The sequence below is a fragment of the Leptonotus elevatus genome, chromosome 19, assembly GCF_054856555.1.
Source record: "Leptonotus elevatus isolate MCC_2025b chromosome 19, RoL_Lele_1.0, whole genome shotgun sequence".
Lineage (NCBI taxonomy): Eukaryota > Metazoa > Chordata > Actinopteri > Syngnathiformes > Syngnathidae > Leptonotus > Leptonotus elevatus.
The window spans coordinates 4,745,994-5,015,813 of record NC_141257.1 but is presented as its reverse complement, the minus strand read 5'-3'; the positions used below and the strand labels follow the sequence as shown (position 1 = coordinate 5,015,813).

Genomic DNA, 269,820 nt, shown 5'->3' with positions numbered 1-269,820 from the left:
AACGACCAAAGATGTTTGACTTTTTCAAGAGAGTTCACTACCCTTTTTTGCAGCTTCACTGAAGAGAAACTAACGTTTTTATAACTGCTCAAAGCCAAAGTACGTTATCCAAGTCAACAGTTAGTTGTGATTAACTTTAAAAATACCAACGTTATTCGACTTAAGTTGCAATTTGTTAAGAAGTAGCGATGTTTTTGTTGCCAAGGCATGGGTCGCTTCCTATCAAATGTTTAACTCATTCAAGATGACTCACTACTCTATTTCGTCGCAACTAAACGAAAAATGAAAGTACGCGTTTCTTAAAAAAAGAAAGAAAAAATAAACCAAACTACATACTGGAATGACCAGTTAATTGTAAATAATTTCGTTTTCGTTAAGTTTTCACGCGCCCCGGGAAACGTTTAGCAGTAATTCTCCACGTCACAGTGCATTCAAGAGTGGTATGGTACTAAAATGTCAGTGTGCTATTATGATTACATTCAAATACCTCACTGCTAAAGATGGATTTATAGTTATGTAACAGCATCATCTGTGAGTGACACAGATGTAATCTCTTATATAACAATTATATCAATACAAAAAAAACGTACAACTTTATAGCGAAATAGTATTACTATATACTCTATGGATATATAAGTTGGCAAATAGTTAAACATTCACTCCCTTGTGCAAGCTTGAATGGAACAATGACTCATGTCTAAAAAGTGTACAAAATGGGTATTTACACACTACCGGAAATACTTTATACATACCTTCAGGATAAAACTACATTCGCAGCTAAAATAAACACGGTTTATCATCAATGTTTCCTTACCGAATTTTATTTTGTAGTGGTGACTGCAAAAGACGGAAATAGCTTTACTTTAAGGACGCTAGCCAAAGTTGAATCAAAGTTGTTGAATGCTTGCAGCTAACGCTAGTGATGGATGTGTTTTCTTCTTCATTTAAATGAAATAAAACGGTCGTTCGGTGTAGTATACTACACGCAGAGTTGTGAGCGAAACGCCTGCTTAAGGATGTCCAAAACTGAGTGCAAAGCAGCCAAAGAAATGACACAGGCGGTAAGTTACATTGTAGCGTTTTTGTAGTTAGACCGGTCACACATATGATTTTCATTGTTTACTACAGATGGAAGAAACAATGCAGCGACTACGGGGAAGATTCCAGGCCATCACCGAACATTTGGAAGTACAAAATATCCTTGCTAAATTGCACGAGTCAACTTTTTTTTTTTAGTCATTGCAGGGGTCCGCGATTTACGACGGAGTTTTATTTTTTTACGCCGCTGCGCAAACTAATTCATCTCGCGATGTTCGTAAACTCGAAAATAATATTCATTTTGTTTCAATTCATTAACAATTCCTACCTTTTTAAATCGAGAACCCCCGCAGACACACATATACAGTATGTCCACTGGGTGGTGCTATGCTATTAAGTTTTAATAGAAGCATCACATAAAATCCTGACCTGTTTTTTTTACCTATTTGGTTGTTTTAAAAACGCATCAGTGGCGTTTGGGGAAATCGGAAAGCTGTGATTCCTTGACTATGGCACTCGAAGAGATGGGAACACGAATCAGTTGTCTGGAGGAGAACGTGATGGAGCTCATGACAGAAGCAGGCATGGACGAGCAAGCCGATTCCAAAGTGGCCGACGGTCTTCCTCAATAGATTCCACATCACGTCACCACAGAGAACAAAACTATGGGTGCAGCCAATTAAGTATTACCGGTAAATGTAAAGCAATAATGTACGCCTTCACTACCTCTATACAGCACTTTTAATTTTTTTTTTAAATTAAATTAAATTTATTATTTAAAAAAAAATGGGGGGGGGGGTGAACCAAATGTTATTTAATATTGGTGTATGATGCTGAAAATGCTATTTTGAAAAATGCCTTTAAATGGTTTTTTGAACAGTGAAAAAATATATATCAGGTAGCTCACCTCAAAAAGTGAAACTCGTAGATAGATTCACAAACAATTTTTAAACGTAATTTTGAGGATTATTCTTTTTACAGCTACCTCAAATTAGAATATTACATCATCAAAATGATTTTCTGAGTATTTTCCCATGTGTCCTAATGAATATGCTAAAACTAGAATAAAACATTTTTAAACAATCAAGAGAGTAGGAAATACAACAAAACAAGTCTATGCAAGTTTTATATGTATACATATTTTTGAAAATGACAACTTTTCATCATGTTCTGCTAAACTGCCAAAAATTGCAAATAAATGTACTTTTAAATATGTGTGTCGTATGTTTTTTTCCCCAACTAGTGAATTAGCCCCCCTAGTGGCGTCACCAGCTCATTGCAGGGCATTTTTTGTTATCGCTGTCCATGGTGCTGATTTGTTTTCACATCCATTATCTTTATCAATGTAATTTCTGTTAATTGAATATAGATTTTTTTTTTTTAATGATTTCCGTTTCTACTACTTAATTGTCATTTAAATTTCTGATTCAACAAGTGCCAATCTAATTACTAATTAATTTCTCATCACGTAGCATTTTCAGAATAGTGCGTATAAGTGCATCGGTGACGATGTGGCTCACTTGGCGGACATGTGAGGGCATTACAGTAAAGTTATAGTAGGGTGTAGTTTCAGCACCTGAGCTGCAGATGTCAGTATTTATCAAAACAGTACATGCTGCATTTGTGTCCACTGCATAGATGTTTGTGTGTCCTTCAAATACTAAACGAAAACAGCACATTATCACAGCTGCCAGGCTCTGTTGCTATGGCAACCACAACGGTACTTTAGTTTTTTTTGTGTGTGTATTTTTTTTATTCCTATTATTATGGAATTGTGCAGCGACCAGACCATTACGTCATTACAAGACAACCGGCAGTAGTACACAACACTGTGGAGAGGCGAGGGGGCGTGCGTGGAGGAGAGGCTGAGAGCTTCGACCCCGCGGCCCTCGCCGGGTGCCCTCCGCTGGGATGGACGGGTCACTCTTCACTCCAGATTGGGGGAGAGCACTTCAGAGGATAAATTAATGTGTTTGCGCAATTGTCGTGTCAGTGTGTTTGCCTGTGATGCTACTTTGTCGCTCTTCACTTAGCTGGTGAAGTACAATATGCATGCTAATAGTTTCAAGTGTCTTCTTTTCTGTTTCTATTCCGAGCAGATGCAGACCTTTATGTTGTCTGTACAAAATGTCTGTTAGTTGCTTAGAGCTGTATGTTAAAAATGCTATCTGTCTATCTATCTATCCATCATCCATCCATCTTACCATCCATCATCTTTACATCCATCCAGCCATCCATCCATCTATCTTTCTATCAATCCATCCATCCATCATCTTTCTATCCATCATCCATCCATCTATCTTTCATCCATCCATTCATCATCTTTCCATCCATCCATCATCTTTCCATTCATCCATCCATCAATCCATCTATCTTTCCATCCATCCATCCATCATCTTTCTATCAATCCATCCATCATCTTTCTATCCATCATCCATCCATCCATCATCTTTCCATCCAGCCATCCATCCATCAATCCATCCATCTATCTTTCCATCCATCATCTTTATATCCATCCATCCATCCATCATCTTTCTATCCATCATCCATCATCTTTCTACCCATCATCCATCCATCATCTTTCTATCAATCCATCCATCTATCTTTCCATCCATCCATCCATCCATCATCTTTCTATCAATCCATCCATCATCTTTCTATCCATCATCCATCCATCATCTTTCTATCAATCTATCCATCTATCTTTCCATCCATCATCTTTCTATCCATCTATCCATCATCTTTCTATCAATCCATCCATCTATCTTTCCATCCATCATCTTTCTATCAATCCATCCATCTATCTTTCCATCCATCCATCATCTTTCTATCAATCCATCCATCCAGCCATCATCTTTCTATCCATCATCCATCCATCCATCATCTTTCCATCCATCCATCCATCTATCTTTCCATCCAGCCATCCAGCCATCAATCCATCCATCTTTATATCCATCCATCCATCATCTTTCTATCCATCATCCATCCATCATCTTTCTATCAATCCATCCATCATCTTTCCATCCATCCATCATCCATCCATCAATCATCTTTCCACCCATCCATCCATCCATCTATCTATAAATCCATCCATCCCACACTTGCAATCATATGGGAGGGGGGGCCATGGGTCTCTTGAATGCTCCTGACCACCTGAGGCTCTTTGATACCTGGTGTGCTTTAATCTGCTGTGGCGCTTCGCACTTTGAAGTGAAAATCCCTGTTACCTTTCATTCTCTCCGGCTATCACCACAGACACACACAAACACACAGACACACACACACACGCGCGCACACTCAACCATCTGTTATCTTTGTCACCGTGAATTCGCCCAGAAACGCCAGACTCTCATTCATACATTCTATTTTATTCCATTGTGCCGCCGGCAACCTGCGTCTAAATTTAGCCTGGCAGTTATTTCAGGGCCGTGATCGCATACATCACCTTCTGTCGCCTCTCATATATTTCCTGCCGTCGCCAATAGAAACTTTCTGCTGGCACACAGGCCATTTCAGGTCTTACGGAGATTTAGCTGAAAAAGTTGCCTACTTATAAGCCTAAAAAAATAAAAATAAAATCATGCTAATTAATTTCCTGTAATAACCTGATGTTACATGCCACTTGCATACATGCTTATATAGGTGAATCATATCGTTGCGTAACCACAATATTTGAATGGGTTCCTGACACAACAATGTCATTTAGGGCTGAAAATAACGTCAGTAACGAGGGCTGCTCGATAATGAAGAAAACATTAATCACGATTATTTTGGTAATAATTGATATCATGATTAGGACAATGATTAGTTTTTTGGTACAAAGCAAGAAAATTAATTTTTATTTTTATTTGAAACACTATAATTATGCAGGTTCCTTTTGGATCAAGCAAGAGTTATTAAATTAGTCGTTTAAAAATAAAAAAAAGGTGCAAAGATATAAATGTAAACAACAAAAAAGTGTATCAATATTTTATTTTTGTTTACGATGATGCCGCTTTTGTAATTATGGAGTGCATTCCGATTAATTGCACAGTAACTGATCCTCGCTGACTCCCACATCACTCACCAGGCCCGGCTGCAACTTTTTAAAGCCACACACATTCAAAGTCACAATTAATAAAGTGTGAAACGTGAGGATGGCGACCCCAAGCGGCGAAAAATAAAACCTGCACCTCACATTCCTATTATGTGCTTTAATAATACCAAATCAATGTGTATCAATTTATTGATGATTATCATTGGAATAATTTATTTCAACTGTTCCATATTGATCTTTCAAAAATTTGATCTTAAACGACCAAATATGGTTCCTCTTCTGCTAAATTTGTACATTCACGACGGCCACTTCAACGGCACACTAACTATAATCCGCATCTACGCGCGCTGCTCCCTCCCCGTCCGTGTGCCTCCGTGTCGCGTTAGCGTTAGGGAATCATGGGTGTGACCTGAGCATCGGCGCCCAGCAACCGACCCGCTATTTGGTCGCCACGGCAACTGGGTCAGCCTCACTTGTACGCGTGACCGTTCTCTCCCGTCACAAGTATGTACTGTGGGTGTTTGGAGGGCCCGTCGTGCAGCGCAGGTCGGCGGCATTCTGCAAATGGACAGTGCCGAAAGATGAAACGCTGGTTTGAAAGTCACGATTTCAAGAACGCCCACGAGTTCCTTAAAACCAACGGAAAAGGTGCGCACTATATTCATTGGTTCATTACGAAACGCCCCTGGTGATTATTTGTGAAAATATTATGACATTGCCAAATAAGCGCTCGCATTGGCGAGCCTTGCAGATATATTAAAGCTGTGGAGGATCTTTTTGTTTCTTCTCCTCCCTCATCTCATTCCATCTTCTTCTTCTTTCTCATTAATGTGGCTAATTAAGGATGTGTCAGACTCTCCCTCTCCGCTCCCTCCTCCTTTTTTCTATATGGAGTCACAGGAGCGGAATCATTGCTTGATTGGAGGTGATCGCCACGGTTGCCTACTCGCCCCCCCTCACCCCCCCCCCCCCCGCCCCACTTTCTCCCTGTCTACCATACACCCTCCCTTCATGATTAAGGGGCTCATTGCCCAAGGTGCTTCATCCATTGCTCTGCTTACAGACAGGCTCATTAACATCTGCCAACTTCATCAACGGCCAGCGAAGAGTTTGTTAGAAAAGAAATCCTGGTTGGACTTTTTTGGGGGGATATGATGTGTGGACTTCTTTTCGGCTCAAGTGATGATTATGGCGCCAGTCACATTGTTATCGGGAATAAAAGCGCAATCGTCGCAGGGTCAGAAGAAAATGGGAGGAGAGAGTTCAAAGGGCCAGGATGGGATAAAGGTGAAATAAGGTCAATTCGACTTTATCACACGTAATTACACACACGCAAACACGCTCACAATGTCAGACACACATTAGGGCACCAACAGTGGTTCGAATTTCATTATCGGGCCACAAGTTCATACGCATACAAGCCGATCATGTTGTCACATTAAAGGTCAATTAGCTGGTGTAAATATGATTGCGTCACACAATATTGTTCATGTCATACATCTGATTTGTTTTTGTTTTTTTAAATAAAAATTATTGATAAAAAAAAAGTTCAACGAATCATACCATCATTTTGTTTTTTATAAATTTAACCCCAACGGAACTCAACAAATCGGATGTTTTTGTCTTCAAGTGATTATTTTTTGAGGGGGGGGGGGGGGGTTGCAAATGTCCCCTTTTTGTGACTTAAACTCAAGCAAAATTGTCATACATGAAAATTAACCTACTTTAGTTTTAGTTTTTTTTTAAGCTGCACATTCATTTAAGTAAGTAATGTGTGAGCTTTTATTTGTACAATAAGTATTTTTTTTATAATTTGTTATTATTCATGTATTAACTCATTCACTGCCATTGACGGCTATAGACGTCAAACATTCATTTGAACTATTTCAATTAGTTTAACATTAATATTTAGAGTATGAAAACCTAGATTTTTTTATTGTACATTTAGAACAGATATCAAATTAGTGATTAATTGTGAGTTAACTAGTGAAGTCATGCGAATAATTCCGCTAAAAAATTGTAATCATCTGACGCCCCGAATTTTTAATAATCTTTAAGTTGCGTCAGGCGATTAACATTTTTAATTGTAATTACTCGCATGACTTCAATAGTTAACTTACGATTAATCACACAATTTATATCTGTTCTAAATTTACAATAAAAAAATGTTAAACTAATAGAAATAGTTCAAATGAATTTTTGACGTCTATAGCCGTCAATGGCAGTGAATGAGTTAATTATTTGTTTATGATTAAGTACAGTATTTAAGTATTTCAAATATTTAGGTATGGAAAAAACGTGACGAAGAAATTCTGTCATATGGCTACAACAACAAACAACCAATCAGAAACAGAAGGCGTGACTTTCGATGTCAATCATCTGTCGGTTGGTCAATTTTTTAGCATCTTGACTCAAATGTGAGAGAGAACGCGCACGATGAGGAAAAAGTGCTTTAACTGCTCTGAAAGTGTATAACGTAGTCTTAAACAACACACCACACAAATGCAAACAATTGCAAGTGTCCCAAACCAGATGCCAGTTGTAGTTCCAAGAATGACCTGTGAGACACAGCGTGGCGCCACAGAGCAGCCAAAATCGAACCACAAACTTCTTTTAAATCCTAAATATTAAACATGTTTAACATTTACATTTGCTGGGCGTGACTGTTTTCCCAGCATATCTGGGGAGAAAAATTACTTTCAACACACCCTGCAACAAAGTAGCCCGCGATCATCTTTTCAGGGAAAATACTCACATTTTTGGCGACCATTGTCTGGTATGCGTGTACTCTGCTTGCTTCTGGTAAAAGTTAAGAGGGGGGAAAAAAAAGTCAAGAAAAGCACACACAAGTGTGAGGCTGGCGAGTGAGGGCACGATGAGCGAGAAGGGTGAGTGCATAATGGTGGACTGGATGGCCCGTCTCCCGTGGCAACACGGTGTTGCTGATGGATACACAACAAACGCACCCTACACACGCTGGCACATACACACAAATCAATAATCATAAGGAGGGAGAAAAAACAAAACAAAGGCAAGAGGGATTCATATTATTTTCCTATTTTCAATTAAGCATGGTTTAATTAGACAGCCACAGTTCCTTGATGGTGTTTCAATTATACATATTTCAATTAAAAGTTCGGGAAGGGATTCTAAAGTGAATGAATAATTGTGTTTGCCGTAATCTTTTCATCTTTGCCATAATGATATTTTAAAAATAGCTCACCAGTGATGGGACATTGTCATTTCCTGGGAATGTGGTATAAGTGATGATTTGAAAATGGAAGCACGTGCCGAGATTTATAGTAGTAAAGGGTTAGATATTGACACTTCCTGTCTATCTTGGCAAATTGATAAATATGGTGAAAAATCATTAACATGATCAGTGTCTTCACATACGGAGATAAATATCGGAATAATATACGGTAATTATATATCATTTATGCAAGTTTCAGCTATGATTTATTTCAGCAACAATTCGCCTCATTTGACCTTTGCACCGCAGTTCATTGTGAGTGCAAACGAGAGCCAACGTGGTCAGGCACGAGCGTCACGCCGGTGATTTTATCTGATTATCTGCACCTCAGTCAAAGTGAGTAATGCTCACCTTGGAGCCAAGGACGAACAGCAAAGATTACGCTACGTGCGGTCCGCAGTGGTCCTCGAAAGGTGATGGACTCCGTCACTCCCGTGGATGCGCCTCGGCGGTACCTTGACCGATCGATCGAACCCTTTGAGGTCAGCTGATTTATTACAGTTTTCCCATATATATATATATATATATATATATATATATATATATACATGTCGACTATTGATATGAATGTATTTTACACTGTTAATTTATTGTACATTTTATACGTAAAAATATTATTAAAAATTGCACTAATTCTAATAGTAAAATGCAAAAAATATCTAATTAACATTATTAAATATATTTTTTAACAGTATATATATATTTTTTAAATAAATTGTATCATTTCAAAAAAAAAATTGAATTCATGCAAACCAATTTTTTTTATTTTTTTTAATAATAATAATATTGCTATATTAATGCATTACTGTTATCTGGATGACGATGATCAGGCCTCTTTTTTTTAATTTTTTAATTTTTTTTTTTTAAGTGTGTAAACAGAGGAAAAATCAACAGTCTTTGAAGTCTGATGAATCCCCCTCCCGATCTCCCCTCTGGACCTGTTCTATGATTGACAGGCGGCTCCAGCCATCCAGACAAAAGAGCACCGCCTCCCCGGAGCTCCCTGGCCAATGACGGTGAGAGGGAGGGGGGCCTTGATGCGACTGTGTTGGCAAGGGAGACGGCAGCGGTTCATTCATCATCTCCTTCCTCACTTAGAGAGGTGAGTTCACCGGCAAAATCTCAGTTTAAACACCAAGAAGGAAGTGTTTGGGACCCAAAGGCTACACGGAGAACAGGAGAACACACTTCTGTCACACCTACAAGGATCATATTTCCCCCCACCCCAGAACATTATCAGGTGAGCAGACTGCATTTTGATTGTCCAATAATCCGAATAATCTGTATTACTACTAAGAAGAAGTCACTGGATGCTGTTTGTTATTCAAGGTGATGCTCTCTGGGGGAAGTGATCCCTCCGCTCTGTCTGCTAGGCGGGCTCCAAAACATCCAGTACTACAAAAATAATTCACAACAAGGCTCGCTACACCGAGCAGATGCAAGCAGGTTATTGCTCAAGGACACGTCGGGGTGCAAGATAACATGCAATAACGGGATGCTGGGGCGCAATAGTGACTGTGACGCGCACCGCTTTTGCCCCTGCATTGATCAGAACACGAAGCCGTGTGCCCTTCATGCTCCTTAACAAGGATACCTCAAGTGTGCAGGAAAGCCACGCAGGTTTGAAATGAGCGAGAGCAATTGCGCAGACTAGCGCAGATTGCGATTTCCGTGTTTGCGTTCGTGCATGTGAGCACATTACTGGGCGGCTTTCAGGCATGGCGTCTTAATAAGGTCCGCATGTATGCTGCTCATCGATTGGCCGATTAGTTCATGATAATTGCATCGTGGCCGGTCCATGTCTTCAATGCAGTGGGGATATACTTGAGGATGAATTCTCATTTGTGAAGTTGCTTCACAAACTCATGGTACCGTGTAGTGTCTCCAAAAATATAAAAAAAAAAGTAGTTAGAATTGGAGTATACAGTGAACTTTTGCGGGTAATCGCAGATTTTTTTTTTTTTTATAGTGTAGTATAAAGGCAAGTTCGCGTTATAATATATGATATGTAATATGCCGGGCAGCATTTTGGTCTACCGGAAGAGATGCAGCATATTTCAAAAGCGAGATGAAAAGGCAGAGAAGGTCCTCAACTAAACTCCAGTAATACAGAGCAGATTGTATATATGCTTGTGAGTATTGTTTTTATGCTCTTGTTGAGTAGAAGTTGCTTAAATTTAACATCCATGCTAATTTCCGTTTTAGTATTATATGTTAGCATTAAGCTAGCAGAATTTTAACTACACAAAATTACAGTCGTGGTTCGGTAGAACATTTTGGGCGTTCAAATATGGACTGAACCCTGTTCTAGCATTGCGCAATTCCCTTCCCTATCATCCCACGTCTGTTACTTCCTACGAATCCGGAATATTCTCGGAATGACTTTGCCGCGACCGTCATGTGTCCATGCTGGTTTTTTTTTTTTACCTTTTTGCTGCAAACTCCACTGTAAACATTAGTGTGTATTATGCCAATTGTGGCAGTAAAGCTAACTTTGACCATTATCTTAATTCCCGACGGGAGCAAATGAGGCATTTATTTGAAGTATGGTGTTTATTTATTGAAGTGGCCACAAAACTATAAACAGTGCTTCTACTAATTGACATTTCCGGCGCCTATTATTGGCTCACTGCTATTGCTAATCATGCTCCTAATGCATGTTTGCTGTACTAAAGACGAAAATAGGATTTATTTATTTTTTAATTGACACAATGAATTGATGAAGCCACTGTCGCACAATAGCGCATGATAAATCAGTGACAGTCATTTCTGACGTTTTCCGTTCACCCCCCCCCCCCCCCCCCCCCGCCACCATCCCCAATCTGAATCCTAATGCACCACACATTAATTTAGATGCAGGTGTGCGGCACGCAGGCACCGAGCTGCAGGTAATTTCCTAAAGTAATGACACCAGTAATTCCGTTATTGACAACAAGCAATGGAAAAGACGCCGGCTGACGCATGACGACAGCTATTTCCTCCGCTCTGGAAAGACTGATTCATATTCTATATGGCGTTGAAGACGTTTTTTTTCTAAATCCTGGCAAAAGATGCGCCGACGTCAGCCATCCTACGATTTTCTACGTCCGTCTTATTATGTTGTGCCTGATGTTCAACACCTCTTTCGCGAAAATAACTGGCTATGTGTGTGTGTGTGTGTGTGTGTGTGTGTGTGTGTGTGTGTGTGTGTGTGTGTGTGTGTGTGTGCGCGCGATGTGCGAGGTACATATGGTGTGCGTTTGTGTGTTTTTGTGTGAAGGCACACGCTATCTGCTACCAAGGCCGCAGACGAGGAATGCACATCGCTGCTTTCAAACGAAGCCTCTTGAAAATCTGATGAAAATAAACATATGCCTACAAAGGCATGATTGGCTAATTTCGGCTCTCACAATTTGAGTACAATGTATTTCATTTTGTTGCTGCCTAAATTATTATTTTATTTATTATTTTTTAATCACATTTAACTTATTATTTTTTTTTTTTTTACAAATAATTTCTGACGAAGGGCAAGCTCGGGTTACGTACCAACGGAACTGGAGGATCTCGGAGGACTGACTTTTTCTTTCTCTATTTAGTACTCAAAACAGTGGAGAATGAATGGAGTTGAAAAGTTAGCGTGTCAAAGTCAGCCATTTTGTAGTTTATGACTTTTCTCAGAAGGGCCGTTCTGACAGTGAAACCAAATTGTTTCGTTGTATTACTATGTATACACAAATTGATGGATTACTAGTTTTGAAATAAGAAGTCAAGGATAATATTTTGTTCAATTATTGTTCAAAGTACTGTAAAAGGGCTAACAAAAAATATAGTGCATATAATTATTTATTACCTGTGACCATTTGAAATTTGGGTACAAAATTGAGCAAATATCATGTAAATTGGCACACATGATTTGCTTTCGCGGGCCATATAAAATGATCCGGCGGCTCGGATCCGGCCCCCGGACCTTGAGTTTGACACATGAGATCCATGCTCCACAAGAATCACTAGACTGGAGTTACTTTTTTCTTTTTCTTTTTTAAACAAAGAAACAATTATTTCAATGACAAAATGCAAATGATTAACTCATTCACTCCCAGCCATTTTCACTGAAGCAACCCCCTTCGCTCCCAGCTGTTTTACTGGATTTTGACTGATTTTGCAAGGCCCGCAGAATATTGTGTTTGATTGCTATAAAAAACGGAACCTACCAAAAGAAAGATTTTTCATTAGGAAAAAAAGTACATTTGCATCTATTTCCATTTTGCAACAATTTGCATTAGAGTATAGCTAAGTTTCATCATTATTCACAAGCCTGTTGAAAACATTTGGAAAAAGAGCTTGTTGCAACATGGCCCTGGCTGATCTCTTATACTCTGCTGTCACCTGCTGGCCGTTTTTTATTTTAATTTTTTACAATAACTACCATTGCTTTAAGCAACCTCTTCAGGTTAGAGGCTGCATCAAAGCCTTCTGTATGCTCTAGCATTAAAAAAAACATGTAACCTAAAACTAAAACGTATAAATACGTTTTTGAGACCATGGCAATATTTAAAATAAAACTTTTTGATACTTTTTTGGGAGCAAATGAGTTAATGCATATGCTGTTTATTATATGGTAGCTGCGGCGTTTCAAGACAACAAAGATTAAATGTAATTTTGACAGCTAGTTAAGACTTTTCCATCCAATAATGGTTCAGCAATGCGGTCACAATTGACATCATCATCTCGTAGCAACATTACAAATCGCTTGTCTCATTTTCATGTGCATGCCAATCAATGCATTGATTGGACTCGAGCGTATTCCCCGTTGTTGTTTTCCCATCAAGTAGCGAGGCGCACAGTGACACCAGCGTGATCCTGTGATTGTTGGGTTACGTCAATAAACACGGCGCTAATCAGTGCAGAAGCAATACGGACTGCTTCATTCAGTCACACGGGTCGACGTCATGGCCAAGTCGAGAGAAGCTGTGGGTTTGATTAGAAAAAGCGGACACTTCGGTGGTCTACCGTTGGTATTGTTTCTCAAAATATCAAAGCGGGGCATTATGTGTGGAATGATGTGTCGGTGATTGCATCAGTTGATATAAAAAAATAGAAAATAAATGACAGAGGAGAAGTCAACTGAAGCAGGCCCAGTTGGGAAAGGGCCCGTCTCAATTGGCTAATCCATCATTTCTTGCTCTATTGCTTTTTGGCGGCGACAATGTGTTGTCAAGGCAACACATCGCTGAGCTGCCCTCAAGACCATCCATTCACTTACAGAGAGCTTTAACACACACATACACACACACACACACACACGTTTGTTTTACTATCTTTGTGGGGCCATCTTATTGACATAATGCATTTCCGAGCCCTATTCCTTACCCTAACCTCAACCATAACCCAATTCAAACCAAAACTTTAAAACCAAGTCTTGACCCTCAAAAAGAGGTCTAAACTTGTGGGGCCCAGCAAAATGGCCCCACACGGACGGGTGGGCCCCACAACTCTGTGAAATCCCGAAAAGTTGGCCCCACTATGTAGCAAAAACAAGACCACACACATACACACACTGACACAATTGTCGCTGATCAGGGCAAGGTCTGATATTTGACTGGTATCCTATTGATTGTTCCTCTGTCAGTCTATTGTACTTTTTCCACTAAAGGTTATTGCCAACACACACACACACGCACGCACGCACCCCCCCTCCCCCACACACACACAAACATATGTGTCAAGCGATTACAAAGTTTTCACAAACGAATTGCACAATATTGTGACTCCTCCAAATTTGGCTACACACGTGAGCAGAGTTTTTGTCAAAAGAGCGTCATGTATGATTTAACGAGTATGGACTGCAATACAAATTCTATTTTAGAGTATCTTCTTTCATCGGGAAAACAAATTATATCATCTATAAGTTTCATCATTATTGACAAATCTGTTAAAAACAGTGGGGAAATGAATCTTTTTGCAACATGGCTCTGGTTGATCTCTCATACTCTGCTTCCACCTGCTGGCCGTTTTTGGAATAGCTACTATTGCTTCAAACATTCTCTTCAGTTCAGAGGCTGCATCAAGGCTTTCTGTATGCTCTAGAATAAAATAAAATAAACATTAAAAACTTATAAATACGTCTTTGGGAGCATGGTAGTACTTAAAATAGACAGTAATCAGGGGAAACAATATTTTTGATTGAATGAATGAATCTGATTAGTCGATTAATCGATTGAATAATCGATAGATTAATTGATTAAAAAAATATTTAAGAGTGACAGCACTACAAAATACTGGTTCTGATTATGTCACACCAAACAGCATCCCAACTGTGGAAAGTTAGCAGCGCACGTGTGCAGTGTCGTACGCTAGCTAACACCACAGGCTAATGCTAGCACAACGCCACATGTCCGCTACTCCGCGGGGACGCGCATGACGTCACCCTCCGCCACTCCGCCCCTCCCCAAAGAAACCGTGCAGTGTGCGGACATGCGCACTCTGCTATAAAGGGAAGATAAAAGCTAATAGGTGCAGTCAAATTGAAACAGCATTTTTAATGAGAGTCTGAAAATTTGCCACGCCCATTTGAATGAATGACCAAATTGCCACCCATTTGTGCACAGCACTAATATATATGTATACAATATAAACCATGCTTTCCATTCCAATCGCAGCTTCTCCCAGCTCATTTTCAGTCACAGCGATACCTATTCTTCCACCCGCTGTCGGCTTTCAGCTTTCAATTCGAGCCTGATTGTCATAATAATGAGAGCGTAGGCACACTGCTTCCTGACCTCGTTTGCTTCTCGCATGGAAAAATGTATCCTAACAAGAGTGCTATGTTGTTTATTTTTCAATACGGTGGTACCTTGGAGTTTGAACATAATTGGTTCCTGCGAAGTGTTCAAAGTCTGAATTGTTCAACCTCCCCAAAAATGTTTCCCATAGGAAATAATGTAAATGCAATGAATCCGTTCCCAAGCTCCAAAAACAGAAAATTACTATTTTAATTTCTATAAATTTTTTACATTTACAGTACAGTACAGTATTCAAACAATAAAAATACCTTACCTGTTGTGGTGTGATGTCATCAGTGGATGATAGATGCTATGTTAATGCTAGCTTTAGTTAAGAGTTTGTGTATTTTAAATTGGGCATATTGTTAGACTACTAAGCGGTCCTTGCGTGCATTGTTTAACTCATTCACTGCCATTGACGGCTATAGACGTCATAAATTCAATTAAAAATCATAACTATTTCTATTGGTTTCCACTTTTGTTAACAAGAGTATGAAAACCTAGATTATTTTTTTTTGTACATTTAGAACAGATATAACATTTGTGATTAATCGTGAGTTAACTAGTGAAGTCATGCGATTAATTACGATTAAAAAGGTATTTTTTTTTAAACAAATAAATAAAGTAATTGTAATTATTTTTTCAAATTTTTAATAATCGTTTTTTTTTTAAGAAAACATAAAAAATTACTATTTTTAATCGTAATTAATCGCATGACTGCACTAGTTAACTCACGAGTAATCACAAATGTTCTATCTGTTCTAATACAAAAAAAAAATTCTAGGTTTTTGTTAACAAAAACTCCGAGGTATTTTTTACTCCGATTTTTTGGGTTGAAGTCCGAATTGTACGAGGTCCGAGACATTCAAACGCCGAGGTTCAAGGTCGAACATTTTGGAGATAAAAAAATCAGTCATGATAATGCAAAGTGCGTAGGATTGATTGTCGCTTAACTGTGTCTTGAAGCATTGGAGGCAAAAGCTAGAGGCTCGCGATCCTATAATTTAAATTTACAGTGTTTAGGAACGACTACTGAATAACTGAAATGGCAAAGCACTACTTTTATTAGACAGGGTCATGACCTAGCAAAATGAAGCTCCTCCAGTCACTCGTTAGATGCCACAGGATGGTAAACAAAGCAACACAATGCAGTAAATAGGTGACCTTTTTCAGGCAATAGCGGAAAACGCATCACAAACTTGGCGCGCATAAAACATGAAGCCCGGCGCGATTAATGACGTATAAAACAATTTCAATTAATAACCAGCGATGCGCCAGTTGTCTCGTCAGTCTAACAAGAGTTTGACATACCATTCGTCAGAAGTTAACCGCGGCGCGAGATGACACGCGCGTCTGATTTGTGTTTACTATCAGCCCGACAGCTGCAAGGAGAGAGCGAACACGCCTTTCGTTACCCAATAAGACGCGCGTCTGTCTTGTCCAATGACTGCTGCTATAAATTAGCGCCGGATGCCTGCTGTCTGCCTGCTCGCCCGCCGTCTATCTTTGTCATATGTTCACAAGCTGTCTATCCACCCTTAATGGTCGTCTCCCTCCGAGGTGGGAATCCACATTGACTCATCTGTGCATTCACCTCCTATTCAACGTCGGGCCTTAACATAAAATGTCCGATTTTTTTTATTCATAGAAAAAGTCATTGCTAATGATGTTGTCCCATTCAACACATTTACTTCAAAACTTTTTTTTCCTAACACAGGAATCAAGCAAAAAAAAAAAATCCCTAACAATTTCTCTACACATAAAAATTCTGTCTTTTGTCAACCTTCATAGAGCTAATACTTTTTAGCATCAAGCTAGCTTTGCCCACAACGGGAAATGACTAAAACAAACAAACAAAAATCTAATGACATTAGGAAAATTACACGTTGCTTCTCTGAATACAGGGCTGAATTGGCGCACACACACAAAAAAAAATCGGCCCAGCCCAACTGCTGCCTAATGTAGTTCTGCCACTGAAGTTTATTGATAACATTTCAGTTTGTGATCTATATTCAAACTGGACTACTGGACTACTGGACTGGTCCCTCTAAATTATGGGCCGGTCTTTTAGGGGTAAAAAGCACTGCAAAAGAGGCCGGCCCACCGGGCATCTGCCCTGAATGCCGAATGGTCAGTCCAGCCCTGTCTGAATATGTGGCATCATGTTTGTTAATGTTAATGTTAACGCTTCCTGGTTCATGTCATCTCAAATCAACCAATCAATCATCAAGTTGTCAACCCTGGTTGAATTCTGTTTACGCCATGTTGTCAACCGTGAAGGTTGAAAAAAGCGACCAGCCTATTTTGATGAAAAAAAAAGTCAAAACTACAGATTTATGTGTGCAAATGCATGGAATAAAAGTCAAAAAAGTAGTCCCAAAAATAAATACTATTAGGTGTCTATACATCTGAAAACAAACAAAAACAAAAATAAACAACAATTCAGGGGTTCCTAATGAAGTGGCCGTTTAAAGGGAGCCATATATGTGCCCGGATGACGTGCGTGTCCTGTTGTCCTCAATCGTGTGAGACATTTTGACTGCTCCAAGCGAGAAAAAACGGCAACAGGATATCTGCGTACTTTTCCTTGACGTGAGCGCGTTTGGAGCCTCGTCAGCGGCGGCAGCTTGTTGCCACACCAACTGAACGCCCTTTGATGGCATGCGGGAGAATCGGCAGCCTGAGCCACGCGTCTTTCCTATTTTGCATATTGTAATTAAAATGTCCCGGACGTCAGAGCACATTACATGAGTGTTTCTTGGGATTTGATTCTTTGTTGAAGTGCCACGGTTACTCTCGTCACGTCTTTGAATGAAGTAGTAAAATCAATGAAATGAATGAATGTCTTGGGGACGCAGTAAAGACCAAAGGAAATATAATTGAGGTGCTTGTTGTCTTCCTGAGGAAAAAAGGTGGGCAAAGTACGGCATGCGTGCCACAAATGGGTCTGCGGCAATCTTTAATCCGGACGACCGAGCATTTCAAATGCCCCTCAAAACAGGTTAGCTAAACACATTCATTAATTATTAATTTTTTTTAAATATTTTTGCTTGTTAAATAATAGTTACATTAATTATTTACAAACAGTAAAATTAAATGTATTTAAAGCTGTATATATAAAATACTTGGTTGATTCATTTACTGTAACTACTAGATAAAATATTTTTTATTTATTTATTATAATAAATAATTGGTTACATAAATTAAATATAATCAATACAATTATATTATTCATTATAACGAATAATTTATTGTCTCTTTCATATTATTTCACTGACCTTTTCTTTAGTCTGAACTTTGAAATAATAGATTGTTTGATTATAAAACATGTTACTAGTGAGACAAAACTGTACATGCTACTAGTAAATCAGAAAATTATACCAACTAGTGCAACGTCCTGCCTCACTATTAGCATGTTGTCCTATTATTGTTAAGAAATGTCAAACAGTGTAAAAAAAAAAAAAGCGTTACTAAATTCATTCTACTAGTGCACTTATTTGTCTTACAATCGAGAACTACCAGCATACTAGTAAATGGAGTATCTATTCAATATAATTTATATCAATCTAAAGGTTTATGTAATACGCTCTTTGTCCTCACTACTAGTAGGGAAAATTGCACACAGCAGTAGGATAAATACCAGGTACTAGTTGACAATCGTGTGCTACTAGTTACATTACAAATGCTACAAATAAACATCTAAAACTTTACTAGTAGTACTTGTAACGCACAGATGTCAACTAGTGCATCACTAGTAGCATGTAGTTCCCTACTAGTACGCCAAAGCTGTGCACTACTGTGCAAAAATTACATACGGTGCTGAATTCTTACTCGTGAGGACAAAGCATGCACTACTACATGGATCATCAGTTGGAGGATATTAAAAATGGCGTAAGAAATCCAAAGCAGCATCTGGTGTTGTCTCCAATTGCTAAACACAAACAATTTCTACTTCTCTAAGATTCTGGCAAAGGACGCAAAGCCATCCAGGGAATGATTTTTAATTTGCACGAACTTGACGGTCGTGCCTGCCGTGCCGTCATGAGCGGTGTTTATTTTGATTCCCTCAAACGGGATTGGCTTTTTTGACGGCTTTCGCCTCGCGCGGGCCTAATGGGAGCGTCTGGACGTCATGCCGGGCAAACTCTTATTATGAGCCGCGTTTGCTCCCTGACCGAGGGAAGAATCTCATCTGTCTCAGCTCGTGGCCTACAAGCATTAGCATTCTATCAACAAACACCGCAGCCATGCAATGCCCATGAAGCTAATTTGCTAGCTCGTGTAGAAGCTTTTCTTTTCATGACAACAACTGCGCTGACATTTTCGCGTTAAAGGCCGAGCGGACTGTCCTTCATTCCTCTCCTTGTAACCCTCGTGGCTCTCCGACTGCGCCGACAAAAATCCTGCTGCAGGTTACGGTGAGGGGTTTGGTGGCCTCTCTCTCTCTCTCTCTCTCTCTCTCTCTCCTAACATGACTCATTGGTCATATTTTCGCCGCAAAGCTCCCGGGTGAGCAGTTTTAGAGAGGAAGGATTTGCGACGGCTCGCCGTGTCCTGGTGTGCAAGTGTGTAAAAAGCTGTCAGACGCGGGCTATGACTCATGGATGGCGTCATGAAGGGACTGCAGTGGTCCGTGGGAGGTTAATGGGCCATTTTATGTCCAACGAGAACTATCAGGCGTGTGGATTGGAGGTCATTTTTAAGGCGGACTTTCTGGTTTAATGGATGTGCATCAATGAAACGATACAGTTCAAGCAAGTCCAGCTATGATCGTTTTTGCGTTCGTGTGGTTATTATAGTTTTGGAATTGTCTTTTTAGTTAGTTTTTATTTAGTTTTGAGTTTTAGTTTTTTTAAATTAGTTAGTTTTAATTCGTTTTCATGGTGGTTCTGTTAGTTTATATTAGTTGTAGTTATTTAAAAAATGCTTAGTTTTAGTTAGTTTTATTTTTTTATATATATTTTTTATATATATATATATATATCTTGTACTTGGATTGTCGTTGTGTGTCGTCGTGTCAGGACGGCGACAAACAAGAAAATGCACTTGCAATTGATGCTAGCTAGCTAGCTAGCTGCTAGGGAGCAGGAAAACGAGCACCATGGGAGCTAGCTAGCTAGCTAGCTAGTACCTGGGGTTAAAGCCAAACTGTGACAGGGTTTTTACTTTCTGGACCTGCATTTCCCACCTCTACTTGTGCGCAATATTTAATAAACACCATGGTAAAATTAAAAAAGTAACACATTCCTTACCTAGCGTTCATTTATTCATTCATAAATGGTGGCAGGTGTGAACACAGTCTCATCGCAGCTCAGCCTTGCAAGTGCATTTTCTGGTTTGTCGCCGTCCTGACAGGACGACACACAACGACAATCCATCACCGCTCTTGTTTATCATCAAGCACCGTCTCACCTGTGTTGACCCCATCTCTATCTCTTCGTCTTCCCTCCCTAGATAGGCGAGGCAACATGGGGAAACACAACAGCAAGCTGGCCCCGGAGGTCCTGGACGACCTGACCAAGAACACGGAATTCAACGAGGTCGAGCTCAAGCAGTGGTACAAAGGTTTCCTGAAGGATTGCCCTTCTGGCATTCTCAATCTGGAGGAGTTTCAACAGCTCTACGTCAAGGTCAGCATGGCCGCCAACTCAGATTTTGGTGAAGGAGGTTACAGAGAGTTACCATGCTAATTAGCAACACTTTGCCGGAAGGTGAAATTGTACTTTGTTTCTATTCTAAGGACTCAGCTGGATTATTATTAGCTTGTTAGGCTACTGTGACTAATCACCTGTTTGGGTGTAATGGGGGAAAAGGACAGTTATACTGGATTAAGCATTCCCTTTCTATATCGTGGTTCACTTTAGAAAATCCTTCCCTTCCATTGACGCCATTTTCTCTCCCTTTTAAATTATTATTTTTTTAAATAGTTTTTTCCATACGGCGACGCCTCCAAGTTTGCCCAACACGCTTTCCGGACGTTTGACAAGAACGGAGATGGGACCATCGACTTCAGGGAGTTCATCTGTGCCCTGTCCATCACCTCCAGGGGCAGCTTTGAGCAGAAGCTCAACTGGGCCTTCAACATGTACGACCTGGACGGCGATGGCAAGATAACCCGCGTGGAGATGCTGGAGATCATCGAGGTAGGCCGATGAGGAGGGCAGCCACAGTATGTTGTGAGCTCACAACGTGCAACCAAAATGTCTATCATGGAATTTTATTATTCTGCTACTCGTATCATTGAGGTTGTATTGTCAACTCAGTGTCTCGACCTAAGAACAGGTCTGCAAACTGTGGCTGTCTAAAATTATTATTATTTTTTTCACATTTATTTGAATTTTTTTTAGATCAAATATTCTTAAAATGTATTAATGATTTAATAGAAAATGAATAATTCAATATTCAAAAAAATTCCAGAAAAGAGAGATGAAAGGTAAATATTTTTTTTTAAATACCTAAAAATGTCCAAAAAAGAAAGAAAGAGAAAGCCGAAAATGACTATAAAATGTCCCTAAAGTTACCCAAAAAATGTCAGAGAACTGAATAAAAAAGGCAGAAAAGAACGTTTAAAAGTAACCATAAAATGTCCAAACACAAAAGAAGAAATCCTGAAAATGACCATAAAATGTCCACAAAAATGTCAGAAAATTGATAGCAAAAAAAGCAGAAATAAACATAAAAAAATGTCTAAAAAGGAAAAAGAGAGGCATAAAATCACAATAATAACATTAAATTGGCAAAAATGTCAGAAAGGCACGAAAGTCTAAAAATGTACGAAAATGTACACACACAAAAAAAGTAGAAGAAAATTGATCTCTACGTATTGGATGCTAGTACATTAGACTAAGACTAACACACACTTTCGTTCAACACAATCTTCAAATGTTTTGGGGCTCCAGACAGATTTTTAGTTATTTGAAATCAGAAACCTACATTATTGAGACATATTGGATAATATTAAGCAATGCTATTTGACAGCTTCTAAATGATCTGATGATAAGGGCTGACTTGGAACCAATCACAAGAAGGAGTCATGTCAAAACAACCTATGACAGGACTCTCTCGGGTTTGTGGTCAAATCAAGAAAAACATTACTTTTATGTCGCTGTTAGTTGCCCCCAAATTATCAGACAGATACCTGGAGTTTATTTACTACATTTGTTTTTTTAAATGTGTAAGCTGAGAATGAGTCAAAAGAGGTTATAAGAATTTTGGTGAGCCTGCCATGGTTAGTTTCCCACTAAAACTTCCAATTCTGTCATTTCTAACTTAATTTTGCGCACTTTTCTACCTGATGCAATCAATCAAAGTGTATCACGCGCAACAATCTTATAGCATGACTTTTTTTTTTTTTATCCTTAAAGTCTACAATTAGCGAAAATTCTGAAACTTCCCTTTTGTTAGCAATATCAAATGTCGATTATTACTCCCGTAGGCCATTTACAAGATGGTGGGCACGGTGATCATGATGCGCATGAACGAAGACGGCCTGACCCCGCAGCAACGCGTCGACAAGATCTTCTCCAAGATGGACAAAGACCACAACGACGAGATTTCCCTGGAGGAGTTCAAGGAGGCGGCCAAGTCAGACCCCTCCATCGTCTTACTGCTGCAGTGTGACATGCAGAAGTAGACGCTGATTGCGTGGAGTAGGGGGAGGTGAAGAGTGGAAAATGGAGGAGATGGAGGAAGGAAATCTAAGATTGCAAGGACATCAACCAAACCCCCCCCCCCCCCCCCCTCTCTTCCCCGTGTTAGTTTCATCATTACAAATCAGGAGATATTTAGAAAACAATCAAAATTCGTAAATATGGCACACAAAATTTGACGGTGCAATGACGTGCATGTGCGTCCATTTTAATGCGTCACTGGTGTGTTTGGGTGTAATCAGTCAAATCCCCTCCCACATTTTTAAATGGATTACTGTACAACATGACATCTGGGCTTAAAGCTAAAAAAACGTCATTAAAAGTTCATTACAATGACGATGTGATTATAAACAGCATCAAGGATGATTACACGCTACTTGTGCTAAAGCATCCAAGAGTTTGAGGAGAAAAGCGAGTCCCCCCATTAAGACAAAGAGTATTTTCACGTATGGAGGCAGCACTTCATCATTTCACAATAGTGTGCGAGACAGTCTTTCATGTTTGTGTGTCAAAGGTCATCCTGAATTAGCACCCTCTTACGTGAGACACAAATATTTACAAAGTCAAACGTAAACTCATGTTGCCATTACAATCACAAGTTATGGACCGCTGTTAAATATGCGATGTTTACGTTTAGCGCACCGCGAGAAGTGAAAATAATAGCATGACTAAAGATAGCGACGATTACCTGTAAAGGCCAAAACGTCCCTCCGTGATTTAATGTGGACTCCGCTTCACGCTCGCCCTTCCTCTTCCTGTCCCTGCTCGTTTTGTCTCCGTCTTTCTCCACCGAAATGTCACAGGGGAAACGCTTTGATTCGAGGTGCAGGTAGAGGAACTCTGTTGAACTCCGCTCTGATCTTGAAAGACAAAAAAAAAAAGAGAAGAGAAATCAAATGTGGGGAAAAATAGCAAAAGGTTGAAAAGGGAAGCATGTGAAGTGGGCGCACCTGTTGGTGAAAGAGAAAGCTAAACATTTGTAATGACTTGAATTATATATCAGCTTTATTATGTGGATGAAGAAGTTATGTAGGCTGGAGATTGCGTTTGTTGTATCTTTTCGTTCTCTGTGCTAAGACGCTAGGCTAGCTGGCATGTGGATGCCACACACGTTGAAATCATATTAAGCTTGAATTAGCTTAGCTTAGCCAAGCACAAAGACTCATTTTGTGGAATTATCATTTTTCATTTTCAAGATGTTTTATTTTCCCTCTGTGTCTGAGCTTAGATGCTAAGCTAACTGGCATGCGAATGCTATGTACAAAGGTTAAAATCTAGCGTAGCTTACATTTTGATTATGCTAATGAGAGCGTTAGACAGGTTGGCGTTTGTGTTTTTATGCTACAATGCTAAACTAACTGGCGACAAGGATGCTACGCACATACGTTGAAATCACTATTTATAAAAATGGCACTTATTTCGGGTAAACAAACGAGATTGTTCAGCTTTGCTATGTTGACTTTGATTTGGATTTGATGTTTCTTTGCTAAGAAAACATTGGCGCTTTATTAGCTTCATTAGCCAACAACTGTAGAATCAGCTATTGTGTTTCGACCGGGTCCAACTTTTAACATCTTGTTGACATTGAAAACACTCAACACACAAACACTTTCTGGAACACTTTCTAAATATCTCACGAATATGCTGGGAATTAAATTTCTCCTCCTCCTCCTCTATCTCCTCAAAGTCACATAACAAGCCCTCCTGTGTTCGATACTGTAATTATTATAAAATGTATATGTACATTATGACACAATGGTATTTATGATTATAAGACAATGTAATATGTAAATGTACTTGAAGCGTAGAACTACTTTCATAACGACGACACAGATACCGTTTGTGTGAGTGTGAGTGTGCGCGCTAATTTTTCAGGCATTCACACGTTTTTTGTATTTGCATCATTTGTGTTACGAAAAAGGCGTCTTGGTCTAGTTTTACCAATATGTGCGTACTGAATGTGTGTGCAAACACACCGAGTATTGTTCCTGCTTTTGTGCTCGACTAGTGCGCGTGTGCACATCTGTGGGTGTGTGCGTACACGTGCGTGTGCTTTTATTCGCTGTGGAGCACACGACCATAAACACTCACATAGAAAAGTGCTGGTCTCAACTGGAAAAGCCAGTGAGGGGGATACATAGATGTGAGTTATGTGTCATAGCGCCGCCCAGTGGCGGGAAGCAGCATGTCAGCTCAAATGATTACAGCATGCCTCTTCGTTTTAGTTCTACTCGATGTTCAAAACAAATTTGTACATTTTTTATGGAGTAATTTAAGTTAATAAATACATGATTTTGTGCACAGTAAACAAAAGACGGGCTATTATGCTAGTAAGTGAGCTATTGCAATAAATCTGCAGAGGTGAAGTGCACTAATCCGTCATTATTTTTGTTGTGGTCTTTTTATTTCCGCTGATTTGTCAAACAATCCTACAAAATGGCCCACAGCTGTTATTAGGACCACGTTGGACACATGAGAAAAATTCAATTTCCTCCCAAAAACAATATGCAATTTATTATCATTTGTGTGGAGCCTCCAGTTGAAATTTCAATATTGAAGTGCCAAAGTTGGGCTTGTTTTGCTTGGAGCTAAAAATGAAGGAATCCATCACTCACATCACATCACATCACCAGAAATGCTTTAGAAACATGCTTTGTATTTACGTTTGAATGATTTGTAAATGTCTATTTGTCTTGTCAGATGCTTTCCTGTTTGTTTTGATTAGAAACAAAAAAAGTAACGTACTTATTTTTGTTACATGGATTAAAAGACGTGGATGTGGAAAAGCTGCCTTTGCCTCCTCCTGTTCTGTTATAGCGCAAGTGCAGACCCGCATAATGTAATGAGTCACCATCTCGCGATGATGTCACCTTGCTGCAGTGACATCACCCCCCCGGTGTTCCCATGGCAACCCAGGCCAACCCGCTATCACACGCACGAGCGTCGCAATGGAAGCAAGCGCGCACATCATCATAATGATGATGATCATCTTCATGATGATTCACAATGATGATTAACTAAAAACATTGCCTGTGATACAATGCGTAGGAATAAATACTGTAGCTAATAATAATTTGGAAATAATAATAAAACATGAAAAATTAGATACAAATGTATAAAATATTAAATAAAAAAATATTGACAGTGTAAAACAGGGTCAGGTGATTCATTTATGACCAAATGAATGCTAATGTAAATAGCATGTAGCTGAAAGCATAACAACAAACTGTCAACAACTTGAAGGTCAACCAGCAAGATGGGACCAATTGTGTCTGACTTTGGTGGTTGTGGCGTATTAGAATTTTAACTACTAACTACAAATTTGCATTAAGTGGATTTAGTAAGCCCACCCTCTGTAAAACTATTCGGACCGGGACCGCTCAGCCCCCTCTCCACAGATCAATACGAAACTATTGTGAGCCTCGCTGGATCACATTTCGGCTTTGGGAAAAAACATCACATGATGAGAGAGAGAGAGAGAGAGAAAGAGAGGACAGTTGGGAGGTCATGGCAGATGTTTGAGATGGATCCAAGTACTTTAAATACATGTGATCTATCGCAGGGGTGCATAACTCGCTGTATGCTCAACATGACGAGCCACAGATGCCTTTATAAGTGCTGATCCATTATGACCCCAACACACGGGGAAAATCAGAATGCACACTAATGGCCTTGCAGTTAGGCGAGTGGTGGATATCCATTAACAGTTACCTTTAGGGTAATTTAACGTGCACGCACACATGCGCGCACACACACGCTCACTAACTCACTCGCTCACATGTTCACTCGCTCACATGCTCCTTCACTTATTCCCTCACACGCCCACTGACACATCACACACAGCTGTCCCATCACGTGCACTCACTCACTCACTCACTCACTCACTCACTCACTCACTCACTCACTCACTCACTCACTCACTCACTCACTCACTCACTCACTCACTCAGACTCCCATCATTCTCACTCTCTCAGACTCCCATCATTCTGACTCACTCACTCAGAATCCCATCATTCTCACTCACTCACTCAGATTCCATCATTCTCACTCAATCACTCACTCACTCAGACTCCCATCGTTCTCACTCACTCACTCACTCACTCACTCACTCACTCACTAAGATTCCATCATTCTCACTTAATCACTCACTCACTTAGACTCCCATCATTCTCACTCACTCATTCACTCACTCAGACTCCCATCATTCTCACTCACTCACACAGACTCCCATCATTTTCACTCACTCATTCACTCACTCAGACTCCCATCATTCTCACTCACTCACACAGACTCCCATCATTCTCACTCACTCACTCACTCACTCACTCACTCACTCACTCACTCACTCACTCACTCACTCACTCACTCACTCACTCACTCACTCACTCCCATCATTCTCACTCACTCACTCACTCACTCACTCACTCACTCACTCACTCACTCACTCACTCACTCACTCACTCAGACTCCCATCATTCTCACTCACTCACACAGACTCCCATCATTCTCACTCACTCACGATTCCCATCAATCAGTCACTCACTCACTCACGCACTCATTCGAACGCTGAACCTCCAAATGGCTGCCCAGTTGCTTTGTATTTTTCATTTTTTTCAAAGTCTCACTTATCCTAATAATATTTCTTTGCAGCCCACGTGCATTTCCCCGTGTCAACACCAGCCAGCAAAAGGGCAGAGCTCGACTGAACACGGAAGCGTTCCCGCGATTGGCGGTCAGGAGGGCCGCGCCGTGGGATTGGCCGTGACGCATGGAGCACGTAGGGCACATTGGCGGGACAAAAAAGGGAGGGAGGGAGGGAGGGAGGGAGGTAAGGAGAGGGGGAACGAGGGAGGCCGGTGTTGCTTGCAAGTGAGCAGTGGGGCAGAGAGATAGCAGCAGATGGACTGCGGCTCCCGGCAAATGCACTTTTATACATGACCCCTTGGTCACAAGGTTGCTATGTGTGAGAGGGGCTAGCTGCGCATTCTTGATTTCCTCAGGATCTTTGCTCTTTCACACACGGGCGGTTTCCAGCCAGCAGCTGCAAGCTCAGCAAACAAACTCCAACTTCTCGCCAATGCACCTTCGAGGGGCGTCCCGCTAAATGCTTGGTACGGCGGCAGCATTTTCTATACTTGCTCAGGCCACTTCGAGAGGGCACCTTAAGGGGCGCTCACATTCTCTATGGTGAAGATGAGTGTGGACCCCGTGAAGGTGAAGGAGCTCCAAATTTGCACCTCTTCCAATGGAGAAAAGGGAGAATCCTGGGAGGAGACCGGCAAGCTCCAAGAAGACCGCCTGGGAATCACCGCCAAGCCAAAAGAGGCAAGTCCAACCAACTTTTGCATCACCGCTAAAAGATACTTTTCTTCTTTTGGACTTTGTCGTCAGCTGTTAATATACCACGTGACCAGATTATGGAGATTATGAAGGGTCAAATCACGGCGTCATAACGGCAAACGAGGAAAACTGCCGAGGGAGATTCATTCAAAAAAGATTTTGTCTTAAACACATTTCTCTTAAGATGTTCTCCAAAGAAGAGGTACGGTGTGCTTGCTTTAAGCTAAACACCAAAAAGATCAACCAAACCGTGAGACCAAAGCAACAAAAGGTCGCTAGCTTAATGCTAACATAACGCAAAACAGAAATTAGCATTGATGATACGGAAATTATACAGTAAATCTTCAAACAACTGCTATGGTACATAAAACTAATAACCTAACTTTCTAGGGTATTTTGTACAAAATGACTTGTTATTTTGCATCTCTTGCAGCTTAAACGGTTTAAATTTGGAATTGTCTCTATACAGCGAATTGCCATAAAATAAAATAAAAAGAAAACAAAAAACAATCACTTTTAAATGTGCGATACAGCAAAGGGAGCAAACAAACTGCGCTAGCTAGCAGTGGTAAACAACATGATCCCATTTTAGAAGTAGACGTGGAGCTGAAAGAAATGAAAAATTGCATTGTTTATGTGCCTTGGTAGAAGCTGCTGTTTTGGTTAGCAACATAGTTAAAATAGGCTGAGCAGTTTATAAATTGGGAATTAATAGCAGACTATGGAAAGTAGCATTTATTCAATATCCTTGATATCCATTTTAGTATACATGCGCCTGTCGTCACTAGTAAGACAATTCAGTGCACTAGTAGAAACACTAGTAGCATTTATTTTCCACTACCCTCTGCCATTTCTGCGCACCAGTATTGTTGGAGAAAGAGTATCTGCTGGAACACGTCACATCATCCGTGGCCTTTTACCCACCTATAAATATCCCCCCCCCCTCGAGCCCGTCACTTTGTGCTCACCCTTTATTCCCGCCGCCAACCCTTTTGCGTCCCGAGCCAGTTACCAGGAAACTCCTTGCGACTTCCTGCCGTGTTTCTACGGCACGACAGAAGCAGCAGCAGCGGCCCCCATGTATGCAAATAGATGAGTCGGCAATCGCTCGGCAGTAAAGGTGACGACGATGAAGGCGGTTACCGGGAGGGAGTCATGTGATTCGAGGCATGCAAGTGTGGTAAGGCTGGCAGAGGGCAGGCTGTTAACGCCGACCGGATCGGATCGCAAGCAAAGACCCCCCCCCCCCCCCTCACTCCTCCAACAGCATAACACGTTATTCATAGCGTGAACTGACTCGGATGGATTAAGTACGTCCAAAATGTAGCAAAACTACAGTCTGAGATTCAGACTGGGGAGTGTGGACCTCCGCCAAGGCCAACGCAGAATTAAAGGGGTATAATGTTAACTCATTCAATGCCATTGACGACTATAAACGTCAAAAATTCATGTGAACTATTTCTATTATAACAATTTTTCATTTCATTAAATTCTTCATGAAAACCTTTTTTTTTTATTGTACATTTGTAAGAAATTATCATGCGATTAATTACGATTAAACGCCCCTTATTTTTAATTTATACATTTTTAATTAGGCCCGTCAGGCGATTACAATTTTTAATTGTAATTAATCACATGACTTCACTAGTTAACTAACGATTAATCACACATTTTATATCTGTTCTAAATTTACAAACAAAAAATTCTAGGTTATAGCCGTCAATGGCAGTGAATGAGTTAATTTAAAATGAGAATAAATGATCAAAAAATAAATAAATGAATTTTGTACAACAGGATGAACTTTTAGACTGGACAAAGTGCAATTTTTGCGAGAAGTTGCGTGGGAATGCTAAATGCTAATAGCTGAATGCTCGTGAGGGAAATTGAAAGATAAATTATGTGAAATTTTACGAAATGTATTTGACTAAAATACATTTATTAATAATTAAATGATAATTAATAATAATTTAATAATGACATTAAAATAAATGCATTCCTAAATAATTAAAACTAACCCTATCGTAGTATTTTATTGGTCTTGTTTATTTATTGCTTTATTTGTAACATCTGCTTTTCTAATTAAATTCAATTTATAAATGATAATTGTGCCTTGTCCCCATGTCATAATAAATTTTTTTAATTCTGTGACTCATCTTCACATTTTCCCTTTTCGCCAACGATCCAAGCAACAGCAAATTGCTCACCAATCCAAACTTACAAGCAACAATGACTTCTTTACCTTACGGTCATTTGCATATGTGCTGAATTAAAAAAAATAAAAATGTCATTGTGCTAAAGGTGACAGGCCGACGAGCCCGCAAGGTGGAAGGAGGCGTGTTCTTTGTGAGTATGACACACGGACGATTGAGAGGTTTTTTGTTCCTGCTTTGTCTCTCTCCTCATTTGAACCTCCTCTGTGATGGCTGCATGAGCACACGCACACACGCCTTCTCAACTAACCAATCACACGAGTCGCGTTCAAGTGACTGAACCCGCTTGCTCACCCATCTTTGCATTTTCTGTACCGCTTGTTCTCCAATCTCGGTAGAAGAAATTTAAATGAAGAACAGACTTTGTATTGATACTATTTCATCAATATTCTAAAAAAAACATTTAAAAAAAGTATTAAGTTTTATGGTCGTTCCGACACGCAGAGTTGGCAGCACATGAAGAAAAATACCGAGACGCGGTCAGCCATAATATTGATATTTGACCCTTTGGACAATCATCTGTTAATATTTGTCTTCCACCCCTGCTAAAAGGGTGAAAAAGTCCAAATGAAATTTAAGATGGACTAGATCTGAAGATTTGTTTTACAGTGTTTATCATAACCTCCCTTGTCAACTTTTTTTCTGGTCTTTGAAATGTTGAGTGTTTGAATTTGGCGTGTTTTGTTCCCACTGGTGACAAAATGAAGCATGTTGTTCGTGTCAGGTTTATAAAAGTCATTACAGTTTGTTTGTACTTTTGTTTTTGTTTTTTTCTAATTAGTTTTTACGTGAGGTTTGTTAGTTTTTTTCCTCAAACATGCTTTGTTTTAGTTTTTCTTTTATCAGTTTTAGTATTAGTTTTATTAATATATAGGGTATTTGTAGAGTGCAAGATAAAAAATAAAAGAAAAGCCGTTTTAAGTAGTTTTTACGTGAGGTTTGTTAGCCCCCCCCCCTCCAAATATGCTTTGTTTTAGTTTTCTTTTATTAGTTTTAGTATTAGTTTTATTAATATATAGGGTTATTGTAGAGTGCAGGTTTTTTTAGGCCGTTCTAAGTAATTTTTTTAACGTGAGGTTTGTTAGTTTTTTTCCCCAAATATTGTTTTAGTTTTTTATTAGTTTTAGTTTTATTAATATATAGGGTAATTGTAGAGTGCAAGATAAAAAATAAAAAAAGAAGCCATTTTTAAGTAGTTTTTACAAGAGGTTAGTTGTTTTTTTTATGAAAATACTATGTTTTAATAGTTTTAGTAAAAAAAAAATGTTTTGTCAAGTGCAAGCTAAAAAAATTAAAGGCCACAATGTATTGTAGCTCATGTGATATTAATAGACAAAGACATAAAACGAAGGCCATTTTCGCTATAAATTATATGTTAGTTTTAGTTCAATTCATCAATTTAAGATGAATTTTGAGTTTTTTATTTTATTTTTTTAAACCATTTCCATTTGTATTTTGTTAACAATAACGATGTTACTTTTACTTTATTTTTATTTAATGGGATGTAAATTGAGAGCTACCAGCAATCATCAATGTACACATTCCTGTCCTTACTATAAACACATAAAAGACATGCAGCTATAGAACGACCCTCAAGGAATGCAACAACTATTCTTACTGTATACATTTGCCCTTGTGCAGATTCGTATTTGTGCAGCTAATTTCAGCCGCTGCGATAGTAATAATAAAAACAATAGCGCTATCACATATCAATGCTGTCCAATGAAAAGCATGCACATTTGATTAAATTTGCTTGAACAAAAGTAGGAACGGGCAGGTAAACATTTGAATTGTACATTTTCCCATCTGGAAGAAATGTACTGAAAGATATGTCACAAATACTATGTATAATTATATTTGCACTAAATGAATGTAACTGGACAATATCACACACCAACATGCCCTGGCACAGTGGTTGGGTGTCACAAATTTTGCCCCAGTTGGAATGCGGCCCATCATAAGGCCACGGGTCTGCAATGCCAAGCCGTGCTATTTTATCCGACACGATCATTCGAGCTCACAGATGCACAACAAGTCGTACCTGGTGCCCGTCTTGGTCCATGCCCCGTGCACACGCGAATTGGACTGCACTGAACTGAGGCCAATCGTCTCATCGGTATTGCTGGTTTGGTGTGCAACAGTGTTTGCACGATGTTCATTCACACGTCCTCAAATGAGCCCCATGAAATGGTGTTAGGATGATACACTCTTAAAAATCGTTGGGTCAAAAATGGGCCAATCCTTTACTTGGGTCGATTTGACCCAACTTTGAGTCTAGAAATGGGTATTTTAGTGTAAAGCATCTTGGTCTGATACTGTAGTTGGGTCAAAAAAAATTGGGTCATTTTGTATAAAATGACCCAGAAAATTCTGTCAAATTGACCCATGAAGTGGATCGGCCCATTTTTTATCCATAATTGGGTTACTTGTGACCCAACTGTTTTTAGAGTGTAGTGTTTAAACTTGACTAGATTAACTCATTCACTGCCATTGACGGCTATAGACGTCAAAAATTCATTTAAACTATTTATTAGTTTCACATTTTTTTCCACTTTTGTTAAGAGTATGAAAACCCCCCCAAAAAATTTACTGTACATTTAGAACAGATATAAAATTTTGGATTAATCGGGAGTTAACTAGTGAAGTCATGTGATTAATTACAATTAAACATTTTAATCGCCTGATGCCCCTAATAAAAAAAAAGAAGAAGAAAAGATTATTAAAAATTAGGGGTGTCAGATGATTAAATGTTTTAATTGTAACTAGTTAACTCACGATTAATCACAAATTGTATATCTGTTCTAAATATACAGTAAAAAAAAATCTAGCTTTTCATACTCTTGTTAACAAAAGTGGAGAAAAAAAAGTGAAACTAATAGAAATAGATCAAATGAATTTTTGACGTCTATAGCCGTCAATGGCAGTGAATGAGTTAAAATGTAAAGCTGACTTGTTCGCACAAGTGATCCCACCGCACCTAACTGGCATGTGCCAAAAAATACATGTAGCATGGCATGTAAGCAACTCCAGTATCCAAATACATATTTTGGGATATGACTTTCTCTCCAATTGTAGGTTGCCAAAACAGTTGAATCCCTCACTTCCAATCCCTTCCGTTAACTCAAAGCGACATCCCTCTTGGTCTTGTTTGTTATTTTGCGGCCGCAGCCGAAGCCCGAGAACGCGGTGACGATCGCCGTTTCCACGCGGGTTCTGTTCCGAACGGAGCGGGAGCAGAAAGTGTTCGAGCAGCACGGCGTGGAGGAGTACCTGAGATACCAAATCGAACACGAGAACGAACCCTTCGCCCCCGGGCCCGCTTTCCCCTTCGTCAAGGTTGAAAAATGCAATTCATCGACACACATACATTTGACACATAAAGACAAACATTAGAATTTTTTTTTTCTTCCAATCAAAATCAAAGGGGCCCGTTTTTTTCAGATGTCTAGTTTGATAGTTAAGCGGCCTTACACAAAAAAATGACATAAGAAATGTGATTTTGTCCGATGTCTAAATATGGTCGTCAACAGGCCCTGGAAGCGGTAAACGCTCGTCTGCGCGAGTTGTATCCGCAAAGCGAGGAGCTGTTCGACATCGTGCTGGTGACGTACAACCACGCTCACGTAGGGATCCGCCTCATCAACACCATCAACCATCACAGTAAGCAATTCTTTTATGTTTTGATTTTGCCTGCCTAAATTTGTAAATGCATTTTTTTTAAGTCGCAACGCAGCAGATACGTTCCGCGTCAAATTTGAGCAGTAATACATGGAATAATAATGCATATTTTTTGTAGAGATTGGGCTCAAGTTGTATTTTACAATTTAAAAAATGTGCAGAATTTCACAAGTTACTTCATGTTAAAGATTAGATAGCTCTTTATACGCTCTAAAAACAGTTGGGCCAAAAGTAAAGTGGGCCTTTTAATGTAAAACAACTCATAAATATTGGTCAGATCTTTTATTTGGGTCAAAAAATTGGGTCATTTTGTATAAAACTAGACAGAAAGTTGGGTCAAATTGACCCATAAAGTGGATCAGTCCAGTTTTTTAAATCCATAATTGGGTTACTTTTGAACTGTTTTTAGAGTGTATAAAAAGAAAAACGCACTGAGCTGTCACCAACGTCTCACAAATGTAATTATGCCATCTAGTGGCAGAAAAATTAGTTCAGCGCAAATCAATATCACACTCGTTTTTTGCAGTACAGCACATTTGAACTAAATTATTATGAAATTACTGTATGACTAAAAGATGCAGCCATATTTTTATTAATTTAAAATTTCTTTGCACTTATGTTACATTTAGAACAGATATAAAATGTGCGATTAATTGCGAGTTAACTATCGAAGTCATGAGATTAATTGCGATTACAAATGTTAACACCCCTAATTGAAACATTTCTGCAGAGTCAGGATGCCAAAGCGGACGCGTATCAACAGCTCACTTTTTCAAGCATCATTCCCACGCAAATGTCCTCTCCGTCACTAACCACTTCCTGTTTGCATCAACAAACGATATCAGATCCTCCGGGCCTCGGGTTCAAAACCACGTCCCGCGGGATCCAAGGTTAATCGGCAAAACAAAAACACGTCTGAGCGCAGCCGCCCGGATGAGACCGCGTTAGATCTCGCGGGTGGCAGAAAAATAAATAAATAAATGTAAAAAAAGAAAAAGAAAAAAAAACGATCTCGCTGGTGGCTCTCCGCGGGAACACTCGCAAACAGTTCCGGACCTCTGAGCTGGCCGACAAAAGCGAAGGCAAACAAGACCTCTCAGATGTTACGGAGACATGTTGTTGTTGAACAAACCTCCCGCGGAGAGGTTCAGCGATGGGCCACCCTCGGCGACGCGGTCATTAAAAAATGATTAAGACAGGATTCCATTACTGTTTATCGTGCAGATTTTCTCATAGGAAACTTTTGACACCTTGGGAGAACACAGGCTTTTTTGTTTGTTTGTTTTTTGGGCCAGTGGCGTTGACATTGCTAGATATTTGTACACATAAAGTGGACATTAGTCAACCTTAAACATTTCTCGCCAATAATATGTTATATGTGACCTCACTAGTCTAAACATGACATTCTGGAATAAGATTTATGAAGTAAAATCCTGCCGTTTTTGTCCATCTCAGGGGGGCGGCCATTTTGCCACTTGCTGTGGTCTGAAGATGACATCACAGTTGCTCAGGCGCCAACCAATCAGAGCTCACCTGTTTTCTGAATCTGCGCTGTGATTGGTTGTTACCTAAGACCCGAGCAACACATTGATGTCATCTTCAGTCGACAGCAAGTGACAAAATGGCCGCCCCCTGAGATGGATAAAAACGTTTGGATTTTGCTGTTTAAATAATATTCCACAGATGCAATATTAACCAGTATGTTATATTTAGATGAGTGGGGCTGCATAGCATGTCCAAAAAAATTATTGAGGGTTGACTTCCCCTTTAATTTATTTTTTATTTTTAGAAGATCCAGGAGTTAAAAATGAAACAAACCAGTAGCGACACTCGTGACCTTTCCCGTTTTTCCTAATCGCTGTATTTCAAATGTCACAATTGAGAAAAGCAATTCATACTGAGATGTGAGATAAGATCACACGGTTGGTCAAGAGTACAAAAGACTACGGGATGTTTTCCCTGGATGGAAGACTAGAAAAAGTTCAAGTACAAAGAGCGAGGGGAATCAAACCCGCCAAGCCGCAAACACAAAGCTAAATAAACAATCAGGGAGATGAGATTAACTCGTTCACTGCCATTGACGGCTATAGACGTCCAAAATTCATTTGAACTATTTCTATCAGTTTCACTTTTTTTCCCTACTTTTGTTAAGAGTATGAAAACCTAAAAAACTATTTATTGTACAGTTAGAACAGATGTAAAATTTGTAATTTATAAAAAAAAATTAACTAGTGAAGCCATGTGATTAATTACGATAAAAAATTTAAATCGCCTGATGCCCTAAATTTTTTTAAATCTTTTTTTTTTTTAATCGCGTCAGGTGGTTACAATTTTGAATTGTAATTAATCGCATGACTTCACTAGTTAACTCGCGATTAATCACAAATTTTATATCTGTTCTAAATGCACAATCATTTTTTTTTAGGTTTTCATACTCTTGTTAACAAAAGTAGAAAAAAATATTAAACTACTAGAAATTGTTTAAATGAATTTTTGACGTCCATAGCCGTCAATGGCAGTGAATGAGTTAAGTAGAACCAGTTTGACCACTTGGAGGGTTTTACACTAGAGTTATATTCAATTTGTTGTCTGCTTTTTGTCAAAACAATTGCCACAGTATTTTGGATTTTATGGCCATTAAGCTTTTGTCTCACCATACAGTCAGCTCATAAGTGTACACACTTGTAGGGTATGTAATATTTCCAGGCGCCTTGCATGTGGCTTTTTCTATGGTTGGAGAAGGAGCTAGCTGGCTAGCTAGCTAGCTAACTACAAATTCTAGCGAGCTCGCCTCATGCGGTTTTAAACAAAATGGTGGCCACGTTGCTCATGTTTCTACTCCCGTTGGCGACATACCACTCTTCTGGAATGAAATGTCAAATAAAAATAAGAATAAAAAAAATAAATGTGTTGTTCCCAGATCTTTTCATTGAGCGGTTTTGCATGACTGGCGGAAGCAGTCCAATCGGCTATCTCAAGGCCTGGCAAACCAATCTCTATCTGTCTGCCGACGCAGAAAAGGTCCGAGAGGCGCTGGCTGAAGGTGAGCCGTCCATTCCATTTCAATGATATTTGCGTTTCTCCCTCCCTACTGTTTCTTGAAAGGACTTTTTGTGGCAAAAACGACTGAATTAAAGAGCACTCGATCTACTCTAAATGCAACGTGACGTTAGCGTCAATTCACATTGATTATTCCTAATCACTCAGTTAGACAACATATTGACATTTTGCTATGTTTGGACCCCCGAAGGGAGGATGACGTGCAGGACCACATACCTCTCTCAAGGTGACTCCAACGAGTCGCATACACGTGCATATACGCCGCCGCGAGGCAAAGGAGGAGCCCTTGACATTTTATTTGAAAGGTCTTAATTAGCTGTAAAGCTGTCGAGGATATCACACCGCGCCAGTGGATTTCATTATTGTGTGAACGAGTTCTGCGTTGGAAAAATTCAGGACCAAAATATACGCGCGCGTGTGTGATGTCATCACGCAATCCTAACGCAAAGAATGAAGGTCAAATATTGACAATCCAATTGATTGTCAGGCATCGCGGCGGCGACCATGTTCATGCCAGAGAAGCGGACTGAGGTGTCCGAGTCGCAGCTGAGGGTGGCGTTTGACGGCGATGCCGTTCTCTTCTCTGACGAGTCCGAGCGCATTTTTAAGGCGCACGGGCTGGACAAGTTCTTCGAACACGAGCGGGAAAATGAGGACACGCTGCTGGATCATGTATGTACTTAATAGAACTAATTGCGGGAATACGTTGAATCACAATCTATGCTCATCTCCAAAAGGGTCCCTTAAAAGGTTTCCTGGAGGCCCTCGGGAAGCTCCAGAAGAAATTTTACGCCAAAGGCCAGCGTCTGAACTGCCCGATCCGGACCTTCTTAGTGACGGCCCGGAGCGCGGCCAGCTCCGGCATCCGAGCCCTGAAGACCCTCAGGGCCTGGGGGCTGGAGATCGACGAGGCCTTGTTCCTGGCGGGGGCGCCCAAGGGCCCCATGCTGGAGAAGATCAGACCTCACATCTACTTTGACGACCAGATGTTTCACGTGGAGGGCGCGGCCAAGATGGGCACCATCGCGGCCCACGTGCCTTACGGTATCGCGCAGAAGCACAACGTCAGGCAAAACTCCGGCGTGGGGAAGTAGACGAGACTGGAAATGAACTTTGACATTCAAAAGTCTGTTCCAATACTTTTGTAACTTAGAAAATGGTCTTATCCTCAAGCTATTTTTATTTTTTTTATTTTTGCTGCTTTCAAGCCACGACTGCAACACAAAGTCAACACCAAGCGACAGGAATTAAATAAGCCATCAGTGCAACATGGAGACATTAAAAGGTCAAAGGTCAAAATATATGCAATGCAATCAGTGGAACCCCCCCCCCCCCCCAAAGTCAACTTTGAAGTTGTTTGAATTTCAAAAGGTTTTAGACTGAAAAATAGGTAAAAATCCATTCAAACATTCATTAATTGCTCACGTTTAAGTTAACATTTTAACATTCTTCAATTGCAACACAAATACAGAGAGAAGTTGTTTGGTATTTGCTCTTTATTTTTATTATTATTATTTTTTTTTAACCCATCCTCTGTTATCTGTTAAAAAAAAATCACATACTTACTTCTTTTGTGCTCAGGCCAAAGTACAAAAAAATAAAATGACTTTACTTTCTATGCATTTCTTATACTGCTCGTCATTGCAGTAACAGTATTTCTTTGACATGTGGTGGCATCTTGGTGTCAAGGGAACATGTTGAAGCAAATTCATGGCAATAATGGAAAGAGCATAGGGAGGTGTTTCGTTTGCAGAACAATAGTGTCACCTAGTGGCCTTTTAGAAGTAGTGATGGAATTGGAATTGCAGCGGGGTAAAAAAAAAAAGGAGAAATATTATCGTCTGAACTTCTAATAAATTGTACAACTTTTGGGGCATTTGACTTTGGAGGTTCCACTGTAGATATATTTCACGTTATGAAGAATCCTCGCTTTTCATATTTGGTGCCTTTGAGTCAATAAACACACCGCTTGCAGCATTACTTAGAGCAACACACGCTTGGCCCTAAAATCTAGAATGTACAAAAATAAATGTAAAACTACTGGTAATGGGACTCCGCCATTATAAAAAATAATCTACATCCTTGAATATGGTCAAGATAATTTATTTTGATCAAAACAGTAAACACACAGTAAACACACAGTCAACCCCCCCCCCCCCCAATAGTCATGTGTCTCACATTTAAAAAAAAAAAACTGGTTAAGATGTTAAAAATTGTTTGTACTTTGCTTAAAAATGACCACTGCGAGCTCAAGCAATGTGAAAGATTCAATGATAAAAAAAAAGAAAAGAAAAAACCATTGTTGGTATTTTCCAAATCCATAAACAAAGTCAAATTCATGTATATTCTCCACATAGGGAAATGAAAACAAAACAAAAGCATGACTGCTTTTAGCAGCTTTAGGCAAGTGTCTTTTTAAGAGAAAATTTCAATATGTACATGAATTATAAATAAAGATGTTAAAAAAAATCAATTGCATTTGTCATTCATTTTATTATGTATGTATGTATATTATGTCAAGTACTCCCATTCGATCCGGCCAGCCGTGTCATTTTAATACATTAAATCTCAGTGCACAAAAAAAAAAAAATAATCCAAAAACACTTGCGTACTGTATAAAATTTTATTGAATCAGGCTCCCTAATAATAATAATAATAATAATAATAAAAAAAGGTACAATAGCATCATCACTACCACCATCCACCATAGGGTGGCAGCACTGCAATGCAAATATGCAACAGAAGCTGACGGCCTCCATCCCAGACTTTATTCATCATTTAGCATGAAAGCAGGTTGACTTTTTAGTCTTCCCCATTGTGTTCCCCTTATCTTTTCACAACAGACACTCAGCCCGCTTCTCCTTTGAGCTCCGCCTGTGATTTACGTGTTCATAATACTCCCGGCTGTAATTGATCCTCCAGCAGAATTCCGCCGATAAAAGCCAGAAAGCGCCCCGGCGGTCATCTACCGAGCGCCTTAGCGCTAAGAAGCACACGAAAAAAGATAAATGTAGCCTGGATGGCGTGGCGCCAGCTGGCTATCTCTGCAAAAGAGAGAGCTCCTCTAATGACACACATGCGGGGCGGCCTTGCCAAAGCGTACGCATCAACAGACAATATCCATCAGCTAGAAGGGATCATGAAGCAAAGGACGACCGCTTTGTGCTTCATTATGCCCGGACGAATGCCTGGGGGAGGTATCCCGGCGTGCCTTCACCGTGGGACGCCACCGGATACAAAAGGCAATGTGAATCAACTGAACTGTGACGGCCAGCCACTTGAGTGGCACAAACGCATAAAACGGTGGGTGACGTAGTCAGACGGCCATTCTCGTACGAGCTGTCAGATTTGACCTACTATAGATGGAGGGATGTATAGGGCAGCCTTGAAGAGCTCCAGGAAACAAGACAACATACGGCTGAAGTAAGAGGAAATGACAGACAGATGGTGGGCAAAGCAGAAATGAGCACATAAAGATGCCATTCGTAAGCGCGTGAGGCTGCTTTAACTCATTCCCTGCCATTGACTGCTATTGACGTCAAAAATTCATTTGAACTATTTCTATTAGTTTAACATTTTATTATATTAATTATAGATATTGAAAATGTCTGCTTAATCGTGAGTTAACTATTGAAGTCATGCGATTAATTACAATTGAAAATTAGGAGCGTCGAGCGAACAAATGAATTGCATGACTTTACGAGTTAACTCACGATTAATCACAAATTTGATATCTTTTCTAAATGTACAATAAAAAAAAATTCTAGGTTTTCATACTCTTGTTAACAAAAGTGATTAATTACAATAAAAAAAATTAATCGCCTGATGCCCCTAATAAAAAAAAGAAGAAAAGATTATTAAAAATTAGGGGTGTCAGACAATTAGAATTTTTAATTGTAACTAATTAACTCACGATTAATCAACATTTTTATATCTGTTCTAAATGAACAATAAAACAAAATCTAGGTTTTCATACTCTTGTTAACAAAAGTGATTAATAACAATTAAAAAAATATATTTAATAGGAATAATAATTTTGGACGTCTATAACCGTCAATGGCAGTGAATGAGTTAAAAAAGCAGCAGCAACAATCCATTTTCTAAGAGAGATTTTGTTGAAAACAAAAATGCCATTATATTTGAGTGTAGCAGTAGTAACAGTCTCATTAGAGCAGATATATTAAAGCTGTCAAACGATAAATTTTCTTCATCAGATTAATCACATCGTAACATTTTTGATTAATCATGATTAATTGCTTAATTAAGAAGGCTTTTTTCATCAACAATTTCTGCCCGCGAATTTTAAAGAGCACCAGTTACATGTTAATTCTTTCGACCTTCAATGTTATGAGGACGTCTTTGACATTTTATGATCCAATGCACGTGCTCATCTTTTTTCTAATCATTTAATGACTTGCACAATTTAAAATGGAAAAAAAATGACCCTAATATTTTGACATGAACAAATATTCTGAATGCCATACACAAACATGTATTAAATGCTCTTAATAAAGGTAGTATATATATATATATATATATATATATATATATATATATATATATATATATATATATATAAATATTGTTTGACAGATTGAGATATCATCTGGGGAGAACTTATTTTTTAGTTTTGTTAATATCTTGCACAAGTTTGAAAAGTGTGCTCGCTGATAAAAGTTCTGATGATGTTACTGCTAACCAACAACGCAGTCCCTTTTTTTGAAAAGTTGCATCAAAAGCTCCGAGTTCAGCAGGTAAATCATCGTAAGACTGCCCCATTAGGAAATCCATTTTCACCAGCAACGCACTAAGACTTGTGTTTCCATGGATACCTGATCCAGGTCGGGAGAAAGAGGTGGCGGCAAATGTAGCCAACAGTGAAAAAGTATCATGAGAGCGACGAGATACCATCTGAGGTGGCAAAGAGGGAAGCGGGAAGGACGATAAGACCAAGGACACACTGCTCGAAGAGCATTTGTGATTTACAATAGATGTTCACAAGAGCCCGTGAGGCAATTTCCACTTACAAAACAGGTCAGAACAGATGTGTCACGTTCGCGCCCCCGACATTCGGTCGAAGGTGGTGTGGCAAGCAGGAAGCCCCGTAGAAGCGCAGGATGGGATGGAATGGAAGGCAAGAAGAATGAAAGAATAGCTGAAATGACGTGGGCCATGTTAAAGATAGGCACAGAATGACAATTTATGATTTTCAGATGCCCATTCATCTCTTCAAAGTCCAAAGTCCATAATAATTATTTTTTTTAATATTTGTATTTTCCCTTTTCTCCTGTTTGTCCAATGATACAGGAATGTATTTTAAATATGAAGATACATAAATAATTTTTATACGTTTAAAAAAAGGGGATAAAGGGATGTGTGTAATAATATGGGGAAAAATTTAAAGTATGGATCAAGGATTCAATAAATAAATAAATAAATAAATAAATTAATAAATAAATAAATAAATTAATTAATTAATTAATAAGGCTCCAGGGTTGCATTTCAAGTTTTAAGTCAAATACTAGTTGTATTATTTCAATTATTTCAACCATAAAAAGTAATTTAAATAATGTAATAGAAAAATAAAATCAGATCAACGATTTAATTAACTTTTATCGTAATACTTTCACACAAAAAAAGTGCAGACCAAGGATTTTTTAACATTAAAATGACACCGTTAATTTTTATATATATATTTTTTTATTAACTGAAAAGAGGCCAATGAAGGGATTTTGTTTAACTGTTAACATTTGAAAATATATTTTACAATTTTCTATTAAAAAAAAGGAAATGGAAAGGTCAGATCAAGCAATTTATTTTGAATAAAAAAACATTAGGTGTTATTTTGACCATAAAAACTAGAAAAAAATGTAATTTAAAATAAAAATAAAAAATTAAATACTAAAATAAAACTGCAAGTACCAAATTTATTTTAATCACTTTTTTTTCATTCCAAAAGTATTAACAAAATAATTTACTTCAAACATGAGACACCACACTGCTAACGAACCGTTTCCTGTTACAGTCTGCCTGCATTGGGGGCCAATTAAAGCAGTAACTTAACAAATCCATTAGGTGGTGCTGTGTGGAATAATGCTTGGACTGTCCTTCCTTCTTTCTTTTTCACTTCTACTGCCACCTGCTGGACTGGAGAGCAATGTAATTGTCTTGCCTGTCACGTGAGACGCATTTGGGATTGTTGAGCCTTGGCAGAGGTTTTGTTCATTTTACCCTTGGGTGTTAAATAGCCTTCTTCTTGGCTCGGTCTCGTTTTTGAGTCATCCCCTCACACGTCCTCCCAGCGGACTTCTCTTTATGCAAAGAGGCTCTTCTTCCCCGTACGTTGTTACTCATCCATATCCAATTAACGCATGCTAGCGACTGGGCATCGCCTCGCTCTTAAAAAAAAACATGAGTCTCTCTGCATTTCTTCAATTTGGCGTATAAGCCATATGTTGACACTGTGACGGCGCTCTTAATAGCCTCTCGATGGGAGCGAAGGGGCATCCTCGACTACGCTCGAAGGCGAAGCTCACATTATTGCATCATTAGCGGCCATCGAGCTATGGCAGTGTTTGTTATTCGCTCTTTAACTCTTCCAGGAATGGGAAATAACGATGCCCCGGTCAGACTCGCAATCAGTGTGAGACGCTGAGCTGGGACGCAAAGTGAGGGTTACCCAAATTGGGTGTGCGTGAATTATTATTAGGTCAATGTCATTTTTAGAGTGTTTTTTTTTTTTTCTGTTTAATGCAAATTGCTGATTGAGAAAAGGGCAATTTTGTACGCAAGTTGAAAAAACAAGCCCACGCAATGTAAACAAAGTGTAAACATGCCCTTTTGCCGTTAGCATTTTAGCTCACTTGCTGGGACTTTTTTTCTTTCTTTCTTTTTGCTTTGCTAATCATTTGCCCTGAATGAATGTTTGTGGACATTTGCTTGCATTGCATGCCAGCTTGTACTCCATTCGTGTATCCACAGCATAAATGTTCATCGGCCGTCTCGCCCTTGCTGCCGAATCAATGACGGCCGTTCGACTTTGTCAAAGCCCTTTCTCTCCTTCCTCCGGCGCAACCGCCAAGGCTATATTTAGATCCAGGAGTCACAATACGTAGCCAAGTAATCACCCCCATCCTGTGTGAGTGATGAGCTGCTGCTTGCCACCAGCCAAGTTTCAGCTTTTTTTTTTTGCAGCGGTGGGGGTCGGGGGGGGGGGGGGGGTTGGGGGGTGCGGGGGGATCAGACTACCACACAGTGTGTGTAAAAACACACACAACTACATATCTACGGAGGACCAAAACTGCCCAAATAAAAAAATAATAATAAATGACTAAATAAATAAATGAATACAAGTGAAAATAAAAACTGATATAAAAAATTTTGGCCATTTATTTTGACAGTTATTTTTGGATTTGTCTTTATTTTTTGAATCTCGTTTTTTAAATGTTTTATTCATTTTCATTTCTTGCATTTATTTAGTTAGGGATATATATATTTTGTTGTTTTTATTTCCATTAATGTTTATTTTTTGGATTTCATTTTTAATCATATTTTTTGTATCAGTTTTTATTTTCACTTTTATTTATTTATTTTGTAATTTATTTTTAATTTTTGCAGTTTTGGTCCTCCATACATGTCGACATCTTCTCAAAATAATTGCCTAAGTATTAAGTAAGAAATAAGTTTTTTTTATTCCAGATTTTTCTGGAAACACAAAAAAATTGACCATTTACAGGAGATGATTTAGGCAAAAAATATATATTATTGCAAAAAAAATGACTTAGGCCATTACTTAAGAGGGTGACAAAATACTATATTATTTTAAGACCTTTTAATGACCTTTAATTTATAAAATAATTGCTGTATATTATATATTGTAAGTTTTTTAAATAGTTGCTCCAATATAAATCCATATTGAAAAGGCTCTTTTAGATATACTATTAGTTTACTAAAAAATAAAAACTTCCTTTAGATTCTGTCCATTTCTTTCTTTCCTTTTTTAATTTTACTATTGGTTATAAACTATTCAACAAATAATACATGTAAAAATAGGAGACTGCTGTCACCCAAGCCATCAGCGCTCACCCTCTCCCCAAACTTGGTCGCCATAGCAACAGCCTCTTCCCCTTTTCCCCTCCTCCTGCTTCAGCCAGTCTTGTTTAATTAAAGCGTGCGAGATGCCAAAGGCCAGTCAGCCATTCGCGACGTTCCTACCCTGACTCTCTCTTCTGTCATGTTTGCTTTGACTCATCCGGATGTTTCCCTTCCGCCATCGCCGTCACTCCATTTGCCACGTCACCATCTTTCCTTGGACCCTCTGCACCCCATTGCTGACCACCGTAGAAAATGGGCAGATGGGTAATTTATCGGCCAACCACTACCCCGAAAAGTCCATGTGACATCATGTCCGATAGAGTCACGTCCCAATTGCATGTCATCGAAAACAAATATTTGTCGTTTTAAATGAGCTACTGAGGGTTTTAATGATTCGGCACCGACTGTTTACACCAATTATGAGATGAATACAGTCTTGGAGGCCGTCCCGTTGAACGCGGTTAACAGCGACAACATAAGCAGATTACAACAATCAGGCGAAGGCATTAAGATACCCGACCGCTCGTCTGTCACATCACATTTTCTACACAAATGAATTCAAGCTAATTAACGCGGGAGGAGGCGGGGTGGCGCATTTGACCTCCCTCGGCTTAAAAATAACTCCCACAATCCTTTTGGGTTGCGACGGACTGCTCCCAGTTTCAACGCATAACGTGCGAGGTGATGATAATTACTCAAAAGGCAGAGGCTAATTGGGGCAATGCATATGAATTCATTAGCATATTCCCTGCTGCTGATATCCAATTGGAATCTGGGCCTCACGGAGTCCTGGGAGAAATAGAAGGTTGGTATTCTCAGGTAATGTTCTCATTTCTTCAAAGTCAATGATTCACCAACCACCATTATATTGTGCCATGAGAGAACATTGAGTGTGCTATAAATGAGCTAATCTCACTTCATGATCCAAAAGTTACTTCATAAATAATAACTTTTAATCGCACGACTTCAATAGTCACGAATTCGCAAATTAGAAATCTGTTCTAAATGTACAATAAAATGCACAATCTTTTTTTTTTTTTTTTTTAAGTTTTCATACTCTTGTTAACATAAAAGTGGAAAAAAATTTAAACTAATAGAAATATGGCTGCATCTTTTAGTTAGATACAGTAATTTCATAATAATTCATAAAATTGAGTTAAAATTACACAGTGCATTTTTTCTTTTCCTATTAAGAGCTATCTAATATTTAACATGAAATAACCTTTTGAAATTGTAAAATACAACACAAATATATGCATTTTTATTCAATTTAAATTTTGACGTGGATGTGTCTGCTGTATTGCGGCTGGAGTTCCCCCGTACAGGCTTTCCAAGTAAGGGGCGGTCATTAATCGCACGTAAAAAAAATTTAGTGGCATTAAAGGAACCGGGCCTGACACCCCTATTATTCACTGAGTTCATGTATCTTTGTTCATCTACTGTATCTATGCCTGTGGTGTATAATGACAAACAGTGTTTCGAAAACTACTAAATTAATAAATAAATAAAAGTATTTCCCCCCAAAATTAATAGAATTAATAACTCCATTAATCCATCATAGATGTCATTCGTGCCTTTAAATATATCAAATAATTTGAGTAGAACATTAAAGGGTACATAATATTTATTATTCATACCACAACTGTTGAATATAATATAAGCCCTAATTCAGCTATTTTCTTCACTACATTACTAAAAATGTTCAGCTTTAAGCTCATCATCATGACTAGAACGACATCATTTCATGTTAGCGTTACTTTAGCAGACGCTCGTTTCGACACAATTATACGCATGATTCCGTCGAGCATCGTCGTCCTCGTGTAAAAGAAGTGCCTCGGTTCGATAAAGTCTGGAAAACACTGCTCAAAGCCATATTTGATAAATGATGGTGGGAAGTCACGATCCCCAGCTAAAAGCTGAGCAGGCCCTCGGGGGACTGTTCCCGGCGATGCCCGAGTAGAGTGGCGGCGGCCGCGGCAAAGTGCTTCGTATTGACTTGTGGCTCTGACAGCGATGCTGCGGATTTCCCCATCCTGATGTATTTTCAAAGATGCTGGGCCAAAGATTCCTTTTAGTGTGTCAAGTGAAGCAGATGAGGAGCTTGTGGGCAAAATGAGCTTCTGCACTGCAACACAAGAGAGGCCCCGAGCCACATTGCATATTTTTATTGAACTGAAGGGAGAACGAGCCATACGCCGAGCCGCCGATAAATACGCGAGGCATGAGTCACAAACGTGACATCAAATCAATTTGTTTCACAAAAATAAAAGGGTTGTCGTAAAACCCCAAAAGCTCATGTATAATTAAAAAAATATATACATTTGGACATTTTCACTTTGGGGTGTACTCACTTTTGTTGCCAGGGGGTTAGCTTTTAGTGGCTGTAGTTATTGTAGTTTTTATTTCGTTTTGAGTTTTGTTTTTTGAATTTAGTTAGTTTTAGTGGTTCAGTTCATTTTTAATGGTTATTTAAAAAATGCTTAGTTTTAGTTTTAGTATTAGTTTTTTCTCCAAATGTGTATTAATTGTGCGCAATATTTAATAAGAGCAATGGCAACATGAAAAAAGTAACTCTTTTCTTACCTAGCGTTGCATTTCGGCTGAGTTAAATGAAAAAGCAACGTCATCTGAAGGTGCTTTTCTATTGGCTGCTGCAAAATGACGTCACTACTGTGTCACACACTTTCAAACGTCCATATTCCAGTTCAGTAAAAAAAAAACATCCCCAAAGGCAACATGCATTAAATTATTTATCAAAGACTAAAACGAAGGACATTTTTGCTATAATTATAGTTAGTTTTGTAAACATAAAATGTAGTTTCTTTTTTTTTTTTTTTTTTAAAGCATTTACGTTTTTATTTTTTTCCGTTAACGAAATAGTTTTGGGAATTTTAGTTTTAATTAGGCTGATTCTGCTTTAGTAAACGAGGACACGTTTTGAAATACAAAAATTTTACCACAAATAAAAAATCTTGGCAAACAAATTTGAATTAATCGATTAACTCAATAAATAAATTAAAAAAAATCACCCAGCCAGCACGATCGATCGCCAGTTCAGGATCAATTCAAAGAGATTGCAAATCTGGAGGTAAAAAAGAAAAAAGGAAAGGCATTGATTGATTTGTTTATTTATTTATTTATGATTAACAACATAACTTGAAAATCATTCTGTGGGTCCTCAAGCGATGGTCCACGGACCCCCGTTTGAGAACCACTGGCTCTACAATATAAAGTATTGTTCGGCGACAAAAGCGTTAGAGTCCCAAGCGCCCGATAGAAATCAGACTAATCCAATCAAAGCAGAATCCTCAAGTCATGAGATCGTTTTTCTTGGGCTGAATCGCACTGGCACTTTGTAGATAACGGGCGAGAGGGCGCGTCGCCACGGCAACAGACAGCCGTCCCAACTCGACGCGCGCTCCCAAAAATGAAGAAAACTCATTAAGGGAGGCACATTTGTCCCACATGCGTACAGCGGCACACAACTGTTGGGCTAATGGATAACTATTGTGAGTTGTTGCACCCGATAGTTACTGATGCATTATGCAAATGAGGAGGACATCAAACATAAGTGGGAAATATTCCGAGATGCATCCATCTGAGCTAGAAAAAAGTTATTGCTTTTTTTGTTTTGCTGATGTTTATCCTGCCTCGGCTGCACTATCGCTTTTCCTGCGGGTAAAAGGGCACAACACGCTCACTTGCCAATAAGGATATTGTTTTATTGAGTTAGCGGATGCCAAGAATTAAGATAGAGCATATAAGCAGGGGGACAGTAACTGAGAAATAGTGTGTCATTACAGGCTCAAAGTGATTTGAGTGCAGGCTGGGATGGGCAAATATTAAAACATTTGGTTGATTACGCTGCCTATTGTTGGAATTAGACCCTGAAAAATGATGATGACCCTGAATTAATTGTGTGTGGGTTCGCATGCGTCCTGCGAGGACTCCGATGAAATAGCGCTGTAGCAATTTGCCGCGATTACGACAGTCGTCACTCAAGGCGCATAATCCGCGCCATGTTTGTTCTTTGTGATTGCACTGCAAAGAAACATTTCCATTAAAAGTAATGTAGCTAATGATTTGCTATTTTTTTATTAAGTGAGAATGATTTCAAGCTTTACAGCTGCGGGATTTATATCTTGGTGACTTCTGTGTACGTGCATTTACAGAATTGAGGTTTGCCTCCGATTTTAATATATTTGAAACAACCGTCAAGTTTATGTGACATATGAAGCCTGATTTCATGGGAGTGGCCATATTGAAAATGGAAGTTGGCCCGGATTTTTTATTTTTTATTTGTCATTGTACAGTTTAAGATGCACTGATGAATCAGGAAAAGTGCAGAGTGCAATAATAGTATACTGCCCCCTATATGTCAAAATAGGAACTAAACCAAGATTTTAAACAGCGTTCATTGTAAAGTTTGGTTATTCCTCTATTTTTTTATGCACTTAATTTAAAAAAGAACAATAATAAATTTTGCACTCTAGTTCTGAGTGGTACTGCACTGAATAATAAATGCACTGAGAGTTTAAATAAAATATTATAAGAAATGTTTGAAAAATTGTACTACAATATTAAAATAGTCATCATTTTACAAGAATTATTAAAAAAAGGTATAAATTCCTATAAAATTCGATTTATTCTTGTAAAATCTTTAGTTACTTAATTTTTCTAAAATTCTGACATTTTTTGTAAAATTCCTACAACTTGTTCTTTTACAAGAATAGGTATTTTGGTGAGTTTTGTCACAAATTTAATCCAAAATGTATAAAATATTCTGATTAAATTACTTAATCTTAAAACTAAAAAACAGCTGTAAAATGATAACCTTTCTCAAAACAATCACAATTTAAGACTTCGGGTAAATCAAATTTTGAAACACCTTTGTAATTTTACTATAGAAAAAAAGTCATAAGTTTAGAATGAAGCCATAATTTGAAGGGGGGAAAAGTTCTACTGATATTAGGGAAAAAACAATTTCAGAAAAAGTCACTTATAAAGTCTAAATCTGTAGTATTAGAATGATACACAAACATGGACTGCATTTAAATTGCTCCAATTTTTGTCATGTAGTCATTAAAATTAAAACTAATTTTTTTACATATTGCAATTATTTTTCTTGAAAAAAAAAAAAGATCTCAAAACCTGAAGCCACATTTACGGTACATGTAACAGCACCCTCAAGCGTCTACAGGAATCCGTCTCATATCAAGTTCAAACTTTTTAAAGGAGGAATTTATCGCATGATTACATCGGCATATCTCCACTGTAGTTTGCACTCACTTCCAATGTTTCGGCGTGTCGTAGTGTGCTCCAGGCAAGGCTAATGAGGTACGAGAGCAATTGTGCTGCTGTCATGCTTGATTGGGAGCAACCCAAAGAAAAGCAAGCGAGTATGATGAAATGTAATGACATTCGCAGGCGTACAAACAAAAGCCACTTATAAAGCCTGTGACTTAACATTATGCATAGTTTGAAGATGAACTCTGCTTAAGTATAAGAAAATAGAACATAGCTTAATGATGATTCCAGTAAAATTATTTGCATAAAAGTTACACAAAAACAAAACAAAAAAAACGTTATTGTCTATATATTATATTGTAGTGTTTTGAATTTTGAAAAAGTTTTAAGTCACTGTGACATTAGGCTTCTGGTTTGCTCGGCTATGTGAAAAGGTTGGGGCAATATTGTTGCAAAATCCTGTCAAAAGTCTGGCCTTCAAAATAAAAGCACACAAGTATACTAACACACTTTCACCACATTATATTTGGCCCCATCATGGCTTATTTTGCAGTGGTCTATAAACTATTTAATGCTTGTTTATTGAGTGTGACTGTTAACAAGGTGTGCTAATAAATATCATGTCATTATACTTCCTGGTTTTATTTTGAAGGACCGAGAAGGTTATTGCCTGGAGCTGTTAATAAAAGCTTGCATTGTAAAAATACGACTTGATGTCTTTTGAACCCTCACACACAATTTATGAAATGCTTCAGATGACACTTTTTTTGTGTGTGTATGAAAAGTAATGACCAAATTTGTGCAACAAAAAAACCAAAACACCAAAACTAGGGCATCCCTAACCTGAGGTTCCACTGAAACGTGATCTATTTACATATTAAAAATTCTGCACAGTCAAAAAGTGTCTTAGGCTACTGAATCTGTTCAAGCATGTAGTAGACAATGGTGATGCATTTAGGCTATTTCCAATAAGCCCCCCCCCCCTTTTTTAGGTTAGCATAGGTTTTACTACATAGAAAAAGTGTTGTTTTGGGGATGAGGATTATGAAAAAAAAGAATGAAAAATAATTAAAGCACGTCTTGTTGTGCGGATCTGCAGCTCCAGATGAGTCATTCCCGCTGCACACAGCTCATCAATATTACAAAAGCTCGGCTCCTCATTGCAGCCAGCCCGGGCCACATTATTAATTTAGCTTTTATTTTTCTGTTTTCTACACCCGCCTCACCTTCAATTCGGAAGGAGGCTCACGTCGAAAGCTCACTCGCCGCCGAACCTTTGATATCATTGGCAGATCAAACACGCGAGTTTAATGGATGCGAGATGCCATGAACACTAACATTGATATATTTCTGTGTGTTCAAAAAGGGAATCTTAGAAGCAGGAGAATCTTGTGTTCTATTGTTAATAAGCATTAGGAGAGCAGTGGGAATTTTTGCGGAAACAACTGCAAAGGTCAAGTGGCGACCTCACATCCCAGTAATGCCATTATTGGACATCGATCCCGCATTACGGTTCGTTTAATTGGCCCGGGGCCAGCATTGTTTTACAAGGCATATCGTTACGATCCCAATGGTGGGAAGTATTGATTTTCACTTATCTTTACTTTACTAGAAGATTTATTTTTCTGACATTTATTTAACTCCTTGCAGGATGCAGAACAGACTCGAAGACACAAATATTTCTCATCCTTGGCTTTATACCGTATAAAATAATTTTTATTTTTATTTTTTAAATTTCTTTAATTAAAATATCTGTATTAAAATGTGTATTGTTGTGGATGTTTTGTTATATTTTAGTTAAAAATATTAAGCATCTGGCATTCAAAAATCCTGTTTAATCTGAAAAAAGTAACACTTTATTTCTACAGTTGACATGTGACCGATAACCTGCAAATCAACAACTGAGACGGTTGCATAAATGTGCACACCTTCATAAATGGGGATGTGGCCGAGTTTGAAAAGAACCGATCACATCCTCTGATTAACCCCAAATACATTTCAGATGTTCTCGTAAGCTATTGTGACATTTTATGCCGACTTTGCTCTGCTTTAGCTTCTTGGTTACAGTTGCTTAGTTACAGTAACTCGGTTACATTTTACATTTCACAACTTATGTCAAATGGGAGTCAGTCCACACCTAAAATACCCACGATTATCCCCAAATAAGTTCAAGATGTTCTAGTAGGCTTTTCCTGTACTGTACATACTGTTTGGGTTATTTATCAAAATGTATTGCATATAATTGACAGCAAAAATCCAGAGCGGGAAGCCTGACGGGTCGGCTCTCAGCGCCCCGAGTTCCATAGATGGAATAAGAAACATAAAGAAGGGGGATGGGGAGAAACGAGGCTTAAGCGCTACTCTTTAAAGGGGAGCATAGTATGAGCCTGGAAAAAAATACACATACATTCACATCATGAAAATGAATTATTCTACTTTTGCCTGATTTTTTTTATTTATTTTTTTTATCATAAGTTCTGGTACTTCCACTTAAGCACAGAATGTGACTACCTCAGCCATCTCAGCTGCTTTTATTTTGTGTGCTTTCAGCAATAAGCGTGCATGTGCCCGCTGTTACATAAGAATGCCGGAGCCTTGGCGTTGTCTCGGCCCGATGCTATTAACTAGCCGGCGGCAGATAGCCAAGTGTAATCCTCTCATGCAATCATAGGCACTGTTCTAACCGGCGATCATCGTGAGCAACAGCTGCGTGTAACATCACGAATCAGTTCTGCCCTTTAAATTATACATCTGCTTCTGTCAAATGCAAATAAAGGGCTTTGAGAAGGCAAAATGTGATATTAAATGTCTAAAAAATGGGAACGGGCATACCCCGGTATTAATTCTGTTGATTTAGGCTCTTAAATTCATACCATTTGCCGAAAGATGTGATGCAAATGTAGAGAAGGATTAAAGGATAAGTCAAGGGTTTAACCTTTTAAATATTCAGCGGTGCTTCTTGGCATTTGCTCTGAATACACACCCAGTGGCCGTAACCCAGGCCTTAGATACAGCTCCAATATTTAATTAAACACAATGTAAGAGCCGTATCCAAAAGAATCCATTACAAAGATAAGTTTGGTGAATGGATATTCATTTGATTAGCACGATTATAATGGAAAACGTTTGGCTTTTTTGTTGTTGTGTTTTTTAGAGGTCGTGGAGTTGTTGCCGTGAAGTTGTCAGGAGACCAGAGGAAGGAACAAAGGAAGAAAAAAAATGACGAAACAAAGTGAAATCCACCACTTAGTTACAAAAGCAGAATCTTTCACCAGAAACATCTCAATTCTGACAGATTGGGGAGACCTCAAGAGACCAGAGGAAAGACTAAAGGAAGGAAGGACAGATGAAGCAGAGATGGAAGACGTTTCTAATGTTGGGATTATTTTTATGCTTTGTAAAAAATATTACTAATTTAATACCATGAAACCCGCATTGGTAAAACCATGTTTACTCACAGAGTAATAAAAAAAAAAAAAACGTTCTCAATTGATATTAATGCATTGTAACGCAAGCATTGTTGAATCTGTAAATAAATGGCCCCAGCCACTTTTTTGTGGAAATATAATATCTTTGAAGAAACAATTCTTGACACTGATTCTCTTGGACATTTGGAGCACTGTGCAGTTGCACAGTTCATTTTTAGCCCTCTTAAAAAAATGGAAGGTTAAAAAAGAAAAAAGAAAATAGATGAGCGCCGTCATCGGCAGTGAGAGCAGTGTGCGTTGATGTGGAGGGGGGGATGTGTGTGTGTGTGGGGGGGGGGGGGTGACAGGGGGGGGGGACTTGTTAGAAGTAGAGACTTTCATCACGACACGCTCGCTCTCCCGGTCGTCTTTGCCGCTTTCTCCAGAGGCATTAATATGAAAGATGACACTCTCCGCGTCTGCAACAAAGACGATACTTCTACTCTTCATTAGCAGGAAGCTCGAAGCTCTCGGAGTCGGGGCGCCGAGACCTTCAATTTCACGAATGCGTTACGGTTTGCTGCTACTGTTGGCATATGCTTTTAAATATATCAAGGAAGAACGTGATGCTATTTAATCCTAGTCAAGTGTTCATTATCCATGTAGTAGAGGAGCTCGTTAGGAGCAGTCACCCATTAATTATGCCCCTCGTCATCCGTCCGCGCGCCTTTTATTAAGCCCCCCCCCCCCCCCCCCCCTTGTGTTGATCTTACAGGTGAGAACATCCTCTCCTCGCAGCCAAAGCAGATTAAAGGGAAGCGTTACAGTGCGCAGTCAGACGCATTAGTGAGAGTTCGCTAGTGCTTTAAAAGCGACCGCCTCAAGTCTGCCCGGCCACGGGTGCGAGAATCTTGAGCATGTTCAAGCCGGCAAGTAGCTCGAACTCGATTAACTAGTACAGTTGCTGTTGTTAATGAATAGCAAGAGTCTCCAAAGTTTAAACTTCAAGCTGTTTATTGCCACAGCAAATGGAAATTTACTGCCAAACTAAATATAAAACAAAGATAATTTACTTAATGCTAACACGTCATTTAAGTGGCGGTGTTATAAAAAAACACTTTAAGCTCAAGATACTTGAACACAAACTGCAGTAGTTTTGGAATTCTTCTTTGTGTCAGCATGACTACATTATACTGCCCCCCTGTGGTGGCCAATTTTAATTGCATTATCGCTATATATGGTTGGTTGAGGATGCAACAGTTTAATGGGCATTTCATTTCAATAGATCCGCATTTTGTTGCAACGTACTTGACGTAAAATAAAATATTTTAATCTACTGTAATGTAATTTTGTTATTTGATGCAAGAAGGACTTTGACCTTTTGAACAGACGCAGCAACATGTCTTGTCTTGTTGCGCTTTGGCAAAACACGATAAATTGTGCTAATTGCGCAGGTGAAGTTCAGGGCACCAGTGACGCCTTTTATCTTTTTTTTTTTTTTAAAGAGACAACTATCCAATGACATGTCTCGCCCCATTCACGGCGTTTCCACACCACAGAGCTTGGATCCAAACTAGGAGAGGGCAAAACACTGACATTTTTTTCACCTGTCATGGAAGAACAGTTAGTGTCACATCATGTTGCTGAAACGGATCATAACTCCGTAAGCGAAATGAAATGATCCGATTCCATTTCCTGTGTTTTCCAATCTCAATAAACTCTGCGGAATCCAAGCTGTTCCCTAGCAACGCGGTTTTGCGTAGCGCCTATTTTGCGGATGCGGCTTGGGTTTTGAATGACATTTGAAAAGCAGCTCCGTGGGGACTTATGACGGCTCAGTTGGAAGCCAGCTCTGCATTGGTGATAAAAGTTGACTGAGGATGACTGGGAGATGGGAAAATAGGGGAAAAAAGTGAAGGGGGGGGGAGTACCATTTAACACTACTGGTGGGCCTCGGGCTCTTGAACCGGCGCTGTGTGCAACACGCACCTCGTAATTATTACTATTGTGTTGACAAGCACTCACTCGAGCACGACAGCAGGGCTGCTTTGTGATCTATTATTGTTTACCTCCTCTTGTTGTTGCTTTTTCGCCTCCACTCTGCACACCTGGTGGTTTCCTTTCCACAACATTGCAAACCACATTCTCCTTTATTTATGGTATTTTCAGTATGGTATTTTTTGTGGTATGTTAAGCGGTATTGGTAATTTATTAGCCAATTCTGTCAATCGTATTGAATTAATGATCATGAGTTAGCTCCCTCTCCTCCTCCCTTTGGAACAACCTTCCGCTCAATATTAGGCAATCTTCTCCTCTCTAGCTACTTTTAAAACCCGTCTTAAAACCTGTAAATCTGTATTCTTCGGCTTTTGGCTCACCGTGAAATGAAAAAAAAAACAAAAAACAGCGTTATAAATAAAGTTGAGTTGAGGTTTCAAGCTTTGACCGACTCACTGATGTCTCGTGACGCTCCAGATGGGGAGTCGAGCTCGGCACTCGACTGGTCTGAGCCTTTCTAGTAAAACAAAATAAAGGTCGAGTCTCTGTCACCGCCAGTGACCAGACCGCCATGAGAAAGAGGCGATGCGACGCCCGTGGTTATGCACGAGCGCCAAAAAAATGCAACAGCAGCAGTGGAGGGAAAGTGCCAACAGAACAAAAAGGAGAGAGAGAGAGGGAGACAGAGAGCGATGGTGGGGACGCAGGGGTAATTCAATCACATCAGTGTCCTCATTCACAGGACAGCGAGACGGCTAATGAAATCAGTAAACGCTGAGTTGGATATTTGTCCTGGTCTCGATTGCTGAGGGACAACACAGAGGTGAGGCAAGGAGAGGTGCGAGGACGGGCCCAAGAAAGTAACATGATGGGTGACTGATGGATGTTTCGGAAAGACAGACTATAAAAATGAGTTGTATGACATAAGTTGGTCAACAGCCAATCACAGGGCACGCATTTTCTATACAGTGATGTGCGGGATGGTTTCCAATAGTATACTGTTGAAGAGGTTAGAAAATTGGGTTGGATTAAATGGAAGAGTCCTAAATTGGTTCGGGTCCTCCTTGGAGGAAAGCAATTTTAAATCTGATCAAATGGCCATGGGGTCCCTCAAGGTTCAGTTGTACGACCCCTTTTGTTCAGCCTGTACTGTCCATTCCACTCCCAAATACTTTGAAGCTCTAATGTTGACTGTCATAACTTTGCAGATGACATACAGTTATATCTAGAAGTGTCCCCAAAAGACTCAGGATTTTCTACAATTTCCTCATTTTGGAAAAATAGTCGCTAAATTCACTAAAATTGCTCTATTGTATTATGCTCCAGACTCCATTTTGCCGTTTTGTAAGTGGAAACAGTTCACATCAGTGCCGCATACACACACAAAAAGACAAATTTCACTAAACTGATAAAAAGCATTAATTAGCCAGGCCTTGTTGGCGTCATGCTAAAACATCCAAAATAAAATAAAAACACATTCATGTCATTCATTTGGACGCTGGCTAAGCAGAAGTCTCACAAAGTATGCTGATGAGTATTTGAGTATTTGACTTCTGAGGCCCAATTTGACATATTTTGGTAAAGCAATGGACTTTAAACTAAAGTACTTGAGTCTTGACATCCTTTAATTGGTACCACTACTCACTTACTCTTACCACTGTCCTTCTTCCACTGCTGAAATTGGGTCTAGTGGGATGAAACATTATGACACTTTCACGTCTAAAAGGGCTCAATCATTCTAGATAACACTGTTTTTTCTTCCATTATACTGATGATACGTCATTATAGTGTAGTTGATAGAATGGAAGATAACTTTCCAGCAGTGTAATGGACACGCCCGTGAGATTAACCATTACCACCCACCCGCCTTTCCACCTTGTACTGCGATTGCTACCCGTCTCCATCAAAATGTCTCGTCAATAACAACTGTCAATAAATCATTCCCTTTGATCCCGTGCATAATTCCCGACTTTGTATTCGCGGCAGGTTTTCGCCTTTTCCCATCTGTGTGCTCTCGAATAAACAACTTTACTGTGATGGTTGGAGTCATGCAATAAAGTGGCACCTTCAAATTGGAACACAAATGTTCCCCAAAGGAAATCATATAAAGTGAACTGGTTTGCTCAGGATCAAAACGTGGCTATCACAGCGCGCTTGTGATGGAGGCTGTAAAAAAACCGTACGTTGACGGTTGCTGTAATAAAATACAGCAGAACCTCCAAATTGAAATATTCTCCCCCAGAGGAGACGATGTAAAGTGAACGGATTCATTCTAGCATCAAATTGTCACCAACTTCAACTTTTCTAGCTGTCAAATGTGTAAACCACTACGTAATAATAAAATATGCTTAACATATTATATGTACATATAAGGTATATTCAGATTTATACACTGTCCATATTGGCACTTATTGGTGCATTTAATTCATAATATCACTGTCAAAAACAATAGAAAATTTGACTATTTATTAGTATGCTGAGTCCCATTCAACATACCTTTTAATGTGATTGCTTAATTCTAAACTAGAGATTGACTGAAATATATATTTTTTAGGGCCGATACCGATTATTAGAAGTCAAGGACGCTGATAACCGATATTTCACTCAAAGGGAAAATATTGGCATCAAAATGATTATTATTATTTATTTTTAAGCATATGTTTATTGAACGATGTTTAGGGTCCATAAAAATATTGTAGTAATCTTAATCAATAGATATCTTTGTTTTAAAAAGCTAACAAAATGTTCATGGATCTTCCAGCTTGTCTTCAAAAGTTAAATAAAAACTTAAAACTTAAAGAAAATAGCTCTCTATTGTTTGCTACAGTAAATAAAGTTTTTTTTTAATTGCAAAATATCTGAAGTATTACAATTGTTTTAACAAAAACAGAAGCTGCAGAGAGTTCCCAGGGTCAGAAGCATCTATGAAAATTTAAATAATTAGTTCCCTGTTTTTTTTTTTCTCCACACTTTTTTAAATGGATCTATTTTCGGCCATATGATTCTTCAAAATGGCCGATACCGTTATTCGTCAAAATGCTGACTATTGCCGCGATAATCGGCCCAGCGTATAATCGGTCTATCCCTATTCTAAACCCAAAACCATTTTGAGGGTGTGCACACTTATGCAACCACATCTCAAATATTAATTTTTACTTCCCTTGCAAAACGTTTTGAGTTGAATCAAATTAAAAAGTATTGAAATGATTTATCTAGGCCTCGTTTTTTTTCATATCGCAAAAAGCTGGCATTTTACCAGGGGTGTGTAGACTTATTTATCTCTCTATCGACCCAATATGTATTCAGACCTCATTAGCATCACCAAAAAAATAAATAAAAGAGACAGACATTTGTTGAATTAACGTGGCTGAGCTGAAGTCTCCCAATATTTGCCGACGTGCATTTAACTTTTGAGGCACATTTTGACGGAAGGTTTTGCTATCACTCCAAATATTTGGGCTTTGAGGGTTCCAGTGCAATAGGTAGAGAAAACAGGCAAAAACCGGCGAGACGGATTTATCACGCAGCAGAGAGCGCTCGGGTCACATGGGCCAAATCAACAAAATATGTGCTGCCTGGATGACTGAGAGCTCATTACGTGATCATCGCACTCCGAGGGCAAACGTATAGAGGCAGGTCATCTCTTGAAGCCGACCGCTCCTCATTTAAAATCCATCCCACGGTTGCTCGTCTTTAATTTTCCTGATGGCGCCCCGTCGTCTCTACGACAAGACTTGTCTGGAGGGACCGACGGCTGTGAGTCATCGGCAACCTTTGATTTAATGAAAAAATAAACACACTCAAGTCTCTTGTGCGCTACGAGGGGTGACAAAGTATAGCGGCGTGTGGCTAACCTCAGCATGCGCCTGCGCGAGGAAACCTTTTCATATTCATGCCGACTTCGAAAAAAGTCACCTTCGAGTAGTCCAGAAGCAACGACCCGTTGCTTGCATTTCCTTCAGTGAACCACTCATTGAGCTTGTTAAACGTATCGCATAGCCGAACATGTGACGCTAGCAGACGGATGCTAATCACATGACGAGCGTGAGGTAGATCATGGGATGCCAGCATTTGTTGCGCACATTATTCATGAATCCAGAAAGATATGCTTTGTTTGGACTAAAGAACTTATTTGAGCGATAGCTAAACCCATAGTACAGTGAAGCTCTTTGTAACACGGTGATGCGATCCAGACCCATCGGCGATAGAGAAAGACCAAAAAATAAAAAATCGAAGTTGGAAATTCCGGCTTTTACAGTAAATAAACACGATTTCATGGATCATGAATGGATATTAAAACAGAAAAGGCTGCAGCTACACATCCAGAGAATGTATCAATACTCAGGCATATATTCTTTATCCTCTGTGAAAAACGACAAATGCTACTGCAGCTTAGTCTTTGTGGATATGCGTATGCGTATATTGTAGTGGTCTTGAAATAAATTTTAATAAGGTTAAATTTAATTCCTAGTAAAACACTGTAATGTGCTATTCTTTAAGAATAAATAAATACATAAAAAGCATGGCATAAAAAATGTATTTATTATAAATAAATAAATAACTAAATAAATAAATAAATAAATATTTTTGTTGTTGTTGCATGCATTAGGTACAGATGTTTATTTTTGTTATGTAATCCAATTCAACAGGAAAATCATTTGTCGTGTCTTTTTTAAAACAACCAAAAATGTCAGCAAATTACGAGTATTTTTACATTACTGGGAAAAAAATTTTGTCTGGAGAAAAAAAAACCTCTTAAGAATTTCTGATAGTTTGATTATTTTTGACAGTACTGCTATTTTGTAATCACAAATAATTAGCATTTTGTGCGCACATTGTACATATTTTGTGGTCAAAATTATAAAAAATAAAAAATAAAAAAAAAAGAAAGAAATCCCATGTCATATTGTGACTCTTGCATGCATATACGAGACAATATGCGCCCGGTTCCTTTTTTGATGACGAACACTTTCTTTTTTTTTTGAGGAGAGTGAGAGAGAGAGAGAGAGAGAGAGAGAGAGAGAGAGAGAGAGAGAGAGAGAGAGAGAGAGAGAGAGAGAGAGATGGAGAAAGTGGGCGGGGCTGTGCGCCACGTCTGTGCCAATAGGCGAAAGGCCACCTAATTAAAGTCCTACCAAGTAATCCCGGACAGCACCCTCCTCCTCAACATCACCCCCCCTCCCTCTTTAAAATCCACTCATTCGGCGCGCAACATTGAGAGAGAAAAAAACAAACAAAAAAAACACGCCGTCCTTCGTCCATATGCAGACTCCTCTGGAGGAGATCGCGCTAAACATGCTGTGCGGCGGGACTCGGCTCGTGTAAGACCGGAGGGCTTCAGTGGGGGTGGGGGTCGGCGGGGGGGGGGGTGGACGTCCATCCATTCCTCCATCCGAGGCATCGAGGCACTCGGGGGCCAGCCACCGCGGATGTGCGCGCTGAGCAGCCGCAGAAGTCGCGTCTGAAAGCGGGTCGCGATCGAGCCCGGCATCCGCTCGCGTTTTTGTCCCCGGAGCATCGCGAGGAAGGCTGCCCAGCATTCCTTCCTTGCATCTCTCCGCGTTCTGTCCTTGCAACCCCCTGCCCGGCTAATCGGAGCTCCGAGGACATCCTTCGATCGGGTAAGAGAGTGCTATGCATGCTTTCAGATTTAATTGTTTATTTCTGAGGGCAATTGAAGCTGAAACATTCACACACACGCACGCACGCATGCATGTGGACTATAAATGACATTAAAGTGTTCTTCAATGGAGACCTTTTGTTTGTTTAGCCAATAGGAAGAGGGGCCTTTCATTTTTTATTTATTTTTTTAATGAATGATCTTATAGCTGAATGCACATGGTCACCACAAAGAGCATCCCTTGAATATATTATTTGGGACTTTTGAGGTGCAGTAGATTCAAGGCCGGGACGACTGGAATTTGTTTGTATTAATTCTTGATAAGTCACTCGGGTTTCATTGGAGTTAGGTCACGCCCTGAAAGTCAGTTTCATCCACAAAACAACGATCTCCTTCTGTCTCTCTCTCTTTCTCTCTCTCGCCTCCCGATTGGCAGCGTTGGCAACCACATCCATAAATTAAGTCAACAGAGGCCGCGGGACCGAGTGAGTGAGGATGCTAATTATCACCTGTCACTTAGATGCTCTCGACGCCAGCTCGAGTCGGGATAACGAGGACGAGCTAACACGGGCGGAAAACCGAGAGGAGGCGACTGTCTTCAGAGGTTAAGGCTTTTCCTTTGACATTTTCCCAAACTTTGAACCCGATAGCCAACGGATGTTGATCTCCGCGTGGGGCTGAGTTGACAGGAAATTGACTTTATGTTCATTAGACAAGATTGTTGGTATTTGGTTTGTGGAAACAAAATCACTGCGCGCTGTTCTTGTCTTGACAGTGTCGAGTCATTGATCGTCTTCAAAACAAACTTCTCTTTTAGCTGTTTTCCATTTTCTAGTGACCCTCTTCATATACATAAACTTTTTATTTATTTTTACTTTTAGAGCTTTTCTAGATATGCAAAGATTTAAATTTTCTATTTTGTACAACAAAAATAATAACATTTCTCTTTGTAATTGAATTAATATATTTCCACTTCAGAATCAAGAAGGATTTTCATCCACTTTCTGCCGTCTGTGTCAAGGTCTGATTTGTGAGCATATCACATGGATGATTAACTAAGATGCTTCAAGTGAACACTGCTTGTGTCATCTTATTACCAATTACTCTGATTCGGAATTTAGAGATCTGCTCCGGGGCAGGGGCAGATCTATTCTCGTGAGTGCTTGGCCTGCGGGCCGCCACAAAATCATAACAAAACTATTCGCGTTATCAATGTTGACGTGTTAAAACTAGCGGTGTCAGGCGATTACGATTTTTTTAATCGTAATTAATCACGACTTCAATAGTTAACTCACGATTAATCGCAAATTTTATATCTGTTCTAAATGTACAATAAAATATTTTTATCTTCTAAGTTTTCATATTCTTGTTAACATAAGAGTGGAAAAAAGATGTTAAACTAATAGAAATATGGCTGCATCTTTTGGTCATTGATACAGTAATTTTATAATAATTCATAAAATTTAGTTAAAATTAAAAAGATGTACTCTACTGTAAAAAAAGAGTGTGATATTAATTTGTGGACATTTTTCTGCCACTAGATGGCATAATTGTATTTGTAAGACGTTGGTGACAGCTCAGTGAATTTTCTTTTTATATCAAGAACTATCTAATCTTTAACATGAAGTAAAATTTTAAAATTGTAAAATACAACTTGACCCCAATCTCAATAAAAATATATGCATTATTATTATACTTATTACTGCTAAACTTTGGACGTGTAATTCCCCAGACAGGCTTTCCAAGTAAAGATTGGTAATTAATGGCGCGCTAAAGAAATTAGTAGCGTCAAATAAACTTTAAATTAACTCAAAATTAATTATGTAATGTCACCAGCAATTGACCAATCACAGCGTGACCAATCACAGCGTGATTGGTGAACTGCTGGTCACATGACATATGGACGCCATCTTGTTATCCTTGTCACATGACATATGGACGCCATCTTGTTACCCTGCCGAAACAGAGTTGGCCAAATACTGGCTGTGACTGGATCGGACCTCTGGTTCATGAGAGTCTCCGAGAAAGAGACTCTTGGTAGGTAGCCAAACAAAAATGATGATTATTATATTGATTCGCGCCTATAAAATCAATAGCGAAGTCACTTACCAGGATGCACTTTAAAAACGGATACGATAATAATTCAAACTTTTGCGCTTAAGTGGGAATCATGCGCCAAGAACATGTGCTCGGCGGCTTGCTTCGGAAAGTGTCACAGTCTGAATTATGATGCGGATGCGGTTTGGGGCAGAGGCAGCGTTTAGCTTGCATGTGCTAATCGAGTTGTTACGTAAGACAGTAAGTGTGTGCTGGAGCGCTCCTCAGTCGCTCACACAAAACAACCATCATTGCATGTGCTCTCCCTTTTACGCGTTTGTGTATGACGACATGGTTTCGGGTTGAATCCTGCAGCCGAGATGAATTGAAGTGAGACTCTATAGTCTCTTTCATGGCTAATTTTTCCTCTTCACATGTTCGCAAGAACAGACATGTTGCTCATGTCGACCTTGTCGTTCCCCCCTCATCCCGCTCGACTTCCATCAACCCCCCCTACGCCCACCCCCGCGGCAGTGGCATGCTGCTTGTAAGTCTTCCAACAGCATGATGGATGCGGAAGGCCAATGGAATTAGCTCAGAGGATAACGCTAACCGCTTTGTGGGGGAGAGGAGTCGCAAAAGCATCAAGAGCCAAACCAAAATGGTCCAAATGCTGCTGTGGTCTGCTGCTTGAACCGGACAGACAATCTGGGCCAGCCTTCTGCTGCATTTATACTCCGTTGCAAACGTCGGTTCATGAATAATTCACCGGGGGGATAATTTCGAGCAATTATTTTCAATATTACTGTTTAGTGCTCGTGATAGTTGTTAGGAGCAGGGTGATCGATTGTACAAAATTAAAAACCGAGACACTGCAATTTTGCTGAAAATCAAATTTGCAATAAATTCTCGCTATTAACTATTTATAAGAAATGGAATCGCTTTTTTTTTTTTATTAAAAAATAAATAAATAATAAAAATAAAATAAAATTAATTTAATCGCTAGTCAATCTGGTGACCGGTGGTTTTATTACTAGGGGTGTCAGGCGATTCAAATTTAAAATCATAATTAAATCACATGACTTCAATCGTTAACTGACGATTAATCGCACATTTTATATCTGTTCTAAATGTACAATAAAAATATTTTTAAGTTTTCATACTCTTGTTAACATAAAAGTGAAAAAAAAAATGGTTAGTAGCAATATTTTTTATTATTTTTGTAGGGCTGTCAGGCGATTACATTTTTTAATTGTAATTAATTGCATGACTTCAATAGTTAACTCACGATTAATCGCAAATCTTATATCTGTTCTAAATGTGCGATAAAATGTAAGATAACATATTTTTTAAGTGGGGGGGGGAAATGTTGAACTAATAGAAATATGGCTGCATCTTTTAATCATTGATACAGTAATTTCATAAAAAAATCATAAAATTGAGTTCAAATTAAAAAGATGTACTGTACTGTAAAAATACAAGTGTGATATTGATTTGTGTTAAGGTAATTTTTCTGCCACAAGATGGCATTTTTTAAATTGCAAAATACAACTTCACAAATATATGCATTATTATTAAATGTATTATTTCAAAAATTTTGACGTGGACATGTCTGCTGCGTTGTGGCTGGAATTCCCCCAGTACAGACTTTCCAAGTAAGGGCCGGTCATTAATTAAATTAAAATAAAAAAATAAAAAATAAAATAAAAAAATTTGTGGCGTTAAAATAACTTAGTCCCTCCCCTAGTTATTACGCTAGCTAATGCTAAATGCTATCTACTAGGACAAAATAATGGGGCTGGCGAACTACATTTAGTGAGTAAATTTAGAAATCATATTTTCCCCAACATGTTTTTTTGTGATATCTTTGTTTGGTGGGGATCATGCCTTGGCTCAAAAAAAGATTTGGAAACATTGCTCTAAGCTAATGATATATAGACATCTGCATGCACATTAGCGCTTGTGTTATTCGATTAGATTTGACAGGCAGTGGATAAACAGCTCTCAGAAATTACTCAGTGTTTAAACTTCTGAGAAAATGGCAGACAATTTGTCTTATTTGCCCGAGGCTGGCTGCGGAAATACTTTTAATATCATTATATTGACAACGTATCAGTTATCATATCTTACAATTGGTGTGCTGTTGCACATGTTTGCTCATCTCCAGTTTCCAAATGATACACTTTGTAAAATGATGCATTTTGTATTCTTTCAGTTCCAGCTGAGGAGGCAATGCTAGGAGAGTGAAAAAACAAAACAAAAAACAAAGCAATTGGCCTGGGGGAGCTTTGTCACAAGCTGGAATGTTTCATCATGAAACTAGTGAGAATCAGAGAGGATTTAAACCAGTAATTCCTCCCCCATGTGACTGTTTTCATCTGCCGAAAAAAAAAAGGGGAGGGGGGAGTGGGGTGTGGCCAGTATGGGTTGTTGCGGGGGTCTGCGTGATGCCCCTATACACGCATTCGGCCTTATAATCTCTTCTGATCCGACTTCGTGGAGGGGCCGGGATGTCTCGATAAAGTCTGCGATAAGGCTGAGGAAGCAAATGCTCTGCTGGATGTGCGAGGCTAAACGGAGGACTTAGTAGTCAACGATGCCCTCGAACTCACCTGTAGTCCACATCCTTTGCGAGGTCAGTGGTCTGCTGCAGTTGGATCCACAAGTGGATGGACCTAGAGGACACAGAAAGGGTTATGTAGACCTCGCATGGGGTTCCTCAGGGTTCCTAAATCGAACATCTAGAGTTTCAAATTATGTTTTGGACACAAGAGTTTTTAAATCCTATCTCTGGAATATGTGGTTGTGATTTTCAATAATTTTGACATTTCACCTGATATGCAAAGTAAATTTGCTAACGCTCTACTTGTGGCAATGTAGATCATCTTGCAAGGGATACCTCAAGGTTCCTACATAGGACATCGAGAGTTTCAAATGATTTTTAATTATCTTTATGCTTTCATACACTATATTTTCTTAAATATGCGTTTGTGCTTTTTAATCTTGACACTTTTCTTAAATTTTACAACAATTAAAAACAAGATTTTCTATTGATTTCTTACATTTGTTTGGAATTATTTGTATACATATTTTTAGAGTCACTGTCATTTGTTTGAGCTGATTGTTGAGTTGGGCAACTTTTATGGTACACATCGTCAGTGTCGGGCAGAAATCTTTCATGTCCAAATTTGGTCACGTTCCTATATTTTATTTTTCGATTTGGTCAGTCGGTTATTTTTTTTTTTATAAATTATTGACCAATAATAAGGGTTGAAAATGGCTAGCTCTCTTTGTCGATGCAGTAGTAATGCCCAACAAACTTTAATTTTTAAATTTTTCTGAAAAGTGAAGGTTTAGGCGATGCAAAGATTCTCCACCGATATTCACTATAGCAAAAGAGCATTTAGCAATGGCATAAACGTATAGAGGACCACTTTAAATTATGTGACGAGCCAAATTGAGTTTGACACCCATTTTCCACATATTGAAGAATTTCATTTGTGGCATTTGACAATCAAACAGTGTTGATTGTCTATTAAATAAAGTTGAATTACTCACAAAAACTCAATTCCCACTAATACATTTTTGTACGAGACTTTAAGAAAACACAGCTTTGCCCATATTTGGATCCGAATTCTGAGGGAAAAGAACTAACAATCATTTGGACGTTCAGCTCCTGCAGCCATTAGGGGCTGAAAGGGCGGCCGTTTACTGCGAAAAGATCGACATGCGGTGCAGCACCCGAAGTCAAGGGACAGAAAGAAAAGGCCTGTGTGTGTCTGCGTGTGTCTGCGTGTACGCATGCGTTCCTTGGCATAAAAGGGCCGACTCGACTAAAACGGCACACGCTCTTCTATTTAGATCCTATCTCAAAGCGGCCTCCTTCTCTTTTCCACCACACGTACCAACTATTCCCTCTTCTTCCGTCGATCCATTGTGCGCCCCGCAAGGGAAGGGGCTATTTCCCTCTCCCTCCTTTTGCATCGTCACGGCTCCTGCTCTCTTCACGTTGCCTTTCATGTCCTTTTTTTTGTCCTCTCCATTTGAAAAGGCTCCCAGCATAAATAAAATAGTAGCTTAACATCATCCGTTTACGCCAACAGTAAAGCCATTTAGAGAAGATTGTTGTCGTTCCAATCAGTTAAGGCTATTTCCAGACGCAAACATAGACTTACAGTTCATATATTCTTATTTTATGCAAATGGCCTTGGAATGGAGCTCTCTGTAGTGTTTAAGGACTTGGATGTCACCAGTTAACAGTATGAAGGAGAATTGGGCTACACTAAAAAGTAAGGAGAGGAACCAGTTGAGGTGGCTCGGGCATCTGGTTCGGATGCCTCCCTGGACGCCTCCCACCGGCGGGAGGCCACGTGGACGACCCAGGACACGCTGGAGAGACTACGTCTCTCGGCTGGCCTGGGAACGCCTTGGGATCCCGTCGGAGGAGCTGGCTGAAGTGGCTGGGGAGAGGGAAGTCTGGGCTTCCCTGCTAAAGCTGCTGCCCCCGCGACCCGAGCCCGGATAAGCGGTAGAAGATGGATTGATGGATGGATGGATAAAAAGTAAAATAAATTTAAGGCATTTTAACTGTATTAAAATCATATGGAAATACAAAGATTGAATTTTATACATGTATAAAATAAATAAAAGTGAAGAATAAGAAAAATGATAAAGTGCATTTTTACAGTATATTAAAAATATTGTTTTACTTGCAGTGGGCCTACTTGTATGTACAGTAAAAACAATTTCATGAAATTAATTCCTTATGAGAATAAAGTAAAAACTATAAAAGTTACAATGCTAGGCAAATTATGTAAAACAAAATATGAGAAAAGTTGTTGTTTTTTTAAGTCTTAAATGGCAAACAAATAAAGTTAAAGAAAACGTGGAAAATCTTACATTTGTAAGGTTAAAAAAATGACAAGAAAATTATTTCATGCTCTGATAGTTACAATGTTAACTTGGATGAAGTGATAAAAAAATATTTTTTAAAAAGTCTTATGATTGTGATCTACTCTATCATTTTGATATCTGCTTATCAAGATTGAAATGTTATGAGAATAAATCTATATCTATATTTATATATATATATATATATATATATATATATATATATATATATATATATATATATATATATATATATATATATATATATATATATATATATATATATATATATATATATATATATATATATATATATATATATATATATAACGGTATTTACTTTTAGTTCTTTCAGTGTGGTCTTAATACTGCACTTCTATGTATGGCAGCATGTTCATTTTCCTCGTATTTATTTTTTTATTATACTTGTGTGCATTTACAAGCTTGTGTAATGACTGCAGACTCATTTTGCGCTGCTGACGGAGCAATCGCACTGCAACCTTTTCTTCTCTTGATGGCTCTGTGAGCGAGAGGCATTCTTCGGTGGAGGCTCGGCTGATGAATGAGCTACTCACTCTTCTGTAATTTTGGAGACTGCTCTTGAGTTGGATCTCATTAGACGGAGGCAACCATGTGCATTTGTAACATGTGAAATAAATACAATCGGAGGGAAATTGCCTCTCTTACGATCAAAGTAGGCTGTGGCATCTTTTATCCTGAGGCGTTAAAACTGATTTTTTTTTTTTTTTTTTTTTACTCCCCAATATGCTCAACAAATGGTCAGAACTGATTTTCGGAAATGTTACCTTCTTAATATTCACAATTGCAAAGCAGACTTGTGATTGTCGATGGAGGTGGAGTTGGTCATTTTATGTTCAACATATGCCATAGTAGTAACAACACACGTAGCATTTTCCTCATTGCGTGTGCTCTCACATTGAGAAAAAAAAAATCCCTTGAGATGTTAAAAATCATTATGTGCACACTGCTGATAACTGAAGTCTCACAATGCCATCTTATTTTTACACACACCGTAATTCGCACACCGTGGGATCAGCAGCCTTGCTGTCGCTTGTAAACACACGAGCGTGGGCCCGAGTATATTGACGCTAACCGGGACGCGAGAGATCAGTGGGCCGCAAGCTGCTCCTTCCTGAGGTGTCTCCACGTTGTCGCTGGCGTATTTAGAGGGGGGGTGGGGTGGGGGGGGGGGGGGCAATGATGATGACAAGTTGAATCGGTAAATTTACCGTATGAACAATACAGAGCTCTCTCTCTCAAAAAAAATAAAAGAAGGGCAAGAGCCGGCACGACGGGATGAAAGGAGGGTCTTTAACCAGCATTTTCCCTTAAAAACTTGCATGAAATTAACTCATTCAACTCCCAGCCATTTTCACTGAAGCAACCCCCTTCGCTCCCGGCTGGTTTACTGGATTTTGACTGATTTTGCAAGGCCCACAGAATATTGTGTTCTATGGCTATAAAAACACGGACGCTACCAAAAGAAAGATTAGAGTCTCTTCTTTCATCAGGCAAAAAAAGTGTGTTTCTATCCGTTTCTGTTTTGCAGCTATTAGCATTAGAATACAGCTAAGTTTCATCTTTATTCACAAATCTGTTGAAAACACTGGCAAAAAGAGCTTGTTGCAACATGGCCCTGGTTGGTCTCTTTTGCTCTGCTGCCACCTGCTGGCCGTTTTTGTAGTAACTACCATTGCTTCAACCATTCTCTTCAATTCGGAGGCTGCATCAAAGCCCTCTGTATGCTATATAAAAAACATAAATATGTCTTTGGGAGCATGGTAATATTTAAAATAGAACATATTTATACATTTTTGGGAGCAAATTAGTTCATGACAATTTTCTATACTTCAAATTCTAGCTGCTGAACGTAAAAGATACTGATATCGGCCACCGTCGCGAATACTGATACCTTGAAATAACCTGGTATCGGGACTCGCCCGTCCCTAGTCATGAGTAATTTGAATAACATAAAATGAAATGAGAATTCATTTGTATTATTTATAAACCTTCAAACAACCGCTACTTAACAGCAACACATACAAACTGGGTACAGTATACTCATAATACTCAGTGGAAATGACAACTATTGTATAGAGTTTCGTTGAGGGTCTTCTCTGCCACTTCTTCCCCCTCCTAATTAAGCATCATCTCTTCCAGGAGAGCTCAGTGCTGCCTGCCATGTTGTGGCATAAAGTGGTACTACACTGAAGGCACACAGCTCTAAATTTGAAGTTGCCTCTATACTGTAAAAACACATTTCAAATAATTGCGTAAAAATTTGTGACATAACCGTGAGACACCATGCTGTATATTGTGCGCGTGTTCCTAATATTGTGGCCGGTAAGCATTTTTGTCTCGTTTTCAGCAGCATCATGGTGAAAAGAAAAAAAAAAAAGTTTCTAAGCAGCCAAGACATGACACTCAAACTTCACAGGCGAGCCTTCAGGTGTCGAAAGAGGCGACGCGAGCGAGCGAGCGCAACATCTGAGCGAATGCGAGCGAGGCGAGGAGTTCCTCTGATCATTCTCTGCCTCCGTCTCAAACGCGAGCAAGAATCCCCCACAATGCACCGCGGCGGGCCTCTTCAGCTTCCCACATAATCTCCCGTGAAGGGTGTATCTTTTTCCCCGACTGCCTGCTGCTGCCTTCGAGAAGCAGCGAACGGTGAAAGTAGACAAGCGGAACGCTACGGTCACACACACAATCTGTTTCGCTGAAAAGCTGGTTGAGTTTCTCAAATTTAAAACATTTAATATACAGGAAATGAAGAATTAATAGTGAATTTTTGTATTCTAAACTCAAAAAAGACGTCATAGATCGCATTAACTGCACATGAAATATTTGATGTAACATTTCTTCACTGTCATAAAAGTATGCTAGCTAGCATGTTAGCTACTAGCTGACACACACCTGTTAATGACCTGAACCAGGTTAAAAAAAAAATAAAAATCTAATCTCGCCCTTGAGCATTATGTTTGCCCAACCCTGAGTTAGCATCCAATTACACAAAAACGCCTGTTTTTGTAGCGTGGGGGATTCGAATCCAGAATCTCACCACCATGAGGCACATGCGCTAACCACTCACACGCCGTGCCACGCTTGCGTGACCCTCTCACCATTAAACACCATTTCCATTCTCTCTGCTCTCTTTTCCAGCCCGGCAATCTCTTTTGATTCACACAGATCTTACTCCATAATGACGCTCTCCAGGGCCTGAAAATGTGACTGTTGCCAAGCCAATTAAAAACAAAAAATGTATTTTTTAGCCAACATGAGTCTCCGGGTAGTAAAAAATTCATCTGATGTCACCGGGAAGCAAAACAGTTAGTGCAAAATGCATTTATAGTTATTTAAAAAAAAAATTATTACATTTTTTTTTTCTGGAGAAAAAAAATGCATTAATATTTAAATGAAGTTATTATCTAAGGATGCCATGGGATTATGTAAACAAGCAGCAAAATGTACTTTACATGTACTTGTAATTATTTTACAATTGTTCTAAAGCTTAATTTAAATCAGTTTAATAAAAAAACAAAAAAACATCAGCTGGTTATTTTAATATTTGACATTTGTCGGTTTTAGGCACATATAAACATTAACTGCGTACCTGACTGGTGTCCAAAATCAGGCGAAAGAGTGGCTCTGCTAACGGCTGAAGAGCCTCCACAGGTGTGTGGCAACCTGTGAGAAAACAGGAAGTAAAACATGAGTAGCAGATTTCAAAATAAAACAAAACGTTTTTTTTTTCAAATCACAGAGGTTATCATGCTGTTTTGCCATCACCAACAACTTCTGATGAAACTTTTAGAACAGACAATTATATCGACATTAAATACATTTGACTTAATTCCAATTATTCAAGCAAAATGTCAAAACAAAGCAAAAAGAAATGTTAGAAAAATATACTTCTATCCTCTATACAAGTTGTGCAAAGAGTATTGATACAGGGAATTGTTGGACATGTGCTTTCAAAAGTTTAGAGAAGTTCAAAAAAAGGTTTATCTGTAAAGGTTATAGTGCCCATCTCGAAATGTCACCAAACAGCCAAATATCCCAAACTTCTTGTGAGCATTGTGTTTGCATCGCAGTCGTCCTTGTGCTGAATATGTGAGCGATTGCCTCCAGCTTCAAAAGGCTGCTGCGATAATAATTACCATCGCCATCTGGGAAGGCGTGAGTCAATCCCTGCCGTATGCGATTGCAGCACATGGGCCAATAGTCGGGGGGGGGTTTGAGTTTGGAAACATTTGTTGCGATACCTCAAAAGTCACGGAGAAGGACGTCCCACTTATTGAGAGCCAGATAACGTAATTAAATAGAGTAAAAAAAAAAAAAAGGGCTCAATTCAGTGGACATTGTGCTGCTTGCTCTAGTGCAGAGGTGGGCATCGAGGGCCGGAATCCTGCAGGTTTTGTATGTTGCCCTTCTCCAACACAGCTGATATATGATCAGCTCATCAGCAAGCTCCGCATAAGCCTGATAACGATCCTGTTGATTGGAATCAGCTTGTATTGGAAGTGAGAAACCTCCAAAACCTGCAGGACTCCGGCCCTCGAGGACCGAGATTGCCCACCTCTGCTCTAGTGTGTCATCTGTGGCCACCAGGGGGCAGTATAATAAATACATACAGATTCACATGGAGAGAGAGTGTGTGTATATATATTAGGGGTGTGCCCAAATAAAACCGATTCTCATTTAGTACAATTCAGAATCGATTTTACATGTCCCAAAATAAATTTGACTTAAATTATCTTATACTATCTTCCCTTTGTTTGTGTGTGCCTTTATTGGGAGCGCTGTTAATGTTGTACCTGATTTGGCCACTTAGGGGCAGTGTGTAGCCATATTATAGAGTAAAAGGAAAAAGTCACGATCAAGTTATTCCAATAAAAGTTTGTTTTTTTTTGCAGCGTAGAGCCGTTCTTTTGAGTGATAAAAGTGCCGCGAGTAGCGCGCTAATTAGCATTAGCGAGTCAGACTGGAATAGATCATTACGATTCCTTCGACATCTATACATTGAAGCAGAAATCATTGTCAATCAAATCATTTTGAATTGGAAATCGTTCCTAATCGAAAATCGATTCTGAATCGAATCGCACAACCAAAAATCGGAATTGAATCGAATCGCGAGATATTCAAAGATTCCCACCCCTAATATATATATATATATATATACATTTTTACTATGGGCCGGATAAGGCCCACGAGCCTTGAGTTTACAACCTATATGTTAGTCAGTGCTTTGAGTGGGCATACACGCCATGGGCCAGTCGATCTCTTTAAACCTGCTCGCCAATTTGTCAGCAGCACACGGGTGAGAGATTGATTGCCTTCTCCAGTGTCCGCAGCCACGTTGGCATCATGCCTCCCGCGGTTGTTTAGTAACCGGGACAAAGGCCAGTGGGCCGACCTCTGTGGCGCTTGCTGCTTCCAGCGGCAGAAAGATCTAGAACAGCGCTAGGGGGGGGGCGGGACGATCGCAAACGCGGCGGCGAGCGGGGGCCCAGAAGCATTTAGCGGAGATCAAGCGCTGTTACAGAAAAAAAACCGACAGTGACATTTAATAAGGTGTCGAGGGGATGCAAGACGGAAGGAGTGGAAAGGAGAGGGAAGCTAAACGGGAGGAAAATGGAAGATGTCCAGGTGTTGTGTGTCAGCGCATCGATTGCAGCAAGGCATGGAAATAAATCTCCATTCTCCGTCGCCTCTGCAGCAGTAGGAGGAGGCTGCGTGGGGGCCATATTGGACGAGAGGTCGCGATTACGTACACGTGATACCTCGTCGTTAGCACTAAGGTTTTAAGGTTCCGACTGTTCCCACACAGCTGAGAGAATATTTGCCTGTGAGCATTTTTGTGTATCTCTCTGTTAAAGTAGCAGTTGATATGTTAGCATTATGCTAACAGACTTAAGTCTTTTTGATTGCACATTTAAAAAGTGTCCTACAGTGTTTACAACCGGGAAGAATCCACACAATAATTCGTCCCAGAGTCTGTATATGTGCCTCGGTGGGTGCTGCTGTTTTGGTTAGCAGGGATGAACAGTAGGGCCTGTAAAATGAGATCATTACAGTTAGCCGTACTCAGGTCTCTGCGTGCTCATCAATGGCGAGAGCTGTTCTAATAATCTCTCCATAATCTGCAAGGCATCCACAGGATTACGCGACAGGATCCTCTATGTACAGTAGTTCACATACTCATGCACAAGGTGTGCAAAGATATAGATTTGATTTAAGTAAAGCATCGTGTCCACCTGTCCGTCCGTCCATCCATTCAACTCTATACTGTGTGTTTAAAATCCAGCCGCCCTTCCATCTATTCTATCTGTCCCTGTCTGTCAATCTGTCCATCTACCAATCTATGGTCAGTCCGTCCATCCATCTCGCACCCTCCGTTTTTCAAGCCATGTCTGCCCCTCCCCCCTGCCGTCATCCATCTATCTGTCTGTGTGTCCATCTAACCATCCATGCATCTGTTTACAGCCAACCCGTCTGTTCTTCCCTCATCTCATCATCGCACCTCGCATCCATCCATCTACAGTCGGTCCCACAGTCCATCTCTTCCTCCCGCTTTCTATCAATCCATCATCATTCTGTTTATCCATCTACCATCTGAGTCTCACCCTCCCTAAATCTATCCATCCATCGCTGTCTAAGAGGAGACGTACAGTGATTCAGTGGCTTTAAAGTAGGGTTGGGAATCTTTGAATGCTTCACGATTCGATTCGATTCGATTCAGATTTTTGGGCCTGCGATTCGATTCAGAATCGATTTTCGGTTAAGAGCGATTTTGGCTTCCAAACGATTTGATTGACAATGATTTTTGCTTCAATCTATAGACGTGCAAGGAATTGTCATGATCTATTCCAGTCTGACTCGCTAATGCTAATTAGCGCGCTACTCGCGGCACTTTGATCACTGAAAAGAACGGCTCCACACTGCAAAAAAAAATCTACTTTTATTGGAATAACTTGATCGTGACTTTTTCCTTCTACTCTCTAATGTGGCTATATCTTAACAGTGTATTAGACCACGTGGAACCACACCGCCCCTCAGTGGCCAAATCGAAAACATGAACAGCGCTCCAAATAAAGGCACACACGGACAAAGGCAAGACAGTATAAAATAATTGAAATAAAATCGATTTTGGAACATTTAAAATCGATTCTGAATCGTACTAAATGACAATCACGATTCTTATGGGAGTCGATTTTTTGGCACATGCCTACTTAATAGCTTCCAGAATGCGAACAAGAATGAAGGTATAACTACTGAAATGAGTGCGGTCTGAAGAGTCATTGTCACAGCATTCAAGATGATAGAGAAATGTTTCGGAGACTCTTTTTGTTGTGCGTAGCCGCATGCCGTCGCTCTTGCCGCTGGATGTTGCTTCAGGTAGGTAATAGACTTCAGTCGTACTGGAGCGTTAGAAATGAGGTCAACCCTTTCCCAGATGAAAGTTGGAGTTCACAAAGAGTCCGTTTGTGTCCTGGTTTTCTTCCAAATTAGTTTTTTTTTTGTGCCAACCTGGAACCAATGTTGTTATGGTTTTCACGGGATTGCATTTCGTTAGGATTGGTTTTCATCAAACATTTTTAACATGGTTTATAAGAAAGTAGAGTTTCCATATTTTTTACAGTATATCACAGTTCAACTACTGTGTTTTTTATTATTTTTTATGTTATGTTAGCTAACATCTTAAAGATCACGACGTCACTCAACAATAAAATGTGTTTTTGTATGGTCTTGCTATACCGCTGATTTTGATATTTTATGCATATGACCTGTAAAAAAAAAATAATAATAATTTTAAATAGGGGTTTTGCATTTTTTTATACTAAAACGAGAGCCAAAGTCGCCATTCATTTAATTATGAGAGAACAGTAGAAAAATATTTTCTGCTTGTAATTTTAAGCGTGTGTATGTTGGTTTGGCCTGCACGTATTCCGGTGATAAATGCGGATTTCACCATATGTGATATTTACCTTTGAGCGCTGATATGCCATACTGCTTTTTCCAGAGTGAGTCATATTCAACACATTTCCGTGACTAATTCCTACTTCCTGCCTACTTTTGAAGCCGTATAATCATTTTTTTCTTCAGCACTTCACATTTGCCCTCTTTCCCGCTCCCACCTTCTAATATATAGAAAGCCGCCAAGAGTTGAGACCTTTTTTTCAGTGGCATAAGGTGTGAGAGCACGCGTGTAATTAAGCCCTCCCTCTTTGATGAAGTTATTATCAGGATGTGGAAGGACAAATGAGAGCGCACCACGCTTAGGATCAGTCCTCATTCTTATTTTTAACCACTCCATTAAGATCCCTTTTTTTCCTTCAATAACGCGAACCGCGTGTTCTCATCTCATCCCGCCGCCTTTTTTAGGTCACAGTGGACATGAATTACGGACATTAAGGCCTTTAGGCAACATTACACCACCACAAATGAGAATTGAGGGACGCAAGCACGGACGACTATTTACGTCTAAAATGCTTTTGTGTTGTTTTATGCATGCTAGCAACAGTGGCGCCAATATTAGTAATGTTAGTATAGAACCATTTGCTGGAGTAATGTGATCTCTACAGCTAATAATGATGACACTAAACTTGTTTTCCTCTTTTAAATATGATGTATTATTCGTGGTAATACAGCAATTGTATATGTTATGTGATCATTAGTAGAATTTTCTGTGTGTTTGTGCCAAGGGGTGTAATCCACACAAAGCTATGGATATTTTCTATATTTTTATATATTATTATTTTATTATATTTTATAATATATCATGTCTTATTTTAAGTGAACAATTTCATTTTAAAGCAAGAAACATTATGTTCCTTCCATTGAGCAGTTTTTATTTTATCTTATTACATTTACATGTTATACTGTATAATTTTAAAAAGACATAGGTACATGCTTACAACCTTTTTGGAGATATTGTACTTGAGTGGGTAGTATTTTTATCATGAGGTTGGTCCAATCCATTTTTGTTTGTCAGAGACTTGTCACATGACTCCATTTGGCCAATCAAATGGAGCCAGATCAGTCACATAAACCGCATACAGATAGGCTCCATCTTACTTGCAATCAAGACTTGAAATAATAAAATAAAATAAAAAAAGAAAATATAGTTCTGTGCTGTCAGCGTCTGCCTAAAAATGTTGGCATTTCATTTGTATCTTTAAAGTGATATTGTTGGGTAAGATCTGAAGTCGGTTATTACTATTTTTATTTTTTTTCTTTGTTAGCTTTTTTAAAAAAAAAATATATTTTTTACTCTTGTTCAAGTAATTATTTAGTTTTACTTAGCAGTACTCTTACTTGAACATGTTTTAGCTACTCTCACCCCCTCTGAATTAAAAAATAATTCAAATGTAAAGTCATGACATGATGACACAATCAATACATCAATAAATTCAGACTCAAGTCCATAGACAATTTGACAAATCAATCACTGCTCTGTATTACATATAAAATACATGTCAAAAGGAAAAAAAAATGCTGAATTAGGTGGGGGGCGAGGGACACTGCTGCCCATGAGATGCATGACGATATAACACGGGTGTCAAATTCAACTTTGTATTTTGTATATAAAATGATGAAGTCAATTCTAAAGATTACACTCTAAAAACAGTTGGGTGAAAAACAACCCAATTATGGGTGAAAACAGAAAAATGTAAAATATGTACAAAATATGGGATTGATTGCTACTTGGGTCACTTTGACCCAATTTAGGTTTTTTATTGCACAAAAGAATCAAATGTTTGGGTTTGCTGGGTCAAACTGTACAGTAAGTGTTAATTATAATTGTTTTGTTTCTGACCCAACTTTTTTTTTTTTTTTGCCCCGATTTTATGTCATGAAATTCCCTGATGGAAACTGTAACTCAGATGTTGCTTGGAGTGAAGTCATCTTTAAAGGAGGTTGCATTCGATTTTGCAGTAAAGGCCCAAGTATTGACATCATCTCTTCTCAGACTGCCGCCATTTACACAGCACAAAAGCGGCCCAAAGTGGCTGCGCGGCGCGGATAATTACAGTCATCAGCAGGCGGACAATTCCGGGCTATCGTCTCCTGCCGGCGTGACGCAGGTGACGCGACAGGAGGATGAAAAATAGTGCAGGAGAAATGATGTGAAATTGCAAGTGGGGAGAAGGAGGAGGGAAGGGGGGGGGGGAATATGGATGAAAGGTGTTGTGGTCTCAGGTGGCGCTGATAGGAAAAGCGCGGGATCAATGGTGCCTGTCGGTGACGCTTTTCACGTGGCGCCAGCTCGGTCTGCTTTTGGTTCTGATTTTCCCCTCTTGTGAGCGCATCTCACTAAAAAGCCTTCTTCAGATCACGCTCATCTTTTGTGTTTTTCTTCATCAAGTTCACATTCATCTCACTCCTCCCGGTTCCTCCACTTTCCATGTCAATTTGCTCAGCGCCCGCCACGACTCGGAGCTGACATCTGGGCCATCGCGCAGTAATACACGGCGTGATAAAATTTCTACCTCCAGTCAATATACTTTAATATCTGCTATTTCTCACCGCTGCCCACACAAATCATTTCGACTTCCTGTGAGAGGACACGACTCAACTTGCTTCGTGTCCTCTCAGTCAGAGGAGTAAATAAGTAATATCGTCATTTTTTTAATGGCGTGCACTCATGTACTTTGAGTTTGAGTTTTATGGAGAAATAAAACACAGCGGAAGCTTAACTTATACCTAGTACTGATTCATGCTACGTAGACTAGTGACGGGCAACTTAAATGATGGAAGGAGCTTTAATGAGGAACCACATGGGACCACACAACCATATGTATGACAAAAATTATAAATATGGACAAAATGTGTGGGCCCCCAAATAGCTAAAATGTGTGGATTTTTGACACCCATTCAAATGCTATGGGAATTTTTTTAAATATATTTTGTAATTTTTTAAATATATTTTGTAATTTTTTAAAATATATTTTGTAATTTTTTTAAATATATTTTGTAATTTTTTGTAAACCTCCAAAAATAAAATAATAGTAATACTTATATATATATATATATATATATATATATATATATATAATAAAAAATAAAAAGAAAAAATAAATAAATAAATAAATATTAAAGTGGAAAAAACCTTCTTTATAATATTATTATTCTATATACACCCCCATATTGTATTTGTGGAATATGGATAAAGCAGCAAAATCCACCAGTTTTTTTTTTCTTTGAAATGCTCAGTATTGTTCATTCGGTAATGTCATTATCATTGCTCTCTTTTTTTTTCTTTTTTTTTTCATCAGTTTTTATCCATCTCAGGGGGTGGCCATTTTGCATTTTGACTTAAAATGACATCAGAGTTGCTCATGGCTCAGTTAACGACCATTCACAGCTCAGCTTGCGAACGTCACATGACCAAACTCAGAAAACCGCTAAGCCGTGCTTGGTCCAGCTCCGGCTGGGCATTTTCTGTCGGCTTCATGCTCCTTGTGAGTGCTTTCATTTTGTATTTGTGTGTTTGGCCGCATTTTTGGTTTAATACTTGGCTGAAAGTGCATGAATGCGGCTCTTTTCTGTTCTTTTAATTTCATGTAAATGTTGATTAAGTGCACTCGTAAGTCACATATTTTTGTAGCTGATTTGTAGCTCACAATTTGATAAGGACAATGATTATAGTTTTTTTTTTTGGACCGAGTTCAAAATGGAGCCGATATACAGTAACAGTAAGTGTGCATGCAAAATGTAAATGGTATGCAAGGACATTTCCATGAATGGATCCCCGATGACATCATTCATTACCCTGCATAAGCACCCCCCCCCCCCCCCCCCACTGCACAGCCAAAACAAGTCACACAAGCGAATGTCGCTGACCGGCTTAGAACGCTCCGGAGCAGATGTTCAAGTCTTAGCATGTGTGTGTCAATTGACGACGAGGCCTCAGCAACAACTACCGACGAGTAAGCGAGCACTTGGACCAAAGAGTCAGATTAGGGCTTTGCGACTCAGGATGGAGAGATGAACGATTAAGAGGCAGTACGGAGGATTGGAAGCGGGCTCTGGGATTAGCGTGAGCGAGGATGGCGAGGAAAGATGGCGGGAGTGACAGCATACGGGCGAGCTTTTCGTAAGTCAAAAGAAAAAGTACAAATAAAGTGAGCGGTGTGAAGATGTCAGCGGGTGTCGTTAGCGGAGAGTTGCGGGGCCCGAGGGCCGTCTGTCACTTTGTGTGTGATTTGGCACTTGAAGGCTTTTTTGTCACAGTCAAACACCTCCTTGAGCCACCATGTGGGATTGTGAAGGGCCAAGCTGCTAAATTGTGCGACCGCTGTGTCAAAAGATTTTTCTTTTTGTATTCTTTTGTCCATTTTGACAGACAGTGATGACGCAGCAAAAACAAAACAATAAGTGCAGCTCATTTGTGAAATGTGATTATTATGTGTGTGATTCTCATGAAGAAAACGTCAGGTGAAGGCTGCGAACGGAAACACTTTTTTTTCCCCCCACTTTTCAAATTAATCATATTTTCTGTGTATTTTCTGTGTATTCTTCTGCAATGATGGCTGTTGTTCAACATTCAGTTAATTGTCTACATGTGATTGGTCATTTATTCCTGTTTGTCATCTGAATATCTGTATGAAGTGAGTGAAGTGGTTGATGTGTACTCGGGGCGATTACATTTTTTAATCGTAATTAATCGCACGACTTTAATAGTTAACTCACGATTAATCGCAAATTGTATATCTGTTCTAAATGTACAATAAATAGTACAAGAAACTATTTTAAGCTTTCATACTCTTGTTAGCATAAAAGTGGAACAAATGTTGCATCTTTTAGTCATTGATACAGTAATGTCATAATAATTCATAAAATTGTACTGTACTGCAAAAAACGAGTGTGATATTGATTTGTGTTGCGGTCATTTTTCTGCCACTTGATGGCATAATTGCATTTGTACGATGTTGGTGACAGCTCAGTGCATTTTTGTTTTCATATTAAGAGCTATATAACCTCTAACATGAAGTAACTGAAAAATTGTAAAATACAACTTGACCCCAGTCTCCACAAATATATGCACTATTATTACGTTTGTTACTGCTAAATTTAGATGTGGACGTGTCTGCCCCGTTGCGACCCCAGTACAGGCTTTCCAAGTTCCATTTTTAATCGCACGTTTGAAAAAAAAAAAAATTGTAGCATGAAAGGAACTTTAAATTAACTCAAAATTAATACACTCATTTTGACAATCCTAATGTGTACAAATAAAGATAATTTGTTACTAGAGAATATGAATTCTCATGTACAACGGAACGTATGGTGTTCCACAGGGTTCAATTCTGGGGCCTCTGCTGTTTTCGTTGTACTGTATCTGCTGGCCCTTGGTTCTATCTTAAGAAAACACTGGTGGGTGGTTTTAAAGTGCTTTACAAATATAGACTTTATTTTTTATTTTTCAATAAATAAAAGTTCCGTGAATGTGCATAGAAACCCGGTGGGATTCAATACGTCCAGCAAGGTTAAGAACCTCTGACTCAGACTGTAAAAACATTGATTCGATTTTCCGCATGCCATTCAAGCAACATTGAAAGCAAAGCAATTGCCAACGACGCCACTTTCCGTCTTCATGTAATACAACAATTAAAGGCCGCGTATTGAACGGTGTATTGTTGCAGCTTTCACTAAATGTATAATGCATCGCGCTTCTTGTTCTGCTATTTACATTCATCATTCATGATTATGTTGCGCATGATGAAGTAGCGGCTATCGCTATTTACTTTTGACGCAAGGCAATGAAGTAGAACGTTAGCTTTGAGCGTTGAGTGTTTTCAAACTGGAAACTTTTAAACGCGGACGCAGGAAGTATTTGATACAATTAAGGCAAGCGGACGTTTGGTACTCATCCAAAACATTTGGAGTACAAATATTACTTAGAAATAATATCGTATTGGTTCAGGGTCCCAAGGGTAATTATTTTAGGCCGGTAAATCATACAGTGCATCGGCACAATTAAGATCTAAAAAAAATAATTGTTGCCTGGTGCGCTCCCTTAGGTGCTTTGATAAATGCCTACGAGCATCAATGTCAAGTCTCGGACGCCAACGCCTTGCGCAGCGAGTGGCTTAATATGCACACGCCATCGCTTTATTAGCCAGCTGAAGAGGCGTTCAAGGTGTGTGGGTTAAGACCTGCGCCAACCGGCACGCTTAATAACGCTTAAGTGCGTTAATGGAAGTGCAGATGTTGTATGCATGCGTGTGTGTCGCACTGTGAAGACACACTCCTTCGGTCAACACATCTGATTCTGAAGGGAACGTGGAGTAATTCATTACACTTGAAAGGCTGCTTAAATGCTTTAATTGTTGAGTGCTGCTGTTTTGGTTAGCGACAAGGTTTTAATGGACTTTTTTTTTTTTTCTCACATTCCAAAAACATGCACGTTAGATACATGAATGACTCTAAATTGTCTCCAGGTGTGATTATGAATGTTTCTCTATGCTGATTGGCTGGCAAAGAGTCCAAAGTGTACCCTGCGCCTCTCGCCCGAATTTCAGATGGGACTCCAGCTCACCTGTGACCTTTATTAGGACAGAAAATAATTGGGGCACATTAATTAGAGAGACGGGCCGCTATTTGAGGAAATGTGCCACTTGATACACACCTGTGGATGAGTGACGATTACATAATGATGTGTAACATTAATAGAATTTTTTTTAAGGTGGGTGGAATTTCGTTGTTTTTTTTACGAGTTTTGTTACATCCCTGGAAATGTGTGCTTTGTGGGTCAGGAGGATTAGCAACGCACGCACATCACAACATGCACAGCTAGCTGACTTGACACACAAACACAGCTGGCCACCGTCAATGTGATCAGTCGTTTGTGCGTGCGCGCGCGTGACGTCAACAAGCCCCGGGATTATTTATTTAATGTTTTGCAAATGTGATGCTGCCGTTTACTGTGTTTTATAACATTCTGTGTCGAGCGGATTAGGTTGAGTTTGGTGCCTAGGTGGAATCTGGTGTTGGTACAAAAAAAAGAAAAAAAAAAAGAAGTCATTGTCAAAGTCACAACGTTGTTTCGTTGTTTGTGCACCTCTGACAATATATTACGTAAGAGTGAATATAGAAATCCCTGCAAGAAAATTGCCTATGGATTTCACATAATGGCATCAAAGCACTTTTAAACTGGGATTTGACTTGTCTAATAAAAAAATCGGACCCTGGGCCCCAAAGCACTACTTTACTTTCAGATCAGCCTTTGGCTAGTGAATTTTTAGGTAAATTGCAAATAGTCATGGAAATACTATACTGTCTGACTTTTTTATTATTATTATTATTATTAATTAATAATACACACTCATAAAGACCTTTAAAACAACAAGTGTTGGCTTGGCTCACAATTTGGCCGAGTTCTCGTATGTTACATCTGTGATCACGTTATCCCCATTTGTTTCAACCATTTTTGCTTCTACAACTTTATACCGAAATGGAGTCTTACCGTCATATTTATTATAGAAGAGCCACTGCTACTAACAGCAGAAAACAGAAGAGTGCAATGGCGGCTCATTATTTGGCAAGCACGAGCTCACAGTTTTTGTAGCAGTCTATGAAGTCTTGCCAAAGTGCTCACTAATTAATAACTCATAACTCGTAAACTGAACTGTTGCTGACCCGCTGTACGTTCGTGTGTGTGTGATTGGCAGGTGTGAAAAAAGCGACCCGAGCGGTGCTGTAGTCACTGTTAAGTCAAAAAAAGAAAAAGGAAAAAAAGGCCCCGCACCTCTTTCCCCGAGCCGTCGCCATGGGCAAACAGAACAGCAAGCTGCGGCCGGAGATGCTGCAGGACCTGAGGGAGAACACGGAGTTCTCTGACCACGAGCTGCAGGAGTGGTACAAGGTAAGTGCTCGCTCACAGATTGGACGTTAAAATAAATAAATCATGCCGCTTACGTAATGGGATGAGGATGATTTGGTTCAATCCAGGCAGGGGGACTAAATGCAGGATATGGATATAGAATGGGAAATCAGTCGGGTGCAGTGTGGGACCATGCTAATTTGAATTAGCATAAAGAACTTTGCCATTACGTTCCATGCATTAATCGATGAAAAATGAAGGAAAATGACCAAAATTGTAAAGATATTACATTTGAATTTGAATGGCTCCTTTCTGACACCAAACTTTTAGTTGGACAGAAAATCCGTTTTGCGTTTTTTTTCTTCTAATCCGATGAACTCCTTTTCAAAGCCTGCATGTGAGTCTCCTTGGCGGAGGTACTACGTGCCCTGACAGCGGGCCGAGCGCCATCCATTCCACTCCCAACGTGGTAATCCACTGGCCAGACTGGATTAAGAAGTGATGGCACGCTGACCTGGCCACATGACTCCTATATGTGCATATGCCTTATGCGCGAATTAGACCTGCATACATTAGAGAATGTGCTCACAGCTGCATGAGGAACAGCTGTCACTAAAAAAGCAGCCACCTCGCTGACTTTTGACCTCAGCTTCACTGATATCAGGTCACCTACCGCAGATGTTGCTTGCCCATGAGTAACTGGCGTTTTTACACAGACTGCAACTGTTTTTCCAAGTATTGGGAAACACGTCTTGATTGATTAATTAATTAATCAATCAGGAGTTGGGTTGACCATATCTTAATTCTTAGTCGACCTTTTTGACTTTTCTTCACTTTCAACATGGTGGCCAAAAGGCCCTTTTCTGTTTTATAAAGGCAAGCTTGGGTAAGAAATGTTATTCGAGGATGATTGGACACAAACTTCCCATTGACACACTTTCAGCATTTTGCAAAAAGTCCCCCCGAAGGAGTGGAAGCCGTCACAGCTGCTAATATATTACAGTCACCCAGTCAGCTGTAGTATATTTAAAAATTCTACTAATTGTCTATATTTCACTGAACGTTTTTTAAGAAAATACCAAGTAGTTATTTGAGGTCTGCAGACGTGGCTCAATTAGCGGAGCCCAGGTTTCAAAGCAAACATGGTGAATCAGCATTTAAACGTTATGCTGCACAAAACTGCAGAGGTGGCAAATCCAGGTCCAGAAAGTAAAAATTTGCTTTGGCCCCAGGTGCTCGGTTACCCGCTAGGGAGCTAGCTAGCTAGCACCTGGGGATAAAGCCTAAATGTGGCAGAGTTTTTACTTACCTGGATTTGCCACCTCTGCAAAATTGGAATAAGTTGCCAACAGAAGTGGAAAAAAAAGAAGTCAGTTTATGGATGCTATTTTACACGCAAAGACATGACATAATTGCGGAGAACGTTTGAACTCTATTGCTAACCAAAACAGCAGCACCTAACAAGTATTTATGTTATTTAAACATTATGCTGCACAAAACTGCAGAGGTGGCAAATCCAGGTCCAGAAAGTAAAAATTTGCTCTCGCCCCAGGTGCTAGCTCTCGGGGTGCTCGGTTACCTGCTAGGGAGCTAGGTAGCTAGCACAAGGGGCTAAAGCCAAAATGAGGCAGGGTTTTTACTTTCTGGTCAAGACATGACATAATTGCGGAGAACATTTGAACTCTATTGCTAACCAAAACAGCAGCGCCTAACATGTATTTATGTTATTTAAACATTATGCTGCACAAAACAAAACAGTGGAGGAGCCAGTTAAAGGTTACTTTTTAATTTAGCAATCATGTTGTAAAACTGCGTTGCGAACGAACTTTAGGATTGGATGCAGACAGATCGGAGATGCTTGTCGTCGTTTATGCTGTGTTGATTTTTCCTCCCCCAAAAGGGTTTCCTAAAGGACTGCCCCAGCGGAACTTTGAACGTGGAGGAGTTCAAGAAGATCTACGCCAACTTCTTCCCGTACGGCGACGCGTCCAAGTTCGCCGAGCACGTCTTCCGAACGTTCGACACCAACGGCGACGGCACAATAGACTTCCGGGAGTTCATCATCGCCTTGAGCGTGACGTCGCGGGGCAAGCTGGAGCAGAAGCTCAAGTGGGCCTTCAGCATGTACGACCTGGACGGCAACGGCTACATCAGCCGCGATGAGATGCTGGAGATTGTCCAGGTCACACACTTTTACATATACAGTACATGTACACGTTGGTTTGATGGATTTGGGCTGCGACGATCAAAAGAATTTGATTGTCTCGTTGAGTCATTGGATGAAAATTGATTGCATTATTAAGCAGCAAACATCTAAGAATTTATTAAATAGGCTTGAAAGACAAAAACAATCTTCACAAACTTTACAGACTTACTATGAGACTGAGTTTTGCAAATGAATTTGGGAAACATTCATCATTTTTTTTTTGTTTGCTGTTATATAGGAAATAATAGAAATTAAGTACTAATAAGTAAATTATTCCTTGATTTGAATGAGAAAAGATTTGAGCAGTTTATTATGTATTTAAAAAATCTTATTTGACTTTTAACATTTAATTTCTGTTTTTAGTTAGATTTTCCCAATATTATTTTAACTAGAATTTGGGTATTTTGTAAAGGAAATTTAGTTTTATTCTGCTGTATGTATTGTGTTGTTCCAAATACACAATGAACTTTTTATTGTGTATTTAAGTAGCCAATTACAGACTTAATTTTAATTAGGCAATTGTCTAAAAATAAATAAATAAATACAATAAAAATTTGGCAATTTTCTAGTTTGATTATTATTGTTATTTAATTTAAGTTGCTAAAATGCATTTATAAATTTAATGAACTGAAGAATACTATTGTACATAGAGGCAGGTGCCAAATGTTAAAATAATGCGCCAGTGTGTGTGTGTGTGCATCGTGGTGGATTAGAAAGTTAAATTTAACCACTTTATCCCCGAGTGTGCACAATAGCGGGGATTATCTCCCAACCGGTGGAGTTTGCACACCGTGACATGGGACAATGGGTCTGTCGTGTGCTACTCCTGATGTGTCGGTCGACAAGTATATCGACTGCTATAAATTAAGAGTCGTTTTAAATGGCATATATGACAAAAGTAATCCATTGTAGTCCGCCTTGCTTTTGGAGCTGAGGCACTTCTAGGGTCTAATTTGCACAAACGTCCTTCCCCTCTCGAGGTGTCCCGCTGATCTACTGTCTGTTTTATACGCCGCACTCCCACAGGAGCCGTCTTAATGGCTCTGTAAGCTAATTGTAAATGTGCGCCGCAGGCTACCTCGCAGAGGTTAATTTAATGCCGCCAGAGGGAGCGCAGCGGTCATATGAGTGGGCCCAAAGATTTATCAGATCAATAACCTCCACCCCGATGACCGCCGTTATCAGCGTCTGGCGCATGGACTTTGATTAGGCTCTCATGCCTGCTTAAATTGGGGGTTTTCTATCATTTGCCACTCAAACCCTCATCTTTCCCTCTCCTGCGTGCCCCCCTCAGGCCATCTACAAGATGGTGTCCTCTGTCATGAAGATGCCAGAGGACGAGTCCACGCCCGAGAAGAGGACGGATAAGATCTTCAGACAGATGGATCTCAATAATGACGGTGAGGTATTTAACGTATTACACAGTGTTTCGCGAGTAGATTTTTTGGAGTTCAAAGTGTAAGGTTCTCTTAATGTCAATCTTACGTTAGCTTAGCAAATAGCATGGCTTCTCTCAAATGTAGCTGATCCACCGCCAAACGAGGTGATGGTTACTGACTTTGGAGTGACTCCGCAATGTGTTTAGCCGCAGGAGCTCATTGCTAGCTAGCTGTGCCTCAACCTCCGACTACCCGCGGTGAGTGACGTGGGCGACGCAGCCTATCGAAGCTTTTTTGGGACATTTTGGTGGTTCTCGGTTTTGCTATTCAATGTGTTTTAATTAGGCTCAAAATTAAAAAAAATTCTCACAAATTGCGATGCGATCTTATTTTGAACCTTAATTCTTGCTAGCTATGTCAATCTTACGTTAGCTTAGCAGTTAGCATGGCTTCTCTCAAATGTAGCTGATCCACCGCCAAACGAGGTGATGGTTACTGACTTTGGAGTGACTCCGCAATGCGTTTAGCCGCAGGAGCTCATTGCTAGCTAGCTAGCTGTGCCTCAACCTCCGACTACCCGCGGTGAGTGACGTGGGCGACGCAGCCTATCGAAGCTTTTTTGGGACATTTTGGTGGTTCTCGGTTTTGCTATTCAATGTGTTTTAATTAGGCTCAAAATTCAATTTTTTTCTCACAAATTGCGATGCGATCTTATTTCGAACCTTAATTCTTGCTAGCTATGTCAATCTTAGGTTAGCTTAGCAGTTAGCATGGCTTCTCTCAAATGTACCTGATCCACTGCCAAATGAGGTGATGGTTACTGACTTCGGAGCGTTTAGCCGCAGTAGCTCATTGCTAGCTAGCTGTGCCTCAACCTCCGACGACCCGCGGTGAGTGACGTGGGCGACGCAGCCTATCGAAGGTTTTTTGGGACATCTTGGTGGTTCTCAGTTTTGCTATTCAATGTGTTTTAATTAGGCTCAAAATGCAAATTTTTCTCACAAAATGCAAATTTTTCTCACAAATTGCGAACCTTAATTCTTGCTAGCTATGTCAATTTTAGGTTAGCTTAGCAGTTAGTATGACTTCTCCCTTCTTCATAATGATACTAAAAATGTAACTTATTCACCGCCACAGAGGCGATGATTACTGACTTGGGAGTGATTCCGCAACGTGTTTAATCGCAGCAGTAACCAGCTGAAGCTCCTCACTAGCTACTGCTGCGGCTAAACACGTCGCGGAGTAGCTCAACCTACCACTACGCGTGGTAGGTAATTAGCCGCAAAATTCTATTTATGTCTCGCAAACGCGACGCGAGCTTATACTAAAATGGCAAAACAATACAATACAAATAATCCTAGTTTTGGTATGTTACATAAAATTTGAGATCAGTGTTGCTCTTATAATAAAGTATGAGGAGGTCCACACAGAGAAAAATAAAAGTTGTTGCTAGGCAGAGTTCGTGAAGTTCTATTGTAACTGTCCCATAGCCCAATGGTACTAAAAAAATTAGGGGTACCCTGTTGGCAAAAAAATTAAGTGTACTCTGTATTAAATATAAAAAGGAAAAAGAAGCTTAACTAATTAAAGCTAACTTTATCTTTTTCCATGCACTCCTGCAGGCAAGTTATCCCTGGAGGAGTTCATCAAAGGTGCCAAAAGCGACCCCTCCATCGTCCGGCTACTCCAGTGTGATCCCAGCTCAGCCTCACAGTTCTGAACACCCCGCCCCTCTCCCTCCCCCCCTCTGTTGCTATGACAACGGTCATTGAGGATAAATGCATGATGGTTCTCTCATATCATTTTTTAATGTTCGTGTATGCAAAGGGAGGAAATATAAGAAGGGACGTATCACTGTCATGTTACCGTTTATTTTTGTAAATGTCGGCTAATATCAAAGGACATACGTATCGATGCGAGCAGCTCGCGTTCCTAACCGGCTTTCTTGCTCTGGAACATGATCAGTGTCTCGTCCAGCACACACATGTATATCATGTATATATCTATATATATATCATGTCTAATGTGTTTCATAAAATGAAGCTCACTTGCAAAGGCGGTACAGTATTATGTAGCGTAGCCTCATGGTGTAACTCGTATGGGCTGGTGAGGCGATGTTGGTTTGAACTTTATTTGCATTTAATTTTAAGTACATTTGTACGCCATTAAGAAGCTATTATAATTATTATTACTTTATTTCCTCAAATAGTGGTCAGGGCATTCATTTACTTAACCGCGCCGTTTTTGGAATGAATAAATAAATAAATAATATTAAATGTATTGTTATCAAAAGGTCAATACAAATGAACTGTATTTAACAAATGTGCTGTATTGGATTATTATTTATTTTTTTTTTAAAGTTTGAACGTTTAATTCAGCAATACTTTCACATATCACTAGAGGGATCCACATACCAACATTTGAGAATCAATGCGTTAAATCATCAATACTACGTGTGGAATTCGCAAAAGAATGTTTCTGTGCTGTGGTAGGTGTTGCGGATTTGGTTAGCAACCGAATTTAAATGGGCTCAGAAGCTACCGCTAATATCCATAGAATGCTAAACGTCACTAAAGAAGCCACCTTCACATAACGTGTTGATCGTCTAAACACTGTGCACGGAATTCGTAAGCCTCCACACAAATTCATTTGCGACTGCTGTTTTGGTTAGCAACAGGGTTCAAACATAGACATCTCGAAGAGCTGGGGCCACTATTTGAGGAAATATCACTTTGGGGAGCAAAAGAACCACCAACATGGCTGTTGCTATCATGGTCATAGTTTTTTTCCATTTTTATTTGTGTTTTGTACATTATGCTTTCGTGTCATTTTATTTGTACATTTTTATTGTTGTTGCATTAAATATGACCACGTTGTTGTTTATAGTGACAGTGAGAAATGACAAAATGCAACGTCAAGGTTGGTTGAAGTGAAATGCCCATCATGCGTTCGATATACAAACAAAAAAACAGTAGCACACTTTTTGTGTTTGCAAAGTATCAAGTCTGATTGTGTGTATGCATGTCGATATGTATGGAATGCTTGAGGTTAATTTTAACAGTATTATTATTATTATTATTATTATAAGAGGATAGTTGTAACCCATCAGCACTGCATGCACCTATAAAGAAAATGACCCCCCCCCCAGAAAATGATGTTATGCACAGTGGTATCTTTTTGCAACCCGGCAGTGTACCCCGCAGAACAAAAAAAAAATAATGGTCTTGTTTTGACTCACTAAGGGCTCGTTCATCACTCCGAACGCTTTAATCACTTCCTGGATTTGTCTGCTTAGCGGGCAGTTAGATGAAGGGGATAAGTTTTACAAGATCAGTGCAGTATTTTGTTTAGAATTCCAAAGTAGAGGCAGTGTTTACATGCGGGATCGTCTGACATGTTTTGCTATGATTGCTATAACTGGAGCCGTTTAGATTAGGAAATGTTGACTTGTGACGTGCGTTACAAACACGCTTGACTGAAAAAAATAAGTGCTTGTTAACATACAGGAAAAATCACACTGCAATGCAAATTCAGTATGTGGTGCGGAAAAATGCTAAGTTTAGGTATTGTAAAGACCATGGTTCTTCTGAAAAGTATTAAGGCCACACTGAAAAAAAATAATATCATATAGGTTTACAAGAATAAAGTCGTAATTTTAGGAGGGGAAAAAAAGCTCTTCATGAAAGTTCTAATCTTAATAACAAATGGAAAAATTATCAGAACACAGGTCAATTCAACAAAAGTAAAAAAAAAATGTTATAAGTAAATTATATGAAAATAGTCAAAGTATAACGACAATAAGTCAAAAGTTGAGAACAATTATTTGTGTGTGAATTATTTTTTTTCAGATTTATTTTCATTCGACTTTTTCTTGCAACTTTTTTTCATGTGAATTGACGACTTTAATTCTTGGAACTTGAAGTCTCGTAATTAAATTCTGTGACGTAAATTCCGTTGTACGAAGTAATATGAGGTTCTGAATGTATTCCTATGACAGACTTTATTCTTGTAACATTCCGACTTTATATGATCATAACATTATACATTATTTGCACGGCACTACGACTTTATTTTTGGAACTTTATGACTTTTTTGTTTGAATCAAGATTTTCAAAAAATGTTATATTAATTTATTCTGGTTGTAACTTCACAAATCATCATTGAAAATAACATTCCGACGTTTCTCTAGTATGTTGTAAAACCCAATGTGATTTTCTTGTAATATTCCGAATGTATTCTTATAAGATTATGACTTATAGACTTGTAACCGACTTTATTTTCATCACGTTACGACTTCATTCTTGTAACTTTTTCTGTTTAACAATCATGCAACTAACTCTGAAAAACAGTCCACTTAACTTTCCGATGTTTTTTTTGTGAAATATTCAACTATGTTCATATAACATTTTTTTCTTTTACGTATTCTTATAACATTAAGACGACAGCCTTGTAATGTGACTTTTTTCTCAGTGTTGCTCTAATACGTTGTTATAATAAATTGCACACTTCTTTTTCCTCTAATTCAAGATGATCCTTCCTTTTTTTTTTTTTTTTTACTGTGGTCGAGCAAATACAATCAAAATAGTAAAAAAAAAAAAAAACTTTTGTTTTTCAATTTAGTGTTTAGTGCGCTTTCAGCCTATTAAAAACAAACATTCATCCGTTCCTGTTTAATCCATCACTTCACATATCAGCATAGTGTGGTTGATTTATTTATTTATTTATTTTTGTTGCTGCTCAAGTCAAAATCTTAACCTGAATTTGTGGCATGGCCAACCAAGCAGTGTCAGGTGAGGTTTGAATTGCATTGAAGTTTCCTATTCAGCTCGTATTTTGTTTTGTTTTGGGTTTTTTTTTTTTGGCTTTTGGGGGACCCTGTAGCATCACTGCCACTTGCTGGTAGGATAAGGAACAACACTGTTTTCTATTGTCACTTCCTCACATGAACTTGCTATATCTTGTGCTGGATGAATTCTTTCTTCCTTCTCATCGAACCATTGCACTGCAAACGCACCCTTCCTAACTTTTCTGTTGCATGAAAAAAACAATCGCGTGAGGATTTGTTCTATTGGACCTGATTTACCAATATAGATATTCTTGTTTCAAAACTGCACGTGTGGACTCTTGTCATTTCTGGTTCTAAATAAAATTAGAATATAAACTATTGCGTCATTTTTGGTTTCTTTTCAAACAAGGCTTTGAAACCACAAACATTCAAATAATGGTTTTCCAAGAACTGTGAGTGTGTCTCCCGAGTCCATTTGTTGTGAGGAGTATGAAGTTAAAGGGTGGGGGGGGGGGGGGGTGGGGGGGGGGGGGGGGAGTCAGACATGCCATGTTACAGAATGTTTAACTTATGTATAATGTACTTTGAGGAAAAAGTCAAAATTGGGGGATATTACAAAACTATCAAAACAATTTTTAGAAACAAATATTCCAACCACCCAAAATTTATTTTACCAAAATGTGTGCACAAATAAAACTAATATGAGGCACATTCAAAAAGTTATTTGGAATTATTTTTTAAAAAAAAGTTCAAATAAAACAATATTGTCCTTTTAAACTGAATGTGCTGAATTAGGAAAATAGATCACTTTTTTTTTTTTTATAAAGAGTGCACCTCGCTAACACCTTGGCGTGTGCGTGCGCGTATAACCAGTCCATCCTGTCATGCCACTGTCCAACATTATCACATATTTACCATTTCACTTTCCACTAAGTAAACACATACGTGATGACTCAAATATTTATTTTGAAAAAAGGTAATACATTAAATAGTAGCTACACAAACACACAATGGTGGTGAAGACACACCCTCACGAGGTACAGTATTTGTCAGGCTCATTTATCATAATTGCCTTTATTTTTTATATTGATGCATATTGATAAATATTGACCATTTGTGATGTTGCTCAGCTTCCTACAATTTCATGTTGGGCTACTCAAAAAATGTAGTTAATCAACAGCACATTTGCTTCAAGACGTGCGATTAATCAATCAATCCCAGGCATTCCGATCGATGCTTCATCATGCCCCCATCCGTAATACTGACACACTTACAGACCACAACTGCACAGGTTCATGAGAAGTGCATGAAAAATGTCAATACAAATATTCACTGCGAAATAAAAACAGTCCCTTTGCACTAAATCCAGAAACTGGATCGTTCCAGAGCGCCTCTCTCCAGTAGGTGGCGCTGTTCCGGAGTTCGCTGCTGGCTCCCTTGCGCAGTGTCAGGGCTCCGCGACCTTTCCCAGCCAGGCTGCTGGCGAGGAGGAAGAGGCCGCCTCTCCCCGGGGGGGAGGCTCCTGTAGTAGGGCGGGGGAGGCTGGTGGCGCTGCTGCCTGACCGGTTGTGACACGGGTCTTCTGGGTTCACTGTAGCTCCTCGGGGCGTCGGTGTAGCGCTTGGGAGCGAGCTGAGGGGGAGTCTCTTTGTGCCGCTTTGCTTCGCCGACACGGGATTCAACCAGTTCCTCCAGCGGCCTCATCGCTTTGATCGCCGCTCGGGCCTCTCTGGGCCGCTTCCTGCGCGGCAAGCGGGGCAAACCCAGGAAGGAGACGCACACGGAAAGGCAGCGGGCGGAAAAGACCAGCTGGACCGCACAAGTCACGATGAGAGGCACCCAAAGGATCAGAGTGGTGCTCTAATGGGAGGGGAGCGACCGACCGTTAGATGTTAGATAGCAGCTGCACCGTGTGAGACTCAATCTGAGGCTCGAGTGCATCCCCTTAAGTGAAACCAATGATGCGACGCACAGCCTCCATATCAAGTCTGAAAAGTCTATTTACTTCTATGAATAAAACATCTCGGGCTGAACACGTCTGAAAAGTAGCCAAGTTATGTTGAATTTATATTTTTTATTTTTTTAGTTTTTTACGACTTTGTATCGACTACAACTAGCGAGCTAGTCGGTCAGCCAGCAAGCTAGTTAGCTAATATGACTAATGGACTATTTTATTTTAGCTAGCTAGTTATTAGGATTAGCTAGATATCTTACTAGTTAGCTAGCGAATATGACTAACCAACTATTATAGTCAGTTAATTGGATTGGCTAGATAGTTTGCAAGCTAGTCAGTTAGCAAAATAGTTGTGCTAGGTATTAGCCTGTATCAAAAACTGTTTCCTACTTCTACTTAAAGGGGAAGTCAACCCCCCCAAAAAATGCTTGACAAAAATATGTTCTATGCACCCCCACTTGTCTAAACACGGTATTCTGGTTAATATTGCATTAGTAAATATGAGTTAAACAGCAAAATGTTGCCGTTTTTATCAATATGAGAAGCCGGCCATTTTGTCACTTACTGTCGAGTGAAAATTACATCACAGTTGCTCAGGTCACAACCAATCACAGCACAGCTTCAGAAAACATGTGAGCTGTGATTGGTCATTGCCTGAGCAACTGTGATGTCATCTTCAATCAACAGCAAGTGGCAAAATGGCCACCCCCTGAGATTGATATAAAAATAAAAATAAACGGCTGGATTTTGCTTCATAACTCATATTCCACAAATGTAATATTAATCAGAATGTCATGTTTAGACTAGTAAGGCCAAATATAACAGAAATGTTTAAGGTTGACTTTTTATAATCCTGATTGATCCTCTAACGTCCGTTTAGTCTACAGCACAATCGGCGCTTGCCAACTCACTCACGTAGATGCGCGTGGGGTCGAAAGGGCACTCGTTGGTGATGCTGGAGTAGCCGATGGCGTCGGGGAAGCGGCAGTGCGTTAGCAGGCTGCGCCCGCCGTGAATGATGGCCCTCACCACCGACACCAGGAGGCCGATGGCGGACGCAGACGCCGCGAGCGACGATGCTAGGCTTACGCTGAACAGGGACCACGTCTGATTAAAATAATAAATTGAATAAATACACATCTAAAACATTATGGCACTTTCAGATTTCTTTCCAAATGTTAAAATGCATTATGTTATTAACATTACTAAACAACACAAGTAAACACATGGCTAGATAATTAAGGTAGGATTAGCGAGCGAATCAGTAAAAGCTAATTGAGTGATTTTGGTACAACATAAGCAGTTGTAAGACAACAGAGTTTGAAGTTGAACACTATCAGGATTCACTTGTTTTAATGAAAATATGATATATATATATATATTTTTTTTAAATAATGAACATTTGTGGGTTAAACTTGTGGGGGCTTTTCATAAGCTAAAAACAATCTCAAGAAGTACTTTACAAGCTACGTAGGGCTTTTGAAATCCTCAAAGAGGACAACATTAGGGCCAATACACTTGCACAGTTCTGGAAAAACATCATTTGTACTCAGTGTGTCAAAAAACAACACTGGTTGTTGTTAGACAAAACACTAGACGAGCTGGAAATGAGGAGCAGAACAGAAAACATACTTCACAGTCTGCATATTTGTTCCCTTCAAGACCCATCAAATCAGAGAGCAATAGTACTCACCAGGCCTTTGCTTTTCTTGTTTTTGGACAGGACAATAGCCAGAATGCCAACAACAATTCCCTGCGGCAAGAAAAAATAAATTCAGCTACTCACAACAGTATGTTTTATTAACATGAAGTAGAGCAAAGGTGAGGACGGGTGTCAAACTCCGGTCCTGGAGGGCCGCAGTCCTGCAGGTTTTGGATATTTCCGTTCTCCAACACAGCTGATATATGATCAGTTTATCAGCAAGCTCTGCATAAACCTGATAACGAGCCTGATGATTGGAATCAGCTTGTGTTGGAAGAGGGAAACCTCCAAAACCTGCAGGACTACGGCCCTCCAGGACCGGAGTTTGACACCTATGCGAATAATCATGGGAAAAAAAAACATTCGAGCCGTCGCCAAGATTTTAAAAGCATGTGAAATATGCGTTTCCTCAGCAATCAAAACTTGGGTGCAAATGTTGAGGAATGCTGTATATTTTCCAGAATAAAATAATCAGTTATTTTTAAGGGTACCTACTATGGGTGTGAATTGCCTAGTACCTGCCGATTTGATTCGTATCACGATTCGATTCGTTACCGATTAATCCCGATACGAATCTATAAATTAATTATTGCGATTTTATTTTTTTTACTCAAATTTTGAAAATACTAATCCGTTAACTTGTACATGCATACTGTAAGATTTGTATGAACATGTATTTATTTATCTGAAAATTCAGGTTGCAGTCTGTTTCATGTTTGAACAGCACTGAAATAAAATATTAAGACTTAACGTTCCATTAATATAACATTCTTACATGCTTAATGTGTAAATCCTAACCCTAAGTAAGACGTTTTGTTGAATATTCCCATTAAAAAATGGATGTTTAAAAATCGATTCGGCCGCATATTGAATTGATTCGAAAATTGCGCGCTGTAATATCGCGATATATTGCCGAATCGATTTTTTCTAACACCCCGAGTACCTACTGTAAAATGACTTTGAAATAACATATTTCGTGATCATTTATTTATCTATTAATATCGGCAATCAAAACGTGTTAGGGAGTACACAAATTGGTTTTTCACAATTTAATTCAGGTCTGATTACTGTAAACACTCACCACCAGTCCAGACGCGAGCGCCACCACGTTAGAGATGGCGTACTCCATGACGCGAGCCTGCCTGTGGAGATTGATATGCCTGAGCACCACGCCGTGCACGAGCGCTCCCAACAAGAAGTTGACGTGGCCCACCAGCACCATGCTGAGGCCCATCTTCATCAGGGCCGACGGCTCCTCCAGGTTGACGCAACACAACCCTGTGGAGAAAACAGTGTTGAGATCATGTTGCATCAGGCGAGTCCGCGGCGGCATCCCTGGTTCAACGTCCCGCTGTTTGCATCGATCGGAGACACGCGAGCCAGGTCAAAACACATACCGAAATGTCGCTTTGATTAATCATTAATGATCCCAATGATGGCTTGTAGTGACAAAATGTCTGTTTAAAAAAAATAAAATTAAAGTAAAGGACAACATTAAATAGAGAAGAAAGCTTATAAACTGGACTATATGAGTTTGGGGGTGCAGGTCGTTTTTTTTTTTTGGGGGGGGGGGGGGGTTTGCCAATTCAAGAATACTATTTTGAAAGCTATGCTACTGATCATCAAGCAGAACATGCTCATTCTTGGCAAAGAGCATTTTGATTCATCCACCAGTCATAAGACTTAAATCGACAGAAAATCGAACGAAAAGAACACAATAATTAAGTCATCTTGAATTACATACAGAACAGTTTTTTTCTCATTTTCGTCAGAATATTTCAGTATAATTCACACCCATAGTTCAGCATTGACAAACAATATAAGCAGTTAAAAGGACCCCAAAACCCATGCGCTCTGTTTTATTTACAATATGTCACGAGTGGCATTATTTAAAGGCAGTAGTTGTTCCCACACAAACTAACACGAACACACCCTGACATATGTTATAAACTTTTGATACATTTAAAACTGATCAAAACCATGTGGTGTCAATTAGTAATTGACAATTACCTGTTCTGGGCATCTTGATCAGGTCACCATTCGTTGATGACTTACAGATTTAAGCGTTAAAAATAGAAGGACCGCATGGCCTCTCCCGCACTTCCAACTAAACAAGTCACACACGCCAGTCAGGCAGCTCAAGTATGTCGACAAACGTGAGCTTCAAAATAAAATACCTCACCTTCCTGGGAAAAGTTGTTTAAAAATGTACAGGGTTTTCTGTAAGAGCTAACATGTTTGGCTCTAGTTGAAATTATAATACATAGTTGGTAGTGGGCTAAGAAACACTTTTAACAAGTACATGTAAAGTGTGTAGTTTTATTTCGAAAGCCACATTGGTAATTCGTCGTTTTGTTTAATTAAGTTACAGGTGAGCACAGGTGAACTTGTTTACGCCACACCTGTCATTCAGTGCTTTCAAAAGGTGCTTCATGTTTACTAAAAGTCAACAAACTGCTAAAATGCAAATTAATTAAGATAATGATACTGACATAATTATTATCTAAATGGGTGGATTAAATTTGAGTGTATGTAGTCTTTCTGACTTTCTGGTCAAACTACTTCCAGATCTGAGGATTTAATGAATGAAATAGATGAATAGATTTGATTGGCATTATGCCTACTCTATTTTTATTATTTGAAATAATTTGACAAATGTTTTATTTCTAATCATGTTAATTGTTATTTATGCTAATGATTTTTCTTAAATCATGGTTTTGTTATTAAAAGGTAAACACTATTTATTTTAAATGTTTTTTTCATGATGCCTTATATGCCTGTGTACATCAAAATGAACTGTAAATAATATAGTGTACCTTGGCACCTCAAAAAACAGTGTGCTTTAGTGCTACCTGGTGGAGAAATGTAGGTACTGTTTTAAAAATCTGACAATTAACAATTACTGTATAAACTTATCACCATCAATGTCCAGTGTGATTTATGACGGCTCGCTCGACAATCAGTCCAGTATTGCCGTTATATAATTCTCTATTTTTTTTGTCACATTAAATATGTTCACAAACGAATCCACTACTTTGGGTACAAGTGTACTTAAGGAAATGTCCATTGAAATTTACTCTTGCATTTTTTGCCTAAAACTGTGTTTATTTGAGGTATTTTTGCATTGGTGCTGAGTGGGTGTACAGTGCTGTGTTTACAGCATAACCGGAAGTCATAATAATCCAGACGTACTTGACGGCGGCGGTGTCGGGTGAAGGGGGGGGTGGGGGGTCATAAATCGAGACTCCTTGTACTGTATTTGCATACAGTATTGCTGCATAGCCCAAAGACAACATGACCCAGCGGTGGGTACTCCTTACCCGGCTGTAAAAAAATAAAAATAAAAGAAAATTAAAAAAAAAAACTCGGACTTGGGGGAGGAGAGGCACTTTTGTTGACAGGTTCTCCCTCCCGCAGTGGTCGACGTCCAGACAGCCGGCGGCAGCTGTCCGTCCACCGCCGCCGAGAGGAGGTAAGCGAGACGCCGTCCGCCGTGGGACCACCCCGGTGCTAGTTAGCGACGAGCTAACTGTGCAAGCTACAGAGCTAACCCGCCAGTAACAGCCTCCATTGTTGCTCGTTTCCTGACTCGACATCATGTTTGCTGCTATATAGATACACTTATGAGGTGTATCACTATAATAAATGTTCAGCCTTTATTGTGCAAGTTTAGATAAGTTAGCCGAGACGAGACAGTTGACAACGTCAATGTACACAGCAGTAAGAACATCGCTTCCTGTGTTTTTCAAAATATAATCACATTTTGACGTCGCAGCCATAAATGTGACACGGAAGTTTCTTTTGTTTTGAAACGAAACTACATTGACTTCCGTATTTTATCTGAACAATAACGTTTAACTTAACAGATTGTTTCCGAGGAGGCTCAAGGGAACCAGCCGGAGTTAGCGACGTTAGCTTAGCCGAATTAGCCTTCCGGCAAGTCATCTTGAAGCTGTCTGTCTGCCAGCATGCGAATAACCGCTTAACCACCGCGACACATTGCGGCACGTCTGCTGTATTCAGGAGGTCCAACCTCGAGCGGAACTCTTTGCCGAGCGGAGCCATGCGACAGTGGTGTGTCCCCGCTGCGACCCGAAGCACGGAGCCACTCCCGGGGCGCCTCTGCGTGTCGCCCCCTCCATCAGGTAAGCTAGCGGTGGGCTGGGAGTTCTTGGGTCGGATCAGAAAAAATGCAACTTATTGTCTCTCTATAATGATATGCAAACACACTGAATTTAATGCACTGAGTTGTCTTTATTGACACTTGTAAAGGAAGTTTCAAGTTTTGATTTAATTTAAGAAACAGCGCATTCTTGGCCGTCTTATACAACAATCTTGTATCATGTTTTTAAGACTGGAAGATGTGTGAAGGCAGACTTTTTTTCCCATCTGAAACTATAAATAAATAATCCTTTTAACACAAAACTAGAATGCATCATCCCGAGATTTGTTTAAACTATTTTGGTCACCTCATTGAATTCATGAGAGGTGAAAAGTATTTGATTCTCCTACGACAGTTTAGAACTTGTTACTGCCTCGCAGTTCTGAAGTTCTGCTTGTTTGAGTCTCTGCTCCATCCTTAATTTGTGGAGTTTCATCTTCTACCTGTGCATCACTGGATTTTTTTTCCAGGTGATCTAGCTTCTTTCCTCATCCAAAAGCATACATTAGAAAGTAGATCACCAAATGATTCCCGAGCGCGGCCCCTTATGCTGCTCACCGCTCCCTCAGGGAATAGGTCAAATGCGGAGAACAAATTTCGCCCCACTTAAATGGGTGTGACAATCAGTTGTACTTTAACGTTAGGTTAATGGTTGTTAATGTAACCACAATTAAAATTGTGCATTTTTATCTTTCTAAAAGCTTGATTTTCAATATAGCTCCGAGACAAATTTGTAGGCGTACCTAATGTTCAACAATTGTGCAGATGTCAGAATGGAGTGCTGCGGGGTGGAGCCACGCTACACCATCGAGCAGATCGACCTCCTGCAGCGTCTGCGCCTCTCCGGCATGACCAAACCTCAGATCGTCCACGCCTTGGAGTCTCTGGAGAGGCTCGACCCGGACCACCGGCCACCTCACTGTGACTCCCACCCGGCCCCTTCCAGTAACAACAACGGCAACAACGCACCCGCCTCCGCCCCGGCGCCGTCCTCTTCGTCGTCCACTTCCTCTCTCTCCCTCACCTCGGCCACCACGCAGACCTCCGGGTTGGACGGCGCCGCGCTGTCCCCCAGCAATAGCTTCGAGGCCTCGCCACCTCCCCTGTACCCTACCAGCGTGGCCGTGCAGCGCTCGTTCAGTTACGACATGGTCGGGGAGGAGGAGTGGGACCTGGAGGAGAAGGTGGAGGAATACATGAGGTGAGGAAGGTCAAGCATGAATTAGCACTGGGTGAGGATGAATAGAAGAGGATAAAAGAACAGACAAAGACAGACTATTATAACATCAGGTAATGGCACTTGAGCTCCCCCGAGCTGCTGGCTGTTCCTCCACAAGTGTAGTCACGTTAATTCAGGTCAGGTGCACTGGGATAGCTGGGGTTGGGGGGGGACTTTTCACTGAATAAGTTAAGCAAGCCACAACCATGCAAACGTTCCTCTGCAGTGACATACTGTATATTGTTTGTTTTTAAATTTTCGCAGGAGGGATAGCAACATGGTGAAGGAGGAAATCAAAACCTTCCTCAACAACCGAAGGATCTCTCAGGCAATTGTGGGACAAGTTACAGGCAAGAAAAGACTACAATCAAATCGTCAAAGTGGAAATCTGTTCTCATCCAAATGGTCGCTCGCATGCGATCTTCATTAACTGGAAGTGTTTTAAATAACAATTTAACATTGCATAACTGTAATAGCTGGTTCAATAGCAATGCATTGCCAAGATCAACACATTTAATTTGAATGACAAATGAAAGATAATTGTCATAAAAAATTTTCACAAGCTAATACAGTTCCAAGGTAAAATAATAACATGTAAGAAATGCCCAAAAACATTTTAAGATACTCAAAGTATGAAATTGTAATCATGTTTTTTTTTTTCTTTATGTGTGATGTGCTGTGCTTTCTTTACTCTTTACTCAGGCATTAGTCAGAGTTACATCTCGCAGTGGTTGCTGCAGCAGGGTCTGGAGATGAGCGACTCCAAACGCAGAGCTTTCTACCGCTGGTACCTACTGGAGAGAAATAACCCAGGTAAGGGATTGATAAAGACAAAGAAGCTTTGCGCGATTTAAGGGGACACGCTTGCTAACAAGCTCCTACTTCCTCCTGCATGCAGAAGATGACGCACACAGCTTTGATTTGGCTTGTCATGCCCAAAAATAGTTTACTTGACACGCGCGTTGCTTCTTCCTCCCTTCATCTTTGCTTTCAAATCTTTACCCGCTCTACACTAGACGCTTTGCTGTAGCTCTCATGATGGAGCAACTCTGGTGCTGGTTTTCCCTCCTACACGGGCTGATACTAACAATAACAACAATGATCCTCCGCTGTGGTTCCGATCCAACGCGGCCACAGCGCTTTGCTTCCGATTTAAAGCTTCTATTCAATCGGCTGACAAGGCAAAAAGAAAGCAAAGCGGCGAATTCTCATTGGCTGATTGCACAACACGGCACAATGCAAATTCCATTTGCCCAAACTGACGTCTGCAATCTTACCCTGACTGAAGGGCTGAGGTGGAGCGAAAGCCAGCACAGCGTGAGCCCCAGGGCCAGGGGAGGGGACAAGGACGGGCTGGCGGCGGGGGCGAGCGGCTGCCTCCCCAACCCCAACACCAACCTCAACCCCAACTCCAACCCCGTGTGGAGCAGGCAGAGAGAGCTGCTGATGCACTTGCTGCCGTGGTACACTGTCGCCGCCGCCACCGCAGCCCAGCCAGGTAACCCTGGATCCTCCCCCTCCTCATTGCCCTCCAATCACCAAACCCGGTCTTGCACTTGTACTGAGTCACCACGGGAGACTCATGTTTTCCATACCTTGTGCAATATTGTAATATTTGTGAGGCACATCACCTCATCAAACGGTTTATGTCAGTGGTTCAATTAAAGATGAAACTAAACAGTCCTGCAAAGTGCACATGTTTGCTGTTCTTTGCTGCCATCTTCTGGCTTCTTGGTGTTAAAGAACTGCATTGAAGTGAGTTGTGGAGCTTCGTATAGACAAAAGTATTGCTTTGCCGCCATCTTCTCGGCGCTAAGGAGCCATGCTGAAGTTAGTTGTAGAGCTTAATTTAGACAAAACTATAGCCAAACAAGATATTGAAATCTGTTATATACAAACATTTTTATTGCACTTCTGCTATGATGTTTTTCAGATGCACCTGTAGATTAAATCGAAATTGCTAATTGGGTCACTCTCTAATGGACAAATTGAATCCAGGCACAGTACGTAACAGGACTCTCTCCGACAGGTGCAACTTTATCGATGCGGTCAATGGTGAAGGAGGAACCTGACTGGCGGACGGGCATCATGGCCGACAGGCCGGCGATAGTTGGGGCGCCGCTGAGGCTGCGTCGAGGAAGCCGCTTTACCTGGAGGAAGGAGTGCCAGTCTATCATGGAAAGGTGAGGCGCTATTATGACCTGGCGCGGGGTCTTTTAGTGACTTGTGTGCTTTTTCCTCATCTGCGCCCACTTAATGGCACTTTTTAAAAATTATATTTATTATAAACAACATAGCATGCAGTGGTTTTGCTATTCAAACGTAAATGACCCTCAACCAGATCCATCCAAATTCTGAGCAGCAAATAGCATACCTTGCACATTTGGGAGCATACGCTTTGTCCTGTTTGCGCTGACTTTATTAAGCAGTTTTATATTACCTCTGCTTCTCCGGAATAAACTTGTCTTCTTTCTTGGCTGGCCAGAAAGATGCTGACAAAGTAGCATTGCACCCCCCCCAAAAAAACTCCACCCCAGTCCCACCCACTGTGCGCAATTGATTTGTCCATTAGACGCGTGCAGTAAGTACGAGGGGCACTCACGGTAATAAGACCACACGGGGCCCTCTGCAGTGCTGATCCCAAGGAGCTGTTTTAGATCCAAGGACGGACGTGTGCATGAAAGTGCGTGCACGCAAGTTTGTAAGTGCGTGTTAGAATCATGCAAAGAACTAAAAAGATTTGTTCCAGTCCGGTAACTTTTAAACCTCTCTGAACAGACTCTGACTTGGGTTCTTGGTTTCCTTGGCTTCACGTTTCCCTTTTAATATCTTGGCGAAAGAGGAGCCAGCGTGATCTGAACATTTCCATCGTTCTTCCAGCTTCTTTGTGGAGAACCAGTACCCCGATGAGGCAAAGCGGGAGGAGATCGCTAACACCTGCAACTCCGTCATCCAGAAACCAGGTTTTTTTTTTTTTCAGTCCCGCCTCCAGAAGCGTCGTGATGTAACAAACTGTTTCTTACTGTCTTTTATGATCAGGTTGCAAGCTGTCTGAGTTTGAGCGTGTGACGGCGTTAAAGGTGTACAACTGGTTCGCTAACCGCCGCAAGGAGATGAAGCGGAGAGCCAATATCGGTGAGCACTTGATATGAGAACGAGTAAGAAAGAGTCCTCAAGCTACGGCCGTTTCGACTTTACGGCGCCTGAGCCTCGTCCGTAGCACCTTCTTTGTCGTTAATTTCCCACAGTAATCACGCCATTTTATAGTTGTGCTGTTGTTGCCTCCAGCAACGGACGTCCCATCAGCCGGTCGGCTCGCCATCAGGCGCGTCACATTTCCGTGTTTAAACTTGAATTAGCTCCGCTCTGCTGTCCGTCAGCAATGAATGCCCATGCAGATACACGAAATATTGGTTCCGGCGTCTTCCGGGTCACGCAAATATCTTTTTTTTAAGAATTACTGTACAAAGTATTTTGACGTAAATATCGACTTTAGCGGGGAAATCCGACTAAAGTCCAAATTCAGGTTACATCGCCAGCGTAGGAACGGCACTCCGTTGTAACCTGAGGACTTCCTGTATTTACCTTCATGTATGTGCAGAAGCCGCCATTTTGGAAAGCCACGGCATTGAGGTCCCGAGTCCGAGTTGCCACTCCAACGGTGAAGAGGGGGAGATGCAAGAGTTCTCTGATCAGGTCAATCAACGTTTCTCAGAGCAAGTAAGTCACTGCTGAAGGTGGATTGCAGGCGCAGAAAATTCTATCAAATGTTGAATTTAACATTTCTTGGTGCTTCCCGTTGACAGGAAGAGGCATCCACCCAAAGAATGGTGGAGCAACAAGAACCGTCTGTGAGGGCCACCTCCGAGGCGCTCCCCAGCCCTGCCGTGCAGGTGGCCGAACAGAAAGAGAAGGATCAAAAAAGGGAAACTGTGGATGAAGAGTGACCAAAAGCTGGTGATGTCATTTGAGTTTTAATCGAAATACTTTTAAAAAAAAAAAAAAAAAAAAAAGAGGGGGGGGGTTCTCTTCCTCCTCGGGGGGCTGACGACACCGTTGGGTTCTGAAGCTCACTCGAGGTGCCTCCGATGGAAAAGAGGCTGCCATATTTATCGAAAGTTATTCTGCTTATGTTAACAGCAATATACAGTACATATATAAATATATACATAAACATATATCAATATGTAGTGCATTCCAAGGTGGTATTAACAAGCCTAAATTCCTTACAATTACCTAAAGGATACCTCACCCATTTTAATCTTTTTTTTTATGTTGTTTTTGTTTCGTTTTTTCGCCTCATGACTTCTTTTTAATGCTGAGTGGTGATTAAGTGCCTGCAGGTCAGGTCAGAGAGACACTTTCAAAGATCTCGTCTGCATGGATGTGTGTGTGCGTGCGTGCGTGCGTGCGTGTGTGCGTGCTTGTTGTTTTTCCCCCCCTGTTCACTGGTGCTGACGGCCGACCTCAAAGAGTCGATTGATCAAATCATTCGGTCAATGTTGGAATTTGCAAAGCCCTGAGGGACACCTGGAATCTCAGGAAATCCAACAATGGTGGATCAAGACAGTGAAGAAGTGCACCTGATGTGTGTGTGTGTGTGTGTTTAAGCTTCAAGAGATTTTCTTCATCATATCCGCGCTCACTCCAAACAGGATATTCTATTTATACATTTTTTTTATTAGTAGAACAAAGCGAGGACTATCCATCATGTCTTTGTTCAACCCGATGCTGCTCTTGTTGCTCTTTTTTTTCTTTTCTTCCTCATCTAACCTCATCCACCAAAACAAACGTCAATGTGATTGAAAATCACGACGCTGTCTTCTTCCCTCCTTATTGGTATAAGCTAAAAAGCTTTTGCTCGCATACTGCACTTCAAAAGTGAATCTCACTCTAATAGTAATAATAACGCTTGTGTACATAATAACCCAGAAGATAATCGCGTTTGTGGGTGCTTTTCTTCGAACTAACCACATTAGCAGAAATATACTGTAGAGTTGTAAAACTTGAAACATGACTAGCAGACTTCAACTGTGCGGGAGTTGCTCCCGACATGTTCATAAAATGGACAAATGTGCTTGTAATATACCGTATTTCCTCAAATAGTGGCCGTCCCTCTGCGTCGTCCGCTTTCACATGAAACGAAACGCCTCCCTCAAACAAATGCCTGCCTTTTTCCCACCAGGGGGGGGAGAAAAAAAACGGGTCGGAACTGTAAATACCTCAGATTGTACACGGACATTAAAGAGTTAACTCTTTCGCTAACCAAAACAGCAGCATCTACCAAGGTAAAGTCTCTCAGCTCAAGAAGGACATATGGGATTACGTTGCCATATTTCCTCAAATAGTGGTCGCTCATCAAATAAACACCGTGCCCAATTACTCACCAGTGTGTCATCCACAAATAAGTACTTGCCTCAAATAGATGCCCTCGTTTTCTCATTTGAAAAAAAACCGAATGGGTCGTAACTGTAATTACCTCAGTTCACACATTGCTATTGTTCACACAGTTGCTAACCAAAATGGCAACATTTACCAAGGCATGTAAACTTAAGGCAATTCTGCAATATATTACCGTATTTCCTGAAATAGTGACCACCCATTAGACACTGTGCCCTAATCAACATTGCATCAGAAGTCAAATACGCCCCTCTCGCGATAAGACTCCCGTAATCACCTCAGCTCACAGGACCTGTTGTTCACATGCAAAAAGTCTATTGCTAACCAAAACGGCAGCACCAAGGGACGCAAACATAAACACTCCCTCACATGAAAAATGTGGCACCTTGACAAGTTCCCTTTGCAGTATTCATGGCTATTAGGGTTCCAGTAAACACTGATATGTGGGTGCTCCACGCTGTTGTGCATCCTGGAAGCCTGAATAGCTTTTTGTCTTGCTTGATGATATCGATACACCAAAAATATTGAGATGCATTACTACAAAAGTGCATACAAATAAACCTCTGCAGTTGAGTAGTAGCCACTATTTGCGGAACTACAGCCCATGTTTCTTAAATCGCGTTACCTCCCAATGCCAAAGGTGGTCCAGGTGATGTTCATTCAGTGCAACACTAGCCAACATTCTTTAAGAGGAATCCATGTGTTACAAGCCAATGGCAGCCATTGAATTTGTGACTGTTCATGATACAGTGTCTTGTAGCATTCATGTCTGTGGGGGGGGGGGGGGGGTGCTCCATCCTCCATCCTCCATCCTCCAAAACTGAATATTATTATTATGCTCCTTGCTATCTGCTTTTATCTGACAGCAAGCAACAATAAAAGTATTGTTAACGATGGCCGCGCTGTCTTGTTTGTTGTCGGTTGATTAGTGCATGATATGAAAGTCGTCCTGGGATATCTTATCATGTTCCCAAAGGGGCTCTGAGCACAATGTTCCACTGTCTCTCTCCATACATAAATGTTCCTTTCAGGTTCTTGTTGTAAACAATGACATTTATATTACTCAATGTATATATTATTCTATTTCTATACTTTTCCAATGCAATTACTTACAAGTGTTGAAATGAACATTTAGTGTGTGACTAATACTTGACAATGTGTAATGAACTACACAGATTCTAAAAACCACATACACAGGTGGTGTAATGTACAATGTATATAGGTTAAGCAGATGGATGTACAATTGTATACAATCACACCATCCTGTTTCAGTCGGGTTATTTTGTTGCAATTTTTTTTTTTAATTTAGTCCAAAGCTGAAAATGTCCTTTTGGGCCATTTTCAGTGGCTGGATTCTTAAAAATTTTTTGGGGGGGGGGTGACTTAGATATTTGTACTTGGCCAGTGTCAATAAGTGTTGGCCCCGCGCCATCATTAATGTTGCTGCCTGCATATATAGGAGTATATCTGTACTGAATAAAAATCTACGCGCAACTCTTGTTCCAACTCCCATTTTTTATAAACTGAACATGAACAAAAGGCCTGCCTATTTTGCTAAAATATAGTCGGCAAAAATAAAAGTGCTCAATAACACAGATGGAGACATATTTGTGAACATTTGAGATGAATAAGCTATTTGTGTATATAGAAATTCTTACATCGTTGAGTTCATTTCGTGAAAAATGGGAGCAAAAGTGTTGCATTTCTATTGCATAATTTGACACCGTGCCTTGTGTTTTTATTTTTATTTTTTAGATTTCTATGGCACTGATGCGGAGCAAGCAGGATCATTAATTAGATTGATTGTAGCTAGCCAGCTAGAAATATTTATTATATATACAGTAGTATGACTATATTTTTGTATTAGTACATTTTGGCAACATCCGCACAAAACGTGTTTACAGTACATTCATTTGCATTTACAGCATGTCATTATAAATCAATATACTGTATATACACCTGTATTTTTTTTCTACATTACTCCACAATAAGACAGGAATTTCTGCCCGGTTCTCAGCAGCAGATGGCAGTAGTGTGTAGTGCTAAAGTAACCTGGGAGTGGGATGCTGTGAGTCAGTCTTACTCTTATTTTAAACATGATTCCATGATTTCTTGTGACTTCTTTATGCTCATTTCTTCAAGCATTTTGTCAGCTTGCATGTACGTTGATGCTCTGAGCCAATCTGTCACTGTTGATGGCATCAAACACTGCCTGCAGGTTAGTTGTTCAAGCTTACTAATGCCCCTAATTCATGACACAGCCATTTCCAAAACGTGTCCCCTTGAAATCCGCAGAACGTGATCACCAGTCCCCCCCCCCATTCATGCGTTTGTGCTCGTTAAATTTAATTGCGGTTGAGCAGTGGGCATGGTGCCGGAGTGCCACGAGGCCAAATTAACCCAGGAAAATTTGGCATTTCGGAAAGTCACAATACTCTGACTACTCATATAGACATATTGATCTCATTGTGATAATTTTTTTTTGTGATTTTTTTTTTTTAAGTTTGTCCTCGAGGCTCATATCTGGATCTACTCCAAATGTTTGTAATCCATTCATTAGCCATCAAATTATAATTTGAATATGAATGCAGGGCATGAATATTCATAAGCATGCATGCTTAAAGGCTAAGCACTCTAATTCGTGTTTGAAGTCATCCAAGGTTGTCAGTGTCCAATACTTGGTCACGCTTTAGGAGACACAACAGGCTCTCAGTTAACATTGTTAATATTAAAGATAACTTGGGTTTTTGTTGTCATCATTAGCAAAAGATTTTGTTTTTCTTTGTATGCGACTCTCCTTAAATTTGGTGTGTTAACAAGGCCTGATGATGTTTTTTTTCTGAGGGCTATAGTATATGATTGAAATGATTTTAGTGTAAATATCACATTACGAGTGAGTAGTAGTTTTTAAACGTTTTTGAGCTGACAGCATGGTGGCCTAGTGGACAGCTCATCTGCCTCACAGTTGACGACTTCCTGGTTCAAATAACGGCTCAGGCTTTTTTTTCTGTGGCGTCTGCATATTTTGTGAATGCTTCCTCCGATGTCCCCCAAAACAGGCATTATTGAAGACTCTAAATCAGGGGTTCTTGAACTTTTTGGTGCCAGGGACCTCTCACCCAAAGTCAGCCGGGATAAGCTCCTGTCGGAAGTCTTTTTTTATCATTTGGTTTAGAATTGTATGGTGGATCTTATGAAACACTTTTTCCCCCCACACGCCAAAGGTTTCCCACCAACTGGCCTCAAGCAACTTCCAGCACATCAAGTGTGTTTTCATGCGCCCAATGCGACACATTCCACAGCCCAAACACGCTGTGTCATCGTTAAAAAGTTACGTTTCGATCCGATTAGACGGTTGGGTTGTGGTTCGACAGCCCCCCCGGGCGTGATTTAAAGCAGCACGCCAAGAGAGGACGAATAATCGTTTACACTCCCTCAAGGCCCGATTCAAATTTATATTCTATTACATGCATAACCACAAGTACACTGGCGTCAACACTTTGTTGACCTTTACCATGTTGAGAATGTGTGCACTTGTCATTTTAGTTCGTATGTGAAACCACATTTGAGAATCAAAACGAACATTAAGAATTGCAAACCACAACGAGACATATAGTATAAAAAAAAATGTCAACAATGGTGTACACGTTCTAGATATGTAAAATTGCAGGAAAATGGATGGATGGAAATTACGTTGTTTGAGAAATAAGCTATTCTATCTCTTTAAAGCGTAAGAACATTGATTATGTCATTTTACATCATTATACATAACTTTTGTCTTTATATAGAGACCGTATATTAAACAGCACAGCATCATTTTTTTTAGAGACAAACGTGGTTTCGCTATTGTTCATTCCCTCTTGAAGGGTGTGGTTTTTTTTCCCTTTGCAGTAGAAAACAGAATTCATGACCTGTCACCTTTTCTGCTGACGACACAGACCATCTCACAGCCTTGGTAACTTGTTTCTTTTTCTCTTTTTTTTCCCCCTGTCTCTCTCTTTTAAGAAGCCTGATGACACATGTGGCATGAAAAGTATGCAATTGAATTTGTCAGCGCTTATTGCTCCGCTGCTCGGCCAGCAGCGGTTTTGATTAGAGGCTTTTTCTGCTGATTTTGCCCGATTTTATTTCACTTGTTTATTTCCTACCAAACCGTGAACTGTCCTGTCCCGTCTGATTGAATTTTCCCTTTTAAGTGAATGTGTCTTTTTGATACGATGAAGAGAGAGGATGGTGCACAGAGATGGAGATAAAGATGGGAGGGACGGTTAAGGTTACCTTCAAACCTGCACGCATAATAGAAGGAAATTCTACTTTCTGCAGTGTTTAAAAAAAAAAAAAAAAGGCTCCTCCTTTATAGGCATTGGCCTTACAACCCGTTTACCCTTGAAAGAGAGAGCCTAGATGAGAAATAACCTTTTTATGCCAAGTCCCTTTTTGAAAAGACAAATAAAGGGAGAGGAAGCGCAGCCACAATAGCACACGTTGGCCTGAATCTGTCATGGTCGCATAGTCCAAAAAAGACCCCCCCCCCCCCACCCGCTTTTTTTTTTCTTTTTTCTTGCCTAACGATGTCTGCTCTGCACACTAGCAGGTTGAAACATTCGTTGAAAATACTCCTCAGAGGCTTCTCCTCTGAGCTTCAAGGTTGTTGTTTTTTACATTATCCCGCTATCCCTTCCTCCATTCGGCACTCATAACTTTTCTCTTTGCTCTTATCTGCACAAGTGCCCAGAGCAAAAATGAAAAGAACTGAAATCCAGTATGTGTTTTGAAATATCAAACCATCAGGCTTCAAATGATGAAATACTGTATGATGTCAATGACAAAGGAACTTATTTAAACTTTATTTAAAACTCTTTTAAACAAGTAATTTAAAGCACCTTTCGATAGCTGTTTAAATGTATAATCAAATTTGTTGAACTTTTACTTTAAATTTTATTTGAAATGTACTTTAACAGTACATACACAAATATTTGCGCAAAGTTTTTGTTTTTCTTCCATGTCGCCTTAGGAGCCCGTAGCTCCACCCCGTCGTCATGGTAGCAGAGGGTGGAGTCGGCAGTGAATTTCGATGGATTGTGATTGAATTGGAATTTCCATGACATGGCACCTCGACTGGGCGAAGATCATCCACTTTCGAGACGGATTAGACCGTCTGAAATACTGTGTCAAAGCCAAAAGGTAAGCAGAGCTGCAATGAGTTTTGTTGAACGCACAGATTAACATTACTATTACTGTGAGCGTCTGACTTGAACGTTCGGCAAATAATTCGGTGGCTTTGGTGATGAATTATTTTTAGTCTACGAGTGAAAGTGCAATATGTGTTACTGTATCTACTCACAACTCCAAAAAAAAAATTCTTATGACAAGGGTGTGTGTACAACCCAAATGCAATACACTGAACCACAGGGATAGTTGGAATTCGCTTTTACTACTTTTAATAACAAATGCTCCAAGTCCAGCAGCGACGGGTGAGTAGAAGAGCACTTAAGTTAAGCAGCCATGGGGTCAGGCAAACATGCTAAGGCAGAGCCCGTGTATATAGGCAGAAGACTCAGGAGATTCCTGGGAAAATAAAAAGATAGGAAGGTCATGGTCAGCATAGGAAGACAAAACAGAAGAAAAAATATACATCATATACCCTTTTAAAGGAGATTTTTACACCTTGGTGGTGGTAAATTCCATGGTAAATTCTCCTTTCCTACTGTTTCTACTCTATTTTTTTTTTTTTTTTTTTTTTTACATTTAAAGAAACGGACAGATCCGTGTTGAAATTCATGCAAGATTGCACTTTTTTTTTTTGGTGCAGAGATTAACCATGACATGCTGCGTCATCTCATTAGAACCACTCTCCGCAGAATATGGTTTCCTTTTATTTTGGTCTTCGGCCTTTTTATTGCCCGTCTCTCTTCACGTCGCCGTCCTCCTGCCCGACCTTGAATTATTCTAATTAAGCTCATTACCGTGTGACTTTAGAGACTTCCTGTAGCAAAGGCAGCACTGTTAAAAGCAGAGCGACCTTGGGGGCAGTCGGGCAAGGATGACAGTGCTTTGTTTGTGTGTGGGGGAAGGAAGGATGGACGGGAGGGGGGTCGCGGTGTGAGCCGGTTTTGTCTCCTACACAGGTAATTAATAAGCTTATTAACTCCTCGGCTCGTCATCATAATCAGAACTGCAGGCGGGGAGAGAGCTGGGGTGGTGAATTGTCTCATTGCAATCAAATTGGAGAAGACCGCACACAGAGGTGAATGTGCTGAGTTTCTAATGGCTGAGGAAGAAGTGTGCTTGGAGGAAAATTGTTTTGAGTTGCTAACTAACCGTGTCCTGCCGTGGTGTTCAAAGAAAAACTGTGACTTCAGCAATAAAATAATTGCTCATGCTTTTTTAAGCTTAAGATGCTATGGGTATGAAGGAAGAAATTCCCAAGGGATGGCCTGTATCATCCCCTGATCCTAACCCTATTGAAAATGGATGGGATGGAATGGAATGCACCGTATTTGTTTTTTTCTGGTATTTGTATCAAAATAAAAGCATGCTGCTTAAGTTAAGTGTAGCTTCTTTTTTTTTTTTTTTGAGTAGTAACATCATCCAGTATTCTTAACCTTGTGTAACAATGGTGCATAGGAAATTGGTTTTAAACTGTTGTCACCATTGGACGTACTTTTTCCTATTGTCGCTTATTTGTACCCCACTTCTTTTTTTTTTTAAGCTAATCGCTAGATACGTTGCTAGCTAGCTAGATGGATAGATTAAATAGCCAGATAGATGCATCGACAAAAAACGGATCAATGGTGCATAGGAAATTGGTTTTAAACTGTTGTCACCATTGGACGTACTTTTTCCTATTGTCGCTTATTTGTACCCCACTTCTTTTTTTTTTTAAGCTAATCGCTAGATACGTTGCTAGCTAGCTAGATGGATAGATTAAATAGCCAGATAGATGCATCGTCAAAAAACGGATCAATGGTGCATAGGAAATTGGTTTTAAACTGTTGTCACCATTGGACGTACTTTTTCCTATTGTCGCTTATTTGTACCCCACTTCTTCTTCTTTTTTTTTTAAGCTAATCGCTAGATACGTTGCTAGCTAGCTAGATGGATAGATTAAATAGGCAGATAGATGCATCGACAAAAAACGGATCACCACTTTAATGTGTTGCGCCCAAAATCAAATGTGCACATTGTTTGGCAATGTCAATTAACGAAATAGGCCACCTTCCACACATTCCGGCTCACAATGAAAAGAACTTGCTGCAGGTAACACATGTTTCTTTGAGCTTGGAGGCAGCTCCATTTCAAATGCAGACCTTCAGCCAACTCGAGGCCAACATCACGCCTCATCAGAGCAAGTGTCAGGATTCAGGTGCCGTTCCATTCCAGAGGCCTCAACTTGTCTTTGCCTACGGCGTGTGTGTGGATGTTTTTTTTTTTTCTTTTCCCCCTTTCACCAAGTTTGTTTCCACAGGGCTTTGTGTGCGTATGCATACTAGGACTCAAAGGCCAAAGTAGACAAATTGGAGCTGGCACTTGGAGAAAGGACCCTGTAACCTGGACGTGAGTGGGAGACAGCCTGTCTGATTATCCACGACGACGACGGGGGGAGAAGAGGTGTCTTTCCTGATAGGTGAAAAGACAAAAAACTAAAACTCCTCAGAGATTTTGATTGATGGCCTTTTTTTGTAGGTAAATGTTTACCTTCACAAAGATGACTAGAAATGTACCGTCACCACATTGTATCCCACCGGACAGCATTAAGTTCATGTTCTTATTCTCATTGCTAAATATAGGAAATGAAATCCCCCCCCCTTCCGAGCACACAGCATATGTGTGCTTATATATGAGACATATTAGTTTCACAGCTTTCCCCTTGCCACACAGCACAGTAAAGATAAAGAGGGACATTACACGGTTGAGAATCAAGGACAATGTGATGCCGAATCGTTGCTGAAAAGCTGAGTCGGAGCTATTGTTCTGAAATGAACAGGAAAATGGAATTATGGATCGCTGTGGACATGCTACGGAACGACGAGGTGAGAAATAGAATATGTGATGAGCGCAAAAAGGTTTCAAGATGAAGGGTAATGAGACGTGATTCTTGTTGGAATTGGCTTTTTATAGCATATTTTCTATAGGTATATATCATTTTAGTGTCATTAAAAAATGCAAATTCTATTGTATGGTGGAAAGCAGGTAAAGCAGGGATAGAGAAAACATGAGACGGGGCTTACATAAAAACTGATATCCAACTTTGAATGCCTTAATGCTTTTCTAATTACGAAGGCTTTTCAATATTAAAAAAAATAGATTTTTTGTTATTATTTGACGACGCTATGCTATTCTGCAAAAGTTGAGGCACGGACAGACAATTTTCACGGCCATGTGCATTTTTGCTTCCAGTCTGAACAATATGACTAATGTGAATAATAACTGGTCCATTAAATCTATCTTTGTGCAAAATTACATTATATGGGCAATATTATGTAAACAAGACTATTTAATTCCTTGTATTGTATGTGTCTGTAGTGCCTGCCACTGAGTGCAATCCAATCTAAATTTTGCCCGATTGTGACGTTTTACAAAATAATGTTTGTGCACCGAGTGTACCACCAGAAGTAGCTACTTCTCTGATTGCAAGAGTTGTACTATGGAAAAATGTATGCTACTAGCTTCTTTCTTGGGCGTACATCTACATCTTTGAGCTGCAAAAATTCACTATAGTATATCCACTAAAAGTATAAAAATATATCTGGGTTGTCGTCGTTGACAACGAGGCACTCTAAAGTTGCAATGCCAGCCCGAATCCCCACACTGGCTGTCAAGTCAGATTTTTTAAAACAAGTTTTCCTTCATTCCCGCTCTTTGGCTTCTCCCACTGCGGCGTGCATGCACTCATGGCTGACAACATGGCACTCTAAAGCAGCATTAAATAATTCAACATAAATCTCAGTCTTTGCACATTTTCAGCAATTATCTTCAAACGTATAATTTATTTAGAAACAAATCTCTAAATTCACTTTATGATCTGATAATACCACCATTGTGAAAATACGTAGACAAAAACAAATAAAACAAGACTCTTGTTATGATTCATAACCTTGCATGTGTACCTTTTATTCTTCACAGCCTCTTTACATTTTGCTTACTGATGTGGTCAAATGCAAACCGCCTTCTGAGATATTTCCCTGAGGTGTGAGCACGACTATAAAAAAAGCTAACGAGCTACAGGGTATTATGTGAGGATATATATAATATATAATATATATGTATCTATAAACCCCTTATTGGCTTTTCATTTGGGCCCAATGAACGTGGCTGTGCATAATAAATCACTTGCGAACATCTTTAGAGGGGGAAGAGTACGTGCAGCATCTCGCGTGTTTACTTGACATAAATGTTGTTATGATGCTGCACAACACACACACACACACGCACACACACACACACACACGAGACAACAAACTCATCAAATGCAGGTGCATGTTGCGATGCATCATCAACTAAATAATCACGACAGCAGCAAAGTGCCATTTGCAGGAAGACAAAGTGTGTTTTTGGGAGGTGTGAGGAAGAAATGGAGCCTTGTGGTGGTGGCGGCCATGCTGGCGGTGTCGGTGTTGTAGAGCTAAGTGAGTGCGACAGCTGTGAATGCTTTCATGAGAGAAAAAAAAAATGTGGTTCTGTGGCCTTGTATTGATGCTTTGACCCTCGCGGTGAACCTGAACCATCTCTCTTGACTAAACGACATACCGGATGTATCAAAGGAGACTTTGTGATTATTTTGTATTGTGAGTGATGTCTAACACTGCAAAAAAAAAAAAAAGAAGAAGAAGAAAAGACGACGAAAGTCTATTACTGACATTACTAGGGCAGAGTAAAGCTTTTTTTGTTTTTGGATGGATTGCGTAGCTCCCGCAAACATAAGCACAATACTGTGGAGAACTAACTGTCTCAGGTTTGAATGGAGGCCTTCTCCGGACTGCATGTTCAATAGGGTTTAGATCAGGTCTCTTCAGAACGGTCCAATGTTTTGTTCTTAGTCATATATTTTTATGATTTCTGATCAAATGAAATGTGTTTAGCGACAGAGCGCCTTGACAGGAACGCTGTATAAATTCCAGACAGCATTGCGCAATGGCATAATGAAATGGAACGTAAATAACTCAACTTTGCTTTCACTGAATTTAATCATCTTCTTTTCGCCACATTTTCCTCACTTTCAGTAGCTTCTCATTCTTTTCATGGACAGAGGTCCGCAGCGTAGAAACTATTTTAATGCCCTTTATGGACTCCTTCTGCTTCAGTATAAAACATAAAAGGACCACGCTCGCATTGCTTCACCGAGTTGACTCCACCTCACTCATGCTCGGCAACGGAACAAACTCGCAAAGGCCTTCACTGTAGGATCAACTTTGTGAAGTAGCGCTCTAAAGGCGAGTTGAGAGTCCTCAGAGGTAATTCTGTACTGTTGCCATTTTGTGAACTCTTTGGAGCTTGACTGGCGCTGATGTTAATGAGCAGCCACTTTTTGCGTGTTTACCGTCTTCCATCTTGCACCTGTTAACCCCCGAACTGTGGCGCTTCCCTTTGCAGGGACGGGCACACAGCTAACGGATTGGAACTCATCCACCTGCCAGGAGGAGTAACTCTTCCTTTTATGAGCCCATCGGAATTCCGCTCACAGGCGAAGAAGCATTCTGTCAACGACAAGATGAGTCAGGACGGCCTTTGCGAGCCCCAATCCTAATAACGGCGTAATGGTCATAGATAGATCATAGATAGCACGAGCTGGTCTCCAGCCTGCCGTAAGTGCTCGCCGCAAACACATTTTGAAGCTCATTTGTTCCGAGCAGATGCACGCCTGGATGCACCTTGCGGTTAATTGTAATGGTCCTCTCTCAGGCGGCGTGCTGACAAATGGCCTGCTGTTTTTTTTTTTTATGGTTTGTTCACTGCTGCTGCTACTTCTACGAGCACTGACCTGAACTTGCTTTGTATGCATTAGGTCAAGTCTAACCATCTGACCCTCTCGTGCGCTGCGCTCAATGGCATGACAGGTTCATTACAAGCATCCAGACCAGAGGAATCAATCCCCGAAAGGTCCGCTCCCCCCCCACCCCCTCATTCTTTTCACTTCTGCACTAAGTGTGTGGGATCGATATTAGTGGAGAGGAAAAGGGCTTCCTCTGATGGAACCAATTTGAGTTCATGTGGCACATTCTCTGCAATGTTCAGCGCTGCCACTGAGGGCCAGTAAAGAGCTACAAGTATTAAAAAATCCAGGAACGTTTCCAGGACGAGGTATGGTGGGAATGAAATACAGGTACTTAGTTACTCAACTTAAGTAGATTTTTCAGGTATCCGTATTTACTTGACTATGTATTTTCCTGTCAGCGTTTTGGTTTTACTGCCTGCATTTGAAAACAGATAGGCCTAATGTGGGCAACTTTATACTCCTTACTTTGCCAAAACTAGCTGATTACTTTTTCACCTGCTGCGACTGATGACACAATATATGTAAATATATTTTAAATGTGAATGATGAGATGTCAGTTCAGCCAAGATTGGAATCTTGATTGATTGAGATCTTTGGCATGTTGTAAGGTGGGAACGAATAAATAATGCACTTGTTCTTTAGCTGTAGAATATGTGTTTTCTAAATTATTTAAAATACCAAATAGCTTTTGAGTATTCCCTAAAATGTATTTTTTTTTATTATTTTTTCTTATCCCTACCTCTTGATGACCAACATACATATCCAATATAACCGAACAAACGAGTTTTAAATCAGCTTTTTGGGAATTTATTTTGTTGCTCTTTTCCTTGTAATTGACATACAAATATTACACATATCACGCATTATTGCAATTAAGTTAAACAGCTGTTTAATTGTACTGCCTGCATTTGTGATGTGATACAAAGTATGCGGGAAGGGGGTGATGGTAAACACAACAAAATATATTAAATGCGTCAACGTGAAAAGTGCTATTGGTGGTTAAGATGGATAAATACAAATCTATGATTCCTTATTACCTACTTTTCTTAAAAAAAAAACATAATGACGATATAAAATGTTGATGCCTGAATTGTCATTCTGCTGAATTTCCATGGAAAGTACATTTCATAGTCTACTGTTCTGCTTTTACTCAAGTACTTTACAGGAGTTGAATCTACTAATCTATCTACTTTTTTTTTTTTAATTCACATTTACACACATCTGTAGCTCTTTAAATACTTTTGTCTGACCAAATGTGTTACTTCTGCTTGTAGTACACCGAGCTGGTAATCTTTCATCAGGGGGGCGTTGCTCTAGAGCTTCACGTAACTCTGACGCCATTTCCGCCTTCCGCAGTTCCTTTTCTCGGCTCTTCTGTTCTTCGGTCATTCCAATCCAGTCGGTGTACTGAGCGGATCGGAAGACGACAGAGGCGGCCAGGACCAACTACGGCGAGGATAGAAGTAGCGGACACGTCCGACTTCGAAAACACCGTAAAACATTCGCTAAAAGGAGAACTCTATACGTGTCAATTCCCAGTTACATAAAGGAGTCGGACTACTTTTTGCACCTGCTTCGTTGGGATTTTTTTGGGCCGCCATAAGCTTTTAACTCTACCCGAACAGAACCCCCCCCCACCCCCCGTCTCTCTTCTGTTCGAACTCAAAATGGAGAACGGCGACAACAAATATCTCCCGCAGCTGATGGCGGAGAAGGACAGCCTGGACTCGTCTTTCACACATGCCATGAAACTTATAGAAGCAGGTAAAGCAAAATTGTGTTTTTCGTAGGACCCTTTTTGTGTGTTTGTTGGAAGTTTGTCGAGAGGGAAAGGCGACTGACGAGTACGCCGTCGGGCGCCATGTGGCGACGGTTGGGAATCCATGATGGCTCCAAGCGGAAGCGTTCGGCTAGTTTTGCTCAGTTTACTTAAATCATACAACAATTGTTTGTCTGAGTATTGTATGATCATATAACGAATGGTGGTAATTGCAGCTGCACTTTATACTTTTTGCTCTTTTTTTTAACCTTTTCCGCTCCCTGGAGCGAGGTACAAAGCGCCCCAATCGTCGTCTGTTTGCCTTTAAACAAACGTCGACCGCCTTCACATTTTCTATCTCATATTTTCAGCCCTCAAATGTGTGCCAGTAACCGGTGCTTTGGACTAAATTCGTTTGGGCACGAGAATGTAATTGGTGGTCCTCAAGTGGCCACTAGCCGGCCCCCTCCACCCGCACACACAACCACCACTTTTTTTCTTTGTCTGATCCTAAGCAAACTTAGCACAGTAGTATTCAGCTTTATTAGATTGTTTTATCATTTTAAATCGACTGCTTGTGGTGAAAAATTGCCTATTGCCAGTGTAGCCCAACAAATCGGTGTGAAAAATACAATACTGTATATTAGAATGCATGATTTCGTTCAAAGCACGCGGGGTGCTGGATTTACGACAGTTCCGTTCGTATTTCGTCAGTTGACTACACTGACGTGGTAATGTAATTTGTAAGTAGCGAGCCCGTTCCTTCTACCCCGGGGCGTCGCTGTTTTTTTGTTTTTTTTATGGACAAGGGATGTCAACACACGAGAGACACGTATAACAAAATAAAAAAATAAAAAAGGAGGGGGGGGGGCAGAAAAGTGGCTTTTTTAGCGTTTTGAACCAATTTTAAAGTTGTTTGACTGTCGGTCACTAGTGAACGTAGTCAATAAAAGTACATCCAGGACTCGGCTAAGCCATCTGCTGATAGACAACTGTTTATTTCCTGTGTTCCCCTCTTCGCGAATTCTCATGACAGGATTACATTGATGCACAAATTTTCAGCTTGTCACCGTGAAAGTAGTGTAAAATCCAGTGGCTGAAATAACTATCTGGAGCTAGTACAGGAGGGTAGAGCGTAATTGCCACATTGCTAGTTGTCAGTGCAGTTAAGACCTGTGGTTCCCAAACTTTTCATTTGCGCAGCCCCTAAAAACTCTATTCTACCTTCAAAGTGTAAGGTAATATGGCAGACCCATGTCTTGTGAAAAATCTGTGACCAATGGATGGCACCACTAAAAGTATGTGAACTATGACCATGAAACTGCCATCCTGTACTCTTAAGTTATATTCTAAACTGTAAATCAGTTTAATGGTTGGTGAAGATGCAAGGCTGCATAGTAGTGATACAAATAGAGATTACTATATTTAATATGAAGATGAATGTTGTATTTATACAAAATTTGAGCAGTGCATCAAAATCTGTTGCAAGTTTTCACTTGGGGAAGATGTCCGTTCTTCACCTGGACAGCTTTCATCCATTTGGTTTTAATCACCACGATGTATTGGCATCCATTCCGGGGTTTAGTCTGCCCTGAAGTTGGTTGAAGGGGGAGGCATGGACGTTTCTGTACCGCTTGTTGGGGTCTCCTGCTTGAGACTGACCCTTTTCTCGCGTCGATGATGCCATTTCAACACCCTGCCTGTTAAGAATTTATTCATGATCTTCTGAGTCTTCAAATTAATGTTACTTGGTCATTTAAATGCCCGTGCCTTTTGATTCAGAAATCGACAGGATCCAGAAGGGCGAGTCGAAGGAGCCAGAGACGTACCTTGATCTTTTCACAAACAAGTTCATCAAACTCAAGGAGCGAGTCCTCATACCTGTGAAACAGTATCCCAAGGTGAGTCTCTTTTTTTCTCTATCCCACTTTCCCTCTCCTCTACATTCCCTGTTGTGATTCCATTTATCCCACTGAAGTTGAGGTTCAATTACATAAAGCCACAGGGTTACCCGGGGTCTCAAATTACTTGTCTTAATCTTGATTTTAAGACTCAGTGGCGTAATTAGTTTATAGTCGTGTAGTGCTACAAAATAGCGATGAGATGAAAATGCTAACATGGCTGCTCTGCTACTCTGTTAATTTCATTCTGCCCCACTGTTTCGGAGCTTCCATTCTGTTTGGACTAATTGCGCCAACATCTTTGCCGTATTAATGTAATTTACAACAAGACTCAGACTCGCGGCAATGTTGGTTTAAGTCATGTGGCTATGAGGGAACGAGATGTGAGGGTTTTATATGTGCACTAAAAGAGTCATGCAAATGAATCCATCATTTGCATGTTAATTGTAAAAGCACCATGAACCTCCCAAACTCATCCCAGTCTAGTCCGTGATGCTGGTTGACCAGAGGGGTTTTGGTTTTAAAAACAAAAGTGAAAATCTCAAGACCCACCCATCAGACCACACATCAGCTAATTCCAAGGTGAAGCAGGGAGCCACTGTTCACATTGAGATTGTGGCAAGACTGTCACTGCATTACAGCTTTCATTGGCTCACACCCTCAGCGTAAATAAGCCACTTGAGGCTTCAAAATGCACACGATCCTGACAGTGACTGTGCCTTTGTTATCTCGTGAGTGAAAAAATTTAGCGGTCCAACTCTTTCTTCTTTGTTTGTGCTTCTCCAGTTTAATTTTGTGGGCAAGATCCTGGGACCCCAAGGCAACACCATCAAACGTCTGCAGGAGGAAACTGGGGCCAAGATCTCGGTGTTGGGCAAGGGCTCCATGAGAGACAAAGCTAAGGTATGAACACAGTTGGAAACTTTGCATGGAAATTAAAGTCAATAAACGAGAGATTCGCAAAATTGAAGGTTGACTCTTGATAAAACGCTTGAATAAAGTTGAGAAAATATTCTTTTTAAATTTTATTTTAATGGGTGGACCTTGTCAGAGAAATGCTGTTTAGTAGTGTTAAGGTTTGTGAATGTTCTCCGGCCAGCTTTCCTCCACCTGCAAATCAAACACGTCAGCTACTAATTTGTTGGATAAAGACTTCTGCGGGGTTATAAAGTGGGTTGAGTTCAGGGGCTTGGGGGTAAATACTCGACTCAACTTTCATAAAATATTTAAAGCTTTATGTAAAGGTGTACTTGCAAATAAGTCTGAAATATTATTCTGTATAGATGTCTGCTTAAGTTTGAGTTTTTTTCTATTCATTTCCATGAAAATTGACTGGAGACAGTCCTGAACTGTTCCACCCCTTTGCAACTCTCACTGATTTGCATCTGGAATGGAACAGTTGTAGTCTGGCTTTCCTGGAGCCACACATCTGGCAACATGTGAAGCCTCAAGGGTAGCCATTGTACCCAGATGGCAGGACCCAAAGGTGGCTTTACCCTGCTGCACATCTGCTCCTTTAAAATAGACTTTTAAACTGGTCGTGCACAGTGTAGCACAGTTCTTAAGGTTGCAAGAGTATGCTCTAAAAGTGCGTGTCTTTATTCCATGTCGAAGGAGGAAGAGCTGAGGAACGGCGGCGAGCCAAAGTATGCCCACCTAACCATGGAGCTCCACGTGTTTGTTGAGGTGTACGCCCCCCTACCTGAAGCCTACCTGCGAATGGCCCATGCCATGGAGGAAGTAAAGAAGTTCATGTTTCCTGTGAGTTGTACACAGCATGTTTTAGAGCATCATAGACCTGTTTGTCATTTGTTTCTATTTCTAAAAGTCTGTCAAAAATTACTCTAATGTATAGACTTGTTATCGACTTGTTATAGACTTGTTATAGACTTGTTATAGACTTGTAGAAATGTTGTCAAAAATGTAAATGCACACCGAGCGATTCTTTGTTTAACTCCCCAAATTCACTTTGAACTTGTGGCCAAGTCATCATCTCAGCCTGTCAACATTAGGCGATTAATTTATGGTTGGTATGATGACAATATTAGGAGTCAATCCACTTGCTGTTTAAAATGCTTTAAGTTAACGTCTGCTTTTTATACAAATGTTTGCTCCACAATAACTGCGCTGCTGCTGGCTTACTAGCAGGCTGAGCAAAGCACCTTCGTTCAGTCGTGGTTCTCTTTTAGAGGGTTGGCAGCTTGAATAATAGCGACTCTGTTAGTGATGAACAGTTTGTGACACTGTTCTTAAGGTCGGTCTATTCCTGTATCTCCTCTAGAGATGTTTAACGTCCAGACAGCTGCGAGTTTTAAGTTCACGCTGTGCTGCTTACACGCTGGATTGGTTTTACGCCGATGTTCTTGAACCTTGGGTCCATCTGGTTGGAGCAAATGTAACACGTTCGCTGACAATGCTTCTCTCTGGGTTTGATGGAAGGCCTCACATTTTTAATTAGGCTGCATCATTCTGAAGCGGGAAGAGCTGAACCAGTCGTGATGTTGCTACGGCTGTGGTGCGTTAAAATAAAACCTGCCAGATGAGCTTATTTGTCAGGATTTTATGGCTGTCGTTTCCGGTTGCGATTTAATGCATTTTTGAGTTGTTTTTACAGAGGTTAGTCATCACCATTTGAACAAGTTGAGGTGTGCAGGCATTTTTTGTAAGTCTGTCGCACATTATATTACTACTCACCCTTTGAGGAAGCATGACATGAAAGTGATGTTTGTTGGGAAGATTCTCTGGTCGTGTTCGTGCTAGGCATTGTTAGCGTCTGCTTGGTGCTGTAAAAAGGCATTACTGACTTGGTGACCTTAAGAAAAATGAACCGGACTACAAAAGTTTAGCTGAAGTGTATTTTCACAGGAAAATTTGGCTAATCTCCAAATCGTTCATCTTTTTTTTTTTTTGAGGCATTTGACTTCAGTGGTTCCACTGTGCCTTCAATTGATTAGCTGCACTTGTCCCCAGGTTCATGCTGGAGCTTTTGATGTGTGTAGATAAATGGAACCCCCCCCATAAAAGTCAAACGCTTGCTTTCTGTCAAATGTCTGTGGGCCGTTTTGGTGACCCATGACTGCGTATTTGATCATTTCTGCAGAAGTGTTCACTGAGCTCATCTAACACCTCGAGAGGTAAAGAGCAGTCACCCAACTTGCCCCTGAGATGCCACGGTGGCGACGTGACACGTCGCCATAGATTCATTCGTGACCAGTCAAATGGCTCCTGCTTTTAGCTAACCGCTTGAGGTAATTGAAAGCTGCCATCTGCCCTTTCATATTTTAGCCTGTTCTGTGTTTTTCGCCTTCATTAGAGCTCCGTCTCCATTCCAACGCAGCTCTGCTGTATGAAAAGAATTGATTGGGTCACAGTGCCGCGTTCTAAATTGCTCACCAGAGGAGAACGGCGAGTTATGTTGTGGGATTTGTGTTGCCTGGACAGGTGACAAGTGCACTAATCAACTGCAAACTTTTTTAAATGACTAAGTATCATGCAGGCACACCAGGCTCAATCAAGGGCTACAGGGAAGGAGAGTTTACAAAGTCAAAGACACTTTGCATTTTGCTGTTTGGTTCGCATGTTATGCAAAAACTTCGTTAACAGCGGGTTTGATATTACTGGCAAGTGTGTGTGTGTGAGAAATCGGACTGGATATCCATGTGATGTGTCTTTTTTGGCCATCTTCTCGGTGCTCAGTATGCCTATCGCCAGCAAGTGTGCGCTGGGCCTGTTTACTTCTACTCGCAGAATTCAAGAGTTGAGGGGCAAAAAAGGAAGCATCATTAACACAATTCACTCTTGGAGGCAGGATCTCAGTCATGAAATTGGACTATATGTGTCTGCGTTAAATTGCTTGCCGTAGTCTTTAGACTTTAGCGGTCAAGTGTGCCCAAGCATGGTATGAATCAACTGGTACAATACAACCAGGATTGTTGTTGTTGTTAAAAATGTGGAGTCTTCCCTTGTTGATGAATAAAGTATTGCGTTTCCAAAGACACATGCAGGAGATGTTAATCTAGTCGGGCCTGTCTCGAATTTCATTCCACCGAGTCCCTGCTTCATCGTTGGTCACGTTCATTTTCTGCTCTGCATGCAGGATGTGACGGACGATATCTGCCAAGAGCAGTTCATGGAGATGGGCTACATCAACGGAGGCCAGGAGCTCGGGGCCCGAGGAAGAGGCGGCATGCCAATCCGGGGACGCGGCGGCCCCCCCGGAGTCCACAGGTAAGGAAGCCGAGGCGAGATGCAGAGGTGTCACAAAGACAATGTTTGTGGACGTCAGCGTTGAGCATGTTCTCCTGGCTGGTATCCTAGGGGAAGGGGAATGCCCCCTCGTGGCGCAGCTCGGGGAGCGAGAGGTGCAGGAAGGGGTGCCCCGGCGGGCCGCGGAGGGCCCCCTGCTGCTGCCAGGGGAGCTGCGGTGCCCCGTGGTGCTAGGCTGTCTGCTGGCGGACCCCCCCAGAGAATGCTACCCCACCAGCAAACTCCTGCCGCAGTCGCAGAGAACTATGAGGCATATGTAAGTAGCGCCGCGTTTTCATAGCCTGTCTTACACAAGGTCGATTCCAGTTGTTCAGTCCAGTGCATTAAATGCCTCTTCCTGCTGTCTCCCCCTCTCCAGGCCTACAACGAAAACTACACAGACACCACCTACGAGTCATATGACGGCTATTACAGCCAGCCACAGGCGTGAGTGAATCACACGTTGCTTTCTTCTCACCTGCCACCATCACTTGAAATCTGTTTTGAACCGTTGCGCACCAATCCAACCCGGATGCCACTTGGCTGTTTGGCAATGCTCTTCGGGAGCTTTGATCTCGCTTATGGGAACCAATTAACAGCCCCTCAGACATTTCACTCAGCGGGTACTTGTTGGTGATTTTTTTTTTCTCTCTCCCTTTTTTCATCCATCAGAGAGGCAGAATATTACGACTATGGACATGGAGAGTCTACTGAGTCGTATGAAAACTTTGGTAAGGAACCTTTCTATATGTATTTGAGGCTTTAAAAAGCACTATATAGGATTTGTCCAGTTACCATTTTAGCATTTACCGGTAACGCCGTAGGCTTTTTTTGTGATTCCAATTTTACAGTTTCATAGCATTCCCATTCAAATGCTCTTGCATTATAGTTTCCCGCCCCATATCCTCGGGTTGCAAGTAGTGTTGTTCCGATACCAGTATCGAGAGAGGCTCCGATACCAGTATCGAGAGAGGCTCCGATACCAGTATCGAGAGAGGCTCCGATACCAGTATCGAGAGAGGCTCCGATACCAGTATCGAGAGAGGCTCCGATACCAGTATCGACAGAGGCTCCGATACCAGTATCGACAGAGGCTCCGATACCAGTATCGACAGAGGCTCCGATACTGCATTAAAGCAATGATATTGGCATCAGCCAAGTACTATGCCAATACCCTTATTTCAGATGCTAATATAGGACTATGTATGCAGCATCTTGTGTCTTGCTTGTGCACGACATTCACTAATGCGTGACGTGTTCACTGCATGCCAAGCCACGATATCCTATTTGCCCTCGGATGCTCTGAAACAATGGCAGGGCAGCTTTTTCATGTTGGGGGGGGGAAAATAACTAGGTATCAGTACGGTATCGGCATAGGCAGATACTGCAAAACTGGTTATCGGTGTCCGGGGGGGGGGGTCAAAAAATGGTTGGAACAACACTAGTTGCAAGTAGTAGCGTTTAACTATGTACATATGTGTTCCTCAGCCCAGGATGACTGGAATGGCACCCAGCGATCGGCTCCGGGCAAAGTCGCGCCAGCAGTCAGAGGAGGTGCCAAGACGGCCTTCAGGCAGCACCCGTACCAGTACTGAAGCGGACCCGCCCTCCCCTTTACAGGGTTGCCCTGACGAGCGCCTGTCAACAGCGGCAGCTCTCACTTTAAGCAGCCCGACACAAGTAAATGTCCGTTTTGGCTTTGGTTTCTTTTTGTTTGTGTTGTTTTTCTCTCAATTGGACTTTTTACAACATTGGGGACTAGAAATCAGATTTTGTTTGATTTTATATTATTTTATTCTCAAGTTTTGGCCAAACACCACATCCCCCTTATACACACTTACACAATACACAACCAAAGTAATTTCTAGAGTTACTTCCTTTTTGGTTTGGTTGTTTTCCTGTATTATTATTTTTTTCTTATCATTCCCTCTCCCTTTGGCTTTTTTGGCATTGTTTTTTAAAAAGAATAAACAACTGTTTTGTAATAGTAATTCCAGTTGAACTAATGGCTCATTCTCCACCTGTCTTAAAGAATACATTATAATTGTGTTTTTTAAATAAAGAATCTGTCAAGGTTCAGTTGCAGATTCCCATTTAGGCTACATTTCAAAATTCTGTTAATATAGTCCAATAAAAAGACCTTATTAAACATGTAATGTAGAAACAAAAATAAATCTAAAATTAAGTGATTAAAGTTAATGGAAATCAATTCATTCTTTGTGCTGTTTGTTTTAAATAGTTCTAAAACATTCTTCATTTAGACATTAGGCTGAAATATTTGTCATTGTCCTTTTAGAGTTTTGAAATATAGCCCTAATAAGACACTGTTGAGATGGCCTGTCCTCATATCCTCTATTTGACTTACATGTAAACAAACAAAAAAAAAACGACATTCTCTGTGCACAAAATGGCCTCCTGTTATGCTACCCAACAGTTCAGGTCTTCCTAATTGTGATCTGATTCTACATAAACTGCATGCCCAAAAAGAGAAGAATCCAAAGGATTGGGACACAAATCTCCACATGGGTCGTCTCTCTCCATAGAGAAGGGATCCTGCAGCTCAATCCCAACTCTTGTACATATTCTAAAACCTCCTAACTGTACTTACTCTGTACCCTCTCCATAAAATGCATTATGCTACATGTGTACGCTTGCCTAAATAGGTTACTAAATCTGTCCAAAAGATGTTTTGCAGCAGTTTGTCAATAAAGCTTAGTGGGTTTTCTATGAAAGCTTTGATTTGTTTCCTGTCCTAGTCCAATCTGAAATGGCGCATTTTAAATCTTAAATGAGTTTTGCTTTGACGTGTGCAGACTTTAACCCTCCTAAATGATGTCTTGATGGATTATCAAAAGAGCTCGACTTATTCTTTCTCTCTCTTTCTATACTTTTTAAAAAGGACTCCGAGGTAAGGCCGCTAAAATAAGCCGGATAGCTTCCTAATGTGTATAGAGTTGTAAAGCATTGAATGCCTGGGTATGTATAAGACTTTTTCAATCCTCTTACCTGTGGTCTCGTTTTAACCGTTAATGACAATTGCTTTCATCGCCGCTGCAAATTAACTGAATTCAAACCACCATTCAGGATCTAGGCCTCGTTGTCATGAATGACACACTAATGGCAGTGCAATGGAGAGGAGGCTTTTAACCTAGACAACTCCACTGTAAAGGTAACCTAACCCTAAATGTTTAATTTGGTAGTGTGTTTTTTATCCTTTGACATAAACATGCTTTAAAAGTAGCAACCAAAGACAAAAAAAAAAAAAAAGACTCAAAAGTTAAGAAAAAAAAATCAACATCAATGTATTTTATGTACTAAAATAATTGTTCTGTGTACTAAACCAACCATCAGGCTAGTGTTAATGCAACTCTTGCTAAAATGAACAAAGCCAAATCTTAAGTCAACATGTTTTTGTAATATTTTTACCACCTGTACAAAGTTACCAATAACTGAGTTGCATGAGCAGATGTTGTCTTTTAGACATGTTGCATGAGCTCCATTTCACAAGTATCTCCAAGTGCTCTGTTGGCCGGGTATTGATTTGGGCTCTTTGCTTCCCCCAGGCACGACTAGGCCTCTCGCAGAGTGCCAGGAGGACCCACACAGCTGGAGGGAGGCCATGCGACCCCTCAGGTTGGTCATCCGCCGTCCCTTTCCTTTAAGAACCACAACCTTGCTGCTATGGCACTCATGGTTATCACAAGCGGTCCACCTCTCGTCGTGCAGTCTTTTCATGCCCTCATCGAACAACACTTGAGATCAAACAACTTTGAGAGCTGTAAGGGAATACCTGCCATGAATGTTGTTCTTGTTTTGTTTTTTAAACACATTAGTTTTGTGGTGCTGGTTATAGATGCCCATTCCCACCAGTTAAAAAAAAGAAGAAGAAAAAAAAAATGATAGGTGAGCATTTCATTAGACTTCATGCGCCAGCCATCCATAGTCTGATGCGGTTTACATGAAGACCATGTTGCACTAATCGAATCTAAAAGTTGATTTTATGAATGTGTATTGTATCATTTTTCTTCTGTAGTTTTTGCTCCAGGACCCGAAAGCTAAGTTTGATATTGTGAGTTTCCTCCAAAACTACTAAAATGTCACGGTTTCTGAATCCACATGTAAAATAGTTATTAATGATGAAGTCCATTATGGTCAGCAAAGCTTTGTCTGTCTACAACCCCACCCCTTCAAACCGTGGCTTTAGCGCTCCATGTAAAACTTTTTTTTTTTAAGGTATTTTAGAATGCATACTGACTGTCATTAAGATGCTTTGCAGAGAGGCCTCTCTGTCCACAAGTTGTTCGGTGGAAACTCAATCAAGATTCCGTCCACTTGTTAAAAGAAAAAGATAATACAAAGATGGGATGAAGTAAAACTCTACCCACCCTATGAAGCACCATGGGGTTCGCTTCTGTACCTGCCTCGTAATTGTGTTATTCTTCTGCTCGCAGTGCAGTCCTTATGCACGCTCCTTCCCCCATGCTAGTAACTGTAGCTGCAGCAGTAGCATGCTGACAATGTTCCCAGTGTCTCCAAAGCTCGGGCGGCTACTGATGATCTCCTCGCTTCCTGACAAGCGTGCGAATTGGCGTGTGGCGGCGCTCGCCTACGGCAGTACCGGCAGTGGGGATGGGGAGCGAGCGCGGCGCTCTAGTGTCACCGCGGTCTCGGAGAAAGTGACTAATGAGCAGCCGTTGCTGGAGGGCCCCTACAGCAGAGAGGGGAACGGCAGCAAAAAAAGGGACTGTGGCGATTTCCCAGAATGGAAACGGTTGTAGCAGGAGGCGGAGGTGGAGGGAAGAGAACTGTCTGAGGGATTACTCGCAATTGTACTGTCTGCCTGGAGGGTGGGGAGAAGTTAAATGAACGTTTGGAGAGTAGCACTGCTCGGTCACGCGTAATCAACTTAACTGCAGAGCATAAGCTGTCAGTACGCACAAGATGCAGATACAGACAAACACTTTTTTTTTTTTTTTTTTTTTGTAGCTGCTCATACTGTCACAAAATGTACGTTTATCACCTGGGTGGAAACACTCGTCGTGCAAATATTGATCTTACTACCACGTTGGAGAGATTGACGTGTACAAATCCGGTTTAGGGAAGGATCTCTGTTGGAAAATGATTGTCAGTGAGTATTGAGAAAAGCACTATGCAAATTTGAATGATCATTATTAAACATGGACTTCAAACTATCTTTTCAGAATCTACACATAAGAGATGTGGAGAAATGTTTGCTACTATAGCTGACAAAAACTTTTTAAATGACTCAAAGATTTGCACTCGGTGCTGTCATTCTCATTTTTGTTTGGGAGTGAGAAATATTTTTCATTTCCTTACATTTGCCATTGTTTTCTCATGTTCCATACTTGCACTCTGTAGGTCAATGGTAAAAGAAGTACTGAGTCAATTTTAGACCTTGTAATGAACTCCACAAGTAGTTTGTGTGTGTTTTTAGTTTTTAGTTTTTAGTTTTTTGGGCTGGCATGAGACGGAATGTTCAACAAACACGAATACTTAGCTACTTTATTCTTGAAACAATTATTTTAAATTAAGGCAGTAGGTATGGAATATTTAGCTTTTTTTAATCTTGGTTCATGGCAGTCTATAATACAGCGGTAGCAGTTTTTCAACCTTATCAATTCCTAAAATGAGATTGACTTCCACTAGTTTTTTTTTTTTTTTTTTTTTGTCACCTGCACAGTATCAAGCCTCTGTAGGTAAAAAAGTAAAAAGAGCAGGTGGTTTCCAATGTCGGGCGTAAAAGTCTTGGAAAAATAAATACAGAAGTCATCAAAAAAAAATTTGCTTTGTTGATTAAAATCTGTTGACTTGTATTGATGCGTAATTTGCCATGTCCGTGTGCTATATCGCAACTTTCCCGGGCATTGTGAGGCTTTGATGTTTGCTTATTTGGTTTTGATTGACAATTATAGAATGGTTTGCCCTCAGTGGATCTCGAAATGTCTTTTTTTCCATGTGATGGAAACAACAAGCCACACACTATTTGAATTGTTTTCAAGGGAACATTTTCCCCTCTGAGCAGAGTATGCAGGATTAAAATGGCGACCTGTGACTTTCAGTCTGATTGAACGCACAAATTGATATGTTTCGTCTCGGCTGGCATCGAAAAGCTGCCGCTCGGTCGGGAAAGTAAACGCTTCTTCAAATTGATTTTTCTTCCTACCACATACCTTGTGCTATCAAGTCAGCGCACATATCCGCACTTTTGACACGTGTATTGGCATGTTGTGACATGTTCGGTATTTCATCCTGGCATCTCTGCTTTGTTCTCCACAGCGACGCAAGGGGTGCTCGTTAAAAACGGCCGCCCAAGTGGTCACACTGGAGCCCGTCGACGTGGCTCGGGGAGAGAGGGTCCAATCTCAGGGACAAAGACCTCAGCAGGCTCGCCCCGGAATCATCACCAGAGACACCAATGAACAGAACCCCTTTTTTCCCAAGTCTGTATCCAACTGCCGCTTTCATTATTTGTGCTGATTGAGAACCTCTGCGGCGTCTAATGCAATTGTTCCACTTTGATTTAGTGTCAAATGAGCACTTCTCTCTCATAGTTGAGCCGTGAAATTGTTTTTAATTCCTGTCAGGCCTCACAGTCTGTCACGTCTGGATTCTAAGCGTTTTTAATACATTGCTGTCCCAAAATGTACTCACAAAAATTAGGCGTAGAAAACGAGAAAGAAAAATTCAAGATTACGGTCATGTGGTTAGTTTTGATTCCGGTTTTTATTGACACAAATTTAATGAGTTAAAGGAAATATTCCATGAAACTCTGCTGTGTACCATTTCAGCAGGACGTGATGTGAATTTTGACACATTCTCTTGAGTCTCCGCGGGTGTTTCAGCCCCCCCACCCCCCCCCCCCCCCCCCGACAACAGCACATGCTAATAGCCGGCTCGCTTTGCATGTACTCGCATGTCAAGTACCAGCCCTTTGCAAAATGCGCTATAGCGGCCTTTTCTGTCTGCCGTCCAAGTATGCTAATGCAGCAAAGGAGAGACGACGCGTGAGAAAAGAGGATAAGAGCCTCAATTTATCTGTCACTTCTGATTTGATTGCCCAGATTCTATCATATAGCGGTGATGAGCAATGTGCATCTCTACAATAAGAGCGTATCTCGATACTGGGGTCCGATACAATTCAAGAACGATACTTTGATAACAAACACACATCTGTATCTTGATTTGCTTAGGTTACAAACTGCAGATTCAAAGTATGTGCTTTGTTGTTGCGGATACAAAAAAAAATAGCTATAGCTAATTAGCCATATTTCTGTGGACATTAATGTTTGGGAAAAAGTTTTAAAGCTTGTTTGGTATGAGGAGAAATAAAGAAAAACCCAAAAGGTCCGACTTTTTGTATGCCGTTGTCATTTTCTCTTTCTACAGGTGAAGGGAAACATAGATTAAAATCAGAAAATGTGCTTTCTATGAGAGGACAAACATTAATTGGACCATTTCTTGCATGGTTGTCACACTTTAATTGTGGCGTTTAAAAAATATATAAAAAACTAGACCATTTCTTATTTTCAACAAAAATGTGTGGGTCGGTTCTGTTTATCACAACAACAAAAAACATTTGGACTATTTTTGCTTGTTTAATTGGACAATTTCTGGCAGCGTTTAAATTGGAACATTTCTGGGTTCTATGGCTTTGAGAAAAATAGCATTATTTGGTTTTAAAATTATAACAATAAATTTGAACTAGACCATCTATGGTTACTACAATAACTGAAAATTGGACAATTTCTGGTTTTATAGTGTGGCTCAAAAAAAAAAAAGGACTGGAAGTTATCCTTTCACGCTTAAGGAGCTGACATATGAGATGGTTTAAACTAATGGCAATTTGTTTTGAGGGACATTTAACAAAAACAATTTTAACACTCAAAAGGTTGTTCCACATTTGGGCCTTGTGCTGTACTTATTGTGACTCACGGGATATAAACCATCCCTGAAGATGAAATGTCAGCAGGCAGCACATTATTTCCCCCCACGTCTGGGCCATTATGCGTGAAATAATGATCCTTGCTTCTTCTCTAATGTAATGAAGGCTAAGCGATTCAAGCCGTCTCCTTTCGGAATCGATCAAGTGTCCGGCACGAGGGAGGAAAATAAAGTAAATGTTGCTTGTTTGAACGATCAATAAAAGTGCACGGCCCTTCCGCCTGTCCGCTCCATTCCGTCCTCTCATAATGTAGTGGTTCACATGGCAGCAAATGGGAGAGGAGACGTCTTCGGGCAGCAGGCCCGGCTCGTGGAGGTGGATGTGTTAAAAGATGAGTTTGTGTGCGGATCTGGTGGACAGCTGGATGGCATCTTCCGCTCCTGATAGATTCACACCATCAGAGGAACATCGCATCCCTACCGCTTGTGACAACACTGGCGACGAATGGAGAGGCGGTTGCCGTGACGACGTGCGCTCCGCTGACTACCACCATCCGAGTGGCCTTGATCCTCCAGGGGAAACTGTAGGAATGACTACAATACATGTTGTAAACACACCATAAAGGAATTGGCGGGTTTGGGGTGCTCTTACAAAAATAATAATAATGTAACACTTGACTTTTTGCTCCCATTAAAAGAAAATAAAAAGAAGCATTTTTAGTGTTTGCACACCTGTGCAATAACCATGCATTCCAATTGGTGTATTGATTTGCGACACCTGTAAAGTGGCTGGATTATCTCGGCAAAGGAGAGGTGCTCACTAAGATTAGGGCAGATTTGTGAACCCAGAATCGTCTTCGATATCTGCGTTTTGGCAGCTGGATGTCTTATTTCGGCAAAGGAGATGTGCTCACTAACAGATTCATATTTTTGGTACTGTTACTACTGTTGAGGTCTTAAAACGTCAGGATTATTATTTTTTTTTTATTACATAAGTATTAGCAGCCTCCATGAGTACCCAATACCTCGGCAGACAAAAAAAAAGCACGAGAACGGCTCTTATCAGCAACCATGCCCTTATTCTTCATTCTTGTAGTCTAATCCTGCTTTAAAGCAAAGGTTGGCTTCAGCGAGGCTTATCGATCGCAGCTCGTCGCTCAGGGATTGGGAGAATTCAACACAAGCACATGTTGGGAGTGCGCTCCGGCCCGATGAGACGCTTTCTAAATATCAACGGGATTTGTAAAAGGTCTATTTCTTACGAGCTTTCATCTGGCGAAGAACACGGCGTACGCACGGCGGATCTCGCTCACTGTTTGATAAATGTTATTTGGGGAACACGACAGGTGTGGCATTTTCCGTCTCATTGCTAGCACACACACACGCAAATGTGATGACGCCTCATATTCTCCCTCAAATGTCTGCTTCATTTTGTGCATTGTGCAAAAATACCGCAATTTAGATCATATAAAAAATAAAATCAACGTAACTAACCCTCCCACACTGAAAGTAAAGACAGCATCACTGCTGTAACAGAGCCAGGGCCGCACCTGTAGTCTACATGGCATTAAAAAAAAAACCTGCATTTTAACTGCCTTTAATTTCTTTATTTCTTTTTTACACGTGTTATTTTTCTGTATAAATAACATCATGGGAGAACTGAAGTCAACCTGCAATTTTCCGCCTTTGATTTTGTAGCATCATGTCATGTCACACTTTTTATACTGCCTATAAAAAAAAAAGTGTTTTTTTGGCCTTGTGCATATTCTGAAGTAGTATCAGAGGCATAGCCAATGCATGATAATATGCTTTTGCTACTTTAACAGTGACAGCTAGTATAGCATTTTCCGCTTTTTGATCTGGCTTGCTTTATAAACATGACTGACGTGGTAAAAAACACACAAAAAAACACTGTTGAGGTTTCAAAACGTTCATTAACTCTTTATTGAATTATTGCAAAATAAAATTTTGATAATCATGTGATAACTATGAATTTGAAAAAAAACTAATCTTTTTTAAAAGCGCTAAAATGCATATATTAACATGACGTGATTATCAACAATACATTAGTGATTGCGCATCTGCAAGCTCTTACCACTAATTACTACATGTCCCAGAATGCACTGCGCACTAATGCAGCTGGAGGTAAACCACGAGCCGTCCCCGTTTCTCGTTTAAAATTGTAAATTGAAAACGTAAAACGAGCCTTTATCTGACCCTCTATTATGTGTTTATTTTACACAAGTTGGGGAAAATGGGACCTTAATTTGTTTCTCTTGAGCTCGTTTTACCTTCACTCGAAAAACACTCTTCTTCTACTGTTACATTTTCTTCTTCTACTCCGCTAAAGCAGCAGCGACCAAAATAGTGAACAGTAGAAGAAGAGTGTCTTTCGAGTGAAGGTAAAACGAGCTCAAGAGAAACAAATTAAGGTCGTATTTTGTTTCCCAACTTGTGTAAAATAAACACATAATAGAGTATTAGATAAGGGTTCGTTTTCCAGTTTTCAATTTCCAATTTTAAACGAGAAACGGGGACGGCTTGTGGTTTACCTCCAGCTGCAATAGTGCGCAGTGCATTCTGGGACATGTTGTAATTAGTGGTAAGAGCTTGCAGACGCGCAATCACTAATGTATTGTTGATAATCACGTCATGTTAATATATGCATTTTAGCGCTTTTAGGAAAAAAATGAAAATAATGATAGAAAAAGGTTTTGCTTTTGTATTATTGTGACGTGATACTCACGCACCTGTGAGCACACCTGGGGCAGCCATTTTAAAGATTGACAAAAAAATATTCTGTGCTTATTGAGCGTTCAAGTTGATATATTTGATAGTCAATGTCGAAAACTAAAATGGTGAATTACTGTGCGGTGTTTGTGGCACAAAGTCACTTTTCACCATTTACCAGCACCAATTTTCAATCAAGGTGAGTAGACTGTCAAGAAAAAAGTCACTGAATCAAATGCATCATATCACCTCAATTTAGCATCATCCCATTGGGCTTTAGAATGAATTTGACAGATTAATTAAAGCACTTATGGACCTGGCTCCAAGTTATTGAACCAAACTTTTAACCCAGCCAGCCCACAGCCTCAGATACTCAAGCGAGGGCCTTCTAGTTGTTGAGATGGATGGCACTTTCTCCTTTAGAGTGCTTCGAATTTTGATTAATTTATTTTGTAAAATTCATCCATTTATATATTTTTTTACCATCCCGCATCTGCCCTGTTGGCTTTGTGAATTGCTTAGGTTCCTCAGCCGTTCTTTTTTTTTCCTGTGATTAAATTAGATACAAACACGCTAATTATCGTATTTGGTTTTGGCCCTGACCCTGGTTGTCATGGTAACAAAAGCTAAAAACTGAGTGATTTTACCCAGAGTGACAAATGGATATTGAGTCTTCTGTAATTCTTTATCCTTTGTGTTATTTGACCAAAGCATGTCAGATATTTTATTATTAAGATACCCGGGAACTATTTTAAAATGTCTTTTTTTTAGGTTTAACCGTTGAGCCTTAAGCAAATCTACATCAAATGTACTGCAACGATTTTGTCTAGGCATGTTCGATACCACTTTTTTTCTCCCTTCAGACCAGCACCATATCAGCAGCATCCACGAGTACCGGCTACCTGTATCTAAAAATAAGGCCGGATTTGGCCCGACACTGATACCTGGTATTGGTACTCGCCCATTCCTAGTGTCGTGTTTGAGAAACTTCACCAGCGCATTAAACCTGCCCCCTTCCCTTCATTTTGAACTGTTGCCAAGGTTACCGAGTTTGGTTTCTTCCAGTCGAGATTTAAAGTTGACTTTGAAACATTTGGTGTTTTTGGATTTTGTTTCTGCATGTGCCTGACCACTGCGAGACCCCCAGACTGCAGCTCGACGCCCACGCGGAGCCTCAATTAGTTTCTGGCGAAAAAGACAAATATTTCAACTTTCTTTCAGCAGTCTCACTCCATCTCTTTCCTGCTTCTCCTGTCTTGCGCTTTCCTCGTTAGCTTCGCTTGGGTCCCTCACCTCTCGTTAGCCTCTCTCCCGGCTGACTGTGGGCACCTGTCCCCGGGTCCCCCTGCGGGGGCACTTGTGTTTAAATCAATTTTCATGTTAAATACAAGCCTGGGAGGTCGAGGTGGACTTGACGGAGGAGACGTGACGATGGACCGTGACTCTTTTCACGTGATTGACCATCCAGGCGAATTCTGCACCCCATCCCCCACCTTCTCTGCTTTTGTCTCCTGGCTTGGCCTTTTATCACTCCGTGTTCTCCCTTTTGGCTTTTCCCCTTTTATTTTCTTTCACGCTGCCCTTCTCCACTTTTCCATTCTCCCAGCACGGCCCAGGGCGTGTTCTCGTTCCAGATGAGAGCTAAAAAGAGTTGTGACATGGTTGAGTTTGCGTGTTTTGATGTTCTGCAAATCTCCACCGGCGAATCTGAGGTCAACCAGTAAAACAGAACAGAGTTATATTTCAAATGATAGTTTCAATAATGAATTCCAGAATGCAATTTCAACATCATAAATCTTTTTTTTTTTTTTATATATAATTTTTTTTAGTAACTCTGCAGGTAATGTTTAAAATAACATTTTAACATTGCTTATTGCCATACAAGTATAAGGCAGCTATATACTTTCAAAACAATAAAACACTCATTAAAGAGAAATGAGAAGGGATATTTGTAAAGGAATGTTAGGGCGACAATAAAAAGAGCAAGAAGGAAAAACTACAAGATTAAAATCGCAATATTATTTTTATTTATTTATTTATTTGTTGATATGGGCCTATTCATATTTGAGGGGATTAAAAAATATATATTTTCACAATTTAGGATGGGATATTACAAGTATAAAATTGTATATTTTCGAGTAAGAAGAGTATTATGATTATTATTATTATTATTATTAGATGTACAGGTATCCATTTCAAAAACAAAATCGGGTCCTAATCTTATAAAATAAAAGTCATAATTTAAAAAAATTAAAGTGGAATATTACACGTATAAAGTCAATATTTAACTTTAAAGTCGTAATTTATGAAAATAAATATGCAAATGTTTGAGGAAAAGTCAGAGATAATTTTTTGGGGATATGTTTTGGAAATTTGTCTTTTTACAGGTTATTCTTGTAAATTGCATTTTTTACGGGGAAGTAAAGGAACCGTATCAGCAAATAATGCTGAGCAATGTAGATTGTCTCGTCACATCAAACAAATACTCGCGTAGGAAATCACCCTCAAATGTAAAATAAAATGTTATGATACACTCAAAAAGCCGTGGACCTCGTCATCATAAACATAAGGCAGCTAGCTGATCACCTGCTAGCTAGCTAACATATCGATATACATTTTCGCTCCGCACTCTTTCAAAAGTATTCAAATCCACAAAACCGGCCACAGAAAATCATCGAAGTCCCCGTCACTGCGTCATCAAGTTGTCATGGAGCTTTTTTGATATTTAGATGCTTTTTGTACAAAATGTAACACCTTTGAATGGAACTCAAGTAAGCTCGTGGGCAGTAAATGTCATGTAGTTTACAGGAATTGTGATACATTTTCTTCTTGTCGTTCTTTCTACAAAGAAAAAGCTTATGATTTCTGTTCCAGTTAAGTTGAGTAGTTTTATTTTTATTTTTTTTGTATTTGTATTTGTATTATTTTTATTTTTTATATTTTATTTTTTATTTTTTTATTATTATTATTATTATTTTTGTTTTATTATTATTATTATTTTTTTTAATTATTATTATTTTTTTAATTTTTAATTTTAATTTTTTAATTTATTTTATTTTTTTTATTTTATATATATATATATTTTTTTTTTAAATGTTTTTTTTTTTTACTCGAGCACTATAGCAGCACACTCTTAGTTAAGTGTTATGTTACGTAAAGCCTTGCCTGGTAATATGATGGCACATGACAGATTCCTTTCTAATATTTCCTATGGCATTACTTTTTTCCTTTATACAAACACATGTCCTACACGACCAAGCAAGCATGCAGGCTGTGGCTGCAGCGCACATAATAATCTCATCGTGTTCATTTGACGTCGTTTGCATGCCAACACCGATAATGAACTCATTAGCATTTAAAGGCACATCACAACGTTACCACGGGACCCGCAACCTTGACGACTTGGCAATATTTTTTTTTAGAAGAAAAGCGACTCCTGTGAGAGCGCTTGTGCTCTTTTGAGTTATTCTCAGCAACTGGGCCACTAGTTTAACTTTTTATTTCTACGCACACACACGCCACTCATTAGGTTGCACACGTCATGTTTGTTTCAGGAGCTTATAACATTCACAATCCAATTAGATCTACAAACGATACTGCTCACTTTTGAATGACAGTGTTACATATTCATAGTTACATAGCCTATAAGATGCTTCAGAAATGTTCTATTTCAAGCACAAACGGCCAATTATGAGTTTCCCCCCTTCAATCTTGACAAAAACAATCAATCAGCACGTCTACAAAGCCAGACGTGCTTGGTTGAGTGCGCGAGAAGAGGTGAAAGTTGTGGTACGACAACTCCGTTTGATCACAATGCTTTGAGCACCTGACAGTTCCTGGCTGAGGAGAACATCACCAGCTCCTTTCTCAACTGACTTGGCTTTGTGTGACTTTGTTTTTTTTTCCCCCCCTCTCTCTTTCTTTTCCAAGCTCAAGGCGGTCATCAAGTTGGCATCAGGTTGCCCGCGACGACGGAGCTGCGGAGGGTCCCAGAGGAGTTCGTCCAGGGGTGCATGACGGCATGGCGGAAAAAGGTTAGAAAGGTGTATTTGACTGCAAGGGGGATTCATTAGATGGAAAGAACTTGTCGTTTGGATTTCAAATTGTCAGTCCTGGAATTTTTCTGACATATCCAATTCTTATTCAAATTATCTAAATGGAACAAGTTCAATGCTGGTTAAAGGTTACACTTTTTTTTCAAGGTGAAGAATGACTTTCTTTATCAATGAAAAACTTTTTTTGTGTTGGAAAATGCTCATTGAATATATATATGTAATATATAACAAGAGCGGAAACAAAGAAAAACGAAAGTTACAACATTGAAGCCTATTTACTTTCATTTGCAGAGGATGGGTCATTAATTTAGATATACAAACATTTTAAATGATGACATTCTATGGAACTCTGCATAATCATTTAATATCTTCGAGTAATGTTCAGTCAAACAATAAACAGCTCAGCAAGCCTCATGTGCTAATAAGTGCTGGTCTCAGATCAGCGCGTATCCAAATGGTTTGGTTTGGTTTCCGAGTAAGTACCTTAAGCACGTTAGTCACATACCCGAAGGCAAAAGCAGCCTATCAGAAGAGATTAAGGATTAATTGCTCCCTACCTTTTAATCCCCGTAAAAAGGGTTAAGGGTTTTGATTGGAGATAAGCCCCTCAGCTGCATATTTATGAAATTGCTTCAACATTCGGGATTGAGATACATTACAGTAAATGCCCTGGAATGTGTCAATCTTATCCGTTGGTCAGCATTTGCTTGTTTTCAACAAGGCAATCAGTTCCATGATGCTGGTTGACTTCCATGTTTTTATTTCTAAAGCAAAACAAATAAAAAATAAATCTTTACAATAATGTTATTATATGCGCGGCGCCTCACTAGTCTAAACACGACATTCGGATGAATATTGCATTTGTGGAATATGATTAAGCGGCAACATCCAGCCGTTATCATCCATCTCACGGGCAGCCATTTTGTGTCTCCTGTTGACTGAGAAATTACACCAGGTAACTGTTGTCTGGATTTGGTCATGTGACACGCGTTCATAAATATGACGACAGTGTGGGACAATCCCTAACAAATTAAATTAATATTCTCTGACTCATTGCTGGCTGAGTCCCAATTAAAAGTCCCCCCCTCCCCTCCCAAAAAAGCACAATAAAAAACAAAAAACAATATTGAGTTAGAAACGAGAGATAACAAAACAGTAATCATAACGAAGCAAATCACAACAATAATAAGCATAAAGAAAATAACATACCATATTTTTTTTAAATAGATGAAAATAATGAGATAAGATATGATGATAATGGTAGTAAGAATAACCAACAACAAAATATTATTAATAATAATAATTTTAATAACAACAACAATAATAATAATAATAATAAAATGATAAAGTAGAGTTACAAAAACATTATTAAAACATTATTCTTACAAATATTTTCAATAACACCCCCTGACCACGTGGCACAACCGTGGGTGGTTGTTGGATGAGCTAAGAGCCGCTTCGATTGGCCGGGAGCCGGCTGTCTTCCCTCACACAATGGCGCAAAAAGCCGTTTTCTATCTAAGCTCGTCTCGCAAAATAACGAAAGAAAGAAAACGCCGCCTCTCCGCTCAGTTAACTGCACTCGTTAGACTTTTGCTGGGCAAGAAACCGGGGGCCCTTTGAGTTCAAATAATAGAGCAGGATTGTATGCAACGCCATTGTTGGCAGCAGTTGTCAGGGGGAGTTCCAATTTGCCGTCTTTTTGTTGCAGATGCCGACTTACGACATTCACTGACGGGGCGTGGCGGCCCGCTGAAAGCACCGTCGCTTCCTCCTACAAACCTGCAGCCGAGCAGATAATGAAGCAAGCCTAATGCCTCCCGAGGCCCGGAGTTGGCGGCAGCAGCAGCGGTAGAAAGCAGCACAAAAGGTAAAAGGAGTCGCACTGTGGATGAAGAGACATGTTGTCGCTTCCTCCCCACAATCTGCCCCGCGCGTGCCCTTCAAGTCAGTCAGGCTCAGCTGGCCACAGCGGCCAGCTGCTGGGCGTCGTCGCGCACGTGACCGGCTGGCCACCGGGGACATCATTAGGCTTCACTCGGCACAAGCCGGGATAAAATGGAAGGAGGCGAGAAAAAAAAGGAAATTAGAATGGAATCCACAATGGTCTCATTTAAAACAAGAAGTGCCTTCTCTTCTTGTTTGCTTGCTCATCTGTGTGTGTGTGTGTGTGTGTCGTCTCACAATCTTCACAACTCACGCCAAACATTGCAAGACCCCCCCCCCCCATTTTCCTCCCCCCGTCATCCTTTACACTCTCCCACCTGGACTCATGTGGCCCTAATAGGAAACAAAAGCACTCAGACAGAGCAGACTTCTGCCAAGGAAAAGCAATTAGTGGCAGAATTTGCTCCCTCCAAGCTTGCATGTACGTAGGAAAATAAAGCAATGCAACAACATATTTGGCTAAAAATAGCTCAGACGTGGACTGTCGAACTCATTTTCATCGCTGGCCACATGTACATAGAAATGTATAGTCATCTCGGTACACAAGCTCGCCACCCAAACTAAACGTAAAACGAAGATGTTGTGTTTTTTTACCGTCTGCTAGCTTAATGCTAACATACAATGAAAAACAGTGTAACGGAACTAGTGTTGATGACACAGTGTTGTAACCCTTTGTAGTGTCCTACACAGACATTATAACGATATCCACAGGGATATATTCTTTATCCTCAGCGGAAAACTGTAACTGTGCCTTCCTGAACTGTTGTGATTATACTGCCCCCCCTGGTGGTCAAGGCATGCACACCAGAAAGTGCCACACGTTATGAATTCATGAAATCCGTCAGCACAAACTATTTAATTCCTTACATTCTCTTTAATTATGTTGTGAATGTATGTTTTTATAAAGCACAATAATTTAGTTTTTTTTCTATTTCAGTGGCAAAAGATGATTCTCAAATGAAAGCACCAATGTATTGTTCAATGCATGTTAAGAAGAGATTTAATGAAAAAAACAAAACGGTTTTGATATAAGCATGGAGATCAGTAATAATTTTCATTCCAGACTTTTTCTTCTGCCTCGAGAACCGTTGGCACGTGTTCAGTCTCCATACGTGCGCACGCGATTCGGTGACGCGCCATCAAAAAGAAAAAGCCGCCTTTTAAGCAAACCAGCAGCCAGTTCATCTCGTCGGCAAAAAGATCCTCTCTCGAATTTTTCGAGGTCTTCCGCGTCACCGCACTCGACCTCGTCAGCGGTGACCTGCCCCCGAGGCCGCGGAGGAAATAAAATAAAATAAAAGCGGAGCCCACATGAGCACATTTTAAAAGGCTATATGAAAGAAACGAGACAAAGTTTGAAGCATAACGGGCTCCGGTGCTTTCATCCTTTGCATGGACGGAATTAGACTTTGTTTAAAATGGAGAGGACTTAAACTCATGACCATAAATAAGTAACAACCTGTAGTATGAAGTAGTGATTTTCACTTTGAGAGATTATACATTTCTCAGTCAATAATTGTGTAATGCAATTCTTTTAGATATCGCATGAAAGACAAAATGCCAAAGAAACAAAAGTATGGTGGATGCATCCGTGCCTCATAGTAATCCCCTGTCACCGTGCAAACAATCCTTCTAGTGGTTATAAGCATCACGAGGGATGACGGCAGGCACTTAAACTATCGTCTTGAATTTCCATCCATCCATTTCCGACAGCAGTTGTCTTCGTTATGATCGCGCTGCCACACCTCTCAGCTGAGTCAACTTAAACAAATAGAAATAGGGCTGCATCTTTTAGTCACTGATACAGCAACTTCGATAAAAAATGCATAAAATTCAGTTCAAATTAAGATGTACTGTACTATAAAAAAAAAAAAAAACAGATTTGTGTTGAGGTAATTTTTCTGCCACTAGATGGCATAATTGCATTTGTAAGACATTGGTGACGGCTAAGTGCATTTTTCTTTTTATATTAAGAGCTATCTAATCTTTAACATGAAGTAACTTGTGAAATTCTGCACATTTTTTAAATTGTAAGCTATACAACTTGACCCCATCCTCCACAAAAATATTATTATTAAATGTATTACTGCTCAATTTTGACGTGGACATGTCTGCTGCGTTGCGACTGGAATTCCCCCAGTACAGGCTTTCCAAGTAAGAGGCGGTCGTTAATCGGAAGAAAAAAAATATTAGTGCCGTTAAAGGAAATGTATTAATAAACGGCACTAATTTTGACAACTCTAGTTTAAATCAAATCGATATCGTCACTAATATTTAGGAATGGACTTCTTTTTTTTTTTCGCAGTGGGATGAAGTGAGGAGCAATTTGAGTGCACACAAGAGGCTGATTGGCTAACAACACCAGGTAAGACAATTCAAGATATGTTTCAGTATAAAGTAATATTGTGTCATCGGATAGGCCGATTACATATGTTGTAAATTTTCAATGCTGTTTAGTCAGATTACACAAATGTACTCTTTTATTCATCTTTTTAGAACTTCAGATGTTCTAATGAACAATTTTAACTTTTTTTTTTTTTTTTTTGTCTTATAACATCAGCTAACTTCTCTTTATATTTGTGATGCATTAATGCAATGCTTAAATGTTGCCTCAAACATAATTTATACAATTGATAAACACTATAAGAATAAATGCTCACGACTGGCTGGATTCTGAAGTGTTCGGTTTAGGTGAACGGTATGGGATTTTTTAATAGGTTTTAGGTGAACTAATGAATACACACTCGCACACACGCGCATGCACATACACACCCACATACAAAAAAATAAAAAATTAATAATAATAAAAATAATAAAAAAGAGTGAATGAACTGAGCTCTCCAGAAAAAAAGGGAAAAAAAAGAATAAATGCTAAATAATTATTTCTTATGATGAAAAATATTTAAAAAATGAGAACAGCTTGCAAGTAAGTCACAGATAGTTTCTACTGCAAAGCGTATCCTCGAAGCGCGAAGCGCCGGCTTGAAGTGGAGAGAGCTCACCTGAGAGGTGTTTAAGATGCACATATCTAATATATGGCTGCTGCTGCACAAAGAATTAAGGCACCAACAACACGGGCAAGCGATTCAATATGTAGAGCAGGCTGGACTTACAGCGCCTCTATTGATCTCAATGGCTGGCGGCTTGCATAATTCACACGGGGCCCATTTTCTAGCCAGCCCTGAGGTCTTATCAGTGAATAAGGTTCTGAAAACAACAGTAAATAATCGAGTTCAGCAACAATGAGCCCTGCATGCATTACCTTTTTTTTTTTTGGTTAGAGAAAAGAATGCGGACTGTATATCGCATCTCACATAAGAAATTCAATTATACTTTGTGTAGATAACGAAAGATTTACTGGGTTGGGGTGGGCAGACATTCAACAAAACGAAAACAAACAAAAAGTTAATTTTCCATAAAATGTTCCTATTAGTAACATTATGAGAGAACGCAAAATCACGTTATTGCCATTTTGACAACTACCCCCCGAGGTCAGTGCCTTTCATACAAAACTGCAACACCGAAAGAAGGTGGAAAAAAATCCAGTCTTTTACAGGTAGTGTAAAAGTGGCTATTGATGGCGAACAATGTCTGACGGGCTGTTTAATTTAACTCCCACCCCCATCGCGGCCAATAGCGGCAGGACGCCGCCTTTCAGCATCATTACACACACTGATGGAAGTGGATGTAATAAATCCATCCCACACCGAGCCCTTCCCTCTTTCGCCTGCCGTCCCCGGCGCTGAATTATAACTCGCACCCATTCACTTTTTTTCTTCTTTACCTGCCTCGCTGAGTCTGCCGCCCTCCCCGGGAAAACGCCCACCCGCCGTCGCTCCACTCAAGTCGTGAGTGGGAGCGCAGCCGAGACGCCAGCCCGACTTTTGATGCCTCCCACAGTCTTCGCCCTCGACTTCTCACTTGCAACTTCTCCATCAGGCGACAAAAGTGCTTGGCAAAGATTGAAGTTTCTCTTTGCGCTTGGCAGCGAGAGTCCTCTCGGAGTTATCGCTTGCTTTCTTTTGAACGATTGCAAAAATCACTGGAATGGAAATCAGTAGAGCAGAGACCTTCACCAAGGCTGAACAATCCTAAATTGGATCGGCACGAAATTGCACACCCACTGTTTTTATTAATTACTATTAATTTATATTTATATTTTATTATTAGAAGTAGGATTATTATTTTTAATATTTTATTAATATTATTTTATTAGGGGTGTTGGGCGATTTTTTAAGTTTTTAAATCGTAATTAATAGCGTAATTAATAGTTAACTAACGATTAATCACACATTTCATGTCTGTTCTAATTACAATAAAATGTTAAAGTAATGTAAAAGTGTTCATACTCTTGTTAGCATAAAAGTGGGGAAAAAATGTTAAACTAATAAAAATGTTAAACTAATAAAAATATGGCTGCATCTTTTAGTCATTGATACAGTATTTTTTATAATAATTCATAAAACTTAGTTACTGTAAAAAACTAGTGAGATATTGATTTGTGTTGAGGTAATTTTTCTGCCACTAGATGGCATAATTGCATTTGTGAGACATTGGTGACAGCTCAGTGCATTCATTCTTCTTTTCATATTAAAAGCTATCTAATCTTTGACATGGAGACTTTTTTTAAAATTGTAAAATACAACTTGACCCCAGTCTCCACAAATATATGCATTATTATTAAATTTATTACTGCAAAATTTTGGGTGGTCATTTATCGCGCATGAAAAAAATGTGTGGCGTGAAAAGAACGTTACATTAACTCAAAATCAATGCACTAACTTTGACACCCCTATTATTTTTGTTATTTATTGTTTTCAGTTTTCAAAAAAGTGGGTTGCAGGAAAAAGCAAGTCAAAAATTGGCAAAAGTTGAGAACCACCATCCTAAAGCACCTTTGGCAAACAAAATTTGGAATACAGTATTATGTAACGCATCGTATTCATGATAAATGACAAGTACTTTGCGGCACCATGCTTTTATTTGGATACAAATACTAGAAAATGCAAATAGGGTGCATTGTATCCTCAGCTTTTATACACTTACATTTTTCCAGAACATATCTTTTAATGGCTTCATGTCTCGTTTCATGTGTAAATCTCCACGCGGCGCAAGTAGGATTCCGAGCTGACCTGCGCCCCGGAGACAAGTCACTATAATAGAGTATTGATGTGGCAGAGGGGCGGGTGAGAAGAGGGCGGTAATTAGATTTGGTTCCTGCTCTCTCTGCACCGCTCTGATACGCAACATTTCTAACGAGAGTCTCTCTAGCTAGTAATTACCTTTTGTATCGCACGCGCGCATGAAACCAAAGCGTTCGTAGCACGGGAAACTGCAACAAGCTGACCTCGTTACGTAATTAGGTGTCATTACATGAAACAATGCGTCAGATTGCAGGTTTAATAATGATGCCAGTAAAACCGGCTCCACCTTTGGTTATTTTCTCTGTTACAACGGGTGGCGGAACATTCAATCTGCACAATGCGAGTTGTTGGGTCAAATACGATTAGCTTCCCCAGCTGCAAGATCAACAGGCGTTTAACGTACAGTATGTACTGTAACTTTCATGCAGAATCAATGGCGCAATACGATATAGCGTCCCGCAATCAGATAATTAGATGTGCGGCATCTGGTGGAACAATATCTATTTCTGGACTTTCGAATATGACTCCATAAACATAGACGTCCTCTGGAAAATGGGAAAACCTTCAAAAATCAGTGAATGGAAAAAGTCCCATACCCGAAACTGTAGAGGAAGTCGGCCAATTTGGTTTGAAGCAGCCATTTTTGGGCCTACTTTAATGAACTCCCATTGGGGAATTCCTCCAAATGAGCACCAATCAGACGCAGGCATGCCCGACAGATGGGCCAAGACGCCATCTGATGTGGGCGGATCACGACATCAAAGTTCGATGATCATTTTTTTGGATTCATCATGAAAAGAGGTTGCGAAGGCCTGCAACTGTAACAATCGTGATAACAGCCTGCTGTTGGTAGTGCGAAAAAAAAAAAGAAGAAAGAAGTGTTTTATGAATGGCACAGGAGGGGCGTGGCTTGTTGCTCTGATCCACTTTTCCCTGCTGTCAGTGGTCAGCTGATGAATCGTTGTAATAGTGGACACAGTGGAGCATTCAGCAAACCCGGCCTCGCTCCCGCTGCTCCCCCACCTCGTGTTCATCACCTTCGCTCGCCCATCCATCGTCCCGACACGCTCCTCCGAACCTGAATCGCAAGGCAGGATTCCCCCTCTGAACCAGGCTGTTTGTGCCTCATTAGAGTTGTTTGTACCGACTAACATTTTGAACCCATTTTCCAGCGTACTCCTTGGCCACTTCATCTAATTAGAGGCAAGGATAATTTGTTGTCCTTCACAGCATGAGAACGATCTAATGATTCGTTCTAGTCAATTTTTTTGTACATAAAAAGCCATTAAACAGGGGTGTGTAGACTTTATATATTTACTGTATGGTCAAGCCGAGCTACTTTGGCAATAGTCAAGCATGTCCAGTCGAATCCTAACTAAATGCCGAGCAAGTCGAGTCATTTATAAATTGAGTTAGGCAGGTCATAAGTCATACAATCTCGCTTAGCAGCATTAGCATGTAGCGTCGAAGCTATCGGTACCAACGAGGTTATAGTCACATGAAGCTTCGCTAATGTTTGCCCAGGTATCACTTAGTTAAACTGTATTGTTAATGTACTATATGTGATCCCTCTTTTTTTAAAGTCATTGTGTGTCTTGTCTTTGAAAAGCTTTCATGTTGCTCTTCTCTTTTTTGCCATTTTCATCAACAACAATAATCTTTGAAGCCAAATTGAATCATCTTTTTAGCTTCCTCCGTAATACTCATTTCATGAGGTGCACACAATATCACACTGGCAGGTTTCCAGGTTGGCGCACACTACACACAAAAAAACCAACAACACAACAGGTTTCTTTTGAAGCAAAACACATGGCACACAATCTTGAAAATGCAGATTTCCGACTGTAAACAGCGAAAAACGTTTCAAGCCAAGTTGCGTCTCAGGAATCCCTATTTAAAGGCAAGTCTTGCTGATGTTTTAGCCAAGTCCTAAAATTGGCGACTTACTTACGTCGAACTTGAGTCAAGTCATTTGACTCATGTCCCCAACTTTTGGACCTACTGTACTTGTAAGCATGTACATATTTGCTACAATTGTCACTAAATTTGGGAAATCAATTTACATATACAGTACATATTAGAAGGCAGGAAAACAGAAAAACAGAACCTCCCTTTGGAAGGTATTGAGACGCAAATGCAAAAAAAGTGATCTGGCCCCTTTCACCTTTTTGAGACCCTTTTTCCACATATGTGAGGCAGTTCTGATCCCAATCCTGATTCAGTCAAGCAGCAAAAATAACTTTTCACACTTTGGCTGCCACAGCACACACACACACACACACACGCACACACACACACACACGTGATTCATGTTGCTTATTCCTTCACATGACTTCTGGAGATAAGCGCCATTTTCTCTCCACGCCTGATTGGGCTTAGTCACCGTGCTGCATGCTAATGACAGCTTATAGGCATCCAATATGGATGAAAACTATAGGAAACCCGTGGGAAATTCCTCGTTTTCAGCAATTTCTTAAACCACTCAAATGGTCAAAGGGTGGAAATGAATCCTCGTTGAATAATAAATAGACTTTACTGAAATATTGCCAGAATTTTAACGATTGTCAGTTTTCCCCAGTTATGAGAGTGGCGTATAGGAAACAAGAGTTGAAACATTCGGAGTGGCATTTCCTCGTTGGTGGCGGCGGCGGCGTAATAAAGCACCTCTGGCGCTTCATTGCCTCGTAAATCCTAATATCATTCATAAATGAACCGCCGCCTCTCCTGCTGCTCGCTTACTTAGCCGCGACTGTTCAGATTGCAGACGCATTTATCCGCCGGTTGCCCTCGAGACGGAGCCACGCTGCCATTGGGACGTGTTTCAAACTGGGACTGCAAAAGCTTGCTAAATGTAGCTTTAGCTAAGCCAGTGGGACATGGCCTGCCTCGGGGTGTGAATTTGACACCCTGTTTGATCACTCTTAATACGATTGATCTGTGCACCGTGAACACAAGTGATCATTGATTTTTGCGCATGCTGAATTTGAACTGTTGTCACCTCAGGGTAACACGACCCAGTGCTGAAGGTTCGAGATAGTTTGTTCCTTGGCATTTACATGAAAGCCCTTTGCTCGATGCTATTTTGTCTGACTCAGTGGGTGTTTTGCAACTAATTGGTCGTAGGCACCATCCTCAGTCAAAATGCAGTGGAACCTCAAATTCACAGTTTTAACCTTTTTGGAGGGGGGAAATGAATCTTTAATGTCGTACACACTTAAGGCATCAAATTGTCATATCATGGAAGCCATCGAGAGAAGAGAAGAGAAAAACTGAACTGTCAAGCAAGCGGGTGCTTTTGCGCAACATTAGCAACAAAATGATTCATGCGCTTGAATTTGATAGTTGAAGATGATCGGCAGTAGCCATAAGCATGACGAAAGCCTTTTTCCCACCGAGGGATGAACGTTATGCTTGCAAATGTTGATTTCACATCAGGGTTCGTTCAAGATTGCACGTCTTAACGTGTTCAGAACTTCCGTGCGACAAGAAAGACCATTAAGACTGTTTAGAGAATGTTTAGGAAATGCTGCGACCTTGAACAAACCCTAACGTGAAATCAACATTTGTTAGCATCGCACTATGTTTTAACCCCTCAGTGAGATATGGGCTTAAGTGTTGCTTCTGTTTTTCGCCCAATCAAAAAGGCAGGTTATATCACATGATCTAAAAATGAACTTTTGCAGATACCAAGTGAGATCCAGCCCTACCTGTAAAATTAATAAAGCTTTTATGTTGGTTTCATGTTAGAACTAGTCATTCCAAACATTTTCATTTGTGAACCAACTGTTTTTAGAGTGTTGATCCCAACAGTTAAAAGCCTCCAAATCGGAAGTCAACCAGCAACGGATTGTGTTCGACATTATGTGCATCCTTGAGTTCATCTTGATTCTGCATCATTAGCGTGTTGTATAAGAAATCATCATCGTGAAAGTGGTTCAACAAGGTAAAAGGACTTCAATTACCCAGAAGGTAGAAATGTGCAATACATAAATGATTCCATTTACAATGTCCCCACCCTTGCAGACGCCGTTATCTTTGTACTTTGCTCAAGGTTCAATCATTAAATCAAATTGGAGCGTTCGGAGGACAATCAGCGCTTCATCTCGTTGAAATAATGTCTTACCATTGTGATGGCGGCGATTCATGTTTTGGCCTTGCTCTGTGCAAGCTTTGTGAGTCACCGCAACGTGCTGGGGGGGGGGGGGGGGGGGGGCGCGGGGGATGCCGACGCTGGCACGAACAGGCTAGATTTGCAGCGGAAATGTGCCGTGGCAAATCCTCAAAAGTGACATCAAGGTCCTGCGCGTCAGCGACGGATGGACTTAGTGGGGATGGACTGGAGAGTGAAGGCGCAGCAGATTTTCTGATGATAGCGCGTTTGAAAATTCATAATCTTGATGGATGCAGTCAGCCCGATGGCGTCTTTGGATTGTGGTTGAAACACCCTTGAAAGGAAGAAAGTTTTGATGAGTGGCTTCCTCGTAGGGATTGAATCGATTACCTTGAGGGAGGACAATCATTGAAGCTTGTTTTTATTTTTAAATGTCGTTTCTAAAGGGATGGTACAACTATTGTATGTCAAGGGGAGAACCCTTTTCACACTGCGCTTTGCAAGGCTCAGGTAGCTTGAATTTGAAAATACTTTATTTGAGAGCGGCGCCAGTGAGACGTCAGTCAAACGCATCAGATAGGAGAGAAGCTACTATTACTCGAAATTGTGTTTCATTCCAGGCCGATAGGTGGCAGAATTTGCCAACTTCCAATAAAGTGCACCATCTTGTAGAATTAGACTTTGGATAATGGCTATGCCTATGAATAAAAGATTTTGCAGAACCACAGCGTGAAATTTAATGGGTCATGCCTCACACAGTTATGTGGCAATCGCTTATGTACTTTTTTGCACAATCTTGCAAAACACACAAACGTGCATGACCAAAGCCCAAACCGTTGCCACCTTCATTATTCATTCTACTTATGCTTTCTATGCGTGGCTAGGTCAAAAATACATCCGGTTAAAAGGTTCGCTTTCAAAGCCACCATAGCTAGACAATTTACACAACTATAATATTGCAAATCAATGTTTTCTTTAAAAAAAAAAAAAAAAAATAATAATAATAATGTTCAGGCATTTAATCACTGCCTACGCCAGACTGTAGGTTTCCTTGCAGACGACACACATGCGCGGTGATCTGACAGCCTCCCGTGGTTGAGGACACGTGGCATGGCACTCATCCGCAGCAATAATTGCTTTCGGGCACAATACATGCGGGCTTTGCGCTAGGCTTTTGAAATCACAAACAATGTTGTCTGCGCTACACTTGCCACCCACGGGCAGCAAACACTGGTGATTCACTGCCGCTGCACTGTTCCTGCAATATTTAGCAAAGGAGACAATTTCACCAAGGGCCATATTTGTGCTTTGAGGTTCCATTTTTTTTTTTTAATAACATAAACCATTTCTTTGTACAGAGTCCAATAGATCGGCCTTGCAGGGAGAAGGGATTATTGGGAATGTAAACAAGACTGCTGTTGTCTTCCAGATGTGCGATGCGGCAGTGTGACTGCATGAGACTATCCTGTAGGCCTGTGGGTACTCAATAGGCGGCCCGCGAGCTCAATCCGGCCCGATGACCACCTATTTGTGGCTGTCGGAATCGACGAGATTACATTCTGTGAATATTAGTATAGCGCTTCACTTAAACGCAGTCTACCAACCTGTTTATTGTGTATGTGAAGCTGGCATTGGGGGAAGTTTTACTGCCTGTTGACTTGAGTTTGTCTCCATGCCATTTCCTTTTGGCTGTTTGTGTCAATGACGCTTTCTATACTAGTTGTATTCAAACACCTCAGTCATCATATCAAAGTAGTGTTAATTTTTAAACTTAGTCTCAGTTTTAGTCCAGTTTCAATCACGCTTTTTTAGTTTTTTTAATCAAAGTTAGTCAACCTCATTCCGTTTTTATTTAAGCAACTTTCCGTCGACTATAAATCTAGCATTTTAGTCTCTATTTCTGTCCAAGAAAACATAATTTTATTCGTCTAGTTTGAGTCAGGACAATCATCTGCACAACTGTATAGTTTTTTGTCAGCAGATAATGTTGAACATTTTGGATCTAAAAATATTTCACATGATGAAATACAATTTCACACACAATTACAGTGGCTACTTACGGCTCCATGCTACGATCTAGTGTGTTGGCGGTGGCATTAACATTATTGTAGGACCGTTATACCCGTTGGATTAATATTACATTCTAGGTATAATTTGGTTATTTTTTAAACCTTTCACAGTGAATCTACCTCCTGTTTGTCCCATGTGTTTGTGTATGTTAGACTCGCTCGCTGCAGATTTGAAAGAGGGTGTGTAACTGTGACACTGACAGATTAGCAGAGACGGGATTTTTCAAAATCATATAATTTTCGGCTCATTTTTGTTCATGAACTAAAATGCCCACAGATTTTAGTCCAGTTATTGTTTATTAATGAGGGTTTTTAGTCTTGTCTAGTCTAGTTTTAGTCCAGTAAAAAAAAAATATATATTTTTTTCATTAACAAAATTAACACTATACCAAAGTGCATATCTTTGAGAGATATCAAATGATTACCAGATAATTAGTTGACCTAAGTACCAGAAGTTGGTGTGTTTGAAATCCTTGTTGGATTTGGCTTGTAACACAATAGGCCAGGATAAGGGATTGCCAGGTATTTAACATAACACCTTTGTCCTGGTATTGTGGAATTTCCTTACACCTGTGCCTCTGTTGTTGTGGCGCTAACACAACCTAAGAATGTAGAAACCCACCAGGTAAACCAAACATTCCATGTCATTTCTGTTTACGCTGATAAAATGTGGAAAATGTTTTGTTTTGTTTTTTTAAATGCTGCTACTGCTTGAATACACAAGGACTCTGGATCCATGGGTACATTCTGTGCTGTGTGTGTGTGTGTGTGTGTGTGTGTGTGTGTGTGTGTGTGTGTGTACGTAATGCATTTTAAATGAGTGTCTGTCAATGCAAAGAATACCACATGAGATTGTATGCAGCCACAGTCTGGCACTAATCCCTGCCAGATGCAGGATATTACAGTGGGACATATTATTTCCCTCCACCCGCTTCATAGAGTTCAACCTCTTCTTAAGTAGTTTTTCCCCTCCCAATAACCAGCAAAGAAGTTGAGCCTGTACCCTGGTATCCACGTTCGATGTGTGCCTTTGCATGAGGAAGATTTAAAAAAATATATAATCCTGTTGCCAGCGGTAATCAGGTTGCAATGATGGAGCATTGTCGTTTTTCCATACTGTTGCGTTATCTTCCACATCCGCGTGGCCCATAATTCAATTGTACTTTCTGTCAATTGCGCTAATTACTCAGGCAATCGCAAATTGGCCATCAGCGGGTTGTCTGGCCATATAGATAAATATTTGGGGTTTGTGGAAAGCATATGGAGTGCAAGGGAGTTTATCATGTGTGACTCAGTTCTTTCAGGTGTTTTTTTTTATTGCAAACTTGATAGCAACGAGGAAAAGAGATTCTCTTAATTGTCTGGCCAGGGCCTTGTCTGGCCTGATTCAACCAAGCAGTAACCTCTCTGAAGTGACTCATTCACATCCTCATCCTTGAATAGCAGCAGTTTTTGCCGCAAGCAGTGGCCGGAGCTTTTACTGAACTGCTTGGTGGGAGGCGTATATTAGGTGGGGGAAGTCTTCTATTTCACTGACTTCGAAGAAGAAGAGCGATCATGTCAAAGTCGACTGAAACACTAATTATAAAAGAATGTAATTTTAAATATATAAACACTTTAATTCCTCTGAGTTTGATGCTGCTGTTTTACTTGAGCATTTATTCTTACCTCAACAACAGTGTCTATGAAAAAGGTCAAAGTAATTCACACTAAGTTAGACCTCATATTACATATTGCCTTTTAAGCGCTGTCATCATTTGGCTTTATGTTGACATATAATGAAAACAAAACATTTCATATTGGGCAAAATTTGCCCATTTCCAAAAAATTATTTTGTCTTCATACACAATGACACAGTCATTGGCTTATTATATACCTCATTTTAAAGCCCTTCACTAGCCCTTTGCAAACCGATATTCCTAAGAGTGTGAGTGGTGACGTGAGTACTTTTCTTTAGTTCTACATTAAGGAAGTGCAACCAGACCTCCAAAGGTGGATGAAATCTCAGCTAACCGCTGTAAAAGTGCACACTTGGAGACTTCCTTCCACCTCATTTGTGATTGTGTGTGACAGAAAGAGCCCCATACCTTGAGTTGGGTAACGTTGAGCAGCTAGCCGTTAGCGTCCGTGTGTGACACAGAGAGCCCCATATCCTCAGTTGGGTAACAGTGAGCAGCTAGCTGTTAGCGGTTGATCAGCTCACTTCCACTACTTCCAATAGCAATTCCGATTTTTGACTGCATTCTTGAAGTTTACCACTCTGCTTTCCCTTGCAACAACCCACAAGTAGCCATTGCTTCGTTTGTCGGACCACTTCTGGAATCTTACAACCACACTGCTGTAGCTACTCTTTCACTAGCATATCACCTGAGATGGAGCTTGGGCGCTATCTTGCGGTGTTGCAAAACGCACAAACAAACCGTTTTTTCCATTTGTTAATTAAGTAGTACAGAGAAAAATGCAAGTCACTGTGTTTGAAATAGTGTCAGTGTACCTAATGTTGTGTCCCGAAGGTGTACGTTCACACAAACACTCCCATGTTCCTCAGCTCCCTCTGTTCACGGTCTCCTTCCATCTCACCTCTCGCCACCTCCCTCCCACACCGACCGGGCTGCATCTGTCTGCGGCCGCTTTCCTTTCGTACATCGCTCTACAATTGGACTTGTTGACAGGTCACGCTCGTGTGATGGCGCACGCGTGTTCAAGTGTCCTTCCATTTTGTCCTCACAAGTCAGCGGGAGCTTTTAGAAGAGCTCCTTAAGGCTTACTGTCAGTGTGCTTGAGACTTGTATGCAGATGGGGTCTCTCGCTGTTGGAGGTTTACCTGATCACACGGACTTTTTGTGTCCTTCTGGACCACCGAACGAGACTGGCAAGGTCAAAAGCACTGCGTTTAGATGCAATGTAGCTTCCACCGCTACTTCACCAAGAGGGACCATTTGAAGTGATAACTGCAGCAATGTGTGGAGCACAGCGAGGGGATAATTACTGCTTGATAAAGTAACAGAAGAGGAGAAACTGGTGCTGCGCCTTTACATATATGTAAATCGGCGGTTGATGCAGAGCTTTAATTCCACACAAAGCCAGGTTAACTACATCCCCATGACTCCCATTTGAAAAAACATTTAAAACAATTTGTTTTAGTCAGGCTTTCCAAAAGGCAAGTTTTTCCCAGTTTCCAGACAAGGGCTTGGTTTTTCATGATTTTGAAGCCTCAGTTTAACACCTTGGTGAGTTTTCACTTTACAGGGACTTTTAAGTATCGTAAGTAAATATCAGTGCACACGATAAGTACCGTATGTCTTCATAGAACCGTTGCCACCGGTGTTTGTGTTCATGTGTGTGAGGAGGCGGGGTTGCCAGTGACAGGGCTCGATGGCTCGATGGCTCGAGAGATGCTGTAAATAGTCGCACGGAGCGAAGCGATAATGCACTTTCCTTGTCTGCAAATGTGTCGGCACAAAAGCAAGCCCGCAGCGATGACAGACAGGCTGATGTGTTTTAACGAGGGGAGCGGGGGAGCGGGGGGCGTAGAAAGAGATGCATGCACACACACACCCACACACACACACACAGACTGAATGCCATTGGCAGCATCACCTCTGCACTCTGACAGATGCCTGTTTTCTCTCCTTCTCGTTTTCTCGCTTCTTCTCTTACCACTTTCTGCCTGTCACACAGTCACCTATCTTTCCCATCCTCATCGCCATAACGACCAAAAGCCGCAAGCAAAGGAGGAGAATGATCTTTCCTAGACAGCAGAGCTGAGATGTGCAATATGAGACGCGCGTTGGCGTTGGTGTGGAAAAGATACACTGAAGTTGTGCGTGAACTCGCCACGCCAAATCGGAGTGAATTTACTTTGCTGTACTTTATGCTATTACTTTCCGTATGCCGGATTACAAGGCTAAAAGATGACTTCACACAGGGTTTGGTTCTGTTCTGAGTGGATGAAAATACATGTGTAGCTCAAATAGAAAAAAAAAATAGAAGTTCATGCCGCCATTTTGTGTTTGTACAGTTGTTAAGTTGTCGACGCTAAATCCATGTCATACCTTCATGTTCTATGCTAAATGTGCACATTATGCTAATTTCAATGCTACATTAGCTTGCGCTACGATTATATATGTCAATAAGTTGGGCTCATATTGTCTCCATCTTTAAGTCATATCTGACAACAGTATCCTGATTAATGTTCCCCATGCAGCTGCGTAGGAATCTAATTTAGTTACTTCAAGTAATCAGTAAATAACTAAGCTACTATTTGAAAAGAGTATTCAGATTACTAACTGGTGTAACTAACAAATTCCTTAACACTATTGACACACAAATATTTAGAATTGATCACACAACCTTTTTGAACTCTGTTGCTAACCAAAACAGCAGCCCATACCGAGGCACGTTTCTCAGATGAATGGAGGTGGGGAGCTGCATGATGCAAATGGCACTATTTGTGAAACTCTGGAATTACTATGTGTTTTTTTTTTTTTATATGTTACTTTAAATTCTCCCCCATATTTCAAGAACTGCTGGAGTCTATCATCACAAGTGACTTTTTGACCGCATTTTACACGCCCATGAAATGTTGTGACTCACAGCCGTGATGCAATCCCGGCGAAACGGCTGCCAAAGTGACATCATTTTGCACACAGAATTACAAACACGTAGTCTCGCACTCACAGGGCCAGCATGCTTGGAGAGATGCTTCTCGGAGAAGTCCGAAAAGTTAAGACATAAAAGTGGCGGGAAAGCACTTTTTCTAATGCAAGGAGCTTGTTGAAAACCTTGACTTGCTTTTTTCTCTTAAGCACTGGGGGTCACAGCAGCTCAACTCAAGTCAGATGAGTCAAGAAACGGAGAAGTGCAATGTGAGCTTCCGTGCGTTTTTTTTTGTCCAACACTCTCCTTGATGCTCAATTTACCCATCAACCCTTGTGTCTGGAGAAATCCATGCAGTGAACAAAATGCTGTGACAGCTCAATCAGCCGGAAGGCAGTGCACATTGTAGGACTCAAAATGGAGGCCTGCAGCTTTCAGGCTGGATTTACTCTACATGATTCAAGTGACACAATTGGCATTTTTTCTTTGCTCCTAAGTGGCACTATTGAAACCTGGGGCAATTGTGGGCAAATGCAAACATGGGAATCGGACCTCTTCCGAATCTGGCTGAAAATGTGAATAAACCAATCGATCAGGGTCACTATGTTTTCATTTAGATAATTATTACCTTCAGCATCATCCTTCATAGTAAAATAAGATTTCAGGTTGGCAAAATGTTGTGAGTGTTTCTTCGTGTGAAAAATAACATTTCCAGGATGAACCTGTTGTATTAAGAATGTAGGAAAGTCAATTCAGTTTCCAAGGTCAAATGCAAAAAAACGTAACCCTGGCATAAAAATGCAAGTGCAACTTTTTGCCCCAGTTTAAGAGGCCGATCTGCCTGTTTTCATTTTATGTTTTTTTTTTTCCTGGCATCAGCATAGGATTTTCTGATGAACAAAGAGAACGCATGCTGGATGAAGAGCAAAAAAAATGGCATGCAGAGCCGCTGTCCACGGGGAGGAATGGTTCCGTTTGATGGGAGTCGCGTTTTAAGCCCCACGGCCAACACAAGCTTTAACATCTGCTCCTGCCGCACTCGGGGATGAGGTGCACAACACTGTGCCACAGTAATCTGCAGCCGACTGCGCTCACACAGACACACACACACAGACACACACACATTTAACTTAAGGCAACTGTCCTCTTTAAAAGACAGATGCCAAAAGATTGAAAATGTCTACCGATTATTTTACACCAGCATCAGGTATTAGTGGACATATCATCTTTTTAATGGTAATATTTAGCATCGGCACTGCATGACTTGACTTGCAATTTGCTTAAGCCAAATGATGACTTGACAAGTCAAGTTAATACTTTCAGGTGGCGCCGTATGGATCAATTTTGGGACTTTTTGTTATATCATCTGCGACTGCTGTCACACTTTAGTTGTGGAATGATGCAATGGGTGACGGGGACCATTGTGACAAAAAATGTTGGCGACTCTTAGCCGCACACTGCAAACTTTGAGGCTCTGGAAACAATATACTGCATTTTTTTCAACCACAAAAAACATGATGTGATTGTCAAGCATATACAAAGGGAGGATATGGCTGAGAATAAAGGAGAGGTTGTGGATATTTTGAGAGGCCGTTGACAAAGATCGATAGCACCTGTGCAATTAGATGAACTTACTTTTACTGAGCTTTTTAGCCACATGTAGCCTACATATGACAGTTGTGTGTTATTGTAAAACACAATATAAAACTGTATTAATGCAGCTTGGCGGCCATTGGCCGGGTCTCAGTTAGGGTTAGTACCTGTAAACGTGTGGACCCCATGTTACGTTTCTGTATAAAAAGCCCCAAAATGAAATGAGTAGAAAAAGCCAAAATGGCAATTTTTACATATTTGGAGGTCGTGTCAGAGAGTCACTGTCTCTATAAACTGAGCCAAAACAAAATCAGGGTGTGAAATAAATCTGGTCATTTTCTGTTTTCTAAGGTAGTATCAGAGAGCACCTATTTTTTTTCCAAAACCGGCAACTGTCTTCTACCTGTGTGGCTGTTCAATATAAACAACACCACAATCAGGAGAAAACATCAACACTGCAATTTTCTGCCTTTACAGGAAGTATCAGAGCTGTAAATAACAGGGACAAAGGTGTGAAGTTTAACGCTCACTACTGTGTTGAAAGCAATTCAGACGTCTCACTGGGGACTGGCGACATCGAAGCATCTTATTGTTTTTCTTTTTTCTTTCTGTGGCTATAAATTGAGATGATGTGGAATCTGTGAAAGAGGCTTTTTGCCTGACTTGCAAGGCTAGATCTTTGTCTTAAAAGTCAAAATACCAAATAGCATCTTATTTGGCCCAAATCGGTCTAAGAAACAAGAAAGCAAAGAGTGAATTTCAGCCAGTGTCAATCATAACGATTTCTAATTTCATGATGTGCCGCAGAGGAAAAAACATCCAAGGCACGGCGGCAAGTTAGCATCCAAGCAAAACACGTGTGAATTGATGTGTCACCTCTGCGGCGTTAAAGTAGACATAAACCTGGATCAGGCTCTGTGGAGTCGAGCGTGATTCGCATCCTAATCTGAGAGCTGCCTGAATATGCCTTTTTTGTCAAATGACACACGTCTCACTGTTCTCGTTGACTAAAGATGTCCACTTCACAAGGAGCCTTGGGCTCTCTCCGAGGCACGCTTACCGCTTTTGAAGCGCGATTGCCGTGCAAAAAGAGAGATAAGCACACCCCCGCGGTATTCTATTTCTTCAATAAGTGAGCCGCTTATTTGACTGATGTCATGTTAACGTGTTCTTGAGCCTCTGACCTGGTAAGAGGCGGAAGAGCATCCTCTGGGAGTGAGCAGAATCCATGACTCGGATGACGGCGATAATCGATGCGTGTGTTGGTTCAGTTAAGAAAAAGTTTTCTTTTGGTAAAGATCCATATTCTTTTATTCTTCCCATTTCTGGCGTGATAATACTTTCAGATGACGTTGTATGGATCTATTTTGGGACTTTTATTATATCATTTGTGACCGGTGTCACACATTTTGTTTCTTCTCTTACGCAGATCAATTCTCTGGTCCGTGTTTCTCTATAACCAACCCCTTTTGCTCACCGTGCATACCACAACCCTCTCATTCCGTTCCAGCCGTTAGTAACCTCTTTGTCCCCTATTGGTGGATCTTCTTTTCTATTTTCTGCCCCAAACGTTTTTATTTGACAAGAAGGAGCACCGAGTAAAGATGTTGGCTGCTACGTTAGCATCTTGCGCTTATCTTGCGCTAGCGATATAGCAGAATATCCATCCACTTTCTATAGCGCTTATCCTTATTAGGGTCAGGAGTGAGCTGTATCCACGCCGGCTAACTGTTTGAAACGAAGAAAACTGATACTTTGTCTTGCAACATAGATAACGCTTCCAATAAACCAAGCAAATATTGTCAGAACAGTGTTTACGTTTCCTTTCCTGCATGGAAAGTGGGCAAGTTTTAGTTCCACAAAAGCTTCCTAGGGAAAAATAAAGGCAACATAATGTCTAGTATAATCGTGCTGGGATTCTTTCACGTTTATTTGAATTTCTTTAATAACAGCCACCCACACTGTAGTGGGGTCGGTGTCTGTGTTTACACACATAAATTCCCCTGGAAAACATCTCCAGCCGAAGTCGATGCGCTTCTCTTCGTATTGATAGAGCGCTTTCATGCATCCTCGGAAGCGTATTTTTGGGGACATATTGCTTGTCCCGCAACGACGCTTCCTGTATCCGCCTGATCCTGGGCTTATTATACATCCATGGGACCAAATCCATCGGTAAAGGTGAGCTCAGGTAAATGAGGTTTCCATGGTAACAGCTGCGCTTAAAGCACAGTTGTTGCTGTATCTGTCTCACCTTTTTGGTTGCCTGTGAGCTTTTTCCACACGTACACAAAAATGACTTCCTACAAGGTGACAGCAACAAAACTGCTAGGGCTGAAATGTAATTTATGAGACAACGGCAGACATTCAACCAGTAACATTGCGGGGAATGATTCACATATCAGTCAGGAGAGAGGTCACCGAAAAAGTGAACGTGTGAAAGAGAGATCCATCGGAAGTGCAATAACAGGCTTGTCAGCACATTTGAGTGCAGCGCAAACTCACTCCTGCTAAAGTGGGGCCATTTGTGACAACAAACGTTAATATAGTTATTTTGACCGCCCTGCTGCAAAGGCAAAAATCAATGCAAACATTTGGTTTTAAACTGTAAGCACATTTCTATGCCTGGCTGGTAATCTCTCATCGTCTGTTTGACCTCAATATGTAATTGTATGCTTTTAGTTTCTGCGTCTGGTTGTTTTGAAATGTTTTAATTGTGGATGGTTTCGCTGCGAACGGCAGCGGTTTCCTGCACGGGAAAACGCATCCGTGAGCGTGTGCGCAGATGGCGCTCCAGCCAATTAGAGACGGAAAGCGGAAAGGGAGCCATTAGCGGACAATTAGCTGTGATTGCATCAACATTGTTTCTTTGGTGGGCTCCAGCGCGGTGTGAAAAGTCCAAATGTTGTGCGCCGCGCCTCCCGCTTCGCTCCGTGATCTTCCGCATCTCCGCTCAGTCACAGCAATGGAGAACTGGACCAAAAAAAAAAAGGCTTACTCCTGTTGTTATTTCACTTGACGTCCAACCCAGTCCTTCTCAACACATTGCTTCATCTCGAACACTGCTGATTTTTCTTAGTATATAGACCTAATCCAAAACTGCTGCCTCAATATTTCACCCAGATGTGTCAATTTAGTCACTAAAATCGGCTTGAGCAAGTCTGTTCTGTCTATTTTGTTTATTTATTAGCGTCCAAAACATTATACAAAAACAATGAATCCTAGCTGTGGTTGGGTTGGGCGAATAGCAGAAGTTCACAAGTAATAGACGACGAGCTAAAATGTTTTCAATGTTTAGAACCTCTAGCAAGATTTAAATGTAGCAACAACTAAATATTTGTGATAAATGATCACAGAGAATACTGCTCAGTTTTAACAAAAATAACAAGCAAGCAATACTGAACTAGCATTAGCATTGTAAGCGTTAGCCATGCTATGTTGGTAGCATGGCATAGTCATAATAATAATTATATCACTTTTTGTCACAATTGTCAGCTCCCTGAGGTACAAGATGGGGCAACAAAGAGCGGATGTGATTTTTTACTAATGTTGCCTCTGTTAGGTTTGTACCAACAGTTAACAAATATGCAACTTCCTCTTTTAGTACTTTCAACCTCCTTACATGCAGCACACCCATAAAATGATCGATACAGTAGTGATGTGTCACACTCTCTGCCCAAACGAGTATTTCTATACCAACTGTGGAATCAATGCCGTATTCATTGCAACTTTTATCAATGCTGGTATCCATCTGGAGTCGACTGAAGCATTTCCCAAGACAAACATACACGAGATACCACTTTTGATAAAAGACTAAAAACAATCTATCTTTGCGCACTGGCTTGTATCGATTGTTGTTCTGCTGAGGGATGGTCATAGTCAGCAAGGACACAGTATGATAAAATGCAGGAATATGATAAAATACAAAAACTGTTATTGGGAAAAAGATAAATATACCCAGGGGTGTAATTTAATGCAGACTATTGATTTTTGAAAGGTATTATTTACCTTCTATCGTTTGCAGTAGGAGACATCTGTGAATGTGTCACTTTTATTCAAATTCCTGCAGTAATGGCCGACATGTAACCGTGCACACGTGAGTGCAGATGTGTGTCTTTATGAATCTCAGGGGTTGGATGCGGCACGTCTTCTGACAGTATGAGTTTAGCGCGGCGGGGAGTTTTCAGCATCAGGGTAAATTTAGGATTCTCACCAAAGGAGCTGCCTTGCTTTCTTTCCTTCCATCTCTGCCTGCTATTTGTGTCTCTCCTCTTCTCCTTTTCATGCGCCCTACATCGCCATCGCTCCGAGCCTGTCTTCAGTGTGGGTTGCTTCTCAGCGGGGTGCGAGTTAAGTGTTGATTGGGACCGTGTCGGAAAATAGCAGGAGATTGGAGGTCGCCTGTTGATGCAATCTCATGTTGAGTCCACACCTACTTTAGGCCTGGGCTGGCAAGGACAACATAGACGGTGTCACAGAGGGATGCCGAGCCAAGACAAATCAACATCAAGAGCTAGAAAATAAGTGGAAGAGTTTCTGCTCATCTTCAGTGATGCTTCAGTCTTCGTTGAAATTGGATAGTTTGTCATCTTCTGTGTGTTGCTAAACTCTTTATTGGTGCTTTAGTCTTTTCACGTAACTCACAAAGTTCCCGACGCTTTTTCTGGTCGTCTTTCTCATCATCCGGTGTACGGCCGCGTACTGCACTGCCTCCACCTCCCTTCAAGGAGTGGCGCCGCTGCTAAATGAATGTAAGGGGGAAACACTGCTTAATGTTACAACTTTGAGGTTGTGTCTATGCAAGCGTGATTGTCTATCCAGTAGTCTTTCATTTTTGATGCAATATTGCTAAAGATGGCCATCGTAATCGCACAGAACCTTCTACTGTACACGAAGATCATGTTTCATGTGAAAATCAATAACAAATTCTGAAAATGAAGCATTAGAAGTAAACAAGAAGCTTTTAAAAAATATATATTACAGAATAAATGACAAAATTTTTGATAACCCCAAATTAATTATCAAAAATATCAATATCTCTAAACCTATAGCCAATTCAAAGAGTCAGCAGCCCAAAATGACTCAAAGCATTAAAACATATTTCTCGGCGCGAAAAAAGAAGAAGAAGATGGCTAAAGATGAATAAAGGATGCCACCAAATCAAGGGGCCATTTTCAACACAAGTACAGAGGAAAAAACTGCTTTTTAGAGGGTTAAATTTATTTTTTATTATACACGGTGGTGTGTATTATACACAGGATTTTACGGTAAGTATAATGTATCCAACTGCTGAAAAACACCTGTGTCTACACCCCAGCCCGAAATGGCGCAAATTGGCCATTGATCTGGACAAGATAAAGGAATCAGTCTCAATCAAGGAGATAGGGCAGTTAATGAGGAGACAGGACAGGCAAGAACTGGTGTTATCCGCCTTTATCGCCCCTGAGCCACTCTAAGCTCGAAGGTCGTCGGTTGCCCTAACTTAGCTCCGGATCAGTTTTGGACTGATCTGTAAGATGGTCTTATACGACTACGTATGTTTAAGTAGCATTTTTTTGTTGGCGTCGGACGAGTATGTTCGAGAGCAGCTTCTTACTGTCTTTTTAAAGACCAACTTAATTCCCCTGTGAATCAGAACAGGATAAGTGGTAGAAAATGTTCAAGTCCTCTTGCACAATGCCCACCTGGGATAGATTTCAGGACAGCAGGCATTGCAAGTTGCACTATCGTGTTTATAAATCCTGCATTCTATTGCCTGGACCTTTTTAAAGCATCCCCCAAAAAAATCCCAACGAATTGATTTGAAAGTGTATAAAAGCCTTAAATGACCATGTTCATGCGCTCCCGGGGAAAAGACCAGATCACAAGAGTCGTTTTGACACACTCTGAACATTAAGCCAAAGGCAGAAACATGAGCTTTTGTTAAATGTCAAGTGACTAAGAGGCCTTTGAGGCTTTCCCTGCGTTTATTAAAAAACTGAGCAACTAGACAACGCTTGTCAGATGGAGGGGAAAGAGCCACAACAACAAGGGAGAGGGACCTTGGACTCATAAAGGATGGCTAAGCTTGTTGAGCGGGCTGCCAATAGCACGCCTCCCTCTCATAGTGAAAGATTAGCTGGTGCGGCATAAAGGTCAGAACGGCGGAGTCCGTCTTGGCGATGCCAGCCATGGCATTGGATTGGCCGGCCTGCAAAGGGAAAGATTATCATGGCGCCGGAAGCTAGAAGTTACCCCGAGCTGACGGCCCAGTTCCCGGTCAAATGACAAATTACAGCTGTTTGTGCGCATGCATGCAAGTGTGTGCGCGCGTAGTCTACGGCCACCGCATCAAGAGTCCTCGAAGCTTACAGAGCTCTCTCTCTCTCTCTCTCTCTGTCTCCATTATCCAGACGAGTGCCTCCATTCTGCCCTGATTCCACTTCACACACAGCATCACTGCCACTACGCCGCCCTCTGCCTCTTCCGTCTCCGATAAAGACATCAAAACATATACACGCAAAGCAGGCGTGCCAATCAGAGGTTGGGGAAGCGGCGCATGTGGGAGAGAGAGAGAGCGAGAGAGAGAGAGAGGGTGGAAACCCAACCCGGTCGTGTTTATCCCCATTCGTTTCCACTCTGTCAACCACATCGCTTAACCTTAACCCCTGTACGTCCAATAGAAATCCAAGATCTTTGAAGATAAAATGGATATGGTATGAACCATCCTACAGTGGGCTGATGAGGATCTTTGGTTCCAAAATAGACAAGTACTCCCTGGACTGGTCACTAGTCAATCCCATATACATCTTTTTTCCATTGTTTTTTTTTCTTCATATTTTCATATTTTTACAACGTATGCTCAGCCGTGACTTAGGCGTGTCTTTCGCTGCCGATGATGTAGGGCAAATTGTCTTTTTGAATTTAGCCATATCGAGCCTGCTCGCATTGGAAAACTTGCTTAACAGCGTAATGATGTCTTTATTTAATCGATGTAAGCCAGTTGTGTTGAAACCGCTGCCTTTGCTCATCTTATTTTATATGCCTGTGCTTTTCCTGGTGTCAAAATGTCTCCAAGGTAATGAGCCTACCCCGGTCATTAACCTTTCAACCGCGTACCTCGCCTCATATTTATTGACTCCCAAGGTCACTGTCTGCCATCTCAATCCTCAACACGGACACTTGCGTTTTATTACTCAGTGGTGCATTGGCTGCCTTCAAGATGTGTTGAATAGAAATGAAATGCATCCCTAAAAAATTGCATGCAAATGCAGGCCTGGTATGAAAGATGAATAAATGAATTGACGACTATAAAGTTGGCTGGTGAAGCATTGTGGCTATGAGGGTGTTGAAAAATATGTACTAACTGTATATGTCATAACTTTTCGTGGGTGGCGGGGGGGGGGGGGGGGGGGGGGGCGGTGTGGCGCAGTAAGCGCAACTGGACAACCGAGTTCACTTTTGCTACAGAAGACTCCTGCCGGCACATAACTGAGGCAACAGTAAACAATTAGATTTATTCCCATGCTTTTCATTAGCGATAATCATTTCGGCTATAGGCGTGGCAAAAAAAAGCCAAAGAAAAAGCTAAACGTGGGTTGAATTAGTCGTTGATGTTGACGGTTTCTTTCACTTTTGAGGCCAATTTTTTTCTGAAATTGTTGGTTTCACCCCAATTGGGACATTCCCCTCTGGAATTGCAAATGTTATCCAGGTGTATCGAATGTGACCTTTCAGTAGTAAAGAGGCATTCAAATGTCGGAGGTCATTTAAGATACAATTGATTAATCCGGTCCAAAGAGACTGATTAAAACCCAATGGTATGAAAAATTAAGCAAACATATTCTATATGAAATAGTGTCAATCATGGTAATATTTCCAAGACACCCTCAAAATGAACTAAAGCTTTACATAAGAAAACAATGGGAAATTAAAATGATGACTAAAATAAATAAATAGCTAAATATAATTTTTACATGGAATATAAAATAATTTGAGGAGAACTGAATGAGGAGGAGTTTGTTTAGTACTGACTGATTTCAACTGTATGAAAACTGAGTAAATGTTCAAAAACTGGCACAGCATTTTTGGAAAAAAACAATGTTTGGACTGATTTGTGCAAAAAACAAAAAAAACTAAACTAGGTTATACAAAAACCGAGGTTCCACTGTATACGATCTTGCTTCAGCGTCTGTGTTTTGAACACCACAATAAATAAAGAACTCTCCCCTGATTTTCAGACATGATCTGATGTTTGTAAATGTGAAGTCTTAAGTGGTTATGTACGTGCTCGGCATTGTGCTGTTTTCCCTCTTCTCGTCTTGTCGGAACAAGAGAGAGAATGCAAGTAAATATTGATGCACGTTCTGCTCCCTTCCAGGCTTGGTCCATCTGGATCCATTGTAGCCTCTGGAGAGCAAACAAGCTGGAACAAATTCCCCTGCCCCCCCCCCCCCCCCCCCCCGCCCCGTTTTTCTTCCCGGGCTTTGTCGCTCCAAGTTTTTCACAACATGCCATCCACCAACCTCCTAAAGATACTAGCGTGTGTACGTGTGTGTTTGTGTTCCCAGTCACAACACAACAGCTAAAATATAGATGAATGTCCATGAAGCAGAATAGCAGAGATCTTTTGAGTGCACTCACTCGCATGCAGCCGAGTGAACTATATTTCCATGAGCGAGGGGAAAGCGTTGGGATGGGGGTCATTTAACAAATGTTCTTATCTTAAGTGGGGAGTCATGCATCATTTATTTGTAGCCTAGCTTAGCATCACAGAGTCGCTCTCATTTCTGCTCAGCCTTACTCGGATTTGGGACAGTATTTCAAGCATGCCTTTTTACAATCAAGCTATGCTTATGTGAAAGTGAATAGTAAAGGCATCGCCACGATATTGCCCCCCCCCCCCCCAAGAAAGTTTTTTTTTTTTTTTTTTTGCTCCTTACTCTCCTTCATCTCTTTTATTAAACAGAATATTTTTTTCTTGTCAGAGTCCTCCCTCGCTCCATCACTTTTTAATAACCCTCCTATCTTTAATGAGTTCTGTTATGTACACAGGGGGCATCGGCTAGGGGCCAATTTGTGAATTCGCATCAGATCAGATCAGAGAACAGTCGAAGAAAAAGAGGAAGAAGAAAAAGAGAAAGGAGGGCGGGAGTGAGAAAAGGAACACATGCACCTTCTCATCTCGACAAGCTGGGGAATAGCAGTGTTCCCAGAGATTCCATTTTGGAAACATCCTCTGGAGTGTCGAGTCACTGGAGAGTTTGAGAGTGAGTGGGTGAAGGGGAGAAGGGGGCCGATTTGTTCCGTCTCGGGTCAGTTAATGATATACTTCTGGGTGTGCTTAATGAAGCTCACCTGTCCTGTCTCGCCGCGATAGCTGAAGTTTTAGAGCGGATTTAGTAATTGGATGCAAACTTGGGATGGGGGTTTGTGTGTTGAAGGAACACGCCCCTTTTAGCCTTTTTCAGCCCCTGGATTTGAGCTATCGAGCCCAGGTTAGGAGGCAGTTCCTGCCTTTGGCACAGCCTTGCAGAATTCTGCTTGCCAGCTTGTTTTTTCCAGGGGTTTCATGTATTTTCCATCAGGCAAGCTCGTGTTGCAGAATCGCAACATCCCTTTAATCCTTCTAATGTTATGCAGGATGTTCCGGCAAGGTGATGAAAAACATAGTGGCAATACCCACCCTCATTTGTATATTGAAAAAAACACCGGCAATCTCTTGAGCTGCTATTTGGCACCTCGTCAAGGACACGGCAAGGACAGGCAAAAGTGTTTGTTGTCACGCGGGCTCGAACCCACCACTGATGATTAAAGCGCGGCCCACTCCATCTTGTGCCGCTTCGGCAGGTCCAGCGCTTTGCTTTCCGACATGAGAGGTGGGGGGTTCAAAGCCTGTCACAAGTGATTATGCCGTTATTAATACTCATGGAGATTTTCCCAAGCCCAGATCGTAGATATGAAGCGATGCAAAATCCACAGGAATAATGGCTTTCAAAACAAAGCTATCCATCCGCCCATTTTCTTCCACTCACTGCCTTAAGTGGTGCACCCTTGAATGGTCTTTCTCGGGGGACATACAGAGACAGACATACGCACCATGCATCCATTCATTTTCTATGGATGAATCTGTTCAGGGTCTTGGGGAAGTTGTAATCTATCCCGAGTGGACTTTTTGGCCGAAAGGCAGAGCCAATCACAGGACAGAAGGAGCGTGAAATAAACAAAGCTACCCGATTCAACAGATTCAATTTTAGTTCCTTAGCCATTGCGATCAGGATCCACATCATGTCAGAAACCAAATCCCCACAAAGCACATTCGTGCCCCCATAGTTGATTAGATCATCCCCACACTATGCCGCCCAACCACGTGGTCAACTTCATCACATTATTGTGCCATAAGTGGTACAAGGCTTGTGATTGGGATTCTTTCTTCAAAGAAACTGCATTTGTTCCCTTGAGGCTTTTACGGTTTAGGAACCACCTTGACTTTATTAAAAGCCTCTCATTCAAATCCTGCTAACTCTTGGAGAAAGTCTATCGCAGTTTTAACCAGACGTTTGTGAAAAGTGTATTCGATTACTCAAGCACTTAAGGTCTAAAATATGCTCGCCGTGTTAATCTTAGGTTAGCTTAGCATTTAGCACTGTTTCTACATCTTTTCTTTTCATCTCTTCTCGAGTACGACACTTGTCAGAAATGTAGCTTATTCGCCGCCTCACAAGCGATGATTGCTAACTTAGGAGCGACTCCACAACGTGTTTAGACATACCAGTAGCCAGCCGAAGCGGTTGCTCGCCAGCTGCTTCTGCGAAAGTAGCTTCCTTTGACCTTTGAGTACCCGCAATAGGTGACGTGAAGCTTTTGGAATCGTCTCAGTGGTTCTTTATTTATTTATTTATTTTACGGTTGTCTCAGCTTTTGATTCTCCGTTTTCCTATTCAATGTATAATTATGCGAAACCGCTTATTTCGAGCCCCGAGTGAATACTTCTTGTGACCCGTGAGGTTTTTCCTGATGTTAAATATGCGCCTTGGCTCCACAAAGGTTGGTAAACATTGCCTATCGAGTACCAACGACAATCATTTTCTACTGCCGAGCCCGTTTATGGTTGTGATCTGGATTCTGCATGAGAGTCGCAGTAAATCCTGAATTGGTCGTCAGCCAGGCTGACTCCAGCTTTTCTTTCATTTTCTACTTTTTTTGCTTCCCTCCGCTGTGCCTTGGGCCGCTCATCTTTCTTTTTGGAACATGCTACCCAAATCTTTAATAAGTCCAAAAATACGCTTGGACCACATCCCACCACTGGCATGACTTCATAGCCACCTCTGCCAGGTTGTTGCCCCCATCTCGCTTTTCCTTTCTGTATTTGGGTCACGTCTTGCCTGCGTTGACACGGATGGCTTCTTTCAGGGTGGATTAAAAGACCTTAGAACTGATTCTGATGGCAGGTGTCTGGGGGCTGATGTTACTATGCGATATGTCCACGGCGCTGACGAGTGGCGAGCGGACGTTTCGTGTTGGTCTCCAGTGCGTATTGCAAGCGGAAATCGCGCCCGCTGACGGTAGACTAAACCGCAATGTTTCACGTTGTTAGCCTCCCTTTGCGACGCTTGATTTAGAGTGATGCAATGGACTGAAAGGACCAACAACACTCTTCGGAATCATCAAGCCTGCTTAGCTTTGAAAAAATGTCAAGGCGCAAAAACATCATCAAGCATCAAAATGTGCGCTTGTTTTAGCCGTAAAAAAGAAAAAGAAAAAAGAAGATACATATATCGACATACATCTCGCTATCAATTCCACCAGTTGTATCATTACAGCTTCACATCAGCGCGTGTGTGCGCGCCTATGACGTTAAGTGTGTCCTCTAATGGCAGATGAGTGACCCTCTCAGAAAAGGTCAGCAACACTACAGGGCTGATTTGGAGAGGTGTCCTCCACTCTGCAACTAATTAAATGTCAGCGATTCAGATTGGGCATCGAGGCATGCTGTGAAAGGGCCAGTGGGGGAGGAGACGAGTTTGGGAGAGAGCGACAGCAAGGTAGAAAGGGAGTGAACCTTGCCGGAAATGTCATGCGTTGTGTAAGTTTTCACTCCGGCAGCCCAGATTGTCTCGAACTTTTTAAGGCAAACGTTGGAATTAAACCGTTGTGTGACGGTCCTCGGCCAAAGTGTGCAATCACGATGAACCTTTAGTAGCCTCTTAGAATGTTTTCTTCCCCTGGTGTTTGTTCAGGTTGGTAAAGCGATGGTCGGACGTACTGACAGCCGGGCTAAATGTGAGCATTTTTCCCTCCAATGCGTCAGCAAGTACCCAATTTTTTGGATTTCTGCTCGCAAAAGCAGTTGGGAGCAACACAAGTAAGATGTTAAACCTGGCATTTAAATTATGAAAGGCATTTTTACGCTTTTAATTGACCCTTGCTGAACCAATGCTACCGCAGTCGTAACAGGTTATAGCAATGTTGGCGAGGCTCACAAAAAGAGTAGGATCTGACGATGTAACATTACAAAACATTAACAAACAATTTATGTGTCCGTTTCACTCGAATCATTCCCATCGAAAAATACAATTCACTTTCAATCATTGTTTCATAATGACCTTAAACAAGCGCAAAAAGTGACGTCATCATTCGTCTGTGTTAAGCACGACCAAAACTGCATGATAGCAAGCTAGCCACCAATGTTGGCAAACTTACCTTCACAATTACAGCGGTACAATGAAATGTAAAAGTCGAAATAAATAAATAAATAAATAAATAGCAATTCAAGCTGACAGTGGAATAAACTTTGATGATCTTGACTTGACCAGAATTTGACATTCCAACATGGAATGTGGAAGTATTGTGCGCATATAAACTGAGTCGCAACAATAGGGTTTCGTGTTGGCTAGCTTGCTGCGCTAGGTTATAGCGCCCAATTATGGTCCTATCTTTGGCATCGAAGAGAGAAGCTCTACTGCTCATCTGAAGTCTATAAACACATATTTGTAAGTCTTCCCCGATTTTATCAATATTTTTTCATTAATTATTTGTGTTTAAGGAGAGTAATACGTTGACCACTGCCAGTGGTGGCCGCCATTGTCTGCATTTAAGATTGCAAATCCTTAAGTGTGTGTGATTTTAACAACTGACTTAATAGCCATCTGTAATCAGTTAATTTCCCCCCAACTTCCAAATCAAATAGGCCAAGTAGTTCCTTTCATTCATTCAAACAATAGTCTCATGTAGATAACATTAAAGAAGGAAGTTTTCCAATGAAAATAAATGAAGCCGTTCTGAGCCACTCTATCAAGCTGCACGAGTCCCCAAACTCATTATCTTCTTCATGTAATTAATACAACACACACTCGCTGCTTTCATCCTACATAACTCCAAACTGAGTTGAACTTTTAAAAACGTGGAAGCTGAGCTCAAACATTCCCTCAGGTCTAGTAGAATAATTCCGATATTTTGGGGGAAATAAGGTGACTTTATATGTGTGTGTGTGTGTGTTAAAAGAAAAAAGAAGAAGAAGCTGTTTTCCCTTTAATTAACTCAAACTGGCCGAGGTTAGCTGCTGCTGCTGCTGCTGTGTTTGTTTTCGGACACAAGACCATTAGTTGAGGAATTTAGGAACTAAACCGATGGTGTTCAACGCACATGCAGCTCTGTGTGTGCGCGCGCGCGTGTGAGAGTATTATGAGAGCAGGGTCATTACATTTTTCCTGAGGGAAGATATTGGAAGCATCTTCCTCCCCATAAAAAGCTGTTGAATAATTCACCATGCCCCAGTTTCTGCCCATTAGCTTGACACACTGCTGGAACTCTCTTGCCGGGAGTAGTTGACAGCTTTCTCACACACACACACACACACACCCCACACACATGCATGCAAGGTCACACATCCAACTTAAACACACACATCCTCATTTAAGACCTTTTTTTCCCCCCTCACTTTCTAGTTGTGCAAACAGCCCTGATGATGGTGTCACATCATCACACCGTCTTGCCATGTTTTGGCTTGTTGTCCGGGGGGAAGTGGAATTGCTTTTCCTCTTCCACCTCCACCTTTCAACGCCTCTCATATCCATTCGCAGCCTGTCACAAGACCTCGTCACCTACTAAATTTCCTGTTCCAACACCCCCCCCACACCCCCCCCCGCCCCGCAGCGGTCGCTCACCGCTGTCACCTTGATGTCTCTAACAGTATTTTAGGGCTTGTTGCTGAGACTTGGCTTCCAGATTTTCTTTTCAACTGCGCAGATGAATTGAAAGAAAGAATGACATGCTGAACGTAGCTGTTGCACAGAAAAGGAGTGTCTTGCCCTCCTTGTTACCTTTTTGAAAACTCAAAACAAAAATTACGTTTTTCTACAGATGTTCTCATGTACTGTTTATAATTCAGTTTAACCATTTATTCCTAAAGTAATATTAGTACCGAGGGGGGAAAAAAATCAATAGGTCATGTTGCATCAACTTTTTTTTTTTTTTAAACAAAAACTAATCTCAATCAAATAAAATGATGGTAGAAAAGCTCATTTATTTAATTGGTTTAATTAGAAATCATTCAATTCAAAAAGATCAACTCAAATATGATACAGATTCATAAAACATGTTTTTCAGAAGGCCAATTGAATTCAGTGTTTTTTTCACAATGTTCCACTTTATTGAGGTCCGCCTGTAGTTTGAGTTACATGCGTTAAAATATTAACGTAACATTGAATTAATTTTGTAAAAAAATTTACTGCAACATTTTCATTTTATTCAAAGTGTGGAGGATGTGAAAACATGCTCACATTTTCCTCTGTGTTCATAACAATGCACATCAACAAAAGAGAACGCCATTGTTCCACTGAAGCATCATGGTTGTTGGCAGGATCATGCTTGGGGGGGGCCTTACAAATGGTGGAGGGAATTATGAACAGTTCAAAATAGCAGTCTGTGTTACCACAAACACTGCATACTTGTGCTAGAAAGAAGCAAAAACAACAAGAAAAGCCTACTAGAACAACTCAAGTTTTTGGGGGGTTTATCAGAGACACTCTTGCGTTTAACATGGGTTGCATGAGATTGGTTAATTCTGAACACAGCCACATCATTATAAGAGGACGTGCACACTTATTATACTTTTTATATTACAAAAACCTGGCATATAAGCAGGGGTGTGTAGAATTTTTATATGCACGGAAAGAAGTCATTTTCGATTGAATCATTGCTACCCAAATTGCCATGAAAACCCACATGAGAAAATAAACGTTCAGAATCTTAGTTCTGAACTATATTGCAGTTATAGATGAAATGTTAATATAGATTGAGAGGAAGCTACAGGCTTTACTCAGACATAAACATTTAATTTTGTCATCGTCAAACCTTCTTTGGCTCCACATGAGCCTTTCATTTTTCATACAGCACTTCAGTGCGTGGGACTGACTGGTGTTGTTTCAGTGGGCTCGATATTCGGCGAGCGCTTAAGTGAAACACAAGTGATGGAGGTCAATACGGCTTCCTGGAATGGCCTGTTCAAATATTGAGCTGTGCTTAAAGTTTCAAGTCCATCTCACAGCAGACCCCCCCCCCCCCCCCCCCTCCTTCCCACACACACACACCCGTGATACAATCTCACATATTCAAAGCCAATAATTCATGTGCGCGGATGGGAATGTTTCAGCTGCCCAAGGCTAAATTAACCTGAATTAATGATAACCAGATGACAGCCACTGTTCTATTTTAAGGCGGCTTTGATAAACTACATTTCAGAGTAAACTCTCCAAGTCACATTCGTAACGATTTCCTTTGTATTCTTATATAAAATGTCTCTTTTTTCATACTGCTACCTAGCCAACCGCTAACCAAAACAGCCGTACCTTAGAGTTGTTCTGAGAAGTCGTACTTAGTGTTAAATCTCAGTGTTAAACTATTGTTAAAAAAAAAAAGACATTCATGTGGAGATGACTTTTCTCTATAAAAATACTTAGACATATCTTCTTATATATTCTTTGTCCTCTATTGACTATCTTCCAACGAAATTAAGCAAAAAAAAAAAAAGTATTTACTTTTACATTCTATTTAATAAGAATCAGATTTATTGGCCAAGTATGTTAAAACGTGTCAAATGTGTCTTCAGAGAAACACAAAAAATAACAGAACGGGAAGCCCGGTGGTCCATCAGTTAGCGCCCTGAGTTTCTTACATGGTAAAAAAAGGAGACACGAGGAAGGACGGAGAGCAAAATATGCCATTAAAATGTTTTCATAAAGTACAATGTTACAGAGTGCTTTTTTTCCATATTAAAACACACTTTGTATTTGTAAACACATTGTTTTTTTCTTTTACAAAAGTCCCATAACATTTGCATTATAAAGCTGTAGTATTCCTTTTAAAGTCAAATCACTACTGCAAAGCCATTGATAACTATGCTGTCATAATAGGACACACATGCATACACTATTGTACATATTTTACTGCAGTGTGTTTTGTGTGTGCGTACGACTTCTATTAGGTATTATTGCTGCTACGTTCACAATTTAAACACACAAACATTGCAATTTCAAGTGCATCATGATGCAGAAAGTTGCTTTGGAATTAAGTTTAACAAGGAGATCATCATGGATGCTGAGCTGGAATTGCAATTCTAGAAACATTCCACAGTGTGTAAAACGGTTATACTCTTGCCGGACACATCATTAGGTACCTCTGCACAAGCCAAAGCAAGCTACAGCGCACTGCCTTTTCCTTCCTGCTCCAATATGGCTTCTGGCATAAGGGCATTTAAAATCAATGTTCCGATTCCCCTCCACAAAAAAGTGCTGATGCTCTGAGGTTTCTCTGCGTTTAACCGGCAATGTGCCTCACCACCTTGTCGTAAGGTTGAGTCTTACCGTCATTTCGTGCAGAACTTGAAATTGCAGCACTAGTTCAAAAGGAAATCAGAACATGTGCGTATTACTGTGTTTGCTATTAAAATAGTTATTTTGAGATTGCAAGAAAATCAGCATCACGGTTTGCGCTCAGAGTCTCAGAGTCTCCAACATGCCAGTGTGGCAGCCGCATGCAGCTCACGCGTTTTAGCATGCATGTATTCACTCAGAAGTCTGCCAAAGGAAGCCACAGCTGTGTGTGCACTGGCGAGCAGGGGATATCTGGGAAAAGGTGCCGTCCCATTTCATCCTTTATGAATCAAAAGCCGCACACCAGGAATTTGGATGGTGAAAGTTGATCCAGTGTGAACCGCCAGCTCTCTCCAATGCAAAATACAGCGAGTTAGAGGCTCTTCTCATTTCAAAATCATTTCAATCCAATTTCTATACCCTCTGTCGTCATTAGGGTGAGCTGGAGTCTATCTCAGATGACTGGGCACGAGACGGCAAGCACTGTGGACTGGTTGCCAAAAAATCATTGGACAAAAAAGGGGCAATGAGAGTTGAACTGAAGTCCACTATTTGAGTAGTTGACTTTTCGATTAATCGCTTATCAAATGAGCAACGACATTTCCAGGAAACACCATCTTCACATACTGCCTGGGTGTGGATGAGATTGCTAGCTTTGGCTATTCCAATGGTCGCTAGTCTTAAAATGCGCTAGTGGGATCACCGGATTTGTGATGAAGAAAGCAGGAAGTGGTGGTAAACATCCACCTTCATCGGCAAAATGTTATGTTCAATACTAAAACAAGTTATTTCGGTATCGAAACGCACACCAACATTAGCCACAGTCATTAGCCATTCTGCTTTCTGCGTGCTATATGTTAGCATGTGTGCGGTAAAATTATTTTGCTGATGCCATTGATGTTTCATTCATTGTATTGCTCATTGGCAGCACGGTTGTTTAGTTGTCAGCTTGTGTGGGTTTCAGCTAAATTATGTTAGCATCGATTCAGTAAAATAATTTTGGGAATGAGATTCCATTCAATTTATTGCTCATGGCAGCGCAGTGGTTAAACTGTTGGCTTGTCTGCCTCACGGTGCTAGTAAGGGTTAGTCAGGATACTAGTTTCATTCTGACTCTGAATCGTCCATGGGGGCACATTTGAGTCCGTTTGTGCCTTACAATTGACTAGTGACCACTTCAGGGTGCGTACCCCGTCTCCCACCCAGAGGACTGGGATTGATTCCAAGTCGCCCCGCCACCCTATAATGAGGACGAGCGTGACAGGAAATGAACGGATGGATGGAGTTTTTTTGTGCGACAGTACTGCACAGGCTGCCTGCATGCTGCAGTGCAATAAGTGAGTGCAAGGAGTCCGGGCTCATTACGCAGGACGGGTTTACAGAGTGAAGTGAAGGTGAGAGGCGCACTGCTTGATGGCGCCAGAGGAGTTGAAGCTTTGTCCTTCCTCCCACACCCTCCACGCCACCCTGCCTCTCTCTCTCTCTCTCTCTCTCTCCCCCCCTCTCTCTCCCTTGATACCCCGCCAGTGTTCCCATCTAATAAGCGGCTCCCTCGCGCGAGCTCACGTGTCTGTTTGCGCGTGTAACATCCATCCATAACAACATCATTATCAGCTTTTGTTTGAAGCCGCTTTTTTTTTCTCCCTTCCTCTCCCTCTCCTTCGCTGCCCCGAGTCTCGTCTGCTCGCGTTTGGCAGGCTCGTCGGAGATTAAGCGAGGCAGAGGAGGGAGAATGTGGAGGGAAGGAACCATGTTGGCCGCATTAGCATATCAGACACATGGTGAGGGCTAGCGATTGGGTACTGGAGCAGATGTCAATTTACATATTCAACATTGGTCCGCTGCTGCTGTAGGTTGTGTGTGTGTGTGTGTGTGTGTGTGTGTGTGTAGGGATGGAGGGATGTCACGGATGTGACAAAGGAGGTGAGCCGCATGCAAATGGGACCAAGGAATCATAACAGCTGCAGCCTGACTTGGAGTGGACAGCGCCGCTTTCTTGTGATTAGAAGATCAAAAAGTCCATGAAGATACCAAGCGTAGATGACCAAATTATAGTTCTAAGAACTAAGACTAAGACTAAGAACCTCATTATATTTGCTAGGTTCTTTGGCCTGTCTGTTGCATCTTTTGTTAGCATTGAGCTAACAGGTGTTTGTAAGACACATGTAGTCCCTTTTGCTTTATGTTCAGTTTGACTATAAACCTTCAACTGGTAGAGGCAATAAACAGCTTTAAGCCTCTGCCAAACTGAGTTGTACATAAATAAGCCTTAGAACCAGCGGATGCTAAATGCACACGAGATGTTTGATAGGCTTTGTTATTCCTTCGTCAATGACAGTCCCAACATACGTAGTTTTAAGGTGACACGCGGTGCACTATGACCCGCAGTCAACCCTTGCTAGTGGGTGGTGCATAGGGACCGAACCCTGACGTGATTAGCATAAATTTGCAGCTGGGATAAACTCCAGCTCTCCCCCATACCTTAATGAGGACAAGCCCTATAGAAAATGGAGGGCTGGTTTTAGCTAATCCCAACTGAGTGCTCTCGCAATTAATAATTAGAGCTGATATGTGTCGTTTCTCAGGCTTAAATGAATAGCGAATGTCAAGATTTGAATGTCAAGTCAGTTGGGATGGGCTCCAGATCACCCGTGACCCTAATGAGGACGAGTGGTGTAGAAAATGGATGGGTGGATGATTGACTTTTCTTTTTTTCAGGCTGGCTCAGGGAACTGGTCAAAATCCCCCAAATCTGTGTGACAATATTGGTGTAGTTAATGAGAGTCAACATGTCATGCTGCTTGGTGGTTTTCTGCCTCTCGCACAGTCTTGCTAATATTTACCTTTCCAAGCATCCCAGACGCAATTTTTTTGGAAGATTTTTCTTCTTCCATCATACTGCTTAATAATTTCTCACCGTCTTCCATTTTTCATTTCGCCTCCATTTATACTTGAGATGTTTCTTTTCTTTTGATGGCTCCCGAGGAGGAGAACAGGTGGTTGCGGGCAACAGGCAGTCGGCCCTCCTGCGACCTCTAAACGCATGGCGAGGGAGGGGAAAGAGAAAGAAATAGCCATGAATCACACAGTCAGCTCTGCCGGGAACGGCGTGGAGTGCACTTTGGAGAAATGGGAAAGTGGCGGGCCGTGTGCGCGCATGTTCTATAAGGGACTCAACTTGAGGAGGGCCCGTCGCAGAGTAACATCAGCTGAACGTGGGGGGGGGGGGGGGGGGGGGGGGGAAGTGAATGCATGTATGTTGGATGCCGTGTGATTCCCTCTTCATACGTTTAGCATCTGTGACACATCCATATCCATACAATGCATTTCAAAAACATGCAGAAGCATTGATACGGTTGTGCGCTCATCAGTTACCATGGCAACTTTCATTCCGTGACTTCCACTGGCTTAAATCATTTTGTTGTTCGTTCGTGTTTGTCGAGATCTTAAGCTTTTGGGGCGATTTATTGGACACGGTCCAATAAAGGGCAACTAAAAATGATTATTTTTTTCTTCCTTTACAGGGAGTCTGAACAGAGAATCAAACTCAGAACCGCTTGTCTGCGAGGCAGACACGCTAGCCACTAGCTCTAAACCCAACCCAAAAGGCAGGACTCTTTCCCATGAGATTTCCAGCATCTTTATTCTTCTCCTTTGCTCTCTTTTGCTCCTAAGTCCTTTCTTCTTTTCTTCTCCCGTCCTTCTGCTTCAGACCCGGTCCACTAGCACACTCAATATGGTATTGATTGGTTTGCCTCTGTGTTCTCTGACCTTGCTGTAATAGTGCCAGAGAGGTCGCGGCAGATGGATTTTTCTGAAAAAGACACTGTCATGTTCGGTAATCTATGGTTGCAGCATGCCAATTAACAACGAAAAGGAGCGTGAGCCCTCCCCCCGTTTAGCGTCCAGCTCCGTGAGTTCCTGCAGTGCAGCCCAAAAGCGAAGGCGAAACCACACTATTTGGCGCATGGGTAATGACTCAAAATGGCCGTTTAGCGAACTTGTCCGACGATAAAAAGTGGAAGATCTACTTGTTGTTAGTGTTGTACTTCTCGAGATAGGTCTTGGTCTGGAGAGCATTTTTTAAGGGTCTTAGTCTTGTCTCAGAATTGAAGGCATTTTTTATTGGTCTCGGACACGTCTGACTCAGGATTTTTTATGAAGACTGGTCGAGACCAGGCTAGTGGCTACTGTGATCAGTGAGAAACGCAAAATGGAGGTGCTGTCTTCCCGATGTCACCTGAAGAGCAACATCTCCTAGGTTTGAGATTTTTTTCATTGTACTTTTGTTGTAATGGAAAAAAAGTTACTGGGCCATAAGTCTTGGTCTTGTCCCGGTCTCGATACTCTCTAGTCTCAACAATGTCTGTGTGGTCTTGACTGCAACACTAGGTAGTGTGTAAACATTCTGTTTCTGATTCTTCGCTTAACCTTCTGATTGACTATTGTGCCTTTTCCTTGGAATCACTTTCTTCAGACCTTGGATTGTCTCTTGTGCTTTTACCAATAACTTATTTTTCAAGATTCTGATTGCCGTAGTGTCTTTTCTTGAGACAGTTTTTTTCCAAGCTTTTGGTTGTCTACAGACTTTTCCTGTAAATCACTTTCTTCCTGATTCTGAGTGGCTTTTGTGCCTTTTGGGGGGAATTTCTTCAGGCTTCTGATTAGTTTTGTATGCAATTTCCTACTTTTGTTTTAACTTCTGATTGGCTATTTGAAACTTTTCCTACTAAAGATTCCTTCGGGCTTCTGTTTGGCTGTTTTAACTTGGAATTCCTTTTTTCCAGCTTTTGAAGACATCTGACTGGCTTTCATGCCTTAACCTTGAAATGACTTAATCCAATCTTTTGATCAACTATCAGTTCTTTCCCTGTGCAAGATGTTGTTCAAGATTCTGATTATCTAATATCTGTCATGCATTTTTGGGAGACTGTTTGTTTTTCTCCATGATTCTGCTTGGCTAAGAATTCCTTGTGGTTCAAGGTTGAAGTGTCACTTAATGCTTTGGCATGTACTGTACCTTTCAATCTATTTATACAGAAAACAAGATTTAAAAAAAACAACAACATTTAGGCGACCAAAAAGTATTTCTGAAAAACAACCTTTTACGTGTGGGCAAAGCTTTCATTTTTGTGACTGTTTTAGCTAACAGTTTGTCTCTTATTCCCTCGCGGATTCGCTGTTGAAACAGACACATCCCTTGGCCTGTGCCCAAATACACACTGCGGCACACACACACATACAAACGCATACACACAAAAACTCTGCATCACACCAGCCCCCCCCCAAGGAATTTGTCCTCCACAGATGGTGAAAGAAAAATCGTTGCTTCCACAATGACACCCTCATGAAACTTCCAGCTCCCCCCCCCCTCGCTCATTCTCTATCCTCCAATCTCACATCATTCCCACCTCCCCCTTCATCCCTTTTTCTTGTTATCTCCCGCTCATTCCCACCTTTTTTTTTTTCCAACATCCTTATCGACACAAACCCAACATCCAAACTTCAGTCTTCAGTCACTCATTCGCCCTTCACTCTCTCCACCGGCTTTCATCAGGAGTTCTTCCACTTTGCTTTATGGCTGGGCAACTCGCTCTATTCTCGACTTAAATCCCTTCCACCACCAGCCTCCTTCTGGCCCCAACCTCTTTTGAACAGTGCTGTCACCCAGCCTCTCAGGGGGTACTAATGGAAGGAAGCATGAGCAGACATGCCACTTAAAGCCACTCTTTTTCAAATGGGACCATGCTCTTATTTCCGCACATGCACACACACACACACCACCACGCTCAGATTTACATTATGCATCTCAGACCGAGCCACTCTCACAGGGGAGGTATCAGAATACCTTCTGGTACAAAGGCTGCGCCACTGCAGTACATAGATCTTCTAACTTTCGCATTTTCTTAACACCTGCATGTCTCCTACCTCAACGGGTAGTAATCATTTCATATCTCTATCCCTTTTGTTGTTCTTTCAGCTAAATCAAACACCTTCAAATTGCTAATAAAAAAAAAAACTAATCAAATAAGCTTATTGGGTTCATTTAAAAGTCGAAATTGGCCATAGTTGTGAATGTGCCCTCTGATTGACTGGTAGCCTGTCTCTCGCCCTAATCAGGACAAAGCGGTATAGAAATTGATGGATGGATTTTTCTAATCAATAGTTGCCCTGAAAACCCTTGTAAACAGCTGCAGCAAGTCACTCCTGCCATTGTGTTTAAAGATTGACATATAAGTCAGGCTTCCATCCAATTTTTGTCAATTTTTTAAAAGCGAATTTACTGAAAATGCGCATCTGTTCTTCTTTTGCGATTATTGAGAGGGGACTCCGCCGCTGTAGGTGGCGGTATACACCAAAGAGATGGGAGCAACCAGTAATTTAAAAGAAGAAGAAGAAAAACAGGAAGCTACTGCGCCGTGCGATTTCTTTTTCCTCATCCCCCCTAAACATACCTTTCTTTATCATCAGCCAGTGCTAACTAAGTGTGACATCTGGTCAAAACGTGCGACGTGTATCCGGTCTTGCCAGCGGTTATTCGCAAAACCTGTTTCCATAGCCAAAATGTAAATGTTCCTTTTTTCGATACTCCTCAAAATTCCCTCCCTCCAAACGTAAAAACTTTTTTGCGAATTTTGGACCCTTTTTTGAATTTTTAGCGTTTCCATTCAGGGTTTTTTTCCCGCATTTTTGGAAAATTCTAATAAAAATGGGTGGATGGAAACCCCACTATTGACCGCCCAATAACGGCATGACCATTGACTTGGTCGGTGGTGGTAGAAAAGCGGAATAATAAATGCCCATGGACTCATTTCAAAATTCCACACTTTTTGTATGTTCAAAAACCGTTTCTTGTCATAAGCAGCTTGTCATAAAAACCTGGAAAAAGTTCAAACACACATTTGTCTTTAAGCTACATGTGGTTTAAAATGACATTACACACGATTCAATTTTATTTAAATAAGCATGCGTGCTTCTCATCTCTTCCCAATGTGGTGAATCACAAAAATGTACTATTATGGGGCACTTCAAAGATAGACTGCGTCAGTGCAATTTGCCATCGCAATAAATCAGTGTGAAAGGATCAGTGTGAAAAAAATGACTCATAGCCGCCATGGCAGTCACAGTAACCAGACAAAAATACAAGTAAATAGTCCTTAGTAGTGTATCACACCATTGTTTTTGAAATTTCTACTTTCATCTTTTCCTGAGAGTGGCTTTCTTCAGACTTCTGATTGGCTAGCATGCATTTTCCTGGATGGGCTTTCTTGGGGCTTCTGATTGGCTGTTCTTCAAAATTCCGATGAGCTTATCATGCCTTTTCCTTGGGATGGGGGGATCTTCAGGCTTCAATATGGCCATCATACCTTTTACTAGGGAAATACTTTCTTCTTGTTTCTGATTGGCTACCGTGACTTTTCCTAGCATTGGCTCTCTTTAGGTTTATGATTGGCTGCTTTGCATTTGCCTAGGAATGATATTCTTCAGGATTCTGATTGGCTATCATACATTTTCCTCGACTTGACTTTTGTTGAGGGCTTCTAATTGACCATGTTCAGGTGATTTTCTTCAAGCTTCTGTCGAGAGTGACTTTTTCCTTGGATTACTTTCTTCAGGCTTTCCAAGCCTCTTGTTGGCCCTTGTACCTTTCTATTGAAATTGCTTTCTTCAGGCTCGAGCTTACTGTTTTACATACAGTCATGTCGTTTGCTCCATGTGGGACACACGACATATTGATGTATTTCCACCTTTTCTATTTCCATGTCCCCATGGGGCCAAACATGTCTGCAGGTTCCAATCTCTCAGCCCTCCAGGCCAAAGAAGGCGGCGTATAGATATGATGGCAAGTGGCTCCTTTTATTCATACAAGCTCGCCGTACACATGGATTCCTCTAAATGAGTTACACCGGGACAGCTGGTGAGGGAGGGGGCGGGGGGGGGGGGGGGGTGCACCACATTCACCTGGCAGCGTGACGCGCGCGTCCGCATGAGCGCGCCGCCGGGCGAGGTGAGGACGGGGACATATTAAGGAGGACCTAGACAAATCTTGCACACACTTGATGACATTATAGCGAGAAGAAAGACGGATCACGTCATTTTACAGGCTCAGCGGAGAATACAATGTGCGCATATTAAAAGGGTTTGCAGCTATGTCGGCAATAGATGTCAGGCCGACCCCCTCATGTCATTTACTTGCACTGCTTTCTCTCACGGTTTCATGTGCCAGTATCAATAAAGTCACACTCGGAGGCCGCGGCTTTGCGCGTACCTGTGCAAGAGGCTAATTCCATGTGACGTTCATCCAAACATCTCACCGGTACGCATGCGCGCATCCCGACGTGTTGAGGTTTCATACCCTCTTAATCATTGCAGAAGGCTGTTAATTAACTCCGCTGTCAAGCCCGACGCACGTCCAAAACAGCGGCAGTCACTTCTCCCGAGTCTCGTTACTGCTGCAATTAGCTTATGGGATAAGTATTGACCAAATGAGGCCGCGCTCATGCTTTTGCTACCTTGTTGTTATGTATTTGGATGCGATTGTGTGGGAGGCACCTGTTAATATTCTAGCTTCCCCGCACACAAACAAACAAGAGCTTAACCACGTCGTAAATGTTCGTCACCTGCAAACTTGGACCGGCATCTTAAAATTACTTGAATTTTTCTTTTGGGATCTCTCCCATGTTATAAATCTGTGTTTGACGAAGATCCAATCTGATATGACGAAATGTAATAATCTTCAGACGCAATAAAAAAAATATTTTTTTTTGTATTTGGAATTTAAATCGTTGCCAAATTGGCAATACATAATTTCTAACTCACTTCCTGTTTGCTCGGTGTTGTGGGGAGGCTGAGAAGCAAAATTCGGTAATTTCCGAGGGCTGTAGCATAGCCGACTTTCATGTAACCCTGTGACAGTAAAATGGAAAGATGCACGGGTGGCTCGTCAATGCATAGATTCTTGAAACAACTCACAGAGAATGTACTTGATAGAATATCTATTAAAGAAGCAATAAAGATGAAGTATTATATAAAAAATACACTGGTATGCTTCATATCATACTATTCATGTGCAACTTATGTAACCACCATGAATGAATATTCTTCTTTTTATTGTTCAGTTTGTTTTCATGGCCAATAGGGGAATATAAATGTAAATATTTTGTACATTGCAACAGACTATTAAACTGAATGTTAATATAGTTTAGTTTATTATTATTTTTACAATGCCAGTGAGAGAGGTCTTAACTTGTGAATTATCCATATGTTGCATACGATCCAGCTTACATTAATGACCCAGTGTTTTATTACTATCATAATGAGCATATTAAAAGTGTGGCTGTTAGTAGCACGCAAATGCTCATCCGTGTAATCACATTTAACAAACTGCCTTTCCCCCCCCCCCCTACGCGTAACTTTTAAGCTATTTCACTGGCATTATTAGATATGAATATTTTAAATGCCTCTGTGATTGTCTTTAACTTCACTTTCTAGTTCAGCGTAATGGGTAAGTATGGTGTATTTTAAGGCTCGTTAGTATAATGAGCTAAAGTGCGGCCACAGAGACGAAAAAGTGTAACGATGGGATGTCCTAAATGACCTCTAATCGAATTTTTGGGGACATTTACAACCCTTTGGATCATGCAATTTAGCGATGCTTTTTAAAGGCCATCAATAATTGACACAAAGAAGCCGCATCAATAACTTCAAAATACTAAAAGCGGTAGAAGTTTGTTTCTAAAAGACTTGTAAGGAAATAGAACGACTTAATCACGCACCAAACTAAAAGGGGATGAAGAAAGGAGCATTTCTCTTACAAGTCCCCCGTTTTAATTAATCTCATCTCGGTCTTGGTGGAATTTAATATTTCATTAGAGAAAATAAAAATGATGAATAGACATTCTTTAATTGACTTCAAACGGAATGGAGTTAGCAGGCGTCCGCTCCCACCGTGGCGTCGTCCTCGCCGCCTTCCACGCGAGGAGATAAAGTAAACAAAGCTTCCAGTGGTTTTGATGGCTCTCGTTTGGAATCCACAATAGAAGTCAGAGTACTTTGTCATGAAAGCACCTTTCATGACAAAGTAGAGCACGCGGTGTTTGATGCTTCAACTTTATCCCGAAGTTTACTGCTGAATGTCAACATTCGCAGTCAAGTTGACATTGCGCAACTTGAAAAGTCTGTTTTTGAAAATAACTTTGTGTGGCCGTGGCCTATGATTGAAGTAAGGATTTGAAAGCAACTTCCCTGACTGATAAATCAGCCGATTAAGAGATGTATCTCAATATTTTCGTCTGTGATGTGAGGATAAGCGGAACAGATAACACTGGGGAATAATTTCAAAAAAAAAAATCTGTTGAGTTAGATTTTTATGCTGATTAAAGATAAAATTGGCATGCTGATTCCAAAATTGCCATCAGTTTTTTTTTTCTAGCACATCAGTTTTTTTTATACACAGCTTACCCTCCAGATAAGCAAAATTGCATTAACTAGCTGTAGAAAGACTGTAGTAAGAAGAGCTGTTCATGATTTGACTCTACAGCTACGTGGCAACTTATTGCAGTCACAATTGAGGTGTGTCTTTTTTCTTTTTTTTCTCTGATGGTGTTTTGGGTTTTCTTTGATTAAGGGGTCCGTCCCAGCGACTCTCCGGAGATGCCGCTGAGTAGCGCTAGTTGATGATGGGAAAAAAACCCATCTTTGTTACAGCCTTGCTGGTTGGAAAAAATATATTAATCTGGTCAAGTACTGCTGATGTCAAAGTAACTGCAGTCTCCCCAAAAAATTGGCGTGCATTCCCCAAAATGTTTTATTTTTATTGGGACCGGCCACATATGGCATGAATATGGAATGTTACTTCTGCATATGCAAAGATTACTCGTGTGTGAATCCTACATGCCTTCAAATGTGTGTAATAACAAAATATAATTTTCCGTAATCCCAGGCTAATTTTACTTCTAAACCATAAGAGATGGAATGTCACACATTTAGCTGGCCTTTTGTGTACTTTTTTTTTTATAAAATATTACCAGTTCACATATAGTACAGAAAATCAGCACTCACTCATTTGATAGTTAAATAAAGAGAACTCATGCAATGTCGGTGTTATAGTCCTTATTGTCATATACCTCGATGGCAAAAAGGAGATATTTGGGCGGGCCATTTATTAGGAAATAGGTATATAAACAAAAAGCAACACGCGCGAGGGTATTGACAAGGAGCATATAAAGCAGTGTGGTGACAAATTACTAGCTGGCTGTAGTGAGGGCGGCCTGAGGGCAGACACATTGGAACATGTGGTTGAATAGAAAGCTCAAGAAGACAACAAGCTAGCACACACACACACGTCTGAGATGCCATCATTAGCTTCCACACACTCCCTCCGAATGATTAATGTCTCCACGCAGGCACACACTGACCCTCTGGGAACACAATTCATTAGGTGGTGTGTGTTTGCGTGTGTGTTTGCATGTTCCCGGGACTCTGGACATTATAGGGTTTTCTTTGTGGGGAGTGGTGCACCTCTCAGGTGGGGGGGGGGGGGGTAGAGAGAGAGAACGTGCGGCGTTACCATGGTGATTGTGTAATTATTCCATCTTCAAAGAGCATAACTCCTGGAGGGACTATTATTATTATTATTATTTGTTATGATTTAAAAAAAAAAAATCAATCACCTGTCTCACCTGAGGCTGACAAACAGGGAGACACAAATCACAATGACAGCAAAGTGGGGAGGGGGTGAAAGTCATCCCACATTCTCAGCGTGACTCGCTGGAGGCACCGAGGCCCTCAAAACTGATCCACTGCTTGTCACGCTTGACCCACTGGGCCTCGTACCGAGTGCGTGCTTGCCATGGATGCTGTACACCTAAGGGGGGCGGGCAACCTACGCCTCGTAGGGCCGTTATACCGTGAGACCCAAGAAAGTGTTTGATCCGGCGCACCTTTACAGAAGCCAGATACAATCGCTGTGTGACTTCTAAGTCACACAATGAGTGGAATATTCTCCTGTGGCGCGAGTCACTTTTTTTTTCTCTCGCAGCAGCTCTCGGCAGAAAAATAAATAAATAAATAAATAAACAACTCCCATCTTCAGTGCCCGTCCTTGCGAGACGGTGCTGACGCAGATTCCATCTCCTGTACCCATTGTCACTTATCGCTGTTGCTTGTGCTCGACCTGATGTGACACTTTTTCTTTTTTTTTCAAGGGTGATGGAATGATTTGACGGGGAGCAGTCACTCTGTGCTCGCTCTGGCGTGTGCTTCTTGTGGTGTACATAAACAGCAATTCAGGCTCGTCTGACACGAGAAGCCCTCAAATGTGACTGTGAAATTTTGCACTATGACCAGCCACGGGTGTCATCGTCATTCTTTGGGAATTTCACTTCATTGGACTGACAATAAAAAATGGGCGGCACGGTGGCTGACTGGTTAGCACGTCCGCCTCCCAGTGCAAAGGTTGTGAGATCAAGTCCGGGCTTCGGCCTTCCTGGGTGGAGTTTGCATGTTCTCCCCGTGCTTGCGTGGGTTTTCTCCGGGTACTCCGGTTTCCTCCCACATTCCAAAAACATGCATGGCAGGTGAATTGGACACTCCAAATTGTCCATAGGTGTGATTGTGAGTATGGTTGTTCGTCTCTGTGTGCCCTGCGATTGGCTGGCAACCAGTTCAGGGTGTACCCCGCCTACTGCCCGAAGCCAGCTGGGATAGGCTCCAGCAAACCCCGCGACCCTTGTGAGGACAAGCGGTACAGAAAATGGATGGATGGATGGACTGAAAATGATTCTTACAACTAATGTAGGTTTGTTTACCTTTTTATGCCAGTGACGTATAGTGACAGAATAATTTACATGCTCTTCTACTAGATCAGGGGTCCCGACCATGGGTCCACGGTTAATTTGGCATAGAGAACCCCCAAAAAGTCTTCAAAAGAAAGTATTAATGCATTTTTTAAATTATTAATGCAATTAATTTTAATTCTTCTTTACCCATCATTATAGTTATATAAATCATTTTTTTCCCCACTCATAGCCTACACTTGAGTTTTCGCCATTTTGGTTTTTTTTGCCCTTTAAAGCCCCGAGATGCTGGACGACTCCCAATTCGCGGGCGGGAGCTAATCCGCCATTTTTCAGCAAAGCGGCGTGCGCCTCTGATGCTCAAAAAAAGTGTTTCAAGCTCAAGTGCGTGCTCAAAGTCATGTCCTCATTAAGTCAACAGCAGCAACATCGCCGCCCAAAAAAGTGGAGAGAGGTAACAGAGAACAACCCACTTGTGTCTCCACTCATGCCAGCACTTGGTGTTGGAATTTAAAGGCGACACTGGATTGGTGACAAAGTAATGCTTAATTCATTCATTCATTGAGCATTTTGAGTATGAGTAGCCTGTACTGTCGGAAAAATCTATTATTAATTAATTAATTGGGTTTTTTTTTTAAATGTGATTGTTAATTTGATGGGAGAAATCTTTTGACCCCCTATTTTAATGCCAGTAAATACCGTAGTAGTAATTATCGTAGCTTGTTAGTTATACTACTAGTTTTTGTGTTTTTTCATGTTTTTGCTCAGAACAGAAGTAGTAGCTCGTTGTTGTTTCTGTAGTAGTTTTTGTAGTTGCCACTCTGGTACAAATGAATAGTCTCTGAAGAAGTATTAGTATTTTTTGTTGTTATTCTGGTTTAGCTAAATACTTAGCAGTTAGTAGTGGTACTTCGTTGTCCTCCTTCTTCTTTTGTCACATATAAAGATTCCCTGAAGAAATGGTAGTAGTGCAGAACTAGGAGTCTTTGCTGTTAGTAGTCCCTGGAGCAGTAGTAGTTGTTGTTGTTGATCTCTTTTTTTTTGGAGGGGGGGGGGGGCATTCATCCCCGAAGTAGTAGTAGTTTTTCTTTTTTGTGGTCAAAGATGAATAATTCCTAAATAAGTAGTAGCAGTCATCGTCGTAGTAGTAGTAGTTGTTCCTCTTGTTCTGGCACAAGTAATAATAGTCCCCGGAGGAGTAGTAGTTGTTCATATTTTCGCATAGGTACTTGTCGTCCCTGAAGTAATTATTGTTGTTTCTCCTGTTGTTTTTGTTCTGACACAGATTAATAGTCCCCGATGGAGTAAGGTTGTTGTTGTTGTTCTTAGTCTGGCACAGAAAAGGCTTTATCATAAAACCTCTTATTTTATGACTTTATTTTCATTTCTATTTTATCTTTTTCACTGTTGCAAAGGTTTTTTTTTTGTATATTAAGCCAATTGGAATCAGTGTTGAAATACAAGACCATCACAAGACCAAAATGCTAATTTGCTATTGGTCTTCTGTCACTTCTTCCATCTTTTTATTGATTAATTACTATTACTGTATTATTACTTTATGTAAACCAAAGCTTCAGAACACATTATAGCGTCATGTTGCGCCTGCATGTTTCATGCAAATGAAGCAACGGCGTGAGGGACACGAGAACAAATGAACGTTATTAGAGCAGGGAGAGAAGACCGAGATTAGCGCTAACGCCAGATCGCTGTGTCGCGCCACTCTCCAACGGCCACTACGGGAAAATGAATGTGCGACATAATTACCTCTGCTAAGAACGTCCAAGAATTGTTGGCTGCACGAGAGAGCTCAGTGTTCCTTCTAATGACCGTAATCGATCATTTATCATTTTGCAGAATCAAAAGCATGCGCTCGTTTTTTTTAGTAAAGACGCTTTAGCCACCACACGCGAAAACAACCGGCTCCCTTTTGGAACTGCATAATGCCCATTGGCCGTGCCGTGTATGCAAAGCAGCGCTCCTTGAGGGATCGATTCCACTTAGGCTCCAGCGTGTTTTACAAAGGACAAGATGGGATCCAATTCTCTTGCAAGTCTGTGTGGAACGTGTGCACACATACGGCACAGCCGCGGCGAGCGTCATAAACCTCCATTTGAATTCAGCAACGCCACACCGAGCGCTTGTGCAATAAATTCTGAATTACGAAGTGATGTTCCAAGACCTTGTTTTGGGAAATGACAGATTACGGCCAAACCCTTTTAAAAAGGGTTGTTGGCATTGAATTCAAGCAAAATTCCACACCTTTTTTGTTTGTTGTTACGTTATTGAAGACTGATGGGGAAGCGCAGGATAGTTTGCATAATTAACCCGAGTTAATATTTAAGTACATGCATCTGTCTTGCTTAATAAAACCTTCGCCGTAATGGGGTCACGGCGAAGTACAGCGACACCATTTGAGATGGTGCTCCAGGCCAGGATTAATACTCTGCATGAACCAAGGCACAGTTAATCCATGTAATCTGTAGATTTTCATCGCATGACAAAGGAATCGGTTGTCATCGATGTATACGTGATCATTACAATGTAAGATTACATTGGAGCACCCATTTCTTGGTTGCTTTTTTATTGATTCATTTGTCATGATTGGGTGTGCGCGGGAGAGGGTGGACCCAAATGCGGGGAGAAACGGCAGGGAGACAAGAATGGTGAGTTAATACGAGGAACTCTATTAAAACAAGTAGAGACAGGTGAGTGGACGAGGACTGGACATGACGTGACTAGACGGGTTGCCGAAACGGGGCAGGGCGAGAGGAGACTGGTCGCCATGACTGGACAAAGGGAGACTGGTCGCCAAGCCTGGACTGGGCGAGAGGAGACTGGTCGCCATGACTGGACAAAGGGAGACTGGTCGCCAAGCCTGGACAGGACGCGGGGGGACTGGTCGCCATGACTGGACTGGACGAGAGGAGGCTGGCCAGACTTGTGGCTGGCTTGACAGAACGTGGGCGACTTAACTGTGATGAGGACAACTTGACTGAGACAAAGATGACTTAGCTGTGGCGATGAAGACGAAGAAGGCTTGGCAGTGAGGACAACTAAACTGAAACGTGGATGGCTTAACTGAGGACAAAAAGGACGTAACTGCGACGAGGGCTTAGCTTGACGCGACGAGAAACACAGACTCCCACACGTAACGTCGACATCAACAATGCTCCAACAACAGACTGGACAACAGACTCGGGCCCCGACCGGACGGATGCAAAGCCGGTTTCGTTCCTCAAACAAATCTTGTACGCACAGAAGAAGATTTCAAGACTTGCGTGTGTCCAAAAGAAGACGCTGAGGACGTTTAACGGCTGTAATGTACATGCCAAGTCTGGAGTGGCGCTGCAGCGCAGCCACAGGGAGTTAACGGAAAGCGTAGAAGAAGAATCAGCGAAGAAGACAGACACTTAAAAAAAAAAAAAAACTTTATTGCAATCTACAAAACAAACATGGCTTTGCATGTATCAAAACACGAAAAAGAAGAACACAGGAAAAGTGACATGGCGGGGTGATTCAAATACAACACCGCTTGTTTAAAAAAAAAAAAACGACTACGACACATTGTTGTTGACAGACTGACGGTTCGCGCGCAGTCGCGCGAGAATTGTGGCATACGTCATCAATGTGCGACAATGCGTCGTCATCCAGCTGCGACCATGACGTCATCACTGGAGGACATTGAAACTGGCTTTTGTGTGGACGGGGCCTAGATACACCCACACTAATGAGACACACCTGTGGAACAGAACTGAGGGCACTGATTGGTCACACACACTGCGAAGGGAAGAGACACACAGGTGGACGTAATCAGACATAACAAGACAGGGGAACAAAACCCCAACCCCTACAAAACCGAAACATGACATCATTAAAGTTAACCAATCTCTTCCTTGTCTTAACCGCGGTCCTTAATAGGCACTTAACTCATTCAAACCCAAAAACGTGTAAATAATGTAAAAATGTATTTATCCTTTTTTTAAATGTGTTTTTTTTTCTAATGCAACAGCATACAGAAGGCTTTGATGCAGCTTCTGACCTGAAGAACCATGTTGCAACAAACTCTTTTTGACAGTGTTTCATCAGGAATGTGAATATCGGTGAAAGTTAGCTCTATTCTAATGCTAATTGCTGCAAAACGGAAACAGATACAAATCTTTTTTTTCCTGAAGAAAGAAGAAACCCTTATCTTTATTTTGGTTGTTTCCATTTTTTTATAGCAATTGAACACAATATTCAATGGGCCTTGCAAAATCAGTAAAAAAAAAAAAAATGTAAAACAGCCGGGAGCGAAGGGGGTTGCTTCAATGAAAATGACTAGGAGTGAATGATTTAATTGCAAGGATATACTTCATTATGAATATTTGTCATCATCACTTATTCTATTAGTTCTGGATCGAACAAGTCCAAACAATCACAGAAAATACAACACCAACATATACAGTATGTTGCGCTGCTAAGGATAAATAATTCAAGCCCTTTTTTTCATTAGCGAAACTTTTCAGTTTGCTAATTACGTTTTCCACCACAACTGTTTACCTTTACGATGTATAGGCTACATTTGTTCTGCATGCATATTTGAATAGACACTGGCTCTTTGCAGGTTTGTGTTCGCGATGTATTTAAATATTCACACGTAATTCGGCACCTCCGTACACTCCTTTTGGTTATTGATAGGCCTGATTTGTCTTCGAAACCGTCTTTAGTCTCCTCGCGAGACGGCTGCTAATGAAATATTTAAATATTAATGCCTTCCAACTTGTTTACCTCCTTTTTTACCTGCTGGTAGTGACTCTCGCCCGCTTTCTCTTCTGATTCGCCCCTGCTCCCTTCCTTTGCTTCACTGCGTCGCTCACTTATCCAGACTTGGTGAATTAATGAGGGGGGGAGGGGGGGGGGATACACGCACACTTTGAAAGTCTCACACCAAATGGAGACCGTTTGTTTATTAGTGCTTCTTCTTTCCCTTCCCTCGTCATCTGATAAGCTGCAAAACTTTGGAGTTTTTTCTGTCCATATGCAGTTTTGTGTTTCGCTGCTTGCGAACGAATGATTGGTTCTCAGGCCGTAGCGCTGTCAAATATAAAAGTGTTGCTTTGGCACCATCTTGCGTGGTGACTTTGTTGCTAAGGAATGATGTTGAAGCGCCGTCGCCGTTTGCAAAGAACAATTTGCGAAAACAAAAGACCCACGTCTCTGAACACACTTTCTTCACTATTGAGTACTTTTTAATTTCCTTGTTTTTTTTTTTTGCTCTTTTTCTTCAGCTCCTCCGCCTCACATGACGTTACATTCTAACCCTCGCCTCCTTCCGTTGCACCGCATGCCCTACAGTTCCGCAGTGTTCATTGTTCAGCAATCCGAGCTGGACTGTTCAAAAGGCGCTTCGACACTTTTGGATAAAAGCGCCCCAGGAGTTTTAAAATTGCTAATCAATAGCAACATTCGCGCAAAAGGTCCACGCTGTGTTTAGTTTTTCCACTCTATTTCTCGTCACAATGACATTGCCCAGTTAAGAGGCCAAAAGCAAGAGAAAGAGTTTTTTTAATTTTCCTTTATTTGCACCATAGGTAGAAATGGAAGGATTACCGCGGTGATGGTGGCGGGTTAGCGGAAGCTGATACTTGCTGACACAATGGCGGAGAATGAGTATGGAAAGTATTCTGTAGAGTGGACGTATTTAATCGTTTATTACAAGAACAGCACAGCCGGGAATGAGAAACCCAGCTGAGAAATAATGGAAGCGTTCACAGAGGGCCTTATCAAGATATTTTTAAATCAAATTTATATATGCACTTTCATTGTTCTCAAGATACACAGGTATTCAGTCCGTACAGTAATTGCACTTTGTAAGTTGATTTCTTTTAATACTAATAAAAAAATTACCGACTTGGAACCACCAAAAATATTTTCATTAAATTTGTGGCCCTTACTAAAAGATGAGCCACTTAAGCCGCCAGACGGATGCAGCGCAGGTGCCTGCGTCCCCCTCATGCTGATTTTAGGGGCTAGAACTAAAAGCCGGGGAAGGTCCAACACCTACAGAACACATGACATTTAAAATGTGACAGCAACAAAACAACACCGGTGAGCTTCAGACGTTGCTTTTTAGCTTTGACCTCTGCAGAAAATGGAGAAAAAACGTCGCTAAATGGAAGCAAATGCGCGGTGACACAACGGCAAGAATCAATGTGACTTTTCCCGGCTAAATGGGAGATAATGGTATCACAATGGAGGCGTGGGGAGCATGTCTACTCAGCCAGGCCTGATTGATCTGTTACAGCAAGAGTCACTTTGGGAGCCGCACAGTGTCCGGCCACATTAGTCTCACGGACGCGCACACGCACTGAAAAAGTGGATTTACTGTATGCCAAGCAATTGTGTGAGTATTCCAATTCATATTCCGGTCTGAGGGAGTGACAGCATCATTTTCAGATTTACGTTTTTAAACTGGAAGTACAGTCATGATTTCAAGATTGTGTGAGCTAAAACAAAAATAGTAAGGTTCATTGCACACACTGTGCCCTCTACAGAGTGTTATGTAGTTTCAATAATATTACCGTAGGTAAAAAAATAAATCAATAAATCATGGATCGCATCGCAGTAGGCATTCAAACTTTAAGAGAAAGAGAATCCAAATGTATTTATTTATTGATTTGTTTACAGTATTTATTTATGTATTTATAAAGTATTTATTTATTTATTTATTTTATATATATTTATAAATATATATTATAAACAATATTATTATATATTACATTTAGAAATGTGGGATTTTTTCCATTACAACATTAATAATTAAGCATGTCAAGTAAAAATGACTTTATTTTAAATGTTACTTAATCGCATCGCAGTATGCATTTAAACTTTAAGAGAAAGTAGCACTAGATTGTGATTGCTACAGGTTTCCAAATGTTTGTATGCATTTATTTATTTATTTGCAGTCTTTTTTTAATGTATTTACAAAATATTTATTTATTTATTATTTAATTTATGTATATTAAAATTTATATTTTTGCATATTTATAAATATATAGTATAACAATGTATAATTTATAAATGTGGTTTTTTTCCATTACAACATTAATAATTAAGTATGTCAAGTAGAAATGACTTTATTTTTATTTTTATTTAACAGTATGCATTCAAACTTTAAGAGAAAGTCACACATTGTGATTGCTAGAGGTCTCCAAATGTATTTATTTATTTATGTATTTACAGTATTTATTTATGCATTTAAAAAGTATTTATTTGATGTATATTTATATTTTTGTATAATTATAAATATATATTATAACAATGTACAATTTATAAATATGTTTTTTTCCATTACAACATTAATAATTAAGAATGGCAAGTAAAAAAGACTTTATTCAAAATTTTCGTTTTAAGAGAAACCATTTGTTATAAGTGAAATCCAGAACAGACTCGTTCTTTCTTTAACTTATATATTTTTTAATTAAATTAATTTTATTTTTATTAAAAACAAACTTTCTTCTCAAATGTCACTGTAAAAAATGCATTTTCAATTAATTAACAAAAGCGCGTGTCATTTTTACGTTAAGCAGGGTTGTTGGTTTCTGCTGAATGTCACTATTTAAAGTACTAACATAGTTTTTTAAAGCAAGTAATGAATAGCATCACTAAGTAAAATGTTTAAGGAAACTGTGGCAACACTACACGTATCCTATGATTTCGGATGTGGACGAGTTTCTGATTTTTGCACTCTAAAAAACGGATAAACTCTGCGAGCTGAATTCTCAAAGGGGGAAAACTACCTGATGATAAAAGTGCAACAAATGGGTGATGTTCAAACTGTTAGCATCAGCAAGCAGAGATTTGCGCACACGTCACAATGAGCATATTGTGCACAGGCGCGAAGCTTGCCGTTGCGTTAAATATCCGCATCCTCCCAGTGTAGCGGTGCGTCCTATGCGGCTGAAGGAATGAATGGACACGTCAGGTGAAGTGGGCACAGCTGTGCACCTGAACGGAAGGTCACCAAAGCAGCACCATGAATCTCCTCAGCAGGGTTAGCCCGCCGCGCATCTCTGTGATTTATCCGCGGCAGCAGAGGCCAGCCATGAGCGGGAGGTCAGATGCATATAGCACGCGGACACACATCATGTCGTCGTAGCCACGGCGGCGTCCCTCTTACGGGGAATCGAGTGCCCCGGCGCAAATGTTGTTTCCGCCCTCAAGGTCATTAGCGCCGCAGCCGGCCTCTTGTTCGTTTTGTAACCAAGACAAGCAGCCAACAAAAAGGCTGACAAGCGACGCCATCCATCTTTGGCGGCGCTAGTTGATTTAAATGGGCGCTAAGCAGTTACAGAGGACGAGCTTAGGGGGTGAGGTGACTCCCAGATGAGGACCGAGGTTGTGTTATTCCACCGGAATTCCCTTGGATGTGTAACCACAGCGCGCTTTCTTCTCGAATGGCCTCATTTGCGGCACAATTTGAACCCATAGCTGTTTGGGTTTTTTTTTTTTTGTAGCAAGAAGAGGACAAATTAAATGAAACACACACACACACACTAAACAAGACAGACAAACCTCTGGTGGCACAGAGGGCAAGCAGGCAGGCAGGAATAAATCAGAGCTCCAGCCTGGCTGATGAGGTGTATTTCACAGGCAAGAAGTAGCCTACTCACACAGCAGCAGCAGCAGCAGCACCCGGCGGCCATTAATCTCCAGGAGACAAGCACCTCTGTCCTGGCGCTGGCCTGGCCCAATCCAGTGGCCTGCAAGACTAATGGTCTTATCAGATGTCAGGTACACATCTGCTGCTGCTGCTGCTCACCGACATGCTGTAAATCCCGGCGAATCGGATAATCAGGATACGAACATTGTGGCCGACTGCTGAAGTACTCTTGAGCAAATCTGTTAAAATGCTTGACTTTGATTCCAGCTTAAATGTTCAAACCAAATCAAACAACCCAAGTAGATAAAAAAAATTATCTTTCCACCTACCGTGCCGGAGGTTAGAACAAACCCAGGTGGGCGCGAGCAAAGCCAAGAACTTCTATAAACCGGCTCGGCTCAATGGAACATTTGCTTTAATCAAAACCGTGGGAGAGACTTGGGCTCAAATGAGTGTCATCCCAAAAGCATTTTTTTGCCAAGATGCAGCTGCGTATTAAGACTGGCAACGGACTCCCCGCAAAGAATCGCACTTGGCAGCTTGTACTTTGGAATATCCGGCGCGCTGCAAGAAGCCAACGCACTCACTGCAGCTTTAGGTGTGTTTGTTCTCCGCCGTCCGTGCCAAATGCCAGAGGAGCTGGAAACAGCCTCAGCCGGAACACAAGCAGCTGAAAACCAAGATAATCTGGCCGCGTCCAATGAGCTGACAAGTCCTTGTTTGCTAATTTCTTAGCACGTAGCAAGTTTTTGTTGAGCTTCAGACAACAAACCTGTTATTTCTAAGCTAAAGTACGTGACTTTGGAGATCTTTGCAAATACCAGTTGTTCATTTAAGCGTAGCCTTACTGTTTGGAAAGTGCGTCCACGGGAGAAAAATTTAATTATGTCGCCTGGCGCAGGCACCAAACTTTAAAGCCAGGCAATTTGGTTTCGCTTGGCATCAAGACTGAAAGCGAAGGGAGAGGAGTTAGTTAACCGTGTAGCGCGCTCCAAATGCACACTAAAGCTGGCTAATTGAAGTCCAACTAATTCAGAGCTTCTTTATAGTTGCAAAAAAAAAGAAAGAAAAAAAAAAAAGCTTTGCCTTTTGCTGCTTTTACTGATAATATGGTGGTTCGCACAACAGAGCCAAGAGTGCGGAATCAATTCCCGTTCAGAAACCGAAAAATTTGACGTGTGTTTGTCTGTCCGCCAAGAGTAAAATGAATGGATGACAACATAAGATGAGTAAAGCTCATGCGTCCGTGGAGGTATAATTCATGTTAGGTGTGAAGTCACACCTGACCCAAGGTATCCTCCCCCCCCCCCCCACCTTTCCTCTTTCTCCTCGCCTCCCTGCTTCCCACCTGCCTGCGTCGCTGTAAAACAGATGGAGCTGTCAGCGGACGTCCACCCCAACGCGAGCCAGGGCGGAGCCGGCAGCCTCATTTGCGTGGAGCCGAGTGAGGAGCTGTCTGGTTTGGGTCGCCGAGGTTCCCGCGCTGACGCAGCTGCATGGCCTTTGTCTGCGCAAAGAGGTCAAAGGCCTGCAAAAGCTCTAGGCTGCTTTTGTGTGTGTGTGTGTGTGTGTGTGTGTTTTTGGGAGCTTTTGGACTCTCAATTTGTAACTGTCATCTCTGAAGATTAAGCTTAGTCATTGTTTCAGAATGATTTATCACAGTAACTGACAAAGGATGCCCAAAGGTGGTCATCAGTTCAGACAAGGTGTTGGAACCATCAGCGGGGGGGGGGGGGGGGGTGTTCATGGTCACTCCTCTACTGGCTGGTGTACCGGGACGCTAATATATCCCTTTATCAGAGCCAGGAAAAATGCGGGATGGTACTTCTAGGGAATTCCCTGTTGTGTTAAAAGCAATTATAGCTGTCCAACAGGAATTTGACATCACGCTGCATGGGCTGATGGCATCTAAGTGCCTGATTGTGGGAGGCCGTTTTCCTCTATGAAAGCATGCACATTTGCGACAATATCATTTTTGTTCAATGCAGAAGGCAATGACGGGCGCATTTCAGCTCTTCGAGGCTCTTTTGTGGAAATATTCTGGGATGTCTTTGTCAAAGGCAGCTCGTGTCTGCTACAGGACATTGTATTGTGGCTAGGCAAGATCATTGTTGTCATTGTATGGTGAGAGAATGAATGCGGCTGACAAATGGTGACATGTACACTAAGTCTTCTCTAAACACACTGTTGAGTGTAGATCCCCCCCCCCCCCCAAAAAAAAACCCAGTATCACAAATAATTAGAGTAAGCAATTTTGGCGCTTTTGTTTGACTTTTGGCTTGTAACTCGCATGATACTGTATATTTGCCAGTTTTTACAATGTATACCTTTCCTGACACAACCCACTAACGCAACAGTTCGCCATGACCGGGATTTTCATAAATAAAGTTAGTTTAAAAAAATATGATATATTATATGAATAAAAATAGATGAAAACATAAACGGAAAAAATAATAATAATAATTAATTCGGAAATAAATACAAACATAAATCTGACATAGATTAACATGCCGATCAACTAATAGGCGAAATAGTCCACTCCAAACCAAGACACACTTAGGACTGCCTCCTCATTTGAAAAACACATTTCATGCTGACAGCGTCTGCACTCTGCAGCATGAAATAAATGAATATGAGAGCAGAGCATGTTTATTTATTGATTGACATTTAATTATATTTGTACATTTATTTTTGTATTAATTTCCATATATATATATATATAATCTCATTTTTTATTTATTTTTACTTTTTTTTATAAATTTATAAATTTATTTATTTATTTATTTTTGGGCTTTTATTTCCATTCCAATAATTTTTTTATATTTAAGTTTTGAATTCTATTTTTTTTCACATTTATTTATTTATCTATCTATCTTTTTTTTTGGGGGGGGGGGGGGGTTCACAGCCTTCAACTATGGACAGAGCTCTCGTAAATGTCCACTGATGTAGTCACATTCACAAGTGTGTCATTTTGTGATGCGCTTCCTGCAATAGTGTTCCGTCCGCCGATGTCCCGCCAGCGTCCTGTAACTGGTTCATTCTTCGCAACAGCGGCACTCAATCACATGCTCTCAAAGGTTCTTGTAAACAGATTAACCTCACCGCCGCCGCCGCAGCAAGCAAGCCAGCTTCTTGCGTTGTACGTCAAAGGCAGCCGGCGAATGCATCACGTCATGTCAAAACAAGCCGCGCGCGACTCCAAAAGGTTGGCGCGCGCCCTTCAAACCTGCGTGGTGCCAACATGGGTGATTATTTACACGCGACAGTTGCGGCCCGGCCATTCGTCAAGGGCTCATTGTAAAATATAATTAGCTCCGTCTTGGCAAAATAGAGATAAAGCGCCCGCTCTTGTGTGTTTGTGTTTACACTTCTGATAAGCATCCGTAAACACATGCAAGACCAACACAATGTCAGTATATTATGTGCCGCTTTTATCTATGTAGCTATAAGAGTGACATTCAATTTTTAAGAAAATAAACATTGATTTTGATAAGAGAAAGCATAAGTGTCTCTTTACTGAAGTAATCTATCAAAATGGATTGAATTGTGCCGTGAGCAAAGCAGAGATAAATGTGTTGACAAACATTCATAGTTGAAGGGGATTTTTATTATCACTAATTTGATAAAGACGTTTTAATTTATGCTTGTCACAAAATGTTGCCTCTCACCAAAATTATGCTGCACTAAGAAACTGTAATTAGTCCCCGAAGTCATTGAGAATGACGCTGATGCTAGAAATGACAAAAAAATGACAGCTATGATGCCGTGCTTTGTTTTGTTTCCTAGAATGTCGCAGGCAAAACCCATCAATTAGAAGAACATCTATTAAATCTCTCTTTATGTTTTTTCCCCCCGTATAGTAAAATTGTAATATCCCGATTACAGGCGTGCATCACGAAACCTCACATTTGCAACAAGCTAAGTGAAAAAAAAAAAAAAACTGAAGATTTCTAGCAATTCGTCCACTGGTAAACGCACGTGTAGAATGATTGGTTTAAATTGAATGCATAATATCGTCGACTCTCTCGCCACACTTGATTTCATTTTGGCGCTGCTTCTCGTCCCTCTCCACATGTCCTTCGGGATACATTCGGGAGGGGGCAAACACGCTCTCGGTTCTAGCCACTCGCGGCTCCATTTTAGCATTGAAGACGTACTAGCGAAAATCCAATGGTGCCCATATTCTCCTGTCAATAAAATCACTCAAAACACTCAAATCACTCCACAACAGGTTGACATAACGCGCAGTGAACAATAAATGATGGAAAAGTACAAAAAGTAGAAAGGGCATGCGAATCTTAGACATTCCATTCAAATTAAAACATGGCAGTGGCAACAATGTCACCATGTGAATATGAAGAGCAATAAGCCACGTGTTGGCTGAGCAAGAAGAGAAACGAAAAATACGGTTTATCAGGCTGCCTGCCAAGGTGAAACTCTTCTTCTTCTTCTTTTTTATGCTAAAATGTGTGTGAGCATTGGATACGAGTGTGTTTGTGTGTGTGTATGTGCCTGTTGCCGGGGGTGGGGGGGAGGGTGGGGGGAGTGAGAATCCGGAAAGCTGGGGAGTTTGCGAAAGGTCTTGGAGCCCACTTGCTTGGCACGGGCACGGCGTACTTCATTTATAAGCCCACTAGGGCATACCTGCGCTGCCGCGGGGGAAGATGAAGCTGTAATTCTTCTTCTTTGGAATCAAGCGCACGTTCCTTCCCCGCAGCCTCCAAAGTGAATTTATGATCGGTTTGATGGTCGCAACGTCAATTTATGAATATTTATACGCCGTCAATTTTTGATTACATTCACTTCAAATGCGCTAAACTGGAGCATAGCACGGGAGAGGAGACGGCATAGCCTGCGTCTGTCTGTCTGTCTGTCCGTCTGTCCGTCTGTCCGTCTGTCGATCCATCCATCCATCTCTGAACATGTCAGCGTCATCAGAACAAGTCTTTGTGTCATTGTGTACCGAGAAGACAGTTCAATTGCTGCACCACGTTGTCGATATAAGGAGGATATTCTGATATAAACTGACACTTAAGTTTTGATGACAAATGTCGTTTTTTTCCAAACTGAAGGTTGCACCTTCGTGTACGCGGGCGACTTGTTCAAGGAAACGAGAAACTGCTTTTTTGACGTTGCACCAGTGACACAATGATGCGAACATTGAACAAGTCGCTTTGAGAAATCCAGTTCTGATATGAGAAACGTACCAAAGCAACTGAGAAAAACTGCAAATTCCCATTTGATGTTTTAATAGAATACATTGTTGGCAATTTGGGCTGAAAAGTTTGTCTGTCTTCAAATGAACCCTCTTAAGATCAAATATTGACGCATAACAAAGACAAGAAACTTTCAAGTGAATCCTGTTAGGGAACGGCCCCTGCGAGACGCCATTAACTCGATGGAAGAATAGAATCGTCATCCTTGAGACCCTTCTGTCGTAAAAAAAAAGAAGGAGAAAAAAAAGAAGAAGAAATAATACCATTAAAGCTCATCGTAAATCCCGCAGCTACCCTCCACATATTCAAGACAACCCCGCTCCTGTCAGCCCACTCGGAAAAGGCCAAGCGGGATCTAAAGGTTAGAGAAGCGGGATTGCTGCTTTGGTTCTCTGAACTGGCGAGAAATATATTGACTCATAACTGAAACGGGGTGGGGGGGGGCGGTGGAACGTATTGACTTTTTGTCAGGGAAAAATATTTGTTAATAATTGGCTTGGAATGAAAAAAAAATGCCAATAATAAAAACTTTGCTATGGATTATAAACCAGAAATCTCTTCAGATAGATTCTCAAATATATTAAAATCCTATATACAAGCGAAGATTCAAACCTGACTGCGGTTCTCCTTTCCCACGTAAGGGCATTACATTAAGTAAAAATACTGTAAAAACCCATCAAAAGGATCACGACAAACCTCAGATTTACGCAATGTAGCTGGAATTTCCATCATGGACAAGGAAATATATTCCACTCAAAAATCTGTCAACTGCGATAAAGTGAGAGAATGATGTAATGCCTTTATATTGGTTAATGAACTTTTCAAAAGTCAAATCTTTATGTGGACCAAAACATGCCACTTTTTTTTATTTATTTATTTATTATTTTTTCTCACCGAGAGAGCTCAGTTCATTCTGTAATTTTACCAATTTGACATGTCATCATCATCTCTCTTCTTTTTTTGTGTGTGTGTGTGTATGTACTCATTAGTTCACCTAAAACCTATTAAAAATCCCATACCGTTCACCTAAACCGAATACTTCAGAATCCAGCTAAAGTCGCGAGGTTGTCAGGAGACCCGAGGAAGGATCAAAGAAAAGAAAGGAAAGTGAAATCCAGCACCGACCCAGACATTACCTACTACATGCAACTTAATCATATTAACATCACCCAACTGAGCACACGTCCAAACTGAGCATGTGCAACATTGGATTCCCGCTCCCATTCCGGCGGGGTGTCGTAGGGTGCAAGCGGAAAGGCGTCGGCCCCGCAGTTTATCATTTAACATATTTTTCATTTCTTTCACCTTTAGCGCTGCTCGATACGTCTGACAGCTGACCTTTAGTGGGAGAGGAAGAGAAAGGCCTGTAACTGTAAGCACCCACTCAACTGCTCACACATACACACGGACGGGCCAAGCGCAATAGTGCATGCATTAATCTCAGGTCATTGCCGAGGGACGTCAATAAGCGCGGAGATCTTTTGTGCTCGCATACACTTTTGTAAGTTTTTTGATAAGCTTTGGAAAAAATAATCAAATTCAACAATGCCATTCGACAGGAACGTCAATCTCGACACATTCGAATACTTATTTCCAGGGTACGTAGGCCCAAAAGTTGAAAAAAATATACGTATTTTTTTGTCTTTCATTAGACATTAATGATAATATAGAACAGACATTCCCCCAAAAAATGCATAGAGAGCATTTGAACTCTGTTGCTAACAAAAACAGGAGCACCAACACATGTAAAAATGTGGAGACTTACTGCATATTAAAAATATATATATATCCTGCACAGTATTAAAAATGATCTTACTTTTCACGGCCATTAGCATTTCCGTAGACCGACTAATAAATGCTTCGAGCTGTTAGTTGTGAAACTCTTCTTCATATGTGCCACTATCTTCATGTATGTATGATGACCAAGTCGGACACACCAGAAGGAGCAGCACAATGTCCACTGAAAAGAAGCAAAAAAGTGTCCAAAAATTTATCATTTTTGACATTAATTATGTCATTTTTTTGTTTGTTTTTTAAAATATATATATAAAGTATGATATTATGGAAGGATATTTGTCCATTAAAAAAACTATTTTTTTTAGTTGACTGGAATGGATAAATGACATATCTATTCATTTCAATGGGAAAATATTATTTCAATTGTATCATGGAGCACTTTAAAGTACAGTATATGATTTTAGCATTGTTATGTGTCTGTGAAATTAATAATATGCATTTATACATCACTTATAACAAAACACATGTATACAAATAAACGTGCCCCGTCTGCAGTTAAGCAACTTCCCAACCTTGCCAAGTTCCTTTCTCTTCACAGCTTTCGCATCTTTTTTCTGGCCAAATTCAAATGAAGCGGGTCTTTGAAAGTCAGCCAAGTAAACAAAGAGAAATATTTGCATCACCGAGCACACACACATAAACAGACAGCCCCGTGCACGCTGTTCTAAAAACCCTACAGAGGAGAACATTAAGTCATACAAACACCTTGAGTCTCAGCCTTGGCGGTGGAAGGCGGAGAGATGGATGGTCTTTAACCTCGGACGCTCAGGCACTGATAAATGACCGGATCATTTTCGCACTCACACACGCACACGCCTGCAAAAAAAAAAAAAAACACGCTGTTTAAAGCACATCAATTTCCACATACAGTATATGGACTCGCAAGGACACACACACACTGAGTGTACACATCCTGTATACACACACCGGCCACTCCTCTATTGCCACAGGACGCATAGTACCACGACCAGTTACTTGACTGCATGGACGAATGCCGCATTGTCACACCAAAACTATTTTAAACAACAAAAAAAAGGCCTTTTGATGGCAAGATAATCATTTATTCAGTTAAATTTGAAGTCAACCTTAAACATTTCTTGACAATAATATGTTATGTGTGACCTCACCAGTCTAAACATGACATTCTGATTAATGTTACATTTGTGGAATATGAGTTATGAAGCAAAATACAGCCGTTTTTATCCATCTCAGGCGGCGGCCATTTTGCCACTTGCTGTCGACTGAAGATGACATCAATGTTGCTTAACAACCAACCACCTTTTTCCTGAAGCTGTGCTGTGATTGGTTGCTTCCTGAGACCTGAGCTACTGTGATGTCATCTTCAGTCGACAGCAAGTGGCAAAATGGCCGCCCCCTGAGACGGATAAAAACAGCTGGATTTTGCTGCTTAACTCATATTTCACTAACGCAATATTAAACAGAATAGCATATTTAGAGTAGTGGGGCCGCACTGAACATATTATTGTCGGAAATTTTGGGGGGGTTGACTTCCCTTTTAAAAAGTATGCCGTAAGATGCACATCTTCTACTAATTACGGCAATAAAACTCAACTGTCAGGTTCAGTTAACATTTAATAAACAAAAGACAAGGAAGGAAGACAAAAGATTTAGATTATTTTTACTAATCTTTTGCAATCTCCTACCCGTTCTGAGTCCTCTCTTTTTAATAGCATTTTCCCTAGTTTACACGGATGTTGCTGCTCTAAAGGGGAGGGGGAACACACAGCAGCAACCTTCACGGATATGAGTCATTATGCAGATAATAATACAGACGTGAGGTTTCAACAGTCAAGGTTCAACAGTTCATCCGCAATGTGTTTCAGCAGCTATCTCGTGATAAGGCACCGACCGTTCCTGCCCTGCAGCTGCGAGATCATAAGTCCTGTTTTGCAATACTATAAGAGTAAATATGGGATAACGTATGTACAACATATAGCACAAACTTGTCCAACTTCGTTTCATATTTGACTGCGCTGATCTTAAATCCAAAGCGATGCAAGGCAAATTTGAAAAACATACTAGATTCCAGTTGATAAATTAAAACAACCACAGCATTAAATGAGTTAAATGTGTGACATATTGATGGCTTTTTTTTTCTTTTCTTTTTTTGTTTAATGGACGCCATCACTCACTCGCATGCACTTGCAATGTCCAACGCAAGTTTATGGGAAATCATTGCAGCAGTTAAGTGCATGAATGTAATTACAGTGACAGCCAGTAGATTCTCAATCCAGTACTCTTTTGAGACTCGTCATGAGATTATGCAGGTGTCCCTAATGTTATGGCCCAGTGAGTGTAAATTAACATAATGCTTTTAGTCACACTGCTGTGTATTTACAGCCCAGTGTGTGCAGGTACTGTACATCTGCTCTGCCCCCCCCCCCCCCTCCCCCGCTCTCACCACCACCACCACACAGCCCGTGGCCTCGCTAAGCTTAGTTAGCGTAATGACACATCGGAGAGCCATCGACTGTCCGCAAAGATAAACACAAGTGACTGGAGGCTCCATTACTCGCAGTCATGCCTGGAGGAACACATTGTAGGTGCTCCATCATTATACCAGCCATGTTGAGCCGGAGATGGGCTGGAAAATCGACAAGCAAAAACATCCTCGCTGGCGAACTGAATGATGTCATTCGCTCGTAGTGCAATGGGAGGCTACGCGGTGTTAATAGAGATGGGCATAATAAGGGATTATTTCAAATTTTGTGTAGAACGGAGTGGAAAATAGCAAGGTGGAGTGCGCTCAGTCTAAACTAGTTAGTTTAAACCATTTCCAATGCGTCTATGACTTGTTTTTGTCAAAACAGCACAAGAATCAGAATTTTTCTTGCTAGCGGCTACTAGCAAGCAGCCCAGTGACTGAAATAGTTAGATAGCAAGGATTACTCATTACCAAACACAAATCCCTTCCCCGCCCCATGTTGAAAACTTTGCTGAACAATCGAGTTTCGCACAGCATATGAGATGTTAGCGACTATCATGCTATTAGCTCGTGCTAAGCTGCGCTAACAATACAGCTTTTCTTTATATGTAGTCTCTTGGCCAGGTCGTCATCGTAAAAAAGAAAAATGGTTATTAACTGACCCAAAAAAATCTAATTTAGCCTGTAAAGCAGTTAAGACTCTGATGGTGATTTTGTCTCAGTCTGCGTGATCAATCAACTGTCAATTCCACACGATCGACAGAATTCCTAACGATCAGTTCATCGACTTTACTGCTGATTCCGGCGGGATCCGCCAGGAAAAAATGAAGGCACACTGGACAGTTTAATGGCATCAATTTGATTAAAAATGAGTTTTATAGAGCGTAATTACTTTGAAATATACTAGGCCTCTCCTTCGGAAATTCCATCTAAAAGGCAATACAGCAACGTGCGTGGCTGCGCTCTGACTATATTTTCTAGGTAATCGGGTTTACATGCTCCTTTTTTTTTTTTCCCGATATCCATCTGACAGCTCATCTGAATGTATCACCTAAAAATGTTCTTTGTTGTTGTTTACTGTCATAAAGACGAGTGCAGGGGGAGCCAGTAAAAGCAACAAACGTGCAACTTTTTCGGCAATTAAAGTCATCTTGCTGCACGGATGTGGTTAAGAACCCAATGAAACGGCCATAATCCTATTTCAAACTCAACCCTCACAAAAATGTATGACCTTTTATTCTAACAAGCCATTCTCGCCAATTGTACCTCACCGTCCGCCCTCGCGTTGACATACAAAAACTCTGCACCCATTCACTCCTTTTAATGACTGTCGTGAGTCATGCCGTACATTTAAACGTTAAATACCAAGATGGAGGTCACGAGCCATTTCCCAACACATTACCGCCAAATGGTTCTTTTCTTAATGACCCCGCCGGTTGGCTTCTATTCTCTCCGGTGCTGCACATATTAAGACCTTGGATCAGAATTACGACACATGTGGTTGTCTGGTCAGGATTAAACCAAGATGGGATTTGGAAAAATTTACGTTAGATAGATAGAAAATAGATAATTATTGGAACTGTCATAATTGGAGGTATAGCAGGACAACTTGTGCCCACATCACCTTGACAACGCACTAGCTCTCACTGTCCTGAGCATCTGACAGTTCCTGGTCAAGAAGAACACCGCCATGCAGGAGCAACCTCCCTACTCACCTGGAATGGATCCTTGTGATTGTTTTATTTTTCTCTATCTAAACAGGGTCATTTAGGGAAACCTTTTTTTTAAGGCTTGAACAACATCAAGAGTCATCTCGTATTGATCATATTGATCTCGTTTTTGCATACAGTTTGTTGTTTTAATCGCATGACTTCAATAGTTAACTCACGATTAATCACAAATTTTATATCTGATCTAAATGTACAATAAAATGTTCAATAAAATATATATATTTTTTATATTCCATATTTTTCAAGTTTTCATACTGTTAACATAAAAGTGGGAAAAAAATAAAACTAATAGAAATATGGCTTCATCTTTTAGTCATGTATACAGTAATTTCGTAATAATTCATAAAATTCTAAAGATGTACTGTACTGTAAAAAATAGTGTGATATTGATTTGCGTTGAGATCATTTTTTTCTGCCACTAGATGGCATAATTGCAATTGTAAGACGTTGGTGACAGCTCAGTGCATTTTTCTTTTCCTATTAAGAGCAACCTAATCTTTAACATGAAGTAACTTGACCTCAGTCTCCACAAATATATGCATTATTATTGAATTGATTACTACTAAATTTTGACGTGGACGTGTCTGCTGCATTGAGACTGGAATTCCCCCAGTACAGGCTTTCCAAGTAATCGTGCATAAAAAAATAAAAAAAAAGTAGTGGCCTTAAATTAACTCACTCACGCACTAATTTTGACAACCCTAGTTTTAACATGTGACGTTCCATGAGTTTTGTCCACGTACAAATGTTTAAAATGGTTTAACTGTACATCATGAAGCATTTTGCATCTCGATGCACAAAATGAGCATCTGTAGAAACACGCTGCCTTTCGCAAGCTATCAATTTCCCGGCCTGACTTGCGTCCTGCTCCCATTCCCACCGAGGCAATTACAGATGAATCAATAGAAGTATAAAATGTCATAAAACAATTCATTAAATTCACGTGACAGACATTTTTCAAGGTTTCCCAACATCGCCTTGATATGAAAATCAAGTGACGGTTTTCCTTGGTGCGACATGAAGCCCCACCCCCACCACCCCACCACCCCCCCCCCCCCCCACCCCCCTGCGCGTCATTCATTATCAGCGCTCGGAAAGATAATGGCACAGCAGTAAACTGTTTGATATAGTTTGTAATTATCCCACTGCAATGGCTCTACGGTGGCATAATTATCACTCCGTCTTTTCAATGTCACTTATTGTGGGACTAAATTTGAGCCGTTGTTGCTGTTGTTCATGACACAAAAATCCACAAAAAGCGCGCAAATGAGCCATCACGATATGTCGATATCACGACAATTGCTGATGTGCATACTGCAGGTGATGCAGGTGTTTTTCGGTTTTCACGAATGGCCCGACAGATTTCGTGTTCGGTTAGAATTGGGATTTAAACATCATCAATTCTGTTCACATTTTGACATCGTGAGACCAGGACAGCACAAGTTGTGCAAAAAAAGTACTGAAACATTGATGAGTTGGACAAAATTTTAGAGGTGAAAATAAATTCCATATTATGTTTATTTTAATAATTCACCTGAAAGCTCAAACTTCTTGTGAGTAGTGTATATATTCCGGAATCCCCTTCTGAACTTGTACTTGCTCCTTCTGTAATTGGATTCTGCCTTTCTCACCCGGGACCCTTTTAGTGGCAGCAGCGCTTCTTTGAAGTCGTTGCCACCTGCTGTCAAAAGTTGCCAAATGATGTTCGTACTGTCAAACTTAAATCCTAAATTGCGCTTGTACTGTTAGCGATGACTTTGCAGTCTCGGAAGGTTCCTGGAAAGTAAAAGGGTGAGTGGGAGTCCAAGCTGGAGTTTTGAATTTGCTCTCGAGTAATTGTTCTCTCAATCTCCATGATTGTTGTTGGAGATTTGCTATTAGAAGTGTTTCTATTCTTTTGGTTTGATGAGCAACATGAGAACAGTTGAACTATAATCACAATAACAAACATATTTTTTGAATGAATACTGGAGGTGTTCCATTACTATTGTAAATTTTGTAGGTTTGTAAATCATCTTCCTGTCTTACCGATGCTAATGTATTAGTAAAGTCATAATTTCAGTAGAAATATCCCAAGTCTTTGTATGAAAACCACTCCAAGGCCTATAATCTAAAAGTCAAATGAAAACTAAGTTCCTTAAGTGTGGAGTTAACAGAGTGTCGACGTAATCCTAAACTGTCTTATGTAAGGATCCTTCCTTCTGCTCACATTTAAAGTTCACCCCCCCCCCCCCCCCCAAAAAAAAAACAACAAACTCCTGTGCAGGAGGAAAGTGTGAGCCATACCGCTTTTGGAAATGAAACCCTACAGCCCCACGTGTCCTTATCAACTCCAATCCCCCCCCCCCCCCTCCCCCGAATTCACTTTGAATTGGCAACTCTGTGAAACTCTCCAAGGAGTCCGTGCGGGATGTTTTAAACTCTTAAAGAAAACTCCTGGTGTGACTCCCTTTGGGTGTTGAGACGACGACTCTGACTGCGGGCAAAAGGCAGATGTCATTGTAATGAGAGTTCACAGACCTTAAAACAGATTTGGAAACTAACGACAGCAATCAAGTCTCGCTGGTGAACTTCTTTCTTTTTTTTTTCTTTTTTTTTTCTCCAACTTATTCAACTACAAATGAAAATATGCTTCAATATGTTACGCCTCAGCATAATAATTATGTCTGTCTCACATTTTTTTCTTTATTTTTTGGGGTTCGGTTCATTGAAGATTCAAAATTGTCCATAGATGTGAATGCGATGTTGAAATGGTTGTTTGTATGCATGTGCCCATCGATTGGCCAGTGCGGCGTGTGCCCAAGGTCAAATGGGAATGAGGACAAGTACAATAGAAAATGGATAGCTGGATGTGAGCTTTTCAAAGGATATGGATGTCAATAAGGCAATTTAACCTTGTAGTCTTTTCTGTGGCCATCTCATTTTTTTTGGTGATTTCTACATTGTGCTCCTCCCTATAGGAGCATAGTTTGTGGCTGTGTATTTTTATTTCCTTCCCCTTCCTTATATTTTCCTTTTTTTTTCCTATCTGAGAACTGAGGTGCTGTTTTGGGTGAACCGTCAGGCTTCCCATTCCGTTTCTCTCTGTCGGTCATTGCTTTAGCTAAATATGTAGCTCAACCTCCCATACTATCACTGACATCATGTTTCCCTTTTTTAAGACCGTAAACGAGCTGAGACAAAATATTTCTTATAATGAAACAAATGATTTCATAAAAGTGCAAAACAAATAAATGCCAATGGATATTGTATTCCCACCGCTCAAGTCAACCGTTGAGATTCCGAGTGCTGGCACCGACCATATCCCGGAAAGATCTGCCATCCGGTATTATGGATTCAGCACGCGCACTTTAATATCCCCGTGTCACTCAGGTTTAGCGATATTGGCTATTTGAGGATTAACACCTTCTGACAACGGCAAACATTGTGGTTCCTCATCCTTTAGCGGATCAGCCTCGGAATACCAATCAGCTTTTGTTCTGGCTTTTAGGGGATGTGTGGAGAGGTCGTCCCACACCCGCTTAGACACACGCGCACGTCTTTACGCGCTTCTTTCCTTAACCAGACGGCGTTTCCGTCAACAATGCATGTGAAAAAATATGCTTGATATCACCGGTTGAACAACGTGTGATCACAGTCATGAGTCACCTTTCTTTGGGGTATTGACTCACAGGGTGCCAGAATAGAATCCGTGCATCTTCATGTTGTCTGTGTTTGTCAAAGCGTCTGGATTTTCACAAGGTCCTTGCTGATGAAGCTTCCGTCTTTCTGGTCTTTTTTTTTCTCCCCACTCTTTCTTGTCACAAGCACAAGAGTTTGTTGGGCGGTGTGTCTGGATACAAAGTCTGCTGTGTTGTGTTCACAGACCAGACCTGAACTGGGATATAAATGTCAGGGCCATGTAGAGAAAGCACCTCTTTTGCTGGAAGGCAGATTCTTTGTAGCTGTCTGGCAACCTTGCATTGAAAAGTCAAATGTTTGAAATCTGCAATGGTAACTCTTTTGACTTACAATCCATTATGTGTTGCACCTTTTAGAATAGGCCGCTTTGGCACCTAAGATGATCGTGATGTGAGCTAAATTTGGGGTGTAAAATGAAATCCACCTCTAATGTGTCAGTATGCGAGAAGGTTCCCTTGTTTGAATCACGGATGAGCCCCCAAATATGGCTCATTAAGAGACTGCAACATATAAAGGAGCGAGGTATAAAAATTAATTAAAAATCACGATTGGTTTAGCCCAATCAAAAATAAGTTGAAACAAAAAAAACAAATTGGCTTCTTTGAACCCGAGCCCGAGCCCGAGCCCGAGCCCGAGCCCGAGCCCGAGCCCGAGCCCGAGCCCGAGCCCGAGCCCGAGCCCTAACCCTAACCCTAACCCTAACCCTAACCCGAACCCGAACCCGAACCCGAACCCGAACCCGAACCCGAACCCGAACCCGAACCCGAACCCGAACCCGAACCCGAACCCTAACATTAACCCTAACATTAACCCTAACATTAACCCTAACATTAACCCTAACATTAACCCTAACCCTAACATTAACCCTAACATTAACCCTAACCCTAACATTAACCCTAACCCTAACATTAACCCTAACATTAACCCTAACCCTAACCCTAACCCTAACATTAACATTATTTTGCGGATCTTCTGCTGATGTGAATGTAGCAGGCAGAGGTCTTAGTCTTTTTTCCTGGCGGCTACAATAATGGGCAACATATATTTACAGCTCAACACCTATTTAGTCTTATTTTGTTTTAGATATATTGTTATAGACTACTTGCCGACTTGTTGCCATGATCGCTTTTGGCTACTGTTGAGATGTAACAGTGAAGAATGAATATGTAGGTCAATTCGAAGTGCTTTACATTAAATCAATAATTAATAACGCGATTAATGTGAAATACTAAAAAATTTAAATTAGTATCTGTTACCGTTTTGCAGCAATTGGCATTATAATATACGCAAGTTTCATAATTATTCATTCCTGTTGAAAACACTGGGGAAAAGAGCTTGTTGCAACATGGCTATGGGTGATCTTTTATACTCTGCTGCCACCTCGTTTTTTTGTAATAACTACCATTGCTTTAAGCGACCGGCTGCATCAAAGCCTTCTGTATGCTCTATCATAAAAAAAACACACACACATAAAAAGCATATAAATACGTTTTTGGGACCATGACAATATTTAAAATATAATGTTTTGGGGCGCAAATGAGTTAATGCACCACCACAATACAAAATCAAATAAAAATAATTTCCTTGAACTTGCAGTTAACATTTTGAATTGAATATTCTCCAATGATGGAAGTCAGTTCCCTTAACTCAACCCAATAGAACATGTGCTTTACTGAAGGCATCAAGCCACGAAAAAGACCCATTGTGATGCTGGTCTATAAAGGAAATGAGTCATTAATATGTCTCCATAATTCAAGATCTCGTTTTACCCGACCAGATATACAATTATATGGCAATCACATTTCATGTGATGATCATCATCTGGCGTTTTATGAGACAAATACGAAAGAGTTATGGATAGAATGACAAACGTAGCTGATGAGTAGGACGTCACCGACGTACAATGCAGAGTTGCCTGTTTGTGGTCAGGGGGGCCGCGAGAGAAGCCGAAAAATCCTGGCTAATTATCCCTCCCTGTGGAAATTTAAGCCTGACCTTTTCTGAGCAAGCTGTGCCGCTAATAGAATTCAAGGGAGGGATAACTCACTCACTTAAGACGTCACATCAGCGCTATTGCGGCTGCAGAGATTCTTAAAAAACATCTCAATTGATGGTATTCCGAGTAAGTCGAGCCACGTTAATACAACGGGCATGCATATGCATCTTCATACGCTTTTGGCAGCCGCGAGCTTTTGCAGGGAGCCACTTCATACGTTATCGTTATTTGTCCCGACGATTAGCTATTGAATTTTTAATTGGACGTGGCAAAGAGTCCTCCTCACCAATTTCTTGTAGTCCACTCCGCATGAGGGGAGGGGGGGGGGGGGGGGGTGAATTGTTTAATCTGAGAAAAACAAGCAGATAGTCATAAATCTCAATAAAGTCACTGTGTGAAAAAAGTGCACGCTCGCGTCGCTACGTGGACCCGGCAAAAAGGTTTACGGAGTAGTCTTGCCCCAGGCGCCCATAATTCTCCGCTGATTACACTGAAGGTGCTTTAATGGAAGGCCCAATAACCCGGGCTGCACAACGCGCGCACGCCGAGCAAGTGGAGAGCGCGCTGTCACATAGAGACAGAAAAGGGGACAGAGAGATTAAATTCTGCAGAGGGTTTTTTTGTCTGCGAGATTGCTTCTTAACATCCTCCACTCCCTCGCGAGCCCTATTAGAAGACGAAAGACGCTTGGAGAGAAGAAAAAGTCCCACACATACAAAAAAGAAAAAGGAGTAAAAACACTATACAAGGGGTGTGGGGGTGGGGGGGGGGTACTTAACCACGTTATTAATCCATTAATCCTTGTTTGACATTTGCCAATGTATCACGCCCTGATTGCTCTGTCTTTGAGGCCTGTAAACTGCTCTGGAGGAGAGAGAGAGAGAGAGAGAGAGAGAGAGAGAGAGAGAGAGAGAGAGAGAGAGAGAGAGGAGAGAGAGAGAGAGAGAGAGAAGAGAGAGAGAGAGAGAGAGAGAGAGAGAGAGAGAGAGAGGAGAGAGAGAGAGAGAGGAGAGAGAGAGAGAGAGAGAGTGTGCGCCGCATGTGTGTGTTTGTGGTCAATCGCCGACTTTTTTTTTCGAACTTGTCTCCTCTCTGCTGCAAGTACAAGAATATACATATATATACATGTATATTATATTACATCCAGTTACCTCGATGTAATCTTTTATTTTTATTTTTTTTGTATTTTGATGATCAGGATGACACATAAAGAAAAAGCATATTGGTATTTTTTTTATTGACATTGTGACGGGAAGTTTAAAAAAAAAAAAAAAACGGAGGCAATTGTGCGATCACACTCACGACACGCTGCTGGGAATTTATTTTCAGTCCTCATCAGTGGCAAGTACAGGAGAAGAAGAAGACGTGTCTGTGGTGTTAAGTCTCTGGGGTCCTCGTAATGAAAGACTGTGATAGAGATTGATTGAGAATGAGATTTTCTATCGGCGTGCATGAAAATGTATGCGCATATTACTGTACAAAGACGCAGCACAATCATCTGCTGTCATTCATATATAGATATAGTATATATAGAGACAGTAAGTATGAAGACACACACACATATATATATATATATATACATATATATATATATATATATATATATATATATATATATATATATATATATATATATATATATATATATATATATATATATATATATAAAATATATGTATAAATATATATATTATATATATATATATATATATATATATATATATATATATATATATATAAATATATATATATATATATATATATATATATATAAATATATATATATATATATATATATATAAATATATATATATATATATATATATATATATATATATATATATATATATAAATAAATATATATATATATATATATATATATATATATATTAGGGGTGTACATCCCTCCACAAATGGATTATATGCCCGCAATGATAAAAAAAAAGCAAGCACATACACTATCACAATAAGTTACGATTACGATTCAATTCAATATAGTACGGCTTCAGCCATTGTTATATTTATTCATACGCAACAACACGTAAAAGTGCTTCAAAGTCCAAACTATCCAAGTTAAACAAAGCAAAAAACAAATCTGCAGCGGCGTCAAACCGATGTATATCTGGTGTGCATCGCTAATAAAAGACGATTCAATACGTATTTGAGGATGGAACGAGTTTAAAATCGGATTATTCGATTTGAATGGTCAAATCAAAGCCAATTTTTTTTTCTTACACCCCTAAAAAAAAAAGGACATGGGCAAATTCCAGAGCAAACCCTTACTAAGGAATTTCGACTGACAAACATGAGGGTGGATCGAGCGTGCCATTAGAAACAAATAAAAACCAACACGTTGCATTTTCACTGATCCGCCATCTTGTCTCAGTCTATGTTCCACTGTATGTACACTATATACACTCCCATGTAGCGTTTATATTTCCACGTGTCATCCATCAATATTTCACCTGCAGAACACTCGTATAAATATTTGACAAGACAACTGTACTTCCAGTGTTTTCCTTTTCCCGTCCACCCCGAAGCAAGAATGATTTGTTTGTCACAGTCTGCTGCAAAGGAAGGATGTTGAAACCAATGAAATGAAACCACGATAAAAGAAGGCAACCTTTCGAACGGACAAGAGAAGCAAAGAAGTCGCCGGGGACACGTTTTCTTTTGGCTCATGTCCGCCGCTCACCTCTGTCCTTCACTCTGACCTCGTGTTGTTAGACGGATGAAATCATCACAATCGCCCCGGCGTAGGGTGACTTTTCTCAGAAATAGAAAATTGAAAGCGGCGCCGTAATCCGTGTCGCGATATTGGATGCCCGACTTGAGCCGGCGGTCAAGCTCATGACCGAAATCTCTAAACGTGACATTGTCAAACTGTCACCTTGCTGAATGCAACTTAAGGCGCCGCTTTCTCATTTGTTTTTTGTTTGTTTGTTTGTTTGTTTGTTTGGATAATGGCGAGGGCATTGTTTGTTTTAGCACGGTCAAAGCGTCAACCAAAATAGCATGTAGCATTAGCTAAATTGATAACATAACTACCGATCAATGGATTGTCTAGCGATTAAATTTGTTATAAATTTTATTGTATGTTTGATGTCCCAGTTCCTAAAGTGGAAGTCCACCTTAAATAATAATATGTGACCTCACTAGTCTAAACATGTCATTCTGATTAATACTACATTTGTGGAATATGAGTTAGGAAGCAAAAATCCAGCCGTTTTTTTATCCATCTCAAGGGGCGGCCATTTTGCCACTTGCTGTCGACTGAAGATGACATCACGGTTGCTCAGGGCTCAATCAGAGCTCACCTGTTTTCTGCAGCTGCGCGATGATTGGTTGCTTCTTTTTTCAAAGTAGCAGCGTCAAACCCATATCGTATGTACATCGTTAATAAAAGACGATTCAATACGTATTCGGGGATGGAACAATGAAAAAATGTGATGATAGCAAAATCGATTTCATCTTTAGTCAACAGAAAGTGGCAAAATGGCCGCCGCATGAGATGGGAAAAAAATGGCTGGATTTTGCTGCTTAACTCATATTCCACTAACACAATATTAAGCAGAATAGCATATTTAGACGAGTGCGGCTGATTATTGTCAAGAAATTTGGGGGACTCCCTCTTTAATTTTGAGTATCCAGTCCCCCTAGAGTTGAGTTTTTTTTTGTTTGTTTGGCCCGATTTAGTCAAATGTCCCTTAAATCAAACAAAGACAGGACGCCGGTTTGGGATTTATTCCCGGCACAACAATATAGTAAATGATTCCACCAAAAGACAAATTGATATTCGTAAGTGTAATTAATGGCTGCCGCACTTCCATTCTGTCTTTCTATGGTATACGCGTGCGAGAATGCCTTTGTTTATGTTTGATTTAATTGCAGTCAGTTTCTAAGTTTTACCGCTGGGCTTTTGGGCTTGCCTTTGATCCGCAGCATTAAAAAAAAAAAAACAGCCCCATGCATTATGTAGAGCCTGTTTGGTGTGTAAACGATGTTTAAGAAAGCTAATAATTGCTCTGTCAGTCTCACACTTCATCATTTATTCATGCTATGGCCACAAACGAGGAGGGGGAGGATTTTTGATTTATTAACCACCTCGACAGGCCTAATTAGGGAACTTTCTGGAATTTGCTGCAAAATAGAGACAGTTTTGACGCTCATTTGCACTGATGTCGCCCAACGCCAAGCGCTCCGCGTCAGCGTGTTGACGTGAGCGAGTCAACAGCGAATCCGAACGCCAATTAGTTCCAATTATAATCAGGCCGTCGCACATTCGTCTTTATTTGAAGCTCCGACATTTGACGGGGGAGGGGGAAAATGACACCCGTCTTTCGGGCCCTCGCGGAGGAGGGGAAACTTTGCGGACGGTTTGTTTCGTGGCGTGTCGTGGCCGATTACTCGTCTGGCGCGCAATTGCTCACAGGAAGTTGCTTTCGCTTCAAAGTGAATACATAAATCACAAGCGATCTGTTCGTCTCGCATGATGGGCCGCGAAGCCGAAGCAGATCCCGTCTCGCTTTTTTTCCCGCTCGCGTAGCTGCCAGCCAAAAGTTGCGAATTGTATCGTCTGCAAAAACGCGCCCAGCTTTGACCTTCGCTTCGCTTTTTTTTTCGGGCAGAATGACGAAAACCGCTCGCGCACAACAACAACTAATATAGCTTCAAAGGTTGAGCGTCTATTTTTACTCCAAAAGGGCGCCGACGTTTGCGAGCTGTTTCCCATAATGCGCCCAAATCTGTCATCAGTCGCCATCATTAGGCCACAGCGGGCGAGCTTTGCAGATGAAAACGCTCCAAAAAAGACAATGTCACGCAGAGTTTTTGTTCCTCTCTCGCTCGTCCAATTTAGAAAAAATAAGCGCTTTTTACATCAGGATATTTCTGTAATCACATATTTTTCAAATCAACAAGTATCTGTAATAAAATTACAGAACACAATACACTATGGCTGCAACTAAGATTTATTTTAGTAATTGATTAATTGTGTTAATTCTTTTGTTGATTAATCGTTCAATCCGGTAAAAAAAAAAAAAAACATTTTAATTGTCATCCCTTTGTTCAAAATATTTCAAATTGCTGATGAATTAATTTTGATTAGGGATGGGCGTGTACTGATACTAGGTAATGGTATCGGGCTTATTTCAAGGTATCGGTACTCACAGCAGCGTCCGATATCAGGACCAGATGCCAACTTATGACTATTTTACAATCAGATATTAGTAATTATAAGAATAAAAAATTGCCATTAATTTCATGCGCTTTTAAGGAAAGAATGGTTTATTGTGATATATAGGTCATTCTTTCAAATTAGCTGTCAGTGTTTTTGGGGGGAAATTTTACGTATCAAAGTTACGAGTGGGGTCGGTACTTGGTATCAGTATCAGTGACTACTCAAGAGGGAAAAAAAGTGGTATCACATATCCCTAATTTTGACGATGATGTCAGAAAATGGGCACAGATGTTGATTGTCATTTTCCAAATTAAAAGCAGATGCTTGCAAAAGATAATCAGTCTGCTTTCAAGGAGGATTACAGAAATTTGGGAATATTTACTGTGGACAAACTGAAATTCTGAGTATTTGGGCCATTTTAAAATGAATAGGCCTCTAATTGATTCATTGATTATCAAAATATTTGCAATTATTCGCGATATATATATATATTTTTTTTTGCGATTCATTATTGCACCTCTAAAGTTGGCAAGGCAAATTGCCTTTATGCACCTTTCATACACAAGACAACTCATTATACTACACTACACCTTCTCAGCCTGTTTATAGGGGGCGGTCCTTCCTACACCACTGCAGGATGTGCTTTTGTTACCATGACAACTAAGGAGTGGCTACTCGTTGAGCCCCGAGTTAAACAAAATCGGGTGGCAAAGTGTTTCGCGCACATAGAAACTGCGAAAACATTCATTGTATTTTCACTCAGGCAAGCGGCACTTCATCACCAAGCCACCAAATACCACGTGTCAATTAGTTTGTAGTCTGTCCCAAGTTCCAACATAAAGCGTGTCAACAAGGGAGAAAGCAAGCTTTTCTTCAATAAAAAACAAAATAGCATCAGGCTTTTGGGTATCTTTGTTTTCCTCACCCCAAAGTGATAGCGCACTTTCCCATGATGCACCCAAATCTGTCATCAGCCGCTATCATTAGGCCACAGCGGGGAGTTTTTCCCTCCATCGGGATGAGAGTTTGCACTTGTAAATACACAAAGACGGTGTCAGACTGTGCTGACAGATTTTTTTTTTTTTAAGAAAAATCTGTTCAAAAGTTTGGCGTGGGCACCAGATTCCTGCTGCAAGTGTTACTTGTCGAGCTTTTGTTTGCTGACAAGGCGCGTTGATGAAGGGCAACGCCGTGCGATTGTATTGACAAGCCCGAGGCGTCAATCAGGAGCTGCAAACAAACGGCTGTGACAGGAAGACAGGAAGAAGCTGCACAAGATGCAAAAACAACGTAAGGACCACAAAAAAAAAAAAAAAGAAAATCTACATCTCACCAGGGGGGGGGGGGACGACTTTTATGTGTTCTGGCAAAAGCAGCTAATTAATCGGGCGTTGTTTTATTCATAGAACACAACAAGCGCGCCATTAGGTTAGTCCAAAAACAAATGCACTCGTTACTCTGGCAGATTAGGCTCGTCGGCGTGCTGCGGCGTGCAATCCCGAGCTTGTCTGAGCGATTACGTGATTAATCAAGCCAAAGCAGCCCCTAATGATCGCGGCCCACCGCCGCCATGTTTCACGGCGATAATGAACCGTTCATTTGGGCTCATTTACGACGGGAATCAAGTAATCTTCCCCTCGAGTTGAGACGCAAGATGAGCCATCGTAATCTTGTTATTGTGCGTGCGTGCGTGCGTGCGCGCGCGCGTGCGTTGTTTTCTTCTGAAGGATGACAACCATCCAAAGTATGTAAATACATTTAAAAAAAAGAAGTTCTGTCCAACGCCAATTCTATCCAACAGAGGACATAAACGTGGTGAATTTGTATGGTTGTCATGGCAACCTCTTTCTGCAGCACAGTTCTTTTCTAGGTCTTAATGATGACTTATTTCAAATAGACTAATAATAACAAACAAACTATCCAAAGCAGGGACTTCAAATGTCATCCTTAATTCTGACGTTTTCCGTGTAATTGTGTTCGTTTATTCCTATTAGTCTACTTTCGTGTTCTCTCGCTACTGCTCCGTTCCAGTACACGTAAAATATTTATTTGTTTTGTCCAATCAGATTGCAGCCTGTGTGACCTGCTTGATGATGATTACAGCAAGGATGATGTTAATGATCACTAATTGAAAGTGACGCTGCCGCTGCCGACATCGTGGGTGACAACGATGATGATAACAAGGCAAGGGGCGGTAAGAGATCGATAAAAACAATCGTGACAATCACCGCGGGCGACAACCCCCCCGTCCCCCCCCCCCTTCCCCTCCCTCACCATCACTCTGTCGTCTCCCAATTTGCAGCCGCTGGGAATCTCGCCATCACTTGTGCTGAGTGGGCGGACATTTCAGACTATCAACAGGGGAAAGTTTTTGCAGTCGGTCTCATCTTTTGGATGCAACTCGCTCTACAATATTATGATAATTAGGGGTGTCAAAATGAATCCGTTAATTTTGAGTTAATTTAAAGTTCCTTTAACGCTACAAAATTTTTTTTAGCACATAATTAATGACCGCCCCTTACTTGGAAAGTCGCAACGCAGCAGACATGTCCACGTCAAAATTTAGAAGTAATAAATTGAATAATAATGCATATATTTGTGGAGACTGGGGTCAAGTTGTACTTTACAATTAAAAAAAAAAATGTGCAGAATTTCACAAGTTACTTCATGTTAAAGTTTAAATAGCTTTTCATTTAAAAAGAAAAATGCACTGAGTTGTCATCTAGTGGCAGAAAAATGACCAACACAAATCAATATCACACTCGTTTTTTTATAGTACAGTACATCTTTTTAATTTTAACTAACTTTATTATGAAATTATTTTCCATATTTCTACTAATTAATTTTTTTTCCCACTTTTATGTTAACAAGAATATGAAAACTTAGAAGAAAAACATTTTATTGTACATTTAGAACAGATATGAAATTTGCAATTAATTGTGAGTTAATTATTGAAGTCATGCGATTAACCCATTTGCTCCCAAAAATGTATAAAAACATTCTATTTTAAGAATTACCAGTGTCCCAAAAACATATTTATACGTTTTTTTTTTACAAAAAAAAATTTGTTTCGGCGCCATCTTGTAGCAACTGTTAGAGGAAAGTCTTATAGTCAGGCTATATCATTGTCTAATAAAAGAAAAGTGCTGAATACAGTTGCTTATGTAACATTGGTTCACAATTGTGTACGGTTGCTTATGTAACATTGGTTCACAATTGTGTACGTGCTCGATGCATGGCGTTGATGTTTTATGATCATCTTCTGTTTAAGTGCTTTCCCGCCATCTTGTGTCATTTATACGTAATTATCGGCCTTTTCGGGTGCTGAAGAATGTCAAGTGCCTTTACCTGATATTTCCTGCTACAGTCGAACCAATTTGAAAATTGACCTCATTTTAATACAGTTGGCATATTGTGAGCAGTTGTTTATGACCAAACCCTTACATGTGCAGTTTTACTGTATTCGGGTTCAGAAGGTCTGGAAGTGACTTTTGAGTATTTTTTAGAATATCCATCTTCACGCAGACACATGCTCTTGTTTTTCCGTCTTTTCATCCCCCCCCCCCCCCCCCCCCCCCCCCCCCACACGACCCTTTAAAGGGTTGCTGAGAGCGCCGTGAAGCGTGTGAGTGATGAGGGGGCTAAGTGGCAGAGATGCTTCGGAAGTGGTCACTCGGTGCTGGAAGAAGAGTGCGTGTGCGTGTGCGCAAAGGCCGATGTTTGTTGTGCGGGAGGTGGAACTTGGCAAAGTGTGGGCGGGGGGGGGGGGGGGGGGGGACGAGAAAACGAAGGTGACAGATGTCAACAGTGTGACGGCGAAGAGCGTGATGAGCGGCCTGAGTGTCAGAGGCGCAATGTCAAGTAGTTCCAAATACGGCGTCTTCTACTTCAAGCCCTTTAGAGCCGACGTATCCTCAAAGCGTATTTTTTAATTTCGTAAAAAATAAAGAAATACCAATTATTTTTGCGGCTGGACTGAAAGATTGGGACAATCAGGAAGTTCATTTGAGCTCCTTTCCGATTGTGCTGAGGCGGGATAATCTGTTATCTGACTCCAATTAATCACCAGGAAACCACAGAACAAGAACAAAATGACAACCCCCCACCACCCCAAACCCCCCCTCTTCCGCTTGCTCAGCGAGAATTGTAGTTTTATGGAGTACTTCATAAAGTTATACATGATAGATAGGTTTATATAATAGTTTCATCTTAACTAGAGTAGATACAGGTGCGTCTCAATAAATGAGAATATTTTTAACAACTTAATTTACATTTTATATATATATATATATATATATATATATATATATATATATAAATATATATATATACTTGGGTTGTCAGGTGATTAAAATTGTTAATCATAATTAATCGCATGACTTCAATAGTTCATTTTTATTTTAATCTGTTCAAAATGTACAATAAAATATTTTTTTACAAGTTTTCATTGTTAACATAAAAGTGAAAAAACAATGTTAAACTAATAGAAATATGGGTGCAATCTTTTAGTAATTAATAGTCATTTCATAATAATTCATAACATTTAGTTTTAGTAAGATTTACTGTTCTGTTAAAGAAAACTGATATTGATTTGTGTTGAGATTATTTTTCTGCCACTAGATGGCACAATTGCATTTGTAAGACCTTGGTGACAGTTCAGTGCATTTTTATTTTCATATTAAGAGCTATCTAATCTTTAACATGAAGTAACTTGTGAACTCCTGCTCTAGTCTAGACTCGTCTCCACAAATATATGCAATATTAAATCTATTATTGTCACATTTTTACGTGGACGTGTCCGTCGCGTTGCAACCGGAATTTAGCATTTTTATTTATTCTAAACATTCTATCAAGTGCGTGAAATGAAGTGCATTTATTCATAAAGGCATTTTTAGGCCCCCGGAGCGAAGCACTGTAATGCCTTGCAAAGCTCGAAAAGGCTTTAGTTTTTTCCTCCAGGACGCTACGAGCAACATTATATGAATAAATGAAATGGCAACACATCAGGATGTCGCGCGCGTGGCCGTTAAACACATTCAAGATGGCGAGCAAGTGTCACAAAAGGAAACAATTTGACTGCTTCGGCATGAAAACCGTGTCAGCTCTCGGCTCCAAATTCTCTACTCGAATTCTATTGCTATTGCTTGCGTTGTTAGTTGCTTGGCTCAGGTGGCTGCCCAACTTTTTGCTATTCATTTTCATCCTTCCATTTTCCTTCGGTGAAACTAATTTCCATATTTGTGGAATGTGTGTAGAAACCAGAGTACAGTGATTTGATTTGATATTTTTACAATTGCATGGAGGGCGAGACCAGACCAGCTCTCGGCTGCCCGTGGGTTATAGGTTACCCAACCGTAAGGGTCGGGGGGGGGGGGGGGGGGGGTTGGAGGACGTGATACCCGTCACTTCGTTGATTTCATATCTGTAACGGTAAAAACATCATATATATTGATGCCGTCAATCTGCTGACAATGTCACAAGGGGGAGCATCCATCCCGTCGGCTGCAACGGATTTTCATTATCTTTTTTGTTCTAATCCTCTCTTTGTCGATCGATTACAGTCCCGGAGGCACGCGTATGCGCTCCGCACTGTATGGAATGTCAAGCCATACGGAGCAAATGTCACGGGAAGCCCTCCTCCTTTCCCCGCTATTTGTCATCCTCTCCCGTCGACGCGCTTGAAATTTCATTTTCTCTCCACAATAAATGTATGCACACATTGGGGTAATACATCTTGGAATGGTCATTTTCCGCCGAGTCGTTTGTCTCCTTTACATTTTTCTGTCTGGAGCGGAAGGAGGAGCACAATGCGGTAGATTAAAACCTGATGGAGGGCATTTGAGTGAAACCTTTATCTCTAGGTCTTTTTTCGATGTTGAAGGTGCTTTGGTGCTGACACAGTAGCCTTCGCACACACACACACACACACACGGGGTACCAATCGTTCCTTTTGCATTATTTATGAAAGACAACCATTATCTGTTGTTTTGCACCTTTGCAAATGTCCCAGAAAGGAGAAAAATACTCAAAGGATACACAAAAAAAAAAAGCAATGTGTGAAGAAGCTCGTATGTGACTTATTGGGTGGAAATATGTGTGGGAACAAAGGAAGGGAGGGAGACATACATGGAGGTGTACAGCGTCACTCAGTAAAGGTGAAGATACGAGACGCCGCGGTGAAGAGTTCATTTTCAAATGGAAGCCTTGCTCGTCTGTACGGAAAAGTTTTTCATACCAAGAGAAAGTGTGGGAGGAACATAAATAAATAGATCATCTTCTTGAAGGCTGCTCAGAATGCATTAGAACCTCCGAGTTTTATTTCATTTCAAAACCGCAGATTGATTTATTTCAGGCTCGAGTCACAATAAAACATAAAGATTGCATATTTTCACTTAATTATTATCCAAGATACACCTGTGCAACAATCATGCTGCCTCGTTGGCATCTTATCTCATTCGAACCCTAAGTTTTTTAATAATAGTTTCTTTTTTAATACAAGAGGATACAGAAGGCTTTGATGCAGCTTCTGACATGAAGAGCCGTGGTAGTTATTACAAAAAGCGGCCAGTTGGTGGCAGCAGAGTATAAGAGATCAGCCAGGGCCATGTTGCAACAAGCTCTTTTTCCCAGTGTTTTCACCAGGAATGTGAATGTCGGTGAAACTTATATATATATATTCTAATGCTAATTGCTGCAAAATGGAAACGGATAGAAATATACTTTTTTTTCCTGATGAAAGAAGAGACTCTCATCTTTCTTCTGGTGGCTTCCATGTTTTTATAGCAATAGAACACACGCCGGGAGCGAAGGGCCATTTTGCCACTTACTGTCGACTAAAAATGACATCACAGGTAACGACCAATCAGGGCCCAGCCTGCGAACAGAACCAATAAAACAAGTGAGCCCTGATTGGCCGTTACCTGAGCCCTGACTTGAAGCTTAACTCATTCACTGCCATAAATTCATTTAAAAAAATTACAAAAAAAGATTATTAAAAATTAGGGGCAAGAGGCGATCATTTTTTAAAAAATTTAATTAATCACATGACTTCGCTAGTTAACTCACGATTAATCACAAATTCGATATGTACAATCAAAAAAATTCTAGGTTTTCATACTCTTAACAAAAATGGAAAAAAAAAAATTACTCATAGAAATAGTTAAAATGAATTTTTGACGTTTATAGATGTCAACGGAAGTGAATGAATTTAAAATAAAAAAATATATATATATAAAAAATTCGGGGCATCAGGCGATTAAAGTTTTTAATCGTAATTCATCGCATAACTTCACTAGTTAACTCGCGATTAATCACAAATTTCATGTACAAAACTAAATGTACAATCCAAAAAATTCTAGGTTTTCAACAAAAGTGAGAAAAAATGTGAAACTAATAGAAATTGTTCAAATTAATTTTTGACGTTTATAGCCGTCAATGGCAGTGAATGAGTTTTAATATCAAAGACATTTTCAAACAACTTTCCACGTATTGCCAATCCTCGTTTTAAATCTTACGTAAACACTAATACTGGATGACTTGATGGACCGTATCATGTGGTAATTGTGCATAAAAGTCTGGTTGAAATTAGTTTCTGTAACTATCTTAAAAGGTCACGGAGAGCTCCGATCCGCCCCAAGACTGTCGTCCTTTGGAGGTCGCCAACCATTGCGCCTGTCTCTCCTGTTTTGCATCAGCATGGTGGCACCCATAGAGACAAACGCGAGCGGGGTCAAGAAGACATTTGAGGCCCGCTCGACCTCTTGACTGCGTCTCCGCAACATCTCACTGTGCGATGAAAGTTGACAGCAGCCGAAGGACGAGCGTTGGAGGCCACGTCTGCCCCCCCCCCCCCCCCCCGCCCGTATTGACGCCGTGCATCCGCTACATAAAAGCAGGCGTGCTTTACGAGTTTTTGTTTACCCTTTTGTGGACGCCGCGCCGCTGATGTGCTTTATGGCTCGACTATGAAATAATCCTCAGCTGTTAGTCGCCGTGTGGCGCTTGTACATTTTGCTGACATCACGGATTGGAAGCTTGTTTGGGGCAAAATTGGAAAATCACGACACCTTGTGGGGGCCTTTAACTAAAAAAAAATATATTTTTCGTGTTTTTAATTTGTTAAAGTGGAAGTCGATGTTAAACATTTCTTGGCAATAATATGTTACGTGTGACCTCACTCGTCTAAGCAGGACATTCTGATTAATATTACATTTGTGGAATATGAGTTATGAAGCCGTTTTTATCCATCTCAGCGGGCGGCCATTTTGCCACTTGCTGTCGACTGAAGATGACCTCACAGTTGCTCAGGACGATCAATCACAGATCACCTGTTTTCTGAAGCTGAAGTGTGATTGGTTGTTACCTGAGACTTGAGCAACCTGTGATGTCATTTTCACTCGACAGCAAGTGGCAAAATGGCCGCCTTATGATACTGATAAAACGGTTGGATTTTGCTGCTTAACTCATATTCCACTAACGCAATATTAACTAAAATAGCGTATTTAGGCTAGTGGGGTTGCATAGAACATATTGTCAAGAATTTTTTGGGGGTGTTGATTTCCCCTAATTGCTTAAATGAGCAGTCAAGTCAAATCAAATCTTTTCTTTACAATATGATCTCTTTGTCCCGACGTGTTTATACACAGCATTTTGATTAATATTGTCTTTGTGGGATATGAATTAAGCAGCAACATCCATTTTTATCCCTCTCGGGAGGCGGCCATTTTGCTACTTGTCGACTGAAAGTGACATCACAGTGCCTAAGGGCTCGGGTGATGACCAATCACGACTGGCCTGTTTTCTGGGTTTGGTCATGTGACATTCACAAACTGAGCTGAGTCCCGTTACTTGATGTCGGATTTTGTACATCAGCCATGTTATAATGACCATTTTACACCCCCCCCCCCCCCCCAAATAAAGAACATGAGTCTGGCGCATCAGCGCAGGTCCAAAACTCGGAGTGGACGTCGGTTAAAAGGAGCATCAGCGCGCGGCGATCCCGCAGGCGATCCGTTGTCCTAACGCGATGGGATCGGCATGGCCACGGAATGCCCGGCGGGGGCCTTGGAATACCGACGACTTTCCACACTTTTACACACATGCATGCGCCGGGGGGGCATTTCGTATTCAAAACAAACACAAGTTGCCATTTTTGGCTGCATGCTTGCAATGCGCACGCTCACGCACGCACGCACGCATGTTGACGGATGGCTTGTGATGGCTCGCTCTGCAACACTTTGCATGGCGAGTCACGAGGGTCACGGCAGAGCCCCGAGAATCATCTGCTCTTCGGGAGTCCTTTAACTCTTATTGACAAGCTCACGAAGCCCTGCGAACACACACACACACACACACGCACACACACCCCCACACACACACACACGCTATGAAAACATTGTTACTGCACTTCTGCTGAAGTGGAGTCTTTATGTTGCCACTAAATTGCCCTTTGAATATGATAATGATTCAGCTGCGTGCAATTTAGATGGGAGGAGAGATTTAATGGGAAGTGCTGCCTTTCGAAGACTAATCACATACGCGCATGCTCACGCTCACACTGACGGGCTCATTCAGGCAAATTACCGTTCAGAATTGTCAAATTGACACTTCTCGCCATGCTTTGGCTCAATGAGCTGAAGTGGAGGATGAACGAAACAGAGGAGGAAGGCAGAATGTTGCCTTTGTGTCCCCATAAAAGCTTTTGGGAAGCGCTGGTGTACACACAGTATAGGAAGACACACCTGTCTGGATGAGCAATTGAAAATAGCAGCACATGTTCATAAGTAATGAAAAAAAATAGTCAAATTCAGAGAGTAAAGTTGTAATATCACTAAGAAGAAGAAAATATTGCAGGTATAATGTGATCATATTTGTGTCTGTGTGTGTATGTCCGGAAGCGTATTGCTTTCACTTGAGAGAGAAAAAAATTAACGGTACCCAGAAAAACAATGGAAAAATATATTTCAAATAGCAAAACAAAAAACTGAAGAAAAAAAGATTCAGAAAAACAGAGCTTCTGTTTTCAGAATATTTTTATTAATATAATATTTTATTTTATTTTATTTCATTTTTACCTCTGAACTCCAAGTGACTTGTTGTAGACTCGCTAATGGCGGACACTTTCCCGCATGCAATATGCTTCCATAGAAACGTAACTGTTAGTTTACTAAAATCATGCCGATAGGGTCTAGAGGTAAAAAAATAAATAATAATAATCAGAAAAAAACACAGCACCAGCTTTTGTTTTTCAGAGTATTTTTTTTCAGTTTTTTCAAAATATTTTCCCCCGTTTTTCTGAATATTTCCCGCCCCCCATTTTTCGTAATATTTTGTATGACAGAAAAAAAAATCTGAAAAACGGAAAATAAAAAAAAAAGTTTTCCCCAAAAAAATAGTCCAAAAAACTGGATTTTTTTACAAAACCTAATTTGTAGTTATAAGAGGACGATCAAATAAAATTCTGAGAATAAAAGGGAGTTAAAAAAATAAACATGAAAAAAAAATCTTGTGCCTCTGATTTTTTTATTAAAAAAAACAACAACAAAAACCAATCAGAAATAGAAGGCGTGGCTGACGAGGTGTCAATCATTCTCGTACACTTGCAAGCGCGCTCATAACGAACACACCACTTGCTGGTTACCTTGGATCACTAAAAACTGTGTATATGGTGTAGTATCCACCTCCAGAAAATAGAAAACTGCCCATGAGTTGTCCGCCAACGATTGAACAAGTGGAAGTTTTTCCACCTTATTGTAGGAGTTAAAAGGAACCAACCTCATGAAAATACGTTTTCAAAAAGCAGTTGTTGGTTGCACAGTCCTCGTCCAGGACACATTTTTCATGGTCATAACTGAAGCTGAACAATTATGAAAATCAGACGCTCGCTGTCACTGTGTCGGTATGGAGGAAACCGGTGTGGCTGGAAACATATGCACACACACACACACACACACACACACACACACACACACACACTGTTCCTCCGAAGGGACAGGATAATTGGCTGCTGAGCGAAAGCCCCCTTTGGCTCCTCATTAGTGACTACGGGCAGCCTGTGTGCGAGTGTGTGCATGTGTGTTTGCATGTGAGAGTGCGTATATTCAGGCAAAATGGCTGCCACGGCACCTTGGTTAGCATCGCCGGTCAACTGATGCTCTCCGTCAATGTAATTGTGGTCCAGTATTTTTATGGAAATGTGGTCACGCCACTGAATGGATGTTCGTTTTTAAATGTGGTCTCCTGTAGCTTTTCGTTTTTTTCCCCCTTTCTCCAAGATGAGATGAATTGGTCCAATTTCATGGCTAAGTTGCCCTGCAACTGCTCAACTGATCAACATGCTATCGTCTTTTCTTGTGTGTGTGTGTGTTTCACCCAAAAAAAAAAAAAAAAAGCTTTCTGCTGCCCGCCCGCCCACACAAAGAACATTAGAGCCTTACTCTTTCATTTTTTATTTATTTATGCATTTGGATGAACTCTATCCAGGCGGAAAGATGTCGAGTGTTTCCTTTTGAAATCCCTAAGAGAAAAGGAAAGATCGTTTTGCATTTGCATGCAGCCTCGGCTGCAAGACAAAAATGCAAACTGAGCGTTCGGCTAATGGACAAACAAACAAATACAAAAAATGTATTTATTTATTTTTTTTCGCTGAAAGGCTTTGTTGGTGAAATGGCGAATAAATGGTGTGCTCATTAATTCGGTCTGCCTGTGCGCCCTCAATGGCAAAAAGAGAAGTTGTTTCTTGTGGCGTCATGCGGCATGTTCAAATGCCTGTTTTTTGTTGTTGGTTTTTAATGGAAATGAATCTTTTCTAAAACTTTTTTTCACCATTAAAGTGACGTTTTTTTTAAATCTGTTTGAGTGGAGAATAAAAATTAACAACTAAGACAGTGTACGTTACCCCTCTTGTAACTAGAATATGTCTTGTGTTCAAAATGTTCACATTCAAATTCATGTTAAACAAGAGTCACCACACACCTGCTACCTCACTTCAGGCTTACGTTAGATAGCTAATAAAGGTCAGGAAAAGCCTACTAGAACATCTGAAGTTTTGTGTTGAACTCTTTTGCTCCCAAAAATTTTAAATATTACCATGGTCCCAAAAACGTAGTTATAAGTTTGTTTGTTTTTGTTTTTTTTATCCTAGGGCATACAGAAGGCTTTGATGCCTGATGCTGAACTGAAGAGAACGCTTAAAGCAATGGTAGTTATTACAAAAACGGCCAGGAGGTGGCAGCAGAGTATAAGAGATCAACCAGGACCATTTTTCCCCCACTGTTTTAAACAGATTTGTGAGTAATGATGAAACTTAGCTATATCCTAATGCTAATTCCTGCAAAACGGCAACAGATAGAAATATACTGGTTTTTTTCCTGATTAAAGAAGAGACTCTAATCTTTCTTTTGGTAGCTTCCATGTTTTTATAGCAATAGAACACAATATTCTGTCGGCCTTGCAAAATCAGTCAAAATCCAGTAAGACAGCCTGGAGCGAAGAGAGTTGCTTCAGTGAAAATGGCTGGGAGGGAATGAGTTAATCAGAGGTGGCAATCATGACTTTGAACGCGATTGGTTATTTCTGAACACAGCCACGCCCATGTTATGAGGGTGTGCACACTTGTGCAACCACATTCATTTTAGTTGCTTGTTTTTTTTTTTTAACAAGGGTGTGTAGACTTGTTATATCCACTGTAATTTCTAGCCCAAGAATGAACTCTTACTAAAAGTGGAAAAAAATAATAATAATTTCATACATTATCTTTTCAGCATCTATTGAGTGTCTATTTAATTATTCGTATTTCCATGCACTATCCGATGTATTTATCGATTCCGCAGTGCCATGCTGCTATGGTGCCATTTGCAAAGCAACTACAAGCATAACCAAATGTTGTCGTAGTAATCTACTTCTTAAAAGACGCCGACAGAATAAAATGGAACGAAGGCACGGGGGGGGGGGGGGGCTGAGATTATCTCATTTTAAGGCTGTAGCAGTGATGCTGATGTCGTCTTCGGCATGGCGAGGGAGGATTACGGCGGGCTTTTGGTAGTATCTCCTGAGAAAGCTTTTCAAAGTCGCTGTAACACAAAACATAGAGCGATATCAAGGGCTCCTTTGTAAAAGTCTTAGCGGCCGCCCTCATCGTCGTTCTTTGTGAGTCTCACCTTCGACCGGTTCGCTGAGGGACGCCGGCCACCTGGGCGGCGTGTTCGTATCTGCAAACACAAAAGTAATGCAGAAATTGACGTGTCATTCTGTGATGCGCTTGATTTTGGCGGCTTCTTTAAATACATCAGGGTAAATATAGATTCAAAAATGATTCTCTGCCAGCGAAGAACCAAAGCCCATTACGGGAGCTCATATTAAACTTTCAATAATTTATGTTCGGAGATGACGTTTTTTTTTAATTATTAAGTGAAGCGGACGAGCATTTGCTCAAGTATTTATCCTTGGCTAAGGCGATTGGAGCGTTCTTATTTCCACCTTCCAAAAATATGCATGGTCGCTTCATTAAAGAGTAAATACGGTGCATATATCAGCAGCCTTTTGTTGCAAATGCAGTCTTGCCCTCAGGCTGACGCGATTCATCAAAAATCAATATCACCACAACAACAGAATTCTCAATCAATTATTATGCACAGCCCCTAAAACTTTCAGGTAAAACTTGCCCCGACCGGCTTTCTCACATCATAATGTAATCATTTGCTGTGTTTTGTGGGCGGCTCACCTGCACCTTCAGCACATAAATCTAAAGCTCGCGTTGTATGCGATCCAAAAATATGCTATTTGCATGCAGATTGAAAAGGCCGGCCTCAGATCTGATAGAATAAATGTAGCGTGGCAGACCAGACATATATAAATTGATCCTATATGAAGACCTCTTCTTTCTTTTTTTTTCTTTATAGTCAAAGGCAAAGTATGTGTTCCAAAATGCGCCGTGATCAAAAGGGTCATTCCGTGGGTGTTATTTTTCAATGTCCTTCAAGTATCATTAAAAAATAATGATGACACTGAGAACATGTACTCTCCTTTGCATAAAAACTCTCATCCTGTGATCCTCTGAGGAAATTGTCATCGCCACTTAGGAACGTAGCCAGCGAGGGAATTTCAGGGTAAAAGTCACCTTGACGAGTGAGCGAGCGAGCCGAAAATAAGATCAGAAGGGGACTTATATAGGTGCCCTGTTGAGCACCATTTCCTCCTTTGTATTAAAGTGCATCCCCGTAAGCGTCTTTATACAAGGACCGTCGAAAATAACTCGCCACCTTGACCTGGATGCCAAACCCCGGAAACGAACACTCCCAATGAAGTTGATTTGTTTGTTCTTATCTCCTATTCCCGCCATCTTCTTCCTGTTTATGAAGTAATGAATACAGGTCAACTTTCGGGAGTAATGAATATGGATGTTTTTGTTTTGTTCTTATTTGTGTGGTGACGGAAGGCTGCGGAATGTTACAATTAGCGCGTCGGATAGCGGCGACCCCTCGTCTGTCGCCCGTAGCTCAACCGCGAAGCTGTTTTTTTTTTTTTTTTTTTTTCCTCTCATTCTTTTCGCTCTCACGTCCACGTCTGCGTCCTTGCTTTCATTCCTTCGCAAGCTTAATGATCGGCATCCCGGGGAGCAAACTCACAGTCTGCCTGCCTGCTTCTTCATTCCTCAACTCAAAGCATCCACAGGCCAAAACATATTTTTGAAGCGCAGCCGATTAAAGAGCATAAACAGAAATATAGAGTTCACTTTGCGCAAGTATCTCAGGAAACGTACGTTGGACTTGAGAAGGAATATTCGATCAAACAGATCCGCATCATTAATTAAAACCGAGCAGCGATTATGGTTTCTTGGCTGTACATAGTTATTGGGAGCAAGCAGGAATAAAACAATAATTCCGTTCAACGTGACGATTGTGCGTGACTCAATCTCATCTCGCACCTTAAGACAACAACTTAATAGCCGAGGCGAGGGACTGCTTTCCGTACACCTTCTTTAAATCAGCAATCTCAACACATCTCAATAATTGATGTTTATCAAGGCACGGCGATATCCGCTCACTCCCGAAGCAGCTGAAGAACCCTAATGAAGCGGATGCTTAGCAAATATAGCGGCAACACGGAACAGCTGTTCTCTCACGATAAAACATGTATGAAACACTCAGAGGCGGGCGAACGCAAAACAAACTCATTTATGCGTGCAGGTGCAAAGGGCCTGTACAGACACGATCGATGCTTTTCGAATATTACTTCATGCAGTTGATGCAGGACCAACTGTTAAATCATCTTGCAAGTAAAAACAAAGATAATGGGATTGGGGCTTAAAAGGGTGCCCTGTTGAACACCTTATTTATTTTTTCCTAGTCAAATAATTCCTTTTTATTTTAAAAGTGGAAGTCAACCTTGAACATTTCTTGACAATACTATGTTTTTTGTGACCTCATAGGGCTGCTTAATTATGAAGAAAATATTAACCGCAATTATGTTGAAATCAAACAAGACAAATAAAAACTATTTGAAACACTATAATGACTAAATGTGTTATTTTAAAATAAAATAAAAGGTTGCAAATGTATACATTTAAACAACTCAAAATTTGTCTTTTTTTTTTTTTTTTTTTTACGATTATGCTTATTTTGTAATTGTGGAGTGTAATAATTGAAATTGTAATTGTTTTTTTTTTTTTTTGTTTTTTGTAATTGCACAGCCCGATGACCTCACTAGTCTATCCATCTCAGGGGGCGGCCATTTTTCCACTTGCTGTCGACCGAAGATGACATGAACGTTGCTCAGGGCTCAGGCAACGACCAATCACAGCTCAACTGTTTTCTGAAGCCGCGCTGTGATTGGTTGTCATTTTCAGTCGACGGAAAGGGGCAAAATGGCTGCCTCCTGAGATGGATAAAAACGGCTGGATTTTGCTGCTTAACTCATATTCCACTAACACAATTTTTACCAGAATAGCAAATGTAGACTAGTGGGACTGCATAGAACATAAAAATATATATAAATTATAAGCATGCTTTGCTGAACACCTTTTTTCATCATTTTTATTTACATTTAGAAGGTAGAAGAAAGTATCATAATATGCCTCACAATGTCAAGTTGTTTGGAACTACTTTTTTTTTTTTTAGCATCCTGCTGATAACAAATAAATAAAAATAATATAAAAAATAAATAATAATATAAAAACAAATAAAATAAAAACAACTTCATTAGCTGAAACTTTCACTCAAACAAAAAACGTGTTTTTGACTTCCACAAAGATGAAAACAAAAAGCTGCACTGACTTTTCTCATCAATTCCGGGAAATATCTTGAGATTTCTTAGAATAACATCATGTCAACCTTGATGTTATTCTGAGTAAATTGCATGTATTCTCTTGTTTTCGCTACAATATCCGTATGTATGTCCTGCCCCTTTGAACACATATTTATTTAACCAAAAATAAACAAGTAGAAATAAACATTCTGGTACAAATCCAAGGCTTTCTACCTTTTTCCTTCATATGCAGATAAGAATCCGTCTCGCGTATAAATATTATAAATATCATCTGAGACGAGGCCAAGGAGCTCGCAGTCGACTCCTCGGAGTCTTTCTGTTGTGTACGACAAGAAGCGGGTTATTGCTGTGCATCTTTTTTTCCTCTTCAGCATCATCAGTGGTCTTTCCGGCCGTAGTGAGGCTTACACAGTCTCAAAAAGCATTTTTAAAGGCTGTGTTGTGCACTCTTTTAGTGATGCATAATCTCAAGGTAATTAATATCTTGATGAAGGCAAACAAGTGCTCCGGGGAATTTGTTTTTGTGTGTGTGTGTGTGTGTGTGCTTTTAAAATGAACAAATTAGTTTCCTCCATAGCCTCCATCTCCTCTCCACTTGTACCCCTCGCAACACACACTCACTCACCCAAGCCCCCTCAATCCCCCCCCCCCTTCCTCTCCCCACCTCCCTGTGATTACATTGTAAAATGTTAACAGAAGAACTTGCAATTTTCTTCTCCCCGGTGAACCACTTCTGCCTTGCTTTTTCCACTTTATCCTCACTGTAATATGCCTCCCCCACCCCTTAACGCCCACTTTCCTCTTCCCTAACCACGCCGCGGAAAAGCACACCAAATCCCTGCACTAGTTTTTAGCTGTAAGGTAAACACCCAAACTATGAAGTTGTCTAACAAAATGCAATTTTGTTGAACTAAGAAAAATTATGATCGTTTTTTTTTTTTTTTTCAAATGCAATATTAATTTAGACAAATAAATATATGTATATATATTATTTTAAAAATAAATATTTTTCAGCTCTGATTATGATTATTTTTCATTTATTTTAATATGGAAATGGGACTTTTTTGTATCTGCAAATATGTAGCTGAGTCTCATGTCTGGTGTGAAATTAAGCAACCAGCTAAATCTACATAACCTAGCCTAAACGCCGCAACAGTCGTCACGGTAACAAAATCCATACTCTGAATACTACGACACCCCCAAAAACAAATTTTAACCAGGAAGCTCTAACTCTTTTTTTTTTCCTTTTTTTTTTTCTTTTAAGACACCTGGGAACTGTTTAAAAATTGCATAATCTTTCTCACGTGTAAAATATAAAGACCCAATTCGGCCAGCTCATAGATGAGGACACACTCTAAGATGCCAATATCATATATAAATACCATGAAATATGCTAATGAAGCACAGAAAGCTGTTAAATTGTACTTAAGTGCTGGTCTGGGGAACGTTCCATCAATTCCTACCTTCCCTTTCCATCTGTACTTTTAATGTCAATCACTTTTCTCCATCCCGATCGCCTTGTAACACACACAGTGGCTCGGCTCCCCTTTGTTGATCCCTCCTCCTCTTCCTTCTCCATTTTTTTTCTTTTTTTTTTGGTCAAGTCGAGCTTGCTGCTTTTGATAGCTTGTTAACTCGCATCAAAAGGAGACTCTGATTAAAGCTGGCGTTTCGCTCTGGGTTTCCCCCGCATTTGGCTCTCGTCCACTTCCCCGCACCGGAGTCGCTCGCCACGAGAGTACCCTTTGCAAGGAGAATTGCTCTTTCATTTGAATATTGGAACGAAGGTGCGGCTGTAGCGAAGGCAGCCAAACATCAGTCAGGCTCTACTTTTGAGAACGTGTTGCAGTACTGCAAATTACTTTCTGCCTTTGAAAATATTTTTGGGTCGCGGGAATACCAATTAAGCATCCAGTTTTGTACCCACTTTATGGTAGTAAGATGAGTATATGATGATAAAATGTAAATCGCGTCAGTAGTTCAAGACATGTTTTTCATGTGAATTTCGTTTTTTTTTTTTCTGAGCACAAAATCGCTGCTCGCGTCTCTACTCGGTGTGTGGCGCAATTACAACTTCAAGGTGTGTCTGAAGGACGCTTTGGTTCTCTCGCGGGGCAAACGAGAGGGCGACGAGGTAAACCCGCCAAGTATGAAATGGCCAATCAACCTCCTGAGCCACGGTCGCTCATTAATAAGCTCACCGCTGGAGTCGCTCCCCCTGCTGGGCGGCAAATGCAACATTATGCCGTCCACCCTCCTGCTATCCTTTCTCACGGCCGACCGCTACGTACCGGGCTAATTTTGTCAGCCTCATTAGCCGTATTAATAAGTCATTTGGCTCTCCATCTCCTACAGTTTCGCCCCCATTTTTCTTATTCTATTACTGTACAGGGCCCCGCCTTTGAATCTTCATCCCTATCAGGGCCGCTAATTGCTTTCCGCTCTGCATAAATCTCCGAAGCCCCCAGAATTGCCGGAACTTATTGTCACTGGTGGGTCTCTTTGACGAGAAGCTAAACGGGAAGGCTAAATGATGCTCCGTGGCCAGGGTGATGATTCGGATGATAATGAGTGCCGTGATAAAGGACGCCTCTCTGGTCTAATGGCGTCTGATTTCCCAGTTGGCTAGCGAGGGGCGAGGTGGGGGTGAGGGAGGGAGGGGGGGGGGGGGGGTCGGTATCAGGGTTACTCATCCAGAGAGAATGACCTTTAATTTCAAAACAAGGCCCCACAGATAGCAGGCGCTTACTTTCTCGACAAGCCCCTCATTAGTTCTCAGAGCCGGCGGCTGACGTGAAACTTTACTTGGCTGCCAGCTTGGAAAGTTTGCAAGGTCAAGTACATTGGACGGGTTTTAAGTATTTGGAATTTAGAGGATCCCCTACCTCACTTGCAAACTTGATAATGAGAGCGGCGTGGGCGGAAATCAATACCCTGCCTATATTTCACTCACCTGCGAGCCGTGACTTATGTGTAAAGCTATCAACCAATCCTACGTACCTCCCAGGTTTCCTTTCTCTCTTGTAAAAATAAACCCAACTCCGGGTGACGCGCGCATATCCCTGCGCAGTAAAAGATGAATCATCCTCTCTAAGATTGTCTTCGCTGTGACTTTAACTGGCAATGCCGGGGTACTAAAATTCTTTATTCAATTACGGTGCACTTTGGCGTCGAGCATGAATCTTTGCTGATGTCACCCTGAAAAAAAATGTCTGAGGATCTTAATCTTATCCAGCTGACAGCTGACCAATGTTTGGGAGTGTTCCTTGGCAAGGAATGGAAGGATGAAAACGTCTCGTCTTCCGCCGTCCCTGTCTTCTCTCGGGAAAAAAACCCAATAACCGCAGTCTTCCAACAATGGGATTCCGATAAGAAGCGAACAAGACTCCGATACAGTGAGAATCAGAAATGCGGAAAAAATGCTGTTTTTATCTGCTATTCGCAGCTGCCCCCAGTGACCATCAGTGTGGCTGAGAAAGACCAAAAATACTCTGATAAGCGAGGCCTACAAGGGCAGAATGAATTTTAATCACTTAAGAACATGTGTTGTGGCGATACTGTCATGTTCCCGCCGCAGAGCTAGTTAGTACAACAGCACAATCGTGGAAGGACTCCGCGGGGATGCCTATACAAATAGGACTGTTGTTTATTCATGAGATCCTCCTGGCAGGGATGTGGATATCCATTGCTAATATTTCAACACCCTGCCAAGCTGTATTTGTGCACGTTTTTGTTTTGTTTTTGACAATGCTGTCAGTCACTAGATTGTTCCTTGGGCGGCACGATGCATTCATGCCCCAGGGAGGAATCGTGTCTAATTCAAAGTTCATTAGGAAATGTTGTCAAGCTGCAACATGGTTTGCTGTGGAGAGAAGTATTGAGATGCACCCTTAACAACCATAATCTGTTAACAACTTGAGTTGGACCCCTTGAATGTTAATGGTTTGAAATTGCTATGGGCATGTGATTGCTTATGGAGGGGCAATACTGCCAAAATTAAAAATACATAATGAATACCTGGTTAAATTTATATATATATATATATATATATATATATATGTATATATAAATAAATAAATAAAAGTGAAATAAAAACAGATATAAAAAAAATTATAAATGGAAATAAAAACAACAAAATATGTATAGTATATACCATAAATAAATAAACCAAAATGGCCAAGAAATAAATACATGAATGAATTAATAAATAAATGTGAAAATAAAAACGGATGTAAAAATATAATTAAAAACTTTTAAATGCAAAAATATAAATGAAATGCAAATTTAAAAAAATATATAAAAGTAAAAATAAATACAAATCTAAAAAACGAGATTCAAACAATAAAAATAAATATTTATAAAAATAAAAAAATAAAACATAAAAATAAATGTGGACATAAATACAAAAATAAATATATAAATAAAATATCATTAATAAATAAAAAACTATGCTCTTATTTATTTCATGCTGCAGACGCTATATCAGGACAAAATATTATTCAAATGAGGGGACAGTCCTAAGCATGTCTTGGGTTGGACTCCGCCGTTGCAAACTGCCTTTCACTGGTCAAGTGAGCAGGTCGGTGAACATCTATCTTTTCCACTGTCACCATGACTTGTTTTCGAGCAACTCAAGTCGTAAGTTTTGGAATTTTTGCATTTATTTTTACTTTTATGTATTTATTTATGGATGTAGATTGTTATTATTATTTCCATTTATATCTATTTTTTAATTTGATTTTGAATTATATTTTTGATATCAATTTTTATTGTCACTTTTATTCGTTTATTTATTTATTTTTAATTTGGGCAGTTTTGGTCCTCCATAATTGCTTGTCGTGCCAAAAAGGGTTTTGAGACCGGACACTAACCCCTCAATGGCCTTTGAGCTCACAAATGTTCTTCATCAATACTCCATCTCATTTTTGGGACAGGAAGAGAGCGAGTTGGCATCTGAAGTGACAAGAAATCAGTTCCTAGCAACTCTGGACTCAGTCCTCCGCTTCCTCAAAGGCCTCATCCGTCACCACCAAGACAGGAAACAGATATAAACTAGGTGGAGACGAATGGCAGACAAGCATGCTGGGTAATCTGACACTGTCGGACTCGCTGCCTGCCGCTCGTGTCCCTCAAAGTCACTTTCGCCTCTTTTGTTCTATGGAATGCCGGCGCTTAGCTCTGTAATTACCATCTCGAACAAATCTATTTGTCTTTCCGTTAGGGGGGGAACACTCTGAAAGGCACAACGAGAAAACAGACTGGATAATGAGTGTGGAGACCATTAAAAAGCTTGAGGCTCCTAACATGATAAATTATACAGCCCAAGTAAGACATACTTAAAATCGGGCTGCTGCCCGCTCATTACTACCAGCACACTTCGGCGTGTAATGCATGCTTAATGGGAGGTCCGTGACCATCTCGAGAGACTTTTGTTTTCAGTTTTGAAAGTAGCCTCATCCCCCCCCCAAAAAAAAAAAAAAATGGATGTAAATGCTTTTAGCGCAGAGAGCCAAGTGGTCCCGGGTTCATTTATCATTGGGAGCACATGGCGGAATATCAATTTTGCCGCTCAACTCAGTTGCAGAGGAGCCAAAGGGATGTTCAGTCAAAGCGACGCTTGCATTGTTTCGATACGATGAAACAAATGAAGAAAAATGAGCCCCCGATCAAATACTATCAGGCGCTTGGAGGAGAAATGTACCAATTGTGGACGGTACAGCGTTCGGTGCACCTTTAGCGTAGCTGAGGCCAATTCAATATCTCATTAGGTTGTGTGTGAATAGGTTGCGCGCAGACGTGTCTGGACAATATTCCGGAGTTCCCGCAAGTAAAAAGACCCGGCGCTTCTTTCTCATATTAAGTATTGATTGGTCGGGATTGATCCGAACAGAGCCTTATTAAAAGCGCATTGGGGAGCGAACCGTTCAAGCTGTGATGAAAGAGAAAGAATCAAAATTAGGAAGGAAAAAAAAACAGCAGATAACTCGAGCCTGAGGGGGGGCAAAGGGCGGGATTTTTTTTTTCTATAGGTGAGAACAAAGAGGGAATTGGTGGAAGAAAGTAAGCCGCGATGCGGAAAGGAGGTGACACTAATTGGGCTTGTTGGCAGTTGGAAAAGGGTCCTTATGTTTTAGTAGAGCACACAGTTATGGCAGATGTTGCTAATGTTTGCCTGCTCTGTAGGTCCAACTAAACGGGCCAAAGAGAAAGAAAGACCTCGAGACTGCATTTCTGTGTATTTTTCTGTCATTAGGGACCGAGCACACAATAGCGAAAATTTACTCCATTCTTTGGCATATTTTCCTTGGGCCACCCGACTTTTAAAATATTCTTCTGAGTAAGACCTGATAAAAAAATGGTCAGAGTCGACAATCATGAATGTTAAACCTGTTTTTCATATTTTCTGGTGTTATGATTGCCCTGTGGCACTATGCTGCCCCTCACAGGACAATCTCGGTATGACGGCGGACTCATAATTGCCATTGACGACATCGTTGTGCGTGGTGTGCTGCGTTGCGAGCAATGAGCAGTGCGAAAACGCTTTCTTAACGTCTCTCACTTAGTTAAAAAAAAAAGAAATTGTTCAGAGCTTAAAAATTGAGGTAACGGAAATATTAGTAACCGACTGTTATCAATATAATGAAATGCAGCTATGTAAAAAACACTTAGGTCCATTTTTTTAATATTTTATTTTTTTACGCTTTTGGGATGTCTGAATTCAGTTTCATCCCAAAAACGTAAAAATAAAAAAAAATGAGGGAAAAAATGGACATAAGTGTTTTTCACATAGCAGCTACAATGTGAAAGAATATAGTGGTACCCCAATTTAATTGAGTTTTGATTTACAAGCAATCGCTCGGTCAATTATCAATATTTATTTATTTGTTTGCCCGTACAGTATAAACCCCTGTTTTTATATATAGGATACGGTATATATTTGATGTTTTATATATATATATATATATATATATATATATATATATATATATTTGTTTGTTTTTTAGAACACCATGTTCACAGAACCAATTAAACTTTGAAGTCATTGTTGAATTAATACCTCTCTGACAGTGAGGATTATTACCTTTGCGAAGGCAGAATTTGTAGCATATATGACACAATGTATTCAAAATAATTCAGAGCTTCCAGGCTTTCTGCAACAAGGCTCTGATAAAGTTGTCATGAGCATCCTGTTAAATCTGTTCATAGCCCGCATGAAAGACAAAAAAAATTAAATGGCGAGCTTCGAGCGTGTTTAGGCCATCGCACCACCTGGCTAATAATATTATTTATGCATTCCAGCTACCGGCACGGTCCCTGGAGCAAATCTACCAACGCGAGCCCGGCTGCTCACAGCTATCACGGGTAATAGAAATGACCCCCAAAAAAATCAGGATTTGTTTCATGGTTCCTCATTTTTCTGAAAGCATTTTCACATCTCTGTGCAAAAGGCATTCTGAGCAGGCCGACTTTTTTTACGTAATATATGCTGCTAGGCTACACCAGCGTGCACGTGTGTATCCGTCTTAGCCGGTGCGAAAGCTGTTTAGCGGCGGCGTATATCTCCGCATGCGGATGATCCATGGAAGTGTTTTGTATGAGCCCCCCGATGAGGCGCGGAAGCCTTGGGGGAGCGGACCTCGCTATGCAGGTCAGGGCGGCTGTGTGATGTGAATGGAGAGCATTCATATTTAAACACGTGCTCCTGAGGGAGAGACTGTAAATGATTCATGATTTTGGGGGGGGGGGGGCTTAATGTAAAGATCCACGCGGTCCGGGGCTGCAAACGTCCACGCCTGTCCTCTTGCATCCCGTCTCCGAGAGTAATGTCTTCTTCGCTGGCTTCAGGTGATGACTTTATTTTTTTTATTTTTTTTTTTTCCAGCACATAAGCGTCCCCTCGTTCCTTCTGGCCTTTAAGTTTGACTTCACAGTGTGACTCACTCCCAGGTAATAACTTCAGCAGCCGCCGAATTAGATGAAATGAATGCTCGTGTCAAATTTCACAGCGTGATAAATGCGCATGCTTGGGGTTTCGGCGGGACTTCATAAGGCCTTAATGGCCGAGGAACTATATTTAGTCAGCGGGTGCTCAAAATGGACCTCCTGATGATGAGGCAGTCGGATTCATATAATTGCTCTCAACCAATCAGTGTGGCGCGGTTATCGTGCGCGACGCTCTTAAAACCCTCATAGAAGTTGTTGGTTTTTAGCTTGCGGCGTTCTCGAATGCACTGCTTCACGCCGACACATTCCTCTCACTTGACAAACAATGCGTCTTGATGATTAAATAAAGAAGTCCAAGGAGTAAAGCGTCTTGTCTCCCGTATACAATTAATCAGCCTTGACGCATTTGATCATCGTATTCAGTACGCGCAGCTTTTTGTTTTTATAAATAGCGGCGCGGCACAGTGCGCGCCTCCTGCCTGTTTACCCTGAGAGAGATGGATGGAGAAAGACGGCGCCGCAGGCGGATAAGAAAAAAAGAGACGCATGGACGGACATGCGTGAAGTGGCACAAGTCATTCCTGATGGAGACGGATGGGCGGGAGTGGAGGCAGAGCCGCCAAGATGGATGCGAAAGGGGGTTGCGGGAAAGTGAATCAGTGCTCCGCGGGGAAACGATGAGCACCGAGTTGAGCCTCCGTTCCAAAATGGAGAGATCGATGGCGGGAGAGTGGAATGATTAACTTTCGCTAAGGACCGACACCTTAGTTACGGTTGCTAAGTCCGTCCAACGTTTGGAAGTCCATCCATCCATCCATCCATTTTCTGTACCGCTTGTCCTCACAAGGGTCGCGGGGGTTGCTGGAGCCTATCCCAGCTGGCTTCGGGCAGTAGGCGGGGTACCGTTTGGAAGTCCCTAAGACTAAATTAAAAGGGGAAAATAACAGAGAAAGGAAGAAGAGAGTGAAAGCGGAAGCCTGCTTCAACCGGCCGAAAACATTTAAGAGCGTTTGAGAGAGGTTTCACGCCGTCCACGGCAATTTTCCTCCAACTTCACGTTAGCGGAATAATGTCGAAGGAAAAGTGATGCCAGGGTGTCAAAATATCATCTTGACGTCCTCGGAATGTCACAAAAGCAAAACGTATGTCACCTCCTACGCTCATCATTATTCTTCATTTTTTGTGTTCAGCATTATGACTCAGCGTGAGACTATTCTCGTCTTCGCTTACCATTACGCCAGCTTCCATTTTGAAATTAGACACTTCCTGACAAAATATGATGATCTCCTTTTGGTGTGACAGTTTTACATCAAGGGTGATTTTTTATTTATTTTTTCCCCAGATTCGCTCAAGAGGAGCTGGAAACGCATGCTATTATATTGCTTAGACAAAAACCTTTATATCATGCAGTTGTTCGTATTCAACATGGAGACGCTCGCTCCTAACCCAAAAGATATCGATTGTTGCACTCTATTTTCACAAATGACAGAAGGAAGTGGCATCATTTAAGAGGGATTTTATTTCAAATGAGCGCTACCTCTTTGAGAGAAACAAACTTCTGCCTCTTTTATTGGTATACAGAATCCTTTCCTCATACATCCAAAATGGTCACTTTTCCGAGACCCCGTTCAACCATTAGCATTGCGCAAAGTCATTTTTAACATTTTAGATTGGTCAAAATGTGTACAAATAACACCCACGCATGTGAATTAACCAATAGTATAGATTTGTGGAAAAAATATTAAATTAGGAGTATTCAGCCCGATGCAGCATTAACTCAGTTGCTCCCAAAACCGTACAAATACGTTCTATTTTAAATATTACCTTGCTCCCAAAGACGTATTTATACATTTTTATTGTGTGTGTGTTTTTTATGCTACAGCATACAGAAGGCATTGATGCAGCCTCTGAACTAAAAAAGAATGGTTGCAATGGTAGTTATTACAAAAACGGCCAGCAAGTGGCAGAAAAGTATAAGAGATCAGCCAGGGCCATGTTGCAAAAAGGTATTTTCTCCAGCGTTTTAAACAGATTTGTGAATCATGATGAAACTCAGCTATATTCTAATGCTAATTGCTGTAAATACGGAAACAGATAGAAATTTACTTTTTTTTCTGATGAAAGAAGAGACTATAATCTTTTTTTTGGGGGGTAGCTTTCATGTTTTTAATAGTAATAGAACCCAATATTCTGTGGGCCTTACAAAATCTGTCAAAATCCAGTAAAACAGCTGGGAGCAAAGGGGGTTGCTTCAGTGAAAATGTTAGTTAATTACATAAAGCAATTCTGAAAATGGGAGGGGGGGGGGTCTAATTCAACAAACATAGTCCAGTTGTCTTGATTCAACCTTTGCTGATTACCATGACTATTTTTACTTCTATTATGACAGCTAAAAAAATGACTTTGGCAATGATGCTATCAGGCTCATGCTATACATTGCACTATAAGTAAATAAGTAAAACCGTCGAAGAACAGGTTGTCAGGTTAAAATCAAAAATCAAATGGCCTGATAAAAATAGTGAAAAAGCACAAGCTTGCCTAACAAGGGTTGTTTTTCAAGGCATTACAGAGCAGGAGTTTGCACGTGTCAGGGTGCGAGACAAGGAGACAGCAGGAAGTGATTTTCTGTGATTTGTCTCTTTTCTTCACAGAATAAGCTTCCCACTTTTTCCGACTCCTCCATTGTTTCTTGCTAAACTTTCTTGCATTTCCTTTCCGAAAAGCCTCTCATCAGTTTCGCCATTAAAATAATATGCTTCAGCAACTAATAAGGCCGTTGCCTGTTCTTTCCCATTTCCCATTTTCTGACACCAGTGGGAGGCCATTTCCAACATTTAATTTTAACAGACTTATACTTGCTCAATTCCCACCTCTTGTTAGGAGATAATAAATTATTTTACATGGAACAAGTCCAAAATGCAGCCCTGCGATGCATCATAATAATGAATTCTATCTTTTCTTAATGGAACAGCCTATAAATGCTTGTTATTTTGACCTTTTTTTTTTTTTAAGGGCTGTTCCAACTCTGTCGGGATGATGAAGAGAGGGAGTGTGTGACTTCAAATGTGTGCGAAAAGGCTGTTTTAAATTGCTTTTTTTTTTTTTTTTTTTTTTTTTTTTGATTTACAGAACAAAAAAGTGCTCTGAAAGTTTTCGTTTGAGCTTTCATCATCTTTGCATTTCCTATTTCCATCCACAAACTGCTGGTTGACTTTGAAAATGTTATTTTTTAGCAAATCCATCTGGACGCACGTTTAACGTCCCGCAGGCCCACCCTGGAATGATGCTGAATACACAATTGTGCTATTTTCTCTCTGTTTAATGGCGTGAATAACACTGAGGAATGTAATGAGGGGCTGATTGATACGTCGTCATCTGGAGAGAGAGAGAGAGAAAAAAAAAACATGCCCAGCTGTACCGTGGACGTGCGTGTACCTTAATGTCGACAGAAATAACACGCGCACAAGTGATATGCAAATGGTAAAAAAAATGACACCTCTTGTCAACAGATTGCACCGTCATGAGTGAGACTTCATAAGCCAAGTAACATATTTGCATATGCAGTGTCGGGCGGGGTTGCTTTCAAAGCAAAACACCCACATTTTGTTCAGATCTCACGCAAATAAAGGGGGTCTCAGCGTTAAAAGTTTGGCGCCTACGGGCTCTTTTGAGGCTTCAGCCTGCCGAGGTGATTAATGACTTTCTATGAATAGAACGCGCCGTTAAAACCTTTGATCGATGCTTTGACGATTGCCAAGCCATCGCGGCATATACATCACACCGGCTTTTTTTGTTCTCTTTCAGGAAACTCAAAAGGCGGATGGGGCGAGAGCAGGAGGTGAGGCATGCGAACAAAAGCTTTTACAGTCTTGATGACTTCCGACGCTCGCGGTTGACAAGTCTCGTCACATCCGGGATGTTAATCAGTAGCCTCTTTCGTGCAGACGTTCCTCAAAAGTGTAACAGAAGACACCAATATGCATTTTTGGGGCTGCATCCGATTCTGATACTTAGAAGATGAAAAATTCCTATTACCATTAATTAAGAAAGATATGTTTATGTTTATGTTTTTTTTTTTTTTTGGGGTCCCCTTAATGCTTACAAGAATAAAGTTGTACTTGACTTTGTTCTTTAGTGTTTGCTCAGCTTTACAACAGAGAGAAAAATTGGCCGAATCTCTGCAGCTTCTTTGTGGGACTGTTTAAATGTCATTTTCTTAGAATGAAATCAGTAAAAATAAAAAAAAATAAAAATAGAAATTGCACCCAAAAAAGGCAATTTTTGCAGATTTAAAAAAGTACAACTATCGAACGATTAATTAGTTTGTAGTTAGTTTTTACTTTTGTTTTTTAAATGGAGTTAATTTCACTCTAAAAACATTTGGGTCAAAAATAATGCCAAAATGGACGGATCCACTGCGTAGGTCAATTTAACCCAATTTTTTTTTGTTGTTTTGCATGAAACAATTTAAAAAAATGGCGTCGGTTTGTATCAAATAAGACAAAAAATTTGGGTAGTTTTGTACAAAATCACTCCAAAAATTGCGTCATTTTGTACAATTTTTTTTGTCAAATTGACCCAAGCAGTACTTTGTAGTTTTTAGAACACATTTTTGATAGATTTTATTTTATTTTTAAAATGCTTCATTTTAGTTTTTATGAGTAGTAGTATTAGTTTCAGTTTTTGTAAATACATGGAGTATTTGAGTGAAAGGCAAAAAAAAAAAAAAAAGGTATTGTCCAATACCACTTCAGAAAGTGGAATATTCCATGATGCGGTTTTTATGCAGCACTGCAATAGAGGATACGGTGGAAAAATCCAGACTTTTCAAGGCAGTGTGAAAGGGGCTCCTGTTGCCATTTATTAAAACGTGATTATCTTCATGCAGGCGGGATTCTTATTTTGGCTTTTGGTTTAGAATTTTCTCATTCGTTTGCAAGCGCAAGTGTACCTAACAAAGTGGCGTATGCGTTAATAGAATCCCCCTTTTTTTTTTCTTTTCTTTTTTTTGCTGTGCCGTAACTTTTACAGTCGTTATTTTCTCTGACTTATCCCCACCTGTGTGCATCTCCCTGTTTGTGTTTCGTGCTCCGTGACATCCATAATTGATGGGCAGGGCCAGAGGGCGCGTCGCAGCTCCCTCCACACCGTCGCCGTCAGTGTGACGAGGCCGACAGGACGACAGGACGACACGCCGCCGCTGCCACCTCACTCACTCACTGCCTCCCATAGACTGCACTTCTGGGACAGGTAAGCCAACAAAGGCAGGTAAGAGAATGAATGGAGATCGGAGTGTGAAAGTTAGAAATGAAGGCGCGCTATACAGTATATGGACAAAAGTTGTATCAATAAGTGTGGAATTATTACAAATAAAATGGTTTGTAGTGGATGAATAGTCGAGCCAAAAGTTGACCAGTTGATGACATCATTGATCAATTTCAAACTCTACTCAACTTTATTTATAAAGCACATTAAAACGAACATTGCTGTATATACAAAGTGCTGTACATGGAACAGAAATCGGTCATGTGGTAAAGATAAGTAAAACAAGAAAACAAAAAACAAACTGTTTTTTAGGAAATACAGTGGTCTAAAAGTTAAACTTTCCAGAAATATAACTAAATAAACAAAGCAGAGATGTGCGAAAATGATCCTTCATTTGTCTTTCAATTGTTGTGGAATTTTCAGTTAGGCGAGATGAATGAAACGGTCTTTTGGGTTTCTTTATATTTGAAGCTTCAAATGTACACAAATCTTACAGAGCAGTCCACAAGAAGTGATCAGTGAGAGTGTGCGCAGTAAATTATCATGGGAAGATTTGTATGCGGCCTGGTCAGGTTTTTTCTATGAGGAGAAAGGGAGGGTGAGCTAGACAGGAAAGCAAAGCAGTCTGTTCCGAGCAGGCTTATCAGTCAATTCCGATATTGCTTCATGTTCAAGAAGTGAAGACTCCGTTGTTAAAGACAATGCAATATAAACTTAGGTGAATACGTGCTAAATAATTATTTACCATAGCGCATACTTGGACAAAGCGACACATAGCAGACAGGAAGAGGGAGCCAGCAGGTTAAATGCAGGTTGATGCGTCTATCACCTCACAACATGCGCGGCGCATTTTCTTTCACGGCTTTAATAAAAGCATCATTAGTCAATATCGTTAATCACTGTTATAAGATCCTGGCTTGCAGGAAATTGCACTGCTTTTGCAAGCCAAAGGCAAATTTAAGTAACTGTCCTTTGCACTTTATATATATATATATATATATATATATATATATATATATATATATATATATATATATATATATATATATATATATATATATATAGCATTGTAGCAAGGGTCCAACTGGGGAAATCAAAATGATCAGCCGACCACGCGATGTGGACACATTCAATCACGCTGGATGCAAGAAGAAGAAATAGTCCTCGTTCCTGGCTGACAAGGAATCTCGCAGCACACAAATAGGAAGGTGTTTTTGATCGAGGGAGGCGCAGTGGAGACGCAAGGGGGTGGAGTCATATTTTTTTCTGCAAGATTATTGCATTGAAGAACATCATTTGTGGATTTCTTACCAATGTATAATTCTTGTGTCTTACTGAGCAACTGTGATGTCATCTTCACTTGACAGCCTGTGTCAAAATGGCCGCCCCATGAGATGGCTCAAATGGAAGGATTTTGCAGCTTTTTTTCATTTTACACAAACACCATTTTTTATCAGAATACCATGTTTAGACTCGTGGGAGCACATAGAACATGCAAAGTATTAGTGTCAATATTTTTGGGGATTCATATATCAAATCAATATAATCTCTATACTATTGGAATTTTCACATTTCACTGTATGATATCAACAAATAATCAAAATGAATTTTCCAGAACGTCCATTTTTTGCACTTGGTCAGGATTCCATCGCCGTCAGATATGTCTTGTGTTGCAGCTCTGCTCGCAATCATGAAGTCAGTGAAGCATGAGAGTATCACTTTAGTTCGTTTTTTTTTTTTTTTCCTTCTGCGCCGTGTCCAAAGGGGGATCATCGTTCTTTCTTAAATATTTGCTATCTTTCGCTCGTCGCCTTTTTTTTTTTCTTTCTCTTTTTGTCTCGTCGTCCCAACGTTCCGCCACCGCCATCATCACATGTACACACGCGGACGTGCAAACCTCCAGTGTACTTTTCATGAATTTTACATTAGTCGCTTTCTAAAAAAAAAAATAATAATAATAATAATAATAATAATAATAATATACCACTGCAGCTTCAGCAGCCAACACATATGCAGTCGACGTGCCCAAATCAACATGAGCCACAAGTCGACAGGGGCACAAACAGCAAGCGGCCGGTCATCAATCTCCTTTTAAATGAATACTGATCAAAACACGCCTGAAGTGACTGACATCAAAGCTCCTCTCTGATGTTTTATTGATCATAAAAATCTTATTAAGTATTTTCCAACATTATTTATTTCTGGTGGGACTCGTGAGTGCCCTGAACGCAGCGTGGCTTGCTTGACATATTGTTGGGGGTTGGGGGGGGGGGGGGAGAATCCTCGCTACTGTAACGCCAGCCGATGTAAAGGCTGCTCAATAAACAAACATCCCTCAAGGCGCAAAAGAGATGATAAAGTTGAGATGAATATTATATGCGGCGTGAGAGACACGATCCATTCACTTAATGTTGAACATGTACGACATCATAGCGCTGTTTGGAAATGAGATCAGATGACAATTACGGTACGTCCTCCTTATGATTTTTGCTTTGGCTTGAAAAAGTGGGTTTATTTTTTTTTTTTATATACGGGCAAGGATATGTTTCTGATCATCTTAGCTTTAGTTTGGGTTTTAGGCTTCCGTTATACTCTATCATACAAAAATAGTACAACAACCCCCTCACATTTCTGCAGATACTGTATTTCATTAATTAATTAATTAAATGGGACAACAGACAGCAATAGAGTAGTAGTCAATGTACATCTTATATAATAGTGTGAATGTATTGTTCCCTCAAAAATAATTCCTAAATGCAGCCATTGATAGCTAAACCATTGGCAACAAAAGTGAGTACACCCCTCAGTGAAAATGCCCCAAGTGTCAATATTTTGTGTGGTCTTGTCACTTTCAAGGCATGACACTGAGGAGGGGAAATGACTCAGTTTAGACATTTTCATGTACTCACTTTTGTTGTCAGGGGCATATGCCTGATTGTATTATTATCATTTCTACATATATGGAACAATCTGCCTCTCCACGTTCGAACTGTGAGTATTTTAAGACTCGTCTTAAGACCCGCTTTTATTCCTTGGCGTGAATTGTGTGGTCCTTGGGGTCTTTCCGTGTTTTTTTTTTTTTCCCAATGTATTCATTTTTTTATTTCACTTTTATTGTTATAGTTATATAGATTTGACGTGTATGTGCAGCACTTGTGCTATAGAAATAACGTGGATTGAATTAGATTGGATATACTGTATAGGTTTAGATCCACCTTTATTTAAATTTTATCATTTGCTTAAAGGAGCATAACACCAAAGCTATTCTTTAGCCCGTCTATGGTGTTTCCCATTATTTGTTAGCATTAAGCTAGTGGAGTTTTGTGCCACTTTTCACAATCAGTTGGGTTATTTGATTTTGATCCCGCAAACGAACCAACAGATTCAATTTATGATTCCACTCTTGTTTAGTCTCTCATCAGATAGTGCTGGTATAGCCGACTATGTCCAGTCCACAGTCGGACGAGGATTTCATGAGCACCACCTTGACACAGCGGGGCCTTGACTCCGTGTTCCAAAATGGGCATTAGTGTGAAGAGACACGTCGATAGCCAGAATCCATCTGGGCGCCGCGTTCGATTGCTCTGGCATGCGAATGCCATATTAATGGAGGGTAAACATGAGCATGCAGCAAAACGGGCAGACAGAATCCCACTGCTTTCCTTTACGGCATATTTATGAGGATAAATAGCTTTCCAATAAGCAATCTCCGCCTGCCTTTCTCCGCCTTGTCTTCAGATCTTCCTCGATATTGCATCTGTCTCTCATGTCCCATTTTTTTTTTTTTTTTTACGCTTGTCTTACTTTGACAAAAGGCCATCATGGGGGGAAGACGCTACTTCGTTACATAGACGTGGGGTGGCGGTGTTGTCCGTATGTTGACAGTGATGCATGCGCATGGAGACAAACACATCCATGTATTCTCTTTAAAACACAGCCACATTTCAACAAGCGATTAGTTCCTGACTGTGTCTTTCTAATCAAGTTCTCGTCTGACAGGCCTCACCCCGACACACTCACAAACACACACACAGAACTCCAGGGTCTCGCTTTCCGACACCCCCGTAATAGTTTTCCACACCGCAATCTATCCTGTTGCCCGTCGAGTCAATTGAGTGTATTATATTCGTAATTGGAGGCTATTGATTGACAGCCTTGTGAGCGGCGGCAGAAAAAAAAAAGAAGAAAAAAAAGATTCAGGAATCAACACACAAAGGCTGTTTCAATTCTACGCACACACATACATGCGCAAAGTTTACGCTGAGTTGCTCGAATGAAGGTTAAGGGAGTAGAATTTGCTCAAGGTTATTTGATCAGAGAGGGATTCATTTTCAGCATACTACAGATTAAGATGGGAGTAATCAGTATTCATGTTTTGTAGTCCGGAATTTGTTGGTGAGCAAGTCGTACCTTGTGTGGGCGTGTTTTCATAAAAGTGTGATAACTTTGCATTTCCGACGCCGTCATTAATCAAAATCTGTCATTTATCAGGAGCGCGTGTGTGCGTGCGCATTTCAGTTTGAGTTAGTGCCTCCGTGTCACATCCTTAATGAAGCAGGGTTTAACGCGTGCTATCTTTTCCGCGCACGCTGCTGCTCGGAGTGCAGTTTCAACCTGAAGCCCGAACGTGTGCAAGATGGTAATGTTGAAGTTAAAGTTGAAAAATATGCCTTAAAAGCAGTGGCGTGCAGTGAGGCACTCATATGAAGTCTGATTTACAAATTTATGAGCCCGACACTGTGATGTACAGTATGTGCCATTAAATTAGCAGCTAGGCATTAAAAAAATGCTAAAAAGAAAAAAAAGAAATCATCATTCTTTTCACGCACATATTTAGCCATTTCCATTCTTGTCAAATAAAAGCAACAAGAGTGCTAAACACAGACCCTTGAGTCGCGTCTGTGTTTAGCACTCTTGTTGCTTTTATTTTGTTGACTACTTCCTGTTTTTGCCCCCATTCCCATTGCCTCGATTTGACTCAAAACTTTGGTGAACAAATTACTTTAATTTGGATTTTTTTGTTGACTGGTGTAATTATTTCAGTCCATCAAAAATCTGAGGTGGTAAATCCAGGTCCAGAAAGTAAAAACCCTGCCACAGTTTGGCTTTAGCCCCAGGTGCTTGCTAGCTAGCTCCCTAGCAGGTAAACGAGCACCATGAGAGCTAGCTCCTGGGGCTAAAGCCAAACTGTGGCAGGGTTTTTACTTTATGGACCTGGATTTTTTTTTTGTGACTGGTGTAATTATTTCAGTCCATCAAAAATCAGAGGTGGCAAATCTAGGTCCAGAAAGTAAAAAACCTGCCACAGTTTGGCTGTAGCCCCAGGAGCTAGCTCTCATGGTGCTCGTTTACCTGCTAGGGAGCTAGCTAGCTAACTAGCATCAGGGGCTAAAGCCAAACTGCGGCAGGGTTTTTCCTTCTTGGACCTGGATTTGTCACCTCTGTCAAAAATGTTGACTGCTACTTAAACTTCTCAAGCTAACCAAAGTGTTTTATGTGTATCCTGGGAGTTAATTTAATTTTGTTAAGTACAAACAATCTAATCAATTATTCTTGCATTCCCTGATTTAAAAAATAAATAAATCGTTTTTGTGTTGGATCTCGTTATAATTTGTACATGACGAAGTTGAGCAAATGTGCTCTGTGTGTGAGAGTGTGTGTCTGTCCACCACACTGCCTCAATTTTCCTTATTTTTATTGCGAAAGTCATCTCGAGGTCACATTGCAAGAATAATAGAAGGTGAAAGACTCGGCTGCGAGCTGTCACCACAGTAACAATGTCACACAGAAGTCAAAGTTGACGAGCCAGGGGGCTTTTCCGCACCTTTAGCGATGGGGCTAAATTATCCGGTGGCCCTCGCAAATGTGACCCAGCTGGCCTTGGCGCCCCAATTCATTCTGCCCACTCACGGCCTGACACCTCGGCCCGTAAAGAGCTCGGGCAATTCAGCCGGGGTGGGGGGGGGGGGGGGGGGGCTTGCTAGTTAGCGTCTCCAGATGAAGGAACAGTTGGTTGCTTATTGAGGCAGGCCCTTCCATTGGCATCCTCGTTAACCCCCATTTATCTTGGACAGATTTAAAATAGTGGCAGAATCCCGCATATTTACATCGGAGCGGGCCTACCTGAAGTGTCAGGTGCGTCGAATTGACACTCCTATGAGCTCTCCTCAAGCATCGTAAGAATCTTCAGTTCTCTCCGTTACCTCCAGGGTTTTAAGCGTGGCATTATTGAAGCCTCAAGTGCACTCACGAATGATCAGTTTAGCCGTCCATTACACCATCGCGCTGTTGCAGGCTTGTCTCTATTTGCCCAAACTGTCTTTAGGACTTTGGGGAGGACGCTGGCGTGCCTGTTCACAAAAGAGGCGGGGAAACACTCGCCACTATCATTCAGCCTGTAAATGAGATCTCCCGGGGTGGAAATAATCCCTCAAATTGAATTGTGTTTGCCATTCAGGCGAAAAAGACACTTTGTGCTAAGCCATCAGGATGTAAAGTAGCCGATAAGTAATGCGAGGGACACTAACTCGTCCTCAATGAGGTTTGACTGCATCCTTTGTGGGCTGATCTGGGATCAGATAAGCCTTTTTCTCAAAACAGGACCTGACTCTGCTCATTCGTTACAAACGTTTGACTGCCTCATCATTCAGCAGAAATACTTAAAATACCTGATTGGTAAGTTTGGGCTGCCATTGACAAAAAGAGGCACAATTCTCAAGGTGTCTGCAGGGGGTTGTTGATGTGTGTGTGTGTGTGTGTGTGTGTGTGTGTGTGTGTGTGTGTGTGTGTGTGTGTGTGTGTGTGTGTGTGTGTGTGTGTGTGTGTGTGTGTGTGTGTGTGTGTGTGTGTGTGTGTGTGTGTGTGTGTGTGTGTGTGTGTGTGTGTGTGTGTGTGATCAAGCGATTATCTACACTATCTTTGAAAGCAATTGTCATGGGGTGAGTGTGCAATCATACCACAGTCCTCACCGGTCCGAGAATCTCGCACACGTCTCAAAAGTCATTCCATTGTTTTGTCCACTGAGTGATGAAAAAATATTGTGTTAAATTGTTTTGTCTTCCGTTTGTTTGCAAGAAAATCTACTGTGACATGTTTTCGAGTGAGTGAGTGAGTGAGTTTTTTATGTTTATTGAGCTATTAACATTGCATGGTAAAAGAGAGCAAGCCATTTTCAACAGTTATATATTTTTTTTAAATTAGGGCCCGAATAGCAACCTTATCTTTTGAGGCCTTCATGATGTTGAAATACGAAGTTTGGGATTTTTCGTGAAATTCTGTTGCCGTGGCAACACGCTGTTTGCCAAGAAAAATTATGCCGCTTGTAGTGAGCTTAACATTTGTGATAGCACATGGCACACATATCAGGCCTTGCAAAATGATTCATATTTGAATAGGTTGTTGGGAGATTTTTCAAAAAATGGCTCAGTAACGATGCCTATTTTAACCCTATAAAGCCTGAACCATGAAATATATGAGAGATAATTCTGATTTTATCTAAATATATGGAGTATTTATTGGTCCTTTTGCACAAATACATATACATTTAAAAAGAAATTATGAAAATCAACGTCCACATGTGATTTTTGATTTGTGTCATATTTGATACATCTGGTCATAATGCTTTAGATTTGTACTTTTATAACTGCCAAAAATATAACAATAAAAAGACATATCAAACATATTATTATTTAAAAAAAATCTTTCCCACTATTAATAAGTATAGGTTTCTCTCCTTTCTCAGTTGGGGCAATCTTGCAAGGTCGCTGGAAAAGCCATCAGATGGGTGATACTGCCCTCTACTGGATTATTTGTGCAATGCATGTGTCAGATAATATACGTTAGCGTTTTAATTGGGGGGAAAAATATTATACTCATGAAATAGAGGGCTCAAAATGTCTTGTATTTAATATGCTACGTTTAGCTTTATGGGGTTAAAATTTCCTACAAAGTATGCTTCAACAAGATATACAAAAAGTTGGAGGCATATGAAACAACCCAAGACTTACAAAAAAAAAGTATCTTGGAGACATTATGCTTAATCTAGCAGTATGTCCACCATTTTTAATTTTCTTTCAAATTTGGCCCGATTTTTGGCCTTATAGAGGTCACATAAAAAAAAAAAATCCTTAAAGAATGTATCCAATATTTTTGAAATTGTGGGTGTTTCATCTAAAGATGTTCAAAATTAAACGCAAAGATTTTCATATTGTGTCCATGAAAAGTTATGCTGATTTTGATGGTCTGTTTTATTCCAATGTATTTTTTCTGGCATTTTGATATTTACAAGTACAGTAACTCCGCTTCACATCACCTTATAATCCACACGTGTAAGACTTTTCATTTGTTCTCCTTCCTGTCACCTTTCAGCTTGAGCTGTTCCCCCGCGCATCTAACGGCCCCCCCTTTCCTGTGGCAGATACAAAATGTTTTATTAAAGCCCATCGGTTTGGAAAATGTCACGTCTCGCTGCGAAAAAAGAAGAACTAAAGATAGATGAAAAATAACACCTAGGGAGGCTGACGAGAAGTTCCCGAATGTATTTTTTGCAGGTTACCGTAGAAATGGCCTGCGCCGGATCAGTCGCCTTGATATTTGACATGACTAGCGCATTTTGCTGCAAGGTCTAGTTGGATTTTGAGATGCAATCTGTCTGTCTGTCTGTCTCGGAAAGGAAAGTGCCCCAGTTGCAGAGAAAAAAAACAGCAAAAAGATGTCAGGCGGATACGCGATCGCATGGCAGATAGAGCGGAGGGAAGATGAAACGGCGTTAAAATATCATCTGTCGAAAAGTTTGTGTGCGAGAAGAAGAAGAAAAAAAAACAGCATCTGGCTTGTTGCTGCATGGATAAATTAACCACAAGTCAATATTTTTTAATGAAAAAAAAAAAAAAAAAAAAAAAAAAACTTTGTGCAAGTGTTGTGAACCTCGGCTCAGCTGGGCGCCCCAAATCTCGATGTGACACTTTTGCGTCCCACTTTTCGGAAGGCGCCAGATGTTTGGCTGCTCCGCACCAGAGGGAGGCGGCAAGGAACAAGATCAAACTTGGGAGCTGTCAATTATTTGCACACAAGTTGTGTTGTTTTTCTGAGGAAATTATCCATCTGTCAACAAATCCCAAATTTTTTTAATATATATGTAAATATATATATATATATATATATATATATATATATATATATATATATATATATATATATATATATATATATATATATATATATATATATATATATAAAATACTGTTATATAAGAGCGTAGTTAACATTTCAAAGTAATTGTTTTCTCTCAGGATGTAATTCTGTAATTCTCTGGTTCTTTGCTTCTGCTTCTAAGGGACTTGATGCAAATGAATGCAGTTTGAGGTCCGGCCAGGATTTCTTTTTTTTTTTATGAGCGCGTTTTAAGCTCAAAATAAAGTTGATCATCTTTGCAAAGAGTTAACAAGATAGTGTTGACGGGTGTGTGTAGTGGTGGCTGGCCAGAAGTTAAATGAAAGACTCTAAATGCAGTGGTACTGCAATTTGCAAGAGACCCAATTCTGAGTTTTTCGAGGTGCCAGCTGCCACCACCGCCAGTCCGATACTTTACAGCAAGCAGAAGTTTGGCAGGCAGTGAACAATTACACTGGTCAACAGCACGTTTTTCATCAGAGACGGCTTCAATGTGTCCCTGAACGTATTTTTGACAGCTCTTTCTTTTTATGTATTTGTTTTCTAGCACATCAGGTTTTCGAGATATTTTTAATTTTAGTTTTGAAGTTCAGCAGCTTGCGTCTTGCCAATGCGTTGTAATTAGTTTTAAGAATTCCACCTGTTGCTGAACCTTATTTTAAATTCATAAATATTAATAAACATATTGCTTTACATTTAATATTATTATTATTATGAAGCAGCGTTTAATAAAATCATCTGGAAAACTTTGCTTGCGCTTCTGATTAAATGTTATTATAAAAAAAGAGGCCAATTGACTCTCCGTTAGTATTTACCGCCAAACTAACTGTATTTTAACCTTACAAAAAAAATATGCTAGCTTAATTATAACGCTTAATGGGGGGGGGGGGGGGGGGGGTATCATGTTTTTAGTTGTTATAGTGGACACCAGGATAATATATGGCTGTAACGTATTGTAAACATACCAAGCTTATATGCAACATTTTTCACATGAACATCATGCAAATCAACTTGCGATTGTGATTGGTTAGTTCAGATCCAATCAGCCAGAAGTGTTGACATCATCTAAATGATGCGTTTTATTAGTTTGGACACGCAAAATGTCATGTCCACTGGGTCTGAATTCAACAACTCCTATATGAACCCAAATGGTTGCAACACATGTAGACAGACAATAGGACAATGTGTACGCACAGGCATATATTCTTTATCATCTGCAAAAAAAAAAATCAACTAATAGGCCCTAATATTAATAAACAGCTCCCAGTGTTCACTATCCTCATTACTTGCACCAAAAAAAAGACACGAATGCCTTTTGTCATTCACTGGGTCAATAAAGACCTCATTTTACCCACACAGACAACCTGATGAAAGTTTGGGACCGGGCCAAGAAGCATGTCCCAGAATTGTCATTGCAGGGGGCCGCACTTCACAAGCATGTGGGGGGGTAGGATGTACTGACAAGCTGGAGATGGGAAGCTTTGTGGAGTAATATCAGGACTCTTTCATGTACATGTAATTAGATGCTCTTTCATCCTAATCACTTTTTCCAGCTCACTCTCAGTCAAACACGCACGCACGCACGCACGCACGCACGCACGCCTTTCCCACCTAATGAAAGTCTGCGGATTAATGAGAGCACACCTCTGGTGCGCAGCACAATACGCTCAACACATTAATGACACCTCACTGGCGGTGAGCCGAGCGGCGTGACGGGCGTGACTGCGGAAATGTCACCCAGATCGAGACGTGCCGGGACGGTGGAAGAGATTTAGGCAAATGAGGGGATAGAATAGCCAGGGGTCGGGCGAGGTGGAAGGGCGGACAGAGTGGAAGATTGGGTTGTAAACACGGATTGTTATAATGACACCAAGGAAGAGAGATTTGGAACGGAACAGCTCGCTAATCCGCATGCAAAGTCGCGAGCCAGCGCGTTGCTATCGTTGCTAATCGAAGTCTTCATCTGCGCGTGAGGAATGGCTTCCATATCGAAATCATCTCAGCTATTCGTCAAAGGGAAAAAGATGAGCTCCGCTGTGCTGAGAAGGCCGCGGGCTGATTATTCCCTCATGGGAGGATAGAGAGCACATTCTTTGGGATCATTTCAATCACAGTTTGTCAAATATTGTCATCAAGATACAATAGTCAGAAAACGTTTTGGGATTTTCGTCTTTCGGGTGAAATGCTCTAGAATCTTTAGAAGAGAACTGGACCTTTTCTTATGAAGGCACATGTCCAACTGTTCAATGTTTCAGTATTTTTTGTACAACTTGTCCTCTCGAACAAGGAATGGCAAAAAACTGGGTGGGGAATTTACTGAGTTCGATTTTGATGCTGATTAAAAATAAAAAAATTGGCATGCTTATTCCAAAATTGCAGTCAGTTTGTTTCCTAGCACGTCAATTTACCCTCCAGATACGCAAAATTCTACTGATTAGCTGTAGTAAGACTGTAGTAAGGAGTACTGATTGCGATTGAGCACATCATGGCTACATGGTTTGCGCAGTCACAATTGAGATTTCCACTATCAACATCTGTAAACAGAAACCTATCATAGTAGGAATTAAGAGGATTAGCGCTGGCTTTCCTCTTAACCTTGTTACCATGGGCATTGTAAGTTATATTTTTTATTTTTTTTTTTTACATTGCAAAGCTTGTGACTATTTGAAAACGGGGATGCCATAGCTTAAAAACTTGAGGTGATAAAGAAAAACTGAGATCAGTTTTGGATTCTGCACCTAAATAATTACTTGAAAATAGCTGTCAGATTTAACAAAAATAGTTTTCCCAAGTGTTATTTTCCCAAAAATGACGAAGCAAAAAAAAAAAAGTCACACAGCAGTGTCAATTTCAGTTTAAATTAGCATAAATGATGGGCTACAAAGACGATAATTGTAATGTCTAATACTGATGTCATAAGCTATTGTTTTGTAGCCTAACAGTAACTTGAGATTTGTTGTATATTTTCCATTGGCATTTTCTTTGGCTTCTTTACTCTTAAGAGTCAAGAAACTTCATCAGAGGTCCATTGCTTTAAATATTACTGCCATCAAGGAAAAATCACAACACCTTTTTTCAACTGACAACCGTTCATTTAAATCGTTTCTCAATCCCTATTGGCATTGTACTGATTATTAATTTTGTGTTCGTTTGGTCGTTTGCTTATTTTTCACCTTTTACCGTTACAGTCCACTCGAGTTAGGGGCAAGTGTGCCAACCAGATCAAGCCGATGAATGGGTAAAGTCAAATGGAAACGTTTAGGCTCGTGTCGGCCATCATGAAAATGCAAAGCCATACTCGCAGTCGAGAAGCGGATCATTTGCATTCAACAGGAAAAGAAAAAAAAAACGTGCTGCGATTCCTCTCACATTGCGTAACATATCTCCATTAATAGGTCATAGACATGTCAGCGTGCACGTTGACGAAACAAGTGACAGACTGGTGGCCCATTTCTGTGCACATCGCTGAATACGTGTCTGCTTCCCCAGTCATCTGGTTCACGGCGGCCTCTTTACACTCAGCGGGGGAGGGGAGGGGGGGCATCTCAAGCGGCGCACCCCCCCACGACCCCGCTGCCGCACCGCAACGCAGCCCAGAAATGACTCCTCCTGCGGATAACAGCAGTGGAGATTGTAGCGGGCAGTATTTATTTCTGGAGGCGAACCGGCTGAGTGTTGACTTCATTGTGCAACTTGCAGCGGTCATGTGCTGTTCATATATTCTGACAGCATGTGTGTGTGCGTGTGCGTGGACAATTGGAAGTAAAAATGTGATGAATGCACATTTTATGGCCCAGGGGGGAGCAACTATGCTCAATATTTATATACTTTCAATGAAATACGAGTGACCTGACTGCCCCCTTAATACAAACTCCTTTAAATCTCAGTAGCCCATTTGCAGTCACATAAACAGAAGAATTTCAAATGAAAGCCTTCTTCCCCAATGGACACTTTCTGCGATCTGCAGTTGAGTAAATGAACCCCTTTGCGACTATTTGTGGAAATATGGTACACAAAACAAAAGACCTATTTACGGTTACTATGTATGTATGTATGTGTGTGTGTGTGCATTCGTACCCGCATAATGAGCAATATGCTTACATGAAGATGTGAGCACAAAAATCACATGAGTGCACTGCAGTTGAGAGCCAACACAAACTGTGCACACACAAGTTTTGTTTTTGTTTTTTTTCCCATTTTCCTCATTTCCGCGGAGAGTGTGACCAAGCGGCGAGACAGTAAATTTAACTGAAGTGTGAGTGGAGTGGAGGGACAGAGTGTTTTTTTTTTGTTTTGTTTTTTGCCCTAACATTTTGCAACCTCCTTGTGTCTCTCGACATTGCCCACCAACACGGACTCACCGAGTCAGCACTTTTCTAAAATGCTCTCCGGGTAGTGGGCTTGACAACATTGTCCTGCAATAAGAACACTTTGATCTGGAAGCAACTTTATACGACTGCACAAAAGTCCCCCCCCCCGCCCCCTTGTGCCTTTTCACTGTAAATGTTTTGGGGGGGAAAATATATTTTGTAATCTTTTTTTAAAAAATTGCTGTAATTTGGCACCCCCTCCACTAGATGGCGCCCTAGCCGACCGCCTAGTTTGCCTATGCCCAGCGTACACACTATAAGCTATCGCTTCCAACTTTGCGATAACAGTTTGGGGAAAGCCATTGTTTGTTCTTGCAAAGCATCCTGCCTCTCGCCCAAAGTGGGCTGGAAGAGGATGAAAAGTGCTCTACAAAATGGATGATGGAATTGCGCCTCTTTTCAATCTCAGCCAGTTCCATTACTTTTGTCCACATCTTACTGCTAATAGAGGTGATACGAGTTATTCCGTGCAGGATTCCAAAAGCTCCTTAAACAAAAACATGGATGTGTGACCTTGCACACATTGCCTCATACACACACAAAAAAATCATCAAGACGCCATATGGCGGCAAAATAATCAAACTACATTTGACTTTGAGATTTCCTCCAGAGGAACGTCGCGCTGCAATGGAGAGGAATTCCCATTAAAAAAAAAAAAAAAAAGAACAAAGTCTAATTGCTCCTCAGCTTCTGTTATTCCTATGGTTGTTGTTGAGTGTGAGTCTGGGGGTGGGGGGGGGGGGGCGTTGACAGAACAGAGGGTGGGATAGGAGCCCGAGGGAATATTGGCGCTATGGTGCGGTGGATATTACATCCCTTAATAAAAGACCCGTGGCGCAAGCACGGAGGGGCGGGGCAGCAGGAACACAGGAAGAAAAAGAAAGAGAGACATTCTTTACTTTGAAGATGACTTTGCCCACAATCATCTGCATGATTGATCGCCTGTCTGACAAAATGATTCTATTTAAAAAAAAAAAATTGGTACAATGATCTATTCTTAGCGCATAGATCATATCGGATAAAAAAAAAAAAATCATATTAAAGCCGCACTATGATCCCTCTGAGGCGTTTCCAAGAGTGTTTTCATCATTGGAGTCATGACAGAGAAGGAGATGAGATTATGAATTAAAAGTGCTGCTCCTCACTTATGGCAAACTTTCTTGTTTTTCATCATCGCAAACGGGCAATAAAAGCAACATCGTTGAACTTACTCAATTCCAGAATGTTGATTTGTTAGGAAAGCGTTTTCCCTCCAAGTGACTACTGTTGTGGCGCTCGCTCTCTCTCTCTCTCTCTCTCTCTCTCTCTCTCTCTCTCTCTCTCTCTCTCTCTCTCTCTCTCTCTCTCTCTCTCTCTCTCTCTCTCTCTCTCTCTCTCATATATATATATACTCTAATAAAGTAACTTGCTACTTGTTAGTTACTTTTAAAATCAAGTCATCAGTCAAGTAACTTTTCCAAGGTAACGGCGGCAACACCGTGTACATGTATTGGGAAACGGGCACCCAACCTCAATTATGCGTGTTCATGCGACGCGCTAATCCAATAGCGAGCGAGGAGAGCGGGCGTGTTTGCACCACAGAAGCACTTAAGCGTGTCACAGCAGCACAATCAATAAGGCACAATTATTGTACACGCACTGTAATTGATGAACACATAGACTGATCGAACGCGGATCAATGCGCACTATTAACTCAAAAGTGTTTTTATTTACCGGTGAGGATTTTTTTTTTCCGGTCTCATTTTTAAGCGTCAAGTGCTTTTTCGCCTCAATAGTGATTGGACGTCGGGGTTGTTTTTATTGTTATTTATATCGCATTGGGCTGTATTTGTGCCTCCTCTGCACAAAATGCGAGAGAAAGGCCTTCAAATGATGTGTCCTGCTTTTTCACCTCTCGGCGCCCTGATGTGAGACAGGGGGGGCCGTAAAGGTGATGTGTATAGCGCCTAACTAGCTCGCCGTGGGCCTTTCACTGCCTCCCTGCGGTGGTCATAAATCTCCCCCGCCCCCCCTCCGTGATTGGACCGAGGAGGTAATGAGGGGCCGAGTGCACCGTGAGCTACACACTGGCGCGCACACACACACACATGCACACACACACATTGCTCAGTAAATAACACCAACACTGACCTGGACAGCAGTCAGACCATTCCAGTCTGCCATCAGCGCATCACCTCAACTAAATCTATCTAATTAACTGGAGGCAGAAACTGAATGAGGCTTCTTCTTTTTTTTTTGTACAATGATTTTTGTGATTTAGATTTTGTGATTGGATCATCTTCTTAGAAAAAAAAAAGTTGAGGTCGACAGTTAACCGTTTAACTATGTTCTTTTTTGACTTGTTACAAGAGAGTCACAATCTCTGCTGACCTTTCCCACCAAGACCGTGTGATGAAACGAGGAGCTGGAAAACGTTTAATTGGCTGTGGCCCATTACTCTGCTGATAACTAATCAGTCATATCAAAAGCTTCACCCCCCCCCCCCTCCCCCACCCCGCTAATTACACGTGAGCGCCTTTTGAACGGGTTTCAACTTGCACAACAATAGCTTTCGTTTGCACGCTAAACATTTTTGTGACGCATCAGACATATTGACAATCGTTTGTGGAAACCTAATTAACTCATTCACTGCCATTGACGGCCATAGACGTCAAAAATTCATTTGAACTATTTCTATTAGTTTAACATTTGTTCTCACTTTTGTTAGCAAGAGTATAAAAACCTAGAATTTTTTTTTATTGTACATTTAGAACAGATATAAAATGTGTGATTTATCCTGGGTAAATAGTGAAGTCATGCGATTAATTATGTTTTTTTTTTTTTTTGCCTGACGCTCCTAATTTTTAACAATCTTTTCTTTTTTTTAAGAAAAAAAAAGATAATTAAAAAAAAAATAATAATAATTAAAATTACTTTAAAAAAAAAAGAACTAAAGATTATTAAAAATTAAGAATTAAAATTGTTCCTAATTAATCGCATGACTTCACTAATTAACTCATGATTAATCACAAATTTTATATCGGTTCTAAATGTACAATATTTTTTTTTAGGTTTTCATACTCTTTTTAACCAAAGTGGATTTTTTTTTTTTAACTAATAGAAATAGTTCAAATGAATTTTTGACGTCTATAGCCGTCAATGGCAGTGAAAGAGTTAACGGATTATTATGAAGTATCAGCAGAAGACTGCAATCAAGCAGGTGTATCATAGATTCTTATTCCTTCCTTTTCTTCTCAGGAAATGCACAAATAGTTCAAGGGCAAGTTTACGTGCTCGCATGTTTTTGGTTGGCATTGTTATATTATAACAGTATATTAGATATGTATGTCTTTTCCTCCCTGGAAAGTTTCCAACTTCCTTTTTTTTTTTAACCCCTCACAAATGAGTAAGTCTGACATAAAGTCCATATAAAGACAGACTATTCATTTTATTTCTTATACTTTGAATAGATTTTGGAACTGACGTTATGGTGACATGGCTGAGAAGTGAAGATCATTCACTGAAGTTTTGGAGAAGGCAAAGAGAGTTCCACAATATTTCACAAACTTTTTTGCCTTTTGACAGCCAAGATGCTAATGTCATGCAAATGAAGCATAGCACCGTAAAACCCAGATAGGCCCATCAAATTAAAACAAGATCTATACAGCTCTGTAGGGTTGATGTTTCCCTCCATTTTTTTTTTTTATTTTACTCCCTACTTTTGCTCTTTCGCAAAAGATTTGTCTCCCTCTGCGTCTATTATCCTTCCAGGTGAGAATTACTCATTGGTATTCACGCAGCTCCGACAAATCTCCGCCGCACAAGAGGAATGATTGAATGATCCGCGGGAAAATTCCAAAATCACCTAGTCAGCATCCTACTTATCTGCTCCGCCACCTGGTAGATGTCACAAAGCCAAGCGAGCAGACAGCGAGACGGCAAAAGCGGGGCTGAGGTGCCGTTCATCAGATAAAAAAAAAAAAAAAAGTACGAAGACGGCGCCGAATGAATTTCGAACACTACATTATGAAGACATATCTCCTTTTTTTCGCCTATTTGTGCACCACATGCACTGACATACTGCTCGCTCCGCCGTCGCCGTGGCGTTATCGCTCTCTCTATATATATTAACCCCCCCCCCCCCCCCCCCCTGAAAGTTGGCTTTCTCATTGTGTGGTCTGCACAAACCTGGTTGTCCTCAAAAAAACTCGGAATGGTCCTGAATGGAAGTGGATTTATTTAATTTTGTTAAGTCTTAATGACATGCTTGTTACTTAATCTAACGTATGGGGGGAAAAGCATTGACACGTGTGGGCAGCATAACAGCTAAATGCTGCTTCGCCTTGTTTGCTTTGAATTCTTGACCCGATCTTAAATGTAGTGATTAGGTGGCTCGTTTTTCTGAAAAACATGGTCGTTGTATCCGCCTGCTGTCCTAAAGCATTCAGCCACTGTGGAAGAACTCATTTTATGCACCAATTATCTTTATCATATTGCATGTAATTGAATTAAGGCACCGTTTAAATGCGGCCAATTAGCACAAACAAGCAGAGTCGAAACTAAGCAGATTTAGATGATTCGTTATGGAGTTTGTACTCCCCAAGTGGCTCAACCAACGTGTGCGATGACGGGAGAAAGTAGTTCATTCTCCGCGGAGGCTGCAGAAGTTGTCCATTGACCTTCATCTCGCAGGGGTCAAACAATCCACGGGGTCTCCGGACGCCATAATCGCGGTTGGTGGCCATCACACAGTGTATTATGAGTGAGTGGCCTACCAGGGGGCATTATGCAAAAGGTCTCCGTGTGAAACCTCTCCACCGGCGTGAGCAGTCAAAACACTATTTAACATGCAGAGAAGATGAGCATATCCAAAAAAAATGTTGAATTAATGATGAAAAGAATAATTGATTATTGTAATTAAGGAATGCAGTCGATTGTTGAGTGCTGTATTTTCACAGGTTTTCCAAGCAGTGCATTTTGGGATCAACGTAAGCACGGAATGGAACAAATAAAACGTTGGAACATACACAACGTGGTGCAGCAAATCGCACACGTCACCATTTGCAGGTCGTCATCGTCGCCATATAAGATATTTAATACTGCGTAGTGAACTCATTTACAACATGTAGTAAGTCTGCTCACTTAAATTCATCTGAGACTTTTTTATGCTTCAGGAGGGGATGTTGCTTTGTTATGGTAATAAATGGCAATAAACTCGCATGTCCACAGGTCTCGGAGCACAGATGATTAGTTAATACCATGGCATTAAGACACAGGACTTCAGAAGAATTATTAAAAAATAATCATGTGTGTGTGTGTAGCCAGTCAAGGAAATGTGTTCACCGGCCCACCCTAAATATTATTGTTTCCAATGTCACTCATCTGCATGTTCTTAATGTGCTAAATTGGTGTTTTTCAAATTCGGCTAAAATATGCAAATTGGCCTTTTCAATTTTGCTGACTCAGCCTCACCTGAACTTATAGCGCTAATGAGGCGGACGGGACGGGCCCTTTATGTCTACTGATTATCTCCGCCGTGTGGAGAGGACAAAATGAGCAGATAACCTCCGAGCAATGTTTACCAGACAATTATTCATGATTTGTATTTGTTTTTTTTGTACTCTTATGGATGATGGGCAAAAAATGGAAGCAATGGGTCGGGTACGCCTGCATTTGGATCAAAACTGAGATTCAATTCATGAACTGCATTCAACTCTTAAATGTTGATATATGCATCGTCGCATGCAGTTAAAAAAAAAAAACACTAGTCTACACATTCATATGTTCTATTGGGCGATTAGATAATGATTGATTGTTTAAATTCGAATGAGGACCTGGGGAATATTTTGCGGCTAATGGTGAGTGGGGAAGGTACATCAGAACAGCCCATTATTCCCCGTGCTCTTCAATTTGAAAGAACCTCAGTTGTGCTTCTTGTCTTCGCCCTCATGACTCCGTCTCACGAGCAGTGGCATTGATTAATGCGTAACCTTTGCCGCTCGGCCCGAGTATGATGTGCCTCAGCCAGCCTTGAAATGAGAAAAAGGGAACGAAGTGGCACAGCAGTCCATCTGTGCCAACGCGCCGGGTGCGAGCTGTGGCACGTCCACGCCGGTGGCTCGAGTGGAATGGAGCTCATCCCACAAGCCACAGCTTGGACGGGTGCACGGTGTTTGCTTTGAAGAAATGGCAATCATGGGAAACTATCTCACTCACTTTTGTGTTGCTGATCACTTGACCTCCCAAGCCCACTGCTGCCGTTTAATTTACGCAACATTGCCCCCTATTGGGGCTATTCCATCCTACACCCGCTCCCATGTTAATGGAGGACATGGTAATAAAGTAGAGCAATTTAGAAGCAGCTGCTCCAGGCAAAATAACCACGTGTGTGCAATGCTACGCTTTTATGTTTGATTTGTTGAAAACTCCGCGAGGAGCGATTTATTTATTCTTGTTTTTCTTTTTCTTTTTAACGGA

The 269,820-nt window shown here is 40.6% G+C and overlaps 8 protein-coding genes and 1 long non-coding RNA gene across 17 annotated transcripts in view; 7 read left to right on the top strand and 2 right to left on the bottom strand.

The window, feature by feature from the left end:
• slc66a2 (solute carrier family 66 member 2) overlaps positions 1–435 on the bottom strand; it is an 18,148-nt gene extending 17,713 nt beyond the window's left edge. The window contains exon 1 of one of the 2 annotated variants that reach the window (XM_086063107.1): positions 1–435. This exon is cut by the window's left edge and continues 206 nt beyond it. The gene's annotated coding sequence lies outside the window, so the exon portion shown is untranslated. The other variant, XM_086063108.1, reaches the window with a different exon arrangement.
• Positions 1–2,253, top strand: part of hsbp1l1 (heat shock factor binding protein 1 like 1) — a 3,755-nt gene extending 1,502 nt beyond the window's left edge. For 2 of the 3 annotated variants that reach the window (XM_086063110.1, XM_086063109.1), the window contains exons 2-4: positions 1–1,061; positions 1,129–1,195; positions 1,555–2,253. The exon at positions 1–1,061 is cut by the window's left edge and continues 699 nt beyond it. In XM_086063110.1, coding sequence (XP_085919236.1) covers positions 927–1,061; positions 1,129–1,195; positions 1,555–1,670 — 318 coding nt within the window. In that variant the 5' untranslated portion in view covers positions 1–926 and the 3' untranslated portion in view covers positions 1,671–2,253. The remainder of the gene's footprint in view (positions 1,062–1,128; positions 1,196–1,554) is intronic. The other variant, XM_086063111.1, reaches the window with a different exon arrangement.
• A 7,120-nt stretch (positions 2,254–9,373) lies between these two features.
• LOC147157616 (hippocalcin-like protein 4) lies at positions 9,374–25,527 on the top strand. The gene is made up of 4 exons (XM_086062951.1): positions 9,374–9,567; positions 20,543–20,718; positions 21,016–21,231; positions 22,524–25,527. The coding sequence occupies exons 2-4, from the start codon at positions 20,557–20,559 to the stop codon at positions 22,719–22,721; spliced, it is 576 nt and encodes a 191-aa protein (XP_085919077.1). The 5' UTR covers positions 9,374–9,567; positions 20,543–20,556; the 3' UTR covers positions 22,722–25,527.
• A 2,060-nt stretch (positions 25,528–27,587) lies between these two features.
• Positions 27,588–39,458, top strand: nt5c1aa (5'-nucleotidase, cytosolic IAa). Its single transcript, XM_086063522.1, has 7 exons — positions 27,588–28,062; positions 30,376–30,420; positions 33,456–33,623; positions 33,818–33,947; positions 36,886–37,008; positions 37,513–37,697; positions 37,763–39,458. Exons 1-7 carry the CDS (start codon positions 27,922–27,924, stop codon positions 38,117–38,119), a joined length of 1,149 nt encoding a protein of 382 aa, XP_085919648.1. The 5' UTR covers positions 27,588–27,921; the 3' UTR covers positions 38,120–39,458.
• A 21,666-nt stretch (positions 39,459–61,124) lies between these two features.
• Positions 61,125–92,911, top strand: LOC147157614 (hippocalcin-like protein 1). Of its 2 annotated transcripts, none has more exons than XM_086063372.1 (5): positions 61,125–61,393; positions 84,011–84,204; positions 86,063–86,344; positions 87,663–87,768; positions 89,370–92,911. In XM_086063372.1, exons 2-5 carry the CDS (start codon positions 84,109–84,111, stop codon positions 89,465–89,467), a joined length of 582 nt encoding a protein of 193 aa, XP_085919498.1. In that variant the 5' UTR covers positions 61,125–61,393; positions 84,011–84,108; the 3' UTR covers positions 89,468–92,911. The 2 variants fall into 2 exon arrangements, with proteins under 2 accessions (XP_085919498.1, XP_085919497.1); XM_086063371.1 differs by lacking the exon at positions 61,125–61,393 and adding an exon at positions 61,828–61,995.
• A 568-nt stretch (positions 92,912–93,479) lies between these two features.
• LOC147157613 (transmembrane protein 54-like) lies at positions 93,480–98,319 on the bottom strand. The gene is made up of 5 exons (XM_086063370.1): positions 98,200–98,319; positions 97,271–97,467; positions 96,181–96,240; positions 95,403–95,594; positions 93,480–94,393 (listed from the first exon to the last, which is right to left on the bottom strand). The coding sequence occupies exons 1-5, from the start codon at positions 98,210–98,212 to the stop codon at positions 93,893–93,895; spliced, it is 963 nt and encodes a 320-aa protein (XP_085919496.1). The 5' UTR covers positions 98,213–98,319; the 3' UTR covers positions 93,480–93,892.
• A 1,113-nt stretch (positions 98,320–99,432) lies between these two features.
• On the top strand, positions 99,433–108,233 carry LOC147157612 (homeobox-containing protein 1). 3 transcript variants are annotated; one of them, XM_086063368.1, is made up of 12 exons: positions 99,457–99,494; positions 99,607–99,661; positions 100,213–100,334; positions 101,117–101,552; positions 101,835–101,920; positions 102,273–102,383; positions 102,859–103,068; positions 103,600–103,753; positions 104,451–104,533; positions 104,610–104,705; positions 105,172–105,290; positions 105,377–108,233. In XM_086063368.1, the coding sequence occupies exons 3-12, from the start codon at positions 100,253–100,255 to the stop codon at positions 105,515–105,517; spliced, it is 1,518 nt and encodes a 505-aa protein (XP_085919494.1). In that variant the 5' UTR covers positions 99,457–99,494; positions 99,607–99,661; positions 100,213–100,252; the 3' UTR covers positions 105,518–108,233. The 3 variants fall into 3 exon arrangements, with proteins under 3 accessions (XP_085919493.1, XP_085919495.1, XP_085919494.1); XM_086063367.1 differs by having other exon boundaries at positions 99,433–99,661; XM_086063369.1 differs by lacking the exon at positions 102,859–103,068 and having other exon boundaries at positions 99,433–99,661.
• Positions 108,234–119,313: 11,080 nt separating this feature from the next.
• On the top strand, positions 119,314–133,239 carry khdrbs1b (KH domain containing, RNA binding, signal transduction associated 1b). 3 transcript variants are annotated; one of them, XR_015091348.1, is made up of 12 exons: positions 119,314–119,730; positions 121,508–121,626; positions 122,413–122,529; positions 123,241–123,387; positions 125,723–125,853; positions 125,944–126,148; positions 126,251–126,318; positions 126,544–126,602; positions 127,360–127,551; positions 128,956–129,040; positions 129,435–129,504; positions 132,169–133,239. XR_015091348.1 is itself a non-coding variant. In XM_086063043.1 (9 exons), the coding sequence occupies exons 1-9, from the start codon at positions 119,634–119,636 to the stop codon at positions 127,464–127,466; spliced, it is 1,050 nt and encodes a 349-aa protein (XP_085919169.1). In that variant the 5' UTR covers positions 119,315–119,633; the 3' UTR covers positions 127,467–128,603. The 3 variants fall into 3 exon arrangements, 1 of the variants encoding a protein (XP_085919169.1); XR_015091347.1 differs by lacking the exon at positions 128,956–129,040; XM_086063043.1 differs by lacking the exons at positions 128,956–129,040; positions 129,435–129,504; positions 132,169–133,239 and having other exon boundaries at positions 119,315–119,730; positions 127,360–128,603.
• A 2,883-nt stretch (positions 133,240–136,122) lies between these two features.
• On the top strand, positions 136,123–204,886 carry LOC147157610 (uncharacterized). The gene is made up of 5 exons (XR_015091100.1): positions 136,123–136,175; positions 140,434–140,537; positions 142,270–142,428; positions 144,811–144,870; positions 204,834–204,886. It is a non-coding gene; the product is annotated as an uncharacterized LOC147157610 (long non-coding RNA).
• The last annotated feature ends 64,934 nt before the right edge of the window (positions 204,887–269,820 follow it).

Bases quoted from the DNA above. Each gene is read 5' to 3' on its own strand.
- LOC147157616 (XM_086062951.1), top strand. From the start codon at position 20,557: ATGGGGAAACACAACAGCAAGCTGGCCCCGGAGGTCCTGGACGACCTG. The intron at 20,719-21,015 runs GTCAGCATGGCC...TTTTTTAAATAG, and splicing joins TTCAACAGCTCTACGTCAAG to TTTTTTCCATACGGCGACGC. The intron at 21,232-22,523 runs GTAGGCCGATGA...TTACTCCCGTAG, and splicing joins AGATGCTGGAGATCATCGAG to GCCATTTACAAGATGGTGGG.
- nt5c1aa (XM_086063522.1), top strand. From the start codon at position 27,922: ATGGTGAAGATGAGTGTGGACCCCGTGAAGGTGAAGGAGCTCCAAATT. The intron at 28,063-30,375 runs GCAAGTCCAACC...ATTGTGCTAAAG, and splicing joins TCACCGCCAAGCCAAAAGAG to GTGACAGGCCGACGAGCCCG. The intron at 33,624-33,817 runs GTTGAAAAATGC...GGTCGTCAACAG, and splicing joins CCGCTTTCCCCTTCGTCAAG to GCCCTGGAAGCGGTAAACGC.
- LOC147157614 (XM_086063372.1), top strand. From the start codon at position 84,109: ATGGGCAAACAGAACAGCAAGCTGCGGCCGGAGATGCTGCAGGACCTG. The intron at 86,345-87,662 runs GTCACACACTTT...TGCCCCCCTCAG, and splicing joins AGATGCTGGAGATTGTCCAG to GCCATCTACAAGATGGTGTC. The intron at 87,769-89,369 runs GTGAGGTATTTA...GCACTCCTGCAG, and splicing joins GATGGATCTCAATAATGACG to GCAAGTTATCCCTGGAGGAG.
- LOC147157613 (XM_086063370.1), bottom strand. The intron at 95,595-96,180 runs GTGAGTACTATT...TATTTTAATCAG, and splicing joins ACAAGAAAAGCAAAGGCCTG to ACGTGGTCCCTGTTCAGCGT. The intron at 94,394-95,402 runs GTGAGTGAGTTG...CCCTCCCATTAG, and splicing joins TCGACCCCACGCGCATCTAC to AGCACCACTCTGATCCTTTG.
- LOC147157612 (XM_086063367.1), top strand. From the start codon at position 100,253: ATGCGACAGTGGTGTGTCCCCGCTGCGACCCGAAGCACGGAGCCACTC. The intron at 100,335-101,116 runs GTAAGCTAGCGG...ACAATTGTGCAG, and splicing joins CGTGTCGCCCCCTCCATCAG to ATGTCAGAATGGAGTGCTGC. The intron at 101,553-101,834 runs GTGAGGAAGGTC...AAATTTTCGCAG, and splicing joins AAGGTGGAGGAATACATGAG to GAGGGATAGCAACATGGTGA.
- khdrbs1b (XM_086063043.1), top strand. From the start codon at position 119,634: ATGGAGAACGGCGACAACAAATATCTCCCGCAGCTGATGGCGGAGAAG. The intron at 123,388-125,722 runs GTGAGTTGTACA...CTCTGCATGCAG, and splicing joins TAAAGAAGTTCATGTTTCCT to GATGTGACGGACGATATCTG. The intron at 126,319-126,543 runs GTGAGTGAATCA...TTCATCCATCAG, and splicing joins TATTACAGCCAGCCACAGGC to AGAGGCAGAATATTACGACT.